A 228,614-nucleotide genomic window follows, 5' to 3' on the forward strand; every position below is an offset into this window, starting at 1 on the left:
GGACACGTGCAGAATGTGCAGGTTTCTTGCATAGGCTGTACATTTGCCATAGTGGTTTGCTGCAGCTACCAACCTGTCATCTAGGTTTTAAGCCCCACGCGCATTAGGTACTTGTCCTAATGCTCTTGCTACCCTTGCTCCTTACCCCGGGAAATCTTCACATATTTTGTGGCAGAAATGTTACAGTGTTTAATGACAGGTTATTGGGTGTTTTTTGAGAGAGAATCTTGCTCTGTCCCCCAGGCTGGATTGCAGTTATGTGATCTTGGCTCACTGCAACCTCCACCTCCCAGGTTCAAGAGATTCTCCTGGCTGGGCGCGGTGGCTCATGCCTGTAGTCCCAGCACTCTGGGAGGCTGAGGCGGGTAGTTCACGAGGTCAAGAGATCGAGACCATCCTGACCAACATGGTGAAACCCCGTCTCTACTAAAATCTAGAAATTAGCTGGATGTGGTGGCATGTGCCTGTGGTCCCAGCTACTAGGAAGTCTGAAGCAGGAAAATTGCTTGAACCTGGGAAGCAGTGGTTGCAGTGAGCCGAGATTGTGCCACTGCACTGCAGCTTGGTGCCTGGCGACAAAGCAAGATTCTGTCTCAAAAAAAAAAAAAAGAGATTCTCCTGCCTCAGCCTCTGAGTAGCTGGGACCACAGGCATGCACCCAAGCCTGGCTACTTTTTGTATTTTTAGTAGAGACAGGGTTTCACCATGTTGGCCAGACTGGTCTTGAACACCAGACTTCAAATGATCTGCTTGCCTTGGCCTCCCAAAGTGCTGGGATTACAGGCGTGAGCCACCACGCCTTACCTGACAGGCTGTTGTAACTCAGCAGATGGGATGTTTATTATTCTCAAATCTGGAAAATTCCGATTTCTGAAACGCATCTGGCTCCAACAGTTTCAGCTAAGGGACTGTGGGTGGTGCCCCTTCTGAGGATTGAAGGAAACAGTCTTGCATACAGCACACACTCAATAAATGTTCGCTGAGATTAGCAGCAGCACCAGCCTCTGGACAGACAGACAGACTGATAGACCGTCTTCTCTGTCTCCCTGTCCCTCCCTCTCCCTCTCCATCTCTGCCTTTGTTTTTTTTTTGTTTTTTTTTTTTGAGATGGAGTTTCGCTGTTGTTACCCAGGCTGGAGTGCAATGGCGTGATCTCGGCTCACTGCAACCTCCGCCTTCTGGGTTCAAGCAATTCTCCTTCCTCATCCTCCCGAGTAGCTGGGACTACAGGCGCGCATCACCATGCCCTGCTAATTTTTGTATTTTTAGTAGAGATGGGGTTTCACCTTGTTGACCAGGATGGTCTCGATTTCTTAACCTCGTGATCCACCCCCCTCGGCCTCCCAAAGTACTGGGATTATAGGCGTGAGCCACCGCGCCCGGCTGTTATTTATTTATTTATTTTTTGAGACTGAGTTTCATTCTTGTCACCCAGGCTAGAGTGCAGTGGTGATCTTGGCTCACTGCAACCTCTGCCTCCCGGGTTCAAACGATTCTCCTGCTTCAGCCTCTTGAGTAGCTGGGATTACAGACATGTGCCACCACACCCGGCTAATTTTTGCATTTTTAGTAGAGATGGGGTTTCACTGTATTGGCCGAGCTGGTCTCAAACTCCTGACCTCAGGTAATTACCTGCCTCAGCCTCCTGGGATTACAGGTGTGAGGCACCACGCCCAGCCCATCTCTGTCTTTGTCTCTCTGTCTCTGTGTATTTCTCTGTCTCTCTCCCTGAGGGACTCCGGAAGTCTAGGCAGGGTCTGTTCTGGAATTGAAGAGCAGCTGCATTTCCTCGTCTGTGGTTGCCCTCACCTTACCCTGTACCCTCAGAAATGACCAAGCGGGACGTGCCTGGCTTTGCCATCGGGGGCCTGAGCGGGGGCGAGAGCAAGGCACAGTTCTGGCGGATGGTGGCGTTGAGCACCTCTCGGCTGCCTAAGGACAAGCCCCGATATCTGATGGGGGTTGGGTATGTTGTGGATAGGGGAGCCAGAGCCCTACCTGTGGGGAGTGGATTCCTGGGGACCCCCTGCCCTGCTTGGGGGGTGGCATTTGGGGGAAACGGACACAGCTCTGATCTGGGGGAACTAGGAGGATGTGGCTGTCCCTTGAAGGCTGTTCTGAGGGAATATGGCCCAGTTGGGACCATGTGAGGGGTGGGAGGGGCCCTGGGAAGCCCCTGAGGTTCTCTGCCCCCCTCCCACCATGGCTGCAACCCCAGCTATGCCACCGATCTGGTGGTCTGCGTGGCTCTTGGATGTGACATGTTCGACTGTGTCTTCCCTACACGGACAGCGGTGAGGCTCTGGCAGAAGGCGATCAGGGCGGGAGACTGGTGGAGGACTGGGGAGGCAAGCTTGGGGGTGGGAGGGCCCGGAAGAATGAAGCTCTGTGTGACACCACCCCTTCCCTCACACTTCCTCTCCCGCAGCGCTTTGGCTCTGCCCTGGTGCCCACCGGGAACCTGCAGTTGAGGAAGAAGGTGTTTGAGAAGGACTTCAGCCCCATAGACCCAGAGTGCACCTGCCCCACGTGCCAGAAGTAGGCAGGATGGGGAGCTGGGGTGGGGCGTGGAGGGGACCAGGCGGCTGTGCTGAGCTGTCCCCTGACGCTCTGCAGTCACAGCCGCGCCTTCCTGCACACACTCCTGCACAGCGACAACACCGCCGCGCTGCACCACCTCACGGTGCACAACATCGCTTACCAGGTGAGCCAGCGCCCGGGGCAGAGCTGGCGGGGGTGTGTCCCAGGTGCCCACGACCCATGCTGACCTCCCCTCCCGGCAGCTGCAGCTCATGAGTGCCATCCGCACCAGCATCGTGGAGAAGCGCTTCCCGGACTTCGTGCGGGACTTCATGGGCACCATGTACGGGGACCCCACCCTCTGTCCCACCTGGGCCACTGACGCTCTGGCCTCCGTGGGAATCACACTGGGCTGACCTGGCATTGTGGGAGGGAGGGAGGGAGGTGTTAGAAGATACTGAAGGATTTCTTTTTGGAAGTTTGTTTTTTTTTAATTGTAACTTACAGAGTGTCTGTGTCTTCTTGGGGAGGTGGCCTGTCTGGGTCCCTGTCCCGGTCTGAGCGTCACTGTGGTTGAATATCTCCCCTTCTGACCAATCATAACACATCACCATGGCAGCAGCTGATAGCTGGAAATCACCTGCCAGTGCCCATCGTGTAGGGGGTGCCCCAGAGTGGGAGCAGCAGCCTGGTTCCTGGGGCCCAGGCCCCCCAGACACCATGGAGGGCTCTCTTTTTTCACAGCTGAGGAAACAGGCCGAGGGAAGGGAGGTAACTTGCCCAAGGTCATTACCATCAAGTAAATGGTATCTTGGCCGAGTGCGGTAGCTCACACCTGTAATCCCAGCACTTTGGGAGGCTGAGGCAGGCAATCATGAGATCAAGAGATCAAGACCATCCTGGCCGACGAGGTGAACCCCATCTCTACTAAAAAAAATAACAAAAATCAGCTGGGGGTGGTGGCGCACCTGTAGTCCCAGCTACTTGGCAGGCTGAGGCAGGAGAATCACTTCAACCTGGGCGGTGGAGATTGTGCCACTGCACTCTAGCCTGGCGACAGAGGGAGACTCCGTCTCAAAAAACAAAAGAAAAGAAATGGTATCTTGGCTTTAAGGCTTATGCTTCTCATAGTCTGGCTCTTAAGAGAGCTGAGGCTTAACTTTTTTTTTTTCTTTTTTGAGACAGAGTCTCTCTTTGTCACCCAGGCTGGAGTGCAGTGGCGCAATCTCGGCTAACTGCAACCTCTGCCTCCCGGGTTCGAGCAATTCTAATGCTTCAGCTTCCCAAGTAGCTGGAACTACAGGCATGTGCCACAATGCCTGGCTAAGTTTTGTAATTTTAGTAGAGACAGGGTTTCACTATGTTGGCCAGGCTGGTCTCAAACTCCTGAGCTCAGGTGATCCACCTGCCTCAGCCTTCCAAAGTGCTGGGATTACAGGTGTGAGCCACTGAGCCCAGCCCCCGCCTTTTTTTTTTCTGAGACTTGTGATCGTCACCAGCCTGGGGAACATGGCAAAACTCCCATCTTTTCAAAAAATAGAGGTGATGTGCATCTGGGCTCCCAGCTACTGAGGAAGCTGAGGTGGGAGGATCGCTTGAGCCCACAAGGTTGAGGCTGCAATGAGCCGAGATCGAACCACTGCACTCCAGGCTGGGCAACGGAGTGAGACTGTCTCAAAAACAAAAATGTCCGGGTGTGGTGACTCACGCCTATAATCTCAGCAGGTTGGGAGGCTGGGGTGGGTGGATCACCTGAGGTCAGGAGTTCAAGACCATCCTGACTGACATAGTAAAATCCCCTCTCTGCTAAAAATGCAAAAATTAGCTGGGTGTGGTGGTGCACACCTGTAATCCCAGCTACTCAGGAGGCTGAGGCAGGAGAATGGCCTGAACCTTGGAGGCAGTGGTGAGCTGAAATCGTGCCATCGCACTCCAGGCTGAGCAACAAGAAACTTGGTCTCAAAAAACAAAAATAAATAGGTCGGGCACAGTGGCTCAAGCCTGTAATTCCAGCACTTTGGGAGGCCAAGATAGGCAGATCACCTGAGGTCAGGAGTTACAGACCAGCTTGACCAACATGGTGAAACCCCATCTCTACTAGAAATACAAAAATTAGTCAGGCTTGGTGTTGCGTGCCTTTAATCTGCCCCCCTACTCAGGAGGTTGAAGCAGGAGAATTGCTTTAATCCAGGAGGTGGAGGTTGCAGTGAGCCGAGATCATGCCACTGCACTCCAGCCTGGACAACAGAGCAAGACTCCATCTGAAAACAAAAAAATTAAAATAGTTGGGCATAGTTGCACACACCTGTGGTTCCAGCTACTCTGGAGGCTGAGGCGGGAGGATCGTTTGAGCACCGATGAATTGAGCTATGAGTGCACCATTGCACTCCAGCCCCGGTGACAGAGTGAGACCCAGTCTCTAAGAAAAGACGATTCATTGGCCGGTCACGGTGGCCCACGCCTATAATCCCAGCACTTTGGGAGGCCGAGATGGGCGGATCACTTGAGGCTAGGAGTTCTGGACCAGCCTGGCCAACATGGTGAAACCAGTGTCTCTACTAAAAATACAAAATTAGCTGGGCGTGGTGGCGCGCACCAATAATCCCAGCTACTCAGGAGGCTGAGGCAGGAGAATTGCCTGAACCCAGGAGGTGGAGGTTGCGGTGAGCCGAGATCGCGCCATTGCACTCCAGCCTGGGTAACAAGAGCGAAATGCGTCTCAAAAAAAAAAAGATTCTTGCTGTGCCAAAGTTGAAAAAGCAGGGGAAAACGCTTGACTGGCTCACGCCTGTAATCCCAGCACTTTGGGAGGGTGAGGTGGACGGATCACGAGTTCAAGAGATGACACCATCTTGGCCAACATGGTGAAACCCCGCCGTGCGTGGTGGCACACATCTGTAGTCCCAGCTAGTTGGGAGGCTGAGGCAGGATAATCGCTTGAACTTGGGAGGCAGAGGTTGCAGTGAGCCGAGATCGCCCCACTGCACACCAGCCTGGTGAGAGAGACTCCGTTCCAAAAGAAAAAAGTTGGAGTGTTAGCGGCGTGAAGATGAGGCGTGAGCAGAGCAGAAAGGGCACAGCATTTGCAAAGGCGTGGAGGCGTGACTTTATTGCGTTCTCTCTCTAGGAAGCATTGGCTTCGCCTCTCCCATCTACAGAGCGCATTGGGACCCTGCTCCCAGAGCTGGTTTGAAGGCTTGGCACTGAGATGAGTTCTGGGACTGGTAGTTTTCCCCAGTGATCGGAAACTCAAAATCAGAACATCAGATCCCACCACGAGGTGTCGCCCTTGAGCGAGTACGGTGGGACCTATCCTGTACTTCAGAAGACTGTTGGAGATACTCAGCAATCACAAGGAAGGACCTGAGTTTTTCTGATTGACACGTATGGTTCTCAGTCAGAGTCAAGATTCGGATTTTTTAAAGCCCGCCTTCTTCTGCCTGGATGGCCGGAGCAACGGAGTGATACTTATATTAACCAATGGAAAATTCTTAGGGAACTAGGTAGTAGCTCAGTTCCTAACACCATTGGTCCACATTGTCGACTGGGTCCTCTCCCTGCCAGTAAGATGGTGTAACTTTGTCAATGGGCGGAGCCAACGTGCATTTTTCTGAAATACCTCCTTCCTCTCTTGACAACTTGCTTTCTGCCGCTATTGGCTCTTGAACAGCAGTGAGTGACGGTTCTCTTATCCAATAAGCCCGCAAGACTGTCCCCAGGGGGAAGGTTTACTCAACCATAGGCCCGTGCCTCGCTTTCATTGGCTCGTTTGCTCGAGTGGCAACGCAGCCGGCCAATCGCGTGCGGAAAGAGTGCTTTGGGCGCAGCCCCCGGGCCGGGGCGGGAGGTCGCTCGGGTCGGGTGTCGCCTGAGAACCGGATGAGGCGGCGACCGTGAGGCCGAGCCGGGAGCGGGCGTCGCGCCGAGGCCCGGGCAGGCGGGGAGCAACGGTACAGACACCGCGGGGACAGGTCGTTGAGGATCGTCGGCGGGCAGGGAGCGCAGAGCGCTCAGGCCGGGAGCCGCCGGCGCCATGGGCAACCGCGGGATGGAAGAGCTGATCCCGCTGGTCAACAAGCTGCAGGACGCCTTCAGCTCCATCGGCCAGAGCTGCCACCTGGACCTGCCGCAGATCGCCGTGGTAGGAGGCCAGAGCGCCGGCAAGAGCTCGGTGCTGGAGAACTTCGTGGGCCGGTGAGCGGGCGCGGCGGGGACCGCGGGCGGGCGGCGGCCTAGGACGCGGAGGGCTGACCGGGAATGGCGCGCCCTGCGCCGCCGGCGTAATTGCGGCGCTTGCGTGCCCGCGGCGGGGACAGGGACGGGGAGGCGGGCCCTGTAGGACGCCCTGGGCTGAGGTCTCCCTGCAGGGTTTGGGGAGCTGGCCGGGGCCTCAGGGGCTGTGTCAGGGGTCGGAGGGCCGTAGGACCGGAGGTGCGCTGGATCCCTGGGGTCCATCTGGTCCCAGCTTTCGTGGGTAAACTCTGCCATCTGGTTGCTGTGCGTCTGGGGTAGATCCCCCTTCTGTTCTTTCGGGCCGTCAGTTTATCAGAGGTGAAACCGGCCATCTAGATATCTATCGGGGCGACCCCTGCGGTCAGGCTGGCTTGTTCTTGTATCTGGAGCTGCCCCCGCTGTCTGGTTGGCTGTCTCTCTGTCCTGGGCAAGCCTCCCTGCCACCACCATTTGGTTGTCCATCTGTCCAGTCCCACCTGGCAGCCCCCTGCTATCTGGCTAGCTGTCCATGGTGACCTCTGCTGTCTGGCCGCCCATCCGTGCCCCTCACAAACTTTAATACTGAGCAGTCCCTCTGTTGGGTGACACCAGCTGACCTCCACTGTCGGACTGGCTAGCTGGCTCCTAGGGGACCTTGTTGTCTGGTTCTCTCAGGCTGACCCTTATAGCTTGGTTCCTGGCTAGCGCAGGCTTCTCTCTTCCAAGTGAATTCTTCTGTCTGTCTGTCTATCTTTTAGTCTGCTCTTGACTACCCTGAGTGTCTGGCCCAACGCCTCTGTAAGTGGGTGGTGGGAGGGTAGAGGGGAGAACAGAGCTGAAGGATGAGGTTTGAACTCCACTTCCCATCTCAGTTGGAAGGAGGACGCTGGGGGTACCTTACTTCAGGATTCCTTCCAGGGCGTTAGAACACTGGGGCCCACCTCCTAGCTACAGCCTGCAAATTGGGGGTCCTCCTTTGGAGCTTGGGAAGGGGCTTCTTGTCTGATCAGGCCTCAGCAGCTAGCGCTGGAATGTAGCCTTCTCTGGACAGCTCTGAGAAGCCATGGTGTACCAATCTGCCCAGTGGGCAAACTCTACTCTGGGGGCTGTTTCCAGGATTCAGGAAGCAAATGAATGGGAACAGCCCGTGCAGCCACCTCTCCCTCCCACCAGCCCTCTTGCCTCTCTTGTCTCGCAGATGGGCGGCCACTTCACCATTCCAGGAACTACTCGTTTAGGTGGTGTGGCTGCCAAATGATAACATCCTCCTCCTGTCATTATTGTCATTGTTATTGTTGTTATCAATGTCAAAGGATAATGTTCTTTCTGGATTCAACATCTTGAATCCCAAGTGAGGATAGGGGTGGAGGCTCTGTTGTCATCCCCACCTTAGCTGAGCTGGGAGGCTCAAAAGGGACTCTGTTCAGCCAAGGCCACCTGGCTGGTAAGGCCCCGTGTCTATTATCCCAGAGCCTTGGGGCTTTGCTCCCAGCAGCACGAATTTCCTCTTTTGCTGCCTTGTCTCTGGCGCATTGCCTTCTGTCTACCATGGTGGAAAGGCGTGGACTTGGCAGCCAGCTGGGGCTGGCCTGATCTCGGCTGGACTGAGTGCCCATCTTCCTGCCTGCCCAGGCTTCTGCTGGGGGTGTTTGCAAAGCTCTATCTCTTTCATTTGCCCTGTGACCTAGCGCAGTTATCTTGGCCTAAGCCTTGGTTTACTCTCCTAAATAAAATTTTTTTTTTTTTTTGAGACAGAGTCTCACTCTGTCATCCAGGCTGGAGTGCAGTGGCATAATCTCGGCTCGCTGCAACCTCTGCCTCCCTGGTTCAAGTGATTCTCCTGCTTCAGCCTCCCAGGTAGCTGGGATTAGAGGCATGCACCACCACACCCAGCTAATTTTTATATTTTTAGTAGAGACATGGTTTCACCATGTTGGTCAAGCTGATCTTGAACGCCTGACCTCAGGTGATCTGCCTGCCTTGGCCTCCTAAAGTGCTGAGATTACAGGCATGAGCCACCACGTTCAGCCCCAGGAGTTCAAGACCAGTCTGGATACCATGACAAGACCTCATTCTACAAAAAATAAAAAAATTAGCCAGGTAGGGTAATAGTTTCACACCTGTAGTCCCAGCAACTCAGGAGGCTGGTCCTGGGAGGATTGCTTGAGCCGTGATCACACCATTACTGTGCAGCCTGGGTGACAGAACCAGATCCTGTTTCAAAAAAAGAAAAGAAAAGAAAGTGCTTATCTATTGCAGTGCCTGGCACACAGTAGGTCTACATGGATGGGGCTGTTGCTGTTTATCTGGCTGGTTCCTTTCCTGTCAGTGATGAAAGCTAACCAGAATGAAAGTGCTTTCAAGTGACACACTTAAGCCTTATGAGGGCAGCATTACTGTGATCCCCATTTTACAGAGTGGGAAACTGAGGCTCAGATAGTTGAGCAGAACATTCTCCCTGGAGAACATTCTTAAGTGAGGAGGAGTCAGGTGCTCTGGTTTGGGAACCTGGGTCTCTCTTGTCCTTACCTCTCCTCAGTCCCTCTACCCCTTTCATTTCCCTCCTGTCCACCACAGTATCTGGCAGCTGCTGGCCAGCATGGAGCTGGCTCCTGTGGCAACCTCCTGGAATCCTGCAACGCAGGAGTTGCTTGTTACGAGTATTTTTTTAAGTGTAGTCTCAGTCTTTTGCCCAGGCTGGAGTATAGTGGTGTGATCTCAGCTCACTGCAACCTCCACTTCCTGGGTTCAAGCGATTCTCCTACCTCAGCCTCCCAAGTAGCTGGGATTAAAGGTGCATGCCAGCACACCCAGCTAATTTTTATATTTTTAGCAGAGATGGGGTTTCACCATGTTGACCTGTTCTTGAACTCCTGACCTCAGGTGATCCGCCCACTTTAGCCATCCAAAGTGCTGGAATTACAGGCGTGAACCACCATGCCTGGCTGAGTCAAGAGTATTAATTCAGTGACTGAAAACCAAAGTTGCAAAAACACCTCTCTTTGGGTATGAGGGGTTCAAACAAGGCTTGCTTATATTTTATTTTATTTTTTTGGTAAGAGATAGGATCTCTCTTTGTTGCTGAGGTTGGAGTGCAGTAGTGCAGTCCTGGCTCGCTGAAGCCTCGAACTCCTCTGCTCAAGCAATCCTCCTGCCTCGGCCTCTAAAAGCACTAGGATTACAGGTGTGAGCCATTACGCCCAGCTTGGATTTTCTAAGGATATGGTCCGAGTGGGATCAGCCCAGATAGTTCAGCCCTGTAGGAGGTATAGATCACTAGCTCTGGGGGCCGGGGCCTGCCTGCTGGGTCTTTTGCTTTACCTTCATAGCTTTTGTTTTTAGTGAGCTGCCAACATTTAAAAGTTAGATTTCCAATCGATGTCTGGATTTCTTGTAGTGCGAAGACAGGCAGATCTATAGAGTTTAGAGGTGTCGTGCACTGGGTGTGGGCCTAAGGCCTGGTTCCACCATGTTTGGCTGTGTGACTCGGCCAGGTGGATTTGGCATTCTGGGCCTCAAATTCCATTTCTGTAAGCTGAGGGTGGTAACTGGTACCCTGGGGCCTGGATGAGTGAGTGTGTGCTGCGTGCAAGAGTCTTATAAGCATGGTTGCTGTTGTTATGATCGGTATTATCTGGCCTTGCTGAGCCTTTGTCTCGTGGCACTAATGGCTTCAATTTCAGAAGCAGCAGCCACTGTCCCATCAGACTAAGGCCACTCCAGCTGCCGCAGTCCCCACTACTCCCTGGCACTCACCCAGGCCCAGTTCATATTTGCCTGGAGCCTCCTGGCCCTGGAACCTTTGAGTTTGAGACCCCTGGCTTGTCTGCCCTGCATCAGCAGATAGAACTGTGGCCCTAAGGAGAAGGGAGGGCATTGCTCCCTCTTGACCCTTCTCATTTAGCCTCAGGAGCTGGCCAGAGGGAAGGCCTTGGGCATTCCCTCACCCTAACCAGAGCAGGAAGAGGCTGAGGCCTCCAGCTTCAGTTGCACAGGACGGGCCTGGTCCCATGAGGTTTACCTCTGCAAGCCTCAGTTTCCTCAGCTAGGAAATGGGGCTGTTGATAGACCTCATTTATCTGTTTCAACTCATAGGGTAGGTAAAGTCACCTGGTGTTAGTCATTTGATACTTGTGAGACCTTGGGCAGGGGATTCAGTCCCTCTACTTTATTTTTATTTTACACTGTCACCCAGGCTACAGTGCAGTGGCACAGTCTTTGCTCACTGCAGCCTTGACCTCCTGGGCTCAAGTGATTCTCCTACCTCTCAGCCTCCCAAGTAGCTGGGACTACAGGCACATTGTCACCGAGCTTGGCTAATTTTTCATTTTTTATAGATACAGGGTCTTGTTGTGTTGCCCAGGCTGGTCTTGACCTCCTGACCTCAAGTGATCCTCCCGCCTCAGTCTCCCAAGGTGCTGGGATTACAGATGTGAGCCATTACAGCTGGCAATTTTTGTCTTTTTAATAGAGATGGGTTTTGCACCATGTTGGCCAGGCTGGTAACAAACCCCTGACCTCAGGTGGTCCTCCTGCCTCGGCCTCCCAAGGTGTTGGGATTACAGGCTTGAGCCACCATGCCCAGCCCTCACTTCTTTAAAATATGAGTTATAATAGCACTTCTTTCCCTTTCTTGAATAGGGTTTAAATGAGACAGTTTAGAGGGCTTGGCATAGAAGAAGTGCTTAAAACATTAGGTGTTGTTCATTTGTTCATTGAAAATGTTTCCTGAGCACTTTAACTGTGTGCCTGGGGACATGGCCCTGAGCAAGTTACCAGAACCCCTGCCCTGGAGGAGCCGGGCTTTTGGCAGGAAGCAGATAAAGGAGAAACACGGACCACGCTGTGGCTCAGGCCCGCAATCCCAGTTCTTTGGATCCAGGCAGGAGGACTGCTTGAGCTCAGGAGTTGGAGACCTGCCTGGGCAACACAGTGAGACCCTGTCTCTACAGAAAAAATAAAAAACATGAGGTGGGCATGGTGATGCCCAGCTCCATGGTTCCTCTCCCAGCTACTCAGGAGGCTGAGGCCAGAGGATCACTTGGTGATGGCTGTAGTCCCAGCTACTCAGGAGGCTGAGGCCAGAGGATCACTTGGTGATGCCTGTAGTCCCAGCTACTCAGGAGGCTGAGGCCAGAGGATCGCTTGAGCCTGGGATTTCAAGGCTGCAGTGAGCTGTGATCACACTACTGCATTCCAGCCTGGGCGAAAGAGCCAGAAGGGAGAAGCATGGTTGAAGATGATAACTGTGATGGAAAAAAGGATCAAGGAGCCAGATGACGGAGAGAACACAGTTGCAGGGGACACATTTTATTTTATTTTTTTATTTTTTACTTTTTTTTTTTGAGACGGAGTTTCGCTCTTGTTACCCAGGCTGGAGTGCAATGGCGCGATCTCGGCTCACCTCAACCTCCGCCTCCTGGGTTCAGGCAATTCTCCTGCCTCAGCCTCCTGAGTAGCTGAGAGTACAGGCACGCGCCACCATGCCCAGCTAATTTTTTTTGTATTTTTAGTAGAGACGGGGTTTCACCATGTTGACCAGGATGGTCTCGATCCCTTGACCTCATGATCCACCTGCCTCGGCCTCCCAAAGTGCTGGGATTACAGGCGTGAGCCACCGCGCCTTGCAGATTTTAAACAGGGAAGTTGGTGACATTTTAGCAGAGCCTTGAAGGAGGTGAGGAAGGAACCCTTGGAGACTGGGGAAGAACATCTAGTGCAAAGGTCCTGATGTGGGAGGATGCCCAGAGGGAGGGAGATGAGATCTGGGAGGCATTAGGGTGGGACCAGGCCATGAACCTTGGGCGCAGGGAGGCTGTCTGAGCAGAGGGAGAGCTGGTGGCTCTGTTACTGTCCCTCTGCACCTGGTCAGGCTGAGGGCTCTCCCCTTTGATTTCCGGCTTCCACTCGATTTTCTCAGTGAGCCGACTCCCAACACGTGTAACTACACCATTTTACTTTCAATAAGAAGCAGCTGTGCCAAGGATGTTGGCATTTCCAGCTGTATTTTTATTTGGTCTTTGGGGATGAGTCTCTCCAGGGAGATACGGATGAGATGCCTGGGCACTGCCGCTGCCTCGCTGGGTAGGTGCCGCACCGGTATACATCGGATGCCCCTTGGCTCCTGTCCTCCCTGCCAGATGGAGGGGCATGTGTTGTGGTCCTTGGGCTGCTTTGTGCCTTAACACATCTTATCAGTTTAGAGCCACTTGGAAATGACAACTTCTGTTTCCACTGACTTTCCTTCTGGGCAATGACAAATTGCATCTTGAAAAGGCCATGCATGTCCAACTGCAGTGACTCACACCTGTAATCCCAGCACTTTGGGAGGCTGAGGCGGGCAGATCATGAGGTTGGGAGTTTGAGACCAGCCTGGCCAATGTAGTGAATCCTCATCTCTACTAAAAATACAAAAAATAGGCCGGGCACAGTGGCTCACGCTTGTAATCCCAGCACTTTAGGAGGGAGGCTGAGGCGGGCAAGATCACGAGGTCAAGAGATCGAGACCATCCTGGCCTACATGGTGAAACCCCAGCTCTATGAAAAATACAAAAATTAGCCAGGCGTGGTGGCATGACCCTGTAGTCCCAGCTACTCAGGAGGCTGAGGCAAGAGAATCGCTTGAACCTGGGAGGTGGAGATTGCAGTGAGCCGAGATTGTGCCACTGCATTCCAACCTGGGTGACAGAGTGAGACTCTGCCTCAAAAAAAAAAAAGAAAAGAGAAAAGAGAAGGCCATGCAAGGCTGGACCAGGGTGGTCTTCAGTACTGGGCCTGCCGGAATTGGGACAGCCCAGAGGCATCTGTGGGAATATGGAAGTCTTGATGCTGCCACACACCAAAAGAGTGACCTCACTTCTCTGGGCCTCAGTTTTCTCATCTGGAAAATGGGAGCGTGGTGGTCTCTGCCTCCTGAGAGTGGACTGAGTATCACGTAGGAATTCCTTGTGAAACAGGTAGTATTTGTGGTCTTGTTGGTTGGTTCTTGTCTCCTTTTATCTGGGATTAGGACTCTGATGACAGTTGATGGTTTCTTTTTTTCTTGCTCTGTCCCGCAGGCTGGAGTACAGTGGCATAATCATGGCTCATTGTAGCCTCCAACTCCTGGGCTCAAGTGATCCTCTCACCGGAGTCTCTTGAGTAGCTGGGACTACAGGTGTGTGCCACCCACCGTGCCTGGCTAATTAACTTTTTTTTTTGTAGAGATAAGGTTTTACTTTGTCTCAGTCTGGTCTCAAACTCCTGGGCCCAAGCGATCCTCCTGCCTTGGCTTCTCTAAGTAGTGGGATTACAGATGTGAGCCACCAAACCCTGCTTTGGTTTCTATTTCCATAAAGAGAAGGAATTCATCATGACTCTCTTGATATAAATGGAGCGTCTATCAGTGCAGGCAATGCTCTAGCCTGCACTGATAGACGCTCCATTTATATGGCGTGGGATACCGCTAGGACCAGGACATGCAGCCATGCCCTGTTCCCCAGATCCTGAAATGTCGACCAGAGGCTGTTCCTGGTTCCTTTCTACTCTGGAATCATGGCTGCAAACAAATACTTGGCCGTGAAGAGTTATCTACACCCATTTTGTGTATCATGGTGAGAAATTGGGAGAAAAAATGCCCAGCATTGGATCACTTAAGGTCAGGAATTCGATACCAGCCTGGCCAACCTGGTGAAACCTCGTCTCTACTAAAATACAAAAATTAGCTGGGTGTGGCAGTGGGCGCCTGTACCAGCACTTTGGGATGCCAAGGCAGGTGGATCACCTGAGGTCAGTAGTTCGAGACCAACCTGGCCAACATTGTGAAACCCCGTCTCTACTAATACAAAAATTAGCTGGGTGTAATGGTGGGTGCCTGTAACAATCTCAGCTACTTGGGAGTCTGAGGCAGGAGAATCACATGAACCCGGGAGGTGGAGGTTTTGGTGAACCAAGATTGTGCCATTGCACTCCCACCTGGGTGATAGATTGAGAGTCTGTCTCCCCTAAAAACAGCCCAAAGATAGGAGATTTGGCTGGATGACCGTGCCCTGACAGCCAGCTATCAACCGGCTACTCAGAGGGATCTAAAAGAATCTTTAATGACCCAGAAAGCTGCACAAGACCTGTTAGGTACCAGATGAAATGGGCTCTGGGATCCCATCTTGTTTAAAACAGTTGTATTTGCTCAGTGAAAAGACTGGAAAGACATACTCTGCCCTCACCCCACATGTGAATTGTCTCCCCATGTGATTCTTGGTTTGTTTTTGCTGGTTTGGGGATTAGGTTTATAACCAGGAAGACAGATTTCTCCAAAGCTTCGCTCTAGGCTGTCCAAGTTCTTTTTCAGAGTTATTTATTGAGGGATAATGGCCCTTGCTAAATTCATAACATTGAAATCCCCTGGTAATAAGCTGGATTGTTTCTAGATGAGGGCGGAAGATGTCCTTGTGGACAGTTCTAGATTTAGAGAGGTTTTCTTTTTTTTCCTTTTCTTTCTTTTTTTTCTAGAGACAGGGTTTCACCATGTTGGCCAGGATAGTTTCAATCTCCCGACCTCATGATCCACCTACCTCGGCTTCCCAAAGTTTTGGGATTATGGGCATGAGCCACCACGCCCGGCCTACCTTTCTTTTTTATCTTTTATTTTTTTAGAGACAGGGTCTTACTCTGTCTCCTAGGCTGAAATGCAGTGGTGTGATCACAGCTTAATGTAGCCTCAACTTCCTGGGCTCAAATGATCCTCCCACTTCAGCTTCCTAAGCAGCTGGGACCACAGATGTGCACCACCATCCCCAGCTAATTTTAGGAAATTTTTCGTAGAGGTAGGGTCTCACTATTTTTTGCCCAGGGCTGGTCTCAAACTCCTGGGCTCAAGTGATTCTCCTGCCTTGGCCTCCCAAAGTGCTGGGATTATAGGCATGAACCACTGCGCCCGACTTAGATTAGATTTAGAGATTTCAGAGTTGGTTTAGGAGGTAGAGGCTGGCCGGCCATTGAATGGAAGGCTGTCTCGCTTTCGCGCTCTCCCCCAGCGTTTACATTTGGCTCACAGCCACATCTGCCAAACTTCTGCCTAATTTGAATGAAAGTGCTGAAATTATAGGCTCCTTGACTACTGAAAAAAAGTGAGAACATCATCTAAACCATAATTTACTGGGGTTGCCAACTACATGCTGTAATTAAGCCCTTATTGTGTTAAAGCTTTGGAAAAATCCAGGCCAATAATGAGATATTTATAGGGCATTAGCTATGATCTGAATAAAGGGAAAATGTGGCCTTGCCTCTGAAGCAGGATGGCAAAGAGAGGAAAGGCGGCTGTTTCCAGGTGTGTTTTGGGTTTCTCTGAATATTGGCAACTAGGTTCCTGCTGGGTGGTGGGGAGTTTTCCCCTGTGGCATCACCTGTCGCTTGAACCGGGAGCTGGATGACTGTTTCAGTTTCATCTGCTGCTTGATGTTTATGATGTTAAGAGCCAATGTTAGCCTGAGTGCGGTGGCTCACGTCTATGATTCCAGTGCTTTGGGAGGCTGAGGTGGTCAGGTCACAAGGTCAGGAGTTCGAGATCAGCCTGGCCAATATGGTGAAACCCTGTCTCTACAAAAAAAAAAAAAAAAATACAAAAATTAGCTGGGTGTGGTGGGGCAGGCCTGTAGTCCCAGCTACTTGGGAGGCTGAGGCAGGAGAATCGCTGGAACCTGGGAGGTGGAGGTTGTGGTGAGCTGAGGTTGCTCCATTGCACTCCAGCCTGGGTAGCAAAGAGAGACTCTATCGTAAAAAAAAAAAAAAAAAAAAAAGCCAGTGTTTATGGAGAATCACCATGTGCCACATGTGCAAAACCTGACCAATGTCCTCTTTGTCCAGGGGTGGCAGCTGCTGCTCTTAGTATCCCTGCTTTATAGGTAGAGAAACTGAGGCCAGCGAGGGAGGCTGGCCTGAAGTCACACAGGGAGGCGCACACAGGAGTGGGAGCTTGAACTGGATGTGAGTCCTCTAGAGCCAAACATCTGGGTGCCTCGAGGGTGGGGAGATGTGGGCCTGGCTCTTGAGCAGGGCTGAATGTGGACACCATGGCATTTGTATAGAGGGAGCAAACAGCTCGTGGCTTTGGGGCTTTGGGGATGCATCAAGGTTGTTGGTTGTGTGTCCAACCGGCATTTTTTTTTTCTTAAGAGATGGGATTTCACCATGTTGGCCAGGCTGGTCTTGAACTCCTGACCTCAGGTGATCCACCTGCCTCGGCCTCCCAAAGTGCTGGGATTACAGGCATGAGCCACCGCACCCAGCTGCAACCGGCATGTTGTAAACAGCTCCTACTCTGCACCAGTTGCTGGGCAGCCAGCCAGGACTGGGATGGACGGGACAGGTGAACACTTAAATGAGCAAGAGCATTGTGGGTCAGGCGCAGGGGCTCACACCTGTAATCCCAGCATTTTGGGAGGCTGAGGTGGGAGTTCAAGAGCAGCCTGGCTGGCATGGTGAAACCTCCTCTCTACCAAAAAATACAAAAATTAGCTGAGCATGGTGGTACGTGTCTGTTATCCCAGCTACTTAGCAGGTTGAGGTGGAAGGATCTCTTGAGCCCATGACTTCGAGGTTGCATTGAGCTATGATTGAACCACTGTACTCCAGCCTGGGTGACAGCAAGACCCTGTCTCAAAAAAAAAAAAAAGGCTGGGCACGGTGGTTCACGCCTGTAATCCCATCACTTTGGGAGGCTGAGGTGGGAGTTCGAGAGCAGCCTGGCCAACATGGCGAAACCTTGTCTCTACTAAAAGTACAAAAAATTAGCTGGGTGTGGTGGCGGGCACCTGTAATCCTAGCTACTCTGGAGGCTGAGGCAGGAGAATCGCTTGAACCTGGGAGGCGAAGGTTGCAGGGAGCCAAGATCATGCCACTGCACTCCCGCCTGGGCAACAAGAACGAAACTCCGTCTCAAAAACAAACAGAAGCGGCCGGGCATGGTGGCTCACGCCTGTAATTCCAGCACTTGGGAGGCCGAGGTGGGCGGATCACCTGAGGTCAAGAGTTCGAGACCAGCCTGACCAACATGGAGAAGCCCCATCTGTATTAAAAAAACAAAACAAAACAGCTGGGGACAGTGGCTCACACCGGTAATCCCAGCACTTTGGGAGGCCAAGGCGGGTGAATCATGAGGTCGGGAGATTGAGCCATGGTGAAACCCTGTCTCTACTAAAATAAAAAAATTAGCTGGGCGTCGTGGCATGCGCCTGTAGTTACAGCTACTCAGGAGGCTGAGGCAGGGGAATCGCTTGAATCCAGGAGATGGAGGTTGCAGTGAGCCAAGGTCGTGCCACTGCACTCCAGCCTGGCAAAAGAGCAAGACTCCATCTCAAAAAAAAATAGAAAAAATATTCTGAAGAGTGGCAAGTGATTTACTGTGCACTGCACTGAGTTGGGGAATGGCTGTAGGGGCTGCTTCACATGGGGCTTGCTGGGATGGCGTCCTGCGGTGGAACAGCCCCGCCAGGACTTGGGGCAACAGCATTGAAGGCCCCCTTGGCAGCAGGTGCAGAGGCCTCGTACACACCCGGCCAGCTGAGTGCCCCCTTCGGACTGCAAAGAACCAGTAGGCACATGAGAGGACACTACGTGGAATGCCAACTTTTCTAAATTTTAATTATACAGGTGGAGCATGGAGACAGTGTTCTTGGAAAAAGGGAAACCATTACAGATGAGGAGGAGCACACCGCCCATCCCGTCCCTTCCTCCTAGCTCCTCCTGGGGGCACCACTGTTACTTTAGGGAATATGTAGCCAGACCTCTCTGATGTTTCTGTACTTAGGTACGTGCTGGTACCTATGGAGAATACATGGCACCATTACGGGTATTTTTTTTTTTTTTTTTAAACAGGTCTTACTCTGTCACCCAGGCTGCAGTGCAGTGGCACAGTGGCACAGTGGCACAGTCATGGCTCGCTGCAGCCTCAGCGTCTTGGGCTCAAGCAGTCCTCCTAGTTCAGTCTCCGGAGTACATGAGGCAAAAGCACATGTCAATATGACCAACTAATGTTTATAATCTTTTGTACAGATTGGGTTTCTCTTGTGTTGCCAAGGCTGGTCTCAAACTCCTGGGCTCAAGCGATCCTTCCGCTTTGACCTCCCAAAATTCTGGGATTACAGACATGAGCCACCTCACCCAGCCATATGCATGTATTTGTTGTGTGAAAGTAGCTAAGGCCAGAAGTGGTGGCTCACACCTGTAATCCCCAGTACTATATGGGAGGCAGAAACCACATGGCTTGAGCTCAGGAGTTCGAGACATGCCTGAGCAACATGGCGAGACCTCGTCTCTACCAAAAATACAAAAATTAACAGGCATGGTGTTGCATGCCTGTACTCCTAGCTACTTGGGAGGCCGAGGTGGGAGGATCGCTTGAGCTGGGGTAGGGGTGGAGGTTGCAGTGAGCCCAGATTGCGCCATTGCACTCCAACATGGGTGATAGAGTAAGACCTTGTCTTTTTTTTTTTTTTTTTTTGAGACGGAGTTTCGCTGTTGTTACCCAGGCTGGAGTGCAATGGCACAATCTCAGCTCACCGCAACCTCCGCCTCCTGGGTTCAAGCAATTCTCCTGCCTCAGCCTCCTGAGTAGCTGGGACTACAGGCGCACACCACCATGCCCAGCTAATTTTTGTATTTTTAGTAGAGACGGGGTTTCACCTTGTTGACCAGAAGGGTCTCAATCTCTTGACCTTGTGATCCACCCGCCTCGACCTCCCAAAGTGCTGGGATTATAGGCATGAGCCACCACACCCGGCCGAGACCTTGTCTTAAAAAAAAAAAAGTAGCTAAAAGTCAGATTTGAATGAATTTCGCTGTACAGTCACAAAGGGGGATGAGCAGCCAGGATCCTGCAGCCACCAGGACAGTGCCTTTGCATGTCAGAGGACAGTTCTGCGTCTTGCTTTTGGGGACTCAAAGCCTTCCTGGGAGTGCAGAGACCCTGAAGCAAGGACATCTTCCTTTGGAGGAGGGTGGCCCGTGGAGATTTGTTCCTGTCTATACAAAGAATACTAACAGTAACAGGCTGAGACCCTGAGGTTGGGCAGTGCGGGTGTCTCTCTGGGCTGGCTTTGAAGGCTGTAAGATGGGGCCAGCAGTGTCCCCTTCCCGGTGAGAGGGAGGCCCTGTATGGCAACCCTTGGAATGCCCCTCTGACTTTCGCTTCCTGCCTGGCTGCTCAGTGGCCCTGACAGGGGCGGGCACCACTGCTCTTTCTATTACAAGAGACCTCCAAAGGAGGTCTGAACCTGTTCCCACTGCAGACTCATGGGGTGGTAGACAAGAGGCCAGCAGAGCTGTCCCAGGCCCTGGTGACACCTCCACGCCCAGATAAAGGAAGAGCAGGTGACTTGGAGCCTGTCCTGTGACACACTTTCATCGAAGCTATGACAGCCTTTCAGGGCTGCAATCCTGGTGGGCGAGTCAAGCAGGCAGGAGCAGCCACAGCTGGCGTGACCCCGCCTGCCGGGTGATACACCCTGGCACGACCAGGCCGGCCCTGGAGGAAGCCCCCAGGGCAGATCAGGGAGGGACACAGCTGTCTTGGCCATGAGACCTCTGTCTTCTGTGTGGATACACAGGGTCCTTCTGGAGGGTCGCAGCCTCCATGCCCAGGAGGCCTCCCAGCTTTTGTACGTTGTTCCTTTCTACCTGCTTGGGCATTGAAGAGCTCCATCAACAGCAGGGGACAGTGACTGAGAGGCCACAAGCCACTGGCTCAGCTTGAGGAAGGCTTCCTGTGGTTTGGGCTGATATATCTCCCTGTCTTGCAACACTGAGTTCCCTATCGTCTGGCCGGAAGCCACTCAGACAGAAGCCCAGCCTCTGCAGTGCCTGCCCTGGTGGCAGCACCTGGCACAGGTTGCTGTGAAGATCAGGGCAGGCTGCCTTCTGAGGTGGGGAGGCCCCACCTGGAATCTGCTCCCAGCACTGGGTGAAAATTGATGCACTGGCTTGATCTTTTTTTTTTTTTTTTTTTGAGACAGATTTTTGCCTCAGTCTCCCGAGTAGCTGGGATTACAGGTGGGTGCCACCATGCCCAGCTAATTTTTGTATTTTTAGTAGAGGCAGGGTTTCACGATCTTGGCCAGGCTGGTCTCAATCTCCTGACCTCGTGATCTGTCCACCTTGGCTTCCCAAAGTACTGGGATTACGGGTGTGAGCCACCGCGCCTCACCTGGTGCACCAGCTTGATTTTGAAACTCTTTTCTGTTGAAGGTGTTATTTAACTGTTTACTCATTGTTTAAAAAAAAATCCATTCTGTCTGGAAGCGCACAGAGTAAGGCTGAGTGTCCTTTGCTTGGGAACGACCTCTATCAGTGTGTGGCTCTTGCTAGTTTTGTGTGTTTTGTTAAATATATTTCTAGGTGTGAATAGCCCCTCCTCATCTACCCAGTGAGCGTGTAAGTCTAGCAAAACACGCTCCCGCTCACAGTCCAAAGTCTCTACAGAATGTGACTGTCTTGCACCACGTCCCTGCTGTATTTAGTGCCTCCAAGCGTGTTGGGTTTTTGTGGGGTTTTTGTGTTTGTTGTTGTTGTGAGAAGTTCTGCTCTTGTTGCCCAGGCTGGAGTGCAATGGCGCTATCTGGGCTCACTGCAACCTCCGCCTCCTGGGTTCAAGCAGTTTTCCTGCCTCAGCCTCCTGAGAAGCTAGGATTACAGGCGCCCGCCACCATGCCCAGCTAATTTTGTACTTTTAGTAGAGATGGGGGGGTTCCATGTTGGTCAGGCTGGTTTTGAGCTCCTGACCTTGTGATCCACCTGCCTCAGTCTTCCAAAGTGCTTTTAATAAACTTTTTATTTTGGATTTTTTTTTTTTTTTTTTTTTTTGAGATGGGATTACAGGCACCTGCCCCAAACCCAGCTAATTTTGTATTTTTAGTAGAGTTGGGGTTTCTCCATGTTGCCCAGGCTGGTCTCGAACTCCTGAGCTCAGGTAATCTGTCCACCTCATCCTCCCAAAGTGCTGGGATTATAAGCGTGAGCCACCGTGCTTAGGCTTTGTTTTTAAGAAACTTTTCATTTTGAAAATTTTTTTTTTTTTTGAGATGGGGGTCCCACTCTGTCACCCCGGTTGGAGTGCAGTGGCGTGCGTGATGTTGGCTCACTGCAACCTCCACCTCCTGGGCGCAAGTGATCCTTCCACCACAGCTTCCCAAGTAGCTGGGACCACAAGCGCGCGCCACAATGGACGGCTAATTTTTTGTGTTTTTGGTAGACATGGTTTTGCCATGTTGCCCAGGCTGGTCTTGAACTCCTGAACTCAGGTAATCTGCCTGCCTCAGCCTCCCAAAGTGCTAGGACTATAAGCATGAGCCACCACGCTCTGCCTAGAAATAGTTTTAAATTTAGAGAAAATAAGCTTCAGATTTACAGAAAGTGCAAAGATAATACAGAGAGCTTCTGTACGTCCTTCACCGGTGTACTCTAATTGTACATTTCTTAGAACCAAGAAATTAATTTCCTGGTTACTCCGGAGGGGGGGCGGGAAGATTGCTTGAGTCCCGGAATTCAAGTCCAGCCTGGGCAACATAACATCTAAAAATAAATTAATGAGGCCAGACATGGTGGCTCACGCCTGTAATCCCAGCACTTTGGGAGGCTGAGGCAGGTGGATCAACTGAGATCAGGAGTTCAAGACCAGCCTGGCCCACATAGCAAATGCCGTCTCCACTAAAAATACAAAAAATTAGCCGGGCATGGTAACATGTGCCTGTAATCCCAGCTACCTGGAAGGCTGAGGCAGGAGAATTGCTTGAAACTGGGAGGCAGAGGCTGCAGTGAGCTGAGATCACCTCACTGTACTCCAGCCTGAACAACAAAGCTAGACTCTCTCTCAAAAATAAAAATAAAAGAATAAAAAAAATGAATGAATGAAATTAACCTTGGTATACTACTATTAAAAACATGAGACCTGGCCAGGTGTGGTGGCTCACACCTGTAATCCCAGCACTTTGGGAGGCCAAGGTGGGCGGATCATTGAGACCAGGAGTTTGAGACCAGCCTGGTCAACATATCAAAACTCCGTCTCTACTATATAAAAAATTATCTGAGTGTGATGGTATATACCTGTAGTTCCAGCTACTCTGGAGGCTGAGATAGAATTGCTTGAACTTGAGAGGTGGAGGTTGCAGTGAGCTGAGATCAAGCCATTGCACTCTAGTTTGGGTGACAGAGCAAGACTCTGTCTCAAAAAAAAGAAAAAGAAAGGGAGGCCAGGTACAGTGGCTCACACCTGTAATCCCAGCACTTTGGGGGGCAGAGGTGGGAGGATTGCTTGAACCTAGGAGTTTTAGACCAGCCTGGGCAACATAGTGAGACATCATATGTTAAAAAAAAATTAGCTTGGCTTGATGGTGCTCGCTTAGAGTCCCAGCTCCTCTGGAGGCTGAGGCAGGAGGATCACTTGAGCCCTGGAGATCGAGGCTGCAGTGAGTGATGATTGCACCATTGCACACCAGCCTGGGCAACAAAGCCAGACCCTGTCTCAAAAAAAAAAAGCCAGAATATTTAGATTTCTTCATTTTTTCCCACATGGGATTAATTTTTTTTTTTAATTTTTTTGTGTAGATGGGATCTTGCTCTCTGGAAGTATATATAGTGAGAAATTTTAATTTTCAAAGAAAATGACCCCTTTTCCTGCCTCAGAATCCCACATCAATCTCACATTACATTTAGTTGTAAGAGCTCCTTAAGCCTTTTTCTGGTCTGGGAAGCACCTCAGCCCTTCCTTGTTTTCTATGATCTTGGGAAGTCATGGAATGTCCCTCAATTAGGGCTTATCTGGTATTTTCTCATGGTTAGCCTGGGATTTTGAGTTTTGGGGAAGAAGGCCACATTGGTGAGGTGCCCTTCTCCTCTGTGAATCTTATCAGAAGTACATGATGCCGACAGGTTTGATAAATGATTGACAGGGATAACTGGTGACGTTGACCTTGATCTCTTGGCTGAGGTAGGCTTGCGAGGTTTTCCCACAGGGAAGTTCCTGTATTTTTGTTCTTTTCATACTTTATCCTTTGGGATCATGGAGAATTTTATTTATTTATTTATTTGAGATGGAGTCTCGCTCCTGTTGCCCAGGCTAGAATGCAATGGTACAATCTCAGTTTACCACAATCTCTGCTTCCCAGGTTCAAGGGATTCTTCTGCTTCAGCCTCCCAAGTAGCTGGGATTACAGGCATGTGCCACCATACCTGTCTAATTTTGTATTTTTAGTAGAAACGGGGTTTCTCCATGTTGGTCATGCTGGTCTTGAACTCTTGACCTCAGGTGCTCCACCCACCTCGGCCTCCCAAAGTGCTGGGATTACAGGTGCAATCTGCGCCAGGCCTGGATAATTTTTTGTTGTTGTTGTTGTTGGAAATAGAGTCTCACTCTGTCAACCAGGCTGGAGTACAGTGGTGTGATCTTGGTTCACCGCAACCTCCGCCTTCTGGGTTCAAGGGATTCTCCTGGCTCAGCCTCCTAAGCAGCTGAGACTACAGATGCTCACCACCACACCCGGCTCATTTTTTTTTTATTTTTAAGAGATGGGGTCTCACCATGTTGCCCAGGCTAGTCTCAAATTCCTGGGCTCATGTAATCCTTTTGCATCAGGCTCTGAAAGTGCTGGGATTACAAGCATGACCCACCGTGCCCGGCCTTTTTTGACACTATTGAAAAGACCATCCTTTGTCCCTAAAGTTGCTTTTGTCTGAAGTTAGTTGGGCCATTATTGTGTGGGTCTGTCCTGAACTCTGTTCTCTAACATTGATGTGTGGCTCTGTCCTTTTGCCAAAATCACATTTCTTTTTCTTTCTAAATAGAGATGGGGGCTGGGCGCAGTGGCTCACGCCTATACTCCCAGCACTTGGGAGGCTGAGGCAGGTGGATCACTTGAGGTCATGAGTTCGAAACCAGCCTGGCCAACATGGTGAAACCCCGTCTCTACTAAAAATACAAAAAAAATTAGCTGGGTGTGGTGGCAGGCCCCTGTAATCCCAGTTACTTGGGATCCTGAGGCAGGAGAATCTCTTAAACTCGGAGGTGGAGGTTGCAGTGAGCCGAGATCGCTCCACTGCACTTCAGCCTGGGCGACAGAGTGAAACTCTGTCTGAAGACAAAAACAAAAACAAAAAATAGAGATGGGGTCTCGCTATGTTGCCCAGGCTGGTTTCAAACTCCTGGGCTCAAGTGATTCTCCCACCTCAGCCTTTCACAGTGCTGGTGTTACAGGCACGAGCCACCACGCCCACTCATTTCTTTATTGCTGTAGGTTATGGTAAGACTTGAAATCAGGCCATGTGAGTCCTCTTTGTTCTTGCTTCTCAAAATTGTTTTGTCTAGTCTAGTTCCTTTGCCTCCACATATATATTTTAGAATCAGCTTGTTGATTTCATAGAAAAGATCATTGTGTATCAGTACGTGGAAAGCTGCCGTATTCGTTTTTTTTTTTTTTTGAGACAAAGTCTCTCTCTGTCACCCAGGCTGGTGTGCAAGTGGTGTTGGGATTACGGACGTGAACCGCTGTGCCCAGCTGGTACTATTTTATAACTGTGTATTATTCCGTCCACTGTCACTACCCCCAGGACCAGTGCAGTTTCTGCCTCCTCAGTCTTACACCTTTAACCTCAGTGTCCTCAACCCCCAGGCTGTTCTCCCTACAGTGGACAGAGGGACCCTGTTCAGAATATCCTTCCTGCTGGAGGCGGTGGCTCACGCCTGTAATCCCAGCACTTTGGGAGGCCAAGGCGGGTGGATCACGAGGTCAAGAGATTGAGACCATCCTGGCCAACTTGGTGAAACCTTGTCCCTACTAAAATACACAAAACTAGCCAGGCATGATGGCGCTTGCCTGTAGTTCCAGCTACTTAGGAGGCTGAGGCAGGGGAATTGCTTGAACCTGGGAGGCAGAGGTTGCAGTGAGCCGAGATCGTGCCACTGCACTCCAGCCTGATGACAGAGCAAGACTCTGTCTCAAAAAAAAAAAACAAAGAATATCTTTCCTAGCTGGGCGCTAGGTGGAAGGATCCCTTGAGCCCAGGAGTACGAGACCAGCCTGGGCAACAGAGCAAGACCCCCATCTCCACAAAACATTTAAAAATTAGGAAGGCATGGCGGTGCTTACTTATAGTCCCAGCTACTTAGGAGGCTGAGGTGGGAGGATTGCTTCAGCTCAGGAATCGGAGGCTGGAGTGAGCTGTGATCCTGTCATTGCATTCCAGCCTGGGAGACCCTATATCCTTCCTCTACTTGGCTCTTAGTTCCCTCAGGGTAAAAATAAAGTCCTCCCTGAGGCTCCATGATGTTCTCAAGCAGGTGAGCCTCAGTCCCACCTCAGGGCTTTTTCACATGCTGCTTCCACTGCCTGCCCTGCTCATCCCGCTGCCCCACAACCCTATGGCTCATTTCATCTGCACTCTAAGGCCTCCTCTGCCCTCAAGGCTCCTTTCCAAGAGGCTCTTCCCCCCTACCCCCCACCCCCCGCCCCACCGCCCTCTTCACCACTCTGCTAAAACGCCCCACCCTGTTCTCTCTGTCCTCTTCCCCTGCTTAATTTTTCTTGGAAGCATTTGTCATTCCTGTCATTCTTTCACCTATTTGTTTGGCTTCTTTTTTTCTTTTTTAAGCTGGAGTCTTGCTCTGTCACCCAGGCTAGAGTGTGGTGGCACAGTCTGCTCACTGCAACCTCTGCCTCCTGGGTTCAAGTGATTCTCATGCCTCAGCCTCCTGAGTAGCTGGGACTCCAGGTGTACTTCACATGCCTGGCTAATTTTTGTGTTTTTAGTAGAGACAGGGTTTCACCATGTTAGCTGATCTCTAACTCCTGACCTCAGGTGATCCACACGCCTCGGCCTCCCAAAGTGCTGAGATTACAGGTGTGAGCCACTGTGCCCAGCCAAAAAATTCTTTAAACATCAGGCACAAGGTGTGGTCTGACTTGCAGTTTTCCAAGCCCCTGGGGCAGGAATGGGGGCATGGAGCCTGGGGGGAGGCTTTGCCCTGAGGCAGGAGACTTGGCCTCAGGACATCAGGGTAGAACAGAGTTGGAGGGGATGGGTCTGGGTGTCCAAGGCGGGATATGCCTAGAGATGTGCTGTAGGAGTAGCACAGACCCAAGAAGCCAGATGGGGCTGTTCCTGTCACATGCGACATTGTGGACTGGAACTGCCTGGATAGTTCCTTATGGCCTGTCTCGCTATCATGCTGGGAGAGTCTCAGGGTTGGAGGGAACTGGAACGTGTTTGCCTGGAGGTCACTGCCTACTCCCCTCTAAGGAAGGGGCCTCCGGGAGGCTGGCTGTGGAATGCAGACTGTGGGCGGTGCCCGCCTGCCTGCATGCAGTTCACTTGGGCTCTCAGGGTGCTACAGAGCTGGAAATCCACACATGGCTGACCACCCCTTGAGGGCTGCAGAGACGCAGTGAGCGTTCACTTTGCCCTGACGTCTAGAACTATCTCCTCCAGTCCTCACCACACCCCATTTGACAGAGCAGGACACCTATTGCAAGATGGGAGAGACTTTGCTGACAAGGTCCCACAGCTGGCATGCGCCAGGCTAGCTGGGGCACTCAGGTCACCCACTGCTGTGGGGAGCAGTTAGGATGACACCGAGGGTACCTAGGAGGGTGGAGTTGTGAGCTCCAGGACCCCACATTTGAGCAGTTTCCCTGACACTCTTAAAGTGCTGCTTGGCCGGCCAGTTTTTTTGGGGCCTTCTGAGTCTAGGTGAAAGTCACAAGGTCAACACTGGCCTATGATCACGGTTATAAAAAAGTTATAAAACCTGACATTCAGATCACATTGGAGACTAAAACAGCAAGTTTTCATTTGCATGCCTCATGTGACCTCAACAGCAAACCCTGCTGTCCATACCCAGGAAATGGGGATGTGCAGAAAAAAACCCAAAGTGGAGGACATCATCCTCCATGTGTGATCCAGTCTCTGCATTGCAGGTGACCTGCAGCACTACAGCCTGCATTGCTTCCTGGACTAGCTCCCGAGATTGACTGAGCCAGTTCCCTGCCAGTGGACATTTAGGTCATTATTGGTTTTCATTCCACAAAGCACTGCCCTCAGGGAGTTGGCTGTCTTTGCAGAACCACGCACTACTTGTTTCTGGATACTGGGAGAGGGCACTTAAGACCCCTGCCCTCAAAGTGTTGATATTCTAGTTGGGACTGTCAGATAAATAAGCAATTAGGCTGGACACGCCTGAAATCCCAGGGCTTTGGGAGGCTGAGGTGGGAGGATGGCCTAGGCAACATATCACTAAAAAAAAAAAACCATGGCCAGGCCCAGTGGCTCATACCTGTAATCCCAGCACTTTGGGAGGCCGAAGTGGGCAGATAATAAGGTCAAGAGATCGATACCATCCTGGCCAACATGGTGAAAACCCGTCTCTACTAAAATACATAGAATTAGCTGGGCATGGTGTTGCCTGCCTGTAGTCCCAGCTACTTGGGAGGCTGAGGCAGGGAAATTACTTGAACCCGGGAGGTGGAGGTTGTAGTGAGCCGAGATCAAACGACTGTACTCCAGCCTGGCGACAAAGCGAGACCCTGTCTCAAAAAACAAAATAAAAATAAAATAAGTTCTTGTGGTTGCAGCTACTCGGGGGGCTGAGGTAGGAGGATGGCTTCAACCCAGGAGTCTGTGGCCGCAGTGAGCTACGATTGCATCATGGCACTCCAGCCTGGATGACGGACTGAGATCCTGTCTGGAAAAAAAGGGCGAATAGACCAGAAAAGTACCAGCTGGTGGGCAGTGCTGTGTGCGGAAGGAAATCAGGGCAACACGAGAGGAGGCAGCGTCACAAGGGGACAGTCCTCTCTGAGGAGGTGACATCTGAGTTGAGTCCTTGGTGACCGGTGGTAGCCAGGATTGTGGAAATACTTGGAGGAGATGAGATGGTCATTCCAGGCAGGGGGCCAGCATGTGCAAAGACCCTGTGACAGGAATGTCTGGCCTCCCTGCTGTTTCTTTTTTATTTTTTGAGACAGTCTTACTCTGTCGCCCAGGCTGGAGTGCAGTGCGCGATCTCAGCTCACCGCAACCTCCCCCTCCCAGGTTCAAACGATTCTCATGCCTTAGCCTCCTAAGTAGCTAAGAGTACAAGTACATGCCACCACAGCCAGCTAATTTCTCTGTATTTTTAGTAGAGACGGGATTTCACCATATTAGTCAAGCTGGTCTTGAACTCCTGACCTCAGGTGATCTACCTGCCTCAACCTCCCAAAGTGCTGGGGTTACAGGTATGAGCCACCTCGCCCAGGCTTTTTGCTGTTTTTTGGCCACCAATGTGACTGGAGGGAGGGAGTGAGGAGGTAGTAGGGGAGGGGAGCACTTGGGAACTCTCAAAGATTATGAGCAGAGAAGGGTCATGCTCTTAGATTGTATTGAGTTTTCCTTTTTTTTTAAATACTAGGGACAGGGTCTCATCATGTTACCCAGGCTGGTTTCAAACTCTTGGGCTCAAGAGAGTGCCTACCAAGGTGCTAGGATTACAGGCATGAGCCACTGCGCCCAGCCTGAGTTTTACTTTGATTGGGTGGGTTCTCTTTTGGAGATCGTGGTAAGAGCTTCACATACCCTACCACCTCCTCTCTGAGGCAGGTAGTATCATCCCCACATAACAGATCAGGAAATGGAGGCACCAAGAGGTGACCTGACCCACCCATCCTGTCCAGAAAGGAAACACTGGATTCCAGCCAGGGTCTGGAGAGTCCCAGAGCCACCATCATGAATTGCCACAGGTCACCTCCTGCTTTTGCTTCCAGCCTGTTGTGTCCCTTGGGTGAGACCAGGGAGCAGGTGATGATGCCACGGCATGGGTGCCAAGGGCGGGCCAGGAGCTACAGGATTCCTGAGCAGGGAGGGGCTGCTGGGTTGGGAATGGAGGAGGAGTGAGGCGAGGAGTGAGGCAAGGCGTGGATTGTGGAAGATGAGAAGCTGCTGCCTAAGCCTCAGTCTCCTCATCTGCAAAATGGCAGATTTGGCCCATTGTTCTGCAAGCATCGGTCATCTGCCTCCTGCCTGGCTGTTGGTTGGGTACTGGGGAGAGAGCAGAGAATGGGCCGGTTACAGGACTGTACCCCCACATGGCTACCTCTCTAATAGGATGTTGAGGTGGGGGCAGGGACAGAGTGCAGCTGGGTGAACAAATCAGGAGCCCGGAAGATGCCAGTGAGTGGCACTGCCTGTTGAGTGGGTTGGTGTGTGAAAGAAGGGGAGCAGCTTCCTATGGGGGGAGGGCAAGGGAGGCTGCAGTTTGCTCAGAGCTGCCTGCCTGCTCTGTGAATGCTGCAGGAAGAGAAGGTTCCAGGTTGAGGAAGCCGCCAGTGCAAAGGCCCTGGGGCAGGACAGTGCTTGGTGTGTTTGGGGAATATGGAGGAGGGACTTGTGGCTGGAGCAAAGCCAGCAAGACAGAGTGGGGTGGGGGAGGTTGAGAACAGGGAGTTGATGGGACAGATGCTTAGGGGGGCTGAAGGGAAAAGTTTGGCTTTTTTTTTTTTGGAGATGGAGAATATCGCTCTGTCACCAGGCTGGAGTGCAGTAGTGTGATCTCCGATCACTGCAACCTCTGCCTCCCAGGTTCAAGTGATTCTCCTTCCTCAGCCTTCTGAGTAACTGGGATTACAGGCACGAGCCACCATGCTCGGCTAATTTTTTTTTTTTTTCATTTTTAGTAGAGACAGGGTTTCACTATGTTGGTCAGTCTGGTCTTGAACTCCTGATGTTGTGATCCACCCACCTCGGCCTCCCAAAGTGCTGGGATTATAGGCGTGAGATACCGCGCCTGGCCCAAGTTTGCCTTTTATTCCAAGTGAAGCCAGACCCCAGGGAGGGCTCTTAACAAAGAAGGGGTTTACAATGACACTGTATGCACAGACACCTTGTGGCTGCTTTGTGGGAGGCAGATTGTGGGGACCAAGGGCACGACTGCACTGGCATAGGCAGATAACAGTGGACATGCCGACAGCCTTGAACGTGGAGGGAATTGAACAGAATCAGGCCTGATGTGGAGGTGAAGCTGGCAGGACTTGAGGCTGGACGAGGTGGGGGTGAGGGCCAGGCGGAGCCCCAGGTCTGCAGCCTCGAGAGGGGTGTGTCCCCTCCCTGTCCTTCGGGGTGACCACAAGGATGCAGTGGTGCCTACCTGCAGACACTGTGTGGGCCGGGCGCTATAAGGCTTGGGTATCCTTGCTGGGTGATTGATGGCTATAGTTGGAAGGATGAGGCAGGTACCGAGGTGGGCACAGGAGGCTGGGTGTGGATCCCCACTTCTGCCCCAGTGGCGCCATAGAGAAGCTCCCGAGGTGGATGCAGGTGACTGCAAGTCTGCCTCATTGGTGTCCCACCCACGTTCGCATCCTGGCTCTGCTCCTCCCTCGATGAGCATCCTGGGCAAGTCCCAAGACTCTGAGCCTCAGTCTACCCATCTGTGAAATAGGGCTTTTGGCCCTGGCATTTTTGTGACTTCCAACACTGCTGTGGTTGTCAGAGAATTTTCTGTGATGTTGCCCAAGATGGGTTAGAGGCAGCCTGTCGGGAGGCCAGCGTTCCTTGTGTGGCTGTTATCAGAGTATTGAGAGGCCAGGGTGCAAATGGGCCCTGGAGTGTGGGTTTCTACCGATGGCTCTTCTTGTGGCCAGCACCATGCTAAAGGCTGGCTGTGGTGTTGTGTGAGACCTCCCAGCCACATTCCGACTTGAAGAGACAAGGAAGGGATCTCAGCCCAGGGTCCTGGCCAGGCCCTGCCGGCACCAGGCTGCACAAGTGAGGGGTGGCTGGCCCTGAGGCACTGGCTCTGGGCCGCGATGCTGACTCACCTCTGTGGGCTTATCTGTGGATTCTCCCTCCCATGGGAAGGCTCTAGGTTTGAGCCTGCATCATTCCTGCACGTAGCCATCCCCACCCTCATGGTGGCTGGAAGTCAAAAGGCGCCTGGTGGAGCCTTGTAGTCTGTTCAAAAGATGGCAAATAAACAGACTGGGCTTCTGATCTGTTGGACTCGGCTTGGCACCTCTCCCACCACTGCTGGGTGCCACCTCCCACCTGCACCCTTCCCTGCTTGTCCCCTACTGCCTTCCTGGAGCCTTTATCCCCTTCCAGGGAGAGGTGGCCCATTTTAGAGCTCAGAAACCCACTCTGGTGGGTTGAAGTGACTTGAGCCAGGTCAAGCAGGTGGTGGGGCCCTCTGTGACAGACAGAAAGTGTCCTCCCACGGCCCACAGAGGGTGGAGACCTGTCCAGGGCCACACAGCCCAGGAGGGACTGAGGTAGACTTTGAACCCAGGCTGCCTGGCTCCACAGCCTGGATCCTTCCCACCCATTCAGCAAACACTTAATGAGCACCCACTGTCTGCCAGGCACTGTTGTAGGTACTGGAGATCTAGCAGTGACCAGCCGAGCGCAAAGGCCCTGCCGTGTCACCGGACTAGACCTCCATCAAAGGCCATGTTGCTGAGAGCGGGAAGGGATGTGCATTTGGGAGGGAGGGGCGAAACCCATCACACCTGCCCATGGCCAGGTAGGCAGGGCCTATGGGGAAGGCAGAGAGAATAGCCCCTGCAAAAGCTTAAAGCCAGCAGTGCCAGAGAGAACTCAGGAGGCAGATGCAGGGGGTGGGGCCGTGGAACCCAGTCAACACAGGGAGTAGGACTGAACAGGTCAGGCTAGGACCGGTCACTTGGCTTCTGCAAGAGAGAGGCTTGGAGGCAGGATCTTCATTTTAGAAAGGTCACTGGGTCCCAGCACTTAGGGAGGCCAAGACGGGTGGATCACAAGATCACAAGTTCAAGACCAGCCTGGCCCAGATGGTGAAACCCCGTCTCTACTAAAAACACAAAAATTAGCCAGCCATGGTGGCAGGCAACTGTAATCCAAGCTACTTGGGAGGCTGAGGCAGAGAATTGTTTGAACCCAGGAGGCAGAGGTTGCAGTGAGCCGAGATCACGCCATTGCACTCCAGCCTGGGCGACAATGCAAGACTTGATTTAAAAAAAAAAAAAGAAAAAAGAAAGGTCACTGGGGAAGGTGGGAGGATGGGCTGGGACTCTGGGGTCCAGGGTGGGCCCATGGATAAGAGGCCAGGTACTGAAATGATATAATAGTACTAGGCTAGGTGCGGTGGCTTACACCTGTAATCCCAGTGCTTTGGGAGGCCCATGCAGGAAGATTGCTTGAAGCCAGAAGTTTGAGACCAGTCTGAGCAACTTAGAGAGACCCTGTCTCTGCAAAAAAATAAAAAAATTAGCTAGGCGTGGTCATGAATGCCTGCAGTCCCAGTTACTTGGGAGGCTGAGGTGGGAGGATCACTAGAGTTCAGGAGTTAAAGGCTGCAGTGAGCTATGATTATGCTACTGTACTTTAGACTGGACAATACAGCAAGACCCTATCTCTTAAAAAAAATAATTAGCCAGGTGTGGTGACACCTGCCTGTAGTCATAGCTACTCAGGAGACTGAGACTGAGGCTTGCTTGTGTCCTGGAGTTTTAGGCTGCGGTAAGCTGTGATTGTGCTGCTGATCCAGCCTGGGCGCAGAGTGAGGCCCTGCCTCTAAAATAAATAAATAAGGCAGGCACGGTGGCTCACGCCTGTAATCTCAGCACTTTGGGAGGCTGAGGCAGGCGGATCACCTGAGACCAGGAGTTCGAGACCAGCCTGGCCAACATGGCAAAACCCTGTCTCTACTAAAAATGGAAAGAAATTAGCTGGGCATGGTTTTGGGCGCCTGTAATCCCAGCTACTCAGGGGGCTAAGGCAGGAGTGAGCTGAGATTGCACCACTGCACTCCAGCCTGGGTGGCAGAATGAGACTCCATTTCACACACACACAAAGTTAATCAAATACATGGTTAATTGTGCGTCTCCTGTGTGCCAGCCCTACTGTATGCTTTGGGATACAGTGTTGGAAGATCCTGCCTTGGGGAGCTGAGATGTGGGTGTGGGGTCTGTGTGAGTCAGAACAAAACACTGCTAAGTGACATTTAGCATGTATGTTAGTTCTACAGAGAACAATGAGGGCTGCGGGGAGAAGGAGACAGAGTTGTGGATGGGGGTGAGACAAGTTTCTGAGAAAATGTCATTCGAGTGGGATCACTCTGAGCTTGGCGAGGTCACCTTGTCTTACGGACCAGGAAACCTAGACCAGAGAGGCAAGGCAGCCTGACTAGGGTCACACAGCACAGAGGTGGCCGAACAGGGACTGGAACACAGGGCAGCCAGGGTACACAGAGGGCATTGTAGCAGCAGCAAGGAGAGAGCAGAGGGGTAGGCAGCTTTCAGTACTCTCAGATATGGATGGGATCAGGGAAGAGGAAGTCGATGACAGAGGCTAGAATGTCACTTCCAGCTAAGAGGCCGGTCAGTGTTGCGGGCAGAGGTGGTTCGGAGGTGGTGTTTGGAAGGCCCAGAGTACTCCTGCTGCTGTGTCCCAGAAAGCCCAGGCCCTCCTCACCAAGCCCCTAGGAGATTTCTGGGGCCCTCACTTTGGACGCAGTCCAGGCTGATGGGGAATGTTGCTGCCCTTTGCATGCAGCAGTCTGGGAACTTTTAGAAGCAAAATTGGATGAGTCCCAGGGCTCCTGGTGCTCTCAGCCTGGCATGCAAGGCCCTCTGCACCTGCCCTGCCCTGTCCTCAGAATCTCCTCTGAGAGCTGCATCTCCGTTACCCAGGCTGTGCCCTCCTGCATCCGGCTCATTACAGTACCCCAGCACAGAAAATCGCCTTCTTCTGCGTGTGCCCACAGCTCTATGTACTCTCTTGGGCGTCACTCCCGCCCAAGAGAGAGTTCTTCTGAAGCTGTGATTGTCCCTTGTCTGTGCTGGGCGCTGGTGGCGTCTGGGGCATCACCATTGTCCTCACGGTGCCTGGCGCCTCAGACACAACCAAAGCAGAGTCACAGGACAGCACAGGCAAACACCGGAGGTTCAAAGCTGGGCCCTGGCTGGGAGTTACTGGAGAGTCTGCTTAAGACATGCTCAGGCCAGGCGGGTGGCTCACGCCTGTAATCCCAGTACTTTGGGAGGCCAAGGTGGGTGGATCACGAGGTCAAGAGATCGAGACCATCCTGGTCAACATGGTGAAACCCCGTCTCTACTAAAAATACAAAAAATTAGCTGGGCATGGTGGTGCGCGCCTGTAGTCCCAGCTACTCGGGAGGCTGAGGCAGGAGAATTGCTTGAACCCAGAAGGCGGAGGTTGCGGTGAGCCGAGATCGTGCCATTGCAATCCAGCCTGGGTAACAAGAGTAAAACTCTGTCTCAAAAAAAAAAAAAAAAAAAAAAAGACATGCTCGCTCAGAAGGCCAGGTAGCCTGGTGGTTAGACAGCTCGGGCCACCCCTAGATGCTGTGTGACCTTGGGCAGGCCCCCACCCTCTGAGCCTCATTTGGAGCTATAAAATGGAACCAACAGACCCATCTTAATGGATCTGGTCATGGTTAAATGGGTTAATAGGCAGGTGCAGTGAGGTCGTTGCTGGGAGTTCAAGACCAGCCTGGGCAATATAGTGAGACCTCACCTCTACAAAAAACTTTTAAAGTAGGCTGGGTGCCGTGGCTCCTGCCTGCAATCACAGCACTTTGAGAGGCTGAGGCGGGTGGATCACTTGAGGTCAGGAGTTGAAGACCAGCCTGGCCAACATAGTGAAAGCCCATCTCTACTAAAAATACAAAACTTAGCTGGGTGTGGTGATGTAGAAGATGCCTGTAATCCCAGCTACTTGGGAGGCTGAGGCAGAAGAATTGCTTGAGCCTGGGAGGTGGAAGTTGCAGTGAGCTGAGATTGTGCTCTTGCACTCCAGCCTGGGTGACAGCAAGACTGTCTCTCTCTCTTTTTTTTTCTTTTTTTTTGAGACAGAGTCTCACAGCACCCGCCTCAGCCTCTCAAAGTGCTGTGATGGCAGGCAGGAGCCACGGCACCCAGCCTACTTTAAAAGTTTTTTGTAGAGGTGAGGTCTCACTATATTGCCCAGGCTGGTCTCACTCTGTCGCCAGCACCAGGCTAAAGTGCAGTGGTGCAATCTCCGCTCACTGCAACCTCTGCCTCCCAGGTTAAAGCGATTCTCCTGCCTCAGCCTCCTGAGTAGCTGGGACTATAGGCACACACCACCACGCCCAGCAACTTTTTGTATTTTTAGTAGAGATGGGGTTTCACCATGTTGGCCAGGATGGTCTCAATCTCTTGACTTTGTGATCCACCCGCCTTGGCCTCACAAAGTGCCTGGATTACAGGTGTAAGCCACCGCACCCAGCCAACTCTGCCTCTTTAAAAACAAAAACAAAAAACAAAACTTAAGGTGGTGGTAGGTACCTGTGGTCCCAGCTACTTGGGAGGCTGAAGTGGGAGGATCACTTGAGCCCTAGAGTTGGAGGCTGTAGTGAGCCATGACCTTGCTTACCACTGCACTCCAGCCAGGGCAACAGAGTGAGACCCTGTCTCTATTTAAAAACAACACAAAAAGGTTAATAATCCATGAGAAGTTCTCAGTGCCTTGCTTGGCATAGTCAGTGTTGAATAGCTATACTCTAAATGTTTTTGGACTCAGTAATGCGTATGATGCAGAATGCAGAGATGTCGGAGAACATGGAGTGGCTCCGTCTCCACCGGGCCCCAGCCGGACCGGGCCTGTTTTGTTCCTCTTTGGTTGTCTTAGTCACAGAGTACAGACTTTCTTTTGTACCTTTCCTCCTTCCTACCTTCCTCCCTCGCTCCCGTCCTTCCTCCCTCCCTCTCTCCCTCCCTCTTTCCCTCCATCCTCCCATCCTCTCTCCCTGCCTCCCTTCCCTCCCTCCCTCCCTTCCTTCCTCGTTTCCTTTCCGTTCCTTTTCTTTCTTTTCTCTTTCTGCCGTAAAACTGATCAGTATCAACCTTTTCTTTTTTTCTCACTTAGTACCCCCATAAGGGAGTTACATGTCTAGAAAAGACAGGCTCTTTCTGTGTGTCTGTTGCTGCACACTGGCATGGATAGGCCATAATTTATATATAAATAAACATTTTTTAATTTTAATTTTGATTTTTTTGAGACAGAGTGTCACTCTGTTGCACAGGCTGGAGTGCAGTGGCGTGATCTTGGGTTACTGCAACCTCCACTTCCCTAGTTCGAGTGATTGTCCTGCCTCAGCCTCCTGAGTAGCTGACTGCAGGCACTTGCCACCAGGCCTGGCTAATTTTTATAGTTTTATAGAGACAGGCTTTCAAGTAATTCACCCACCTTGGCCTCCCAAAGTGCTGGGATTACAGGTGTGAGCTACTGCTCCAAGTTTTGATTTTCTTTTTTTGTTTCTTTTCTTTTCTTTTCTTTTTGTTTTGTTTTGAGACAGAGTTTTGCTCTGTTGCTCAGGCTGGAGTGCAGTGGTGCAATCTTGGCTCACTTCAACCTCTGCTCCCAGGTTCAAGTGTTCCTCCTGCCTCAGCCTTCCCGAGGATTACAGGATTACAGGTGCGTGCCACCACACCCAGCTAATTTTTGTATTTTTAGTAGAGATGGGGTTTCACCATATTGGTCAGGCTGGTCTCAAACTCCTGACCTCGTGATCTCCCCACCGTGGTCTCCCAAAGTGCTGAGATTTATAGGCGTGAGCCACGGTGCGTGGCCCAAGTCTTGATTTTCTAATAAATGATTGTACCTTGGGACCTACTGGCTAGATCAAGATGCAGGACTTCTCCCTAATCTCGGAAGTTTCTCATGCCCCTTCCAGTCCATTTCCCAAAAGGGAACCACTGCCCTGATTTCTATCTCCAGAGACGAGCTTTGCTGGTTCAAGTTCAGGTCCACCCTGTGACTCAGCAAGAGAAACAAGGACATGTGTCTACAAAAGGCGCATATGAGAATGCTCAGAGCAGCTTTATTCGTAATAAATTCAAGCTAAGAAGACCCCAGATGTCCATCAAGTGGTGAATAGACAAGCGAACTATAGTCCATCGGTGCAATGGACATATTCGACCATGGAAAGGAAGGTGACCTGTCAGTCACCCTGGACAGACAGGATGTGATTTTATCACATGCCGCTCCCATGTGGTTTTATCGTTGACATCTTCCATTTGCACACTTCAGAAATAGTCACTGAAAGGGTGAAGCTGGGGCACTGTTTTGAGGGGCACATGCCGTCACTGCTGCTGCTGGTGATTCTGTGTCTAGCCAGCGCCCCATGATTTCTGACACGCTGCATTTGTCTTTTTTTTTTTTGAAACATTGCTCTGTCGCCCAGGCTGGAGTGCAGTGGCGTGATCTTGGCTCACTGCAACCTACCCACCCGCTCTCGTTCAAGTGATTCTTGGGCCTCATCCTCCCAAGTAGCTGGGATTACAGGTGCCCACCACTATACCCAGCTAATTTTTGTATTTTTAGTAGAGACAGGATTTCACCATGTTGGCTAGGCTGGTCCCGAATTCCTGACCCCAGGTGTTCCACCTGCCTTGGCCTCCCAAAGTGCTGGAATTACAGGTGTGAGCCACTGCACCCAACCTTTTTTTGTACTTTTTGTTGAGACGGGGTTTCACCATGTTGGCCAGGCTGGTCTTGAACTCCTGGCCTCAGGTGATCTGCTCGCCTCAGCCTCCAAAGTGCCGGGATTACAGGCGTGAGCCACCGTGCTCTGCCTGAGGTGCTGCATCTCTGATGTGCAAGATGCCAAGTGTCCCTGCCTCTCAGGTTCCTACCTGTGAGCTAGATGGCCTGGGTTCTGGGGGGGCCAGGGCTCCGTGTGCTGCTCATAGGGTTAGTCCCCTGGGAGGGCCTGGTGTCTGCTGCACTGTGAAGGGGAGGCAAGGGCCTGTGCTGAGAGATGACTTGGGTTCTGTGACCTGCACTGGGGAGTCCCCTCACTGTTTGCGTCGCTGCAGTCACTCCACTTTCTGGTTGATGTAGCTTGTTCCCTCCCTCCCCCTGCTCAGAGAGCTCTCTCCAGTTATTCCATCCCCCAACCCCTCTTACCCCGAGGTGTGTCTTCCTTGTACCCACCCCATCAGAATGTTGGTGCCAGTGTCGCCAGCACCTCGCAAGTGCTCAGGAGCCAGTGACAGAGATTCACTTCTTCTCATGCAAGCCTCGAGCTGTGACCTTGTCCAAGTCTCGTATCCTCTTTGTGCTTCAGGCTCCTCATCAGCCAAATGAGAGGCCGATGGGAGGAGAGTACAGCTCAGGATCAGCGTTAACTGGGCATCTTGCGTGATAGGCAGGGCCCTTGGGCTTTTTGTCATCCTCAGGAGTGCGGCTTGAGGACAGGTAGCATCCTGGGCCCGGAGAGTGGACTGTGATGCCTGTGGCTGCAAAGGCAGGGTGCAAAGGCCAGGGTTTGTCCCCCAGGGTCTCCCCTCTGTCTTGCCTCCTTCTACCCTCCTGGCTATTCTCCGTCCAGTCTGCTCCCAGGTAGTGGCCATCTACCTCCCAAACCACCCTTGGATCTGCCTAGGGTCTGTCTACTGCCCTCTGTGCCCCTGCCTGCCATCTCCCTAGTCTTGCCCCTGATGTCACTCACCTGAAATACAGCAGTCCCCCCACCTGCTTCCTGCTCCCATCCCCTTCCCTGCATCAGCCAGAGGGGGATTTTCAAAGCTTACATTTGTTAATAATATGGCCAAAGATGGATTACATTTGTTATAATCCGTCCCTGAATCCCAGCTGGTGGCCTTGCTGTAACAGTGATGACCAGCCTCCTTATCGTAATCCCCAGCACCGCCTCCCCCCAGCCCCCAGTGCTGGCCACTGGAGGCTGCTTCTAATACTTCACTGCCCTGCTCTGCCAGCAGCGCCCCCATGGAGGCCTTCATAGCTCTGTTGCCCAGCAAGATCCCCTTTTTCCTGCAGTCTAGGCTGCAAGCCCCCCCGAGTGCTTGGACTGACCTGTTTTGTGGTCACTGCTGTGTCATTGCACCCAGCCAGAGGAAGTGCTTCAGAAGAGGTAGAACGGCCTCCCAGCTGACAGGGCTGGAACCCGTCGTTCAGAGTGTGTGGCAAGAGAACATCATCTCCCCCGACTCCACCCACTGGGTAATACATCCCCAGGAATTTCCAGTGCCCAGCCCTGGCTGAGAAACAGTTCTCCTGGAACCCTCCAGCACCCTCTTCAGGGGTTCCCAGCATGGGTAGGGCCACCTGCCAGCTGAGAATGGTTGTAGTATTAGTGGCACTTGGTCAGGGACTCAGGATGCTTGGTCAGGGACCCTGGATCTGTCTTATTCTGTACAGGACACAGCTGTACAGTACCAATGGTCCTGTGTCCTGTATAAATTTTCAACAATGCTGACATTCATCTTGGTATAAAACCTGTTTGAAATTTTCTGTGCCGGCTGAGTGTGGTCGTTCACACCTGTAAACCCAGCAATTTGGGAGGCCAAGACGGGTTGATTACTTGAGGTTGAGTTGAAGACCAGCCTGGCCAACACGGTGAAACCCGGTCTCTACTAAAAATACAAAAGAATTAGCTGGGCGTGGTGGCACGTGCCTGTAATTCCAGCTAGTCGGGAGCCTGAGGCAGGAGAATCGCTGGAACTCCAGAGGCAGAGGTTGGAGTGAGCCAAGATTGTGCTACTGCATTAAGCCTGGGCAAGAAGAGGGAAACTCCGTCTCAAAAAGAAAAAAAAGAAAGAAATTGCCTAGAACCTTTCACCATTTTATGTGAAACAGCAGAATTCCTTTGGAGCCTTTAATGTACTCTGAGCCTACTGTTCCTACTTTGGTGCCCGACGGGAAGCTTTCATTTTCCTTTCTGAGGGTACAGGTGACGTCCTGTCTTGCTTCCTGTTGGAATCCTGGTGTAGTCACGGTAAGTCAGTGCAGGCTACTTCCTTACATCTTCTGGGGTGGTTGTGCCCGACACTTTTCCATTGTGAAAGACATAGAATATGTATTTTCCTTTTTTAAATTATTTTTTTTGGTGATAGAATCTTGCTCTGTTGCCCAGGCTGGAGTGCAGTGGCCTGGTATTGGCTCACTGCAACCTCCACCTCCCGAGTTCAAGCGATTCTCTTGTCTCAGCCCAGGAGTAGCTGGGATTATGGCTCCTGGCACCACACCTGGCTAATTTTTGTATTTTTTCGTAGAGATGGGGTTTCACCATGTTGGCCAGGCTGGTTCCAAACTCCTGACCTCAAGTGATCTGCCCACCTCTGCTTCCCAAAGTGCTGGGATTACAGTTGTGAGCCATTGTACCCTGCCAGGTTATGTATTTTTCTTAAACAGCTCTATTGAGTGGTAATTTACATTCTGCGAAATCTATCCATTTCAGAATTAGTGGCCTTTAGTCATTTTGTAGTAATTTTTTTTTTGACACAGGGTGTTGTCCTGTTGCCCAGGCTGGAGTGTAGTGGTGCAGTCATGGCTCAATACAGCTTCAGCCTCCTGGGCTCATGCCATCCTCCTCTCTCAGCCTCCCAAGTAGCCAGGACCATGGGCATGGGCCACCACACCCAGCTAATTTTATTTTCATTCATTTTATTTTTTGTAGAGATGGGGTCTTACTATCTTGTCCAGGCGTTTACAGTTAACTTTAGTAAACATCACCATAGTCCAGATTTAGAACATTTTCATCACCCCAGAAAGCTCTTTCCCTCCATTGGCAGTCACTCCCTGTTCCCACTCCCAGGTGTCCACTGATCCACCTTCTGCTTCTGTAGATGAGACTTTTCTGTACATGAAACAAACTATTTTGTCATCAATAACTTTCCTTGTATTTTACGTGTATACATGTGGCATTATGTTGATTTAAAACAGGTAGGAAATGCATTGATCTCTTTTGGATCTGGGGGAAATTTAACAAATACATGTCAGGGAATGGGCCCCCTGGGAGTGCTGGGGGTGGGGCACAGCCTACCAGAGGGAAATGGTTCTGGTCACCATGACTTTTGATGCAGACCCTCCTGAGCTCCTCACGCCTCAGGACCCTCCAAGACCAGAGCATTCCCCAGGGCCCAGCTGGGGTTGGTGTCTTTGCTGAGGTCGCCCAAACTGCAAGACAGAGTTGCCCTACCACGTGTTGTCACACTTCCTGTCCCTTGATCCGGATGAATGAGTAATTTCTGTCCCTTTCCCCTCACAGGGACTTCCTTCCCCGCGGGTCAGGAATCGTCACTCGGAGGCCTCTGATTCTGCAGCTTATCTTCTCAAAAACAGGTAAGGTGGGTTGGCCTGAGGTTCAGCAGGAAGTGAATGTAGGTGTGGTGACCAGGAGGAGCCAGAGGCGGAGGGTGGAACTTGGGTCCCGGGCTGCCATTGGACATCGAATTCACGTGTTTCACGTGTGTGAGGAAGTTGGAAAACGGCTCTGTGAACACTTACATACCCACACTGCGAGGCCTCAGCTGTGACCTGCATGCCAGGTGCTTTCTTTTCTTTCTTTCTTTCTTTTTTTTTTTTTTTGAGACAGAGACTGCTTTGTCTCCCAGGCTAGAGTACAGTGGCGTAATCTCAGTTTACAGCCTCCTGAGTAGCTGGGATTATAGGCAAGCACCACCACACCCGGCTAATTTTTTGTATATATTTTTTTGAGACGGAGTTTCGCTCTTGTTATCCAGGCTGGAGTGCAGTGGCGCGATCTTGGCTCACCGCAACCTCCGCCTCCTGGGTTCAAGCAATTCTCCTGCCTCAGCCTCCCGAGTAGCTGGGACTACAGGTGCGCACCACCATGCCCAGCTAATTTTTGTATTTTTAGTAGAGACGGGGTTTCACCATGTTGACCAGGATGGTCTCGATCTCTTGACCTCGTGATCCACCCGTCTCGGGCTCCCAAAGTGCTGGGATTACAGGCGTGAGCCACCGCGCCTGGCAATTTTTTGTATTTTTAATAGAGACAGGGTTTCACCTGGTTGGCCAGACTGGTATTGAACTCCTGACCTCAAAATGATCCTCCCACCTCGGCCTCCCAAAGTGCTGGGATTACACACGTGAGCCAATGCACCTGGCCCCTTGTGTGCTTTCAATATGACATAGTAATCCAGTGTTGCTGAACCCTTTCAAAATCAGTAGCAGACATTGTGACACATCCATCCTTCACACCCTAGTACACCTCTCCATGCAGTAAAGACACCTGTCTACAGAGTCTCAGCACCATGCCCCAGAGAAGGAGCCATTCCTGCAGGTCACCCACATTTATTCCCACAGGTCATCCACGTCCTAGTCCCTACTCAGCATGTCGCCAGTTGTCCCCAAATATCTGGTGGTTTTGCAGCTGCTCTGCCCAATCCTATGCTATACTCTTGTTGTGTCTTCTTCTTTTTTCGTTAAAGCAGGCTCCTTTTTTTTTTTTGAGACAGAGTCTTGCTTCGTCACCAGGCGCCAGGCTGGAGTGCAGTGGCGTGATCTCGGCTCACTGCAACCTCCACCTCCCAGGTTCAAGCAATTCTCCTGCCTCAACCTCCCGAGTAGCTGGGACTATAGGTGCGCACCACCACGTCCAGCTAATTTTTTTTTTTTGAGACGGAGTTTCGCTCTTGTTACCCAGGCTGGAGTGCAATGGAGCGATCTTGGCTCACCACATCCTCCGCCTCCTGGGTTCAGGCAATTCTCCTGCCTCAGCCTCCCGAGTAGCTGGGATTACAGGCACGCGCCACCATGCCCAGCTAATTTTTTTAATATTTTTAGCAGAGATGGGGTTTCACCATGTTGACCATGATGGTCTCCATCTCTTGACCTCGTGATCCACCCGCCTTGGCCTCCCAAAGTGCTGGGATTACAGGCGTGAGCCACCGCGCCCGGCCTAATTTTTTGTATTTTTAGTAGAGACGGGGTTTCACCATATTGGCCAGGATGGTCTCAATCTCTTGACCTCATGATCCACCCACCTTGGCCTCCCAAAGTGCTGGGATTACAGGCGTGAGCCACTGCGCCTGGCGTTTTGTTTTGTTTTGTTTTGTTTTTTAAGAGACAGGGTCTCACTCTGTTCCACAGGCCATGTAGTGGTGCAGTCATAGCTCCCTGCAGCCTGGACCTCCTGGGCTCAAGCAATTCTCCCACCTCAGCTTCTTTGGTAGCTAAGACTACAGGTGCACACAGCATCACACCCAGCTGATTTTTTTTTTACAGATGGGATCTCACTATGCTACTCAGGTAGGTCTTGAACTCCTGGCCTCAAGCAGTCCTCCTGCCTCAGTTTCCCACAGTGCTCGGATTATAGGTATGAACCATCGTGCTAGCCCTTGACCATTGCTATTTATTTTTTATCGTATTTATTTATTATGAGATGGAATCTCACTCTGTCACCGGTCTGGAGTTCAGTGGTGCGATCTCAGCTCACTGAAACCTCTGCCTCCCGGGTTCAAGTGATTCTCCTGCCTTAGCCTCCTGAGTAGCTGGAACTACAGGCGTGTGCCACCATGCCTGACTGATTTTTGTATTTTTAGTATAGACTCAGTTTTACCATGCTGGCCAGGATGGTCTCCATCTCTTGACTTTGTGATCCACCCACGTCAGCCTCCCAAAGTGCTGACAGATGTACAAACTGCATTTTTTTTTTTTTTTGAGATGGAGTCTCTGTCACCCAGGCTGGAATGCAGTGGCGTGACATCTTGGCTCACTGCAACCTCCACCTTCCAGTTTAAGCGTTTCTCATGCCTCAGCTTCTTGAGCAGCTGGGACCACAGGCATGAGCCACCACACCTGGCTAATTTTTTTTTGTTTTTAATAGAGGCAGGGTTTCACCATGTTGGCCAGGCTGGTCTGGAACTCTTGAGCTCAGGTGATCTGCTCACCTCAGCCTCCCAAAGTGCTGGGATTACAGGTGTGAGCCACTGTGCCTGGCCACAAACTGCATTTTTAATGAGTCCCTGGTGATGCTGCTAGTCCCTGGCCACACCACTGGGAGAGCCTGACCTGCTGGGTGGAGGCTTGGAGCAGAGACTGCTCAGGTTCCAATCCCAGCTCCTAGGGAGGGACGGACAGTGTGTTTCCTGTCTGGGCAGTGAAGATAATAACATCACCTTATTGTTAGCCTTGAAGAACACGTTATTTAATACATGTTGGGGAGGAGGGGAAAGAAGAAGCAAAGAGCCTTGGCCAGGCGGGAGCATGGAGGGCAGACCTGACCAGTGCCTGACCTGGATGAACGGGTGATAGCTTCCTGACATCTGTCCCCACTTTACAGAGGAGGGAGCTGAGGCTTCCTGACCACTTGCCTTAGGGCACATGGGGCATTGTCTTTAGAGCCCACCCTTGAGCCTACTCTTGGGGAATGTAGCCTTAGGCTGAGGTGTGGCTTGACCAGATCCCTGTGGCTGTCGGAAGAAAAGGGACCACAGGGCCATTTGCTGGGGCCAGTGTTGGGGCGGTACCCTGGAGGAGGCAGGAGTAGGTGCTGGGAGGGCTGGGGGGATGGGTGTGGCAGCTGTGGTAGCCATGGAGACATAGTTGCATCCTGTTGGGCTGGTTGAGGGGATGCAGGAAAAGGGAGTCCCAGGGTGTCCCACGTGGGTGGGGCCCTTTCCTGCCTCCCAGCTTGCACTCCCATCCCCGCCTGATCATGGCAGTTTCAGACTCTTTTTTTGTTTTGTTTTTTTTGAGGCATGGTCCTGCTCTGTTACCCAGGCTGGAGTACAGTGGCACGATCTCAGCTCCCTGCAAGCTCTGCCTCCCAGGTTCAAGCAATTCTTCTGCCTCAGTTTCCCAAATAGCTGGGACTATAGGTTCACACCACTCAGCCTAGCTAATTTTTGTATTTTTAGTAGAGATGGGGGTTTCACCATGTTGGCCAGGCTGTTCTTGAACTCCTGGCCTCAAGTGATCCCCCCATCTTGGCCTCCCAAAGGGCTGGGATTAGAGGCGTGAGCCACTGCGCCCAGCAGATTTTTAAGTTGAGATGAAGTCTTGCTATGTTGACCAGGCTGGTCTCAAACTCTTGGGCTGAAGCGATTCTCCCATCTCAGCCCCCCAAAATGCTGGGATGACGGGGGTGAGCCATTGTGTGTGGCCAGGCTCCAGTCTTGTATTGCTCCAAGTAGGTGCCCACTCTGTGCTGGGCCTCAGTAGATTGCCAGGGAGGCAGTGTGAGCACCTGACATGGTCTCAGCCCCCGAGCCTCAGCTTGTGAGTGTCTGTTGGATTCTCCTTTGGGTTGGGGGCTCAGAGAGAACATTCTAGGTAGGGAAACAGCATTAGCAAAGCAGTGAGGGGTGGCTTTAGGTTGGGGAGGGGCCAGGAGGCAGGAAGGACTGGGACTAGCAGGCATTTTGAGGATTCAGGCATCGGGAGCTGATGGTAGGAGACTGCTGGCTGCTATGTTCAGCAGGGACAGGCACGGAGCAGAATGCAAGTGGGGGAGGCTGGCATGGTGCCAGGCAGGAGGTGGTGCTGGCAGGTGACGGGCAGTCTAGAGTGTCCTCCAGGCCAAGTATTAAGCAGCAAAGGCACCCGGCTGGAGGAGGTGGATGGGATGTAGGATGCTCTACTAACAGGAGAGGAAAATGAACACAGGCCAGGAGTTCGAGACCATTTCTGTGTGATTGCTGGGGCCTGTGGGGCCTTGTTGGGGATACCATGGACCACGTGGTTCCTAGGGGTTGGAAGCTGACTCTCCATGACCACACTCAGAGCAAGGCTGCCACCCTTTACTGGCCCGGGACTTGTTAAAGTGACTTCCCTCTCTGTGCCTTGGAGGCTTCACCTGTAAAATGAGGGTGATGGTGGTGCTGCCATCATGGCCGTGGCACCCCACTGGCTGTGGTGTGGCTGTCTCTTCCCGTGGGGTCTGATGTCCAAACACAAGGCCCCTGCAGCTTGGCTTTCGTCCCCTCTGGTTTCGGCGATGCCCGGTGTGGCCCAGGTTGCCCTCATTCTGACCGTTCCCAGTGAATCATGACTTCTAGCCATAGAAGTTTAAACATTACCTAAGACCACAGCCATCAGGAAGTTTGGTGGCCCACGGGTGAACCTCGCCCTCATTGGGAAGCAGCCCATAAACTCTGGGTGCCTGGGACTGTTCCTGTGTGGAAAGTGCATGGCAAGGCCCTGTGAGCCACCCCTCCCCACTGCCCTTGGCCTTGAACTGGACTTTGTCTGCTCACGGGAACCAGGGGAGAGATGTCAGGACCTGGCTCCAGGCTTTGTGGCCCTTGCCAGTCTCTGGGAACCTCACCCCCTCCTGGTCCCCAGCTGCTGCCGAGATCCATCTCCCTCCTGATTCTCAGGCCCAGCTTGCTGGTTCCCACTGTGCTTTGTGCTCTGTGCTCCCTACCCAGAATGCACGGTCCGCTACGTGCCGCTGTCTCTGCCGCTCACCCCTACTCAGTCACTTGCCACCTTCGTACTCGGCAGCACAAATTATGCTGTTGTTTTTTCTTTTTCTTTTTTCTTTTTGAGATGGAGTTTCACTCTTGTTGTCCACTCTGGAGTGTAGTGGTGTGATCTCGGCTCACTGCAACTTCCGCCTTCCTGGGTTCAAGCGATTCTTCTGCCTCAGCGTCCCGAGTAGCTGGGATTACAGGCACGCGCCACCATGCCCAGCTAATTTTTGTATTTTTAGTAGAGACGGGGTTTCACCATGTTGACCAGGATGGTCTCGATCTCTTGACCTCGTGATCCACCCGCCTCGGCCTCCCAAAGTGCTGGGATTACAGGTGTGAGTCACCGCGCCGGCCATTTTGTATTTTTGATAGAGATGGGGTTTCACTATGTTGGTCAGGTTTGTCTCAAACTCCTGTCTTCAGGTCTTTCTCTGCGCCAGCACCACGAGGGCAGGCATGGCAGTCGGCTCTGTCCAGCACAGGGCCTGGCACTGAGCAGGTGCTCTGCAGGCTCGGGCTAAGTGAGGGAGCTTAAAAAGTTGGTGCAGTGCTCCTTTTTTGTTTTGTTTTGTTTTGAGGCACAGTTTTGCTCTCGTTGCTCAGGCTGGAGTACAGTGGTGTGATCTCAGGTCACCGCAACCTCCGTGTCCCAGGTTCAAGCAATTCTCCTGCCTCAGTCTCCCGAGTAGCTGGGATTACAGGCATGTGCCACCACGCCTGGCTAATTTTGTATTTTTAGTAGAGGCGGGGTTTCTCCATTTTTGGTCAGGCTGGTCTCAAACTCCTGATCTCAGGTGATTCCCCCTGCCTCAGCTTCCCAAAGTGCTGTGATTACCAGTATGATCCACTGTGCCCTGCCCACCTGTACCCCTTCTTGACTACTGGGCGGGAAGTGACAGGGTTACTTTACCAAGTTCCTTCCCCTAGTGAGCCCTGCCCATCACTCTGCCATTTGATCTGCAGCCTTATGTCTGGAGAGGAAACCAAGCTGGCATGCGTCAGGCTGTGGACTGGCTGGGATGCCAGCCCAGGCTGTCACCTTTCCTGTGGCAATGTGTCCTGGACCGGGAGATGCTTGCCTGTTGTCTCGGATCAGAGAGCTCAAGGGCTAAATGGGCGTGGGAGGTGCTGTGTGCTGTGCCCTCTGAAGGCTCAGAAAAGTCTTGCGTGAGTGGATCCTGCCTGCTGGCGTGGTAGCCAGGGTCTCCTGATGGTGGCTCAGCCCCAAGTTGTTCCTCCCAGTCATGTCTGCCCACCCCAGGTTTGGGAAAGGCAGATCTCCTGTCCTTGCTTTCAGGGACAGCCTAGTCATTGTGCTCTTTGCTAGGGGGATGATGAGAAGATCCAGGGCCAGCCCCAGTGTGCAAAGCACTGGGACCCTAGCCTGGCCCCTTAAGATCCCCTGAGACTAACAGCTGAGCCGCCTGGGTGTTCCCAGTGGGATTTGATTGCAGTCTTTTTTTTTTCCCAGGCTAGAGTGCAGTGGCACAGTCTCGGCTCACTGCAACCCCGCCTCCCAGGTTCAAGCAATTCTCCTACCTCAGCCTCCCAAGTAGCTGGGATTACAGGAGCCCACTACAACACCCAGCTGATTTTGTATTTTTAGTAGAGATGGGTTTTCTCCATGTTGGTCAGGCTCGTCTCCAACTCCCAACCTCAGGTGATCCACCCACCTCAGCCTCCCAAAGTGCTGGGATTACAGGCACGAGCCACCATGCCCTGCTTGATCACAGTCTTATGGGACCCTCGGCACCGGGTTCTGTGTCATTGTATTTCGGGGAAACAGGTGCTTAGAGAAGGGTAAGAACCAGGAGCTGGGCATGGCTAGGCTGTGAAGCCCTGAGGTAGCCTGAAAACTCTCCTCCCTCTCTCCCTCTCATCACCTCCCCAAACCCTGCTGTCTTGCCTGTCTGGCTGAAGGCAGGCCTTCCCAGCAGGACCTGGCTATTTCAAAATTCTTTACCGATGCAAGCAGGCCCATGACTGGTGTGCCTTGAAGATTGGGTGGGCCATCTTCTGACCAACAGCCTTCAGTCACTCTGGGCTTCCACAAGCTCCTTTGAAACCAGAGGCTCCAAAGACCTCCAGGATCACTAGGAGCCTCGCTGTGTTGCCCAGGCTGGAGTGCAGTGGTGCGATCTCGGCCCACCACTACCTCCACCTTCAGGGTTCAAGTGATTCTCCTGCCTCAGCCTCCTGAGCAGCTGGGATTACAGACACGCGCCACCATAGAGATGGGGTTTCTCCATGTTGGTCAGGCTGGTCTTGAACTCCCAACCTGAGGTGATCTGCCCACCTCGGCCTCCCAAATTGCTGGGATTACAGGCATGAGCCACCACACCTGGCCTAACTTTTTAATTTTTTTGTAGAGATAGGTGACTGTGGCCTCTGGCAAGGGACTGCTTCTTCCTGTTCTAGGCCCCCTGACCCTGAGAAGGTGGCAGCTTGTACTTGTGGCTCCCTTCTGGGGACACCTCTCAAAAAGCCTGAGGTGGGGGATTGACTGGGGCCCCAGTGGGGGTTCCTGGGGGGTGATGTCCTCCTAGATTAGAGCACATAGGCTCCGTTTAATGGATTTTAATTAAGCAGCTACTGTATCTGAGATGCTGGGGGGAACCGTGATTCACACCAAGTCCCTGCTCTCTCAGAGCTCCAGCTTAGCGGGAGGCAGAACGTCTCTTTGGAAAGACCCCCAAGTGCAGCCACTCGGCCCACAGTTAGGAGGCCCTGCAGTGGGTGAGGACGGCTGACTCCCTGGCCTTGGCAACGTGATTGCTGGATGACCACCTGGTTTATTCCTTTATTCCTGCTGTGCACCAGGCTGGGTCCCTCGGAGTCCCCAGGGCCTGATCACATGCCAACTGCAAACCTCTCAGAGGGGCCCTGGGCTGACCCTCCTCCCAGGGAGCTCTCCTGGCTCAGGGTGCCCGGCGACAGTGGGGTGCGTGTGGAGCTGTCAGAACGCTTTGCCCAGGAACTGGAGGAACAGGCTTTGGTATCTGGAAATGCCGTGTCTGCGGAGGGTGGCTGCGTGGTGCAGCTTGATGGCAGGGACCAGGACAGGCAGAGCCAGGGGTGGCTCAGTGGCTTGGTGTCTTGGCCTCGGCTGCTGGAGACATGTTGACAGGGAGCTCAGTGTTAAGGCCTCCGACTGATTTTTTGGGTCAGTGGATTGTTTTAAAAAAAATTATTTCCTCTCCAGCACTTGAGCACATGGAGCGCTCCAGAGCCCCAGGCTAGGCCCTCTGCTCTCTCTCTTTTTGTCATTGTTTTGAGACAGGGTCTCCCGCTGTCACTCAGACTGGTATGCAGTGGCATGATCACAGCTCACTGCAGCCTCAACCTCCTGGATCAAGTGATTCTCCTGCCTCAGCCACCTGTGTAGCTGGGACTACAGGCTTGCACCACCACACCCACTTAACTTTTTTTTTCGAGATGGAGTTTTACCTTGTTGCCCAGGCTGGAGTGCAATGGCGCCGTCTTGGCCCACCGCATCCTCTGGCTCCCAGGTTCAAGCGATTATCCTGCCTCAGCCTCCCAAGTAGCTGGGATTACAGGCATGTACCACCATGCCCAGCTAATTTTTTGTATTTGTAGTAGAGATGGGGTTTCTCCATCTTGGTCAGGCTGGTCTTGAACTCCCAACCTCAGGTGATTCGCCTGCCTTGACCTCCCAGTTGCTGGTATTACAGGCGTGAGCCACCATGCCCACCCTAGCTTTTTAATTTTTTTGTAGATAGGATCTTGCGATGTTGCCTAGGCTGGCCTCCAATGATTCTCCCACCTCAGCCTCTGAAAGTGCTGGAGTTTCAGGTGTGAGCCACTGTGCCCGGCCTGGTGGAAGCTTTTAAACCTCTATTGGGCCGGGCACGGTGGCTCATGCCTGTAATCCTAGCACTTTGGGAGGCTGAGGTTGGTGGATCACCTGAGGTCAGGAGTTTGAGACCAACTTGGCCAACGTGGTGAAACCTCATCTCTACTAAAAATATAAAAATTAGCCGGGCATGGTGGCATGTGCCTGTAATTCCAGCTACTGGGGAGGCTGAGGTATGAGAATAGCTTGAACCTGGAAGGCAGAGGTTGCAGTTAGCCGAGATTGTGCCCCTAGGCCCTCCAGCCTAGGGGACAGAGTGACTCAGTCTCAAAAAGAAAAAAAAAAAAAACAACCTCTATTGACCTGGCATCTAGCATTTACTTCCACCATGCCAAGGAACCCTGTGAAGAAAGGGCAAGCAGCTGGGCAGACCTGGTCAATGGCTGGGCCTTTTTCTCAGGTGTAGTTCTGTTGCTCACTACCCACTAGGGAAGAAACCACAGTTTTCTGGCGCCTGTTCTCCACTTCCTTCACCCACATGGAGGGGTTGGCAGACAGCAGAAGGATCTAGGAGGGGAGATCACAAAGAACAGGCCCCTGCCTTCTCTGATCCCCTGTCAGTTCCCAGCCGGCATGTGACAACCAGGGAAGGTGCTATGCTCCTAAGCCCAGTGTGTGGGTCTGGCCACGGGGTTCCAGCTCCTGCCCTTGCAGACTTGGGTCAGGCAGGTGGTCCTTCCCGGGTGGTTTCCCCGTCCCTGCCTTGGGGGATGGCCTGAGGTTCCAGTGGAATCTCTGCAGCTCAGACACCTAGATTCGGCTTGTTGGGGGTGGGGAGTTGTAAATGTCCCCGAAGCCTATGGCAGCTGGGCTCGCAGAGCCTCCATTTTCCCACCTAACATGTCCTGGGACACAGCAGCAACCAAGGCAGATGGGTGTCCCTGCCCTGGTGGCATGGACGTTCAAGGCAAACCTCTATATTAGACTTTGTCAGATGGTAGTTAAGTGTTACGGGAAAACAATGGCAGGGGAGGAGGGGGCTGGGTTAAGTAGTTGCTGTGGGGAGAGAGACCTGCAGGAGGTGGGGATGCTGTGTGACTTGAGAGAGCCGCTTGCCCTCTCTGGGCTCCCACCTGTGCGTGCCAGGGAATGACGGCCCACTGCCCTGGTGCTCTCTTTGCCACATCACTCCTTGGGGCTTTCTGCCCACCAGCTGCTCAGACGGTAGCTGTGCTGGCTCCGCTCTTCTTGTGCAGGTGTTGAGTCCTCACACAGCATGTTATAATGCCCATTTTATAGATCAGTAGACTGAGACCTGGGAGGGCCCTCTGACTGCAGACTGAGCTCATTACTGCACACAGCTGGGCTCTGGGGTGCTGCAGCCACAGGTCCTGGCCCCATCATTACAGGCTCTGATGGAGAAGGGGGCCAAGATGCCCCACTCGGGGAAGCCTGCCTGGGAGAGGAAGCAGCTAGGCAAGCCCAGGAGTAGGAGGAGGTGGGGCTGGGCCTTGCAGACACCACACTTGTCAGGGCAGAGGCCTATTGGAGACAGGGCCTGTGTCCTTCCCCTGAGCCCATCTTCCATGCCGTGTCCCCATGCACTCTTTGAAGGGAAATGGTCTCTTTTGGGGCTGAGCTGGGGTCCTGGAGTCGGAAGAGAACGGTAATTTGCTGTGGGGGGTTGGGAGCTGTTCCATTTTTAGCGGCTGCTACAGGAAGAGCAGCTGAGTGCTTCCTCTTGTCCCTTCAGAAGGCTGGGGTGTGACTGTCCTTGGGAACTGGGTCAGCTGATAGCAGGGCTAGGGGTGGGGGTGGGGATCCTGGATCCTCCATCAGTCGTCCTCATTGCTCCTGATCTGGGTGGCCAGTGCCTGTTCTGGCCACAGTCCTCAGTCATCAGAGCCCACTGAGTCAGTCCCTGACCCTGCAGAGAAGTTCAGAGAGGCGACGATCCTTCCGGTGGCCTCACAAAGGCCGTCTGGCTTGGGAGCCACTACCTGGAGCCAGAATTTATGAGTTCCCAGTCCCAGCTCCATCACAGAACTTGGGCTAAGGCCCTTAACCCCCCTGGGCCTCAGCTTCCTCATCTTTGAAACGGAGATCTTAGAGATGCCTACCTGTCAAGGGACTTGTGAGGTGCAACCAGATCACATGCAGGGCCTGGCCAGGGTGCCATAGCTTCTCAGGTCGCTATGATGGGATGGCGAACCTCCTCACACTCTTCTTTCTGCCTTGGTTCTACACTTGGCCAGGGGTTCATCTTCCTCTTTGCCCTTGCTCGAGGCAGTTTGTGGCATGGCTGCGTTACTCACGTCACCAGGTCTCCTCCTGGTGGACATTGAGGCTATTTTCTGTTTTCTACTCTTAGAAACAAGGCAGTGCACATTTTTAATGCGTCTCTGTGGTGGGTCAGGTCTCTGACTTATTTGCCAGTGTGACTTATTACCCCTTTCTTTTTCTTTTTGAGACAGTGTCTTGCTCTGTCGCCCAGCTTGGAGTGCAGTGGTGCGATCATAGATCATAGCTCACTGTAACTTCCAACTCCTGGGCTCAAGTGATGCTCCCACTGGGAGGCTGAGGCGGGTGGATCACCTGAGCTCAGGAGTTTAAGACCAGCTTGGCCCACATGGTGAAACCCTGCCTCTACAAAAACACAAAAATTAGCCAGACCTGATGGCAGGTGCCTGTAATCCCAGCTACTTGGGAGGCTGAGATGGGAGAATTGCTTGAACCCAGGAGGGGTAGGTCATAGTGAGCCAAGATTGTGCCACTGCCCTCCAGCCTGGGCAACAGAGTGAGACTCCGTCTCAAAAAAGAAAAATCAACAAATAAACGGTTGGGCATGGTGGCACATGCCTGTAATCCCAGTGCTTTAGGAGGCTGAGGCAGGGGATTACTTGAGCCCAGGAGTTCAAGGCTGCAGTGATCTATGATCACACCACTGCACACCAGCCTGGGTGACACAGTGAGGTCCTGCCTGTAAAAAACAAAACGAAAAAAACAAACATTGGTCATTGGTCACGTCTACCTGTTGATTTTTTTTTTAAATTCATAACATGTCTTGACATATATTAATAGTTTGCAGGGTGCCACATGGGAATGTACTCTTCAGGATCTGGAAAGGGCTCCGTCTATTCAGTCTATAGGAAACCCCCCACTCCCTGCAGAACACTTGTCATGAGAATGAATCTGTGTCACTTCCCCATTCCTAGAGTGACGATGACTGGGGTCATCACTTTCACTCAACAAAGCATTTCTCCCCGCAGTCTGTGTGTGCCCCACCCACAGCGCTTTCTCATTTTCAGCATCTCTCTTCCCTTTCCAGAATATGCCGAGTTTTTGCACTGCAAGTCCAAAAAGTTTACAGACTTTGATGAAGTCCGGCAGGAGATTGAAGCAGAGACAGACAGGGTCACGGGGACCAACAAGGGCATCTCCCCAGTGCCCATCAACCTTCGGGTCTACTCGCCACACGGTAGGCAGCACGGGTGGGGACGCATCACTGACTCTTTCTGGTCATTCGTGGACAATGCTGTGGTGAGACTGTGTGCTTCCGCTCATGGTGAGCACGTGCCCATTCATAAACAGTTGATATTCACACGCGCATAGCCCCCGGCTCTGTTCTTCCCACTTGAGCTGGGTATGTAGTGCCCAGACCTCTGTCTCAGCTCAAAGAGCATGCCAGGAAGATATTTGGAGTTGTGGGGGATTGCAGCCGCTTGCCCCTTTTACCAAGGGCGGCCACTACTTGGCTCAAGGCAGTGCATCAAGAGAGGCCAGAACCAGACTTTTGTAAAATATCCTGATTCTCTTTTTTTGAGACAGAGTTTTGTCTTCCTCTGTTGCCCAGGCTGGGGTGCAGTGGCGTGATTTCTACTCACTGCAACCTCTACCTCCTGGTTTCAAGCAGTTCTTGTGCCTCAGCCTCCCAAGTAGCTGGGATCACAGGTATGTGCCAATACACCCAGCTAATTTATTTGTTATTTAGTTAATTAGTTTTGAGATAGTGTCTCGCTTTGTTACCCATGCTGGGTGTAGTGGATGATCTCTGCTCACTGCAACCTCCACTTCCTGGGTTCAAGCAATTCTTCTGCCTTAGCCTCCCAAGTAGCTGGGATTACAGGTGTGCAACACCCCACCTGGCTAATTTTTGTTGTTGTTGTTGTATTTTTAGTAGAGATGGCATTTCGCCATATTGCCCAGGCTGGTCTCAAATTCCTGAGCTCAGGCAATCAGCCCTCCTTGGACTCGCAAAGTGCTAGGATTATAGGCGTGAGCTACCATGCCTAGCCCACCCAGCTACTTTTTCTTTTTTTCTTTTTTTTTTTTTGAGACAGAGTCTCACTTTGTCACTAGGCTGGAGTGCAGTGGCGTGATCTCAGCTTACTGCAGCCTCCACCTCCTGGGTTCAAGTGATTCTCCTGCCTCAGCCTCATGAGTAGCTGGAACTACGCTCAGCTAATTTTTGTATTTTTAGTAGAGATGGGGTTTCACCATGTTGGCCAGGATGTTCTCGATCCTTTGACCTCGTGACCTGCCTACCTCAGCCTCCCAAAGTGCTGGGATTACAGATGTGAGCCACCATGCCCAGCCTCATCTGTCTGTCCGTAATGGTTCTTTGGTATTAGCTGAATGGATAGGCTGAAATTTACTTAGTCATTCAGATCTATTCCAGTCTGAACTGTGCTGATTTAGAACTGTGTCATTGCAATGGAGTAGGTGGAGGTATCTGTAGGATGGGATCCTAGAAGGGGAGTTACTAAATCAGAGGTGTGGTTCAGGTGGCGTGTCAGGTGACATCCCCCACCCAGGAACTTGGTACTCAGCTGGATGGCTCTAGGCCTGTGCGTGTCTCCCGTCTCCCGTCTCCCGTCTCCCGACTCTGACTGCCTTTCCCACTGGTTTCCCTCTTAGTGTTGAACCTGACCCTCATCGACCTCCCGGGTATCACCAAGGTACCTGTGGGAGACCAGCCTCCAGACATCGAGTACCAGATCAAGGACATGATCCTGCAGTTCATCAGCCGGGAGAGCAGCCTCATCCTGGCCGTCACACCTGCCAACATGGACCTGGCTAATTCAGACGCCCTCAAGCTGGCTAAGGAGGTGGATCCCCAAGGTAACCCTGAGCCCAGGGCAGCAGCCTCCTCTTCGAGACGCTTGTGAGCATGGGACGTGCCCAGCATCCTTGGTTCCAAGTCACTGGTGTTCTCTTTGATACGTGGCTGCTTTAGGAAAAGACCTCCTGGAACATAGCACTTTCTCCAAGAACCAGCAGTGCTGGGGGGCATCTCTGGGAAGTCACTGTGTGGCAGCTGGACACTCCTTCTCCTTGGTCATGGCAGTGCCCATGTTGCCAGGGCGGGAAGCTGGTCTAGGGCTGAAGGAAGAGCCCAGCAGTCCTCAGGTCCCATCTAGATGTTACTCCACTCCTTGAGGCATGGTTCCCTATTCGTCAGAACGGGCATTTCAGTCCTAGCCCCGACTGCTGATGTGAGGGCTTTAGAACATTTGGGTTGTTTCTGGTCTTCTGTATGGTGAGATCATCTATTTCCATTCGAGTTGACGCCCCTGGGTCCCTCTATTCAGATCCCTGTGCTCAACCCTCACTGCAGAATGTGAGCAGGAAGGGGCCCCAGGGAGGGCACAGCTGTGGCTCCCATGATGCCCAAGTTGGAACCCACCAGAGATCTTCGCTCTGGCTTCCATCTGTCTCCAGTGTCTCATGCACATGCCACACATATAACACACAGGGTTGGCACCGAGCCCCAGTCCTCAGCCCCCGTGGAGGAGCGGTGGATCTGCAGATGTGAGGCTTTGCTAGGAGGACATCCTTACCTCTGGAGTGACCTGTAGAGAGGTGGAATTGGGTGGGATCATTTTCAGAGTGGAATTTTAGCCATTAAGGGCAAGAGGTAGCCCTAGGTCAGGGCTGTGACCATCTTCACTTAACACATGGGAAATTGGGGTCCAGACCAGTGACATTACAGCTTTGCCAGGTGATGTGACCTGGAAGTTTCAGGGCCGATTGGACCCCAGGTGGCTTGCAGCTGCCAGCTGATTCTCTTTCCTGGTGGCAGGCTCTGACCTCTGACCTCTGGGCTCTTTCAGGCCTGCGGACCATTGGTGTCATCACCAAGCTCGACCTGATGGACGAGGGCACCGACGCCAGGGATGTCTTGGAGAACAAGTTGCTCCCATTGAGACGAGGTGTGGCTTTGGGGGTGCTGGCGAGGCAGGAGGATGGGTGGGGTCTAGTGGCATGTCCTTATCATTACTGAAACCCTGGCACCTGTTCCGTGCCTGCCTGGAAGTCACTGCTTCTCCATTTCACCGTAATTCCTTCTTTCCTTTCCCTTTGAACATATGTATCTTTTTCTTCTGATTTGTATGCGTTCGGTTTTCAAGTGCACAGTTAACACCTGCTGGTTTCTGGAACATTAGAAAACAAGCGTATAGAAAGAGGAAACTAAACTCACCTGCAGCCACACGTCCCCCAGACAGCCAGCGGTTACTCTTCCTCAGCTCCCAGCTCCCTGGGGTTTATAACTTTAATTAATTTTTTAATTACTTTCTATTATAAGGATTTTTTTTTTTTTTTTGAGACAGTTTTTGCTCTTGTTACCCAGGCTGGAGTGCAGTGGCACAATCTCGGCTCACTGCAACCTTCGCCTCCCGAGTTCAAGTGATTCTTCTGCCTCAGCCTTTGGAGTTGCTGGGATTACAAGCACGTGCCACCACACCCGGCTAATTTCTGTATTTTTAGTACAGACGGGGTTTCACCATGTTTGGCAGGCTGGTTTCAAACTCCTTACCTCAGGTGATACACCCTCCTTGGCCTCCCGAAGTGCTGGGATTACAGGCGTGAGCCACCACACGCAGCCTATTATGAGCATTTTCAAACATTCCCGAAACTACAGAAAAATGTTCAAAGAGTCCTTATGGATGGCTTCCTTAGCTTCTGGTTACTAACATCTGGCTAATAGTGATTATCCCAAATATCCTCACCTGCAATGATTATTTTCTTCCATGAAGATTTTAAAACAAGTCTTAGGCATTGGCTGGTTGAGGTGGCTCACGCCTGTAATCCAGTGCTTTGGGAGCTGAGGCAGGAGGTACCTTGAGGCTAGGAGTTCAAGACTAGCCTGGGCAATATATCAAGTCCCATCTCTACTAAAAATTTAAAAATTAGCCAGGCATGGAAGTGTATACTTATAGTCCCACCTAGTTAGGAGGCTGAGGTCAGAAGATTGCTTGAGCCCAGGAGTTTGAAGCAGCATTGAGCTGTGATCATACCACTGCACTCCAGCCTGCACAACAGAGCAAGATCCTGCCTCTAAAAAAAAAATTCTACAAATCCTAGGCATTGTAGCATTTTACACATAAATACCTACACCTCTCCTTGGCATCCCCTTTTTGTTTTTGGGTTTTCTTTGAGATGGAGTCTTACTCTGTCGCCCAGGCTAGAGTGCAATTCAGTGGCGCAGTCTCTGTTCACTGAAACCTCCACCTCCCAGATTCAAGCAATTTTCCTGCCTCACGCTCCCAAGTAGCTGGGATTACAGGTGCCCGTCACTACACCAGGCTAATTCTTGTATTTTTAGTAGAGACAGGCTTTTACCATGTTGGTCAGGCTGGTCTTGAACTCCCAACCTCAGGTGATCCGCCCGCCTTGGCCTCCCAAAGTGCTGGGATTGCAGGCATAAGCCACCGCGCCCGGCCCCCTGTTTTTTTCTGTACCATTCATTTGTGGAAGAAACCAGATCACATTCCACATGGAGATTTGGCCAATGACTGTTCCCTGTTAGTTGGTAATTAGATCGAGACAGAGGCCTCATCAGGTTCAGGTTCAAGTTTAGGTTCAGACCTTTTGTGAGGAGTAACCTAGGTATTTTTTATTTTATTTAAAAAATATTTTAACTATTTTATCAGAGCAGCAGTTTTAGGTTCATAGCCAAATTGAGGGGGAGATAGAGAGATTTCCCATAAGCCCTGTGGCCCCACACACCTGTAACCTCCCCCACTATCAACATGCTTAGCAGAGCAGTGCATTTGTTAGAACTGATGAGTCTACACTGACCCATCGTCACCACCCCACGTGCATGGTTTACATTAGGGTTCACTCTTGCTGTTAGAAGTTCTTCTCTTCTCAGGCTGGGCGCAATGGCTCACACCTGTAATCCCAGCACTTTGGGAGGCTGAGACGGGTGGATCACGAGGTTAAGAGATTGAGACCATCCTGGCCAACATAGTGAAACCCTGTCTCTCCTAAAAATACAAAAATTAGCTGGGCATGGTGGTGGTGAGTGCCTGTAGTCCCAGCTACTTGAGAGGCTGAGGTAGGAGAATCACTTGAACCCAGGAGGTGGAGGTTGCAGTGAGCCAAGATTATGCCACTGCACTCCAGCCTGGAGACAGATTGAGACTCTGTCTCAACAAAAAAATTTTTCTCTTCTTTTTTTTGAGATGATGTCTTAGTCTGTCACCTAAGCTGGACTGCACTAGGGTGATCATAGTTCACTGTAGCCTTAAACTCCCAGGCTCAAGTGATCCTCCCAGCTCAACCTCCCAAGTATCTGGGATTATAGGCATGTGCAGTTGCTCATGGCTAGATTGTTGCTTGGTGGTTTTGTGTTTTTGTCTTTGTTTCTTGAGACTGAGTTTTGCTCTTGTTGCCCAGGCTGGAGTGCAGTGGTGCAATCACAGCTCACCGCAACCTCTATCTTCCGAGTAGCTGGGATTATAGGTGCTCACCACCACACCCAGCTAATTTTTGTGTGTTTAGTAGAGTTGGGGTTTCACCATATTGGCCAAGCTGGTCTCGAACTCCTGACCTCAGGTGATCCACCCACCTCGGCCTCCCAAAGAGCTGGGATTAAAGGCGTGAGCCACCGTGCCTGGCCTTGGGGTGTGTGTGTTTGTATGTGTGTGTGTTTTCAGATGGAGTCTCACTCTGTTGCCCAGGCTGAAGTGCACTGGCTCAATCTCGGCTCACTGCAGTTTCCACCCCCTGGAATTGAAGCAATTCTCCTGCCTCAGCTTCCCAAGTAGTTGGGATTACAGTCATGTGCCACCATGCCTGGCTAATTTTTGTATTTTTAGTAGAGATGGGGTTTTACCATGTTGGTCAGGCTGGTCTCAAACTCCTGATCTTGTGATCCTCCTGCCTTGGCCTCCCAAAGTTCTGGGATGATAGGGGTGAGCTACCGTGCCCAGCCTGTTTTGTGTTTTTAAAAGCCATTCCTGCCCTCTGGGATGAACTGTAATCTGCTGACACCTCCTGGCCTTTCCTTTCATGCTTAGCCACAGTCCCTTGGACCATTTCTTTTACTCCCGGTTTCCCACTTCGATGTCTGAGATAGACGTGGGGAAAAGTTCCGACCTTGGTTGCCACCATCCCCTAGCACTGCTGAGACACTGGGTGAGGTGACCCCAGATCCCAGGGGTATGTGGTTGGGGCTAAATTCAAAAACCTGTTTGGCTGTGAAGATCCAGGGCTGAGAAGCGAATCTGGCTGGCTGAGGTTTGGGGAGGATTTGCTCGTGCTAAAGAGGAAAGCAGACCCTACCCACCCCTACACCCTCCTATAGCCACCCCGACCTGGCTGCTCTTGGACATGGTTAGGCCTCTACCTTGGATCCTAAGGGCCTTTGAGGTCTGTGAGCACTAGATGGGCTGAGGATTTGGTGATATGGGCCTCTTCCCCTTCCTCCTGACTCACTGATATCCATGGCTGCCCTTCTCTGCCTTCCTTCCTGTTTCCAAGAATGAAGGCACTTCTGCTCTCAGCTCACTTGTAAGCCTGCTCCTGTCTTATGACCTCAGGCTTCAGAAGCCCTCCCACTGGACCCTTTTTCCTGGCGTGCTAATCACTCACAACTCCTGTCCTTTATGGGAACCCAGGCTAGGCACGGTGGCTCATGCTTTTAACTTGACTTTGGAAAGCTCAGTTGGGAGGATGGCTTGAGGCCCAGAGTTTGAGACCAGCCTGGGCAACACAGCAAGACCCCATCTCTCTCTTAAAAAAATTATCCAGGCTACGCACGGTGGCTCACATCTGTAATCCCAGCACTTTGGGAGGCCGAAGTAGGCAAATCACATGAGATCAGGAGTTCGAGACCAGCCTGACCGAAATAGTAAAACCCCGTGTCTACTAAAAATATAAAAAAGGATTAGCTGTGCATGGTGGCACATGCCTGTAATCCCAGCTACTTGAGAGGCTGAGACACAAGAATCGCTTGAACCCGGGAGGTGGAGGTTGCAGTGAGCTGGGACTGCACCACTGTATGTACTCCAGCCTTGGGCGACAGAGTGAGACTCTGTCTCAAAAAAAAAAATTATCCTTGTGTGATATTGCATGAGCCTGTACTCCCAGCTGCACAGGAGGCTGAGCCTGGAGGATGGCTTGAGCCCAGGCGTTCAAGACTAGTAAGCTGTGTTCATGTCACTGCAATGCAGAGTGGGCAGCAGAGTGAGACTTCATCTCTTAAATAAGTAAATCAACCCAAATCCAAGCCAGTTGCTTTTTGCTGGCCCCTGCTATTTCCTTCTTCATGCTGTCACGCAGGTGATAGTGACTTTGGCTTCACAGGGATCTGGGTTCAAATCTTGGGTCTCCTACTGTCACCTCACCTTTTGGCATGCTTCCATTTCCCTCCTCCCTGTTGGATCCAAGGGAGATCTGGAAAGGATGAAGAGCAGTCAAGACCCTGCAGGATAGATGACAGGAAGCTCTCCCCTTTTTCTCCAGAGAAACATGTACAACCCCACTGCAAAGAAAATGGAGCATAGGCTGGGTGTGGTGGCTCATACCTGTAATCCCAGCACTTCAGGAGGCTGATGTGGGCGGATCATGAGGTCAGGAGTTCAAGACGAGCTTGTGCTGAAACCCGTCTCTACTAAAAATACCAAAGTTAACCAGGTTTGGAGGCACATGACTATAATCCCAGCTATTCAGGAGACTGAGGCAGGAGAATCACTTGAACCCGGGAGGTGGAGGTTGCAGTGAGCCGAGATCATGCCACTGCACTCCAGCCTGGTCAACAGAGTGAGACTCCGTCTCAAAAAAAAGAAAAAGAAAACGGAGCATAAATACACATTTTTCACTTCTGGCTTCTTGCCACTTACCCCCAACCTACTTTTCCATCCTTGTTTATGTTAATAACAATAATAGGCCAGGTGAGGTGGCTCGAGTCTATATCCCAGCTATTCGTGGGCTGAGGCAGGAGAATTGCTTGAACTGGGACTCTGGAGGCGGAGGTTGCAGTGAGCTGAGATTACACCAGTACACTCCAGCCTAGGCTACAGATGTGCTGTAGCACTAGACTCTGCCTCATAAAAACAAAACAAAACAAAAACAGTGAATAGCAATAACTGCATCTATTTATTAAGCAGTTACCATTTATCTGGCACCTGGCTATGATCTTTCTTTCCCATGTTACCCATTTGCACACCCATATTGTTGGGTGCCTCATGTCCATGCTTAGGGGCTCCTGGCTGCTCTGGTGTTTCATTCTTTTCTAGAAAAATATTCACTTATTTTTATTATTTTTCAAGACAGGGTCTCACTATGTTTCTCAGGCTGGCCTTCAAATCCTGTCCTTAAGTGATCTCCTGCCTCAGCCTCCTGAGTACCCGGTACTACAGGCGCATGCCAGTGTGCCTGGCTCCGTTCTGGCTTTATTTATTTATTTATTTATTTTTTAGTAGAGATGGGGTTTCACAATGGCCAGGATGATCTCGATCTCCTGACCTTGTGATCCACCCGCCTCGGCCTCCCAAAATGCCGCAATTAGAGGCGTGAGCCACCGCCCCCGGCCTGTTCTGGCTTTTTGGATGCCGTCTCCCTACCCCTTCACCTTCCCAATTTCTTTATGTTCAAATGTCATAAATATTTTCTTCAAACTAGTATTTTAACTCTAAAAGTAGTTTTCCTTGATTAGAAAATTCAGAAATGGTCCAGGTGCAGTGGCCCCTGCCTGTAACCCCAGCACTTTGGGAGGCTGAGGCAAAACAATCACTTGAGCCCAGGCGTTCAAGACCAGCCTGGGCAACATGGGGAAAGCCCGTGTCTAGAAAAATTAGCTAGGCATGGTGGTTATGCGCCTGTAGTCCCAGCTACTTGGGAGGTTGAGTTAGGAGGATCGCTAGAGGCTGGGAGGTTGAGGCTTTTGTGAGCTGAGATTGCAGCACTGCGCTCTAGCCTTGGTGAGACGCTGTTTCACACACACACACACACACACAAATTTTAAATGATACCAAAGGTTATAAATCGAGGAGAGTCTCTCCCAGTTCCCTGCCCTCAGTTCCATTTCTCCTCCACTCACTGTTGCTTGTGTTTTGCTCTGGAAAATTTTAATGTAAGTACTGTCATTTAAAAAAAAAAAATCATCGATGTTTTCAGGCCGGGTGTGGTGGCTCACGCCTGTAATCCAGCACTTTGGGAGGCTGAGGCAGGTGGATCACCTGAAGTCAGGAGTTTAAGACCAGCCTGGCCAACATGGTGAAACCCCGTGTCTAATAAAAATAAAAAAATTAGCTGGGCATGGGTGGTGTATGCCTGTAATCTCAGCTACTCGGGAGGCTGAGGCAGGAGAATCACTTGAACCCTGGAGGCAGAGGTTGCAGTGAGCCGAGATTGTTCCATTGCACTCCAGCCTGGGCGACAGAGCAAGACTCTGTCTTTTTAAAAAAAAAAAAAAATCAGACTGGGCGTGGTGCCTCATGCCTGTAATCTCAGCACTTCAAGAGGCCAAGGCAGGCGAATCACAAGGTCAGGAGATCGAGACCATCCTGGCCACATGGTGAAACCCTGTCTCAAAAAAAAAAAAAAATCATTCATTTTTTCGTCAGGTTCTTTTTTAGATTCATGTTTTCTAAGTCTGTGATCCCTTGAGGATTAACTATGGTAGACATTCCACTTGGATTCTTTGCCAGCAGCATGCATTGAATCTTCACCCAGCTTTTCTCCCCCATAGATTGAAGTGTTGACTTTCAGTTCTGCCTCCTTCTCAGTGTATTTTTAGACTTTCTTTTCAGTTCCATTTATCTCTCTGGGCATGAATACCCTGATGTACCCAACTGTTTAAAATATACTCGCTTGATAGTGGATTATTGCTCTTGTTTTGGAGATGTTATTTCTTTTTTTTCTTTTGAGACAAGGCCTCGCTCTGCTGCCCAGGCTGGAGTGCAGTGGGGTGATTACAGCTTGCTGCAACCTTGAACTCTCAGGCTCAGGTGATCCTCCCATCTTAGCCTCCCAGGTAGATGGGACTATATACATATGCCACCAGACCTTGCTAATTTTAGTATGTTTTTGTAGAGATGAGGATTTGCTGTGTTACCCAGGCTGGTCTTAAACTCTCGGTCTCAGCCTCCCAAAGTGTTGGAATTAGAAGTGTAGGCCACTGCACCTGGCCTTGAGGGTTTTCTTTTTGAGATGGAGTCTTGCTCTGTTGCCCAGGCTGGAGTGTAGTGGTGTGGTCTTGGCTCACTGCGACCTCCATCTGCTGGGTTCAAGAATTCTCCTGCCTCAGCCTCCTGAGTAGCTGGGACTACAGTCACATGCCACCATGCCTGGCTAATTTTTTGTATTTTTAGTAGAGATGGGGTTTCACCATGCTGACCAGGCTGGCCTCATACTCCTGACTTGTGATCCACCCACCTTGGCCTCCCAAAGTGCTGGGATTACAGGCGTGTGCCACCACAGCCTTTTCTTACCTCTCTTTAATTCTCAGCTTGTAGATTTCATCTGCCCCAATGCTTTTCTTTGTCCCAGGCTGGATGTGATCTCTCCTTCCCCAAAATACTTCCGTTGCTCTTCGTGGCTGCCATGTACATTCGCAACCTCTGTGTTGTTTCTGAGTAACGTGCTGTAACACAGTCTGTGAGTGCCTCGTGGGATAGGATCCATCTCTATACCTGAACCTTGCCCATCCCCATGCCAGGTCCACTTGATTCACCTAGCTTTGCTCCTGCCCTGACTCCCTCTCCCAACAGGCTACATTGGCGTGGTGAACCGCAGCCAGAAGGATATTGAGGGCAAGAAGGACATCCGTGCAGCACTAGCAGCTGAGAGGAAGTTCTTCCTCTCCCACCCAGCCTACCGGCACATGGCTGACCGCATGGGCACGCCACATCTGCAGAAGACGCTGAATCAGGTACTGCAAGGGTCTGCACAGCCATGTGCAGTGCAACAGCTGCAGTCCTCACTGGCGTTGTTTAAGGTAGAGCAGCACTTGTGTTAGCAAAATGAGTTCAGTCCACATTTATTTTTGCTGTAATGAATGTACTTGGCTAGGCGCAGTGGCTCACGCCTGTAATCCCAGCACTTTGGAAGGCCAAGGCAGGCGGATCACTTGAGCCTAGGAGATCGAGACCAGTCTGAGCAACACATGGAGACCCCATCTCTAGAAAAAATTAGCTAAGCATGGTGGCACACGCCCGTAGTCCCAGGTACTTGGGAGGCTGAGGCAGGAGGATCACTTGGACCCAGTATTTCCAGGCTTCACTGAGCTGTGATTGCACCACTGAACTCCAGCCTGGGCAACAGACAGAGGCCCTATCTCAGGGAGGGAATAAAGGTATACAGTGATGCGCCCCATCCCCCCCTCCACCCCCACAGGTACCACTGTCATTACTGTCCTTATCCTGCCTGAGAGCCACATTTCAACCTTTCTTACCATAAATGACAGTGTCATGGATCTCCCCCTGTACCTGCTTTTGTCCGCCCAGCAGTGTCATGGAGCTTCGTCCCCGCAGCAGAGAGCCTGTCCTTGTTCTCTTCTATAGCCGTGTGGTAGGCCCTGTGCCCTGAGTCCCGTCTGTTTAACTGGTCTCTTTGGCAGGGCTGCTGGGATTGTTTCTAATCCTCCTGGTCAACAGACGGCTGCCGTTAATAGCATCGTTTTGCATGTGTGCAGGTTCTCTGAGGGGGTGGTGTCCCTGCTCTAGGATTAGGTGGCGACCCCCTAACAGGCATTGCCCATTGTTAGCTGTGACAGTGGCTTGCCTGGCTGGGCCTGCGTTTGCAGCCCCTGGTAGCAGGGGCAAGACATTCCTCCTCGCTGCTTTCTGGCACCTTCCGGGTTGGCAGCAGGGTCTTAGCAGCACTCCAGGAGTCACCCTTTCATGCACGTATCGGACACAGTGCGCACGTGTGAGCGGGTCCCTGTCCTTATGGAAGGCATAATTCTAATGGGGGAGACTGACACCAAACAAACCACCAGATAAATGCAGGATCCTGAATCCAGTAGGGGCAGGGGCCAGGAAAAGAGCGGCCCAGAGACGGCAGCCCTGGAGAGCAAAAAGGGAAGTCAATATCTAGAGGGAGGGGCCCTCCAGGAGAGGAACCTGGGGTCTGCCTGCAAACAGGAGTAAGGAGAGGAAGGGAAGTAACAATCCACAGCCAACTGGGGCCTCCTGAGAGCCAACAGCAGAGAGCCAGCTGGCCTCCAGGGCGCCTGGAGGGGCTCAGCCTCCTTCCATGTGGGTGCTTCCCAGAGCAGCAGTGCCCCTTCCTCTTCATTTGCTCGACTTAAGTGCTCTAGGATTCTGTCATAGACCAAGGGAAGACCAGTACAGCTCCCTGCCTTTCTAGGCAGCCCACGCAGACAGGGTCCTATGTGCCCCTGGTTATGGAAGTCTTTGGGGCACTCCGCTAGCTCCTTGCCATAGATGTGAGGTTCCTTCATGACTCTTTTTTAGCTCGCCGGACACTTTTTATTTTTATTAAAAAAAATTTTTTTTTTTTTAAGGGTCTTGCTCAGTTGTTTAGGCTGGAGTGCAGTGGCAGGATCTCAGCTCACTGCAACCCCCGCCTCCCAGGTTCAAGTGATTCTCCTGCCTTAGCCTCCCAAGTAGCTGGGATTACAGCTGTGCACCACCATGCCCAACTAACTTTTGTATTTTTAGCAGAGATGGGGTTTCACCATGTTGGCCAGGCTGATCCGCCCGCCTCAGTCTCCCCAAAGTCTGGATTATAGGCATGAGCCACTGTGCCTGGGCTTTTTGATGATTTTTAAGACAAGGTCTTACTGTGTTGCCCAGGCTGGATTGCAGTGGCACAGACACGGCTCATTGCAGCTTCAACGTGCTGTACTCAAGCGATCCTTTTGCCTTAGCCTCCTGAGTAGCTGGGATTATAGGTGTGTGCTACCTCACTCAGCTAATTTGTAAAAGCTTTTTGTTTTTTGTAGAGAGAAGGTCAGGCCATGTTGCCTGGGTTGGTCTCAAACTCCTATCCTTGAGTGATCAGCCTCAACCTCCCCAAGTGCTGGGATTACAGGGGTGAGCCACTGCACCCAGCCTTAAATTCTTCTGTATTGTAGGACAGATAGCAAAACTCTGCTTTGTACGTTGAAAGTATAGGTTGATTTTATGGCTTTTTCTTTTTCTTTTTTAATTTAAAATTATTTATTAATTTTTTTTAATTTTTAATTTTATTTTTTTGGGGGGGGAAGGCAGGAAGGGAGGGAAGAAGGACAGCAGGGAGGAAGGAAGGGATGAAGGAAGGAAGGAAGAAAGGGAGGAAGCGGGGAGGGAGGGAGGGGAAGGAAGGAAATCAAGCAATGAGAGAGACATTGCCAACCTGGATCTAGAGGTTTACAAGTTGATTTCTTTTTTTTTGAGAGAAGGAAAGAAAAAGAAAAATAAGTAAAGGAGAGGAAGAAAGAGGGAGAGTAAATGGAAATATTGCTTTATTTTGAAAAAAATTGGGTATTAATAATGGCCAATCTATGTTTCATTTAAGCTTATGGGTAGGTGTGATGTGGTATTGACAAGAATGTATATTTTGTGTATTTGAAGTGGAGAGCTCTATAAATATTTATTAAGTTTACTTGTTCCGGATCTGAGTTCAAATCCTTGATATCCTTATTAATTTACTGTCTCATTGAATCTAAGTCTCGTATCTGGGTGTTAGGATCGTTAGCTCTTGTTGTTGCATTGATCCTTTTACCACTGTATCTTTGTTGCTTTAAAATCTATTTGATCAGATGCGAGAATTGCAACTCCTGCTTTTTATTTATTTACTTTTGCTCTCCATTTAGTTGGTTAATCTTTCTCCATCCCTTTGTTTTGAGTCTTTGTGTATCCTTGCATGTGAAATGGGTCTGGATGTAACATGCCATTGGGTTTTGGCTGTATCTTTTGACTGGGGGATTTAGTCGATTTAAATTTAGGGTTACTGCCATTTGATGTTAACTGGCTGTTTTATCCATTCGTTGGTGTAAATTCTTCTTTATGTTGATGCTCTTTACTTTTTGGTATATTTTCAGAAAGGCTAATACTGGTTGTTTCTATGTGTAATGCTTCTTTCAGAAGCTCTTGTAAAGCAGGCCTGGTGGTAATAAAATCTCTGAGTTCTTGCTTGTTCATAAAAGATTTTATTTTTCCTTCAGTTGTGAAGCTTAGTTTGGCTGGATATGAAATTCTGGGCTGAAGGTTCTGTTCTTTGAGGATGTTGAATATTGGCCCCCACTCTCTTCTGGCCTGTAGAGTTTCTGCTGAGAGATCTGCTGTAAGTCTGATAGGCTTGCCTTTGTGGGTTATCCGACCTTTCTCTCTGGCTGCCCTTAGTATCCTCTCCTTCGTTTCAACCCTGGTGAATCTAATGATTATGTGCCTTGGGGTTGCTCTTCTTGAGGAATATCTTTGTGGTGTTCTCTGTATTACCTGGGGTTGAATATTGACCTGCTTTGCTAGTTCAGGAAAATTTTCCTGAATAATATCCTGAAGGGTATTTTCCAGCTTGGATTCATTCTCTCCATGGCATTCAGGTACACCTATCAGACGTAAATTTGGTCTTTTCACATAGTCCCACATTTCTTGGAGACTTTGCTCATTCCTTTTTATCCTTTTTTCTCTAATCTTTTCTTCACGTTTTATTTCATTAAGTTGGACTTTGACCTCTGATATCCCTTCTTCTGCTTGAACAATTCAAGTGTTTAAACATGTGCATACTTCTCGGAGTTCCTGTATTGTATTCTTCAGTTCCATTAATTCACTCATACTCCTCTCTAAGTTGTCTATTCTCAATAGGATTTCATCAAACCTTTTTTCAAAGTTCCTAGTTTCTTTACGTTGGGCTACAACATGGTCTTTTAACTCACCGAAGTTTGTTATTATCCATTCCTTGAAGAGTGATTCTGTCATCAGGAGGCGCTCGTTCTCCATCAAGCCTTGTTCCATTGTTGATGTGGAACTGTGATCATCTTTAGAGGGAGAGGCGTTCTGACTTTGAGTATTCTCAGCTTTTTTATGCTGGTTTCTTCCCGTCATTGTAAATTTATCCTCCTGTCGTCTTTGAAATTACCAACTTTCAGATTAGGTCTCTTGAGTGGACGTCCAGGTTGTTAGTTCCCAGGGCCAGAGCAGCGGCGTTAAAACTGATGGTGCTTTTCCGCCCAGGATTCTCCTGTCGGGCTTCCTTCTTGTGTCCGTAGTAGGTGACTCTGCCTTCCCGGGGCTCCAAACCTCGGTCAGAAGGGGAACCCGTCCCGTTTACTCTGAGCTGAGCGCTGCCGCACCGAGGTGCCGTCGCAGCCGCTGCCGGGCTCTGGTGTCCTGCTGGGGGCCCGTGCAGGTCCTCCGAACCTGTTTACTCTGCTCCGAGAGCTGCCGCACCGAGGTACCGGCAGAACCGCTGCACCGACCACGAGAGTCGCGCTGGCCACCCGTGTGTTTCCTCCACTGGGGGATCTTCTGCTCCGTGAGCGACCAGAATTTGTCTGAAAGTGTGGCGTCCTCTAGTTCTCCGCGCCTTCCCTGAGAGCTGCAATCCCGGGATGTTAGCGATCGACCATCTTGGATCGTTCTCCTATTTATTTATTTTTTGAGATGAAGTCTTGCTCTGTCGACCAGGCTGGAGTTCAGTGTCATGATCTTGGCTCGCTGCTACTTCCACCTCCTGGGATCAGGCAGTTGTCCGCCTCAGCCTCCTGAGTAGCTGGAATTATAGGCCTCTGCCACCACACGTGGCTAATTGTTTTGCATTTTTAGTAGAGATGGGGTTTCACTATGTTGGCCAGGCTGGTCTTGAACTCCTGACCTTGTGATTCACTTGCTTTGGCCTCCCAGAGTGCTGGGATTACAGGCATGAGCCGCCGTACCTGGCCTGTTTATTTTTTTGAGACAGAGTCTTGCTCTGTCACCCAGGCTGGAGTGCCATGGTGTGATCTCGGCACATGGCAACCTCCACCTCTTGGGTTCAAGCGACTGTCCTTTCTCAGCCTCCCATGTAGCTGAGACTACAGGCACCCACCACCATACCCAGATAACTTTAGTATTTTTTGGTAGAGACGGGGTTTCATTGTGTTGGCCACGCTGGTCTCTAACACTTGATCTCAAGTGATCCTTCTGCCTCAGCCTCCCAAAGTGCTGGGATTATAGGTATGTGCCACCATGCCCAGCCCACATTTGTCTATTTTGAATCTTTCTTGCTTCTCTCTGTGGATGCAGCTGCAGCCAGGGAGCCCGTCTTGAGTGCGTTCCGTAACTTTTCAGGGGAGATCTTTCCATCGTAGTTGGTGGGACCTGTCCCTGTATGTGCATTGGACCCCATGTCCCATGGTCCCATGGACTATCCTTGCAAGCGGTTGCATGTCCTCTGCAGCGTGGATACCCAGTTGATTTGTCCAGTGCTTGATGTCCGCCCCATGGGCTGTTTGGGCAGCTCTGTCCCGTCTCCTTTCCCAGACATGACTGTGGTTGTGGCTCCATGTGCCTGTTGCTGTCTCTCAAGGCTGTGTGGTGTGGCACCCTGGCATGGGCCCTAGGTGGGGGGGAGTGAATCTGCCACACCCTGGCCTCCTGCCCATGCCACCCTTCCTGATCTCTGACCTCTGGCCTGCAGCAACTGACCAACCACATCCGAGAGTCACTGCCGGCACTGCGCAGCAAGCTCCAGAGCCAGCTGCTGTCCCTGGAGAAGGAGGTGGAGGAGTACAAGAACTTCCGGCCTGACGACCCCACTCGCAAAACCAAAGCCCTGCTGCAGTACGTACCCCGGTGCCTGCCCCTGCCGCCCGCCTGGCTCCTGCCTCCAGCCACAGGGCCCCCTAGACTGGGCACCACTTGTCCCTCGTCCACTCATTCATTCAGCAGATATCTACTGCAAGCCTCTTGTGTGCCAGGCTTCATCCTAAGCACTGCAGTCACTGCTGTGGAGGGGACAGGTTTCCATCCCTGCCCCCTGGAGTGCTCAGAATAGGGGGACATGGGATGAATGGGACAAAAAATAAAAAAGAAAATGGATAGTGTGTTACATGCCAGAATAGGAAAGTAGGGAAGGGGCTCAAGGGTGCTGGTGAGGGAGTCATCAGGAACTGCTTCCCTTAGAAGCTGAGCGTTGCTGGGCACAGTCTCACGCCTGTCATCCCAACACTTTGGGAGGCTGAGGTGGGAGGATCACTTGAGGTCCGGAGTTCAAGAGCATCCTGGCCAACATGGTGAAATCCTGTCTCTACTGAAAATACAAAAATTAGCTGGACCTGGTGGCGGGTGCCTGGAATCCCAGCTACATAGGAGGCTGAGGCAGAAAATTGCTTGAACCTGGGAGGTGGAGGTTGCAGTGAGCTGAGAACCTGTCATTGCACTCCAACCTGGGTGACAGACTGAGACTTAGTTTCAAAAAAATTAACGAATAAAATCAATTGAGTGTCAGGTGAAGACCTGAGGCAGGTGAGGCAGGGAGCCGTGTGGGATGGAGTCTGGCCTGCAAAAGGCCTGGGGCAAGACCATGCCCCAGATGTCAGAGGAGGACCGGGTGGCTGGATGGAGTGAGTGAGGGGAGCGGGGGAGGTGATAGAGCAGGCTGTGTGGGGCCTTGTAGGCCTCAGGGAGGATGTTGGCTTTTGCTGTGAGTGAGGTGGGAGCCATGGATGGTTCTGAGCAGTTCATGGACTGACTCAGGTGCTCACAGGCTCCCTGGCCACAGTGGGAGAAGAGACATGGGAGAGAGGAGGGAAGCCACAGCCCAGGTTAGGTCCCTCTCCGGCTTGGGCTCTTAAGATCCGCCCTGTGACTCTGAGTTGGTGCAGCTGCCCAGGTGTGAGGTTGGGGAGCAGGTGTGCCCCCCCAGCCCCAAATTCTTACTCGGGGTCTCTTCTGTCTCTGACCTCCTGGCTTTCAGCCTACAAGGGACCCTAAGGCACTGGAACAGCTGGGCCAGAGCAGGTGACAGGGACTCCTGGGTGGCTCTTACCACAGACAGTGCCATGCTTGAGGCATTTCTCACAGGGACACCAGGAGAACACTGCCTCCTCTGGCCATCATATCCATGAAGTCCCCCCACCCCCTCTGCCAGGCAGCAGTGTGTGGTTGCCGGCTAAGGGGCTCTGGCCTTTATGCTCAGACATCGGGACTGTGTTCCAGAACGCTGCTACAGAGCAGATACTGTCCCTTCGCAGGCTTCAAGAGGAGATTCATAGCCGGGCATGGTGGTGCGCCCCTGTAATCCTAGCCACTCGGGAGGCTGAGGCAGGAAGGAAAACTGCTTGAGCCTGGGAGGTGGGTGTTGCAGTGAGCCAAGATCATATCACTGCACTGCAGCCTGGTAGACAGAGCAAGACTGTGTCTGAAAAAGAAAAGGAAAGAGATTCAGCCGACTGGCCTGAAGGAAGTTTTGCTGTGGAGGATTCAGCCTGAGGGTGAACCTGAGCCTGCTGGGTGACCACAGGCAGGTGACTGGAATGCGCTGAGCCTCACTTTCTGCACCTCTAAGGTGAGGGTCGCAGCAGCTGTCATCTCACATGGCGATGAGGACAAACTGGCAAATTACAAGGTGCCTGTAATCCCGGCATGTGGGGATGCCAAGGCAGGAGGATGACTCGAAGCTAGTTTGAGACCACCCTGAGCAGCAAAGCAAGACCCTGTCTCTGTGAAATTAAAAAAAAAAAAATTAGACAGGACACGATGGTTCACGCCTGTATTCCCAGCACTTTGGGAGGCCTAAGTGGTGGATCAGTTAAGGTCAGGAGTTCAAGACCAGTCTGACCAACATGGTGAAACCCTGTTCTCTATTAAAACGTACAAAAATTAGCCAGGCATGGTGGTGGGCGTCTGTAATCCCAGCTACTTGGGAGGCTAAGGCGGGAGGATCACTTGAACCTGGAAGGCAGAGGTTGCAGTGAGCCAGGATCACACCACTGCCCTCCAGCCTGGGTAGACAGAGCAAGACTCCATCTCAAAAATAAATTTAAGTGCTACTTGTTAATCCCATGGCAGGACTGGGCCAGGGGATGCCCTTCACAAACAGTCCCTGAGCCCAGGGCTTGGCGTGTTACGACATTTGTAACCAGGGCCTTGCAGGGCCCTCCCTGCCCAGGTAGTGTTGACATCACCATGGAGAAGCGCCACTACCGCCCCTCTCAAGAACTGGGCCTTCTTTAGCATTTCGTCTGAGGGTCCAAGGTCCTCACGTAGACATGGGCTGCCTTTCTAGGTTTGCGCCTTACAAGTGAGTGGGAATTATGGTCATAGACATTCCCCAGCTTGAATTCTGCACTTGGCTTGTCCCTTCTTGTTAAAGCAAAGCCTGGAGCCTTCTGTTTCCACCTGGCTCAGCCCATAGACTGTAAATGTATCCCAGTGCCCAAATCGGGGGACACCCAGGGTTTTTCCTTAGCAGATGCTTGTAGGTTCATCTGTGACTATACAGGCAAGAATTCCTGCAGGCCAGAAACCCCAGCAGAGGGATCTTGGGTTAAGGAATGTACATGTTTAAAATTGATTTTTATTTTTCATTTCGTTTTATTTATTTATTTATTTTGGAGTCTTGCTCTGTCACCCAGGCTGAAGCACAGTGGCATGATCTCAGCTTACTGCAACCTCCTGGGTTCAAGCGATTCTCCTTCTTCACCTTCCCGTGCAGCTGCTTCTACAGGTGTGCACCAACATGTCCAGCTAATTTTTGTGTTTTTAGTAGACACCAGGTTTCACCATGTTGGCCAGGATGATCTCGATCTCTTGACTTCATGATCCGCCTGCCTTGACCTCCCAAAGTGCTGGGATTACAGGCATGAGCCACCACACCTCGCCCTTATGTATTTGTTTTTGAAACAGGGTCTCCACCTTGCTGCCCAGGCTCAAGTGCAGTGGTGCGATCCCAGCTCATTCCAGCCTCAGTCACCTGGGCTCAGGTGAACCTCCCTCCTCAGCCTCCGGAGTAGCTGGGAATAATACAGGTGTGCACCGCCATGCTTGGCTAATTATTGTATTTTTGTAGAGATGAGGTCTCATTGTTACCCAGGCTGATCTTAAACTCCTGACCTCAAGCAAACCGCCTGCCTGGGCTTTCCAACTATGAGATTGCAGACATGAACCGCCATGCCCAGCCCTGTCTTTTAAATTTTTATTTATTTGGCTGGACATGGTGGCTCACTGGGAAGTGGGGGTTGCCATGAGCTGAGATTACACCACTGCACTCCAGCCTGGGCAACAGGGCAAGATTCCGTCTCAAAAAAAAAAAAAAAAAATCCAGGTGAAGCATTAACATAGGCGTTTGTGTGTCTCCTGGAAGGAAATTAAATGTGCACACCCTTTGCTTCATGCAAGGAAAGAGATATTGGGGATCTGGGCAGCTTGTTCTTCCTCTCCAACCTGGGGTATAAAGGGGGACTCCTCTTTCTTTGGCAGCGAGCCTTGATCACCCTGGCAGCGGTCACCATTCAAGCAGCTTATCTTTAGGGGCAGGTCCCCAGGTACTTCAGTAGATCATGAATTTCGGGGGTGACATGGATGAAGGGAGACACCCCAAGACACTAGGGAGAGCAATTAGAAATGCTTAGGAAAACTAAAAGACGAAAAAGATCATCTTCCTTGTTTACTGTTCACAGTGCCAGTAAGCAATGCCGAGAGACTCTTTGTAAGGGCCAGGCCTGTGCTAAGGGGCCACACCTGTTACTACCTCTTTCTGTCCATTGTATGAGCAATTTTTTACTAAGAAAAAAATTTTTTTTCTTTTTTTTTTTGAGGCAAGGTTTTACTCTGTTGCCCAGGCTGGAGTGTAGTGGTGTGATTTCAGCTCACTGCAACCTCCGCCACCTAGGTTCAAGTGATTCTCCTGCCTCCACGTCCTAATTAGCTAGAACCAGAGGTGCACACCACCACACCCAGCTAATTTTTGTATTTTTAGTAGAGATGGAGTTTTGCCTTCTTGTCCAGGCTGGTCTCAAACTCCTGGGCTCAGGTGATCTGCCTGCGTCAGCCTCCCAAAGTACTGGGATTATAGGCATGAACCACCATGCCCAGCAGTTTATTTTGTTTGTTTGTTTGTTTGTTTTTGTTTTTAAGTAACGTGAAGTCTCACTGTTGCCCAGGCTGGTCTCGAACTCCCAAACTCAAGCAATCCTCTCACCACAGCGTCCTGAAGTGCTAGGATTTCAGGCGTGAGGCACTGCACCCAGCTAAGAGAACATTTTAACCTGTCTGAAACCAGGCGTCTTTGCTGAATTACCACTAATGGCAGCATTTTTTCTTTTTTTGTGGGCACACAAAATAATAGGATCAGTGACTTCGTGGAGATGATGAGATCTAGAAACATCATGGGCTCACAATGACCCCATGAAGGGGGTAGACATTGTACCCTCAACTGGTTTTGTAGATGAGGAATCGGAGGCTCAGAGGGGCAACATCCTGTCTACACCCTCACATCCCGTCAATGAAGAAGGACCAACTCCAGCAGGCTAGGAGGTGGTGGCACCTGCGGCAGCCACCTGAATTGTGCGGAGGTGGCTGCCTTTCCTTCCCACCATCCTGCAAATCAAGTTGAGCTTCAGGGCAGAGATTGCCGAGCTTTGACCCCTGAAGTTCACTCTTGTCTTCTGCAGAGTGGGAGGGATAAGCAGCTCTTGTGGGATCGAATGGGTGAATAATCAGAACAGACTTAGCCTGAGCCTGACTCGTAGCCAGCATTCGCCATCGGGAGCTCTTGACTTTGGTGTATTGGTTTTAACATGGACAGAAGACATTTTGTTGCTGACAAATGGAAAAAGGACAGTAAGTCCTGGCTTGACTTGGAACGTCATTCCAGAGCATGGCGGAAACCTCGCTTTGACACTGGCTTTTTCCTTTTCCTCATAGGATGGTCCAGCAGTTTGGGGTGGATTTTGAGAAGAGGATCGAGGGCTCAGGAGATCAGGTGGACACACTGGAGCTCTCCGGGGGCGCCCGAATCAATCGCATCTTCCACGAGCGGTTCCCTTTTGAGCTGGTGAAGGTAGCGCCCCCGGGGCTGGGCCCTCCCATCTCTGGTCAGGCACCCTCCGCCCGGCCTTGAGCCAGGCCTTCTCCCAGGCAGTACAGTCTCAAGCTCCTACCTCTAAGCCTAAAGCTGTGGTGGGCAGGGCATGATCTGGATAGGTGTCTCCCTGGCCTGCCTTCCCAGACACTCAGGTTTGAGGTTTTGGGCAGAACAATATGAAAACTCCCGTGTTTTTCCTCTGATAAAAGCCAATATACATTCTTTGCAAAAATACACAGAAAATATAGATAAATTCACAGGAGAAAATGTCCCTAGCATGTCACTGAAGGAAGGAAAACTTAGGCCGGGTACAGTGGCTTATGCTTGTAATCCCATCACTTTGGGAGGCCGAGATGGGTGGATCATGATGTCAGGAGTTTGAGACCAGCCTGGCCAACACAGTGAAACCCTGTCTCTACTAAAAATACAAAAATTAGCCAGGCGTGGTGGTTGGTACCTGTAATCCCAGCTACTCGGGAGGCTGAGGCAGGAGAATCGCCTGAACCCGAGAGGCGGAAAGTTGCAATGAGCCGAGATTGTGCCACTGCACTCCAGCCTGGGCAACAGAGCTAGACTCCATCTCAAAAAAAAAAGAAAAAAAGGGAAAGAAAAAATAGGCATTGGAGCCAGCACGTGCAACTTAGCACTGAACTGATATATACAACATCCTTATGTATGAAACTGAACACAGATGTCTACAAGTGTTTCTTTGTATTTGCAAGGATGTTTGCCAAAATGTCAGCTTTGGATGCTAGGATCTGGGACTTCTTTTCCCTTTGTTTGTGACTTGGTTGAAGTTTTACACTGTTTACAATGAGCACATAGCATTTTCATTAAAAAAAAAAAAGAAAAACAGGAGTTTTTAAAAATCACAGGAGCAAGGCCAAGTGCAGTTGCTCATACCTGTAATCCCAGCACTTTGGGAGGCCAAGGTGGGCTGATCACTTGAGCCCAGGATTTCAAGACCCACCTGCCCAGCATGGTGAAACCCAATCTCTACTAAAAATACAAAAATTAACTGAGCGTGGTGGCATGTGCTTGTAGTCCCAGCTACTTGGGAGGCTGAGGCAGGAGAATCACTTGAGCCTAGGAGGCAGAGGATGCAGCAGTGAGCCAAGATTACACCACCACACTAAAGCCTCGTTGACAGAGCCAGACCCTACCTCAAAAAAAAAAAGACTGGGTGTGGTGGCATCCCAGCACTTTGGGAGACCAAGGAGGGCAGATCATGAGGTCAGGAGTTTAAGAGCAACCTGGCCAACATAGTGAAACCCCATCTTGACTAAAAATACAAAAAAAAATGAGCCGGTGAGATGGTGCACGCCTGTAGTCCCAGCTACTGAGGATACTGAGGCAGGAGAATCGCTTGAACGCAGGAGGTAGAGGTTGCAGTGAGCTGAGATCATGCTACTGCACTCCGGCCTGGGTAACAGTGCGAAATTCCATCTCAAAATAATAATAACCAGATGTGGTGGTGCATGCCAATAGTCTGAAAACTTAAGTTTACATTGATTTATATTCCCACCAGTATAATGAGGCTGTTGGTTTTATGTCATGCTTTCTGGAACTGGGTTTTAATTTATTTATTTATTTTATTTTATTTTTGAGACAGGGTCTCTCACTTTCACCCAAGCTGAAGTGCAGTGGTGCAATCACAGCTCACTGCAGCGTCAGCCTGCCGGGCTCAGTTGATCCTCCCACGTGAGCCTCCGGAGTAGCTGGGACTGTAGGCGTGCACCAGCACACATGGCTATTTATATTTTATATTTTTAGTAGAGATCGGGGTCTCGCTGTATTGCCCAGGCTGGTCTCAAACTCCTGGGCTCAAGCCATCTGCCTGCATTGGCCTCCCAAAGTGCTGAGATTACAGTTGTGAGCCACTGTATCTGGCCAGATTTCAATTTTTTATAAAATTTGACCAGTTAAATATTCTGCCTTGTGAATACAGCCACGAATGGGAGATGATGTTCCCCAGATGCACGCCTGCCGTGGCGGTGCCCCAGGTACCTCCATGCAGGTGCATGGTTTGTCTCTTCTCAGATGGAGTTTGACGAGAAGGACTTAAGACGGGAGATCAGCTACGCTATTAAGAACATCCATGGAGTCAGGCAAGTTCCACGAGGAGAGTTTACCACTGTCCCTTCCTCTCCGCAGTGTCACCCCCTAGCTAACTGGGTCCCCCAAACCTCTGAGCCCTCTAATCGTTAGGCCTGAAGAGGGCTCTCAGGTAGTTTTTAGTAGCTGTGAGCCCTTCCCTGTGGGTCTCCCGGGGCACATGAGGGTGGATGTGTCTTAGTCCTGCATCTGTCGCAGGCTTCGGGGCTTGCCACAGCCCCTAATCAAACAGGTCTGGGTTCCTGCCCCATCATGCACTAAGAATCTCACTACAGATTTGCCTGGGGAGGGGTGGGGTGGAGCTGAGTCAGGGTTCTGGGAAGCCAGCATGAGTCCCCATCACGGGTCCCTCGTGAACCTCTTGGGTCCCCTTCTTATTCTAACAAAGGTAGTCACTCCAGGTGTCTGGCCTTGCATTGCCGTGGGGTCCTCGGGTCACCCTAATGGTTTCCAGGCAGTGGACTCAGGCGTCCGACCCCACACATGACTCAGCCTTCGTTCCTCATTGGGGACCTGGCCAGGGCTGATGAAATTGCTGACCATGCTTTGTTTCTCTCTGACTTATCTCCCCTGCCCCTGGGTCTGGACGGTTTCAGGACCGGGCTCTTCACCCCGGATTTGGCATTCGAGGCCATTGTGAAAAAGCAGGTCGTCAAGCTGAAAGAGCCCTGTCTGAAATGTGTTGACCTGGTTATCCAGGAGCTAATCAATACAGTTAGGCAGTGTACCAGTAAGGTATTGCTCCCTTGGCAGGGTGACCCCTGGCCTTGTGGAAATGGGGGTACGGGGGTTTGGTATCAGGCTCTCAGCGCCTCATTGGCCCCCACGGGTGCCTTTTCTCCCCATATCACCTTGTGTCCATGAACGTGGCCTCTCCCCAGAGGCTGGGGCGGGAGCATGTCAGCCTGGACCCAACAGGGGTGTGCCAGGCCTCCTGGACTGGCCAGACGGTTGGACAGTTGTCTCTGGGACCCTGATACCAAGCCTAGCATGTGTCTGATGAAATTGGGGTTTCACTGGGCTGTTGCTTTGCTGCCTCCTGGGAAGCAGAGAGGGACCCCGCGTCACCTGCTGGAGGCCGAGCTCCTTGAAGTTCCCTGGCTATCACCCCTTCTTGACTTCCCTGGAGCCACCGACTTCTCTGTCCCTCAGCTCTGGGAAAGGCCTGAATGTCAGCAACATCATGAGGGCCAGCAGGGCTCCTAAGTGCCCCTGCCCACCCCCTGCACCCCATGCGGTCCCCCGGGGCAGCCCATTTTTGGATCCATTCAGTCACAGTGCCTCTATGCACCCTCAATGAGCCACTGCCCCCACTCGGCAGGATGTGCCGGGCTCCCCCAACCCGCTCCAACGCTGAGGTCCTGGTTCCCAGGGCAGCACGCTTTGGCCAGGCAGCTGCAATGCCTCCTGGTGGGCAGTCTGTGCTTGCACGACCATTGTCCCCAGCGCTCCGTTTGCCAGGGAATTTCTGCTTGAGCCCCTTTGCTCTCAGTCTGGAAAAGCCCACATTTGCTGCTTAAGCTTCTTTGATTAGAAAAGGGAGGGGAAAACAGCCCATGCAGGTTGGAAACGCTCATCCCAGAGCCAGGTGTCACCGACATGAACGTTAGAGGCCATCGCACACTTTGGCTGTCTGTCCATGCAGTGACAACCACCCATGGCCCTTCTGTAACTACACCCCGGTCTGAGACCATACCCCCAAATCCCAGACCTCTGATCCGAAGCAGCTTCCGGGGCAAATGCGGGCACAGGCTCCCCCGTGCACGGACTAATCAGATGACTCTCGTTTCTTCTCTTCTCTCTGTCTCCTGTCTCGCGTGTGTGGCCTGCACTGTCCCTGGGTGTCTTTCTGCCTCGTCCCGCCCTCCGCATGACCCAGGACGGGGCTCTTCACCCCCGACATGGCCTTTGAAGCCATTGTGAAAAAACAGATTGTAAAACTCAAAGAGCCAAGTTTGAAGTGTGTTGATCTCGTGGTCTCAGAGCTGGCCACAGTCATTAAAAAGTGTGCCGAGAAGGTAACAGGTTTTGTTCTTCTCATCTCTTCATTTGTCCCCATCTTCCCCCTCCATGTGTTAGTCTTAACCCAAGCATCTGGAGCATTCAGCCTTGGCAGGAAACCCCTTCCACGTACCAGTTGTCACTTAGAGATGTCTCCACCTTGAGTTGGCAGATGGAATGGGGAGAGTGGCATGGCACGCTGGTTGTGGCAGCCCGTGGGGGGCAGTCAGCCTTTGATATTGCCAAACGCATCACATTTACTAAGCAGTACCCTTTCCTGGAACCCCTCGAGAAAGGGGTTTCCCAGCCAGCACCAAAGCAGCAAAACACAGGAAACACATCATCAGTGTGTAGCCCTGCGTGTTCTCACAGACTAGGCCACATGAGACTAACCATTCCCTTTTCACCAACTCAAGGACTTGACCCAGACTGCAGAAGATGGGACTCCCCCGCACATGAAGTCTGGTTAAGTTAGTGCTTGCAGATGAAGGTGGGGGAGATAGGGGCACTTGGGGAGTGGGTTCCACAGATCAGGAGTTGCTTTCTGCAAGGAGTTCCCACTGAGGCTGATGGCCCAGCTACTCACACTGCCGTAGGCCTTCAGGGATCCTGCTCTCACCCCGTACTGGGCAGGAGGGGGATGCCCTGAAGCCCTGGATGGCAAACATGCCTCTGCTTTTCTGCTTTTATGCCGCCTCCTGCCTCCCGGTTGCTGGCTGGAAAAGCAGCTCTGCTCTTCTGCTCTGTCTAGTCCACGGTGCCCCCACTCTTCTGCTCTTAGCTCCCAGCTGGACTCGCTGGGAGCCAGGACTGAGGTGGGGGCTCGGTGGGCCCCCTCATATCTCATTCCCCACCCCCTCCACATTTTCCACCTGTATGATTCACGTTGCTTCCCATGCCACGAGGACCCCACCAATGCGGCCTCTTCTGCTTGCTCCCCCAGCTCAGCTCCTACCCCCGGTTGCGAGAGGAGACAGAGCGAATTGTCACCACCTACATCCGGGAACGGGAGGGGAGAACCAAGGACCAGGTACTGGCCTTTTGTCTTCTTTATTTGGTATCATTTACATGCAACAAATGTCACGTGTACTGTTCTGTGAGTGCTCACAACTGCGTATGGCAAGGTAACCCTTCCCTCAAGATACAGAGCCGTTCTGCCACCCCCAAAATCTCTGCCCTATGCCTTTTTGTAGTCAACCCCTCAAAAACCCACAGGCCAGGCTGGGTGTGGTAGCTCATAGCTATAATCCCAGCACTTAGGGAGGCTCAGGCAGAATTCCTTGAGCCCAGGTGTTCGAGACTAACTTAGGCAACATAGCAAAATCTTACCTCTACAAAAGCATAAAACAATTCAGCAGGTCTGGTGGTCCCAGAGACTGAGGTGGGAGGATCACTTGAGCCCAGAAAATCAAGGCTTCAGAAAGTTATGGTCAGGCCGTCGCCCTCCAGCCTGGGAGAAAGAACAAGATCCTGTCTCTTTAAAAAAAAAGAAAAAAGGGGCCAGGTGCATTGGCTCACGCCTGTAATCCCAGAACTTTGGGAGGCTAAGACAGGTGGATCACGAGGTCAGGAGTTAGAGACCAGCCTGACCAACACGGTGAAACCCTGTCGCTACTGAAAATACAAAAATTAGCTGGGCGTGGTGGCGCACGCCTGTAATCCCAGCTACTCGGGAGGCTGAGGCAGGAGAATCGCTTGAACCCAGGAGGCGGAGGTTGCGGTGAGCCAAGGTCGTGCCACTGCACTCCAGCCTGGGCGACAGAGCAAGACTCCATCTTTAAAAAAAAAAAAGAAGAAGAAGAAAAGGAAATCCCCAGGCCCTGGTCACCACAGTCTGCCCCCGTCCCACAGTCTTTCGAGTGGACTCGCAGAGTGTGAGGCCCATTGACTTCTGACGTCCTTCCTTCCTGCCCTTGGCGTCGTGCATTTGGGAGCCAAGAGTGTTGTTGGTTTTATCTGTAGTTTGCTGCTTTGATTACTAAGCAGTCTTCCAGGGAGTGGATGGAGCACAGCATGGGCCTCCACCTGCCTGCTGGAAGGTGTTTGGAGTGCTTTTTGTTTTGTGTGTGTGTGTGTGTTTTTTTCTGAGATGGAGTTTCGCTCTTGTTACCCAGGCTGGAGTGCAATGGCGCGATCTCGGCTCACCACAACCTCTGCCTCCTGGGTTCAGGCAATTCTCCTGCCTCAGCCTCCCGAGTAGCTGGGATTACATGTTTTGTTTTACATGTTTTGTTTTGTTTTGTTTTTTGAGACAGTCTTTCTCTGTTACCCAGGCTGGAGTGCGATGGCATGATCTCGGCTCACCGCAACCTCCACCTCCTGGGTTCAAGCCATTCTCCTGCCTCAGCCTCCTGAGTAGCTGGGACTACAGGCATGCGCCACCATGCCCAGCTAATTTTTGTATTTTTAGTAGAGACGGGGTTTCACCATGTTGACCAGGATGGTCTCGATCTCTTGACCTTGTGATCCACCTACCTCGGCCTCCCAACATGCTGGGAGCCACCGCACCCGGCCAATTTTTGTATTTTTAGTAGAGATGGGGTTTGGCCATATTGGCCAGGTTGCTTTCGAACTCCTGAGCTCAAGTAATCCACCCACATCGGCCTCCCAAACTGCTGGGATTACAGGTGTGAGCCACTGCACTCAGATCTGTTTTGAGCGACTTTCTCTCAGTTGTTCTCTGTGGTCTGTTTACAACTGTTTGTTGAAACCAGAGCTGAATTAAGCCCTTGCTTGTTATGTCACTTTGTTAAGAATGGTCTATCTCCCCTTGCCATTGATGCGATGAAATCTGCTCATTTACCCTGCAGAGAGGTGCCCAGTTTTGATTTGGCCAATTGCACCCTCAGGGTCCTGGTCTGCCTATGTCTCGTAGCTGCTGGAGCTTGGAAATTATATCAAAAGCCTGGAAGAGTCTGATTCTTTTTGTTGTTACTGTTGGCAAGAATGCTGCCAGCCCGTCCACAGCCCCTGGTGCCCCACCCACCATGCTGCTGGACTGGATCTGAGAGTGCTGGGTTGAGGAGACTGAGGCCTTCCTAAACTAGCCACAGTTGCTCCCACAGACGGAGCATGCTGGCATTTTCTAGCAGGCCCACAGGTCTGAGTGCTTTGCCCTACTTTATTCTCAGGAACCTGGAGGTACAGCGAGGGGAAGTGACTGGCCCAGAGCCAGGGGAATCTAGTAGGGGGCTTCTGAGCCCCTCCTCCCAGCAGCCTTGCCTGTTATGAATGGAAACCAAGTCAGTGAGCTGCCTGGATCCATGGTTCCCCTAGACCAACTTATCCTAGGCAAAATAGGACAAGAAAGATGGGGGAGGGAGACAAGTGCAGTGGACTCACAAGCCCTGCTCCTTACCTGAGACTTTACCTTTCTAGCTTGAGTGTGTGTGTGCGCGTGTGTGCGTTTATTTAGTGCTCATACTTGGCCAGGGAGACTTTCAGCAAGTGCAGTGGACTCACAAGCCCTGTTCCTTACCTGAGACTTTACCTTTCTAGCTTGAGTGTGTGTGTGCGTTTATTTAGTGCTCATACTTGGCCAGATTAGCTCTGCAGTTTTAATGCAGCGCTTTGAACATGCCAGGCGCTGCAGGCTTTACAGGCCGGACACGGGCGTTCATGCCTGTAATCCTAGCACTTTGGGAGGCCAAGGTGGGCGGATTGTCTGAGCTCAGGAGTTTGAGACCAGTCTGGGCAACATGGTGAAAATCTGTCTACTAAAAATACAAAAAAATTAGCCAGGGAGTATGCCATGTGCCTGTAATCCCAGCTACTCAGGAGGCTGAGGCAGGAGAATTGCTTCAACCTGGGAGGCAGAGGTTACAGTAAGCTAAGATCATGCCATTGCACTCCAGCCTGGGCGACAGAGCGAGACTGTCTCCAAAAAAAAAAAAAAAAAAAAAAACTTTACAAGGCAGTGGCTTGCAGTGGCTCACACCTGCAATCCCAGCACTTTGGGAGGTCAAGGCAGGAGGATCACTTGAGTCCACGAGTTCAGGACCAGCCTGGGCAACATAGTAACACCCCATCTCTACCAAAAAAGAAAAGAAAACAAATCAAAAATCAGCCAGGTGTGGTGGCACATGGCTGCGATCCCAGCATCTTGGGAAGCTGAGGCAGAGGGATTGCCTGAGCCCAGGAGTTTGAGGCTATGATGGTTCTGCTGTACTTCAGCCTGGGAGACAGAATAGGTCATTTTTTCAAAAAAAAAAACCAAAAACAAAAAAGCAACCTGACAGCACATTATTAAAGTCTTGGCAGTTGAGCCTCCTGTCCCTCCATTCCACAGCTCAGTAACATGAGGCCCGGGATCACATGGCCAGTTAGTGGCTCAGTCAAGACTTCAGACCTGGGGGACAGCGGCTCTGCCTGTGATTGCCACCTTGGGCTACCTGGCTGTGCTCTGCTGTCCCAGGCTCTCTTGCCTGTGAGGCTGTAGGGAGTGCGACGACAGCCACCTGTTCTGTCTGGGAAGCCTCCTGGTCCCCACGCCTTTCCTGCTGGCAAGTCTGGGAAATGCTCCTGCCGCAGCCCCCACTTGCCAGGCTTGCCCTGTACTCACAGCGACCCCCTACTCTCCCCCAGATTCTTCTGTTGATTGACATCGAGCAGTCGTACATCAACACGAACCACGAGGACTTCATCGGCTTTGCCAAGTAGGTACTTTTGGAAACAGTGGCTGGTTGGGCAGCACCAGTCCTCACTCCCAGATCCAAGGAGGTGATTGAGTTGGGATTCTCTGAGAGAGCAGGGGTTAGTCTCTGTCCCCCGACAGAGTGGGGGGCCAGACTTGCAGGGAAAGGCGAAGCTGCTGCACCTCCTCTCCTGCAGGACTTCCCAGAGCCTTTATCGACCCATGTGCAGCTTTTCCCAGATTCTGCCCCTTCCTGGACAGCATCTCATGAGCTCAGGGCTCTGGAAGCTGCTCTTTGGGAAGTGCTACCTGGGGTCTCCTAGCTTCAAGGCGTACACTGTAGATTTAAACCAGAACCTTCAGTGGCACCCAGATGAGGGCCCAGAGTGTGGAGCTCTGATTTCAGCAGGATGATATCAGTGCTGGTGGTCTCGGATATCACCTGCTGTTTGCATCCAGCCCCTTGGCACACCTGGGCCTCACTCAGATTGTTGGGGTGGCTCACGCAGGCCTTCCTGCCCGAGGCTGGTCAGATGTTGCCACTGGTATGCCCCCTCGCTGGGCCCTGTGACAGAGCAGTGGGCAAACCCACTTCTAGCTCCTCACCCTCAGAGAAAGGCCCTATGCAGGGAACCCACAGGCACCCAAGCCTTTAAGATGTAGTGTGCTTAGTGCTGGGTGGGGCCGTGCAGGGTCCATGGGAGGCCAGAGGGTGGTCTTTGGGGCTTGCCTTTTGAGGGTCCAGGCAGGCTTCTTATTGGAGGGCCTCTAGAGCCAAATCTCAGGCTATGTAGTCACCAGATAGAACATTTATCGGTGCACCTGACAAAGCTGATTGAGGATCTGTTCTGTGCTGGGCACCAGGTAGGTGAGGGGAAGGGAGGAAGGAATGAGGGCCTCATCAGAACCCCTCCTAGAGATGAGCCAAGGGCCCTGTGCCCTGCAGGGAGTGGGCTGCCTGTGGGTGGCAGCCCCCCGCTCTGTTCTCCTGGCCACTGGGTGTGTGGGCTCACAGCACTGGTCCCCATCTCTGGTTTGCTGCTGTTTTCCTCACCTTGATGTCTCTGCTTATCACACTTCATCCACAGTTCCTTCTCACAATCTCTCCTGTTTTTCCTTTGACCACTCCACTCTTTGCTCTGGATTCCTGGGCATTCCCACTTACGCCAGCTGTTACTATACTGAGCAGCTGGTGACCTGGTGGGTATTGCCTGCTGTGTGCCTTTGCCCTGGTGTGTGAACGGGTACGCCCTGGCTGGGTGGGACATCCCTGGGGCCCGATGAAGAGCTACAGGGCCCTCCCTCAGAGCCAGAGCCAGAGCCAGGACTTTGACTGCACCAGCGGCAGCCCCTGCTGTTTCAGAGCCCGCAGGCTAGGGGACGGATTCCTTCAACAAGTTGTCACAAGGATGATGAGAGTAGGAAGAGAGGGTAGGGGAGAGGCTGTGGGAAAGGGGAGCCAGGGATGTGGCCTGGAGAGATCTTCCTGAAGAAGTCAGGTGATGGGGGGAACCCCAGAGAATTGGACCCCAGGAAGGAAGGCTACAAGACCAGGCAGGTGGAGGTAAGAGAGCCAGAGGCCAGGCCCCATTGCAAGGAGGGCCCTGCAGACCCAGGGGAGGATTTTGGATCTTGCCCCAAGACACCAAGATGCTTCTGATGAGGTCCAGGCTCAGGAGAGGGTCCACCGTGTGGGCTGCTATTTTAGGGAGGCCTGGCAAAAGTGGGAGCCAGGAGGCCCTTAAGAAATAGCAACTCTGGGGCCTCACTGTCACCCAGCCATCACTGACAAGGTTGGCTCAGCTCAGTGCCACCTCCTTTAGATGCTCTTGATCAGAATCCTTCTTGTGCTCGGATATTCCAGGCTTCCATTGCCCTCCAAATGTATATTATAAACAGGGCCAGGCCTGGCACAGTGGCTCATACTTGTAATCCCAGCAGTTTGGGAGAGGCCAAGGTGGGTGGATTGCTGGAGCCCAGGAGTTTGAGGCCAGCCTGGGCAACATGGTGAAATCCTGTCTCTACAAAAAATACAAAAATTAGCTGGGTATGGTGGTGGGGCGTAATCCCAACTACTCAGAAGGCTGAGGTGGGAGGATCACCTGAGCCTGGGAAGTCAAGGCAGCAGTAACCATGATTACGCCAGGGCACTCCAGCCTGGGTGACAGAGTGAGACTCTGTTTCAAAAATAAATAAGGAAATAAATAGCCCAGATAAGAAGCCCTGGAATAAACTTACTGAATGTCGGGAATATCACTGGATAAAATTCTGCCTTTGTTCTTAGTTTTCCAGCCTTTACTGATCCAGAAATGGAAGCCTACTTCTCCCTTATCCTACAGCCAACTTGGACTTTAACACAAAACCCCCGAGGTAGTCAGGAAAGGAACGTGACCAAGCTGACTTGCTTTTCCATATTGTCCCGAAAGTTTCAGCCAAAGCAATAAGATAAGAAAAGAAAATATGACAGATAAGTAACAGGAGATATGTGCTGTTTGCAAGCGGTGACATGATTGTCGGAGTAGAAAATATATTAGAACCGTAACGGGGTGGAGTAGGTGTCCACATATAAAATATCGTGGGATTTGTCTGTGCCAGCATGAACTAGCCAGGAAGTAAGATGGATAAATAAGAAAAGAGATTTTGGATTGTGGGTGAATAAGGAACCTTATAAAAACATGCCATGTTGACCTTGGATGTCCTCTAAATTTGGGTCAGGAGTTCTGCAAGATGAGTGTCATTTCATGGCCAGTAGCTGTCCCACATTCTGATGCCACTTATAGGCTGGTGTTGGGATCAAGAGATGGGAAGAGTAGGAAGAAGGGCTGGGCCCGGTGGTTCAGAACGCCTTTAATCCCAGCACTTTGGGAGGTAGAGCCAGGTGGATCCCTTGAGTCCAGGAATTTAAGACCAGCCTGGGCAACGTAGTGAAAGCCCTTCTATACAAAAACATCAAAAAGTAGCTGAGCATGGTGTGCACCTGTGGTTCCAGCTACTAGGGAGACTGAGGCAGGAGAATTACTTGAGCCCAGGAGGTCAAGGCTGCAGTGAGCTGTGATCACGCCACTGCACACAGCTTAGGCAACATCTTCTTACGCTTCCTCTTAGAAACTCCAGGATTCTAGTGATGTCTGGAAATAACCAACATTTTAGTAAGTCAGGTGAGATGAGGGCCTAGAAGCCTCAATTGAACCAGATTCATTTTCTTGTTCAGTGTGCCCAGGCCATTTCCCTTGTGCACCTCTTTGTGCGCAGGGGGCTTCTCTCTGCCTCTGCCTGTAGCTGCTCACTTGGTCCCCAGGGAGAGAACAGCCACACACACCTCTTGCCCTTCTTCCTTCCCAGCATCTGTCTACATGAATCCTGTCTGTTCTTTGGTTTCAGTGCCCAGCAGAGGAGCACGCAGCTGAACAAGAAGAGGGCCATCCCCAATCAGGTAGTGCACCCCTCTGTAGCCTGCCGCTCCACCCTGGGGGCGGGAGAATGCTGAGTGACAGCAAGCCCGAGTGATGGAGCTCAACCAGTGGAGTCCCCCCCCTCCCCCCCCCCACAGCCTCAGTACCAGGCCATCGGCTCTCCACCTCTAGAGGTCACTTAGATGTTGACGTTTCTGGGAGATGGTCTGAGAACCAACACTCTGGCAGGGCCTAGTGGGCAAATTTTACCCACCCGGAAGGCCCTATGTGACATCCAAGGCCAGGGTTAGAACTTGACTCTTGGCTAGGCACAGTAGCTCTTGCCTGTAATCTCAGCGTTCTGGGAAGCGGAGGTGAGAGGATCACTTGAGGCTAGCACTTTGAGACCAGTCTGGACAACATATAAAGAACCTGCCTCTACAAATAATTTTTAACTATTAGCTGGGCATGGTGGCTTATGCCTGTCATCCCCGCTAATTGGGTGGCCAAAGCAGGAGGATCACTTGAGCCCAGGAGTTCAAGACCATCCTGGACAATAATACAGTGAGACCTCCTTGTCTTAAAAAATAGTATCAGGCCAGGCACAGTGGCTCAGGCCTGTAATTCTAGCATTTAAGGAGGCCAAGGCAGGCGTGTTGCCTGAGCTCAGGAGCTTGAGACCAGCCTAGGCTGGGCAACATGGCAGAAGCCCATCTTTACTAAAAATACAAAAAATTAGCTGGGTGTGGTGGCACGTGCCTGTAATCCTGGCTACTTGGGAGGCTGAGGCAGGAGGATCACTTGAATACTGGGAGGCAGATGTTGTAGTGAGCCGGGATTGCGCCACTGCACTCCAGTCTGGGTGACAGAGCAAAAGACCCTGTCTTCAATAATAATAATAATAAAGAAATAAGAATTTAGGGCCAGGCTCGGTGGCTCATGCCTGTAATCCCAGCACTTTGGGAGGCCAAGGCAGGTGGATCACCTGAGGTCAGGAGTTCGAGACCAGCCTGGCCAACATGGTGAAACCCTGTCTCTATTTAAAAAAAAAAAGAAAAAGAAAGAAAAGAAATAAGAATTTAGCCAGGCGCAGTGGCTCACACCTGTGATCCCAGCACTTTAAGTGGCTGAGGCTGGTGGATCACCTGAGGTCAGGGGTTCAAGACCAGCCTGATGAACATGGAGAAACCCTGTCCCTTAAAAAAAAAAAAAGGGCTGGGCGCTGTGGCTCACACCTGTAATCCCAGCACTTTAGAGGCTGAGGTGGGTGGATCACTTGAGGCCAGGAGTTCGAGACCAGCTTGGCCAACATGGTGAAACCCTGTCTCTAAAAAAAAATAAAAATTAAAAATAAAAATAATAAATTAGTTAATAAGAAAGAAAGAAAGAAGAACTTTTTCCCTTGAGCAGGGGTCTGTGACCTCTTTGGGCTTTCCAGCACAGCCCCTGGGATTAGGAGCCCATAGGTGAGAGCCACTGGAAACTACATTGTCGCCAGCAGCTCCTGGAGAAGCCCTGAGCCACAAAGGGTTGTACCTTAACATCTTAACCCAGCTAGAGGCCTTGTAAAATATGAATGGCTTTATCAGTGCCTGCCTTCCGTGCCTTTCTATTATTATTATTATTATATTATTTTCTTTGAGACGAGTCTCACTCTGCCTCTGGGGTTGGAGTGCAGTGGTGTGGTCTTGGCTCACCACAACCTCCACCTCCTGGCTTCATGTGATTCTACTGCCTTAGCCTCCCAAGTAGCTGGGGTTATAGGCACCCACCACCACAACCGGCTAATTTTTGTATTTTTAGTGGAGACAGGGTTTCACCATATTGGCCAGGCAAGTCTTGAACTCCTGACCTCATGCTGTCCACCCGCCTCAGCCTCCCAAAGTGCTGGGATTACAGGCTTGAGCCACCATACCCAGCCTTTATTATTAATTTTTAAGAAAACCTGGCCAGGCACAGTAGCTCACGCCAGTAATCCTAGCACTTTGGGAGGCCAAGGCGGGAGGATCACCTGAAGTCTGGAGTTTATGACCAGTCTGGCCAACATGGTGAAATCCCATCTCTACTAAAATACAAAAAAAATTAGCCTGGTGTGATAGTGGGTGCCTGTAATCCCAGCTACTCAGGAGGTTGAGACAGGAGAATTGCTTGATCCCGGGAGACGGTGGTTGCAGTGAGGCAAGATCATACCACTGCTCTCCAGCCGGGGCGACTGAGCAAGACTCTGTCTTAGAAAAAAAAGAAAAGATAAAAAACCCCATAATCTTTGCAAAGGTTCCACCTACGTCTCTCCCTTCTCCCTGTTGGGCAGGGGTGGGGGCAGGGACTCCGTCGTGTATCTTGCAGGATCGTAGAACCCACGGGAAGGAGAAACGTAACCATTGCATGATTGATTTTTGCGCTTGCCATAGGTAATACATATGTTATTGCTTTTTTGTTTCGAGAGATGATAATGAATTAAATATTAACACCATGAATATGATTAATAGCATGTAATTTTTTTTCTTTTGCTGTTTTTTCCCCTGCTCTTCTCTTCTCCTGTTTTTGTGCTTTTCCTGCTTTTTCTCTGTCCCCTTCATGTCCCTTCCATCTCTTTTCCTCCGCCTGTTCTTCCCTGATTTACCCACAATCCTAACTTTGCATATTCAAAGGGGGAGATCCTGGTAAGTACATCCTTAGTGTGGTAGCAAAGTTTAGAGAATCTAGTGGTGATGGAGACCCCGCCCTCCCCTAACATTTCCTGTTCCCCACCCCTCCAAATAACAAAAATACTAAAAATTGAGCTAACCTGGAAACCCCATGCCACAGCCGGTGCTAGACTTCGCATTGCCCCGGGTGTAAGTTGACTCACACAGGCACTAACTGGAACGCCACCCTTAAAGGCGCACTCCTGCAGCCAGTTCCTCGCAGGTTTTTATGGTTTACTGTAGGTTAGGGATGGCAAATACTTACACACCGCCCCTGCCTCCCCTCACATCTCTGGCCGTGGAAGATCTCACGTAAGCCAGACCAGAAGTCATTCTTGACACTGCCCATCTTCCTTCTGTCTCCTGTGCAGATGTCACCCGTGGATCAGAGTTTATTTTTCCACATGGCAGAAATCTTCTCCTCTTGTGCCCATGGCAGACATGGCTAGTTGATCTAGCATTCTTTGCCTTGTGCTGCTCCTCTAGCACATGCCCATGGCAGACATTGCTAATCAATCCTGGCATTCTTTCCAAATAAGCATGCCAGCATGGGTGTTCTATAGCAGATGTGGCTAAGTGATCAAGGTATTCATTTTTTTCCTCATATGATACCCTCTCCTATATGCATGGCAGGCATGACTAATCTATCAGGACCACCTTTCCTAGATGCTGCCTCTTGTCCTCCAGATAAAATAGACAAGGCTCTTCTGTTCCACTTGTCCCTTTCTCCTGTCCTTTGCCTGTGACGGGCAACACTAATTGATCCTAGCACCGTTTCCTGCCACGCCCAGAATTCTCACCACAGTGCTCCAGGTATCTCGTACCAATCGATTGACATGGCCCCCAAGATGAATCATATTTGCTGTCCATCCCTGCTGTGGGTAACACCTCCTTCCTTTGTACACAGCCCTTGGCTGGGGCCTGGTACGGGACATGAGATGGGTATGAGGCCCAGCCTAGCCCAGTGGGAAGCAGCTGCTGCTCATATCTGAGAGCTGAGCCCAGTTCAAGGAGCTCACCTCTAGGCAACTGGCCTCAGCCTGGCTCTCACACTTGGACAGCACAGCCTGGGCCTCCAATCCCAGCAGGGGCTCCCTTCTCCAGGATGTTCTCCCACTGCCAGCCACCAAGGCATTGGTCACCCCTGCCACTGCCCTCTGGCAGGAATCTTCTGGCAATCTTGGGATCTTTCTTATAGCTGAGCCAATCTTGTGCCAGGGCCTCGCTGCTCCCGGGGCCTGGGTGGTGCAGATAGGGCTGTGGGCAGGGGCAGTGTTGGGAGGAATTAATCGGTCTCAGGCTTGTGGTTTTCAGGTTCCTCACGTGTTCCCCCCAGTCCCCTTGAATTTGCCAGGCCAAGGCCAGGAACCTGCCTTTTCCCTTGTACTCCAAGAGGTTTAGGGGTTCCTTTTTTTCTACCAGAAGCCACATAGCCCAGTGCTGCCACGAGCGTGGCCGTGGCCTCTGCATCTCCCAGCTATGATTTCCATCCCTGCCTGGGAGACTTGGACCAGGACCCTCACCCAGAAAAGAGGCTGGACCAGCCTGCCAGGGGATCCCTGCCCTCCACCCCCTGCCTGCCCTGCCACTCGTGCTACCCCATGTGCCTGCCTGCCTGTCACTGTGCACCCCAGCCCGTGATGCCTTGCCACCTTTTCTATTTCTCCCACCCCCACTTCCTTCTAAGCCCAGTCTCCTTGGGAGGTGTCCCTTAGATGCAAATCTGACTTTCTGCTGAGGCCTGGCCCCTCCCTTTTCTCAGGGTCACAGGTTATGGGTGGCTAACAGTGCCTATGTTTGCTACCCACAGCTTGCAGCTCCCTGGGGTGGGCTTTTTACTCTGAACCCACACGGAGAAGGGCACCTCAGGGCCTCTTCCAGACCTCCCGCCCCGAGGCTCAGCTGTGACCTGATCAGTGCCCCAGCCCTGTGGCCATGTACCTCAGATCATAGCATGGGCCCTGTCCTCCAGCTGGCTGGAGGCAGGAGAGCCAGGCCACTGAGGGGTGCACGGGCACATCTCTCTCCTAGGAACTGGGCCAGGCCTAGGAGTACAGAGGCCCCACATTTTTCTGGGGGAGCACTGACAGCCTGTCCCTCTGTTTTCCCTCACCTGGTTGTCATTCAGTCACTGAACCAGGGTCTAGTAAGTATTCACTCTGTGCTCAACCCTGGGCTGAGACAAGGCAGTGCCCCCGCCCCGCTCCCCCTGGGTGAATGAAGGCATTCCAAGAACGCCAGGCTTTGGGTGCTAACACCAGGACATCCTGGGCAGACCAGGGAGAGCTCGTCACTGAGTTCCTGGAGGGTATGCTGTGACCTCACAGGGGCTGCTAGCCTCGACCCCTTCACCCAACACCAGGCAGCCTGTGAATGGCCAGATGCCAGGGGTCACTGCCTGCTCCAAACAACAGAGAGAGTCCTGTTTGCTCATCCCAGGGAGGGAGAAGTCTGTACCCTTGGCCTTAACAAGGTGTGCCCAGTGGCATCTCGTGCTGTCCCCAGCCTGGGCAGTGATTTCTGCCTGGCCCAGGTGTCCCTGGGCACTCTTTAGCTACCTCCGTCTTCATGGCCTCCTGGGGCTTAGAATTCACCTCCAGCTACCAAGGAGCTGCTGGAGCTGTGGGCTGGTGGCCCTGTTCAGATTGACAGGCCTGGGGTGGGTCTGGGTAGACCAGGTGAAGCCCCTCCAGAGGGCTGCCCCCCACTAGGACAGCATCTGGACCACAGATGGATTCCTGGAAGTCCCATCTCTGGTGCTCCTGCCATGCCATGCCATGCCCTGCCATGCTCTGCCATGGGGGGACGGGTGCAGACCAGCCCTTCGCCGCTGTCCGTGGCCATGCTCAGCCCACCCTTTGTAGCTTGGCCAAGTCTGTCAGTGCCTGGGTCCCAGGCCTCCCTGCGCGTGCCTCTGTGTGCTTCCTGCAGCTCCCAGGGCCCTAGTCCTGAGTGGGTAGGGGGCTTTAGCCCACACACGCCTCCAGTGGCCAGGGAGCGTGGGAGCACAGCCCCCAGGCCGCCTGTCTTTAGCTGTCAGGTGAGTCCCCTGCGCAGGCCTGGGTTCTGACCCCACTCAGACGACAGCCACAGCCACACGAGCTCCATCTATGGGATCTCCCAGCCCAGAACCCTGATGTGTCAATCAAAAGGGTGACCACCAGGCTTGTAGCCAACTTGGGACATGAGCCCCGCTCCTTCAGTGTCCCTAGGCAGGGTCCCTGGGCTCACATCTTTGACCCAGGCTCTCTGTGTGGACAGCACCCCTTGGAACCCTGTCTCACTGAAACAAGTGCAGTTCCTCAGATGTCACATTTCATGTGCCACATTCCCCCACACAAGCCCTGGGGATTCCTCCATCCCCAGGGCCCTTTCCATCAGGCCTCCATGTCCCTGTCCCCCATCAGGCCCTGTCCCAGTGAGTCTATCCACCCACCTGCCCAGGTGGCACCCATGTTGGTTTCCAGCTTGGGGCAGGGTGGAACTGGGTTTCCTGGGCTTCAGGCTGGAAGTGTCTCTGTCACGATTTCCAGTTTCCCACTGAGCTGTGGGCGAGGCCACTGCGCTGGGGGTGGCCGGGGCTGCGGAGCAGGGTTCCCCGCTAAGCTTCACGCTTCCCCTCAGGTGATCCGCAGGGGTTGGCTGACCATCAACAACATCAGCCTGATGAAGGGTGGCTCCAAGGAGTACTGGTTTGTGCTGACTGCTGAGTCACTGTCCTGGTACAAGGATGAGGAGGTGAGTGGCAGGTGGGAATGGGGCTGCTGTGGGTGGTGGGACAGATGGGGAAGAGCGGATGGGCACTCCCTCTGGGCAGCACTCATTCAGTCACTGCACCGCTTTGCCTTAGAGTCATCATGAGAACCATCACCCAGGGCTGGAGTGCAGCCACCATGTGCCAGGAGGCTTGAATTGTACCCATCCCCCATGGGGTCAGCTGGTAGAATCCAAAAGGAAGATAGTGGGTGACAGAGTCACCAGCAGACTAGAAACAGGCCCTCACTGCCCCATGGTCAAGAGAAGGGACCATGCCCAAGGGTCAGGGGCTCAGGCAGGCAGCCAGGCTGCAGGGGTGCTGGAGTTCCATCACCTACAGGCTCAGCCAGGCCCTTTGCCTCTCTGGGCCTTAGTTTTTCTATCTGCGAAGTGGGCTAGGACGGTCCCTGCCCACTGTGCGGTGCTTGGCCACTGGACCGTGCTAGGACGGTCCCTGCCTACTGTACTCCAGCCTGGGCCACAGTGTGCAGAATGATCCCTACATGCTTGTCGTTATAGGAAGGAAGTGGAGAGGCCCCTGGGTGATGACTTCAGGGAGCAGTGTTGAGTGCTGAGTCGTGGGAGGGACTCACTCACTGCGAGTGGGAGGGACTCATTCACTGCGAGTGGGAGGGATTCATTCACTGCGAGTGGGAGGGACTCATTCACTGCGAGTGGGAGGGCAGCCTTGAGGAGGGACGCTGCCGACCAGCCCCTGCTCTCCACGCTGATCCAGCATCCCTCCTGATTGTCCCATGTAAAAAAAAAAAAGATAATGTTTGACGTTTGTATGGGGTCCCTGTGATGTTTTATTGGATGCACAGAATATGTAATGATCACAGCGGGGTGTTTGCGGTGTCTGTCACCTTGGTATTCCTCATCTCTCTGTGTTCAGAACAGTTGAGGTCCTCTTCTAACTACTTTGAAATATACAAGGGCAGGCACGGTGGCTCAGGCCTGTAATCCTAGCACTTTGGGAGGCCAAAGTGGGAGGATGGCCTGAGTTCAGACATTCAAGACCAGCTTGAGCAGTATAGCATTACCCCGTTTCTACTAAAACTAAAAAAAAAAAAAAATAGCTGGGGACAGCGGCGTCCACCCCACCTGCCTGTAGTCCCAGCTACTCAGGAAGCTGAGGTGGGAGGATCACTTGAGCCCAGGAGATAGAGGCTGTAGTAAGCTATGGTCTGACTACTGCACTCCAGCCTGGGCCACAGGGCGAGACCCTGTCTCAAAAAAAAAAGAAGAAATAAACAATACATTGTTGGCCAGGCGCCGTGGCTCATGCCTGTAATCCCAGCACTCTGGGAGGCTGAGGTGGGGGGGGATGACCTGGGGTCACGTGTTCAAGACCAGCCTGAGCAACATGGTGAAGCCCCATCTCTACTAAAAATCCAAAAATTATATGGATGTGCTGGTGGGTGCCTGTAATCCTAGCTGCTTGGGAGACTGAGACAGGAGGACCACTTGAACCCAGGAGGCGGAGGTTGCAGTGAGCCAAGATCACACCACTGTACTCAAGCCTGGGCGACAGAGTGAGACTCCATCTGAAAAAAAAACAACAAAAACCAGACAATTGTGGTTAACTATAGTCTTAACTACACAGTCACCCTGCTCTGCTGTTGAACAGTAGAACTTAGTGCTTTTTCTCTGGCTGTGTATTTGTACCCATTAACCCACCTCTCTAACCCTGCCTATCCCCACCTTTTCCATCCTCTAGTATCTTTCTACTCTCCAGCTCTGTGAGATCTCCTCCTCTACCTTTTTTAGCTCCCACCTAATGAGTGAGAACATGCAAGATTTGTCTTTCTGTGTCTGGCTTATGTCACTTAACATAATGACCTCCAGTTCCATTCATGTTGCTGCAGATGATGGGATCTCATTCTTTTTTATGGCCCTGATCAACCTTGCTTAATTCTCTTGACGTAGCCATGGCTTAGTGGCCTGGGAGGGAAGCCACTTCTGTGTGACAGCTTGTTGCTACTCTGATGCAGTCCAGGTTGACTGTCAAGGGTCCCTGGCAAAGGGAACTGTGTTTCTCGCTGTCTTGGTTGCTCTGGGGGAAGACCGCAGGTTGTCCTGTGAGCCGTGGCTGTGTTATATGGGCTCTGGGTTTGCATCTGTAACACAATCCCAAAATGAAGGCACTTAGGGAGATGAAGTCTGTTTCTTGCTCATGTCTCAGTGAGCTTGGTGGCACTGTGCTGTGAGACTGTCCAGGGCCTGGCTCTGCCTCCCCTGTTGCCAACTTAAAATAGGGTTCCCTTCATGGTTTAAAATGGCTGCCCCATGCCCATCACCATGTAGCCTCTAGCAGCCCAAAGAAAGGAAAGAAGGGCCCCTGTGTGTGAGAACTGTGCGCCCAGCTAACAGTTCTAGTGCTTTCTAAAGAAAGAAGTGGGTATTGGTTGTTTCTGAGCGTGGCAGCTGGGGCTTGACACCAGGATTCACCAGGATGTTGGTTGCATGGCGTTAACCTTTCATGTCTTGTCTCCCTACCTATAAGGTCAGGACTGTGGCCTTCCCCTCCGGACTGGGGGAGCCAGCAGGGAAGGTCTGGTACTTGAGCCCAGCACTGTGCCTGGCTTGCAGCATGTGTCCAAGGTTTTTTCCTGGCGGTCACCACCATCAAGTCCTCCCAGCCCCTCTCTGTAGGAGGGAACCTACCTACCTACTCCCAGTGCCCAGAGGAGGAGCTGGAAGCTCAGAGATGCACTTTTGTCCCAGATCCCGCTGTGGGCCCAGGGCTGGCTCCAAGGCTATCCATGACCTTGAGCGTGGGCTCGGTCAGGTGCAGGGCCAGCTGCCAGTCCCCATGATCCCTGGGATGGCACAGCCACCAACTCAGTCCAGGCGACCTCAGTGGAGAGGCCGGGGTTGCCTGAGGCCCCTGGAGCTGCCCTACCTGGCTCTCCTCCCCTCGGGTTTGGGGGATGCCCTATAGGAGTGCCTCCCACGGGGGGCTTGCTGGCAGCCAACCCAGCCCCAGGACAGGCAGGACTGGGCTTGGAAGTCCCAGGGTTAGAGAGAAGGCAGGTTGGGGGACCCCAACCGGCCCCAGGGAGGAGCGGTAGGTGGGGCTTGTGGCTGTGAACCCCCTGGTCTGTGCTGGGCTCATTGGCTGAGAGAGCCCACTAAGGCCACACCTGAGGCGAACCCTGCTCCCCATGAGGAAATCCTCACACTTGTCATGGGGGTGGCTTTGTAGTCTGCCAGGTACAGAAACTAAGGCTCTGAGTGGTGACTTGACCCACGTTGGGGACCAGTGGAGGGTCCCCCAGGGGTGGATGTTTCCCCAGTGCATGTCTGCAGGCCTATGCCCCCTGACCTGAGGGGCACCCCAGGCCCACATCCAGACACCTCCACTGCAACCCAGGCCTGATGTCCCCTTCACCAAGGGCATTGGGGTGAAAGGTGATCATCCCACTCCACACAAGGCCAGAGGCTCATCTCTGGAATGTTTGTGGAGCCTCAGAATCCCTGAGGCCTCTGTGGGACTGAGGTTAAGGTACTGTTTCTTTCTTTCTTTTTTTTTTTTTTTTTTAAGAGATGGGGTTTCACCACATTGGCCAGGTTGGTCTCGAACTCCTGGCCTCAAGTGATCCACCCGCCTTGGCCTCCCAAAGTGCTGGAATTACAGGCATGAGCCACTGCGCCTGGCCTGGGGCACTGTTCCTAAACCCAGGGTGGTGGAGTCTGCTGAGCCACCATACAAGCATTTCTGGGATCCCTGTGGAACCTTCCAGAACCTCAGATCAGGGAACCTCATGGGGTTGGGATGTGGGAGGAGCGTGGGGTCAGGCGTGGTCTGCAGCCTCCTCCCTGCCTCAGGCTCCTCTAGGAACTCTCACGTCCAGATCGTATGGCTCCTCAAAATGGCCAGGGTGGGGTGGAGTGGGGTACCCTTTCACTTTTTCTCCCCTCTTTCCACCTTGCAGTCAGAAACCAGCCTGCGCTGTTGCGTGTGAGCTGTCAGGCAGGCTAAGAGCTGGTCCTCTGCCTTTCAGCTCAGGGCTGTGGGGACCTTCCAGGGTCCCCTGGGTGGGAGTGCTAGGCCTGGGGCAGCGAGCCCTGGAGGGACCTCTGGTCCTGAACCTCAGTCTGGTGGCTCTCTGCCTAGCAGCATTGCACATCTAGTTTTCAGATCGCCTCTTCTTTCACGCTGACCTGGGGGTTGAAAGCCAGAGCCCCCAACCCTCCCCTGGGGCCCCCTGATCGGAGTGTGGAGCAGCAATGGGAGAAGGGCCAGGTGCCGGCCGTAATGAGAAGCTGCAGACTTGTGAAAGAGGCCCTGTGTGTGCCCCAGACACAAAGCAGGTTCCAGTCGGGAGGGGGCAGCCGTGAAATCTGACCCCCGCCACCACAGGGACCCTTGGAGTCACACACGTGGCAGCCACCCCCAAGGAGCAGGCCACCCTTAGAGACACCTCAGTGATATGCAAGACATCAGTATCTCTTTATTTAAAAACTAAACGAGGAGACATTTACAGCCATAGGGTGGGGATGGCGGACTGATAGGGCCAGGGCCCCCAACCCCTCAGCCAGTCTCGGGGCTCCCTCTGCCTTTCCCCAGCACCTCTTCTCCCACCCACGCCCTTGAACCTTCTATGCAAGGCTCCACCGCAGTGGGAAACGGGGTGGTGGAAAATGACACTCACCTCCAGACATGCCTTACTCCAAGGATGCTGGCGTTTGGGGGGCCTGTCTCGACGCGCCGCTTGCCCAAGCCCAGCCTAACCAATGTGCAGACTACTGTACACATTGACGGCCTCCTGAACAGGTAGTCTGAACACTGGGTTGGCGGGGCCGGCTGTCCATCCCGCAGGCGCCCCCAGGCAGACGCCTGGGCCACTAGGCCAGGCCGTGCCTCAGCACCTCTGAGCAGCCAGGGAAGCCCCCACTCCTCCCGAGACGATCCGCTCTGTCCCTTCTGACGTGGCAAGGCTGGGGCCGGCTCGCATCTGGAGAAAGTTCTGGGTTTTCAGGAAATCCTAAAGAGTGGGGGAGGCGGAGGCAGGAGGCAGGGTTTGGGATCGTGGCTTCTGGGCTCAGGAGAAAGTCTGACTCTTTGGGGGTCGGGGGTGGGGAGGAGGGGAGCACACATGCCTCAGTGTCTGTGTGTGTGTGTGTGTGTGTGTGTGCGCGCGTGCCGGCAGCTTTCTGGGCGGAATCCTACTGTAAACAGTTCCAGATGTGGCATGAGCCAGAAAGGCCTGTGACTCAGTTACTTGGCCCCACTGACTGGAAGCTTCCGGCCTCATTACACGATAGGGTCAGGGCAGCAAAGACCCTTGGACAAATGTCAGGGTGGGGGGCAGGGCTCCTGCAGAGCCCCCTCCCCTGCCCCTTTTAAAGCCCCTAAAATTCTTCCCTGAGAGGTGGGAGAGACCCAGGCCCTGTGTTACCCAGCCTTGCCAGGGACGAGGGGTGCCGGCTTTCTTTACCACCCTCCCTCCTTTGGTCCACAGCAGCGTCCTCCCTCCATGGCCGCCCGTCCCCTGTTCCTACACTCTGCCCTGCTTCTTGCCTAGAGCCTGGCAGGCTGACCCCAGAGCTGCTCACAAGAGCAGCCAGAGAAAATCCCTGGTGCTCCTGGGCACTAGCTCTTCAGTGGGCACCAAGCTCCTCCGTCTTCCTTGGACAGAGGAAACCGAGGTGCAGATGGGGGGTTGGGGGGAAGTGACTTGTCCAGGGGCACAGGGCCAGGAAGGGGCAGGGCTGGCATCACCTCAGCCATGCTAAGCTGCTAACGCCCTGAGCCCATGTGCCAAGCCCAGTCCTCCACCTTGGCTCCCCTCACAAAGTCCCAACACTCAGCCAATCCCCACTTGCCAGGGAGTCCCAGCCTCCTCCTCCACGGTCACTGTGGCTGCTCTTCAACTTGGAGGCAGCAACCAGGTTAGGCTTTGTGCTGGCTCAGCCCAGTGAGGGGCCCTGAGGAGTTTCCAGAGATGGGCCAGGGGCACTGTGGACAGGACTGGGCTTTGGGTCATGGGGGCCTGGCCTCCAAAGTCCTGCTGTGGCTTGTACGGCCTGCTGTGTGGTCTTGGGCATCCACCTTCCCTCTCTGAGCTGGGAGGGATCCATGAACTGAGGCTGAGCAGTGCTTGGCATGCTGCTGCTGCTATGGCATAGTGGGCATATACATCACTGGGTGAGCGAGAGGTTCCAGGGTGCCACCCCCAGCTTCATGACTCACCAGCCCTTTGCCCCTGGCTGAGGGGCCCACCTCCTCCAAGCTGCCTCCCCTGCAGTTGGGACAGCCATGCCTGGCACTTGGTTGGTGCTTCCTGAACAGGGCCACCCTTAGAAAGCAAATGATAGGGAGGCTGAGGTGGGCAGATCACAAGGTCAGGAGTTCGAGACCATTCTGGCCTATTGGTGAAACCCCTTCTTTACTAAAAATACAAAAAAAATTAGCCAGGCGTAGTGGTGTGCACCTGTAGTCCTGGCTTCTCAGGAGGCCAAGGCAGAAGAATTGCTTGAATGAGGGAGACAGAGGTTGCAGGGAGCTAAGATCTTGCCACTGCACATCAGCCTGGGTGACAGAGTCTATCTCAGAAAAACAAAAACCAGCCTGGGCAACGTTGTGAGACCCCATTTCTATTAAAATAATAATGAGAATGATAATAAAGAAAGGGGGTGAGGCTTCTGCAGCAGCTGGCCCAGGCGTCAGCTATCCAGCCCTGAGATGTCCTGAGGCAGTCAAGGTTTAAAACCCAGCCCTGCTTTTCTCTGCCTCAGTCTTCCCCTCTGTAAAATGGCATCACAGAGGCAACTCATTCCTAGGCTTGTTTCAAAGATGAAGCCCAATGAAAGGTTCCATTCACTCCACATTAGGGGAGGAGCGGTTGTGTTGTGCGTGCAGTCAGCCACATGTCAGCAGTGAAACTGAGTCAGTCCAGTAGCAGTCAGGCACCCAGGTCAAAAAGCGCAGGATACATGATCTGTTGTGTGAGGGAAAAGGTAGGGAGGGTGCAGGTGGAGTTAAGGTAGGAGGGAGCCATGCCAGTGTCAGGATCAGACAGTGGCCTGGGGCATGCAAAGGCCCTAGGGTAGGAACCCACCTGGGATACTCAGGGTTTGTCACGGAGGGCAGCATGGCCAGGAGAGAGGGAGGGATGGGGAGGGGGTGGCAGATGAGCTCATCCGCAGCAGTGACCAGCATGTGAAGCCCCCAGCTGGTGGTGGCGCAGGCTGCACACTCTGGCCTGGGGCATCCTGAGTTGTCACGTGGACAGCTTGGGGTGAGTCCTTTTCCTCCGCCCTCAGGAGAAAGAGAAGAAGTACATGCTGCCTCTGGACAACCTCAAGATCCGTGATGTGGAGAAGGGCTTCATGTCCAACAAGCACGTCTTTGCCATCTTCAACACGGAGCAGAGGTGAGCGGCCCTGGGCCCCGGGGGAGGGCTCAGGGTGAAGACCGATGGCCTCATTCACACTCCACAGCCTTCACTGAGCACCTGCTCTCAGCAGTCCCTGCCCTGGGGTTCCACCTGCTAGAAGAGGAGCCGAGTGAGAAACTCCTGCACCCAGGGATGCTTTCAGTGCTGGGGCAGAGACAACCTCTCTGGGCAGAGGCAGGGATGAAGTCAGGGTCCGAGTCAGGTGGGAGCCACAGAGAGTTCTGAGCAGAGGGGGATCAGGACCTGGCTCAGGTGCTCGCAGGCGCCCTCTGGTGGCTGAGGGGGGAACAGGCTGAGGGGGTGGGAGACGGGGGACCAGGGCAAAGGCCACTGCCTTGTCCAAGTGGGCGATGATGGGGCCAGACCCTGGTGGGGCTGACACAGGGGAGGAGGGTGCAGATGCTGGGTGGAGGAGTCAGGTGGAGTCCTGATGGGTATGGATATGAGAGAGAAAGGCTGATGGTGACCCTGAGTACCTGGGCCTGAGCTCCTGTGCCGCCGGGTTGCTGCCATTGGCCAAGTGGGGGAAGGCAGCAGCAGGGTAGGCCTGGGGACAGCCTAGGGGTCAGTTCAGGCCAGGCCAAGGAGAGGGCACATCAGGGAGGCACCCGGGTAGGTCCAGGAGTGTGATGTCCAGAACAAGCTCTAGGCTAGCATGTGAATTGGGCAGTTGCCATTGCATGAACAGTGTTTCAAGTGACGAACCCAGATGAGCTCCCAGGAGAGTGAAGCTGGAAAAGGAAGGAGAGGCCTCAGGAAGTTCGTAGTACATGTCTCCCATGAGGCATTGGCTGCAGACTTTAGCAGAGACACTGCTCTCAGGAAGAGATGCAGATGGCAGGAAGGCTCCTCCCACACCCACACACTCGTGCTCATCCAGGAAGCAGGGCCCATCCGAGTCAGGGCTTGGCTGTTGGCAGAGGCCTGGGGGTACCTGAGACGCACAGGCAGGAGCTGACATCCTCCCTGCTGGCCCTGGAACCCCCTTGCCTGCTGCTTGGCTGCATCCACCAACTCCAGCTGATTCTCCTGGTTCCCTCTGGCTTTGCTTTGGCTGGCCTAAAGCTCCAAGACCCATTTGTCCACCAGCTGTCCCTGAAAACCTCCGTAGCTCTCTGAGGTTTGCCCCTGGCCATTGATACCTGGCAGCTTTCCCAGGTCCCTGAGCCCTGTGACCCCTGTGCAGCGGGGGATGACAGTATTACCTGATACATCTTTTAGGAGCAGGTTCAGGAAACATAGAGTCATGGCTCCAAAAACAAGATAGATGGTTGAAGATGTTTTGTGTAAATCGAGTCCGGACTTGAGTATACTGGGCAAAGTGGAGCAGCTCCACAGGCATCAGGGTTCAGGCCCTCCTCTTCCTCAGCCTTCCTCCTGGTGTGCAGAACCTGAGCACTGCAGTGGGACAGGCCTGCCCTAAAACCCTGACTTCTATCTCTTTGTCCGAAATGGCTGCCCAAACTCCAGCCCTTGTGATGATGTTCCAGGCAGCAGCAGGAAGGAGGAGAGTAGAGCAATAAGGGCATGCCCCTCCCCTCACAACTCCGTCCCAGAAGTCGTTCAGGACAGCCATGTGCTGACCACAAACCCAAGTCTCACTTGAGGGCTTTGGGGGCAGCTTGGCTGTCTCAACCCCACCTGGACATGGGACAGGAAAGCGTGCGTGGCGTATGGCATGGCGCCTGCCTGTAGACCACCATCTGCAAGCATTACTTACCATCCATTCCAGCTTTGAAACCCTGGTTCTTTCTTCCACTCAGGGACCCACATGTGCCCAGCATTTCACAAGCTTTTACTGGAGGTCCCAAGCCTGTCCCTAGACACTCGCCCTCCCCACCTGCCCCCAGGAATTGAGCACATCTAGACCTTTGAAGTGCAGTGCAGTAGCTGCTAACCACGTGTGGCTACTTAATATAAATTAATTGACTTCAAATAAAAGTTGAAACTTAACTCCTCCATCACTCTGGACCCATTCCTAGGGCTCAGAAGCCATCTGTGGCTGGGGGCTACCTCAATGGATGATGCAAGTAGACAGTATTTCTACTATTGAAGAAAATTTGGGGCCGGGCGCGGTGGCTCATGCCTGTAATCCCAACACTTTGGGAGGCCGAGGCGGGTGGATCACGAGGTCAAGAGATCGAGACCATCCTGGTCAACATGGTGAAACCCTGTCTCTACTAAAAATACAAAAAATTAGCTGGGCATGGTGGCGCGTGCCTGTAATCCCAGCTACTCAGGAGGCTGAGGCAGGAGAATTGCCTGAACCCAGGAGGTGGAGGTTGCGGTGAGCCGAGATCGCGCCATTGCACTCCAGCCTGGTAACAAGAGTGAAACTCCGTCTCAAAAAAAAAAAAAGAAAATTTGGATCCAAGCGCGGTGGCTCACACCTGTAATCCCAGCACTTTGGGAGACCAAGGCGGGCGGATCACAAGGTCAAGAGATCGAGACCATCCTGGCCAACATGTTGAAAACTGTCTCTACTAAAAATACAAAATTAGCCAGGCATGGCGGCATGCACCTGTGGTCCCAGCTACTCAGGAGGCTGAGGTGGAAGAATCACTTGAACCCAGGAGGCAGAGGGTGCAGTGAGCCAAGATTGCACCACTGCACTCCAGCCCTGTGACAGAGCAAGACTCTGTCTCAAAAAAAAAAAAAAAAATTGGGCGGGCACAGTCGCTCACGCATGTAATCCTAGCACTTTGGGAGGCCAAGGTGGGCAGATTGCCAGAGCTCAGGGGTTCCTGACCAGCCTGGGCAACACTGTGAAAAATTTAGCCCGGCGTGGTGCTGCATGCCTGTGGTCTCAGCCTCTCAGAAGGCTTAGGTAGGAGAATCATTTGAACCTGGAAGAGGAAGGTTACACTGGGCCGAGATGGCACCACTGCACTGCAGCCTGGGTGACAGAGTGAGATTCCGTCTCAAAAAAAAAAAAAAGTTTGGGTCTGGGCACAATAGCTCATGCCTGTAATCCCAACACTTTGAGAAGCCAAGGTGGGAGGATCACTTGAATCCAGGAATTCAAGACAAAAAAGTAAGATTCCATCTTTATTTTAAAAAAAAAGAATTAGGGGCTGGGTGTGGTGGCTCACATCTGTAATCCCAGAACTTTGGGAGGCTGAGGCAGGTGAATCACGAGGTCAGGAGTTCAAGACCAGCCTGGCCAATATGGTGAAACCCCCATCTCTACTAAAAATACAAAAAATTAGCTGGGTTTGGTGGCATGTGCCTGTAATCCCAGCTACTCAGGAGGCAGAGGCAGGAGGATCACTTGAACCATGGAGTCGGAGGCTGCAGTGATCCGAGATCGCTCCACTGCACTCCAGCCTGGCGATAGAGCAAGACTCTGTCTAAAAAAAAAATTGAGGGCCGGGCGCGGTGGCTCATGCCTGTAATCCCAGCACTTTGGGAGGCCGAGGCGGGTGGATCACGAGGTCAAGAGATCGAGACCATCCTGGTCAACATAGGTGAAACCCCGTCTCTACTAAAAATATAAAAAAATTAGCTGAGCATGGTGGCGCATGCCTGTAATCCCAGCTAGTCAGGAGGCTGAGGCAGGAGAATTGCCTGAACCCAGGAGGCGGAGGATGTGGTGAGCCGAGATGGTGCCATTGCACTCCAGCCTGGGTAACAGCGAAATTCCGTCTCAAAAAAAAAAAAAAATTGAGGATGGGGGAGACAGGGTTTCGCTCTAGCACCCAGGCTGAAGTGCACAGTGTGTTCTTGGCTCACTGCAGCCTCCACCTCCCATGCTCAAGTGACCCTCCCACGTCAGCCTCCCAAGTAGCTGGGACTATAGGTGCATGTCACCACACCCAGCTAATTTTTGTATCTTCTGTAGACACAGGGTCTTCATGTGTTGCTCAGGCTGGTCTCTAACTCCTGAGCTCAAGCGAATCCCCTGCCTCAGCCTTCCAAAGTGCTGGGATTACAGGTGTGAGCCACCACGCCTAACCCTTACAAAAATTTTTTCGTTTTGTTTTGTTTTTGAGACAGAGTCTCACTCTGTTGCCCAGGCTGGAGAGCAGGGTATGATCTTAACTGACTGCAACCTCCACCTCCCAGGTTCAAGCAATTCTGCCTCAGCCTCCTGAGTAGCTGGGATTACAGGCGCCTGCCACCACGCCCAGCTACTTTTTTGTGTTTTAGTATTGACGGGGTTTTACCATATTGGCCAGCCTGGTCTCAAACTCCTGACATCAGGTGATCCGTCCACCTCGGCCTCCCAAAGTGCTGGGATTACAGGTTTGAGCCACCGTGCCTGACCAACTTTCTTTTTTAAAAAAAAACACACAAAAGTGCAGATAAAGTTCTGATGGACAGCGCTGCTCTGGGCTATCTGGGAGCTCCCCAGCCACAGTGGGTGTTGGGAGACACATGCCCACCTCTGGGTTAGGATTGGGTTCCTAATCAGTTAGAAGGACCCCCAGAGCCCATGCCTCTGGGCGGTCTGCCAGGCCCATGGTCAGGGTCAAGCATGCCCCCCCCACCCCCGCAGAAATGTCTACAAGGACCTGCGGCAGATCGAGCTGGCCTGTGACTCCCAGGAGGACGTCGACAGCTGGAAGGCCTCCTTCCTCCGAGCCGGTGTCTACCCCGAGAAGGACCAGGTGAGGAGCTGCCCTGCACAGCTGGCACACCTCAGGCCCGGCAGCCCCCACCCAAGAGAGGAAACAGGGCTGGCTTTCCCCAAGACTGATCATTTCCAGGCCACGTTAGCCAGGATTCTCTGAAGTCATGTAGCAGATGCCCACTTGAGCAAGCAAAGGAGAAACTGGGGCACTTTGTCATCAGGGCCCAGAAAGTTCTCTCACTGAAGCCAATGACGGCGGCACGCAGGGGATGGGATTCCACCTGCTTTGTTCTCTTTTCCCCTTCCATCCTTGAGGTAGAGTGAACATGGCTACCCTTGACCCCAATATTAAAATGTCTCAGCTGGGCACAGTGGGTGGCTCACACCTGTAATCCCAGCACTTTGGGAGGCCTAGGCGAGCAGATCACTTGAGCTCAGGAGTTTGAGATCACCCTGACCAACATGGTGAAACCCCAACTCTACTAAAACTGCAAAAATTAGCCAGGCATGGTGGCGCATGCCTGCAGTCCTGTTACTCAGGAGGCTGAGGCAGGAGAATCACTTGTACCCAGGAGGCGGAGGTTGCAGTGAGCTGAGATAATGCCATTGCACTCCAGCCTGGGCGACAGAGCAGGACTTCATCTTAAAAATAAAATAAAATGTCCCAAGGTCGGGCGCAGTGGCTCACGCCTGTAATCCCAGCACTGTGGGAGACTGATACGGGCAGATCGTTTGAGCCCAGGAGTTCAAGAACAGCCTGGGCAATGTTGTAAAACCCTGTCTCTCCAAAAAATACAAAGCATACCCAGGCATGGCAGTGTACCTCTGTAATCCCAGCTACTCCAGGGGGCTGAGGTGTGAGGATCACTTGACCGCCCCCCAGGAGGTTGAGGCTGCAGTGAGCTGTGTTTGTGCCACTGCACTGCAGCCTGAGTGACATAGAAAAACTATCAAAAAACAAACAACAACAAAAAACAACCACGTTCCAATGCCCAGGTGAGGGGATTCACCCCAGCATCAGCCAGGATCACCCCATTGTTTGGGCAGCTCTGGCCTGGGGCAAGCAAGTCTGCCTGGTACCAGCGGGGCTCTCAGGGGCCAGCATGAGGTCAGTTATCGATGGGACAGTAGGGCAGATGGTTACCAGAGAACCAGGACTCGCCCCAGGCCAAGGTCACCCCTAAGCACCTCACCTCCCACTTGCAGGCAGAAAACGAGGACGGGGCCCAGGAGAACACCTTCTCCATGGACCCCCAGCTGGAGCGGCAGGTGGAGACCATTCGCAACCTGGTGGACTCGTACGTGGCCATCATCAACAAGTCCATCCGCGACCTCATGCCAAAGACCATCATGCACCTCATGATCAACAATGTGAGTGGAACACTGAAAGTGAGACGGAGGCGGCCGGGCGTGGGGCTCACGCTTAGTCCCAGCACTTTGGGAGGCTGAGGCGGGTGGATCACTTGAGGTCAGTTCAAGACCAGTCTGGCCAGCAAGGCAAAACCCCATCTGTACTAAAAATACAAAAAGTAGCCAGGCATGGTGGCACATGCCTGTAATCTCAGCTACTTGGGAAGCTGAGGCAGGAGAATCACTTGAACCCGGGAGGCGGAGGTTGCAGTCAACTGAAATCGTGCCATTGCATTCCAGCCTAGGCAACAGAGTGAGACTCCATCTCAAAAAAAAAAAAAGATGAGAAGGAGGTCAGGCATCCTGGCTCACACCTGTTTGTAGCACTTTGGGAGGCTGAGGCGAGAGGATCACTTGAGCCCAGGAGGTTGAGGCTGCAGTGAGCTGTGGTCATGCCACTGCACTCCAGCCCGAGCAACAGAGTAAGACCTTGTCTCCAACAACAGCAACAGCAACAAATCAGAACAAGTCACTACCCTTTAAACACCAGAATCTGCACGGCCAGTCTCTTTGGGAAACCCTAGGGCTTCCGAGCCATACTGGGTCCATGGTCCCATTGAGTCCACTAACTGGAACGAATACCGCAGATCTGCACCTTCTCTCAATTACTTTATGCCGGCCTCAGACTAACTGCACGAGGGAGAAATGCTATCTTCTCCATGGTGATGGGCACCTGTAATCCAGCTACTCAGGAAGCTAAGGCAGGACAGTGGCTCGAACCTGGGAGGCAGAGGTTGCAGTGAGCCGAGATCATGCCTTTGCACTCCAGCCTCGGCAACAGAGTGACACTCCATCTCAAAAAAAAAAAAAAAAAAAATGAGGCCGGGCGCGGTGGCTCACACCTATAATCCCAGCACTTTGGGAGGCCGAGACGGGTGGATCACAAGGTCAAGAGGTCGAGACCATCCTGGTCAAAATGGTAAAACCCCGTCTCTACTAAAAATACAAAAATTAGCTGGGCATGGTGGCGCGTGCCTGTAGTCCCAGCTACTCGGGAGGCTGAGGCAGGAAAATTGCTTGAACCCAGGAGTCAGAGGTTGCGGTGAGCCGAGATCGCACCATTGCACTCCAGCAACTGGGTAAAAAGAGCGAAACTCCGTCTCAAAAAAAAAAAAAAAATGAGAAGGAGGCCAGCCACCCTGGCTCACACCAGTTTGTAGTCCTGGCACTTTGGGAGGCTGAGGCAGAAGGATCGCTTGAGCCCAGGAGGTTGAGGCTGCGGGGAACTATGGTGGTGCCACTGCACTCCATTTCACAGACAGAAAACTGGAGGCCAGAGAGATAAAGTAACCTGCCCCAAGTCCCTTAGGAGAGTAGGAAGTGGGATTCAAATGCACGTTCACTCTGGTTGCAACCTTGCCTTCAGGTCGTGTCGGGCAGCTGCTGTGTCCTGATGGGCTGGGGGCGCAGCCTGTCTTCCTCATGGGCATCACCTGCCTGGCCCCAGGTTCCCTGGAGACTCTCAGGGCTCTGAGTTCCTCTTCTGTGAAATGCAGCTGTGCTGATACGATCTCCAGCTCAGGCTGCTGGAGGGTTCAGGGCATTTGTGGGTCATGCCTTTGGCATGGCACTAGCCACTCAAAAAGCTTTATAAACCAGCTTTGGGGCTGGAGCAGTGGCTCATGCCTGTAATCCCAGCACTTTGGGAGGCCAAGGCAGGTGGATCACCTGAGGTTGGGAGTTCGAGACCAGCCTGACCAACATGGTGAAACCCTGTCTCTACTAAAAATACAAAAATTAGATGGGGTGGTGGCGCACACCTATAGTCTCAGCTACTTGGAAAGTTGAGGCATAAGAATTGCTTGAACCCAGGAGATGCAGGTTGCAGTATCACCCACTGCAGCCTGGGTGATAGAGTGAGACTGTCACAAAAACATAAACAAATAAAAGTATAACAGGACTATTCTGCCAAGGTTAAGGAAATAAATAAGAAGCTAAGACAGTATCAATAGAAGAGACAAGATGCTAGGAGTAAGTTGAATAAGAATCTCATAAGCAGCCTGGGCCGCATGGTAAAGCCCCATCTACAAAACCTAGCTAAACATGGTGGTGTGCGCCTGTGGTCCCAGCTACTCAGGAGGCTGAGGCAGCAGAATTGCTTGAACCTGGGAGGCAGTGAGCCAAGATTGAGCCACTATACTCCAGCCTGGGAGACAGAGCAAGATTTCTCAAAGAAGTCTGGGGGTGGCCTCGCCCTGTGGGAGATGTATTTCCAGCAGTCATTATGGGTTCTGGGTTGGGGTGATGCAGAAGCCTGAGCCTCCCCAACCCCTGCCCGCAGACAAAGGCCTTCATCCACCATGAGCTGCTGGCCTACCTGTACTCCTCGGCGGACCAGAGCAGCCTCATGGAGGAGTCAGCCGACCAGGCGCAGCGGCGAGACGACATGCTGCGCATGTACCACGCCCTCAAGGAGGCGCTCAACATCATTGGCGACATCAGCACCAGCACCGTGTCCACGCCCGTGCCCCCGCCCGTCGACGACACCTGGCTCCAGAGCCCCAGCAGCCACAGGTCCGGGAGCCTGGTTCCCCTACCCACAAGCGTGCAGCCTGCAGGTTCTTGTTCTCCCCGCGTGTCCTGCAGGGTCCTGGCAGGAAACGGGACACAGCCCAAGGGTGGGCAGGAGAAGGGGCGGCCCCCAGGCTGGGCACAGTGGGAGCTGCTGCCTTGCTGAGGCCTGAGAAGGGAGAGAAGGGGAATGGGGGCCAGCCGGCCTTGGAGCTCTAGGGCTGGAAACCATGAATAAATCCACCCCGTCTGCCCTCTGCTGGTGCCTTCCATCGGCACTGCCCAAATGGAAGCCAGGGTAAGAGGCTGGAGGGGCAGCAGCCACAGAACAGAGATGAGCCTCCTGGAGGACAGAGAAGGGTGGGTGGAAGGCTCTGGTGAGGCAAACGGAAGGTGTGGCCAGACCTGCCCTGCCCCCGAGGTGTCGGATGGAGTGTAGGCCATTGAGGCAGTCACAGGGAACCTCGGGGCCACCCTACAGAGCCCTTGGGGAGCCATGGTGTTAGGGGGAGTACATTGCACCTAGGCCTGCAGGCGGCAGGTGCTGGGGCCCAGGAGGGAATCTGGGTTTCTCGGAAGGGCTTGTGTGTTCCATGGCCCCTGAAAGCTTTAAGGCTTGATCTGGGAGGACTCTGGAGTGTCTGGCTGTGAGGGTGGATCCCAGGGCCCGAGACCTGAGGGAGCCGTGTGAGTGGGAAGTGCTTGGCCACGTTGGGGCTGCGGGGACGAGGTCAGAGGGCAACAGAAGCCCTTGGGGGCCGGGAGAAAGGGAAGGTGGGTCTGGCGCTCAGGTTGGGGTGGGAGGATCCCACTGCGCCTGCGCTGTCCCCCCAGCCTTGGGCCCTGGCAGCCACAATTGGCATGGCTGGGATTCCCACTCCGTCTGTAGTTCACACCCTTTCCTTCCTCACAGCCCTACTCCTCAGCGCCGACCCGTGTCCAGTGTGCACCCCCCAGGCCGGCCCCCAGCGGTGAGGGGTCCCACTCCAGGGCCCCCCATGATTCCTCTGCCCATGGGGACAGCAACCTCCTCCTTACCACCCCCAATCCCGTACCGGCCTGGACCACAGAGCGTGTTTGCCAACAATGACCTCTTCCCGGCCCCACCTCAAATCCCATCGCGGCCAGTTCGGATCCCCCCAGGGATCCCCCCAGGAGTGCCCAGGTAAGGCCAACCCCCTGCCCCCCACCCCAACTACCTGTACCCTGGGGTCTCTCCTCCAGTCTCACTGCCTCCCAGTGAGCTCTCCCCATGTGCCCAGCTGCTGGATTGGAGGAATTGTCCTCATCCCCATTTGGCTGGCTGGGAAGCAGGCCCAGACGGGCCAAGAGGCTTGTTCAGTGTCACAGAGTAGGGGAGCCCGGTGACTCCAGGGCTCCCAGCTTGCCCTCTGCCCACTGGGATGCACTACCAGGCAGCTGGGGATCCCTCATGCTGGGCACCTTCTCTCACTGTTAACCTTGTTCCTGCCTCTGCCTGCCTCACTCTACCCTGTGGGCCGGGCCTTATTCTCTCTGCTTATCCAGTGGGGAAGCTGAGGCCCAGATAGAGCAGGAAACTCACCAAGGGTCAAACAGCAGGTGAATCGATGCCTGGGGTTCAGCAAACTCCTCCCCAGCACCCTGGTGGCTTGTGGAGCCGTCAGCCCAGGGAGCACCCTGGGGTGGCGTGTGGGTGGGGGCTGGGTCCTCAACCAGGCCTGCCTCTGGCTCACGGCCTCACTGCCGTCTCCCCCTCCCCACCTGTCTTTATTCTCTTTGCAGCAGAAGACCCCCTGCTGCGCCTAACAGGCCCACCATTATCCGCCCAGCCGAGCCATCCCTGCTCGACTAGGCCTCGAGTGGGGGCATGCTCTCGGGGGGCCTCGCGCACCCATGGCACAGGAGCTTCAGTGGTCTGGGGCCCTCCACCACCCCTATGCTGGGACCAGGCTCCCAGTGGGCAGCCCTGGCCTCTTCCCTAATGCTGGCCCGGGTCCAGGGCCGGCCCCTGTGCCTGGCTGGGGGCAGGCACCGCACTGCGAGAAAGGGCCCTGGACCTCCAGGCAGGGGGTGCTGGGGTGTTGCACTTTGGAGGATGGGGTCTCAGGGTGGCAGAGGGGGGACCTGCACCCTCGACACCATCTTGAATGAGGGGTCCAGCCTGGGGGACTCTGCCAGGGTCTTCTTGGGCTGGGAAAGCCCAGTAGGGCAGGGGCCTTCTAGAAGTGGGGGCACCAAGGGCGCCTATGTCCCCAGGCCTTGCTGGGGCACGTCAGCGTCCCATCAGCAGGAGCTCCCCAGTGGTGAGCCTGGCCCCATGGGCTCTTCGGCAGTGCCCAGCTGCCAGGCCTGAGTTGTACATAGTCCTTCTTGGCCATATTAACCACACAGCCTGAGCCTGGCCCAGCCTCGGCTGCCAGAGGTGCCTTTGCCAGGCCTGGAGCCATTGGCCCAGGCCGGCCTCGCCCAACTCCTACTCTCCTCCTCCTCCTGGGTCCCCCAGGGTGGCTGGGCTTGGGGCTCTGTGGATGGTGGTGGCAGGGGGGACCTTGGGGGCCTCTCAGCTCCTGCCCATGCTACCCTGATGGGGTGGGCCCCAGGCGGCCTCTGAGCAGACCTCACCCACTCCTCGCTCGGTTTGACCACTGTAAGTGCCTGCACTCTGTATCCTATTAATAAACTAAAAATAAAGGGAAGACGCTGCTGGTGGCTGCTGTGTGGGCCTCTTGTGTTGGTGTTCAGGCTGGGGACGTGGGCACCACCTCCCCCATCAGGCCTCCCACAAGGACGCCCAGGTCCCTACAATCATAAGCGCCTCACACCTCACTCCCTGAAGGGCTCTGCTTTCAGGGGGGTCACCTTTCGGAGGAAGCCACTCGATACACAGGAGAGCTTTTACTTTCTTTAGCACATCAGGAGTGGGAGCAGATCTTCTCCACTGCCCCACACACCCCCATGCGCACAGGCCTGGCTGCTGCCTGGTGGAGCACGGACCCCAGCACTTCACCCCCTTCCTACCCTCAGTCCCTGCTTCTCACCCTCATGGGGAAGCCCAGGCCTTGTGGCCCAGCCAGGGCTCAGTTAAACTTTGCTTTCTGATTTTTCTCTTGTGCCAGGCGACCACCTCCATCGGCTCCCGCACGACCCTTCTTCTGAGCTTCGTGGGAGGCCCCTCCCGCCTGTCTGGTTGCCCTCTCGGGGCCGGTCTGTCCTGGCTGGTGTCCGTGAGCCCCAGTCAGCAGGCTCTGATTTTTCTGACCATAATTTATTGACTCCGATGCCCAGGCCACACCACCCTTTGTTCCAGGAGGCTTCTGCCTAGACATTGGCGGGGCCACCACTCATGCCTGTGTGGGGCCCCTACAGGGAGAGGGGGCAGGGCAGGTGGTCTTGCAGGCCCCTTCCTGGTGTTCTATTACCAGACCTCAACGTGGCTTGGAGGATCCAGGTGTCCTTGTTAGGCCCTGCCCCGCACCAGGCAATGCTCAAACAAGAAGGCTTAGATTAAGGCACGTTTACAGTAGAAGGGCCAGGAAACCCGAGGCTCCCATTCCAACGCTGCAGTGCCCACCCTGCGAGATTTCCAGAAACGTCAATGCAGCCGCGGAGCCGCCCCTTCTGCAAGCCAGAGGCGTTCCCTGCCCGCTGAGGATGCAAGGAGACTCACAGGGCCAGACCTCAGGCCCTGACTGCACACTCCTGCTTTGGCAGGAACCTAAAATTGGGGAGGGACCCCCAAGTCTCATACGCACGCCCCATTGCCCCTCCTTCGTCCCCTGTTCTTCCTTCTGCGGCAGGGGCTATGTGGGCACTGGGCGCTTGTCCTGGAAGAAGCGCTTGAGCGTGCAGACCTGCAGCATGGCCACCAGCAGCAGCACCGCCACATTGACAGCCGACCAGAAGTTGACCCGCTCCAAGTTCCCCTCTTGCAGGTTGCGGTCACGTGCCTCGAAGGCCCTCAGCAGCGTCAGCGTCTGGATGCTGCGTTCCAGCCGGGTCCGCATAGTCTCAATGGACTCCTGCAGGGCAGAGGGAGTGGAAGGGTCAGGCCTCCGCCTGTTGGGGAGCAGAGACCCAATTAACCTGGGATATGGAGGGAGGCTGTGGTAGCCCAGGGAGGTACAGCTGCAAACACAGACTTGTTCGGGCTAAGTTCAAGTCCTCTGCCACTCACTGGCTGTGTGACTGTGAGCAACTTAACCTCTCTGAGCCTGTTTCTTCTATAAGCTTCCAAATTGCTGTGAAAATTTAATGCCTAAATAAATGTACAAGGACGAGCATGGTGGCTCATGCCTGTAACCCCAGCACTTTGGGACGTTAAGGTGGGATGATCACTTGAGCCCAGGAGTTTGAGACCAGCCTGGGCTACATAGCAAAACCCCATCTCTACAAAATATACAAAAATTAGATGGGTGGTGGTGTGCAACTGTAATCCCAGCTACTCAGGAGGCTGAGACAAGATTATACCTGTAATCAAAACACTAAGAGACCAATATAGGAGGATCACTTAAACCCAAGAGTTCAAGACCACCCTGGGCAACATGGTGAAACCTCATCTCTACAGAAAACAAAAAATTATCCAGGCATGGTAGTGTGCATCTGCAGTCCCACTGAGGTGGCAGGATTGCTTGAGCCCAGGAGTTTCAGGCTGTAATGGGCTATAATCACACCACTGCACTCTACCCTGAGTGACAGAGCAAGACCCTGCCTCACTATGGCTCACATCTGTAATCCCAGAATTCTGAGAGGCTGAGGTGGGCAAATCCCCTGAGATCAAGAGTTCGAGACCAGCCTGGCCAACATGGTGAAACCCTGTCTCTACTAAAAATACAAAACTTAGCTGGGCATGGTTGCACAGCTACTTAGGAGGCTGAGGCAGGAGAATCACTTGAACCTGAGAGGTAGAGGTTGCAGTGAGCTGAGATCGCACCACTGCACTCCAGCCTGGGTAACCAAGAGAGATCTGTCTGAAAGAAAATAAAATAAAACAATAGTTATTAAAACGGTAATAAACGTACAGAACATACTTGCTTGTGGTTAAGAGCACAGTTGCTGAAACCAGTCTGGGTTCAGTACCAACTCTGCTAGTTGGTCTGTGTACCCTTGAGTTGCTCAGCCATCCTGTATCTCACTTTTCCCACCTGTAAAATGGGTATAATTGGACCACAAGGTCTACTTCACAAGATGGTTATGGAGATTTACAGTATGAGTTATTTATGATACGAGTTCCTTAAACCTTTAAACCAGGTTTACACCTAGAAATGAACTGCTGGGGTTTTTTTTGTTTGTTTGTTTGTTTGTTTCTTTGTTTTTGAGACAGAGTTTCATTCTTATTCCCCAGGCTGGAGTGCAATGGTGCGATTTTGGCTCACTGCAACCTCTGCCACCTGGGTTCGTGATTCTCCTGCCTCAGACTGCCAAGTTGCTGGGATTATAGGTGCCTGCCATCACACCTGGCTAATATTTTGTATTTTTAGGAGAGGCAGCATTTCACCATGTTGGCCAGGCTGGTCTCGAACTCCTGATCTCAGGTGATCCACTCGCCTAGCCTCCCAAAGTGCTGGGATTACAGGTGTGAGCCACCATGCATGGCCTGAAATGAACTACTTTAATTGCTGCTACTGTTACTATAGTTCAGTTGAGGGCACCAATAAAGATGGGAGGGTGGGTCAAGCCAAGGAGGGGCACCCCAGCTGAATCCTAGAGATCTGGAAGGAGTGGCCCCAGCACAGCCTGGACATACCTTGATGTCCTCCATTTTAACATCCAGCATCTCCTCGGGCTCCACAGCCTCTGCCCATCCTTCGACCTCCTCGTCATCCTGCAGGCTGTCAAAGATCAGTTCAAAGAACACCAGCTTCTCGGAGATGGTGCTGAAGGAGTTGTCAAAGCACAGCTTGTAGTCCCCGGCCTCCGTTGGCTCCACCCTGGGCAGAGAGACAGACCCACAAACATGACCCAGGGTGGCCAGCCAGCCAACTCGGTAGGGTAGTCAGGGCGGTAACCTGAGGCCACCTGGGAGGGGCAGGGCTGTAACTGAACCTAGGCAGGCAGCCGGACTGAACTCACGTGTGTACCCCATCAGCCTTGCGGGACTCGCTGACCAACAGCACGCCCTGAGGGCTCTCCAGCGTGAAGTCCACGTCCAGCCCAGCACCTCCGATTACCTGGGGGACAGGTAAGAGCGGGTGAAGGGTGATCGGTAGGCCAAGGGCGCCTGCCAAAGAGGGCTATGGCTGAACCACACACTAACCCATACAGACCACCAAGGGCTTACCTGAATGCCGGCACACCCACAACCGGTCCTGCCCCAACCTGTCCCAATGGCTGCGCCCCTTGCCTCCACCCTCATTGATATGACAGCTTGGGGCCCATACTTTGAACTCAGCTGACCAGGCACCTATCAAAAGTCCTTGAAGGACGTTTACCTGCCCACGCCCCCGGTTAGCTCCGCCTCCAAAAGACGATAGGCCCTGCCTTTTTCCTTAGTCTAACCCCCAAGAAAGGCTTGTCAGCAACGCCCCCGTCATCGACCTATGAGCATTATCGCCACGCCCAGAAGCGAGAGTCCTGTCATCTCAGAGGCTACCTATACTTCTCGTTGGCCCTGCCCCCTCTGGATGTATCACTCTAACCCCACCTTCTTTATTACTCCCTCCCCTTCCGTTCCCACACGCCGTCCCCGCCCCATCTGTCCATCTCTTTCCAGCCCCGCCCCCGCGCTCCCACGCACGGGCTCCTCCCTTTTCCCCCCTAAAGCGCGCCTAGCCTCGGCGACTTGGCCACGCCCCCTCTCCCTGACTCCGCTGGCTGCCCAGCCCTCGACCCTCTACCTGGTACTCGGTCTCGAGGCTTGCGTTAGCCGGCGCAGACTGGTAGAAACACTGCTTCCTCCCCGCCGGCAACAGGAACGTGAACTCACCGTCCTGGATTGGCGGGGGTCCCGCCCCTGCCACCCCTACTGGTGGCATTAGTAGCCATAAGGCCAGGGCTAGGGCCGCGCTGGCCGCCATCATCCGGTTCACCCTCTGGTCTGCAAAGGGGGTCACGGCTCCTTTAAGCGCTAGCCCTGCCCCCGTCCTACTCGGCGGAGCTCATTGGCAGCCGCTTCTGTCGGTTGTCTGTAACCCACAGCGCCAAAAGTGAAGGACCCCGAGAGAGGCAGGCTACCCGAATGAATGCCTGAGGCGCCGGAGGCAATCAACTGTCTTGAAACATTTTTCTCAAAGGGTACGGCTCTGGTCTCGGCCGTTGGTGGAGGAAAATGACAAAAATAAGTGCCATAAGGGCACATCTTTTGTAGGCAATAGCTGAGACAACTAAAGTTAGAGGCGGCAGGGTCCTCTTAGGCATCTCCCCGCAGTTTTCCCAGAGTGCGCCGCGCGTGACAACCTTTGGCTAGATCCACGGGGTACAGTGGACCAAAAAAATAGCTACTGGGCATGGCCCTGTACGCGACCCGTAGGGCTCGCTTATAAAAAGGCTCAGCTGGGGCGGGGCGGAGATACCCGTGGTGTGATGTTTTGCTTGGTCTGGGAGTGTGGCCCCAGTTTCGACACCTTTTGCGCATTAGGAGCGTCAGTGTATCAGTTTACTAGTAAGTTGGGAGTGCTGGAACGACCACTCTAGAGTGGCTGTGAGCATTGAGATGAGGCTCGGTTCCTATTGAGCGCTCGGCTTTCCTGGCTTACAGACAGGGGAGGGGTGTGGCCACACTATGCACCCCAACGGTCTCAAATTCAAGGGCCAGCAGGTAAACAGAGTCATTACAGTAGCCGCTGGTCAGAAAAACGACGGCCCAGGTAGGAAAAGGTGAGGAGAGTGTGGGAATGGGAGCCAGTTTGCCTGGTTCAGCTCCCACCCCACCAATTACTTGAGCCTGTTTCCTCTTCTGCAAAGTGGGGATAATAGGCCTACCTCACTGGGCTGTCGTGGGACAGGTGAAATACCTGTTGGGTGCTTACTTCCTCAGTGCGTCGCACATCGAAGGTCTTCAGTAAATAATAATCTGTTGTTTGGTTCCCGTCGAAACATAAACAGTGTACATGGAAATGTTTAGTCTTCAAAGATAGACCCAGAAAAAGTTGGCAGGTGATGACAAACACTTCTCAAATACAGCTGGTTGTTGTCGGCACTTTCCTGCTTTTAGAAAATTTGGGGAAGTAGCAGCTCTTGGTAATATCGGTTTGGTATTCCTTTTCACTCCCAAGTTTTTCTATCATTTTCCTCGCTGCTTGGACATTTTGAAGTAATAGTGGGGAATGGGTGATTCCTTTTTTTTTTTTAATTTTTATTTTTTATACCTGTACTATAAGCACTTTAAGGGTGATTCCTTTTTTAATTGATTTTTATTTTATTTTTTGAGACAAGAGTCTCACTCTGTCGCCCAGGCTGGAGTGCAGTGGTGTGATGTCGGCTCACTGCAGCCTCCACCTCCCAGCTTTCAAGTGATTCTTCTGCCTCGGCCTCCCGAGTAGCTGGGACTACAGGCGCGCACCACCATGCCTGCCTAATTTCTGTATTTTTAGTACAGACAAGGTTTTACCATATTGGCCAGGCTCGTCTCAAACTCCAGACCTCGTGATCCGCCCGCCTTGGCCTTCCAAAGTTGCAGGGGTTACAGGCATAAGCCCCCGCGCCTGGCGGAGGTGGGGCTACATTCTGTTAGAAAAGAAATTCTGGGCCTGTCGCGGTGGCTCACGCCTGTAATCCCAGCATTTTGGAAGGCCGAGGTGGGTGGATCACGAGGTCAAGAGATGGAGACCATCCTGATCAGCATGATGAAACCCTGTCTCTACTAAAAATACAAAAATTAGCTGGGCGTGGCGGTGCGCGCCTGTACTCCCATCTACTCGGGAGGCTGAGGCAGGAGAATTGCTTGAACCCGGAAGGCGGAGGTTGCAGTGAGCCAAGATCACGCCATTGCACTCCAGCCTGGCACCTGGCAACAGAGCGAGACTGTCTCAAAAAAAAAAAGAAAAGAAATTCTGCTGAGGACATTTTGCACTCACTCTCTGCCTAAATAATTTCTTCCTACCTCCTGTATCAACTCCTCATTCCACTTTGCCCCCAGCCTCTGGCAACCAGCAATCTGCTTTCGGTCTCTAAATGTCCTATGAATGGAAGCAGACAATGTGTCACCATTTGTATTTAACTTCTTTTGCTTAGCATGTTTCTAGGGTTAGTCCATGTATCAATATTTAATTCTTTTTATGGCTGAGTAGTATTCTATTGTATGCGCATACCAGAATTTCAATTTTTCTTTTTTTTTCTTTTTTTTTTTTTTTGAGACACAGTCTCACTCTGTCACTCAAGCTGGAGTGCAAGTGGTATAATAACAGCGCACTACACCCTCCACTTCCCTGGCTCAAGTGATCCACCTCAGCCTCCCAAGTAGTTGGGACTACACCTGCCTAATTATGTTTTATAGCAACATACCAGCCTGCGTATGTTACCCAGGCTGGTCCTTAACTCCTGGGCTTAAGTGATTCTCCTGGCTCCCTGCCCAAAGCCTTGTAAGGTTGTGAGCCACTGTGCCTGGCCCCACAATTTCTTGAGCCATTCCTAATTGATGGACAGTAGGGTTGTTTCAATCTTTTAGCTATCGTGAGTACAGCTGCTTTTAATGTGTATATGTGTATCCGATTACCCGCTTTCAGTTCTTTGGGGTATAGACCTATTGGTGGAAGTGCTGGACCCTGTAGTATTTCTATGTTTAACTCTTAGAGGAACCAAAATGTTTTTCCCAGCAGCTGTGCTGTTTTCCGTTCCCACCAACCATGTATGAGGGTTCCAGTTTCTCCACATCCTCACCAATACTTGTTCTTTTCCATTTTGTTTGTTTTTTTTTTTTCAACAGTCTCACTCCTTCACTTAGGCTGGAGTGCAGTAACTGCAGCCTCCATCTCCCAAGTTCAAGTGATTCTCATGCCTCAGCCTGAGAATCTTATAGGCTCACAGCACCACGCCAAGCTAATTTTTGTATTTATAATAGAGACAGGGTTTATCCCATGTTGCCCAAGTTGGTCTTGAACTCCCAGCCTCAAGTGATCTGCCCACCTCAGCCTCGCAAAGTGCTGGGATTACAGGCATGAGCCACCACGCCCAGCCCTGTTTTTGTTTTGTTTTGTTTTTAATAGCCAACCTAGTGTATGTGCATTTCCCTGATGAAAAGTAAGGTTAAGCATCTTTTTAGCTGCTTCTTGGTCATGTGTATATCTTCTTTGGAAAGAAATCTGTTAATGTCTTTTGCACATTTAAAAATTAGGTTGTTTGTCTTTTTGTTGTAGGAGTTTTTTTATTTTATGTTACAGAGAGGAAAAGATAGACAAATGAAACAAAAAACTTCTCCTAGCTGGGCACTCATGCTTGTAATCCCAACACTTTGGGAGGCTGAAGTGAGAGGATCACTTGAGCGATTTGAGACCAGCCTTGGCAACATAGACAGACTCTCTCGCCCCCACCCCACCATCTCTACAAAATAATAAAAAACTAACCAAGTGTGGTGGCGTGCACCTATAGTCCTAGCTACTCTGGAGGCAGAGGTAGGAGGCTCGCTTGAGCCCAGGAGTTCAAGGCTGCAGTGAGCCATGATGAGCCCACTGCACTCCAGCCTGGGTGACAGAGCGAGACTCCGTCTAAAACAAATAAATAATTCAGTATACATAGGTGCCTTTAGAAGGCTCTCATTGCCCAAAGAACCTTTCACCGCAGCATTTCATCCCAGGCTTTGGCTCATCTGTGGTTTTCTTCTATTGTAATCTTTTGTCCCAGGCGGATGTGGGTTCTTCCTTCCCCCACAGTGTTTTCAAGGAATGCGTTCTGAATTGAAGACAAGCACCTTGAGTCAACCCTTCTGTAGCTTCCAGACATGTTAGAACAGACCAATGCAATATAGTCATGCCTGACTTAACAATGGGGATACTTTTTAAAAGAAAAAAAGGCCAGGTGCAGTGGCTGATGCCTATAATCCCAGCACTTTGGGAGGCTGAGGTGGGCAGATCATCTGAGGTTGGAAGATTGAAACCAGCCTGACCAACATAGAGAAATCCCAACTCTACTAAAACTGCAAAATTAGGTCAGTCACAGTGGCTCACGCCTGTAATCCCAGCACTTTGGGAGGCCGAGGTGGGCGGATCACCTGAGGTAAGCAGTTCGAGACCAGTCTGGCCAACATGGTGAAACTCTTGTCTCTACTAATAATACAAAAATTAGCTGGGTGTGGTGGCACACACCTGTAATCCCAGCTACTCAGGAGGCTGAGACAGGAGAATCTCTTGAACCCAGGTGGCAGAGGTTGCAGTGAGTTGAGATCATGCCACTGCATTCCAGCCTGGGCAACAGAGCGAGGCTCTGTCTCAAAAAAAAAATGAAATTAGCCAGGCTTGGTGGCACATGCCTGTAATCCCAGCTACTGGGGAGGCTGAGGTAGGAGAATCGCTTGAACCCAGGAGGTGGATGTTGGGGTGAGCTGAGATCGTGCCATTGCACTCCAGCCTGGGCAACGAGCAAAACTCTGTCTCAAAAAAAAAAAGGGGGTGGACGGGCGGGCCTGGTGGCTCACATTGGGATTACAGGCATGAGCCACTGTACCCGGCCTGCCCAAAGAAACTTTGACTGTAGCTTTTCACCCCAGGCTTTCTGAGTTGAACCCTAACAGCACTTTGGGAGGCTGAGGCAGGTAGATCACTTGAGTCCAGGAATTGAGACCACCCTGGGCAATATGGCGAAACCATGAGACTACAAAAACCACAAAAATTATCTGGGCATAGTGATACACATCTATCATCCCAGCTACTAGGGAGGCTGAGGTGGGAGGATCGCCTGAGCCCAGGGAGTCCTGGCTGCAGTGAGCTATGATCACACCACAGCACTCCTACCTGGGTGACAGAGCGAGACCATGTCTCAAACATACATATTTTTTTTCCAAGAAATACATCATTAAGCAATTTCATCATTGTGCGAACATCACGGACTGTACCTACCTAACGTTGATGGGGTAGCTGACTACACTTCTGTAAGGCATGGCCTATTGATTCTAGGATTCAGACCTCTAGCAGGTTCCGGTACTGAAGTTTGTAGGTAACTGTAACACGTAATATTTGTCTATCTAAACATAAAATGATACAGTAAAAATATGGCAGGATCATCTATGAGAACAACACTGTGTGATGCACCACTGATGGAATTGTCATCATGTGACTACTTTGCGAACGGGGACGGCTCTGCTCTCGGAATAACCAGGACTGGGAACACAGGCCGCTGTCATTAAGACTTCTTTTCCTTTTGTTTTTGAGACAGAGTCTTGCTCTGTCGCCAGGCTGGAGTGCAGTGGTGCAATCTCACTCACTGCAACCTGTGACTCCCTGGTTCAAGCAGTTCTCCTGCCTCAGCCTCCCAGGTAGCTGAGATTATAGGCACACACCACCATGCCCAGCTAATTTTTGTATTTTCAGTAGAAATGGGGTTTCACCATGTTGGCCAGGATGGTCTCGATCTCCTGACCTCGTGATCCACCCACCTCAGCCTCCCAAAGTGCTGGGATTACAGGCATGAGCTACCATGCCCGGCCTGTCTTCACGACTTCTGCAGTGCTGGTGAAGGACATGGGTCAAGGGCAGGTGAAAACACCATGGAGCAGGCCGGGCGCTGTGGCTCACGCCTATAATCCCAGCACTTTGGGAGGCCAAGGCGGGTGGATCACGAGGTCAAGAGATCGAGACCATCCTGGTCAACAAGGTGAAGCCCTGTCTCTACTAAAAATACAAAAAAAATTAGCTGGGCATGGTGGTGCGTACCTGTAGTCCCAGCTACTGGAGAGGCTGAGGCAGGAGAATTGCTTGAACCCAGAAGGCAGAGGTTGCGGTGAGCCGAGATTGTGCCATTGCACTCCTGTCTGGGTAACAACAGTGAAACTCTGTCTCAAACAAAAAAAAAGAAAACACCATGGAGCTTTCCTGCCAGTCAAGATGCCTTTTTTGCAGTTCAGTTTTCGTTCGGTTGGCACAAACCTTGATTTTCCCACCTGGGCTCAGTGGCTCATGTCTGTAATCCCAGTTCTTTGGGAGGCTGAGGAGGGCAGATCACCTGAGGTCAGGAGTTCGAGACCAGTCTGGCCAGCATGGTAAAACCCCATCTCTACTAAAAATACAAAAATTAGCCAAGTATGGTGGCGCACCTGTAATCCCAGCTACTCAGGAGGCTGAGACAAGAGAATCGCCTGAACCCAAGAGGCGGAGGTTGCAGTAAGCCAAGATCATGCCATTGCCCTCTGACTGAGATGCAAGAAAGCAACATTCCGTCTCAAAACAAAAACAAAAAAAACCTTGATTCTCCAGTGTCAAAGGACAAAATTACAGTTAATTACAACTAATTCAGTTAAATATCTCAGTTGGCTTTATTTGTGACCATGGACCATAGACTAGAATCAGGCAGCCGTCATGAGGAAGATCAGAAAACAGCTGTTTCAGTTTGGTGATGTAGCGCTTTAGCACGAGTGACTCCATTTTGATTTTTAGTCTTCTCTGTTGGGGCTCAGTGTAGAAACAGTCTGAAACAATGTCCTCCAGTCATTTTTACTTAATGCTAGAGCTCAGATAAAGTTGATTCTGACAGGACTTTTTTTTTTTTTTTTTTTGCCTGTTTTTTGAATGTTTCTGTGTGAGGTCGGGTGCCCGGAGCTCTCCACTCCACTATTCTCACTGACCTCTGGAGTATGAATGGGTGATTCATATCCCTTGAGTAAACAAAACCAAAAATTCTCCTCCCTAATTATTCACCAGATATTTACCGGGCATCTGACAGTGAATAAAACAGATACTGTCCAAGCCAGATGCAGTGACTCACGCTTGTAATCCCAGCACTTTGGGAGGCCAAGTTGGGAGGATTGCTTGAGCCCAGGAGTTCAATACCAGCCTGGGCAACAGAGTGAGATCCCATCTCTACAAAAAAAAATTTTTTTAATTAGCTGGGCATGGTGGCACGCACCTGTAGTTCCAGCAACACAAGAACCTGAGGCAGGAGGATCACTTGAGCCCAGGAGGTTGAGGCTTCAGTGAGCCGTGATTGCCCTACTACACTCCAGCCTGTGCAACAGAGAGAGACCCTGTCTCAAAGAAAAACAAAACCCAGAATTCCAGGTTGTAGATTCCTGCACCATATTGACTCAGGATTTTTCTCAGCCACTTTGCCAACCAGGGACATCAACGGTGGGTGATGCACCACCCCCACACACACGCTCAGGAGGGCCTGCCACTGGAGGCACCCTGCCCACTCAGCCCTCCTGTGTTACAGCTTGTACCTGCAGTCAGTGGTTCCTGAGCCCTTGTCCTGCATCCAAGAAGAATGAGGAAACACTGTTCAATTGAAGGGTGAGGATGGGAGGAGAATTGTTCTGAGCGAAACAACAGCTCTCAGCATAGAGGAGACCTGAGAGTGGTGGGGGTGTGGTTTCTCTCAGTGTGGCTGGGTCCAAGGCTTTTTATGGACTCACACTGGGGAGTGTGTGCTGATTGGTTTGTGAGAATGCAAAAGAGGTTCAAGCAAAGACACCACTCCCAAGTGGGCACGTCAGTATAGAAAACCAATTAGGAAAGTGTAGGGACATGTAAAATAGGTGAAGGCTGGGACCAATCAGAAGAAAGCTGCAAACGGGAAGACGGGTTCTCAGTCCAGTGCCTGGATTTGACTTGTAGCTTGACTTTCAGGCTTTAAACTGTCTTTGCCTTGGAGATGGGGTTTCAACCGGGGACCCGCCTCTATGTGCCTAGGCATTGGCCTTCTGCCACTATCAATGTCAATCAAGAGCCATCCCGGACCCTGCTGTAGCTGGGTTGGGCCCCCTCAGCCACTGCCTCAGTTGCTGCATTTCACCACCGGATTCTCCTTGTCTTCTCGTCTGGCTCTTCCTGAACTCTGAGCTCCTCGAGGGCAGGAGCTGTTTGCATTCATCCTGATGTCTCTGGCACAATTCTGGGAATGTTATGGTGCTCAGTACTCAACTGGGGGGAAAAATAAGCCGGGAATCTCTTTTAACTCCATCTCCTATGCACCCAGCATACAGCCATGAAAGTGGCTTGAATGGATGTTTTTTTTCACTGTCAGGCCAGATGATTGAGAAATATTTATGATGTGCCTAGCACAGTGAGAGACACTGGGGACACCGCAGGTGACAGCACAGATCCCATCCCTGTGCTGCCAGAGGAGGAGGACAGCTGTGTTAAGAAATCATGAAGGCCAGGCATGGTGGCTCTTGCCTGTACTCCTAGGACTTCAGGAGGTAGGCGGATCATTTGAGGTCAGGAGTTCAAAATCAGCCTGGCCAACATGTTAAAATACAAAATTCGACTGTCTCGACTAAAAATACAACTTAGCTGGCCACAGTGGCGCACACCTGTAATTCAAGCTACTCTCAAGGCTGAGGCAGGAGAATTGCTTAAACCCGGAAGGTGGATGTTGTAGCGTGCTGAGATCATGCCACTGCACTCCAGCCCGGGCAACAAAGTGAGACCCTGTCTCAAAAAAGTAAAGAAAAAATTATGGGCCAAGTGCGGTGGCTCACGCTTGGAATCCCAGCACTTTGGGAGGCCGAGGCGGGCGGATCACGAGGTCAAGAGATCGAGACCATCCTGGCCATGGTCTATCCCTGTCTCTACTAAAAATACAAAAATTTTGTGGTGGCACGCGCCTGTGGTCCCAGCTACTCGGGAAGCTGAGGTGGAAGAATCGCTTGAACCCAGGCAGAGGTTGCAGTGAGCTGAGATTGCGCCACTGCACTTCAGCCTGGCGATAGAGTAAGACTCTGTCTCAAAAAAAAAAAAAAAAAAAGAAAGAAAAAATTATGAAGGCCAGGCATGGTGGCTCACACTTGTAATCCCAGCACTTTGGGAGGCCAAGGTGGGTAGATCACAAGGTCTAGAGATCGAGACAATCCTGGCCAACATGATGAAATTCCATCTCTACTAAAAATATAAAAAATTAGCAGGGCGTGGTAGCAGGCGCTGGTAATCCGAGCTACTCCATAGGCTGAGGCAGGAGAATCACTGGAACTTGGGAGGCAGAAGTTACAGTGAGCCAAGAGATCATGCTACTGCACTCCAGCCTGGGCAAAAGGGCGAAACTCCATCTAAAAAACAAACAGGCCCTTTTCGGCCTTAGCTCACCTGCACCCAGGTGAAAACAAACAAAAAACTTTAAAAAGAGTTGGCCGGGTGCAGTGGCTCACACCTGTAATCCCAGCACTGGGGGAGGCTGAGGCAGGTGGATCATCTGAGGTCAGGAGTTCAAGACCAGCCTGACCAACATGGAGAAACCCCATCACTACTGAAAATACAAAATTAGCCAGGTATGGTGACGCATGCCTGTAATCCCACCTACTCAGGAGACTGAGGCAGGAGAATCGCTTGAACCTGGGAGGCGAAGGTCGCAATGAGCCAAGATCGTGCCATTGCACTTCAGCCTGGGCAGCAAGAGCGAAATTCTGTCTCCAGAAAAAAAAAAGCTTTGTCAGGCTGGGCGTGGTGGCTCACAGCTGTAATCCAAGCACTTTGGAGGCCAAGGCGGGTGGATCACCTGAGGTTGCGAGTTCAAGACCAGCCTGACCAACATGGTGAAACGCTATGTTTAAAAAAAAAAAAAGAAAGGAAACTATTAATACAAATGCCTGCTTGTTAAGTTTAAATAAAAGTGAGCTAGGAAAATAAGAGCTAATTGAACATAAGGGAATCAAAAAAAAGAAAAGAACAAAGTCATGCCAAAAGGCAATAAAATAGAAAACAAAATAAAACAACAGAGCCAAACTGTGACACTTCGGAAAGGTCGGTAGCAATGATTAGCTTCTGCAAGACCGTTAAGAGACAAGGAGATGGACTTCACCAGTTTCTGTTGTCAGGAGTGAAAGAAGGAACATCACTACAGACCCTGCAGAGATGAAAAGGACAGTAAGGAAATATGAACACCTTTACACCAATACGTTTGACAACTTTGATGAAATGAGCAAATTCCTTGAAGATACAAGCATGCCAATTGGAATAAAGGAATAGCACAGGGCACGGTAGGAGAATTTAGCTAGGGGATTGTTCTAAGTCCAGAGGGTCTGGAAAGTTTTCCTAGAAGTGATACTTTTAAACTGAGACCTGTAGGAGAAGTAGGATTTGCCCAGGTTGATAGAATTGTATTCCAGGCTGGGGGAAATAGTGTGTGCAATGGCCCTGAGGTTGGAATGAGCTTTCTGTGTCCAAAGAAAAAATGTCACTCTCATGACACTTTTTGGTGTTTGATGACCACGTACCACATCCTTCCTGGGTCCAAACCTCCAAGCAGACCTGCTTAGCTTAAACAGAAAAGATAAGTGCAAACCCAGTAGTAAGAGAAATATGGAAGTTTCTGGGCTGCAACAGGAGGCAGCTTATCCTGCGAAACATGTCACAAACTATGCCCAGAATTGATCTGGAACTAGTTCCCTTTCAGGTGGCTGATCAAACTTCTGAGCCTTTTTCCTCCGTGTAACTTTCCTTGTGAGTATTCACTACCCACTAGGCATTGCATTTCATACTACAAGTTCTTTGAATCTAATCTCCACTATTATTATTACTATTTTTTTGAGACGGAGTCTTGCTCTGTTGCCAGGCTGGAGTGCAATGATGCAATCTTGGCTCATGGAAACCTCTGCCTCCCAGGTTCAAGCTATCTTTCCGCCTCTCATGATCAGCTTGCCTCAGCTTCCCAAAGTACGGGGATTACAGGTGTGAACCACCACACCCACCCTTTTTTTCTGAGATGGAGTTTTGCTCTTGTTGCCCAGGCCAGAGTGCAATGGCGCAATCTCAGCTCACCACAACCTCTGCCTCCCAGGTTCAAGTGATTCTCCCGCCTCAACCGCCCGAGTAGCTGGGATTACAGGCATAATTTTTTTTGTATTTAGTAGAGAAAGGGTTTCACCATGTTAGGCTGGTCTCAAACTCCTGACCTCACGTGATCCACCTGCCTCGGCCTCCCAAAGTGCTGGGGTTACAGGCATGAGCCACTGCTCTTGGCCTAATGTCTACTACTCTTAGCCCCATTCTGCAGAGCAGTATCCTGAGGCCTCAAAGAAGGCAAGCCATGCCTGAGGTCACAGAGCCTACCATACCCTCTCACTCCTGCCCATATTTGTTTAAATGCTGGTGCTGGTTAGGCTGTGGTTTGTGTCTTGGGCATGGGTTTCATAAACACTCCACTGCTGTCACCCTGTCTCATTCCCTGAAGTTCTTTTAGGAGAGAGAAAAGGCTGGGCGTGGTAGCTCACGCTTGTAATCCCAGCACTTTGGGAGGCCAAGCCATGTGGATCATGAGGTCAAGAGATCAAGACCATACTGGCTAACATGGTGAAACCCCGTCTTTACTAAAAATACAAAAATTAGCTGGGCATGGTGGTGTGTGCCTGTAGTCCCAGCTACTCAGGAGGCTGAGGCAGGAGAATGGCTTGAACCTGGGAGGCAGAGGTTGCAGTGAGCCGAGATCGTGCCACTGCAGTCCAGCCTGGTAACAGAATGAGACTCCGTCTCAAAAAAAAAAAAAAAAAAAAGGATTAGGGGGAAACGTGAAAACCACCTAACCATCCCATCCATTTTTTTCCCCTCTAATCTGAAGAACCACAGTCAGAGAGGTGCACGGGTCCGATGTGTGTTTGGGGAAGGGGTGGGGAGAGGAGAGCGTCCCTTTCACTGCCCAAGCCTGTGTGTGCAACTTCCTGCCAGTGAGGAAACTCAGCTCGAGAATCAGCCTGGTTCTCCTTTCCCCGATCTGGCCTCACAGAAGGAGTTGGCAGGGAGCCTTGGGCCCCTCTGGCCTCAGCCGGATTTCCCAGCCAAACGTCGGGGAGAGATGCCCTGGACCATCTTGCTGTTTGCAGCTGGTGAGTCTGAAGCCCCCCTTTCAATTCCCCCATGCCTCTTCCCGAATCCCCTGTCCACCTTGCCACTCTGGGGGCAGAAACCAGCGCAGGGGTTGTCATTCCCAGGGCATCGAGGAGGCTGAGTCCTGGGCAGATGGGTTTGCCTATGAGCCTCAGAAACTCTCCGGCAGTGTTGCTTTTTTCTTGTTAGGCTCCTCATTACCCCCAAGTTCAGGAATATCAGAAATTCTACCCCTCTGGAGTCAGCTGTGCCCATACCCCATGACTTAGCCTGGCTTGGTCTCTGAAGGCTCTTTGAGGGCTGGGGCAGCAGGAAGGTCTACCTAGGGGATATCAGTGTGGCAGGGGTGGGTAAGGGTTGGAGGCTGGACAAGGGAAGGCTTGTGTAGACCTCACCTGGCCAGACACTCCGCTCAGAAGCCTGTGGGCAGTCGGGCGAGAGGCGGGTCCCCAGGAGACTTCATCCTGCAGGAAGCCATGCTCCAGCATCCATATTCCTCACCCCAGCCTGGGAAAGGAGATAAAAGCCCTTTGCCCTTCCTTCTCCTGCCCTCCTGCTCCCTCACCCCCTCCCTCCTGCCATGATGGCCTCCTCGCTGCTCCATTTTTTATATTTATTTTTATTTTTTAATAGAGATGGGGGTCTCACTCTGTTGCCCAGGCTAGTCTCAAACTCCTGGGCTCAGGCACTCCTCCCGTCTTAGCCTCTGAGTGTGCTGGGATTACAGGTGTGAGCCATCACATCGGCCTCGGCTGCTCCTTAAACACCCACCTCGGGCCGGGCACGGTGCCTCATGCTTGTAATCCCAGCACTTTGGGAGGCCACGGTGGGTGGATCATGAGGTCAAGAGATCAGGACCATCTAGGCCAACATGGTGAAACCCCATGTCTACGAAAAAATACAAAACTTAGCTAAATGTGGTGGCACACACCTATAGTCCCAGCTACTCGGGAGGCTGAGGCAGGAGAATCGCTTGAACCCAGGAGGCGGAGGTTTCCATGAGCCAAGATTGTGTCATTGCACTCCAGCCTCGCAAGAGAGTGAGACTCCGTCTGAAAAATACCCCCATGCCCCTTCTATCCCCTGGACCTTTCCCTATGCTGTCCTCTCTACTGGAATGCCCTTCCCCAGCTCTCCAAATGGGTCCTTCCTTACCACTCAGGACTCAGGAGGCCAAGGTAGGAGGATCGCTTGAGGTGAAGAGTCTGGGCAACATGGCGATATCTCATCTCTACAGAAAATAAGCAAAATTAGCTAGCCAGGTTCACCAACCTGACCGACACGGTGAAACCCTGTCTCTACTAAAAATACAAAAAGTAGCCAGGCATGGTGGCGCATAGTCCCAGGTACTCGGGAGGCTAAGGACACTGTACTCCAGCCTGGGTGACAAAACGAGAATCCGTCTCTAAATAGTAAATAAGAGTGTAGTTGTATTGCTGTGTAATAACTATTGCTATTATTGAAAATGTATGGCCAGGCATAGTAGCTAACCCTGTAATCCCAGCAATTTGGGATCACCTGAGGTCAGGAGTTTGAGACCAGCTTGGCCAATATGATGAAACACCATCTCTACTAAAAATATAAAAATTGGGGTCAGGCGTGGTAGCTCACATCTGTAATCCCAGCACTTTGGGAGGTCGAGGCAGGGGGATTGTTTGAGGTTAGGAGTTCAAGACCAGCCTGACCAACATGGTGAAACCCTGTCTCTACTAAAAATACAAAAATTAGCCAGGCATGGTGGCTAGTGCCTGTAATCCCAGCTACTCAGGAAACTGAGGCAGGAGAATCACTTGAACCTGGGAGATGGAGGTTGCAGTGAACCAAGATTGCACCTCTGCACTCCAGCCTAGGTGACAGAGACTTCGTCTCAATAAAAATTACATATATAAGCTGGGCACGGTGGCTCAAGCCTGTAATCCCAGCACTTTGGGAGGCCCAGACGGGTGGATCACGAGGTCAAGAGATCGAGACCATCCTGGTCAACATGATGAAACCCCGTCTCTCCTAAAAATACAAAAATTGGCTGGGCATGGTGGTGCGTGCCTGTAAGCCCAGCTAGTCAGGAGGCTGAGGCAGGAGAATTGCCTGAACCCAGGGGCGGAGGTTGCAGTGAGCAGAGATCGTGCCATTGCACTCCAGCCTGGGTAACAAGAGCGAAACTCCGTCTCAAAAAAAAAGAAAATTGATTCGACTGCAGGGAGCCCTCACCATGTTCCAGGCAGTGTCGGGTAGGGTCACTAGCCTCCCAGCATACAGAAGACACAGGCCTAGAGACGGTGATCTGCTTGCCCAAGGCCACACAGCCAGGTCAGCCTCCACTCTCATCACACACCCACCCACCTCCTTACCGTCTGCACCGCAGGCTCCTTGGCGATCCCACCACCATCCATCCAGCTGGTGCCCCCGCACCCAAGCAGCCAAGAGGATCCCATCCACATCTCATGCGTGGCCCCCGGGGACTTCCCGGGAGCTAACTTCACACTGTATCGAGGGGGGCAGGTGGTCCAGCTCCTGCAGGCCCCCATGAACCAGCGCGGAGTGACGTTCAACCTGAGTGGCGGCAGCAGTGAGGCTCCAGGGGGACCCTTCCACTGCCAGTATGGAGTGATAGGCGAGCACAACCAGCCCCAGCTGTCAGACCTCAGCGAGCCTGTGAACATCTCCTACCCAGGTAAGGTCCTCCTGTGGGATCTCACTGCCAGGAGCTTCATTTCCTCACATGGACCTCTTGTATGTACTGTTGGCTTGGAGGCCTTCCCAAAAAGAGCCAGGCTTATACCCTGCCAGGACTTACTCGTCTTTCCTTTTCCATATTCTCAGCCAGCCCAGAAGTGGATTTGTTGTTTTACTGAGCTGAAATCAGTTCACTAGGCTGACTTCAGGTATGGATAGATCCAGGTAGATCCAGGTGCTGAAAGCTGTCAAGAACCATTTGCCCCATCTCCACTCCACATTCTTCGCTCTTTTTTTTTGAGACGGAGTTTCGCTGTTGTTACCCGGACTGGAGTGCAATGGCACGATCTCGGCTCACCACAACCTCCGCCTCCTGGGTTCAAGCAATTCTCCTGCCTCAGCCTCCTGAGTAGCTGGGACTACAGGCGCGCACCACCATGCCCAGCTAATTTTTTGTATTTTTAGTAGAGACGGGGTTTCACCATGTTGACCAGGTTGGTCTCAATCTCTCGACCTTGTGATCCACCCGCCTCGGCCTCCCAAAGTGCTGGGATTACAGGCTTGAGCCACCGCGCCCGGCCGTTGGGGATGGGGTTTCACCTTGTTGACCAAGATGGTCTCTATCTCTTGACATCGTGATCCACCCGCCTCGGCCTCCCGAAGTGCTGGGATTATAGGCGTCAGCCACTGCGCCCGGCTGTTCTCTGTCTTATTGTCAGTCATTCCGTCTCCCTCCTAGTAGCAAAATTGGTGCTGCGATTCTTTCCATTTTGCAGATAAGGAAACTGAGGCACGGGAGCTACACCTTGTACACAGGTAAAAGGTAGCCAATCTGGAATGCCATTGTCTTCCAAAAACCACGAATTGTACCTCCGGGATACACTTACTTCCCCTCTTGGCCACATACTTTTTTGTTGTTTTTTTTTAATGAGACAAGGTTGTCCAGACTAGAGGGCAATGGCACAAACATAGCTCATTGCATCCTCAAATTCCTGGCCTCAATCGATCCTCCCACCTCAGCCTCCTGAGTAGCTGGGACTGTAAGTGTGCACCATCATGCCCAGGTGATTTTAAAAATTATTTTAGAGATGAGGATCTCAAGATGTTGACCAGGGCCAGACATAGTGGCTTATGACCCCAGCACTTTGGGAGGCCGAGGTAGGTGGATAACCTGAGGTCAGGAGTGTGAGACCAGCCTGGCCAACATGGTGAAACCCCGTCTCTACTAAAAATACGAAAATTAGTCAGGTGTGGTGGCATGCATGTATAATCCCAGCTACTGGGGAGGCTGAGGCAGGAGTATCGTTTCAAACCAAGAGGTGAAGGTTACAGTCAGCCAAGATGGTGCCTCTCCACTCCAGCCTGGGCAACACAGCAAGACTCCTATCTTAAAGAAAAAGGCTGAGGCCGGGTGCGGTGGCTCACGCCTGTAGTCCAAGCACTTTGGAGGCCAAGGCAGGCGGATCACCTGAGGCCAAGAGTTCAAGACCAGCCTGACCAACATGGTGAAACCCTGTCTTAAAAAAAAAGAAAAAGGCTAGGCACAGTGGCTCACGCCTGTAATCCCAGCACTTTGGGAGACCGAGGCGGGCAGATCATGAGGTCAAGAGATCAAGACCATCCTGGCCAACATGGTAAAACCCCGTCTCTACTAAAAAAATTTAAAAATTAGCTGGACGTGGTAGCATGCACCTGTAGTCCCAGCTACTTGGGAGGCTGAGGCAGGAGAATCGCTTTCACTGGGGAGGCGGAGGTTGCACTGAGCCGCAATCACACTACTGCACTCCAGCCTGGCACCTGGCGACAACACAAGACTCTGTCTCAAAAAAAAAAAAAAAAAAAGATGTTGCCCAGGCTAGTCTTAAACTCAGCCTCAAGTGATCCTCCCACCTTGGCCTCCAGAGTAGCTAGGATTACAGATTCGAGCTACCATGCCCAGCACCAGCCATATAACATATTTGAGCAATTACTATGCACCAGGCACTGTCCTTGGCCTGCCTTCCTGGAGCTGACATTCTAGGTGGGTGAGGACAGATGATAAACATGAAATCCAATATGTATTCAACCTGCCAGCAGGACACCAGATAAAACACCTGGGTGAGGATGTCATTTGAAGTAGAGTAGGGCAACTGGCCCCCTGTTGTAATGGTCAGCACTCTGGACTCTGAAGTAGAATAGAGCAATCAGGGAAGCCCTCTCTGAGGAGGTGGCATCTGAGCAAAGAACTGAATGATGAGTAGGAGCCAATCCCGTGGATATCCAGGGTGTGTGCTGCAGGCGGAGGATACAGGCTGTGCAAAGGTCCTGAGGATGGAGCTTCCCCGGTGTGTCTGAGAAGCCCAGTATGGCTGTAGGATGGTGAACAAGGGGGAAAATGGGGAGAGGCAGGCCAGGGAGGCCACTGGGAGGATCAAGGGGGGCCTTGTAGACCACAGCAAGGTTTAACTTTTCATCCGAGTGAGATGGGAGCCTTGGCAGGGTTGAAGTCCTCTTCTGGTCTTTAAGTGAGGAGTCTGGGCATGGGTTACGGGTCAAGAATTAGAAGGGAGGAGCCCTCGGTGGCCTTCTGTGTCACCATCAGTCACAGCTTTCCTGGCCAGGTGTACAGTGGCTCACGCCTGTAAGCCCAGGACTTTGGGAGGCTGAGGAGGGAGGATTGCTTGAGCCAAGGAGTTCAAGATTAGCCTAGGCAACATAGTGAGACCCTGTCTCCAAGGAAAAAAAAAGAATTACTTACTGTATTTTATTTATTTAGAGAGGGAGTCACACTCTGTTGTCTAGGCTGGAGTGCAATGGCATGATCTCAGCTCAAGTAACCTCTGCCCACTGGATTCAAGCAATTCTCCTGTCATCCTCCCACGTCACTGGGATCACAGGCCTACACTGCCATGCCTGGCTAATTTTGTATTTTTGGTACAGATGGGGTTTCAGCATGTTGGTCAGGCTGGTCTCAAACTCTTGACCTCAAGTGATCCACCTGCCTTAGCCTTCCAAAGTGCTGGAATTACAGGTGTGAGCCACAGCACCTGGTCCATTTTAAATTTTGGGGGATCTTGCTCTGTTGACCAGGCTAGAGTGCAGTGGTTCAATCACAACTCACTGCAGCCTCCACTTCCTGGGTTCCATCAGTCCTCCCCTCTCAGCCTCCCTAATAGCTGGGACTGCAGCCATGCACAACGATGCCTGGCCGATATTTCTGTTTTTTTGTTTTGTTTTGTTTTGTTTGTTTTTTTTGAGATGGAGTTTCGCTCTTGTTACCCAGGCTGGAGTGCAATGGCGCGATCCTCGCTCACCGCAACCTCCGCCTCCTGGGTTCAGGCAATTCTCCTGCCTCAGCCTCCTGAGTAGCTGGGATTACAGGCACGCACCACTGTGCCCAGCTAATTTTTTGTATTTTTAGTAGAGACGGGGTTTCACCATGTTGACCAGGATGGTCTCAATCTCTTGACCTCGTGATCCACCCACCTCGGCCTCCCAAAGTTCTGGATTACAGGCGTGAGCCACCGCGCCTGGCCTGATATTTCTATTTTTTATAAAGACAGAGTCTCACTACGTTGTCCAGATTGGTGTAGAACCCAGCTCAAGTGATCCTGCCACGCAGCTTCCCAGAGTACTGGAATTACAGGCATGAACCACCGCACCTGACTCTCCACCAACTTTTTTCTTTGAGACTGAATCTTGCTCTGTTGTTCAGGATGGAGTGCAGTGGTTCGATCTTGGCTCACTCCACCTCCAGGGTTCAAGTGATTCTCCTGCCTCGGCCTCCCGAGTAGCTGGGATTACAGGTGTGTGCCACCATGCCCAGCTAATTTTTGTATTTTAGTAGAGATGGGGTTTCACCATGTTGGCCAGGCTGGTCTGAAACTCCTGACCTCAGGTGATCTGCTCACCTCAGCCTCCCAAACTACTGGAATTACAGGCATGAGCCACTGTGCCTGGCTCCTCCACATTTTTTTTTAATTAGCGGGGTTTGTTGGCATGTGCCAGTAGGCTGATGCAGGAGGATCACTTAAGCCGGGGATGTAGAGGATATAGTGAGCCGTGATCGCACCACTGCACTCCAGCCTGGGTGACAGAGTGAGACCCTGTATGTAAAAAAAAAATTTTTTGGAGTGCAGTGGCATAATCTTGGCTCACTACAACCTCCACCTCTGAGGCTTAAAGGATTTTCCTGCCTCAGCTTCCTGATTAGCTGAGACTACAGGCCACCATGCTTGGCTAATTTTTTTTTTTTTTTTTGAGACGGAGTTTCGCTCTTGTTACCCAGGCTGGAGTGCAATGGCGCAATCTCAGCTCACCACAACCTCCGCCTCCTGGGTTCAGGCAATTCTCCCGCCTCAGCCTCCTGAGTAGCTGGGATTACAGGCACGCGCCACTATGCCCAGCTAATTTTTTGTATTTTTAGTAGAGACGGGGTTTCACCATGTTGACCAGGATGGTCTCGAACTCCTGACCTCGTGATCCACCCACCTCGGCCTCCCAAAGTGCTGGGATTACAGGCGTGAGCCACCGCGCCCGGCCGCTAATTTTTTTTTTTTTTATGGCTCTTTTCAGTTTATTGCGTGAAGGAGTTACACTAGTCCAAGTTAAAAGTGGACCCCAAATGGTTACATTATACAAGCTTGTATAATTGAGGTTTTTAAACTTGTGACAAGGGACAGACGGGAAATTCTCCTCATTGCAAGGAAATCCTCACTTGAGCTTCAGTGAGCCGAGCACTTAAAACCCATGAACCTTCAGCCGATTGTCCTTAGCCAGTCCAGTCTCTACGAGGAACTGGCGTATGTGACTGCGTGGTCACCCTGTAGCTGAATTCCTTCTCCACATTCTGGACGCTCAGTTACAATACCATTACAGGCAAACTTAAACGCCTTCACTGGTTTCTTTTTATCGTAATCATCAGCGATCACTTGGACGGTAGTAAGGGTCTTCCTGCCATTTCTCTGTTGACTTATTATGTGGATATAATCCTCAGTGCCAGCAGGAAGCAGGTCATCACCCTTACCTGCACCAGCAAAGAGGTTGAAAGAATGGAGGTTCTACATAGTGGACATACCATACTTCCTTCTCCTCGGTGGAAACGGACTGCGGAAGGCGGCGGCGGCGGGAGAAGAAGGGCAGGGGGTTGGAACGTCGGGAAGCGAGGGGGCTCGAGGGGGAGGCTGCTGAGTCCTCGGCAGCGGCTCAGTGACTGGGCTAATTCTGTTTGTTTGTTTTTGAGATGGAGTCTCGCTCTGTCACCAGGCTGGAGTGCAGTGGTGCAATCTTGGCTCACTGCAAACTTCGACTCCCTGATTCAAGTGGTTCTCCTGCCTCGGCATCTCATGGCTGGAATTATAGACACACGCCACCACACCCAGCTAAATTTTGTATTTTTAGTAGAGACGGGATTTTACCATGTTGGCCAGGACGGTCTCAAACTTCTGACCTTGTGATCCACCCGCTTTAGCCTCCCAAAGTGCTAGGATTACAGGCGTAAGTCACCATGCTCAGCCCCTAAATTTTGTATTTTTAGTAGAGATGGGGTTTCACCATGTTTGCCAGGCTGGTCTTGAACTCCTGACCTCAAGTGATCCATCCGCCCACCTTGGCTTCCCAAAGTGCTGGAATTACAGGCATGAGCTACCGTGCCTGGCCAAAAAAATTTTTAAAAGAACTTTCTCAGGCTGGGCCTAGTGGCTCATGCCTGTAATCCCAGCACTTTGGGAGGCCGAGGTGGGCAGATCACAAGGTCAGGAGATCAAGACCATCCTGGCTAATACAGTGAAGTGAAACCCTGTCTAAAAAAATCAAAAATAAAATAAAAAGAACTTTCTCACTGCAATAAAGAATCTTGGGCCAGGCACAGTGGCTCATGTCTGTAATCCCAACACTTTGGGAGGCTAAGGCAGGTTGATCATGAGGTCAAGAGATCAAGACCATCCTCACCAACATGGTGAAACCCCATCTCTACTAAAAACACAAAAGTCAGCTGGGTGCATGGCTCACACCTGTAGTCCCAGCTACTCAGGAAGCTGAGGCAGGAGAATTGCTTCCACCCAGGAAGTGGAGGTTGCAGTGAGCCAAGATCGCACCACTGCACTCCGGCATGGAGACAGAGTGAGACTCCATCTCAAAAAAAAAAAAGTATCTTGTTGCCAGTCAGGGCCTCCGTGCGGTGATGACAGAGCAGTTCTCTGTCCTTCCATGCTGCTGGCTCCATCAACGGCCCCTTCTCTCACCTTGGCCTTGTGGTCTTGGAGTGGGAGCTGACAACACCCCTTCTGCCCCAGACGAATCAGTGAACAAGGCCTGACATTGTGAGAATACCAAGCGCCTGTCTTCTTCCCGCTCCTGGCTTAGCTCCTGGCCTCCCCTGGGGAGTCGGGGTATCTCCTCTTTCTCCAGGAAGGGGAAGCCGAGGCCTTTGCTGAGAAGGTGACTCTGGAACTGCCACTCCCATGCCTGTGTGGCTGGCTTCTGGGTGGATCTCAGGGTCTACCGTTGGGCTAGGGGTGGATGTCATCTGACCACTGGCACCCAGACTGCAAGTAATGAAAAACCTGACTCAAACTGGCTCTACTAACAAGAGGGGATTTGTTAGTTCACTGAGCTGAAGTCAGTTTACATGGCTGACTTCAGATATGGCTGGATGTAGGTGACGAAAAATGACAGCATTTGTCCTCTCAGCTCCTCTTTTTTCTGTCTTATTCTCATGTAGTTTCTCCCCTACATGGTGGGAAGATTGTGCCCTGCAGCTTCAGATAGATATTCTTTTTTTTTTTGAAACATAGTTTGGCTCTGTCACCTAGACTGCAGTGCAGTGGAGCAATCTCGGCTCACCGCAACCTCCGCCTCTCAGGTTCAAGCAATTCTCCTGCCTCAGCCTCCTGGGCAGCTGGGACTACAGGCACATGCCACCACACCCGGCTAATTTTTTGTATTTTTAGTAGAGACGGGGTTTCACCATGTTAGCCAGGATGGTCTCTATCTCCTGACCTTGTGATCTGCCTGCCTCGGCCTCCCAAAGTGCTGGGATTACGGGCGTGACTCACTGAGTCCCACCAATTATTTATATTTATATTTTTAATAGAGATGGAATTTCCGTGTACTGGCTAGGCTGGTCTTGAGCTCCTGCTCTCAAGTGATACCCCCCACCCCCACCCAGCCTCCCAAAGTGTTGGGATAACAGGCATGAATCACCACACCTGGCCTAAGGTATCTATCCTAGGAATGCAATGCTAGCCTGACAAGTAAACTTTCCCAGTGGTCCTGCCAAAGTCCCAGAGTTAGCTCTACTGGGGTTACACGCTCATCCTGACCCAATCACAATAGCCAGGAGGAGGGGATATACTAATTGGCCAGACACAAAGTTTGCTAAATCTCCTGGGTCCAAACTGCATTTATGTTCCTTGTTGGCGGTTATGGGGTAAGGGCTAGCTACGCAAAGGTAACCTGGAGAGATGACACTGACCTCCGTACTCTCCTTTCTGATTTTTCTCCAGTGCCCACATGGATCTTGGCGCTCTCCCTGAGCCTGGCTGGTGCCCTCCTCCTCCTCACTGGGCTGGTGGCTGTTGCCCTCTTGGTCAGAAAAGGTAACAGCATGCAAAGAAAGCGTGGCATGGCCTAGGCCAGGTGGGGTGGTTCACACCTGTATTCCCAGTACTTTGGGAGGCTGAGGCAGTGGATCACCTGAGGTTGGGAGTTCGAGATCAGCCTGACAAACACGGAGAAACCCCGTCTCTACTAAAAATACAAAATTAGCTGGGCATGGTAGCATGTGCCTGTAATCCCAGCTACTCGGGAAGCTGAGGCAGGAGAATCACTTGAACCCAGGAGGTGGAGGTTGCAGTGAGCTGAGATCTCACCATTGCACTCTAGCCTGGGCAACAAGAGCAAAAATTTTGCCTAAAAACACACACACACACACACACACACACACACACACACACACGGCATACCAGTTGCCAGGTTCAACTTCTGGAACGTGAAAATGTGCTTACATTCATACACTTACACCATTTTGTTTTCAGGTTCAGTAATTTGTCCATTACACCCATTTTTAAATTATTTATTCATTTATATTTTTTAGATGAAGTCTCGCTCTGTCACACAGGCTGGAGTGCAGTGGCGCGATCTCGGCTCACCGCAACCTCCACCTTCAAGGTTCAGGCAATTCTCCTGTCTCAGCCTCCCGAGTAGCTGGGACTACTGGCATGCACCACCACGCCCAGCTAATTTTTGTACTTTTAGTAGAGATGGGGTTTCACCATGCTGACCAGGCTAGTCTCGAACTCCTGACCTCAGGTGATTTGCCTGCCTCGGCTTCCCAAAGTGCTAGGAATACAGGCATGAGCCAGTGTCTGGCCTTAAAATTTTTTATGTGGAGACTCACTCTGTCACCCAAGCTAGAGTACAATGGTAGGATCATAGCTCACTACATCATTGACCTCCTGGGCTCAAGCAGTTCTCCTGCCTCAGCCTCCCAAGTAGCTGGGACCACAGGTACATGCCACCACACCCAGCTAATTATTTATTTATTTATTTTTAATTTTTTTACAGATAGGGTCTTGCTGTGTTACCCAGGCTGGGCAACTCCTGGGCTCAAGCAATCCTCCCACCTCAGCCTCCTGAAAGTGCTGGGACCACAGGCGTACACCACCACACCTAGCTAATTTTTATTTATTTATTTATTTTTCTTTTTTAAGATGGGGTTTCACCATGTTGGTCAGGCTGGTCTTGAACTCCCGACCTCAGGTGATCCACCCATCTTGGCCTCCAAAGTGCTTGGATTACAGGCGTAAGCCACCATGCCCGACCCTAGCTAATTTTTAAAAAATATTTTTTTATTGAAATAGGGTCTTGCTATGTTGCCCAGGCTGGTCTTGAACTCCTGGGCTCAAGTGATCCTTCTGCCTCAGCCTCCTAAAATGCTGGGTTTACAGGCATGTGCCACCATGCCCAGCCAAACTATATATATGTGTGTGTGTGTATATACACACATATGTAATATGAACATATATACATATATGTGTGTGTGTGTATAAGTATATATATATATTTGTTTGTTTTTTGGAGACAGTGTCTTGCTCTGTGTCACCCAGGCTGAAGTATAGTGGGGCAATCTTGCTCTGTGTCACCCAGGCTGAAGTATAGTGGGGCAGTCTTGGCTCACTGCAACCACAACCTCCACCTCCCAGGTTCAAGTGATTCCCCTTCCTCAGCTTCCTGAGTAGTTGGGACTACAGGAATGTGTCACCACACCTGGCTAATTTTTGTACTTTTAGTAGAGGTGGGGTTTCACTATGTTGGCCAGGCCGGTCTCGAACTCCTGACGTCATGATCTACCTGCCTCCACCTCCCAAAGTGCTGAGATTACAGGTGTGAGCCACTGCACCCGGCCTGAAATTAATATTTTTAAAGAAAACCAATTTTACACGCTTGCCCCTTGTTTGATGTTTTTACTGACACCTATTACTCTTGTAATTGAAAAGGAAATTTTTATTTTTATTTTTTTTCTTATATAACAAACTTGCACATGTAAAAAAAAAGAAATGTTTTAATTTGCAGTACCTTTGGGGAAAAAATTAAATGTTTGCAGCAGTTCTTGTGATGGGTGCAAATTTGCTTGAGGAGAGGCAAATTTGGGTTGCAAATGAACGGAGTGGGTTTATAAATCTGAGGCCTTGCCATGCACCTGGCTCACACCTGTAATCCAAGCACTTTGAGAGGACGAGGCAGGCAGATCATGAGGTCAGGAGTTCCAGACCAGCCTGGCGAAACCCCATCTCTACTAAAAATACAGAAATTAGCTGGGTGTTGTGGTGCACACCTATAGTCCCAGGTACTTGGGAGGGTGAGGCAGGAGAATCGAGTGAACCTGGGAGGTGGAGGTTGCAGTGACAGACCAAGACTCCATCTAAAAAAAGAGGAAAAAAGAAAGACATCTGAGGCCTTTCAGGCCAGGTGTGGTGGCTCACGCCTGTGATCCCAGCACTTTGGAAGGCTGAGGCGGGTGGGTCACTTGAGGTCAGGACTGCAAGACCAGTCTGGCCAACATGGCAAAACCCTGTCTCCAGTAAAAGTACAAAAATTTGCCAGGCGTGATGCTTTGTGTTTATAATCCCAGCTACTTGGGAGGCTGACTCAGGAGAATCGCTTAAATCCAGGGGGCAGAGGTTGCAGTGAGCCAAGATCTTGCCGCTGCGCTCCAGCCTGGGTGACAGAGTGAGACTGTCTCAAAAAACAAAAAACCCAGACATTGCCAGATGCAATTAGGACCAAAATCTAACACATGCGCTTTTCTTTTTTGTTCCAGTTAAACTCAAAAATTTACAGAAGAAAAGGTGAGACCATCCCTGGAGACCTTCTGAGTGTGGTTTGGGGACAGAAGGACACTTCCCTGGCAGAGCAGGCACTCCACGCCCCCCTTAAACAGCACCTCTTGGTGGCCATGCTGCATAATAGGAACAGGTGCCATGTATTCAGTGCTACTGTGTGCTGCAGGACTGTGCTAGGACTCTGAAGCTGGAGCTCCTTATCCTCATGGCAACCCTGGAAACAGGCACCGTGAATAGCCCCATTTTACAGATGAGAGGACTGAGGCTCAGTATTTGGTCACAGAGTGATCAGTTTGCCCAGGGAGAGGCCCTTCCCCACACCCCTTTACCTCCAGCTGCCAGAAAACGGTCATAGTCACTCTAGATACCCACAGTCAATTTCTGATGAATGTCCCTGGGGTTGTGTGGTGCCCAGTGACACTGTAGGCAGTGGCCCAGGTTCTTGGGTGCCAGGATGTCCTGACTGGTTCCGGCCTTAGTATCTCTCCTCTGAAAGTGCCTTCTCTCTTCTTCACCCTGCTGCCTGGTAGTGCAGATCTGCTCTGGGGATCGAATCCATCTTCACCTGGCTGTGGGCCACCTACCCAAGATAATTTTTATTATTGTTACTATTTTTAGACAGAGTCTTGGTCTGTCACACAGGCTAGAGTGCAGTGGTGCGATCTTGGCTCATGAAACCTCTGCCTCCCAAGTTCAAGCAATTCTTCAGCCTCAGCCTCCCGAGTAGCTGAGATTACAGGTGCCTGCCACTGTGCTCAGCTAATTTTTTTTTTTTTTTTTGAGACAGAGTCTTGCTCTGTCACCAGGCTGGAGTGTAATGGCACCATCTCAGCTCACTGCAACCTCTGCCTCCTGGGTTCAAGTGATTCTCCTGCCTCAGCCTCCTGAGTAGCTGGGACTGCAGGCACATGCCACCACACCCAGCTAATTTTTCTGTAGTTTTAGTAGGGGTTTCACCATGTTGGCCAGGATGGGCTCGATCTCTCGACCTCATGATCTGCCTGCCTCAGCCTCCCAAGGTGCTAGGATTATAGGCATGAGCCACCGTGCCTGGCTAAGTTTTCTATTTTTATTAAAGACAGGGTTTCACCATCTTGGCCAGGCTGGTCTTGAACTCCTGACCTTGTGATCCACCCGCCTTGGCCTCCCAAAGTGCTAGGATTACAGGCATGAGCCACCACACTCAGTGACAATTTTTTTTTTAGATGGACTCTCGCTCTGTTGCCCAGGCTGGAGTACAGTGGCACTATCTTGGCTTACTGCAACCTCTGCCTCCTGGGTTCAAGCAATTCTCCTGCCTCAGCCTCCTGAGTAGCTGGGACTACAGGCACATGACACCACACCTGAGTAATTTTTGTATTTTTAGTAGAGACAGGGTTTCACCATGTTGTCCAGGCTGGTCTCGAACTCCTAACCTCAAGTGACCCACCTGCCTTGGCCTCCCAAATTGCTGGGATTACAGGCGTGAGCCACTGCGCAGGACCCAAGAGAATTTTCTTGTTTTTTTCTTGCCCTGGCCAAGGGGTGGTCCCACAGTGTGGCAGCTCCAGATACCAGGATGTCACTGCTTTCCTTGAGGAAGACCAGTGGGTGGGGAGCAAAGGCGATGTTTTAGGTGTGGTCTGGGGCCAGGGATTTCCCAGTCAAGCCTCCTGACTCAAGGGGCAGCCCTGGCCTCTGTCACTTCCTCCTGAATTCCTTTGCAGAGATGGAGAATCCTGCTGGGCCCAGATTAACTTCGACACCACAGGTGTGTACCTCCACACTCTTGACCCTGGTGGGGACAGGATTATACCTCCAAATGCCATCAGGCCTCATCACATGCCAATCAAACTTCTTCTGTGACTGCTTATTCTCTTGAGGGTCAAAACACACCCTCGTCACCTCTTCTCCTGGGTTCTCACCTTCTCTCCTTTGACTTAACCTAAAGGTCACCTCCTCTGGGAAGCCTTCCCTGACCCCTAGACAGGGTCTGTGGCTGCACTTGCATGACCCTAGAACCCACCATTCTTCCTACCCTTTGGTAGAAATACAGTTAGGCTGACTTAGTGGCTCACCCTGTAATCCTAGTACTTTGGGAGGCCAAGGTGGGAGGATCGCTGGAGCCCAGGAGTTTGAGACAAGCTTGGGCAACATGGCATGATGGAAATCCTGTCTCTACAAAAACTTATTATTATGATTATTTTCTTAGTAGAGACGGGGTTTCACCATGTTGACCAGGATGGTCTCGCTCTCTTGACCTCGTGATCCACCCGCCTCGGCCTCCCAAAGTGCTGGGATTACAGGCTTGAGCCACCGTGCCCGGCCCAAAAAATTCTATAACATTAGCCAGGTGTCGTGGTGCAAGCTGTCACTGTAACACCAGCTACTCTGTGAGACCCTGTCTCAAAAAGGAAGAAAGAAACAAAGATCGAACAGAATTAAGTGATCATTGGGTGCTCATTTCCTCTGCTGGATGGATGGCCAGCTCCATGGGGAAAGGACCATGTTTATATCGGGGACTCCTGGGCCCCACTTGCCTTCCAGAACATGTCATTCTTCCAGCTTCCCCAAGGGGGAGAAAGGCAGCCAATCTGTCATGTAGGATGCTCTCTTGAAGGCACCCCAAGCAGAGAAATGTATTCTCTATTTTATTCCTGGTCCAACATACTGAGCACTTACTATGTGCTAAGATCTGGGAGGGTCCTGTCATAACTAAGACAGATGTGCACTCTGCCCACAAGCCCATTCTCCAATGGGAAACACCTCATAGTGACACCAGACTATCTGGTCCCCAGAGGAAGTGATGCTTTTTTTTTTTTTTTTTTTTTTTTTTTTGAGATGGAGTCTTGTTCTGTCGCCCAGGCTGGAGTGCAATGGCGCGATTTCAGCTCACCGCAACCTTCCATTCCTGGGTTCAATCGATTCTCCTGCCGCAGCCTCCCAACTAGCTGGGATTACAGGCACACATCACCATGCCTGGCTAATTTTTGCATTTTTCGTAGAAGCGAGGTTTCACCATGTTGGCCAGGCTGGTCTCAATTTCCTGACTTCATGTGATCCACCCGTGCAGCCTCCCAAAGTTCTAGGATTACAGGCATGAGCCAACTCGCCTGGCCTTTTTTTTGAGACAGAGTCTTGCTCTGTCACCCAGAGAGGAGTGCAGTGGCACAATCATCGTTGACTGCAGCCTTGACCTCCTAGGACCAAGTGATCCTCCTCTCTCAGCCTCCTGAGTAGCTGGGACCACAGGCACACACCACCACACTCAGCTAATTTAAAAAAATTTTTTTAATTCCCTCCTTGGCCTTCCAAAGCATTGGGATTACAGGTGTGAGCCACCTCACCTGTCTAGAAGCGATGATTAGGCAGAGACCTACAAGAATGGGTGATGGAGTCCCGGCATGGTGGCTCACACCTGTAATCCCAACACTTTGGGAGGCTGAGGTAGGCAGATCTCTTGAGACCAGGAGTTTGAGACCAGCCTGGTCAACATGATGAAACCCCGTCTCTACTAAATGTACAAAAATTAGCTGGTCATGGTAGCTTATGCCTGTGATCTCAGCTATTGGGATGCCAAGGCAGGAGAATCGCTTGAACCCAGGAAACTGAGGTTGCAGTGAGCCGACCTTGCGCCCTTGCACTCCAGCCTGGGCGACAGTGGGAGACTCCTTCCCAAAAACAAGAAAAAAATGGGTGATGGAGCAATTGGAGGAGATCGGGGTGGGGAGGAGGTGGAGGAGCTGGCAGGTGCTCCTTCTGGAAGGCCTGAGTTGAGATAAGACACCCATTTTCCCAAGGCCATGAGAGATCCCCTTAGGAAGGCTTTGTGTAGAAGGACATGGTTCAGTTGGGTTTTTTGTTGTTGTTGTTGTTGTTGTTGTTTTTGAGGCATAGTTTCACTCTTGTTGCCCAGGCTGGAGTGCAAAGGTGCAATCTCAGCTCACCACAACCTCTGCCTCCTGGGTTCAAGTGATTCTTCTGCCTCAGCCTCCCTAGTAGCTGGGACTAAAGGCATGCGCCATCGTGCCTGGCTGATTTTGTATTTTTAGTGGAGATGGGGTTTTTCCATGTTGGTCAGGCTGGTCTCAAACTCCCAGCCTCAGGTGATCTACCCACCTTGGCCTCCCAAAGTGCTGGGATTACAGGCGTGAGTCACCACACCTGGCTGACGTGGTTTAGTTTGCAGCTGTGAACAGTTCACCATACAGAATGGGTTGGAAGGTTGCCAGAGAGGATGCCGGGAGATGTACCCCAGTTGCTTCCCTGTGGGCTGGGGGGAGGCATGGGGACAGCAGGGAGCAGGGAAGTTACAACTGGTCCCCAGTGCTGGGTTTTCTTTCTTTCTGTTTCAGACATGTCCTTCGATAACTCCCTGTTTACCATCTCCCCGGTGAGTGGTTTTTTGTCTTGGAAGCAGTTTTCTGCTGACCGTCCTACCTGGATGGGTGGGACGGGCTCAGGGGGCACCGGGAGGCTAAGTTGACCTGCCATCTCTGAGCTGTGGGGAGCTGGGAAAAGCCCAGAATCACTGAACAGGAACTCATTAGTGAACCAAGAGTTGGCTCTGAAAAATCCCCAGGGGAGTGGGCATTGAAGGTGGCAACCTTGTTGGGCTGTCATGTGGCCGCAGGCAGGCCCCTCGGGTTATGTCCTGGCCTGGCCCATGCTGCTTTTGGTCTCAGTTGTGACAGCCCCTCAGAATGGTGACAGAGGATTCAGGGTGACCTGGTGGCCTCTCTGAGGTTCTTCATGGAGCCTCGTGGCAATCCAATGCATGGTATGGTCAGTCCCCTCTAGGTATAAAGAAAAGCCTGAAGTTGTGGGGCACACTGGCTCATGCCTGCAGCCCCAATACTTTGGGAGGCCAAGGTGGGTAGATCACGAGTAGATTCAAGACTAGCCCGGCCAACATGGTGAAACCCCGTCTCTACTGAAAATACAAAGCTTAGCCAGTCTTGGTGTGCACATCTGTAATCCTAGCTGCTTAGGAAGCTGAGGCAGGAGAATTGCTTGAACCTCCAGGAGGCGGAGGTTGCAGTGAGTGAGCAGAGATCACACTGCTACACTCCAGCATGGGCGACAGAGTGAGACTCTGTCTCAGAAAAATAAATAAATACAAATTTAAAACTACAAATGCCTAGGCTACCCCATAATGCAGCTGTGCAGAGTCCCATGGACCTAGGTTTAAATGCAGCCCTGACACTGTATGACATTGGGAAACAATACCCATCAAAAGCAGAGAGGGGGATTTTTTTTTCTTTTTTTTTAAAGATGAGGTTTCACCATGATGGCCAGGCTGGTCTTGAACTCCTGACCTCAGGTGATCCACCCACCTTGGCCTCCCAAAGTGCTAGAATTACAGGCATGAGCCACCGCGCCCGGCTTTTTTTTTTTTTTTTTTTTTTTTTTTTGAGACAGAGTCTCGCTCTGTCACCTGGGCTGGAATGCAGTGGAGTGATCTTGGCTCACACAACCTCCGCCTCACAGTTTCAAGCAATTCTCCTGCCTCAGCCTCCTTGGTAGCCGGGATTACAGGCACATGCCACCACACCCAATTGATTTTTTTATTTTTAGTAGAGACGGGTTTCACCATGTTGGTCAAACTGGTCTCGAACTTTTGACTTCAGATGATCCACCCACTTTAGCCTCCCAAAGTGCTGGGATTACAGGCGTGAGCCACCATGCTGGCTGCCTGCAGAAGCTGGTTTATACAGGAGATCAGGAAAATCTGAGATGGGTGACAAGCAGGAAGTGGGGAAGATTTGGGATGTTTGATCCAGGCTGAGGACACATTTTTGGCACAGCCTAGTAGACTGGGGTGGAGTGAGGAGTCCAAGGGGGCACGTGGAGAACTTTGACTTTTCCCCTTTTGAGCTGGGAGCCAAGCAGCGTTCCCAGTATAGGAGGGAGGGGACCGGATTCAGGTGCACACAGGCGCCCTCTGGTGGCTTCTACAGGAAGGACAGATTTGGGGAAAAGGGATTGGGGAAGGCAGGAGCCTGGAGACTGAAGAGCAGGTTTCTGTGCGGGACCAAGCATGCATCGAGGGGTTGGTGGTTTAGTCCATGGAGTTCGAAGAAGCGATTAGATGCGGCTTAGGGTAGATACAGGGGATAGAAAACGCAGGGCTGGTTTTTGATTGATGAGTGGGCCAAGGGAGCAGAGGGAGGCCAAGGTGGGCAAGGCTTGGAGGGTCAGGAGGGCGGAGTCGGCCGCTGCAGCCTGTGGTGCCTGGGAGCAGATGGAGAGGGGAGACTGCAGTTCCAGAGAGAGGTCAGTTCTAGAGATAGACTAGGAGTGCCTGGGATACAGATGGTGGGAAGGAAAGGGGCTTGGCACGGGCCTGTGCAGCCCTCTGAGGTCTCCTCCGCTTCCAGAATAAATCCTGAGGCCATAAAAACCCGGCAAGCAGGGCACGATCTAAACCTTTCCATGAGATCTACACCGCTCAGAACACCAGCCTGGTGATGCCCCCTTTGCACTTTTTGAGGTAGTTTGTTTTTATTGTTTGTTTGAGATGGAGTATTTCTCTGTCACCCGGGCTTGAGTGCAGTGGCATGATCTTGTCTGAATGCAACCTCTCCCTCCTGGGTTCAAGCGATTCTTCTGCCTCAGCTTCCCGAGTAGCTGGGATTACAGGCGCCTGACACCACGCCCGGCTAATTTATGTATTTTTAGTAGAGATGGGGTTTCACCATGCTGGCCAGACTGGTCTCAAACTCCCGACCTGAGGTGATCCGTCCACCTCAGCCTCCCAAAGTGCTGGGATTTCAGGAGTGAGGCACTGTGCCAGGCCTTTTCTTTCTTTCCTTTCTTTCTTTCTTTCTTTCTTTCTTTCTTTCTTTCTTTCTTTCTTTCTTTCTTTCTCTCTCTCTCTCTCTCTCTCTCTCTCTCTCTCTCTCTCTTTTCTTTCCTTTCTTTCTTTTTTTTTTCTTAAATTAAGGGCCGGGTGTGGTGGCCCTTGCCTGTAATCCCAGCACTTTAAGAGGCCAAGGTGGGAGGTAGAGTCTGCAGTGAGCTACAATTGCATCACTGCACTCCAGCCTGGGCGACAGAGAAAGACTGTCTCAAACAAGCAAAAAATTTCAATATGGAAAACATTCCTGTGTCAAAATATACACTAAAATTTTCTTACTGAGCCACACTTCATCCATTGGAATTTCTTTCTACAGACATACAGGCAACCGCTGTTTGCAGCTACACGTGGCAAATACACACAGAGGTGGATCTATACCTTCACCCACCACATCCATCAGTTTTTTTTGTTTTTGAGACATGGTCTTGCTCTGTCTCCCAGGCTGGAGGGCAGTGGCACCATCATACCTTGCTGTAGCCTTGATCACCTGGGCTCAAGAGATCCTCCAGTCTCAGCCTCCCGAGTAGCCGGGACCACAGGCATGCACCACCACCACCATGCCCGGCTAATTTTTTTTTGTTTTTAAATTTAATTTTATTAATTATTATTTTTTTTAGATGGGGTTTCACCATGTTGGTCAGGCTCATCTTGAACTCCCGACCTCAGGTGGTCCGCCCACCTTGGCCTCCAAAGTGCTTGGATTACAGGCGTGAGCCACCACGCCCGGCCATTTTTTTTTTGAGACAGAGTCTTGCTCTGTCACTCAGGCTGAAGTACAAATGGCATGTTCTCAGTTCACTGCGACCTCTGCCTCTCAGGTTCAAACCATTCACCGGCTAATCTCAAACTCCTGACCTCAGGTAATCCGCCCGACTCAGCCTCCCAAAGTGTCGGGATTACAGCATGAGCCACCTCGCCCAGCCAATTTTTTTATTTTTTGAGACATAGTTTTGCTCTTTTGACCAGGCTGGAATGCAGTGGCACGATCTCGGCTCACTGCAACCTCCACCTCCTGGGTTCAAGTGATTCTCGTGCCTCAGCTTCCCAAGTAGCTGGGATTACAGGTGTCTGCCACACTGCCCTGCTAATTTTTTGTTTAGTAGAGATGGGGTTTCACTAGTTTACAACACCAGGCTGGTCTCGAACTCCTGACCTCAGGTGATCCACCTGCCTTGGCCTCCCAAAGTGCTGGGATTACAGGCGTGAGCCACCACACCCAGCTCTATTTAATTTTTTGAGACAGAATTTCGTCCTTTTACCCAGGCTGGAGTAAAGGGTGGCATGATCTCGGCTCACTGCAACCTTCGCCCCCAGGGTTCAAGCGATTCTTCTGCCTCAGCCTCCCAGGTAGCTGGGATAATAGGTGCCTGCCAACATGCCTGGTTATTTTTTATTATTATTATTTTTAGTATAGACGGGGTTCACTATGTTGGTCAGCCTGGTCTCAAACTCCCTATCTGAGTCCACCCACCTTGGTTTCCCAAAGTGCTGTTATTACAGGTATAAACTACCACGCTGGGCCTCTCTTTTTTCCTTTTTTTCTTTTTAGTTTTTCTTCGTTTGCATGTCACATGACATCTCTTTTTTCAAAGACAAATTTTACTGTGTTGCCCAGACTGGGGCGCAGTGGTGCGATCTTGGCTTGGTGCAACCTCTGCCTCCTGGGTTCAAGCATTTCTCATGCTTCAGGCTCCTGAGTAGCTGGGATTACAGGCAAATGCCACTGTGATGCCCAATGCCCGGCTAATTTTCTTTTATTATTTTTTTGGAGACGGAGTATCACAGTTGTCACTCAGGCTGGAGTACAGTGGCACAATCTTGACTCACTGTAGTCTCCACCTTCCAGTTGAAGCAATTCTCTCCTCTGAGCCTTCCAAGTAGCTGGGATTATAGGCATCTGACACACCTGGCTAAGTTTTGTATTTTTAGTAGATAACGGGGTTTCACCATTTTGACCTGGCTGGTTTTGAACTCCTGACCTTATGTGATCCACCTGCTTTGGCCTCCAAAAATACCGGGATTATAGGTGTGAGCCACTACACCTTGCCTAATTTTTGTATTTTTTAAAGTAGAGACGGGGTTTCACCAAGTTGGTCAGGCTGGTCTCAAACTCCTGACCTCAAGTGATCTGCCTGCCTCAGCCTCCCAGAGTGCTGGGGTTACAGGCGTGAATCACTGCACCCAGCCCAGGAATTTATCATCTTCCCAAACTTCTCCCCTTGAAATACCCATTCCCCATTCTCCCTCCCCCAGCCCCTGGCACCCACGATTCTCCTGTCTCTGTGGATTTGCCTATTCTGGACATCTCATAGAAATGAGATCATAGGCTAGGCACAGTGGCTCATGCCTGTAATCCCAGCACTTTGGGAGGCTGAGGTGGGTGGATCACTTGAAATCAGGAGTTGGAGACCAGCCTGGCTGACATGGTAAAACCCCGTCTCTGCTAAAAATACAAAAATTAGCTGGGCATGGTGGTGGGTGCCTGTAATCCCTGATATTCAGGAGGCTGAGGCACAAGAATTGCTTAAAGCCAGGAGCATGAAGGTTGCAGTGAGCCGAGATGGTGCCACTGCACTCCAGCCTGGGCAGGACGAAGCGGGCAGATCACCTCAGGTCAGGAGTTCAAGACCAGCCTGACCAACATGGAGAAACCCCATCTCTACTCAAAATACAAAATTAGCTGGGTGTGGTGGTGCATGCCTGTAATCCCAGCTACTCAGGAGGCTGAGGCATGAGAATTACTTGAACCCAGGAGGTGAAGGTTGCAGTGAGCTGAGATTGTGCCATTGCACTCCAGCCTGGGCAACAAGTGTGAAACTCTATCTCAAAAAACAAAACAGAAAGAGAGAGAGAGAGAAGACAGAGAGAGAGAGAGAAAGATTGAGAGAGAGAGAGAGAAAGATTACATGATATTTTTCCTTTTGTAACTGGCCTGTTTCACTGAGCTCGATGTCCTCAAGGCTCACCCATGGAATAGCCTGTGTCAGAATGTCCTTCCTTTTTAAGCCTGAATCATAGTCTATGGTGTGTTGATCCATTCATCTGTTGGTGGACACTTGGGTTGTCTCCACCTTTTGGCTGTTGTGCAGAACCCTGCCGCGACCATGGGTTTGCAGATTTCTTTTGGAGGCTCTGCTTTCACTTCTAGTTCCCTTTCCAAGCCTTACACAGCGTTGCCGTCGGCTGAAATGATAAGGCAGCAGCTGGCCTGTGTCTGGCTTTCCCTGTTACCTTGTGAGGGCCTGATAATGCAGTTTTATAACACCCTTTGAGGTGGGATCGACTATTTCCTTTTTATAAACAAGGACGCTGAGGCTGATAATGGGCCTAGAGTCACCCAGCTTGGGAGGGACAGGATTGTGAGTGGAACCCCCATCCTGCTGTCAGCTGACTGGCCCCAGTTCTAGCAAGTTCTAGACCCTGACTAGGATCAGGGTCAGGAGCCTCAAGGCAGAGGAGGAATTAGACCTTTGAGGCATGTTTTGCCCAGAATGGAAGGAGAGGAGGAGATAATAGTATTCATATATTCATCATTTATTTATTTATTGAGACAGAGTCCCACTCTGTTGCCCAGGCTGGACTGCAGTGGCAGGGTCTTGGCTCACTGCAACCTTCACCTCCCGGATTCAAGTGATTCTCCTACCTCAGCATCCTGAGTAGCTGGAATTATAGGCATGTACTACCACACCTGGCTAATTTTTGTATTTTTCTTTTCTTTTTGCTTTTGTTTGAGACAGAATCTTGCACTTATCACCCAGGCTGGAGTACACTGATGTGATCTTGGCTCACTGCAACCTCCGCCTCCTGGGTTCAAGCAATTTTCCTGCCTCAACCTCCCAAGTAGCTGGGATTGCAGGTGCCTATCACCACACCTGGCTAATTTTTGTATTTTATTTATTTATTTATTATTATTTTTTAAATAAGATGGGGTTTCACCCTGATAGCCAGGCTGGTCTTGAACTCCTGACCTCAGGTGATCCACCCACCTCGGCCTCCCAAAGTGCTAGGATTACAGGCGTGAGCCACTGTGCCTGGCCCCAATTTTTGTATTTTAATAGAGATGGGGTTTCGCCATGTTGGCCAGGCTGGTCTTGAACTCCTGACCTTGTGATCTGCCCACCTCAGCCTCTCAAAGTGCTGGGATTACAGGTGTGAGCCACTGCCCCTGGCCAATTTTTGTATTTTTCTTAGAGTTTGGCTTTCACTGTGTTGGTCAGGCTGGTCTCGAACTCCTCACCTCAGGTGACCCACCTGCCTTTTGCCTCCCAAAGTGCTGGGATTACAGGTGTGAGTCACCGAGCCCAACAGAGGAGATGATACTGATGGTTGTGTTCACTTAGCAAAGAAGCGCTTAACAACCTGCCATTCGGTTTATCAGTGTTCCTCCTCTAAGCCTCACAGCAGCCCCAGGAAGTGGCGAATTCTCCCCATTTTGCAGAAGGAGAAACTGAGGCCTAGAGGAGTTAAGCCACTCACGTGAGGTTATAGTGTTATGAAGTGATGGAACTGGGGTTTGAATCCAGGCTCTCTGGTCCCCAATTTAGCAGAGAGGAAGGCAGGAGATGGGAAGACAAGGACAGGTAGGTGTGGGTGGGGGCGGGATGAGATGAGACTTGCTGGCCTGGCAGTCTTGGCTCAGAACATAGAGAATCTCTAGATCCTGAAACCCCAAATCACCTGCTTCTCTGTGTCTTCTTCCATGGACAAAGAAAATGATGCCAGAAGACCCAGCCAACTTGGATGATCACGCAGGCACCAGCGCCACCCCTGGCAACTCCAGGACCCGGAAGAGGCCCACTTCCACATCCTCCTCACCTGAGCCCCCTGAGTTCAGCACTTTCCGGGCCTGCCAGTGAGGCTGAGGACTGGGGGTTCCCTCCGTCTCCAGGCATTCGGGGCCTGACGTCCCTCCAGCCACTTCTGGGGTGTGTGTGGGGGGCTCTGTTGGCTGCTTTCTCAGGGAATTAGACAGGAAATGAAGGGGAACCCTGGCCTTAGGATTTTCATCACAGAGGAGAGGGAGAGAGGGCACAGGCATGGGCCTGGCACTGGACAGGCAACAAGAAGTCCCCCCTCGACCTTCAGCTCCTCAGGACCACCAGAGAAGGAGACATCAGGACCCCTTCTGATCCCACCTGGGACATAAGGGGTCCCAGGTCTCTGCACACCCCTGGAGTTCCTCCCTTCCCCGCTGGGTTTTTGAGCATAGGGTGCCCTTGGGTGTGTTGAGTGTGTCTGCCTGCTGACTTGCCTAAGTTATAAATTATAACACGTGTCAAGGTGTTCCCAGGCCTCTATAGAGTGGAATCCTTCAAACTGGGGACCTCTGGATCCCATGGCTGGATGGCTGGGGGGGTGAGACGTACCTGAGTTCACTGCATTTGAAGCACCCCCCAAGGGCAGTCAGCGTGGTGTATGCGGAGGTTCCTGGTGGTGTGGGGAGTGCAGCGGTGCCAGGCCGGGGTCTTTGCAACGGTCCTTGAATTAGGGGGTTTAGCAGGTGGAATGATGGGCACGTAGGGGCAGAGGGGTATGAGGAATGAAGACCCCTCGAAGTGGCTCACAACTATAATCCCAGCACTTTGGGAGGCTGAGGCGGACAGACCACTTGAGGTCGGGCGTTTGAGACCATCCTGGCCAACATGCTGAAACCCCATCTCTACTACAATACAACAACAAAAGTTAGCTGGGCATGGTGGTGCTCGCCTGTAGCCCCAGCTATTCGGGAGGCTGAGGCAGGGGAATTGAACCGGGAGGCAGAGGTTGCAGTGAGCTGAGATCGCAGCACTGCACTACAGCCTGGCCGCAGGGCGAGGCTTTGTTTTTTTAAAAAAGGAAGGAGGCGTAAATGAGGTTTCGGGGAGAGTTAAAGCTGGGGTGCTGGGAGGTGGCCCAAAAGGGATGGGGCCACCGAAAGTGAGGGGGGATGCAGAGAGACACAGGGGTTTGTGTTGCGGGAGAGGGTGCCAGCGCCGGGCTGGGCTGGACTTAGCATCTTTGGAGGAACGGCTCAGAGAGGAGGGGGTCAAGGATATCTTGTGCGAAAGGAGTTAAACTTTAAGGATGGGCCGGGCATGGTGGGAATCACGCCTGTAATCCAACACTTTGGAGGCGAAGGCTGGCGGATCACCTGAGGTCGGGATTCAACACCAGCCTGACCAACATGGTGAAACCCCGTCTTTATTTAAAAAAAAAATTTTTTTTAATAAAAAAAATAAAAAAACTTTAAGGATGAAGAAGGGAGTGTGGGGGGCAGAGATGATAAGGAAGGAAGGAGGGGCGGTCGAAAGACGGGAAGAGGTCCTTTCAACCAGGCTTAGATTGCGCTAGGAGGCGGAGGCCCTTCGGAAACGGTCGATGTCGGGGAGACCAGGAGGCGGGGCCACAGAGTGGGGGCGTGCCCCGAGTGCTGACCACGCCTCCCCCCCAAGCCCGTTCCCAGAGCGGGGCGCCTCACAAAGCGAGTCCGGTCGGGAGGGCGCGGGCAGGTACGGGGCATCGTAGCGGCCGGGCCCCGCCTCCCTGCGGGCTGCCTCACAAAGCCGGGCGGGCCCGGGGGGCGGAGCCCGGTGTCAGGGGCGTGTCCAGGTTGGGGCCGGGAAGCCGCATCACAAAGGGCGGCCGTTCATGCGGGGCGGGGTCCAGGGCGGGGTTCAGGGCGTGTCCGTGCGACGGAGCAAAGCCTCTCCGTCTCCGCGTCTCCGCGCCCCCGCGCCGCCTTACCCAACGCGGCCGTTAAGGAGGCGCGGGCTTGGGGGCGGGGCCCGGGTCTCCGACGGGCGTGTCCGCCAGCCCGAGCACCGCCCCGACGCACACTCCTGCCCCTCTGTTCCGGGCGGCGGAGCCACCTCACAAAGCGGCGACCGTTCTCGCGGGGCGGGGCGGTCCCGCTCCCTGGCGCGCGCTCGCGCGCTCGCTCGCTCCCCGCGCCCAGGGTGGCCGGCAGGGGGCGCAGCACCACGCGGCCGGGCTGCGGCAGCGGTGGCGGCGGCGGCAGCGAGGCGGAGCGTGGCCGGCAGGCGGCGCTGCCCGGCTCGGCCTCGGCCTCGGCCTGCACGGCGGCGGCGGCGGCGGCGGCGGCGGCGACCTGGGCCCGGGCGCAGCGGCGACGGCGGGGCCTGGAGCCGGATCTAAGATGGCAGCGGCGGCGACGGCGGCGGTGGGGCCGGGCGCGGGCGGCGCGGGGGTGGCGGGTCCGGGCGGCGCGGGGCCCTGCGCGGCCGTGTCCGTGTTCCCCGGCGCCCGCCTCCTCACCATCGGCGACGCGAACGGCGAGATCCAGCGGCACGCGGAACAGCAGGCGCTGCGCCTCGAGGTGCGCGCCGGCCCGGACGCGGCGGGCATCGCCCTCTACAGCCGTGAGTGCGGGGCCCCGGGGCGGGTGCAGGGCCGGGGTGCGCACGAGGCCGGCTCGGGGCGGGGGCCGGCAGGGAGGGGCCCGGGGCCCTGGCGTGGGGTCCCAGGGGCCGAGCCCGTGGCCGGCAGGGAGGGCGCGTGGAGGGCGGGTGCCAGAGATCAGACAGAGAAAAGAGGGCGTGCGTGGTGGCCGGAGGGGCGAGGTACCCGGAGTGAGCAGGGAAGCGGGAAATGGGGAGTGAGGGGCCTGAGATTTGAGAGGGGAGGGTGGGCAGGAAGTGGGGGGCCCTGAGTGGAAGGGGAATTTGAAGGAAGCTGGGCATGGGGGGCTTAAGCGTGGGGTAGGGAGGCTTGGGGTGCAGGAGAGGTGGGCGTCTCGGGGGCGGGCGTGGCCGCCTCTGCAGGGAGCAGGGTGGGGCGTGGGCGGCCCGGAATTCTCTCTGGGGACCCCTGGACAGCTCAGGACGGTCGGAAAGTGTTTGCTTGCCCGGGAGGACCGAGTTCCACCCCTGTGAAAGGCATGGTGTTTAGGACCCCCGAGAGGGAAACTTCGGGACCTGGGGAGAGGACCCATGCGTGGACGGTGGGAGCCGCAGGATGAGCTCCTGGTGGAAACGTGAACTGGCGGGGCCCCTTCCTGATGCCGGGCTTGGAAGTAAGAGGTAACACAGCTCTCTCCCATCCCTTCACCAGGGATGTGAGACGCTGGTTACATTTTCCGAAGCTGCTTTCAAAACTGACATTTCACGGGATGGTGGGGCGGGAGAAAATCACAAATGTTTTTGCCGCCCCCACCGCCCCCGGTCTTTGTAGTTCATTCTTCTTGTTATTCTTCTTATCTCTTCTCTTTGATTCCTGGTTCACATTTTGCTATTCTGTGTCATTTGGCTTTGTCTCTCTGGGCTTCTGGCACTGATGCCCTGGTGAGCCCCTCAGGAGGCCTCTAGCTGGCTTGGGTCCCGTGTGAATTTTTTGCCACTTTGGGAATGGGCCGATTAACGGAAATCCCGAGGAGCAGTCGGTTCACACTGGGTTTTCCCTGAACCTCGACTTTGAGAACGTGGACTAAAGGAGCCGTGTCTGCTGCACAAGGGTGCCGTCTCTTTGCTGGGGCAGAGCCTGGGTCTTCTTGAACCAGATGAGGAGAGGGGAAGGAGGATATTTCAGGGGGGCTTTCAGAGTTCAAGGCAGACACTCAGCTCAGTAGAACCCCAGATCACAAACAAAACCTATTCATTGGTGAAGAATTGGTAGATAGTTCTGTCCTGAACAGAACAAAGTGGGGGAGCATTTCTAAAACTAGGGTCCCGGAGCTTATCCTCAAAGGAGTTCCAGGAGAGCTGGCTATCTTTTTTTTGTTTTGTTTTTTGAGAAAGATTCTCACTCTGTCTCCCAGGCTGGAGTGCAATGGTGCTATCTCGGCTCACTGCAACCTCCACCTCCTGGGTTCAAGCAATTCTACCTCAGCCTCCTGAGTAGCTGGGACTACAGGCCTTCGCCACCATGCCCAGCTAATTTTTTGTATTTTTTTTTTTTTTTTTTTTTTAGTAGAGATGGGGTTTCACTGTGCTGGCCAGGCTGGTCTTGAACTTCTGACCTCATGATCGGCCCGCCTCAGCCTCCTAAAGTGCTGGGATTACAGGTGTGAGCCACTGTGCCCGGCCCTGGCTATGATTTTTAAATAAACCTTTAAGTTTTTTTTTTGGACCAGGCACCGTGGGTCAACACTTTGGGAGGCCAAGGTGGAAGGATCACTTGATGTCAGGAGTTTGAGACCTGGCTGACTAACATGGTGAAACCCTGTTGTCTCTACTAAAAATACAAAAATTAGCTGGCCAGGGAGGCACGTTCCTGTAGTCCCAGCTACTAGGGAGGCAGAGGCAGGAGAATCACCTGAACCTGGGAGGCAGAGGTTGCAGTGAGCTGAGCCATTGCACTCTAGCCTGGGAGACAGAGCCAGCCTCCGTCTCAAAAAACAAAACAAAACACAACTTTTAGAACAGTTTTAGTTTTTTTTTTGTTTTTTGTTTTTTTGAGATGGAGTTTCGCTCTTGTTACCCAGGCTGCAGTGCAATGGCGCGATCTCGGCTCACCGCAGCCTCCACCTCCCGGGTTCAGGCAATTCTCCTGCCTCAGCCTCCCGAGTAGCTGGGATTACAGGCGCGCGCCACCATGCCCAGCTAATTTTTGTATTTTTAGTAGAGACGGGGTTTCACCATGTTGACCAGGATGGTCTCTATCCCTTGACCTTGTGATCCACCCGCCTCGGCCTCCGGAAGTGCTGGGATTACAGGCGTGAGTCACCCACCCCGCCCGGCCCCTTTGCCCCTTTCGTGTTTTCTTACTCCTGGAGTAACATTTTGTGTGTTTTTTGTTTTGTTGTTATTCTCGAATATTCCTTATTATTAAGACAGAACTTCTCTTTGAGAGGTAATTGCAACAGAAACACTTTTTATCATTAGAGACTAGGTTTCACTATGCTACTGTGTTGCCCAGGCTCCTCTCTAACTCCTGAGCTCCTCCCAGCATGCTGCGATTACAGGTGTGAGCCACCCCACTGACCTGAAACATTCATAAAAAGGTGAAAGTCCTTTTTCTCAGAGATTCCCAGTCCCAGATGATATATTCTCAGGGGTCTCAAAGAATTTTTTCCCGCTTTATCCTTTTTCTTTTTTTGAGACAAGGTCTCATTCTGTTGTTCAGTGCCGAGACTGGAATGCAGTGGTACAGTCTCAGCTCACTGCAACTTTGACCTCCAGGGCTCAAGTGATCCTCCTACCTCAGCCTCCCAAGTAGCTGGGACCACAGGCATGTGCCACACCCAGCTAATTTTTTGTATTTTTTTGTAGAGAAAGGGTTTTCACTGTGTTGGCCAGTCTCGTCTCAATCTCCTGGGCTCAAGTGATCCTTCCTCCTTGGATTCCCATGTAGTATTAGAATTCTACAGGTGTGAGCCCCCACTCCAGCCCTCTTTATCCTTAAATAACTTTGGCTTGGAGATAAAAAGCATGGGTTCTTGGCCAGGTGCAGTGACTCACACTTGTAATCCCAGCACTTTGGGAAGTCAAGGCAAGTGAACCACTTGAGGTCAGGAGGTTGATACCAACCTGGCCAACATAGTGAAAGCTTGTCTCTACTAAAAATACAAAAATTAGGGCCGGGCATGGTGGCTTATGCCTGTAATCCCAACACTTTGGGAGGCTGAGATGGGCGGATCACAAGGACATGCGTTCAAGACCAGTCTGACCAACATAGTGAAACCCCCTCTCTACTAAAAATACAAAAAATTAGCTGAGTGTGGTGGCAGGTACCTGTAGTCGCAGCTACTTGAGGAGAATCACTTAAACCTGGGAGGTGGAGGTTGCAGTGAGCTGAGGTGGCACCACTGCACTCCAGCCTGGGCAATAGTATGAGACTTCGTCTCAACAAAAATAATAATTAGCTGGGTGTGGTGATGCATGTACCAGTAGTCCCAGCTACTCAGGAGGCTGAGGTAGGAGGATTGCTTGAACTGGGGAAGCAGAGGTTGCAGTGAGCTGAGATTGCACCACTGCATGCCAGCCTGGGTGACAGAGTGAGACCCTTCCCAAAAAAAAAAAATTGTGGGTTCTGGAGTTGGAGGTGATCAATACCGGGTGTGTTAATTTCCCATGGCTGCCATAACAAATTGTGACAAATTCATGGTTTAAGACAACAGGAATGGATTCTCTCTCAGTTCATGGTCAGAAACCTGAAATCAAGATGCTGGCAGGGCCACACTCCCTGGGGAGGTTCTAGGGGAAAATCCTTGCGTCTTTCAGAGTCCGGTGGCTCCAGCTGTTGCTCGATTTGTGGCAGCAAAGTCCCGGTCTCTGCCTCTGTCTTCACCTGTATGTCTTTTGTCCTCTTCTTTCCTTTTTCTTTTTTTTTTTTTTTAATTTTTAATTTTATTTATCTTTAAATTTTTTTTATAGAGATGGGGTTTCACCATGTTGGCCAGGCTGGTTTCAAATTCCTGACCTCAAGTGATCTGCTCGCCTCAGCCTTCCAAAGTGCTGGGCTTACGGAGGAGAGCCACCGTGCCCAAACTTTTATTTTGTTTTTTAAGTGAGATGGAGTCTTGCTCTGTTATAGGCTGATCTCGAACTCCTAGGCTCAAGTGACCCTCCCATCTCAGCTGTTCTTTTCTTATAAGGACACTGGGCATTGGATTTAGGGCCCACTTTATATCTAGGATGATCTCATCCCAAGATCCGTATCTGCATTACAACCTGGATATCTGTCTTTCTCTCTTCCTTTTTTTAAGACAGAGTTTTACTCTTTTTGCCCATACTAGAACACAGTATCGAGGTCTCGGCTCACTGTAACTTCCACCTCCCAGATCTAAGCGATTCTTCTGCTTCAGCCTCCCAAGTAGCTGGGATTACAGACATTTGCCACCATACTTAGCTAATTTTTGTATTTTTAGTAGACACTGGGTTTCACCATGTTGGCCAGGCTGATCTCAAACTCCTGGCCTCAGGTGATCCGCTCGCCTGAGCCACCTCGCCTGGCCTATAATTAATTATTTACTGTAGTCACTTTGTTAAATACTGTTCCTGTTGCAGAGGGGAAACTGAGACAGCATGCAGCTACGTGCAGTTGCAGGTGGGGACACATGGCTGAGGGGCAGAACGGCTAGTTGAAGGGCATGGAGCTGCTGAACAGCACCTATCAGACTCCACGTTCAGGCCTCTTGCCAGTACCCAAGGAAGACTGTCAGATACTATGGTCTTATTCATTCTTCTTTTTTTTTGTACCTGTTTACTATCCCCACCTCCCCACCACAGCACAATAAATCTCGTGCTCAATATGAACAGAGCACCTCCTTGAGGGTAGCACCTGCTCCTGAACAGGCTGGCAGTGGCCTCAGAGTTGGCTGGGTTACTGCATAGGGTAAGGGAGCACTTGTTCTGGAGTGGGCACATAGGGAGGAATTGCTCTGAAATGGACTGAGTGAGGGCAGAGTCCCAGGGCTGGGCTGTGAGGCTGCATGGGCCCAGACTGGAGAGCAGGACCAGTCTGCTGGGTGTGGGGTGCCAGCCTACAGTTCCCTGGGAAAGGTCTGAGATGGTCCAGCTGTTGGGGAAAGTGGTGTGGTAGTTGGGCAGGCCAAAGGGGAGCTCTCCTGGCCTTATCGTTTGGGGGTGAACTAGCTGCTATCAGCTTTAGGTCTTCTCTCCCTGGCTTCACCATTTTCCCATCTGGACCCTTCCAAGACCTAAGCACGTTGGCTGAGAGAGGGTGTCAGGATCCCTGATGCTCATCTGTTCGTCATGAGGTCGAATGCAGGGAGTTGCTTATGCTTCTCCACCCGCACATGGAGCCAAATTCATGTATGGGTGGAGACAGAGAGAATGCCAGCCAGGACACCCACACAGCTCCCCTGGAGTCTCCCTTGGGTGCTGGCGAGGGTCCTGAACATGGAGTCTGATAGCTGCTGTTCAGCAGCTCTGTGCCCTCGAACTAGCCATTCTGCCTCCCTGAGCCTTGCGTCCTCCCCTGCAGCAGCCCTTAGCTGCACACAGTCTGGGTTTCCCCTCTGCAACAGGAATAATGCCATTTAGGGTCCAGGGATGTGGGTAAAGTTGACCAGGGTGTCAGGCAGGGTTTCTGACATGGAGCAGGCATTCAGAAAACAGTAAATTAGAATTTTTGGGGGGAGAAAGAGTTTCACTGTTGTTGCCCAGGCTGGAGTGCAGTGGCACGATCTTGGCTCACTGCAACCTCTGCCTCCTGGGTTCAAGCGATTCTCCTGCCTCAGCCTCCCAAATAGCTGGGATTACAGGCGCCTGCCACTGCGTTCGGCTAATTTTTTTGTGTGTTTTTCCTAGAGATGGTGTTTCGCTATGTTGGCCAGGCTGGCCTTGTGAACTGACTGTGTGAGCCACCGCGCCCGGCCATTAAAAAATATTTTTAAAAATTATTTTTTTGAGACATGGTCTCGCTCTGTTACCTGGGCTGGAGTACAGTGGTATGGTCATACGGTCATGGGTCACTGCAGCCTCAACCTCCTGGGCTCAAGTGATCCTCCCACCTCAGCTTCCCAAGTAGCCGAGACTGCAGGTGCCCACCACCACACATGGCTAACTGTTAAGTTTTTTCTAGCAATGAGGGTCTCACTGTTTTGCCAGGCTGGTTTTGAACTGCTGGGCTCAAGCAGTCCTTCCACTTTGGCCTCCCAAAGTGCTGGGATTATAGACGTGAGCCACTGCACCTGGCCAGTAAATATTTGTGTCCATGTTACTGACAGCAGTGTCCGTTGGTGTTGCATAGGAGTGAGCTGGCTTTTCTAGGAGGAGTCCTCTATGCTCCAGGGCTGTCCCTCATCTTGGTTCACCGGCCATGGGAGGGTCTCGTGGGCCATGACCTGTACCTAATACAGGAGGGCTGGGAGAGGCATGTGGGGAGAAGGACTGCCAGCCTCATTCCTTGACGTCAGCACCCTCCAGGGGAAGGATGACAGCTGCAGAAGGGACTGTCTCAGTCACTCTGTAGTGAACAGTAACCCTCCCCATCCCATTTGCCATCTTAAGTCACTCTGGCCTATGTCCATGAGACTGGCCAAATGGCAGCTACCAAAACCAATCCATTTTTCTTGGGTAGAGGGGAGGCCCCTTGGCATGGGGTTCCTGGCCCTTGAGGAAGGTTTGGCATGGCATCTGGAGTTCCTGGGCATAGGCTGCCCTCCCTTGGAAAGGAGGCAATTTCTCGGGGAGGGGTGTCCGGGAAAGAGAACAGAAGAAACTCTCACTTCCCCAGCCCTGTGGGTGTCACTTTTCTTTCTTGGTCAGCGCGAGTTCATGCGGCCTGTTCTGTAGACTCTCCCGTGCCCTTGGCTAGGAAGGGGCATACAGTAGGATGGGCTCTGCCGGGGCTAAGCTTCAGTTTGTGGACGGTACGCCACGGGGTGGAAAGTTCAGAGAAAAACCCTTTGTCCAAAACAGGCAAACAATGGCCTGCTGTCACCGAATCGGGGGTCCTTGTGACTTCCTTCAGTTACACTCCTGGATCCCCCCGACAGCTGGGGCAGGGGTGCAGAAAAGCTTGTCATGTGTGCCATCTTTAGGACATCTCGTGTCACACTGGAGTGACAATAGGGAAAGTTAGTAACCCCAGGAAGGCGTTGGTGTCTCGGTGGTGCCTGCACGTCGCTGATGAACTGTCCTTTACTGAGCTTTTACTACATAGCAGGCTGTGCATAAGCTTGTATTGACTCAAAATGCTTGACGTTGGGGGCAGCTGGGGAAAGGGTAGTGGTGTAAACTCGGCCTGTGGGCCAAATTGAGTCTGTAGCTTATTTTTATCAGTATTTTACTGTTATTTACTTATTTATGAGACAGAGTCTCGCTCTGTCGACCAGGCTGGAGTATAGTGGCATGATCTTGGCTCATTGTAACCTCCATCTCCCAGGTTCAAGTGATTCTCCTGCCTCAGCCTCCCAAGTAGCTGGGATTACAGGCATGCACCACCACACCTGGCTAATTTTTGTATCTTTTTATAGAGATGGGGTTTCACCATGTTGGCCAGGCTGGTCTCAAACTCCTGACCTCAAGTGATCTACCTGCCTCAGCCTCCCAAAATGCTGGGATTACAGGTGTGAGCCACTGCTCCTGGCCTGTACTTATTTATTTATTTATCCATTCATTCATTGAGATGGAGTCTCACTCTGTTTCCCAGGCTGGAGTGCAATGGCGCCATCTCGGCTCACTGCAACCTCTACCTCCCAGGTTCAAGCAATTCTCCTATGTCAGCCTCCCAAGTAGCTGGGATTACAGGCACATGCCGCCATGCCCGGCTAATGCTTTTGTAATTTAGTAAAGATGGGGTTTCACCATGTTGCACGGGCTTGTCTTGAACTCCTGAGCTCAGGCAATCCACCGGCCTCAGTCTCCCAAAGTGCTAGGATTATAGGCGTAAGCCACCGCACCTGGCCTTTTAATTATTTTTTTAGAGATGTGGTCTCTCTCTGTCACCCAGACTGAGTACAGTGGCATGATCTTAGCTCACTGCAGCCTCCAACTCCTGGGGTCAAGTGATCTTCTGGCCAGCCTCCCAAGTGGTTGGGACTACAAGCACATGTCACCATCCTTGGCTAATTTAAAGAATTTTTTTAGGGACAGGGTCTTGCTGCCGGGCGCAGTGGCTCAAGCCTGTAATCCCAGCACTTTGGGAGGCCGAGGCGGGTGGATCACAAGGTCAAGAGATCCAGACCATCCTGGCCAACACGGTGAAAACCCGTCTCTATGAGGGAAAAAAAAAAAAAATTAAATTAATTAAAAAAAAAAAAGAGACAGGGTTTTGCTGTGTTTCCCAGGCTGGCCCCAAACCCCTGACTTCAAACCATCCTCCTGCCTGAACCTCACAAGTATCTGGGATTATAGTCACGAACCATTGTGCCTGGTATGGCCTATTTTTATACAGACAAAGCTAAGAGAGGCTTTTACATTTTTCAAAAGATTGATTAGGGAGGAAAAACTAAAACCCAATCAACAAACAGGGATATTCAGTTGAGACCATAGTGTCCTGCAAAACCCGAAATATTTACTCACTGGCCCGAGGTAGGAAAAGCTTGTAGACCCCTGGCAGGCAGGTGTTGGGGTCTGTGCGGAGCTCGGCCCTAGCCAACTTTAGAGAAACCAAAAAATGCTTTCTTTGTTTTTTTTTGAGACAGAGTCTCACTCTGTCACCCAGGCTGCAGTGCAGTGGTGTGATCTGGCTTACTGCAACCTTTGCCTTTTGGGTTCAAGTGATTCTCCTGCCTCACACTTGAGTAGCTGAGACTACAGGCATGTGCCACCACGCCTGGCTAATATTTGTATTTTTAGCAGAGATGGGGTTTCGCCATTTGGCTAGGCCGATCTCAAACTCCTGACAGGTGATCCACCCGCCTCAGCCTCCCAAAGTGCTAGGATTACGGGCGCGAGCCACTGCGCCCAGCTGATCCTCCACCATTTTTTTTTTTTTAAATAGAGACGGAGTCTCGCTATGTTGCCCAGGCTGGAGTGCAGTGGCTATTCACAGGCGTGATCCCACTAATGATCAGCACGGCAGTTTTGACCTCCATTTCTGACCTGGGCCAGTTCACCCCTCCTTAGGCAACCTGGTGGTCCCCCGCTCCCAGGAGGTCACCATATTGATGCCAAACTTAGTGTGGACACATGATCGGCATAGCACACTGCAGCCCAGAACTCCTGGGTTCAAACGATCCTCCAGCCTCAGCCTCCCGAATAGCTGGGACTACAGACATGCGCCACCATGCCCGGCCCTCCACCATTCTTAAGGTGAGGGCTTGTCCTCATGTTTCAGCATGGCTGCTGGAGTCCTACAATGGTAGGACCCTGCCATTACACCCTGGCTTCCAGGCAGCAGGACAAAGGAAGGGACAAAAGAGAAAGGGTGCAAAGGTCACATCCAGGTGTTTGTTAAGAAAGGTTCCCAGTAGCTGATGCAAGGTGCTTCTGCTTTCATTTTGTTGGCTAGAATGTAGTCACATGATTACTGCTAGCTGTAAGGGATGCTGGGAGATGTAGTCTTCAGTCTCAGCGGCCATGTGCTCAGCTGAATATAGGGCTCCAATTTCCAGATTGGACAAAGGGAAAACATACAGAGAGTCATGTTGGCCACAGTGGGTAGGATCTGAACCTGGCCAGAATGTTGGGAAGGACATTTCTGGGTTATAGAGAGGAGCTCAGGTGGGCCAGGGCTGGAGATAGCCATCTGTCTTGGAGCACAGGGTCCCCCCGTGAGGAGTGGAGGGCTAAACATGGAAGCAGGACCTGGTCAGAATCGAGGACTTTTTTTTAAGATGGAGTCTTGTTCTGTTGCCCAGACTGGAGCGCAGAGGCTCAATCTTGGCTCACTGCAACCTCTGCCTCCTGGGTTGTAGTGAGCCAAGCCTCAGCCTCCCGAGTAGCTGGGATTAGAGGTGTGGGCAACCACACTCAGATAATTTTTGTATTTTTAGTAGAGATGGGGGCCTCACTATGTTGGCCAGGCTGGTCTTGAACTCCTGACCTCAAGTGATCTGCCCGCCTTGGTCTCCCAAAGTGCTTGAATTACAGGCATGAGCCACCGCTTTCTGCCTCAGGTAAGATCTTAATGGAAAGCGGCCAGTGCTATGAGTAGTTCCTGGTCACCAAACACTGGACTTCTGTGTGGAGGTGTCTGGATGAGATGGGTGGACAAGGCCTTTCAACAGGAGCTGGGATGGAGTGTGAACTTGCTAATGACTTTGAGATGCCAGGCCTCACATACCTCAGGCCAGGTTGGATTTAGCAGGTGGGGAGGCTCAAGAAGACCTCCGTGGCAAGTGCGTCTCCTTTCTGTGGAAACCTGCTCCGCTTCTAGGATCTACTGGAGAACATGGGAGGTGGTGAGTTTGCAGGGACATCTGGGGAAGCAGCCACGTAAGCAAGGGCAGGATGGAGGGGCCCACCTGGGCCACACCTGGCTGCTTGAGGTGGAGAATTGAGGCTGAAAGGGGCTTCCGTCAGTTCCTTCAGCTCAGAGCTAGGTGTTTTGTTTTGTTTCGAGATGGAGTCTCGGCTTGTCTCCCAGGCTGGAGTGCAATGGCATGATATCGGCTCACTCCAATCTCTGCCTCATGGGTTCAAGCTATTCTCCTGCCTCAACGTCCTGAGTAGCTGGGATTACAGGTGCGTGCCACCACACCTGGTTAATTTTTTTATTTTTTAGTAGAGACGGGCTCTCACCATATTGACCAGGCTGGTCTCGAACACCTGACCTCGTGATCTGCCCGCCTTGGCCTCCCAAAGTGCTGGGATTACAGGTGTAAGCCACCATATCTGGCCAGAGCTCAGATTTTTTTTTTTTTTTTAGATAGGGTTTCTTCAAAAAAAGGCCAGGCTGGTCTTGAACTCAGGTGATCTACCCGGCTCCACCTCCCAAAGTGCTGAGATTACAGCATGAGCCACCGTGCCCAGCCCAGAGCTTAGATTCTTAATCTGGTCTGTGGATGGCCCCTGGGGGTGGCCCCATGAGCCCTTCACAATTGGACACAGTTCTGCAAAGGGGTAAAAGGACAAGAATTGGTGGCTGTGACCTTGGACAAGCCTCTGAGCTTTACTCTCCTTCCCTGAAAGAGGGTGACAGTGGCACCTCCTTGGAGGTTTTTGTGGAGGGGAGGAAGCACATGTAAAGTGGTTCACCCCAGTTGAGCGCAGTAGCTCATGCCTGTAATCCCAGGCTTTGGGAGTCTAAGGCAGGAGGGTGGTCTGAGACCAGGAATTCACAACCAGCCCGGGCAACACAGTGAAACTGCATCTCTCTTTTATTTTATTTTATTTTTATGAGACAGAGTCTTGCTCTGTCACCAAGGATGGAGTACAGTGACATGATCTCAGTTTACTGCAACCTCTTCCTGGATTCAAGCAATTCTCCTGCCTCGGCTTCTTGAGTAGCTGGTTATCATAGGTGCATGCCACCACACCTGGCTAATTTTTGTATTTTTAATAGAGACAGGGTTTCACCATGTTGGTCAGGCTGGTCTCGAATTCCTGACCTTGTGATCCGTCCGCCTTGGCCTCCCAAAGTGCTAGGATTACAGGCATGAGCCACTGCGCCCAACCTGAAATTGTATCTCTTAAAAAGTAATTAGCCGGCGTGGTGGCACATGCCTGTAGTCCCAGCTACTCCAGAGGCGGGAGGATTGCCTGAGCCCAGGAGCTTGAGGCTACAGTGAGGAATCACCACACTACCGCACTCCAGTCTGGGAAACAGTAAGACCTTATCTCTAAAAAAAAAAAAAAATGCTTCTTGCTTGATGACTTGTGGTATGGTAAAAATGAAGGAAAAAAGAAAAGCTTTGTCCTTTGTGCCTGGCCCCAAGTAAGCGCTCCATAACTGGCCACGGTGTAGCTGGGGATTCTCTGCACGTTTGTCTGCACTGAGCCTCCCCTGATTTCAGTCAGCTTCTCAGAGGGATCGGTGACTGAGAAAGGGGACCAGTCCCTGGAGGACAGCACCAGACTGGGGAGTGGTAATCCCAGCTGGCAAGGGATTGGGAGGCTCTCTGCGCAGGGTCAGGACACCTCTCCAGGGACAGGAGAGAAGCTTTGAAAGGACAGGAAGGAGAGGTCAGCAATGTCAGGTGCTGTGAGAGATCAGAGCAGGAGCCAAGGGACAGTCACTGGATTTCTAATCAGGAGGTCACAGGTGACCTCAGAGAGCAGCCTCCGGCAGGCTGGCAGGGAGGGGCCGCCAGATGGCAGGTCTTGGGGGAGGTGACAGTGGAGCTGCAGAGAAAGTAGGGGAGCCCTACTTTCCCAGCCCACTGAGACCCACCCTTCCATTCATTCAGTCAGAAACATGCAGCGAGTGGACTCACTGTCTCCACAGTGCAGTAGCTCCCATCCAGCCAGCTTTAAAGGGTCAGCAGAAATTCACCGAGCATCTGCTGTGCACCAGTTACTGTTGTAGGAGCCGGGGGATGTGGTGACACCCGAGATAAACACAAGCTCCCACATTTGGGGACATTGTGTGACCAGTGCTAAATCAGCAATTACTTAAAATGAGCTGAGGGGCTTCTGGATGCTGGGGGAGGGGCTCTGCTGAGAGGGAGGCTGAGGGCAGTGGTGCTTGTGGTAATAGGCCTAGCACAGGCCAGCTGGCAAGTCCTGACACTACCCCTTAGCATCCTGGTGACCACTTTGCGCCTCAGTTTCCTTGTCATTTGTGAATCTTGACAGCATCTGCCTTAGAGGGTTGTGAGTGGCGAGTTGATAGAAGTAAAGTGCTTAAAATAGTGTCTGGCACTGCAGGAGGGAAGACCTGCTCTGGGAATGAACTTGTGGGCCTGGCATGGCCAAGAGCAGCCTGGGCATGCAGGGGGAGGGGTAGGAAGCAAGGGACACCTGTGATGGAGGCCAGGCTCCTGCCCAGCTCTGCACCACGTGCTTTCCTGGCAGGGTGATGGTGGGCAAATGCCTCAGTGTCCCCAAACCTCAGCTTCTTTATTGGTGGGAGGATTCGGTGAGCAGCTTCCCTGGTGGAATTCTGGTGGCCTTGGCCAGGGTGGACATCTGCGCCTGGACTGTATACACAGCCCTGCCCAAGTCAGACACAGCCCCCATCTCCAGTGCACTCTTTTTTGTTGTTGTTGTTTAGACAGGGTCTCATTCTCTCACCCAGGCTGGAGTACAGTGGTGCAATTTCTGCTAACTACAACCTCTGCCTCCCAGGTTCAAGCGATTCTCATGCCTTAGCCTCCTAAGTAGCTGGGACTATAGGTGTGTGACATCACACCTGGCTAATTTTTTTGTATTTTTAGTAGAGATGGAGCTTTACCATATTGGCCAGGCTGGCCTCGAACTCCTGACCTCAAGTGATTCCACCTGCCTTGGCCTCCCAAAATGCTGGGATTACAGGTGCGAGCCACCACGCCCAACCAGTCTTGGGGAGCAGAGAGACAGCAGACAAAGAACCCCATCTCTTCTGCTAGGGAAGTGGCCCAGGGAGCACCTTGAAGAGAATGGCAGCTAAGGAGAGGTAGAGGAGAGGCTGGCCTGGCCAGAGAGACGGGAGCTGCAAAGGAGGGGGACCCAGACTGGCCTGGCGTGGTGGCTTATGCATGTAATCCCAGAGGTTGCAGCCAGCCAAGGTCATGCCACTGCGCTCCAGCCTGGGTGATAGAGCAAGACTGTTTTTTTGTTTATTTGTTTTTAAGTGTAGAGATGGGGTCTCAATATGTTGTCCAGCTGGTCTCAAACTCCTGGCCTCAAGCAATCCTCCCCTCTTTGGCCTCCCAAAGGGCCTGGATAACAGGCCTGAGTCACTGTGCCCAGCCCACCCTGCTGCTTTGACACTACACAACTCTGACTTTTGGTTGAAGAATCTGGAGTCCCCCGTTGTCCCTCCTTCCCCTGTAACTGCCTTTGTTACCTGAAAACCAGTTACATGAAGGAAATGGAGACCAGGCGTAACACAGGGCCGAAGGAGTTGGGTCTGGAGATTCTGGGCCCCTCCTGTGTTTCCTCTGGTGTTGATTCTCTGCATGGCTTCCTTCTTTCTTTCTTTCCTTCCTTTCCTTTCCTCCTTTCCTTTCCTTTCCTTTTTCCTTTCCTTTTTCTTTTCCTTTCCTTTCCTTTTTCTTTTGAGACAGAGTCTCGCTCTGTTGCCTAGGCTGGAGTGCCGTGGTGTGATCTCGGCTCACTGCAACCTCTGTCCCCCAGGTTCAAGTGACTCTCCTGCCTCGGCCTCCTGAGTAGCTGGTATTACTGGCACACGCCACCACGCCCAGCTGATTTTTGTACTTTTAGTAGACACGGAGTTTCACCATTTTGGCCAGGCTGGTCTCAAACTCCTGACCTCAGGTGATCTACCCGCCTCAGCCTCCCAGAGTGCTGGGATTACAGGCATGAGCCACTTTATTTTCATTGTTTTTAGTCAGCACGCACAGATGCCCAGGCCTTAGTTGTTCTATTTGATGCTTTTGACACCCATATCACCATCACACAAAGCCAGATGTGGAACTTGTCCTCCTCTGGGTAGGTTTTGTTCAGTGGGACAGCCGCTCATTTCCTGTCTGTTCCTCTCATCGTTTGTCCCCTGCTGCCAGGTGGGGCATTCTTGTAAACAGTTCCAAACTGGTTTGGGGAACTCTGTGCCCCCCCACCCCTGCCAGGAGAACCCCTTTTCAATTATTCCTTTTTGTCTCTCTTTAAGTCGATTCATTAGCTTTGGCAGGCGTGGGGCTGAGCTGTTTTTCTTTAAGTTGTTGGCAGGTCTTTCTCCCGCTAATTGTCTTCTCAGAGCCAGATGTGTTACACGTGTGCGAGCGTAGTGGTTTTACGTATAGAAAATCGGTTCGGTGGTGCAGGCATGGGTGTTGTCCCGGCGAGAACTGAGAAAGGCCCCTGGATGATCAGTGCTCTCATGAAAGAGGGATGCCCTTGTTACCCATCCTGGGCAGGGGGCAAGTGAATAAAATCATCGAAGATTGAGAAGGGACAGTCCAGAGAATTCTCCACATTGTGCTTCCTTGGGTGGGAGGGGAAGCCAAAGACAGGCTGGAGCTTCCAGATGTCCATCCTGTGCCCTCAAGGAGGAGCCTGCCTCTGCCTCTGAGCCCTGGAGCCCCTAGATGGGGGGGGTGATAGGATGCCCAGCCTCACTCCCCCTCACATACTCCAAGCTCTGCTCATCAGTGCTGCCAGGCACTGCCATAGCTAATGTTTGCTGAGCAGGAATGACATGCCAGGCAGGCCTGGTTCCAAGAGCTTCATGTTCATCGACTGCTCTCACTATCAGGACAGCTCCCCGACAGGGAGCCCCAGCAGCCGCAGCTCACTGCCTCATTTCTTGCTGTGTTGCCCAGGCTGGAATGCAGTTGTGTGAACACAGCTTATTGCAACCTCGACCTCCCAGGCTCCTCAGTTGATCCTCCTGCCTCAGGCCTCCGGAGTAGCTGGGACTGCAGGCGCCTCCATACCTGGCTAATTTTTGTATTTTTTGTAGAGACGGGGTCTCACTGTGTTGTCTAGGATGCTCTCCAACTCGTGGGCTCAAGGAAGAATGTGGCGAATTCTCTGGAATGTCTATCCTCAAGGACCAGGCTGGTCTCAAACTTGTGGCCCCTGGGCTCAAGCAGTCCTCTACCTCGACCACCCAAAGTGCTGGGATTACAGGCGTGAGTCACCATGCTCCGTCTGCTCCCTCATTTTTATTTTTTATCTTTTTTTTTTTTTTTTTTTTTTTTAACAGATGTCTCAATATTTTCCCCAGGCTGGTCTCTAACTCCTGGCTTCAAGTGATCCTCCTGCCTCAGCCTCCTGAGTAGCTGGGACTCCTGCTTCAGTGTCCTAAGGAGGTGGGACTGCAGGTGGGCACCACCATGCCTGGCTCACTCCCTAATTTTTATAAGAGGAAACTGAGGCACTAAAAGTTCAGTGGCAGAGTTGGGATGTGAACCCAGGTTTGGCCCTGAGCCTTTCACTCGGCCCCCAGCCCTGCAGTCCCTCCTGCCACTTCTCCCAGTCCCTGACTCCTTCACAGGGCAGCACAAGGCTCACCCCTGCTACTCCTGGTCCTTGTCCTGTGTCACCGTGTTGGCCACGGCGACCTCTGTCAGAGTTCACGAAAGCCAGTCTCCCATCTCCCCTGGTTCCTGCCTTGTGTCCAGTTTCTTTGTGGCCTTGGTGTCTGCCTCCCTCACCTGTACCACGTCTGGAATCACATCTGGTAAAGCAGCTTGCAGGTCCTGGGTTGGAAGGCAGCCTTCCTAACCCAAACATACTGTTGTCTGAGCCTGAGTGGGGCTAGAAGGCAGAGCCCCTTCCTGCAGCTTTGCGGCCAGGACATCCTGTTTCTCTGGCTGATGGTCGAAACCTTTTCTTTATTCTCTATTTTTTTAATGTTTTATTTTTTGTAGAAATGGGGTCTCGCCTTGTCACCCAGGCTGGTCTCAAACTCATGGCCCCAAGCTATCTCTCTGCCTTGGCCTGCCGAAGCACTGGGATTACAGGCATGTGCCAGTGTGTTCTGCCTCAAAACATTTTAAGATGTGCACTAGGCAGGGGCTTCAAGTGGGCCTCAGCCCCAGGGCAGTTTCTCCCTGACCCAACTGCGATTTCCCTGTTTTCCCTCTGTTGGCTATTCTCCGTTGAGGCTGCCTCTGCCCCAGCCTCTCTGGAGCGCCCCCCACACCCGCCTCCTCTGGGTGAGGTCCTTTAGCCAGCCTGAAGGCAGGCCTCAGCCCTGCTTGCTGCATTGAACTCGCTGTCCTTGGCAATGAGAGCCAGAGTGTGGAGGGTCCCAGTCACTCTGGGAGATGGTCCCCCTTGGCAGCCTGGGGTCTTCTTGTTGCTTCATGATGAGCCTCATTCAACCCCACCTTCCAGGTCACTGTGGGTGCCCCCTCTGCAAAGAGCTTCTCTTGTGGCCTAGTCCCCCTACAGAGCTGTGCCCAGCTCCTGCCATGTGTCTCAATGTGACTGACTCTCTTTAGCACCAGGAGGCAGGCTTGATAGCCTCCTTAGTGGTGAGGCTCAGGGTCAACTAGCCTGGCCTGGCATTGCCCAGGCCTAGAGCACAGGTGGAACCTGGTCCCCTGAGTGTGGCCCCCACGGCCTCCTGGCTGGATTCTCCTTCACCCCTGGAGGCTGGGATGGAGCTTGGCTGTCTTTGGACCAGCTGCTGGGACCCAGCCGAGCCACTTGCAGCCTGTCATCACTGTTTCTTGGTTTCCCCTCTTAAAAATAGGACTGAGGTTGACCTAGAGGGTGATTTGAGCACTAACCTAGGCCCTGCACAGCCAACACATAAGAGTGCTTCCTGGGGCTCCATAAATCACAGCTTCAAAGTCTTGGCTGGTGGGAGAAGAAAGGCGGGGAGAGTTGGCTCAGCTGCCAGAGCGCCAGAGCGGGGAGCGAGGGGGCTGGTGCAGGCTGGTTTTGTGGCTTTGCGCGAACCCCTCCACCCCCCCACCGCCGCTTTTCATAATTATCCACTAAGCTCCTGCGCTTTCTGGGACTGTGGAACCCCAGCTCACATCTGCTGTCTCTTTTGTAGTGCACAAAGCCCCAGGCGGTGGCAGCTGATTAGCATGGATGCGGGAGACATTTGCATGTAATAGCTCCCAATGAAGGGGGTGCCCCGTGTCCTTTTCAGAAATGCCAAGCTCTTTCTTTGTCTTGGCCTTCTATTCTTGGGGTTGCCCTTCACACCCCCCACAACTGAGTGGACTGTCACCTGCAGGCTAGGACTACAGGGGAAGCTGTCAACCCTTGAAGGTAGAGCTTGGGGACCAGCCCTGAGAGGGAACCCCCTACCAAGTGCCCCCCAGTCCTCTGACTCAAGAAGCTACACAGTGATTTATGAGGTTTGGGTGTCCTCAGTTCAGGGGGTTTTCTCCAGAGCCCAACTGGATGGGGCCCACATTGAGTGCCCTGACTCCTGAGATCTGACCTGGCAGTTGAGGGCAAGGGAAAGGGCAGCTGCCCCAGGTAGTGCGTGGGGACACCACAGAGGCCTTGGCCTACTTGAGATACCAGCAGGACACCCACAGACACCTCTCTCCACTAGGCGGCTGCCTCTGAGCCCTGCCCACACGCCTCCCAGTGCCCTGTCCCTGCCTGATTTCAGAGTCGTTTGCTGCCTTCTGGAAGCCTGCGTTCCTGGGGACTCCTGAAGTAGATGCAGCACTTTGACTGAGTTGCCCCACGCATTTCTGCCCAGGTCCTAAAGTAAGCCTTTCGGGGCCAGCAGAAGTAGCTGTTTTTTCTCATGAAATATTTTTGAAGGAATAAAGGCAAATGCAGCCAACACCTGTGTACTTCCCACGCCCATTTTAAGGAAACCTTGCCCATGGAATGAAGCCCCCCATCCAGTCTCCTCCCCAGGAACAGCCTTACACTGACTCTGGTGGTCGGCTTTTGGAGAGTCCTTTGGAAATGGCCTGAAAAGCTCACCTGTAACCTTTAAAGCTTAACATGAGCTTTACAAGTGAGATATAAATGTTGAGGTGGGAGGATCATCTGAGGCTGGGAGTTTGAGACCAGCCTGGGCAACATAGTGAGACCTCATCTCTATAAAAAAAATGTAAAATTAGACTTGCGTGGTGGTGCATGCAAGCCTGGGGTTCCAGATGCTCAGGAGGCTGAGGCGGGACGATTGCTCGAGCCCAGGAGTTTGAGACCAGTCTGGGCAACATAGGGAGACCTTGACTCTACAAAACTTTAAAAATTAGGTTTTGTTTTGTTTTGTTTTGTTTGAGACAGATTTTCGCTCTTTGTTGCTGAGGCTGGAGTGCAGTAGTGTGATCTTGGCTCACTGCAACCCCCGCCTCCCAGGTTCAAGTGATTCTCCTGTCTCAGTCTCCTGAGTAGTTGAGATTACGGGTGCACAGCACCACCTTCTGCTAATTTTTTTCTTTTTTTTTTTTTGGAGACAGAGTTTCATTCTTGTTGCCCAGGCTAGAGTGAAGTCACACGATCTTGGCTTACCACAACCTCTGCCTCCAAGTTCAAGCAATTCTCCTTCCTCAGTCTCCCAAGTAGCCGGGATTATAGGCATGTGCCACCATGCCTGGCTAATTTTTTGTACTTTTAGTAGAGATGGGGTTTTGCCATGTTGGTCAGGCTAGTCTTGAACTCCTGACCTCAGATGATCCGCCTGCCTCAGCCTCCCAAAGTATTGGGATTACAGGCATGAGCCACCACGCCTGGCCAATTTTTGTATTTTTAGTAGAGACAACGTTTCACCATGTTGGCCAGGCTGGTCTCAAGCTCCTGCCCTCAGGTGATTCTCCTGTCCTGGCCTCCCAAAGTGCTGGGATTACAGGCGTGAGCCACTGCACCCTGCCTAAAAATTAGTTTTGTGTGGTGATGCATACCTGTGATCCCAGTGACTCTGTTATGTTTACGTGTGTGCGTGTGTGCATGGGTGCGTGTGTGCGTGTGTGTGTGTGTGTGTGTGTGTATTTTTTTTCTTTTCCTGATACAGCTCTATCCCACCTGAAGTTCCAGCTACTTAGGAAGTTGAGGTGGGAGGATTGCTTCTTGAGCCCAGGAGATGGAGGCTGCAGTGTGCTATGACAAGGCCATTGCACTCCAGCCTGAGTGACAGGGAGACCAAAAATGAGGAGTGTTCCCAAGCAGTGTGTGAAACTGATCCTCTGTGAGCCACGTGCCAGATGGGTTGGGTCCCAGGTGTGGGCACTGGGGGACAGAGCCAGACACTTGTGCCGGGCCCAACACGGCCTTGTGTCCAGAACTCTCTCACTCCTTCTCTTGACCCTTTGCCTTGAGTTGGAGCACTCTGGGGACACAGGGACCAAGATTGGTGTTTTGTGCCAATGCCATGCTACTGTGTGCCCACGGGTCTTGAGCCGGGCGTGGATGGGTTTATCCTCATGGCTACACACCGAGCCACGTGTTATTTTATTTTTCTAGACACTAAAGCCTAGGTGTCAGGAGGTGTTCGTCCCTTGCTTGCAGGTGGCAGAGCCCAGGTGGAAACCTGGATCTTACCGCACCTGGTTTGTTTGGGAGGCCTCCCTTGCTGCATTGCAGGTCAGGAAGCCCCGCTGCCCTTGGGCTGACCGTGGCAACTCCATCACACCCACTGAGGGCCTCGGGGTGGGTTCAGGGCTTGCACTGAGAGATTCCAAGCCGAGGAAAGCAGGGCTATCCGTCAGCCTCCAGCTGGGTCATGGAAGAGGCTCAGGGCCTGTTCCCACTCCCCTCCCCCAGCCAGCAGAGTCCAAAAGGGTGTTGGGGGGTGGTCCGCAGTCCATTCTGCACACTCTAGGGAGGGGCCCAGACAGTTTTCATAAATACCAGCCCTCCCACCCCCAGCCTTCGCCCTTGCCTTTTGTCTGGCTATCTTTCATGTACAAGGGAGAAATTCAAACCACTCAGGAGGGTGTAACATGAAAAGTCAGTCTCTCTTTCCCTCCGCACTGCCCATGACCTTCGGTTTTTCAGGCACATACAAGTGTGCATGCATAAATCTCTCCTCAAACCCGCTGGGCTTCAAGTTATGCATGTTCACACAATGGCAGAGGAGGGTGCGGACTGAAAAGTGTGACGTGCTTCCCAGAGGCAGCACTGAAGTCACTATTGTGTTTCCAGACAAGCCCCATGGATGCAGTGTGCACGGCCCCTCTTCCCTCTTCTATACACCTGAGGTGCATAGATTTTACACCACTCTGTCCCTTACCTTGTGGCTTGGTCATTTAACATGTTATTATGTACAGATGGAAATCGATTTCTTTTAATTTGCCACATTTTCATTTATTCATTCTTTCATTAATTCAGTGGGTATTTTGGTTTTCTGCTTTGGGCATGTTCGGGTCTAGGTATAGTATATCTATTTGTGAGACGGAGCCTCGATCTGTGACCTAGGCTGGAGTGCAGTGATGTAATCTCGGCTCACTGCAACTTCTGCCTCCCAGGTTCACGAAATTCTCCTGCCTCAGCCTCCTAAGTAGCTGGGATTACAGGCATGTGCCACTACACCCAGCTAATTTTTGTATTTTTAGTAGAGACAGGGTTTCACCACATTTGCAAAAATGTTCTCGATCTCCTCACCTTGTGATCCGCCCGCCTTGGCCTCCCAAAGTGCTGGGATTATAGGTGTGAGCCACACCCAGCCAGATCTAGTATATGTTTGCAAGTAGAGCTTGTAGCATGCATAAGGCTCTGCGAAGGGATTTCTGGGCCGGAAGTTTTTGATCAGTGCTCAAACTTAGGTTGCTAAACGGCTCCTATGTGCTGGGGCAGTGCCTGTTCAGAGCCATGGCTGCAGGGCTCCTGGACACCCAGCTCTGGTGCTGGAGGGGGGTTGGGATTTGCCCAGAGGCCGGGGCTGGGCCAGAGGAGCCCAGGGTGACCTCATGGTCCTCAGATACCCGGGGCTGGACAGCACCGTGGAACAGCTGCTCCAGAGCTTCTCCAAAGAATCCGACTCAAGTTACGGCAGGAGAGGGAGGCCAGGCCGGGTTAGGGTTCTGGGGTTTGGGATTCTCTTCTGAGGCTGGGGTTGATCTGTTGCTGATGATGGTTAACAGCAGCTGCTCTTGTTTATGAAGTACTTAACACCTACCGCTCTCTCCATTACCTAGGAGTCCTCGCTGCAGGGAGGGGTTTTCATCCCCATTTTGTGCCCATTTTATTTTATTTTATTTTTTGAGACAGAGGTTTGCTCTTGTTGCCCAGGCTGGAGTGCAGTGGCATGACCTTGGCTCACTGCAGCCTCTTCCTCCTGGGTTCAAGCAATTCTCCGGCTTCAGCCTCCCGAGTAGATAGGATTACATGCTCATGCCACCACACCCAGCTAATTTTTTTGTATTTTTAGTAGAGATGGGGTTTCACTCTGTTAGCCAGGATGGTCTCAATAACCTCATGATCTGCCTGCCTCAGCCTCCCAAAGTGCTAGGATTATAGGTGTGAACCACTGCACCTGGCTGTTGCACCCATTTTATTTATTTATTTTATTTTTTATGTTTTTAAAATTTATTTTGAGACAGAGTTTTGCTCTTGTTGCCCAGGCTGGAGTGCAATGGTGCGATCTTGGCTCACCACAACCTCTGCCTCTTGGGTTCAAGCGATTCTCCTACCTCACCCTCCCGAGTAGCTGAGATTACATGCATATGCCATTATGCCTGGCTAATTTTTTTATTTTTAGTAGAGATGGGGTTTCACCATCTTGAGCTCAAGTGATCCACCCACCTCGGTCTCCCAAGCGTGGGATTACAGGCATGAGCCAGCTCACCTGGTCGTTGTGCCTATTTTATAGATGGGGCACCTGAGTCCAGGGGTGAAGGCAGGTGGTAGTTTAGGGGATCAGAGCCCTGCCAGGCTTTGCTGCGCATGGGCTGTGACCTAGCGAAGTTCCAGGATGGTGCCCTGGGGCTGGGCTGCCAGGCCTCCACGTGGTTTATATCATCTCACCCTTTGGAATGTGTCAGGGTGGCCATTGGACAGATGAGGAAGCCAGGGTCAGGGCTGGAGAACAGCAGGTTCGGCCCTGAACCCAGGTCCTTTTTGATGCCAAAGCCCACCCTTCCAGCTACTTCTCTGCTGGATGATCCCAGGGTCATCTCTGCTGCCTCATGGGCACATGGGCGCCAAGCCACACAGGAATGAGGGGAAGCTTCTGGTGTCCACAGTCTAGAAACAAGGTCACCGCTGCCAGGGCAGTGGGGCCTGGCTGAGGTGTCACCTCCTCCCGAGTCGGCCTGGAATCTGAATTGTGCCCGATCTGCATGCATCAGCGTCCATGCTTTCCTTCCTTTTGGCACTTACTGCCAGCTCCTGTTGTACCGGCGTGGTGGCTCAGGCCTGTAATCCCAGCACTTTGGGAGGCTGAGGCAGGCGGATGACGAGGTCAGGAGATCGACACCATCTTGGCCTAACATGGTGAAACCCCATCTCTACTAAAAATACAAAAAATTAGCCGGGCTTTGTGGCAGGTGTTGAAGCAGGAGAATCCCTTGAACCTGAGAGGTGCTGCTCACTGCCCTGCTGGGTGCTCTCTGCCTCCCACTGTGGACTCTCAGCATGGGAGGGTTGGGGTTGGCTCTCTGGTTCACCGCCATATCCTCTGTGCCCACACGTGGTCTGGGCGGAGCAGGCTGAGCAGAGAGATGCCAGCCGAGTGGGCTTCAGGAAGTATGTTTTTTTCCTTGCCAGTGGGATGGGAGTTGGCCGGCAGGGGGGTCTCCCTCTTTTTACCTGACTCTCCTCCTTTGCTGGGGGATATTTTCCTCTGGAAGGTGAAGAGACCATGTTGTCTTTGGTAGTAGGAGGTGATTTAATAAAAGATGTACCATTTGGACAACAGTTTCAACGGCCACCAGCTGCTCCCCTCCCCAAGTCCGCCGAGATAAATACCTTTAATTATGCCTCCATTTGCTGGCTCCAGTTATATTCTTCCTGGAGATGCAAGAGCTTGAAATGTGGCCTTTCCCCCCTTGAGCTGGTGCTGCTTTTCTTGCTCTCCACCTCCTTGTGTTCTCCCTCTTTCTCTTTTTTTTTTTTCTGAGACGGAGTCTCACTCTGACACTGGAGTGCAGTGGCGCAATCTCGGCTCACTACAACCTCAGCCTCCCGGTTCAAGTGATTCTTCCGCCTCAGCCTCCCAAAAAGCTGGGACTACAGGCACGTGTCACCATACCTGGCTAACTTTTGTATTTTTTAGTAGAGACAGGGTTTCACCGCGTTGGTCAGGATGGTCTCGATCTCTTGACCTTGTGATCCGCCCTCCCTGGCCTCCCAAAGTGCTGAGATTACATATGTGAGCCCCCATGCCCTGCTGTCTTTTTTTTTTTTTTCTTTCTTGAGATGGGGTCTCGCTCTGTTGCCCAGGCTGTAGTTCAGTGGCACAATCTCAGCTCACCGCAGCCTTGACCTCTCAGGCTCAAGGGATTTTCCTGCCACAGCTTCCCATTTGGGACTACAGGTGCGTATCACCACGTTCAGCTAATTTTTTTTATTATTATTTGTAGAAGTTTGGGTCTCACTATGTTGCACAGGCTGGGCTCAAATTCCTGGGCTCAAGTGATCCTCCTGCCTCAGCTTCCCAAAGTGCTGGGATTACAGACATGAGCCTCTGTTCCCAGCCGGTCTGCTTGTTCTCTATCTGCCAAAGAATGGCCCTTAGGTTGTGATGGGATGGCAGGTTCTCTTTTTTTTTTTTTCTTTTTCCTTTTTTTTTCTTTTGGAAATAAAAGACTTGGTCTGTCACTCAGGCTGGAGTGCAGTGGTGTGATTTCTGCTCACTGCAGCCTCCGCCTCCACCTAGTTTGAATCTATTCTTGTGCCTCAGCTTCCCAAGTAGCTGGGATTACAGGCATGCACCACCACTCCTGGCTAATTTTTGTATTTTTGGTAGAGATGGGGTTTCACCATGTTGGCCAGGATATTCTCAAACTCCTGGCCTCAAGCAATCTGCTTGCCTTGGCCTCCCAAGTTCTGGGATTAGAAGTGTGAGCCACTGTGCCTGGCCTAGGGATAGGAGGTTCTAAGGGAGGAGAGCGTTTAACTCCAGGTACCCCTGACCCAGGTTTAACCAACCTCAGGGGCCCAAGGACCCCCTACTTGTTCCATTGCTTTCTGGAAGCAAGGGGAGGGGAAGGAGGTGAACAGTAATAGCAGATAGTGCTGCTGTGCGTCCGCCTGATGCTAAACATGTCTGCATGGTGAAGCGTCTTCCCAAACCAAGGCCATGCTCATGGTGAGGGCAGGCTAGCATTTGGACTTGGACACCTGGACCCCTGCACCCTCTGCCTCCTGTGCTTAGGGAAGAGGCTGGACTGCCCCTCCCCGTGTCCCAGGAAGGGCATTCTGGTCAGTACCCATGAGTTCCCCTTGTGTGCTGGGTACTGTGGGTCATGCCCAGAGCCCTAAATCTGTGCTTCATGGGGTTGTCAGGCAGGCGTTAAATAAGGAGCTGCAAAGCAATGAGAGCTTATCTGGGAAATGCTGGAGGACCTCTAGGAGGAGGTGAAAAGAAAGCAGGGGAAGAGGGGAGCGTGAGCCACTCTAAGGAGCATCAGAGGCCAGAGAGAACCTCTGCCCATGATCTTGACCTGGAAGGAGTGTTGAAGGCCAGCAGGGTGTGTCTGGAGTGACCCAGGGAGCTGCAGTGAGGCAGCAGACACTGGCAGGGGGCTCGTTCCAGAAGGCCCCAAGGAACCATGGGGTGGTGTGAAGCAGGGAAGAGAACACAGCAGGCTGGCGTGTTAGACACCGTGTGGCTTGAAGGCTGGACTGAGAGGTGACTGACCCCGGGACCATCTGCTCAGTGAGACCCTTGAGAGACGTCTCCCTGTTTTTCCAAGACCCACCTGCATGCTGGGACCCAGGGCTTTGGTGCAGCTTCTGCTGCCCCAGGGGCTCACCATTCTCTAGCGAGATTTCTTCGAGTCCGGGGCTAGGGAGTCCTTGTACCTTAGAGTCCTCCAGATTCTGCTGCCCTGGGGGGTCAATAAGGGGATGTGCAGGGTACTGATTCTAAGGCAGGTGGGGAAAAGCAGCCTATCCCCCAAAAGCTTCCCTATTCCCCACCCCCATTGCCTCCTGCCTGACCCAGCCATAGCCCTTGGCTCCTGCCCTGTCCCGTGTGGCAGCAGGTCTCTCCCCACCTCCCTCCTAGTGCTGCCCAAGGCTGAGCCACCAGTCCACCGGGGCCTCTTGCAGTCTCTCCACAGTGCCCCCATCCACATCAATACACCTTGCTTGGGGGATCTGTCCCAGCAGTCTCCCAGGGCTCACCACACTGTCTTGGCCACCCCTGTTTCCCTGCCTTCCCTGTGCTGTTCCCTCACTGGCAGATCTGTCCCCAGGCTCCTTCCTAGGCTGAGTCAGGTGCTACCTCTAGGCACCTAGAGCTAGGCACCACCATCTAGGGATCCCTGTCAGTCTGCCACTCAGCTGTCCTTGCCACATCTGGAATGGGAACTGTGTCTCCATTGCCCAGCACCTGGTGAGCAAATAAGGAAGTGGGTGGCAGTGGCGCTGAGGGTCCAGCCTCTGCTCTGCACCTGTAATCCTCTGGGGATTTGCAAATAAAGCTTTATGGGTGCACAGCTATGCTCATTTGTTTACATATTGTCTGCTGCAAGGCAGAATAGAATCATTGTAGCAGAGATAAGATTCCCTAGCAAGAGTTCGGATTCCCCAGGAAGCACACAACATTTACTGTCTGGTCCTTTACAGAGAAAGGCAGCCTAGCTATGCTCTAGGAAGCACAGAGACATCATGTGGTGCATTGGTGAGGAGCAGGGATGCAGTCCCAGTCACCTTGGCCATTCTCACTCTGTGACCTTGAGCAAGATACTCTGAGCAAATGAGAGTAGTAACAATAGATGCTCCCAGGGGTTGACATAAGGCACTGGAACGCAGCTTGGCCCTTAGAGTGTTGTCACTCCTATGTCATGTGACATCCCAGCCTCCACAGAATGTGGGCAGCCCTGGCTCATGGCAACTAGGGGTTTGTGACTTGGATTCATATGGTGGAGGCCTGCTTCCTGGGGAGAAGTCAGGCTCAAAGATGGGTTAATTTTTCTACCCGCTTCCCTATGATTCCAGCCCCTCCTCCCTTTGCCCCAGAGCTTCAGCACGGCCAACTACAGTGTGGCAGCCATTGAGCAGCCCAGGCTGGGTCCCAGGATGGCCGAAGCGTAACGCTTAGTCCGGGTTGGTGTTCTTCACATTCCCCGTTTGAGACTCCACCTGGAGAACCCAGTCCTGTTCTTTTTACCGCAGGGTAAAGAAATCACAGCTCTAGGCTAGGCGTGCTGGCTCACACCTGTGATCCCAGCACTTTGGGAGGCCGAGGCGGGCGAATCACCTGAGGTCAGGAGTTTGAGACCAGCCTGGACCAACATGGTGAAACCCCATCTCTACTAAAAACACAAAAATTAGGCCGGGTGCAGTGATCAGCCCTGTAATCCCAGCATTTTGGGAGACCGAGGCAGGTGGATCACAAGGTCAGGGGATCGAGACCATCCTGGCCAACATGGTGAAACCCTGTCTCTACTAAAAATACAAAAGTTAGCTGGGCATGGTGATACATGTCTGTAATCCCAGCTACTCCGAGTAGGCTGAGCCACAGGAATTGCTTGAACCCAGCTACTCAGGAGGTGGAGGTTGCAGTGAGCCGGGATAGTGCCGCTGCACTCCAGCCTGGGCAACAGAGCAAGAATCTGACTTAAAAAAAGCTGGACACGGTGACTCACACCTATAATCCTAGCACTTCAGGATGCCGAGGTGGGCAGATCACTTGGCTGAGGAGTTCGAGACCAGTCTGACCAACACAATGAAACCCCGTCTTTACTAAAAATACAAAAATTAGCCTGGTGTGGTGGTATACACCTGTAGTCCCAGCTACTCAGGAAGCTGAGGCAGGAATCCCTAGAATCCTGGAGGTGGAGGTTGCAGCGAGCCAAGATTTTTGAGACTCCATCTCAAAACATAAAATAGGCTGGGCACGGTGGCTCATGCCTGTAATCCCAGCACTTTGAGAGGCCAAGGTAGGCGGATCATGAGGTCAGGAGTTCAAGACCAGCCTGGCCAATATGGCAAAACCCCATCTCTACTAAAAACAAAAATTAGCCACGCATGGTGGCGGGCGCCTGTAATCCCAGCTATTCAGGAGGCTGAGACCGGAGAATCTCTTGAACGTGGGAGAAGGAGGTTGCAGTGAGCCAAGATTGCACCACTGCACTCCAGCCTGGGCGACAGAGTGAGACTCCATCTCATAATAATAATAATAATAATAAATAAAATAATTGTTCGTTTCTTCCTCCCTCTCCTCCCTTCCCTTCCTTTCCTTTCCTTTCCTTTTTCCTTTCCTTTCCTGTCTTACTCTTGTTGCCCAGGCTAGACTGTAGTGGTGCCATCTTGACTCACTGCAGTGTCAACTTCCTGGGCTCAGGTGATTCTCCCACCTCAGTCTCCCAAGTAGCTGGGACTAATAGGTGCACGCTACTATACCTGACTATATTGTATTTTCAGTAGAGATGGGGTTTTGCCATGTTGCCCAGGCTGGTCTCAAAACTCCCGGGTTCTAGTGATCTGCCCACTTCAGCCTCCCAAAGTAATAGGATTACAAGTGTGAGCCACCGTGCCTGACCCTAAAAGAGTTCTTCATATATTCTGGACACTAAATACTAAACAATAAGACGATTTACAAATAGTTCTCCTAAGAGTTTTCTAGTTTTAGCTGTTATATGGTCATTGTTCCATTTGAGTTATCTTTTGTTTGCATATGGTGTGAGGTAGGGATTTAACTTGGTTCTGTTTCATGTGGTTATCCAGTTTTCTCAGAGTGTTTGTTGAAGACACAGTTCTTTCCCCAGTGAATGTACTTGGGATCCTTGTCAAAGTCAATTGAGCATAAGTGTAAGCGTTTATTTCTGGACTCTGATTCTGTTCCATTCATCTGTATTTCCATTCTTTTGCCAGAACCACTACACTGTTTTTATTACTGTACCTTTGTAGTAAAATTTGAAATTGAGAGATCCTCCAACTTTGTTCTTTTTTTTTTTGAGACAGAGTTTCGCTGTTGTTACCCAGACTGGAGTGCAATGGCAGGATCTCAGCTCACCGCAACCTCCGCCTTCTGGGTTCAAGCAATTCTCCTGCCTCAGCCTCCCAAGTAGCTGGGACTACAGACGTGCACCACCATGCCCAGCTAATTTTTGTATTTTCAGTAGAGACGGGGTTTCACCTCATTGACCAGGATGGTCTTGATCTCTTGACCTCATGATTCACCCGCCTCAGCCTCCCAAAGGCGTGAGCCACCGTGCCCAGCCTCCAACTTTGTTCTTTTCAAGATTGTTCTGGCTATTAAGAGTGATTAGGAACACTTTTGCCATATTTGCACTCATACTTCTCTCTCTACATTGATTTTGTTGTTGTGATGGGCCATTCAAAAGCAGGCTACTGACTTCATGGGAATTTGCCATAAATACTTCTGCACATGTTTTCTAAGAACACAGGCATTTCTCTACAGAACCACAATGCCATTGTCATATTGAAGTAACTTAAAATTATGGCATAGTAGTCCACACTCACATTTCCCCAGTCATCTTTTTTTTTTTTTTTTTTGGAGACAAGAGTCTCACTCTGTCATCCAGGCTGTAGTGCAGTGGCCAGATCTCGGCTCACTGCAACTTCTGCCTCCCGGGTTCAAGTGATTCTTCTGCCTCAGACTCCTGAGTAGCTGGGATTACAGGTGTGTGCCAACACACCCAGCTAATTTTTGTATTTTTAGTAGAGACGGGGTTTCACCATGTTGGTTAGGCTGGTCTCAAACTCCTGACCTCATGATCAGCCCACCTCAGCCTCCCAAAGTGCAGGGATTACAGGCATGAGCCGCCACACTTGGCTTTTTTTTTTTAAGATAGTATCTCACTTCTGTTGTCCAGACTAGAGTGCAGTGGCACCATCATAGCTTACTGCAGCCTCATCCTCCTGGGCTCAAGCAATCCACTGCAGCCTCCCAAGTAGCTGGGACCACGGGTGTGAGCACTCCATCCAGCTCCCCAGTTGTCCTTTATTTTTCTTGAGACAGGGTCTTGCTCTGTCTCCCAGCCTGGATGGAATGAAGTGGCACAGTCATGGCTCACTGTAGCCAGGACCTCCCAGGCTGTGATCCTCCCACCTCGGCCTCATGAGTCCCTAAGACAATAGGCACATGGTCACCACGCCTGCCTAATTTTTAAATTTTTTTGTAGAGACAGGGTCTTGTTATGCTGCCCAGGCTGATCTCCAACTCCGAAGTTCAAGTCATCCTCCTGCCTTGGCCTCCCAAGATGCTGGGATTAGTGGTGTGAGCCCGGCCTCCCAAGATGCTGGGATTAGCGGTGTGAGCCCGGCCTCCCAAGATGCTGGGATTAGCGGTGTGAGCCCGGCCTCCCAAGGTGCTGGGATTAGCGGTGTGAGCCCGGCCTCCCAAGGTGCTGGGATTAGCGGTGTGAGCCCGGCCTCCCAAGGTGCTGGGATTAGCGGTGTGAGCCCGGCCTCCCAAGACGCTGGGATTAGCGGTGTGAGCCCGGCCTCCCAAGACGCTGGGATTAGCGGTGTGAGCCCGGCCTCCCAAGACGCTGGGATTAGCGGTGTGAGCCCGGCCTCCCAAGACGCTGGGATTAGCGGTGTGAGCCCGGCCTCCCAAGGTGCTGGGATTAGCGGTGTGAGCCCGGCCTCCCAAGACGCTGGGATTAGCGGTGTGAGCCCGGCCTCCCAAGGTGCTGGGATTAGCGGTGTGAGCCCGGCCTCCCAAGACGCTGGGATTAGCGGTGTGAGCCCGGCCTCCCAAGACGCTGGGATTAGCGGTGTGAGCCCGGCCTCCCAAGACGCTGGGATTAGCGGTGTGAGCCCGGCCTCCCAAGACGCTGGGATTAGCGGTGTGAGCCCGGCTTCCCAAGATCCTGGGATTAGAGGTGTGAGCCCGGCCTCCCAAGACGCTGGGATTAGAGGTGTGAGCCCGGCCTCCCAAGATCCTGGGATTAGCGGTGTGAGCCCGGCCTCCCAAGACACTGGGATTAGAGGTGTGAGCCCGGCCTCCCATGACGCTGGGATTAGCGGTGTGAGCCTGGCCTCCCAAGATGCTGGGATTAGAGGTGTGAGCCTGGCCTCCCAAGTTGTCCTTGATAACTTTTTTTTTCTTCCCAAGTACACCAGCAAGTTTTGTGTGTGTGTGTGTGTGTGTGTGTGTGTGTGTGTGTGTGTGTGTGTGTGTTTTGAGACGGAGTTTCGCTCTTGTCGCCTAGACTGGAGTGCAATGGCACGATTTCAGCCCACCACAACCTCCGCCTCCTGGGTTCAAGCAATTCTTCTCCCTCAGCCTCCCGAGTAGCTGGGATTACAGGCTCCCAGCTAATTTTGTATTTTTAGTAGAGATGGGGTTTCTCCATGTTGGTCAGGCTGGTCTGGAACTCCCAACATCAGGTGATCCGCCTGCCTCGGCCTCCCAAATTTCTGGGATTACAGGCATGAGCCACCACGTCCAGCGACCTTTATAACTTTCTTAAACGTTTTTCATTTGGCTTTAGCCCAGGGTCCCACTTTGAATTGCATTGTGTGCTCACCTCTTTTTTTTTTGAGACAGTCTTGTTCTGTCGCTCAGGCTGGAGTGCAGTGGCACAATCTCAGCTCCTGTGGCCTCTGCCTCCCGGATTGAAGCAATTCTCCTGCCTCAGCCTCCCCAGTAGTTGGGACTACAGGCATATGTCACCACGCCCAGCTAATTTTTGTATTTTTAGTAGAGATGGGGTTACACCATGTCCGTCAGGCTGGTCTCGAATGCCTGACCTTGTGATCCACCCACCTCCCCCTTGCAAAGTGCCGAGATTACAGGCGTTAGCACTCCTCCACTCTGGAATAGCTCCCGCCATTTTGTTCTTTCCTGACAATGGCCAGTTGGGGAGACCAGACTGGTTGTCTGGTAGCCTGCCCCATGACCTGTCCTTTTATTGTTCCTTGAAGATGGGACTAGGGCAAACATTTTTGCCCAAGAATACTACAGATGATGCACCCATTTCATTGCGGTACGGCGTGCAGGGGCACCGTGCTCGATGGGGCTGGCCTGTTGCTAATGTTGCTAAATTTCACATTCAACTTGGGTGGAGTGGCTGCAGGTTTGTGGAATGGATGACTAGTAACAGCTGTCATGATGGGTACAGCAAGACAGTGTCATAACCCAGTAGTCCACTGCCCCGCCATCAGCCCCATCTGATGGTGAGAACCTGAGCTCCAGAGAGGCCGAGGGAACTGCCTGTGTCCCAGTGAACAGATGGTGCGGGTAGGGTGTGAACCTGGCAGACTGGCTCCACCGGCCACATTCGGTCACTGCACTGCACACATCCAAGAACAGAAGGGTTCAGTCGAGTGGAGCAGAGGCAGCTCTGGCTCTGAGGCCCTGTGGGCTGACACCATGCCTGGTGGCCCCATCTGACCACCTCCGCCTTCACTGTGCCCGTCTCACCCCTGGTCGTCCTGAGGACACAGGCTGTGCCCCTGCTGCCTGATGAGCCGCTCCCTCGTCTTCAGTGTGAGCTGGGCAGGCAGGGCACCCAGCAGTGCTGCCAAGGTGGTTTCATGGTACTCTGGAAGAATCTGGGGGCAACGAGGGGAGGCAGCAGGAGGGCAACAGGGACATTGCTCAAAAGAAGGCAGCTGATAGGGCTCCACTGCTCACGCCAGCCTTTGTTCTCTTGTAGATGAAGATGTGTGTGTCTTTAAGTGCTCAGTGTCCCGAGAGACAGAGTGCAGCCGTGTGGGCAAACAGTCCTTCATCATCACCCTGGGCTGTAACAGCGTCCTCATCCAGTTCGCCACACCCAATGGTACGTGGCCCTTCTTCCATTCTGGTGACATGAGCCCAGAGCGCCCAGAGCCCTGGTGTATCCCTGAGACTGGCCCCCTGCCCTGAAAACCGCATTCCCACCTGCAGATATGTACAGAATACACTCCACTGCCTAGGCAAACACTGGATCCCAGACCCTCCCTTAACAGCTCCTTTTGGTCTTTAGGGGCTTGACTCTATGTCCCCACCTCCAAGAAGCCCATCCTGACTACCTGGGCCCAGTCTTCCCACAGTGGCTGGGCCAGCTGTGGATGGAATTTAGGGGATAGAGTCAGACAAGGTCCTAGAGGCAGGAAGAGTTTGCTCAGGGTACAAAGAAGCCACCAGAGGGGCCTAACCAGACCCACCTTGGGGGCACAGGTGGATACAAGATTCCTGACTAGGGGTAGGGGAACCCTAGGCGGGTGCAGCTGGGATTTGGAGGTGCGGGAAGCAGTGGAGGTGTCAAGGAACGCCCAGGGCTAAAAATCATCTGAAGGTCCCGCCATAGGCTTGGTTACCAGAGAGCTGAAGTGAGCCCAGTGGTTGACACGGGCTGGTGCAGGACAGCTGGAAGTGGGTAGGCTGCCTGCCCATCACTACAGCCGGCTTCCTTCCCTCTTGTCGGGGCTGTGCAGTGACCCAGATGTGCCTTGGGCAGCCTGACCCTTGGGCCACCTGTGTGAAGCTGCCACACCTGGCTAATTTTTTGTATTTTAGTAGATATGGGGTTTCACCATGTTGCCCAGGCTGGTCTGAAACTCCTGGGCTCAGGCGGTCCGCCTGCCTTGGCCTCCCACCATGCCTGGCCTTTTTTTTTTTTTTTTTTTTTTCTGAGACAGTTTCGTTCTTGTTACCCAGGCTGGAGTGCAATGGCGCGATCTCGCTCACCGCAACCTCCACCTCCTGGGTTCAGGCAATTCTTCTGCCTCAGCCTCCTGAGTAGCTGGGATTACAGGCACGTGCCACCATTCCCAGCTAATTTTTTGTATTTTTAGTAGAGATGGGGTTTCACCATTGACCAGGATGGTCTCACTCTCTTGACCTCGTGATCCACCCGCCTCAGCTTCCCAAAGTGCTGGGATTACAGGCATGAGCCACCTCGCCCGGACTTTTTTTTTTTTTTTTTTTTGAGACAGAGTGTCACTCTATTGCTCAGACTGGAGTGCTGTGGCAAGATCTTGGCTCACGGCAACCTCCACTTCCTTGGTTCAAGCGATTCTCAGCCTCAGCCTCCCAGGTAGCTGGGACTACATGTGTGTGCCACCATGCCTGGCTAATTTTTGTATTTTTATTATAGTAGCGATGGAGTTTCTCCATATTGCCCAGGCTGGTCTCAAACCCCTGGCCTCAATGATCCACCCGCCTCAGTCCTAAAGTGCTGGGGTTATAGGCATGAGCCACTGTACCCAGCCCTTCCCACTTGTAAGACTATTTATGTTTTAATAATTTTTATTTCAGTTCTGTCCGTTTTTAAAAGTTGGGCTAAAATTTCTGTAACAATCTGGTCACTAACCCAGTAAAAGTGTGCGGCTTGGGAGCGTTCAGCACACTCACTTTGTTCAGCTGTTGCTGCCATTCATCTCCAGAACTTGCTCATCGTCCCGAACTGTCTTTTCATTTTTTTTACCCTCTTGTTGCCCGGGCTGGAGTGCAATGGTGCAGTCTCGGCTCACTGCAACCTCTGCCTCCAGGTTCAAGTGATTCTCCTGCCTCAGTCTCCCGAGTAGCTGGGATTACAGGCATGTGCCATCATGCCTGTCTAACTTTGTATTTTTAGTAGAGACGGGGTTTCTCCATGTTGGACAGGCTGGTCTTGAACCCCCAATCTCAGGTGATCTGCCCACCTCAGCCTCCCAAAGTGTTAGGATTACAGGCATGTGCCACTGCACCTGGTTGTGTCTTTTAATTTTTAAAGAGATTGTCTTTTAAATATTGTTTTGTTTTTTACTTGATATAATTTAGTGGGCATTATACTATGTTAATAAATGTAGCATTTATTTATTTATTTACTGGTTTTTTTTTTTTTTGAGATGGAGTCCCACTCCATTGCCAAGGCTGGATTGCTGTGGCACAATCTCAGCTCACTGAAACCTCTGCCTCCCTGGTTCCAAGCGATTCTCCCGCCTCAGCCTCCTGAGTAGCTGGGATTACAGGCACCCACCACCACCCCCGCCTAATTTTTATATTTTTAGTAGAGACAGAGTTTCACCATTTTGGCCGGGCTGGTCTCGAACTCCTGACCTCAACTGAACAGCCTACCTCAGCCTCTCCAAGTGGTGGGATTACACCACATCCAGTTTATTTATTTCTTATAGAGACAGGGTCTTGCTATGTTTCCCAAGTTGGTCTCAAACTCCTGGGCTCAAGCAGTCCACCCGCCTCAGCCTCCCAATGTGCTGGGATTACAGTTGAGAGCCAGTGTGCCTAACCAAATAGAGCCTGTTTTAAAGGGCCATATACCATGGCATTTCAGAGCAGGGTGGTGATTGGTGATTCTCTGCTGTGCTTTTCTTAATTTTTTATTTTTATTTTTTATTTTATTTTCTTTTTTTGAGATGGAGTTTCACTCTTGTTACCCAGGCTGGAGTGCAATGGCACGATCTCGGCTCACCGCAACCTCTGCCTCCTGGGTTCAAGCAATTCTCCTGCCTCAGCCTCCCGGGTTGCCGGGATTACAGGCACGCACCACCACGCCCAGCTAATTTTTTGTATTTTTAGTAGAGACGGGGTTTCACCATGTTGACCAGGATGGTCTCAATCTCTTGACCTTGTGATCCACCCGCCTCGGCCTCCCAAACTGCTGGGATTACAGGCGTGAGCCACCGTGCCCAGCCAATTTTTTTTAATTTTAACAAGCCGGGGTCTTATGTTGCCCAGGCTGGTCTCCAACTCCTGACAACTGATCTGCCCACTTAAGCCTCCCACAGTGCTGGGATCACAGGTGTTGGCCACTGGACTTGGCCTCTGCTGTGCCTTTCTGTGCCCCTAGGGTTTGTCCAGGCCCCTCTTACTGGACAGTGCAGTGTCTACCACCGCCACATAGATGCTCCCCTGAGCTTCTGGGGGGAGTTGGGCTTATTTGCCCGAGCTTTGACTCCCAGGCCAGTGGGCATGTGCTTAGAGAGCTGCACCAAGCTGCCCTTCGGTGAGGAATGTCCGGGCCACTCCCACCAGACACCAGCCCTGCATGCAGGACACCTGTCATCCTCACATCAGTCACAGGGTACAGGCACAGCTGCCCTTCATCTTTTCTTTGAACTTTGAAAATTGTTTTTCTGGGAAGAAACATAACCAGCCCCATATGTTAAAGGGAGTAACGTCAGGGCATACAGCCATCCAGAACCTTCCCTCCCAGATGGTCACATGCCGGGTTGCTGACCACCCCCTGGTGACCTGGCTTCCCCGTTCCAGATTTCTGTTCCTTCTACAACATCCTGAAAACCTGCCGGGGCCACACCCTGGAGCGGTCTGTGTTCAGCGAGCGGACAGAAGAGTCTTCTGCCGTGCAGTACTTCCAGGTGGGTTGCGCTCGCCCTCAGCCAGGCCGCCTCCCCCCGGCAGCCACCCTGCCGCCTGCCCGCAGGAGGCCATGCAGCACAGGGAAGACCCACCCAGGTTCCTGTCCTGGCTCTGTCCTTACTGGCCATGTAGCCTTGGGCAGGTTTTCTCCACTGGCTGGGCCTCAGTTTCCTCATCTGTGAAGTGGAGATGCAGGTGCCTGCCTGAGAGGGTTGCTGGAAGGATCTGAGCAGAGGTGGAGCTCAGGGCCACAGGCGTTGTGAATAATGGTAGAGCAGTTGCAATGCCCTGAGTGCTCCCTGCATGCCAGGCCCTGGTCTGAGCACTGTCACATGCACAGAAGCACTTGGACCCTCCCAACAACGCTAGGAGGTAAGTGCTATTATTGTCCCCATTTTACAGATGAGAAAACTGAGGCTCAGAGAGGTTAAGTGACTTGCTCCAAGTCACACAGCTATTATGCAACAGAGCCGAGATGGGAAGCCAGGTCTGCCTGATGCCAAAGTCTGTGCCCCTGCCCAGGTGCCACGCTGCCTCCCGATCGCCCGTTGTCTTACAGAGAGATACCACACCTCACCTGCCTGGCGCTCTGAGTTCTAGGGCTCTGTTCGATCTGCTTCTCTTCTTCTTTGGGGCCCTCAAGATGGGGCAGGTGGCCCCGGAGGCCAGGACCCTGCCTGTGGCAAATCTTGAGTTCTCCTGGGTGGCTTCCAGGTCCAGGTGGCATCCAGCTGTTGCCATCAGCTGCAGTGATAGTGGCGGTGTCCTCGGGGGCTGCCCTCCAGCTTCTTGCTCCCTCTCCTGGAGGTGCCAGTGGGGCCCAGGCAGAGGGTGCACAGCCTCCTGAGGGAGTTTTGTGCCCAAGATGGCTCCTTGCTCTGTCACAGGGCTGGCCAGAGCCTTGGCTGCCTCATGCCACCACGTGCCCCGTGCCATTGGTGTGTCTCTGTTCCAGTTTTATGGCTACCTGTCCCAGCAGCAGAATATGATGCAGGACTACGTGCGGACTGGCACCTACCAGCGCGCCATCCTGCAGAACCACACCGACTTCAAGGACAAGGTGAGCCCGCCCGTGCATGTACCCACCTCTCTGCTTCTGCCTCTGTTTTTATGTTTTTCTTTGTTCATTGATTGAGTCTTTAATTTTCTCAGATTAGAAATGCATTTATCCCAGCTACTCAGAAGGCTGAGGCAGGAGGATTGCTTCAGCCCAGGAGTTTGAGGCTGCAGTAAGCTATGATTGTGCAACCACACTCCAGCCTGGGCGACAGAGCAAGACTCTGTCTCTTTAAAAAAAGAAAAAATGCATTTAATTTCTAAACTTAACACAGCATGTACATTATAGGCTTGCCAGGCCTCTATCAGTTCCCTCCAAGACAGCTGCTGTCCTTTCAGTATGAGGTCTCTTCTTCCAGGTTTTTCCCCATGCAGACATCTGCCTGTATTTTATAATTATTTTACTGAGCTGGGCAGAGTGGCTCACATCTGTCTGTAATCCCAGCACTTTGGGAGGCTGAGGGAGGAGGATCATTTGAGCCCAGGAGGTTGAAGGTACAGTGAGCTGTGATTGCGCCACTGCTCTCCAGCCTGAGCCACAGAGCAAGACCCTGCCTCAAAAAATCACAAAATAATAAATAAGCTTTTTATTATTACCAAATAATGTATACTCATGATTAAAGAGAGAGAGAGAGTAGAGCAGAGTGTCTGTATTCAAAAGTAAAAATCGGCTGGGCATGGCGGCTCATGCCTGTAATCCCAGCACTTCTGGAGGCTGTAATTCAAGCAGGTGGATCACTTGAGGTCTGCATTTCGAGACCACCCTGGCCAACATGGCGAAAGCCCATCTCTACTAAAATAAAATATAAAAACTAGCCAAGTGTGGTAGTGGGTGCCTGTAATCCCAGCTACTCTGGAGGCTGAGGCAGGAGAATCCATTGAACCTGGGAGGCGGAGGTTGCAATGAGCCGAGATCGCCCCACTGCACTCTAACCTGGGCAATAGAGCAAGCCTCCATCTCAAAAAAAAAAAAAAAAGGGTATAAATGTATTCCTTTCTCATCCTATCACCCAGAGTTTTTGGTATCTCCCCCCACCTTTTTTTTCTGAGATGGAGTCTCATTCTGTTGTCTAGGCTGGAGTGCAGTGATGCCATCTCAGCTCACTGCAACTTCCCCCTCCCAGGTTCAAGTGATTCTTCTGCCTCAGCCTCCCAAGTAGCTGGGACTACAGGTTCGTGCCACCACACACAGCCAATTTTTGTATTTTTGATAGAGTTTCACCATGTTGGCCAGGATGCTCTTAATCTCTTGACCTCGTGATCCGCCTGCCTCGGCCTCCCAAAGTGCTGGGATTACAGGCCTGAGCCACCGCGCCCCTCTAGCCAGAGTTTTTATTTTCTCTTTTTGTTTTTGGGGGACAGATTATCACTCTGTCACTCAGGATGTAGTGCAGTGACACAATCTCAGCTCACTGTAGCCTCCGCCTCCTGGATTCAAGCAATTCTTGTGCCTCAGCCACCTGAGTAGCTGGGATTACATCTGTGCCCCACCACACCCAACTAATTTTTGTATTTTTAGTAGAGATAGGGTTTCGCCATGTTGCCCAGGCTGGTCTCGAACTTCTGGCCTCAAGCAATTTGTCGACCTCAGGCTCCCAAAGTCTTGGGATTACAGGTGTGAGCCACTGCACCCAGCCTGTTTTCTCTTTTGAATCAAATGGGAGCTTGTTTTTTTCCTCCAAGTATTTTGGGGCCCTCTCCACGTGGATCTGCTTGGAGCTGTCTCATCCAGCGCCTGGGTCATGCCTCTCTAGCATTGATGACTGTCCAAGAGGATGCTAGGCCCTGGGAAGGAGTTGTCCTGACACAGGAGCATCTGCCCTGGCCAGGCCATCCTGAGCTTCCTGGCCGGGCCACTGGGGTCTGGGAAGGGTGTCCTCCGTTGGCAAGGCCTCTTCTCACTCCCCGAGGATGGAGATCCATTTCCTAGTTCATCTGGAGCTCTGAGCAGTACCCCAAGGCCTTCCCACCTGACATCAGCTTCCCCTGCAGGCACTCACTGCGCCCAGAGCATTTGTCCTTTGAAAGCTCATGCCTATCACCACCAGGAATGTCTGCCCTTGGTCTACTCATGTGAAAGCAATCCCACAAATCCAGAATGTGTATACAGTGTGTTCTTCCAGACCCTGGCCTGGACTCTGCCATGAGTGACCATCACGGGGGCCAGTATCCCTGCAAGGAGCCTAGCGGGCCCAGCTCACCAGCCCCAGCCAAGACAGGGGCTGCTTCTCCAGACTCAAGTCAGCGTGGAGATGCTGCCACCAACACCCGGGCCCCTTTCCTCCATGCAAGAACTGTGGAGGCCCCGGAAAGATGATGCTCAGCTGCCAGTGAGCTTCCAGGGGAGGCCCGTGCCTCTTACCCCAGACGATCCAGAGGCCTGCAGGCCACAGGGTTGGGGCCAAAGTGGGAACTTCCCCAGGGCTTCTCCTCCCAGAGGCCTGGCCCATGGTTCATCTTTAGTTGTCCCTTCATTTTGACCCAGAGCCCATGAAGGGCAGACATTGAGAGTGAAGACAGACCTAGGTGTTGACGCCTTATGACGTGCACATCCCTTATGATCACTGTCACCTTCCAGTCATCCTCACCTCCCGTGTTTCACTCTTACCTCCCACTCCTTCCTCAGATCGTTCTTGACGTTGGCTGTGGCTCGGGGATCCTGTCGTTTTTCGCCGCCCAAGCTGGAGCACGGAAAATCTATGCGGTAGAGGCCAGCACCATGGCCCAGCATGCCGAGGTCAGTGTCCGGCTGGTGCCCACCTAGCCTTATCCTCGCCCCTGAGTTCCATGCCAGCCCCAGCCTAGAGAAGCCTGGGCCCAAGAGGCCTGGGGAACGTTCCTTCTGTGCTTCACTCTCTTTGTTGTCCCCAAAACAGTCATTATGTGGAGGGCTTCGGGGTCTGAGATGATTCCCCTCATGACCGGCAGTCAGGGGCACGTGTCATCTCCTGTCTTTCTCTTTTTTGCAATGAAACCTTCACTCACAAGGTTCAAAATGTAAAAGCTAAAAAAGAGCAAATAGCATGCTCTCCTTGGCCCCAGCTCTCACCCTCTAGCCCCATCATGAGAGAGGGGCCACGAACTCTGAGCAGAGCTGAACTCGCACCAGCAGAGGCTGCACCCTCCTCTCCCCTGGATCTGGGGTCACCAGGGTTATGGAGGGGCCATCCTTGGCTCTATCTTACAGCCGCAGAGCACTCCCATGCCCAGTTGGGCCGCTGTTGCTTTAGCTGCATTGCACCCGCAGTGACACTCGGACTCCTTCCGGGTCTTCACATGGCCAATGCTGCTGTGCCAAGCCCCCCTGCCATACGTGGTTGTATCTGTAGGACACACCCCAGCCCTGGAATCACAGGTTGGGGGTGCTTCCAGTTTGAGTTTTGTTGGCAGTTGTGATGTCAGCTCGTCCTCCTCTCTGTGGCCACCTGCATGTTGACAAAGGGTGGGGGACCTAGGAGGCTGCAGTAGGGGAGGGCCCTGAGGAAGGGCTGGGGTCACAGTGAATTCTATTTTTTTTTGGAGTCGCACTGTGTTGTAAAGGCTTGAGTGGAGTGGTGCGATCCTGGCTCATTACAACCTGCACCTCCCTGGTTCAAGCAATTCTCCTGCCTTAGCTTCCTGAGTAGCTGGGACTACAAGCGTCCACCACCGCAACCCACCAAGTTTTATATTTTTAGTCTGGCTGCGGTGGCTCATGCTTGTAATCCCAGCACTTTGGAAGGCTGAGGTCAGCGGATCACTTGAAGTTGAGACCAGCCTGGATGGTGAAACTCCATCTCTACTAAAAATGCAAGGAATTAGCCGGGTGTGGTAGAAGGCACCTGTAGTCCCAGCTACTTGGGAGGCTGAGGTAGGAGAATCACTAGAACCTGGGAGGCAGAGGTTACAGTGAGCCAAGATGGTGCCACTACCTCCAGCCTGGGGAACAGAGCAAGAATCTGTCTCAAAAAAAAAATTATTTTTGTATTTTTAGTAGAGTGGGGGTTTCGCCATGTTGGTCAGGCTGGTCTCCAACTCCTGAGCTCAGGCAATCCTCCTGCCTTGACCTCCCAAAGTGCTGGGATTACAGGTGTGAGCCACCGCGCCCGGCCCACAGTGAGCTCTTAACAGGCTGGGCCAATGGCAGCCATGGTTGGGGCCCCAGTGAAGGAGGCAGAGGGGGACTCAGTGGCCATGTGCAGAAGGAGGCCGTCCCTTGAGAGGAGGACTGGGGAGGGCCCCAAAGCAGGAAGGCACAGGGAAGCCCACGTGGCCCCACCCACCTGCAGGTCTTGGTGAAGAGTAACAACCTGACGGACCGCATCGTGGTCATCCCGGGCAAGGTGGAGGAGGTGTCGCTCCCCGAGCAGGTGGACATCATCATCTCGGAACCCATGGGCTACATGCTCTTCAATGAGCGCATGCTGGAGAGCTACCTCCACGCCAAGAAGTATCTGAAGCCCAGCGGTAAGCATGAGGGGACACAGGCCGGGCCCCTCAGTGGAGCCGCTGAGCCAGGCCGTCAGTGCTTCAGCTCCCTGCTTGCTGTCGGTGGCCCAGGGTGCTGGGAAGCCTAGGCCTTTCCCCCACTCCCACCGCAACCCCACTCCTGCCAGCTGTGCCTTCTGGAGCCCCGGACCCCAAACATGGCCAGACACCCAGCTGCCCACCCACCCGGACAGGGTCCGGAGGAACTCCTAGCACCTCTGCCATCCCATCTTCTGCTCCTGCGGGACAGCCTCTGGCTGGGAGTGGGGATTGGGACAGGTTCTGTGGTCAGCAGTTCCCCAACAAGCCCTGCTCACAGAGTCTGGGAGGTGAGGGAGGCAAGTATTCCTACGAATGCAGGGGTGTGGATGCGTGTGTACATGTGTGAGGGTGTCGAGCCCATCCATCACCTTCCATCTGTGCCTCTGGTCACTGGGTGTCTGTTTCTTTTTTTGAGATGGAGTTTCGCTCTTGTCGCCCAGGCCGGAGTGCAGTGGCAGGATCTCGGCTCACTGCAACCTCCGCCTCGTGGGTTCAATTGATTCTCGTGCCTCAGCCTCCCAAGTAGCTGGGATTACAGGCATGTGCCACCACACCCAGCTAAGTTTTGTATTTTTAGTAGAGATGGGGTTTTACCATGTTGGTCAGGCTGGTCATGAACTCTACCTCGTGATCTGCTCGCCTTGGCCTCCCGAAGTGCTGGGATTACAGGCATGAGTCACTGTGCCCGGCCTGTGTGACCCTTTTTATCTGCCCATCTGTCTCAGAGGTCTGTGCAGCCCTGACGCCTGAGGCATGTGTCTGTGGCTCTTCTCATGCTGGGTACATGCATGTCAGCATTTCTGTACAGGCAAGCAGCTGTGCTTGGAGAACGGGGGTCCCCAGCCAGGGTAGCAGCTGTGGGATGGAGCATGGGCAGCAGCAGACTGGTGGGGCCTGTATAGGCAGGGGCCGGAGGAAGTTCCCACTCATGTCTTCTGGCCCTCCCTGGATCCAGGCCCTAGAGTCCTGCCTGGCTCTGCTCCTGGAGGTGGGAGGTGGAGCTCCAGCTGTGTCCCATGTCTCCAGTGTGAATGTGGGAGTCAAGGCTGCTCCAGGGGCTATGGGCTCCACCCTCCTCCCCTTCAGCCCTGATGGTGGGGATGGGGGTAGGGAGAGCCCCAGCAGAGGGGGCCCCTCCTGATGGGATACAGGGGTGTGGCCAGATGGGCAGCTGCACGAGCCTCCCCTGGCCCAGCAGCCTGCTTTCGGGGAAGCGGGAGGCTGAGCGGGTCCCTGTCCAGCTCAGGAAGTACTTCTAGGGGTTAAAGGCAGCCCTCCCTCCTCAAGTTACATGCCTCCTGACAAGCAGGAGCCAGAGCTGCCTTCTGGGCTGGGTCACTTTCCACGGTACCCCCAGGTCCCCCGGGGCACAGGCCGCAGCATGTACATCTCCCTCCTCATTCCAGCATCTCCTGCCTCAGGTTCAGCCTGGTGAGGTGAGGAGGAGGAAGCGTCCCACTGGTACTTCAGGGCCTCCCCCACCAGCTTGCAAGGCTGGGGGCCGACATCTGGAGGCCAGGTGCTCCTCGGGGGAGGTGGGACTGTGGGGCCCTGGCCCTCCCTGCCGCTGGCCCTGACTCATGCATCTACCCTTGAGTCACAGAGGGAGGCCCTGCCCTTCCCTCTCAAGTCATGTGCCCAGACTAGGGAGGCCAGGCGGGTCACCCTGCCAGCCAGGCACCTGTGCCAGAACCTCAGCAGTCCCTGTGGTGTGGATTCAGCTTCCCCCACCCAGCTCTCAGCCTCATCTGAGGCCCCCAGTGGCGTTGGTTTGGCGTGGGCCCCACCCTCCCTCTGTCCAGAGCAACTTTGCTTTGCTTTCCTGGCTGCATGTGTGCACAGACGGCAAGGCCTGAGAGGCAGCGCCTGGCCTCATCACAGGCTCCTGGGCACTGCTCACTTCTCTGTGAGGTCTTGACAGGTCCCTTCATACCTCCCAGGTCTAGTAATGGGACATAAAGATGAGCCACTGGCCTCCCAGTCTCAGCTGGAGTCAGTACCTGTGGTGGCGATGAAACACTCATCAGAACAGGCGCTGGGTGCTGCTGTGCAGGAGTGCAGGATCGAATGAATAAGAGGCTGGGAACACCCAAAGTTGGGGGTCTTGGGGTCCTTTGGAAGCTCTGCCAGGCAGTGTAGGATGTATCACCTGATGCCAGCACCCCTCCCTGCCCGCACTCCCAGGAAACATGTTCCCTACCATTGGTGACGTCCACCTCGCACCCTTCACGGATGAACAGCTCTACATGGAGCAGTTCACCAAGGCCAACTTCTGGTGAGTATGCCCTGGGTATCCCTCCTGGGCCCCAGAGCCTGCCTTCTGAGGGACAACCCCCAGCTCCCCACGGGGTCCCCACTCCTCTTTTTCTGAAAGACTTGAGCTAGATGAGGGCTGACTGGGGGAAAAGACAGGGCTATCCTACCTGCCTCTTCTGCAGCACCAACCTTGCTGTGGGGGCGGGGCTTGTCCACAGGTACCAGCCATCCTTCCACGGAGTGGACCTGTCGGCCCTCCGAGGCGCTGCGGTGGATGAGTATTTCCGGCAGCCTGTGGTGGTGAGTAGGGCCTCCAGGGCCCCACTGCAGTTATCACGTGGCATTGCTCTTCAGCTGTGCACCCCTGGGGAAGCAACTGTCCCTCCCTGAGCCCTCTCCTAGATACTTAGCACACAGACATGCAGTACATGCAGACCATTATTAGATGAGGCCAAGGCAGGAGGATCACATAGGTCCAGGAGTTCAAGACTAGCCTGGGCAACACAGAGACCTCGTCACTTTTTAAAAATCAAAATAAATAAATAAATAATAAAAATAAATAACCGGCCGGGCACGGTGGCTCACGCCTATAATCCCAGCACTTTGGGAGGCCGAGGCGGGTGGATCACGAGGTCAAGAGATCGAGACCAACCTGGCCAACAAGGTGAAACCCCATCTCTATTAAAAATACAAAAAAAATTAGCTGGGCATGGTGGTACGCGCCTATAGTCCCAGCTACTCGGGAGGCTGAGGCAGGAGAATTGCTTGAACCCAGAAGGCGGAGGTTGTGGTGAGCCGAGATCGTGCCATTGCACTCCAGCCTGGGTAACAACAGCGAAACTCTGTCTCAAAAAAATAAAAAATAAATAAATAACCGTTGCTAGAAGAATTTATCTTTGGTGAGCTGATGTGATTTATTGATTGATTTTACTTGAGATTTTTGATACAAGATCCATGGTTTAGAATTCAAAAGGAAAAAAAATCCTGTGATACTCGTTGAAAAAAATCAAAGGCGTATAGAAGAGAAAAGCTTCCCTACTTCTGTCCCAGCTGCACAGTTCAGTTTTCTTTTTTTTTTTTTTGAGACAGAGACTCACTCCATCGCCAGGTGCCAGGTGCCAGGCGCCAGGCGCCAGGCACCAGGCTGGAGTGCAGTGGCACGATCTCAGCTCACAGCAACCTCTGCCTCCTGGGTTCATGCAATTCTCCTGCCTCAGCCTCCCAAGTAGCTGGGACTACAGGCGCGCACCACCATGCCCAGCTAATTTCTGTATTTTTAGTAGAGACGGGGTTTCACCTTGTTGGCCAGTATAGTCTCGATCTCTTGACCTCGTGATCCACCTGCCTCGGCCTCCCAAAGTGCTGGGATTCTAGGTGTAAGCCACTGCGCCCAGACAGTTCTGTATGAGATTTTTCTTTTCTTTTCTTTTATACTATTATTTTGTACATGCTAGTTCTAAGTCGCTGGTGACTTTCACTATCTGGAGGAGTGGAAGGTATGTTTTCATCTGTTTAGTCTCTTGGTTTTGGGCTCTGGTCCTTTGTTCTTGTCTCTTGCTGTGCCTGATCATTGGATGCCAGAATGAAAAACCATGCAGGCACTGAATGATGCTTTTCCTTCCAAGGATTTTTCTTCAGGCACCTCACAAATGGAGAGGTCACCTTGGTCCTGTCGGGCACCTGAGATACTTTGACCTGCTTTTCAGACTCCAGTGGCTGATCTCTTTCCTGGATTCCCCATATGGCAACTGTTCTCAAATATTTTGGTCTCAGGACCCCTTTACACACTCAAATATTGAGGATCCTATTGAGCTTTTGGTTTTTTCCTTTTTTTTTTTTTTTTTTTGAGATGGAGTCTCGCTCTGTTGCCCAGCGTGGAGTACAGTGATGTGATCTCAGCTCACTGCAACCTCCGCCTCCTGGGTTAAAGTGATTCTCCCACCTCAGCCTCCCAAGTAGCTGGGATTACAGGTGTCCACCACCACACCCAGCTAATTATTGTGTTTTTAATAGAGACGAGGTTTCACCATGTTGGCCACACTGGTCTTGAATTCCTAACCTCAGGTGATCCATCTGCCTCGGGGAGTGAATGAATGAAAAAAGCTGGAAATATTTTGGTGTTATTATGAAAATGTTGTATTATTAAGAGGGTGCCCTGGAAGGGACCACAATTTGAGAAACTGCCACTTTAGGGTATGAACTTTGGTAATTTTTTTTTTTTTTTGAGACGGAGTCTTAGATTGGAGTGCAATGGAACAATCTTGGCTACTGCAACCTCTGCCTCCCCGGTTCAAGTGATTCTTCCACCTCAGCCTCCTGACTAGCTGGGACTACATGCACCCGCTACCGTGCCTGGCAAATTTTTGTATTTTTAGTAGAGATGGGATTTCACAGTTTTGGCCAGGCTGGTCTCAAACTCCTGTCCTTGTGATCCACCTGCCTCAGCCTCCCAAAGTGCTGGGATTACAGGCGTGAGCCACGGCGCCTGGCCTACTGCCTTCAGTAATCTTAATGCAAGTCCAGTGGTTAGCCTCATTACCAATATGCTTCTGAACCTCCCCTTACCTTTTTTTTGTATTTTTTTTTGAACCAGGTTCTCACTCTGTTGCCCAGGCTGGAGTGTAATGGCTGATTCACGCCATGGCTTACTGTAGCCTTGACCTCCTAGACACAAGTGATCCTCCTGCCTCAGCCTCCCAAGTAGCTGGAACTACAGGAGTGCACCACCATGCCCAGCTAATTTTATTTTTTGTAGACATGAGCTCTCACTATGTTACCCAGGCTAGTCTTGAATTCCTGACCTCAGGTGATCCGACCCCTCCGCCTTTCAAAGTGCTGGGATTACAGGCGTAAGCTGCCACGCCTGGCCTTGAGCCTCTTACAAGCAGCCTTCCGCTTGGTGTCTTATCCTCTGATGCCCCGCCCCGCTCAAAGCTCAGGAGTTGGCCAATTTCACAGGCGCATTGAGTGCGTACTGCCCACCTCGCCCTCCTGCACTTACTTCCCTTTGCTTTGACATTGCAGCCCCTTGAGTCTGAGCTGCCATGATAACCATGAGCTCCCATTTTGCTTTCCCCACCCAGGGAAGCTGCTGAAACATTGAGGTGGCCATTTTCTGCCCTCCCCCTGGGAAAAAGGCAGAAGCCAGAAAGGGCATTTCCTTCCTTTCCGGAAGCTTGATCCCCAAAGTCTTGGCTGCTCTGGTTGGTCCTTGGTGCTTCCAACAACTGGTTCAGTCTTTTCTTTGTATTTTACTTGGTTCACATAGTTCACAGCAGGTGCATTCGTCGGATATAAACATCACTGGGAGTGGACATCAGCACCAGCGTTGTTGTTTTAGAGACAGGGTCTCCCTACGTTTCCCAGGTTTGATTCACACTCAGGCTTAAGCGATCATCCCGCCTCAGCCTCCTGAGGAGCTGGAGTTATAAGCACGCACCACCACACCTGGTAGCAACTAGTTCTTTAACTTGCTTTTTTTGTTAACTTGCTTAATGATTTAGCGTGGGGATCTTCCCCCACCTGTTCATAAAGAGCCTCTTCATTCTTTCTCACATCCACATGGTCTTCGATGGGTGGGCCATCATTGGTTTAATTAGATGGTTTCCAGTGTGCCACTGCCACGGACAGTCTGTAATTATCCATAGAAGTTTGTTGATGTGTTCATGTATCTGGAAGTTAAACTCCTGTAGTGCCAAATCTTGTATGTGAATAAACACTTGTTATTTTGAAAGCTGCCACCTAATTGCCCTCGGTGGCGTTGTGCCGGTTTGCCCTCCTCGCAGGGTGTCTGAGGACAAGCTAGTTTTAGCTGCACAGCCTAGAGGCGGTGGCCAGACCTGGGGTAAGGGGCAGGGCTCTCTTCTTCCACGCTGGCCCTGGCACCAGATGGTCACATCGGTGTTTTCTCCCAGGACACATTTGACATCCGGATCCTGATGGCCAAGTCCGTCAAGTACACAGTGAACTTCTTAGAAGCCAAAGAAGGAGATTTGCACAGGTACCAGCACCCACACTCCATCCTCCCAGGTCTGGCTCAGGCCAAAGGTCAGGGCTACCCCTGGCTCCCGCCGGCATCCTGCCGTCCCAGGGCAGGTGGTGGGCGGGGGCCCCGGGCCTCTGCACCTGGCACCCCCTCTTCTCTCTCGGCAGCGCCTGCCTGGCTTCCCCAGCAGCCACTGCCCTTTGCCTTCCAGGATAGAAATCCCATTCAAATTCCACATGCTGCATTCAGGGCTGGTCCATGGCCTGGCTTTCTGGTTTGACGTTGCTTTCATCGGCTCCATGTGAGTGCCACAGAGCAGAGCAGCCCGTGCTGCCCCCCTCCCCTGCCCCACCCAGGGCTTCCTGCAGCTACGACCTGGCTGGGAGCTAGGAGGGTGGAACGTGGCTCCAGGTCCCACCATCCCTTCCAGTGGGAGTGAGAGCCTATCTCAGATCAAGACACTGGGTTCGGGGTGTGTGTGTGTGTGTGTGTGTGTGTGTGTCCCACATTTCCAGTGTCTGTCCCTCATAGGCCTGTCTAGGTGGGGCATGTGTGTGTGTGTTTCCCAGTGTCTGTCCCTCATAGGCCTGTGTCCGTGTCTCGGCACATGTCAGGGTAAGTAGGCATCTCGTGGCTGGGGGGTCCCTCGTATGCACATGTGTGCGTGCTCATGTATGTGTCTGGGACTGCCGGGTGGCTAGCCCATCTCTGCTCCAGGGTCCCAGCAGGGGTACAGAGGGGAGGCAGGTACCCAGGGAGGGCTCAAGGTATACAGGGTGGTGGCCCCAGTGGTGATGCTGGCCCACTCAAGTCCATGCCTGTTCCTGCTCCACAGAATGACCGTGTGGCTGTCCACAGCCCCGACAGAGCCCCTGACCCACTGGTACCAGGTGCGGTGCCTGTTCCAATCACCACTGTTCGCCAAGGCAGGGGACACGCTCTCAGGGACATGTCTGCTTATTGCCAACAAAAGGTATGACTGCTGCCCGGGGCCAGAGGGGCAGGGGTCCGTCTGCTGGAAGCTCATGCCGCTGCCTGCACCCTCTCTGCAGACAGAGCTACGACATCAGTATTGTGGCGCAGGTGGACCAGACCGGCTCCAAATCCAGTAACCTCCTGGATCTGAAAAACCCTTTCTTCAGGTAAGAGGGGCCCCCAGCCTGCAAGGGGGGCGCCCCCGGCCTGCAGCCCCCTTGCCCCTGCCCATAGCTCAGTCTCTGCCACAGATACACGGGCACGACGCCCTCGCCCCCACCCGGCTCCCACTACACATCTCCCTCCGAAAACATGTGGAACACGGGCAGCACCTACAACCTCAGCAGCGGGATGGCCGTGGCAGGTGAGGAAGGGCCCCCTCCCGCCCCCGCCCTGCCACGGGAGGTTGCCCACAGGCTTCTCTGCCCTCAGCCCTGATGTCTCCCTCTCTGGGCACAGGGATGCCGACCGCCTACGACCTGAGCAGTGTTATCGCCGGCGGCTCCAGTGTGGGCCACAACAACCTGATTCCTTTAGGTGAGTGTTCCCCAGGGGCAGGGGCAGCAGGGAGCCGTGCCCAGGACTGCCAGGGGGCCGGGAAGGGCCTCTGGCGACCAGGTCGGCCTGTGCTTGGTCCTTTCGCCTTTTCCTCTTCCTGGGGGCTCTCGGCCAAGGCCCTCCATCCTCTCTGCCTCGCTCTGCAGCCCGCCACTGCACATGGGCTGGGTGGCTGGGGGCGGTGACGCCGTCTCCCTTCCTTCTTTCCTCCCTCTTGCTGCGCAGCCAACACAGGGATTGTCAATCACACCCACTCCCGGATGGGCTCCATAATGAGCACGGGGATTGTCCAAGGTAATGCAGGTGGCAGGGGCAGGGCCCATGGGGGCCGAGCTAGCGTGTGAGTCGCCATCCTCTGTCCGGCCACCCACCTGCCCTCTCGCCTACCCTTTCTCTCTCTGTGACTCTGCCTGGGGGCTGGGCAGGCCAGGGCAGCCCCTCAGTGCCATTGCCCACCCCACAGGGTCCTCCGGCGCCCAGGGCAGCGGTGGTAGCGGCTCGAGTGCCCACTATGCAGTCAACAGCCAGTTCACCATGGGCGGCCCTGCCATCTCCATGGCGTCGCCCATGTCCATCCCGACCAACACCATGCACTACGGGAGCTAGGGGCCCGCCCCGAGGATTGACAGCACCAGGAAACCAAATGATGTTCCCGCTCGACCCCCGCCGGGCGGCTTTCCCCCTTGTACTGGAGAAGCCCGAACACCCAGTCACAGCCCTCTTTGCTATGGGAACTGGGACATTTTTTTTACACGATGTTGCCGCCATCCCCACCCTCACCCCCACCTCCACCTCTTGGCCCTGAGCGCGTGTCGCTGCCATATTTTACACAAGATCATGTTGTGGGAGCCCTCGTCCCCCTTCCTGCCCGCTCCATCCCGACCTGGGCTTGTCATCTACTGGAACTGGCTGCGGGGAGGGAGCAGCTGCCACCCAGCCCAGGCTGCCCCACCCTGCCTGCCAGGTCCCTCGGCACCTGTCCCCTTGTCTGACTCCAGTGGGAAAGTGGCCTGGCCAGCCAGGGCCTCCCTTCGATGACCAGGCCTCGGTCACAACGGACGTGACATGCTGCTTTTTTTAATTTTATTTTTTTATGAAAAGAACCAGTGTCAATCCACAGACCCTCTGAGAAGCCAGGCCGGCCGGGCCGAGCCAGCAGCCCCTCTCCCCAGACTCAGAGGCACCGCGGGGAGGGGTGGCCCCGCTGAGGCTTCAGGGGCCCCCTCCCCACCAAAGGGTTCACCTCACACTTGAATGTACAACCCACCCCGCTGTTGGGAAGGCCTCCGTCCTCGGCCCCTGCCTCTTGCTGCTGTCCTGTCCCTGAGCCCCTGCAGATCTCCCCCACCCAGAGTTAGAGCAGGTGGCTGCAGGCCCTGGGCCTGGAGGGAAGGCCACCGCCAGCTGCTTGGGGCAGACAAAGACACCTCAAGGATGTGTCATGGAAGGTGTCCTCTTTCCTTGTAGCTACCATTAGGCCTGAGTATCATACCCTCCGTCTTTGTAGACGCTCCAGTCCCTACTACTGTGTCAGCATTTCCGTCCCTCCCCTGCCTGGGAAGGGGCCTTGCAGGGACCTCTCCCTCCAAAAAAGAAAGAAAGAAAAAATAAACGAGGAAATGTGTTGCAGCACAGGCAGTTTCTTCTTCTGCTCCCGTTTCTCACACCCCCAAGTTCAGATGCTGGAGCTCGGGCCCGCCGTGTGTGCGCCCAGGCAGAGCGGGCACTGTCCAGGCTCTCCCTCCTGTGCCAGGGGAGCCGTAGAGGGGAAAGCAGGCAGCCCCAGGGGATATTGGGGCCCTGGCCCTGTCCCAAAGCTCCCTGCTCAGCTGCCCTTCGCCCACCTTTATATAAATTCTCTGAATCACCTTTGCATAGAAAATAAAAGTGTTTGCTTTGTAAGAAAAGTCTGGAAAGTAGCAGAGTCATCTCAAGGTGTCGGGAGCGTTCAGTCACTGTCTGGGGGGCAGAGGGGTTGGTCCACTTAGGTACTGCCTAAAAGAGAGAACTGCCTGAGAATGGCCCCAGGACCTCTTGCCTTCATTGGGGGTGGAAAGGCAGCCCCCTCAGCCCAGCTGGGAACAGTCCCTTACCTGTGGGACCTGGGCCTTCCTAGGAGGGAGCCATGGACCGAGGCAGGGTAGGGGACAGTGGGATGTTTGTGGGCAGAGATGCGGCTTGGTGTGGAGGAGTCACATGCTCTGGAGGCAGCGACTGGAAGAAGTACAACTGCACAAGATCCCTGGGGTCAGAGGCAGGGCCAGCCGACCTGCCCCAGCCCCTCAGCCCACCCGTGGCCACCCCAGACCCATACCTTACAGCCCATGGCCAAGAGGGCGTGGAGCAGCACAACCGTAGACAGCAGCACTGCAGCCACTAGCCTGGTGTCCTCACGGACCACAGGCCACAGGGTGAATACCAGCCCTGCAGCCGACAGGCCCAGAGCCAGTGCCCCAAAGAGCCACTGCAGCCAAGGCACAGGGATGAGCCACAGGACCTGGGAGTGACACAGGCAGCAGGTGACCATGCCAGGGGGCCCCACACAGCCACCACCCACTGCACACCGGGTCACACTCACCACCATGGGGATGAAGACAAAGAGGGAGTAGCCGTAGACACACACGGTCTCCAGGAAGGTGTAGGGCCCCAGGCGCTCCCGGACACCCTTGCGCCACCGCAGGAAGCCCCACAGGGCCAGCGGCACCAGCCACGCGTAGCAGTAGATGCTGATACCTGCCACGGTCACTGGGGGCAAGGCGAGCAGTCACCCCCTGTCCCCCGGGGCCCTGCCAGGCATTGGGCCTGCCCACCTGCTTACCCTTGTGGAATTGGGGGCTGTAGTGGATGGAGGGGTCCCTCCTCTGGGCCAGCACCAGTGTCAGGTTGCCGGTGACAGCTAGGACGAAGGCCAGCGTGGCACAGATCCAGAAGGGGCCTGGGGGTAGGGGGCAGTCAGGGTCCCAGATCCTGTGCTCCCAGGACCACCAGATAGATGTATCCTGACTCAAGTATGATGAGACCCCAGCCTCTTCCTAAGCACCCTGCCTGACTCACCAGGACACCAGGGGCTTCCCGGTGGCTAAGCCCAGTGCCAGCTCTCAGCCCGTCCTCTCCCGGAAACACTGAGGACTGCACACCATCGGCCTGTATCTCACCTCGTTGGTGCCAGTTCCTCAATCACTGTTACCTCCTCTTTGACTCTCTGACCCCTTCAGCCATGGGAAGCATCTGGGCCCAGTCCTTGGCCCCTTCCATGTCTGTGTTCACTCCTGGTGTGACCTCCTCCAAGCCTAGGGCCTTGTGCCTCCCCTAGAGCCTGAGGCTGTGCCCTGAGAACTGCAGCCTCCAGTTCAAGCTCCTAGGTGGGCATCTCTGGCTTCACCCACTACCCTTTCCCTCTGCCCTCACTGCCCAGCTGGTCCCTGGATAAGTAGCAACTCCATCCATTCCGTAGTCCAGGCAGACATCCCTAGAGCCTGCCTCAGCTCTTACCCTCCCACTCCCCACACCCCCACCTGTCTAGCGGCAAAGCCAGTTGCTTCTACTTCCACAGCATGTTCCAGAATCCAGCACCACTCTCTACATCCACAGTCTCCACCATGTGGCCGCCTGCACCCCGGCCTCCTGGCTTCTGCCCTCGCCCCCCAGGATGGTGAGAGGGACCAGAGAACACGTAACTAAGATTCCATCTCAGCCAGGTGCACTGGCTCATGCCTGTAATCCCAGCACTTAGGGAGGCTGAGGTGGGCAGATCACCTGAGGTCAGGAGTTTGAGAGCAGCCTGGCCAACATGGTGCAACTCTGTCTCTACTAAAAATACAAAAACTGGCCTCATGCGGTGGCGTGTGCCTGTAATCCCAGCTACTCAGGAGGCTGAGGCAGGAGAACTGCTTGAACCCGATGGGCAGAGATTGCAGTGAGCCGAGATCACACATCACTGCACTCCAGCCTGGGTGACAGAACAAGACTCTATCTCAAAAAAAAAAAAAAAATCCCTTCTTGCCACAGCACGGGAGGCCTGTGTGATCCATCCCTTTCCTACAGCTCACTTGCTCCAGTGGCAATGCCGTCCTGCAGTTCATGCAAGTTCCCGCCATGGAGCTCATGCCCTTTCTAGAACCATCTTTTCCTAGGTCTCCCACCCATCCCATTGCCAGCAAGGCTCATTCCCTCACCCTCCTCAGGCAGGCCTGCCCTGACGCACCCTGCAAAACAGCAAGGCCATTCCTTCTCTCCACTCTGCTGCTCTACCCACCACCCTCTGCAGTCCTTCATTTCCCCGTCTCCCTGAACAGAAGGTAAGTCACACTCTCTAAGTGACTCATTTGTCCTCAGCTGCACACTGGGGTCTGCAACTCGGGCCACACTTGTGGAGTGATCAATGAAAGGAACCGAATGCATGACCTCACTCACCATATAGATCCGGCCGATTCCGCAGATAGTGCCGCACAAAGTTGTGGCCAGGCCGGGGCAACAGCGAACCTTTGATCCGGTCCAGGACCTGGGGGCAAGGCCGAGGTCAAGGATGGAGGCCTGCCAGGAGATTCTCGTCCTGAGAGGCTCCTTCCCTGCTGACCTCCACCCTCTTCTCTCCATGCCCCACCTGAAAGAGCTTAGCCCTTCCCTCTTTTACTTTTTGAGATGGAATCTCACACTTTTCCAGGCTGGAGCGTAGTGGCACAATCTTGGCTCACTACCACCTCTGCCTCCCGGTTCAAGCAATTCTCATGCCTCAGCCTCCCAAGCAGCTGGGACTATAGGAGTGCACCACCATGCCTGGCTAATTTTTGTATTTTTAGTAGAGATGGGGTTTGCCATGTTGACCAAGCTGGTCACAAGCTCCTGACCTCAAGTGATCCGCCCACCTCAGCATCCCAAAGTGCTAGGATTACAGGTGCCTGTCACCTCACCTGGCTAATTTTTGTCTTTTTAGTAGAGATGGGGTTTCACCATGTAGGCCAGGCTGGTCTTAAACTCCTGAGCTCAGGTGATCCCACCTCAGCCTCCCAAAGTCCTAGTGGGATTACAGGCGTGAGCCACTGCGCCTGGCCCACCTTTGGTCTTCTGCATATGCTGTTCCCTGTGCCTGGAACATACTTCTGCTCCCCTCCACTCTGCCTTCCTTCTCCTTTAGGTCTCAGCCAATTCCTCACCTTCTCCAGGAGGCCTTCCTCTAACCCACCAGATTGTGTGTGTACCCTGTGTTCCCACAGTCCCGATCCATAACCAGTCCCACCATAACCCTTCCAGGGCACCCTGGTTCCTTCACCAGCACCCTGAGCCCCATCCCACCTGCCTCCCCGGACCCTACCTGTGAGGTGTCCACGTCAAAGAAACTCTGATAGTAGTTGAAGGTCCAGAATCCGGGCTGCTGCTGCTGCTTCTGCAGGAGCTACACACAGCGCGGACATTCAGTGCCTGCCCCAACAGCCTGGGTCAGCAGTGGGCTGCACAGAAGCAGGAAGCAGGACAAGGACTCACCGCAGCCTTGTCACTCTCCTCCTCCACCTCATCCTCGGCTCCATAGCTGTCACCTGAGCCCACAGCCACAGCCACGTGCCCCTGTGAGGTTGGCTGATCGCTTCTACTGGTGGTGGCTGCATCTGGGGTCTCAGTCAGAAGATTAGTGGCCTCCTCGAATTCTGTGGAGGGGAGATATGGGACACACGCACTTCTGTGGGGTGGAAAGAATTCGACTGGGCCCAAGCCAAGTCGATGCTCCTCTGGGGGCGAAGGCTCTGCTGGGCCACTGATCATCCCCAAGGCGGGGGCCTAACTTCCTCAGTTTGGAGGCATCCGGAGGACCCCTGTTCCCTTCCTTCTAACGTGGAACTGCAAGTTAGGATTGGCCCTGGGATGAGGTCAGGGTCTGGGGACTAGAGGCTCGGTTGTGAGGTCTGAGTTCACGGCGGGAGCGGGGTTCGAGTCAGGGATGGGTCTCACTCCTGAGTCAGTTCACAGCCGCCCGGGATTCGGGGTAGAGATGCTGGAAGCCGCATGGACGGGGAGGTACTGGCGAGGGGCGGGAGTAGGACATCCCGCCATGTCGGGGCCTCACTCACCGTGAAAGGTCAGCTCGTCGGCCGCTGCCATGGTTGTTCAGGGGCGTCTCCGCATCCCTCGCTGAGGACACAGGCCGATCAGGTCCGCTTCCCTCGTGCCCCCGAGCCGGTCCCTCGGCCCCCAGCCCTACCTGGCGGCCAACAGCACCCACGGAGGCTTGAACTCGTCGCCCAGTCTCCAAAGCTGTGCTCCACCCACCTCACCTGAAGCCACCTGGGTCGGCGTGGCTGGGGCTCTCTGCGCCGGCGCGGCCTGCCTGCCAGTCAGATTGACCCGACTCCGACACGACAGCAACATCCGGCGCCGGGCCTCTTTCTATGCTCGCACGTTGGGAAGCCACTTCCGGTGAAGTTGGCGCTTGCGCAGAAGAGACTGCCGGGTTCTTAACTCGGGTGTCAGGAGCTTCTTCCCCGAGCAGGGATCCCTAAACCAGAAAAGGATGGTCGCGGCAGCTCTGAGGAGACTTTGGTCCCGGCGCCGCGCAGAGGTGGGCGACGCTGTAGCGGCGAAGCCCAGAGTGTGGGCGCGGCTGGGTGAGTAGCGGCGGAAGGCGGTAGGGTGGGTGTCCGCCGCCGCCGGACCACTCTTATCGCGCCCCTCTTCCCTCAGGCTCCTGGGCCCGCGCGCTGCTCCAGGACTACGCCGAGGCCTGCAGGGACGCGGCGGCGGAGGCTCGTGCCCGGCCGGGGCGCGCGGCCGTGTACGTGGGGCTGCTGGGCGGCGCGGCTGCCTGCTGCACGCTGGCGCCGGGCGAGGGTGCCTTCGAGGAGGCGTTGCTGGAGGCGTCGGGGACCCTCCTGCTGCTGGCGCCGGCCACGCGCAACCGCGAGTCCGAAACCTTCGTGCAGCGGCTGCTCTGGCTTCGGGGCTGTGGCCGGCTGCGCCACGTGAACCTGGGGCTCTGTTCGCTGGTGTACGAGGCGCCCTTCGACGCCCAGGCCAGCCTCTACCAGGCGCACTGTCGCTACCTGCAGCCCCGCTGGATCGACTTCCCCGGCCGGATCCTGGACGTGGGTTTCGTGGGCCGCTGGTGGGTGCTGGGTGCCCGGATGCGCGACTGTGACATCAACGACGACGAATTTATGCACCTGCCGGCGCATTTGCGGGTGGTCGGGACCCACCAGCTGCATTCCGAGACCAACGAGCGGCTCTTCCATGAGAAGTACAAGCCTGTGGTGCTCACGGATGATCAGGTGGACCAGGCGCTGTGGGAGGAGCAGGTCTTGCAGAAGGAGAAGAAAGATAGGCTCGCCCTGAGCCAGGCGCGTTCGCTGATACAGTCGGAGGCCCCGAGATGAAATCCTGAGGCCCTCGAGTCCTGGCAAACTGCTTGCCTGGGTGGTGCAGTTGTGATGAGTCTCAACTCCAGAACGACCGAGACAGATGATGTGGAAAGTGTTTTCTCACTGGGTTTGCTCAAGTTTGGGGAGCCTTTGTGCCCTCCGTCGTCGTTCTTTATCAGCTGAAACGGATTCAAAGCCACCTTAGTCTAGGAGTTGGGACAGCAGAATGACTTGACCCATGTTCATCGCTGCCAGAGCTGGTCCTGAGCCTTTTATATAAGCCTTTTTCACTGGGCCTCAGAGCCCCTCCTCGGGGAGGTACCATATTGGTCATGTGACTTACAAACTCCTAAAATCATTTAGATTTTTGGGTTGTGGCCTGGTGTGGTGGTGCATGTCTGTAATCCCAGCATTTTGCAAACTGATGCAAGAGGATCGCTTGTTTGAGAGGTGTTTGAGAGCAGCCCGAGTAACATAACAAGACTCCGACGCTACAAAAAAATAATAATATTAATTAACTTAATAAAAGTTGAGTTGAAATGTTTTTATTATATTATTTATTGTCTCGTATTTATTTATTTATTGAGACAGGGTCTCTCTCTGTCTCCCAGGCTGGAGGGCAGAGGCACAATCTTGGCTCTCTGCAACCTCCGTCTCCCGGGTTCAAGCGATTCTCCTGCCTCACCTCCCCCCCCCCAGTAGCTGGAATTACAGATGTGTGCCAACACTCCCAGCTAACTATTGTATTTTTCTTTTTTTTTTTTGAGACGGAGTTTCGCTGTTGTTACCGAGACTGGAGTGCAATGGCACCATCTCGGCTCACCACAACCTCCGCCTTCTGGGTTCAAGCAGTTCTCCTGCCTCAGCCTCCTGAGTAGCTGGGATTGCAGGCACGCACCACCATGCCCAGCTAATTTTTGTATTTTTAGTAGAGACGGGGTTTCACCTTGACCAGGATGGTCTCGATCTCTTGACCTCGTGATCCACCCGCCTCGGCCTCCCAAAGTGCTGGGATTACAGGCGTGAGCCACTGCGCCCGGCCAGAAACTAAAATACTTCTAAGGGTGAAGCAGGCAGATGACTTGAACCTAGGAGTTCAACAGCAGGCTGGGCAACATGGTGAAACCCTGTGTCTACAAAAATACGTATATGTACCAAAGGCATTGAATGAGTATTGAAAAAATATATACATAGAAAAATTAGCTAGGCGTGGTGGCCCATGTCTGTAGCCCCATCTATTCGGAAGGCTGAGGTGGGAGGATCACCTAAGCCTGGGAGGTCAGCGCTGCAGTGAGCCGTGATTGTGCCACTGCACTCCAGCCTGGGCAACAGAGTGAGACCCTGCCTCAAAAAGTAAAGTAAGTAACATTTTTGTTTTGCTTTTTTGTTTGAAGTTTTTAATTTTTAAGTATAGTCTCAAAATTGGAAAAATAGTAAAGGCATATTGTATATCCTTTGCCCAACTTGCCCCCAGTGGTAACATCTGACATAAGTAATATAAACCAGGAAATTGACAGTGTCGTGACTGTTGGGATGTTACAGGGAAATTGTCTGCAAAAACAACCTGGTTTTACAGATGAGTATTGTAAGTGACTGGAGGTGCCTTGGAAGGATAAAGCATTTTCTGACCTGGAAACCTAAATGGAATCATAGATTCTGATTATGTTGTACTTCAGTAACCTTGAAACACAATTCTATGAAAAGAAATGTTAGTGTACACAGCTGATGCTTAGCTCGGTTATGGAAAATTGCATTTTTGTTGTTATTGTTGTTGAGACAGAGTCTTATTCTGACACCCAGTGTGGAGTGCAGTGGCACGATCTCAGCTCACTGCTATATCTTCCTCCTAGGTTCAAACGATTCTTCTTCCTCAGTCTCCTGGGTAGCTGGGATTACAGGCATGTGCAGTGATCCCCGGCTTATTTTGTATTTTTAGTGGAGATGGGGTTTCTCCATGTTGGCCAGGCTGGTCTCAAACTCCTGACGTCAAGAGATCCTTTCGGCCGGGCGCGGTGGCTCACCCCTGTAATCCCAGCACTTTGGGAGGCCAAGACGGGTGGATCACGAGGTCAAGAGATCGAGACCATCCTGGTCAACATGGTGAAACCCCGTCTCTACTAAAAATACAAAAAATTAGCTGGGCATGGTGGCGCGTGCCTATAATCTCAGCTACTCAGGAGGCCGAGGCAGGAGAATTGCCTGAACCCAGGAGGTTGCGGTGAGCCAAGATCGCGCCATTGCACTCCAGCCTGGGCAACAAGAGCGAAACTCCATCTCAAAAACAAAAACAAAAAATAGAGACAAGGTTTTGTCATGTTGGCTAGGCTGGTCTCGAACTCCTGACCTTAAGTGATCTGCCCACCTCTGCTTCCCAAAGCACTGGGATTACAGATGTGAGCCATCATGCCCAACTCAATTTTTTTTTTTAAGATAGGGTTTTGCTCTGTTGCCCAGGCTGGAGTACAGTGGTGAGATAATAGTTCACTGCCACCTCAAACTCCTGGATGGTAGTGATCCTCCTGCCTTAGCCTTCTGAGTAGCTTGGACTACAGGCAGGTGCCACCACTTTCAGCTAAATTTTTTTTCCATGGAGATGGGGTCTCAGGCTGGTCTTGAACCCCTGGGCTCAAGTGATCCTCCAACCTCAGCCTCCTGAGCAGCTAGTTCTTTGCTTTTCCAGTGGAATATATTATTTCGCAGAGCATATTTCATTGTCTGCATGGACCCCAGTTGGTTTATTCACCCACTTACTTATCGACATCTTAGTTACTTCAAAGCTGACCTGGTACATAATTATTACTGGTCCCCTTGCGGAGCACAGCAGGGCGTCTTTGGCTTGTGGTGAACACGAGAGGGCGCGTGAACCCCCTTTCTCTACCAGGTGAGTGTTAAACCTCTTTCCCACCTGCACTAATTTGTGGTTCCTTGCAGACAGGCCTGATCTGGTGTTTGCCCCGAGTGAGAGTTGATCTGGAAACCATTTGTGGGAAAATTAAGTTAGACTTCCTTCCATTGAAATACAGTGCAGGGGCTGGGCACACTGGCTCATGCCTGTAATTCCAGCACTTTGGGAGGCCTGGGCAGGCGGATCACCTGACGTCAGGAGTCCGAGACCAGACGGGCCAGCATGGCAAAACCCTGTCTCCACTAAAAATACAAAAAAAAAAAAAATTAGCCAGGCATGATGGCATACGCCTGTAATCCCAGTCACTGGGGAGGCAGAGGCAGGTGAATTGCTTGAACTTGGAAGGCAGAGGTTGTAGTGAGCTGATATCTTGCTGCTGTGCTCCAGCCTCAGTGCCAGAACCAGACTTCGTCCCCAAAGATAAAAGAAAGAAAGCTGGGCGCGGTGGGTGGCTCATGCCTGTAATCCCAGCGCTTTGGGAGGCTGAGGCGGGTGGATCACGAGGTCAAGGGATCGAGACCATCGTGGTCAACAAGGTGAAACCCCGTCTCTACTAAAAATACAAAAATTAGCTGGGCATGGTGGCGCGCACCTGTAGTCCCAGCTACTCGGGAGGCTGAGGCGGGAGAATTGCTTGAACCCAGGAGGCGGAGGTTGCGGTGAGCCGAGATCACGCCATTGCACTCCATACTGGGTAACGAGCGAAACTCTGTCTCAAAAAAAAAAAAAAAATGCCAGGGCCAGGCTCAGTGACTCACACCTGTAATCCCAGCACTTTGGAAGGCCCAGGTGGGTAGATTCTGAGGTCAGGAGTTTGAGACCCACCTGGCCAACATGGCAAAACCCCATCTCTACTAAAAACACCCACAAAAATTTAGCTGGGCATGGTGGTACATGACTATAATCCCAGCTACTCGGGAGGCTGAAGCAGGAGAATTGCTTGAACCAAGGAGTCGAAGGTTGCAGTGAGCTGAGATGGTGCCACTGCACTCCAGCCTGGTGACAGAGTGCGACTCTGTCTCAATAAATAAAATATATAAATATAAAAAATTAGCTAAGTGAGGTAGTGTGTTCCTGTAGTCCCAGCTACTTGGGAGGCTCTGTGGAGAGTCACCTGAGCCTAGGAGGTTGATGCCACAGTGAGCCATTATCATCTTACTGCACTCCAGCCTGGGTGAAGAAAGTGAGACCCTGTCTCAAAAAAAAAAAAAGAGGGAGAGATAACATGTCACACCCAGCTAGTAAAACAAAACAAGGCTGCTGGGTGTTGCGGCTCACACCTGTAATCCCAACACTTTGGGAGGCCAAGGGAGGAGGATTGCTGGAGCCCAGGAGTTTGAGACCATCATGGGCGACAGAGTGAGACCCTATCCCTAAAAAACAATTTTTTTTTTTCTTGACATGGAGTCTTGCTCTGTGGCCCAGGCTGGAGTGCAGCGGCACGATCTCGGCTCACTGCAACCCCTGCCTTGTGGATTGAGGCAATTCTTTTTGTTTGTTTGTTTGGGATGGAGTTTCGCTCTTGGTACCCAGGCGGGAGTGTAATGGCATGATCTCGGCTCACCGCAACCTCCTCCTCCTGGGTTCAGGTAATTCTCCTGCCTCAGCCTCCTGAGTAGCTGGGATTACAGGCAGGCACCACCATGCCCAGCTAAATTTTTGTGGGTATTTTTAGTAGCGATGGGGTTTTGCCATGTTGGCCAGGTGGGTCTCAAACTCCTGACCTCAGAATCTACCCACCTGGGCCTTCCAAAGTGCTGGGATTACAGGTGTGAGTCACTGAGCCTGGCCCTGGCATTTTTTTTTTTTTTTGAGACAGAGTTTCGCTCGTTACCCAGTATGGAGTGCAATGGCGTGATCTCGGCTCACCGCAACCTCCGCCTCCTGGGTTCAAGCAATTCTCCCGCCTCAGCCTCCCGAGTAGCTGGGACTACAGGTGCGCGCCACCATGCCCAGCTAATTTTTGTATTTTTAGTAGAGACGGGGTTTCACCTTGTTGACCACGATGGTCTCGATCCCTTGACCTCGTGATCCACCCGCCTCAGCCTCCCAAAGTGCTGGGATTACAGGCGTGAGCCACCGCGCCCAGCGGATTGAGGCAATTCTTGTGCTTCAGCCCTCCAGGTAGCTGGGATTACAAACATAAGCCACCATGTCCGGCTAGTTTTTTTTTTTTTTTTTTTTTTTTTGAGACAGAGTTTCACAGTGTCACCCAGGCTGGAGTGCAGTGGCATGATCTCAGCTCACTGCAACCTTCACCTCCCAGGTTCAAGCAATTCTCATGCCTCAGCCTTCTGAGTAGCTGGGATAACAGGCATACACCACCCCATCTGGCTAATTTTTGTATTTTTTTTTTAAGACCGGGTTTCACCATGTTGGTCAGGCTAGTCTTGAACTCCTGACCTCAGGTGGTCCGCCCACCTTGACCTCCAAAGTGCTTGGATTACAGGCGTGAGCCACTGCGCCTGGCCATTTTTGTATTTTTAGTAGAGGCAGGGTTTCACCATGTTTGCCAGGCTGGTCTCAAACTCCTGACCTCAAGTGATCTGCCCAACTTGGCCTCCCAAAGTGCTGGGATCACCAGCATGAGCCACTGCACCTGGCCTAGTTTTTGTATTTTTAGTAGAGACGAGGTTTCACCATGTTGGCCAGGCTGGTCTCGAACTCCTGACCTCAGGTGGTCCCCACCTCTTGTCCTCCCAAAGTGCTGGGATTACAGGTATAAGCCATCGCACCCAGCCAAAAAAAAAATTTTTTTTTAATTCACTGGGTGTGGTGGCCCATGCCTGTGGTCCCAGCTACTTGGGAGGCTGAAGAGGGAGAACCACTTAAGCCCAGGAAGTTGAGGCTGTGGTGAGCGTTTTTGTGTTTTTGGAGACCCTCCAAGAAAAAAAAGAATAGCTTCCTTCAGTGCAGATGTCTGCTGTCAGCTGATGGTCATTTGTGTCTGTCTTTTTCTATTTGTGCCATACTGCTTTCCACAGTGGCTGCACCATTTTGCATTCCTATCAACCATGTTGCACAGGCTCCAGTGTCTCCACATTCTCAGCGGTGCTTGTTTTTTCTGTTGTGTTTTGTTTGGGTGGGAAGTGGAATCTCATTGTGTGCATTTCCCTGATGATAAGTGCTGTTGAGAAAAGATTTCTTACTTAGAATTTTTTTTTTTTTTTAGATGTAATCTCGCTCTGTCATTCAGGCTGGAGTGCAGTGGTGTGATCTTGGCTCATTGCAATCTCTGCCTCCTGGGTTCAAGCAATTATCCTGACTCAGCCTCCTGAGTAGCTGGGATTACAGGCACATGCCACCAAGCCTGGCTAATTCTTCTTTTTGAGACCGAGTCTCACTTGGTCACCCAGGCTGGAGTGCAAGGGCATGATCTCCACTCCCTGCAACCTCTGCCTCCCAGGTTCAAGTGATTCTCCTGCCTCAGCCTCCCAAGTAGCTGGGATTACAGGCATATGCCACCACACCCAGCTATTTTTTGTATTTTTTAGTAGAGACAGCGTTTTACCATATTGGTCAGGCTGGTCTCAAACTCCTGACCTTAGTTGATCCACCCGCCTCAGCCTCCCAAAATGCTGGGATTACAGGCATAAGCCACCATACCCAGACTAATTTTTGTGTTTTTGGTAGAGACAGGGTTTCACCGTGTTGGCCAGGCTGGTCTCCAACTCCCGACTTAAGGTGATTCCCCCCACCTTGGCCTCCCAAAGTGCTGGGATTACAGGTATGAATCCCCAAGGCCTGCCCTGGATTTCACAAATTTTCATTGCCTTATTTCTCTGATGCCTTCAAAAATATTTTAAGGTGAAGGCTGGGCATGGTGCCTCACGCCTGTAATCCCAGCACTTTGGGAGGCCAAGCCTGGTGAATCACTTGAGGCCAGGCATTCTAGACCATCACTTCTCTACTAAATATACAAAAATTAGCCGGTCATGGTGGTGCACAACTGTATTTCCAGGTACTCCAGAGGCTGAAGCGTGAGAATTGCTTGAACCCAGGACACTGAGGTTGTAATAAGCTAAAATTGCACCACTGTACTCCTGCCTGGGTGACAGAATAAGACTCCATCTCAGAAAAAAAAAAGTGAGGTGGGCATGGTGGCTCACCTCTATAATTCCAGTGATTTGGAAGGTCAGGGTGGGAAGATTGATTGAGGCCAGGAGGTCAAGACCAGCTTGGGCAGCATAGTAAGAACCACCTCTACAAAAGAAAATGGGCCAGGTTTGGTGGCTCACACCTGTAATCCCAGCACTTTGGGAGGCTGAGGTGGGCGGATCACAAGGTCAGGCATTCAAGACCACCCTGGCCAATATGGTGAAACCCCATCTCTACTAAAAATACAAAAAATTAGCTGGGTGTGGTGGTGCACGCCTGTAGTCCCAGCTACTCAGGAGGCTGAGGTGGGAGAATCATTTGAACCCGGGAGGCAGAGGTTGCAGTGAGCCAAGGTCATGCCACTGCATGCCAGCCAGGGCAACAGAGCAAGACTCTGTCTCAAAAAAAAAAAAAAAGAAAAAGAGAAAGAAATTAAACAACTCGTTTTGTCCACTATTTCTCAAGCAGGGGAAATTCTGACCCCCTGAAATATTTCACAATATCTGGTGACATTTCTAGTTGTCAGAACTGGAATGGAGGAGGGGTGTTACTGGAATCTAATGAGCTGCTAAACATTCTACCCTGTACAGGAAATCCCCCCACAACCAAGAAGTAACTAAGCCAAAATGCCTAAAATGCCAAAATTTAAATTCCTGGAATAGCTCTTCTAGTTCTCAGCAGGAAGGTAGACGACACAGCCTGGTTTGCTAGCAGATATTCAATCTAACAAACAAAATCTTCATCATTAGAAATAAAAATAAGGCTGGGTGTGGTGGCTCACGCCTGTAATCCCAATACTTTGGGAGGCTGAGGTGGGTGGATCGCCTGAGGTTGGGAGTTCAAGACCAGCCTGGCCATTATGGCGAAACCCCATCAAAAAAAAGAAGAAAAAAATAAAAAATACAAGAAAGCAAAGCTGGGCATGGTGGCTCACACCTATAATCCCAACACTTTGGGAGGCCAAGGCAGACAGATTGCTTGAGCCCAGGAGTTCAAGACCTGTGTGGGCCACATAACGAGACCCTCTTTACAAAAAAATACAAAAATTAGTTGGGCATGGTAGGTAGAGCCTGTAGCCCTAGCCACTCGGGAGTCTTAGGTGGGAAGATTGCCTGAACCCTGAAGGCGGAGGTTGCAGTGAGCTGAGATCACACCACTGCACTCCAGCTGGGAGACAGGGAGACTGAGTCTCAAAATAAATAAACAAATAAAATAAATAAGGCCAGGTGTGGTGGCTTGCACCTGTAATCCCAGCACATTGGGAGGCCAAGGCAGGTGGATCACCTGAGGTCGGGAGTTCAAGACCAGCCTGGTCAACATGGAGAAACCCTGTCTCTACTAAAAGTACAACATTAGCTGGACATGGTGGCGCATGCCTGTAATCCCAGCTACTCAGGAAGCTGAGGCAGGAGAATCACTTTCACTTGAACCCAGAAGGCAGATGTTGTGGTGAGCTGAGATTGCGCCATTGCATTCCAGCCTGGACAACAAGAGCAAAACTCTGTCTCAAAAAAAAAAAAAAAAAAAAAAGAATGTAGAGTAAGAAGCTATTGGGAGAGCTTAGTGCTGGGGAGAGACAGGCTGTCCTACCGAATAAGGTGACAGGAGAAGGTGAGATGGGAACAAATGTCTGAAGGACAGACAGGAAGGAGGAGCCATGTGGGCATCTGGGAGAAATAATGCTTCAGACAGAGGGAACAGCAGGTGCAAAGGCCCATGGATGGACCATGCCTGGCAGGCTGGAGAAACAATGAGACCAGTGTGGCCAGGGTGAATGGGGACTAGGGGAGGGCAGGATGGGGACCTTCTGGGCCCTGGTAGGGATTTCTGGCTTAGGTCACTGTAGCTGCTGGCCCAAGAAAATTCCAGAGGGTCTGATTTCAAAAGCAAGAAATGCTGTCTTCACCTTGCACCAGAAAAATAATTTATGGGGGCTAGGCACAGTGGTTCACACCTGTAATCCCAACACTTTGGGAAGCTGAGGTGGGCGGCTCACGAGGTCAGCGGTTCGAGAGCAACCTGACCAACATGGTGAAACTCCATCTCTTAAAAAAAATTTAAAACTTAGCTGGGCGCAGTGGTGTGCACCTATAGTCCCAGCTACTCGGGAGGCTGAGGCAGGAGAATCGCTTAAACCCAGGAAGCAGAGGTTGCAGTGGGCCAAGATCACCACTGTACTCCACCACCCTGGGCTACCGAGTGAGACTCCTTCTCAATAAAAGAGGAAGGAAGGAAGGGAAAGAAGGAGTGGGGGGGGAGGGAGGGAAGGAAGGAAGGAAGGAAGGAATTTATGACTTCTTTCACTCCATTGTGTTGGATATTTTAAGTATAAAGAAAAATCTTGACTGGGCACATTGGCTCATATCTCTAATTTCAGTGCTTTGGTAGATAGAGAAAGAAAGATGGCTTGAGCCTAGGAGCTCAAGACCAGCCTGGGGCTGGGTGTGGTGACTCATGCCTGTAATCCCAGCACTTTTCAAGACCTTCCTGGCAGGGAGATCAGTTGAGGCCAAGAGTTGGAGACCAACCTGGCTAACGTGTTGAAACCCTGTCTCTACTACAAATACAAAATTAGCCGGATCTGGTGGTACATGCCTGTAATCCCAGCTACTCCGGAGGCTAAGGCAGGAGAATTGCTGGAACCCAGGAGGTGAAGGTTGCAGTGAGCTGAGACTGTGCCACTGCACTCCAGCCTGAGCGATAGAGCGAGACTGCATCTCAAAAAAAAAAAAAAGAGGCCGGGCGCGATGGCTCATGCCTGTAATCCCAGCACTTTGGGAGGCCGAGGCAGGTGGATCACGAGGTCAAAAGATCGAGACCATCCTGGTCAACATGGTGAAACCCCGTCTCTACTAAAAATACAGAAAATTGGACCGGGCGCCGTGGCTCACGCCTGTAATCCCAGCATTTTGGGAGGCCGAGGCGGATGGATCACGAGGTCAAAAGATCGAGACCATCCTGGTCAACATGGTGAAACCCCGTCTCTACTAAAAATACAAAAAATTAGCTGGGCATGGTGGCGCATGCCTGTAATCCCAGCTACTCAGGAGGCTGAGGCAGGAGAATTGCCTGAACCTGGGAGGTGGAGGTTGTGGTGAGCCGAGATCGCGCCATTGTACTGCAGCCTGGGTAACAAGAGTGAAACTCCGTCTCAAAGAAAAAAAAAATACAGAAAATTAGCTGGGCATGGTGGCACATGCCTGTAATCCTAGCTACTCAGGAGGCTGGCTGAGGCAGGAGAATTCCCTGAACCCAGGAGGCGGAGGTTGCGGTGAGCCGAGATCACGCCATTGTACTCCAGCCTCGGTAACAAGAACGAAACTGTTTCAAAAAAAAAGGAAAATCTTGGCTGGTGGAAGTGGCTGCTGCCTGTGACCCCAGCATTTTGGGAGGCCAATACAGGAGGAACACTTGAGCCCAGGAGTTTGAGACCAGCCTGGGTAATATAGGGAGACCCCATCTCTACTTGTAAAACAAGAGAAAAAGAAAAGAAAACAATCTCCTTCTGGGCTCCTCAGGGAATCTAGCACAGCACAGCAGCAACTCTGTGATGTTTGGTGCCACCACAACAGAGGAACCAGCATTAAAAGGAAAACCAGCTTTGGCGCCACCAAAAGGACAACTTTTCTTCAAGTGAGGCCTCTTGGTGGTCATTCCCGCACCTGCTGGCTGACTCCAGGCTGCAGGTGCCTTCCTAATCCCATTCTGTCACATGGGACACGTAACCACATCTGGCTAATTTTTGTATTTTTAGTAGATATGGGTTTTCACCATGTTGGCCAGGCTGGTCTCAAACTCCTTGCCTCAAGTTATCTGCCCCTCTAGGCGCCTCCCAAAGTTGCCACTTACAATTTTTCGTATTTTTTTTTTGAGATGGAGTCTCACTGTGACACCCAGTTTGGAATGCAATGGTGCGATCTCTGCTCACTGCAACCTCTGCTACCTGGGTTCATGTGATTCTGCTGCCTCAGCTTTCCGAGTAGCTGGGATTACAAGTGCATGCCACCACACCCAGGTAATTTTTGTGTTTTTAGTAGAGATGGAGTTTCATCATATTGGCCAGGCTGGTCTCGAACTCCTGACTTCAAGTGATCCACCCACCTCTGACCTCCCAAAGTGCTGGGATACAGGAATGAGCCACCATGCCCGACGTGATCTTATGTGGATTTTCTCTATTTTACTTATACGTGTGTGTGTGTGTGTGTGTGTGTGTGTGTAGTAATTTTTATACAGGTCTGGTGGCACATGCGTGCAGTCCCAGCTACTCAGGAGGCTGAGGCAGGACAATCGCTTGAATCCGGGAGGCAGAGGTTGCAGTGAGTTGAGATCACACCACTGCACTCCAGCCTGATGAGAGAGCAAGACTCTGTCTTAAAAAAAAAAAAAAAAAAAAGTGGCCAGGTGTGGTGGCTCACGCCAGTAATCCAAGGACTTTGGAGGCCAAAGTGATGCCCAAGGCAGGCAGATCACCTGAGGTCGGGAGTTCAAGACCAGCCTGACCAACATGGCGAATCCTGTCTTAAAAAATGAAATAAAATAATAAATAAAAATTTAAAAAGTATCTATTTATAAAGTCACTAGAAGAATGGGTGTATAGCCCCAGGGAAAAGTAACAGCTGGATATGCCCAGAACAACAAAATGCTTTCCCTGTGAGAAGCAGACCTGCTAAAGCCCAGACCTGGCGGGGCTCACTCCTCTCAGAGAGCACAACTGCGGGTGATGTTTGGGAAACCCTGGCTTGGCTTGGCTCCAGACGGCTTTTGGTAGCTCCAGTTCAGAGCTGGAAAACCTGTTCTGCCGTTGTCTGGTGGATGCCACTCCCAGGTTTATTATTTTTAGATGGAGTCTCGCTCTGTCACCCAGGCTGGAGTGCAGTGGCACGATCTCGCTCACCGTAACCTCCACCTCCCAGGTTCAAGAGACTCTCCTGGGCTGGGCGTGGTGGTTCACGCATGTAATCCCAGCACTTTGGGAGGCCAAGGCAGGTGGATCACGAGGTCAAGAGATGGAGACCATCCTGGTCAACATGGTGAAACCCCGTCTCTACTAAAAATACAAAAAATTAGCTGGGCATGGTGGCGCATGCCTGTAATCCCAGCTACTCAGGAGGCTGAGGCAGGAGAATTGCCTGAACCCAGGAGGCAGAGGTTGCGGTGAGCCAAGATCGCGCCATTGCACTCCAGCCTGGGTAACAAGAACGAAACTCCGTCTCAAAAAAAAAAAAAAAAAAAGAGAGACTCTCCTACTTCAGCCTCCTGAGTAACTGGGACCACAGGTGCCTGCCACTATGCCCAGCTAATTTTTGTATTTTTACTAAAGACAGGTTTCGATATATTGGTCAGGCTGGTCTTGAACTCCTGACCTCAAGTGATCTTCCACCTCTGGCCTTCCAAAGTGCTGGGATTATAGGAAGGAGCCACTGCACCCAACGCGTTCGTATACAGATTTTCTCCAGTTACTTGACTTATTTGTGTGTGTGTATGTGTGTGTGTGTAGTAAATTTTATATTATTTGCTCTCCTACGAAGGTTCACATATTCATGCCCACATTTAAAATACCGATCAGGGCTGAGGCAAGTGGATCACTTGAGATCAGGAGTTCTAGAACAGCCCGGCCAACATGGTGAAACCCTGTCTTTGGGATTTTGTAAAAATACAAAAATACACCGGTGTGATGTTACATGTCTGTAATCCAAGCTACTTGGAAAGGAGAATCACTTGAACCCAGGAAGTGGAGGTTGCAGTGAGCTGAGATTGCACCAATGCACTCCAGCCTGGGTGACAGAGGGAGACTCCCTCTCAAAACAAAACAAAAGAATCAGATAGTATGTAACATTTTTGAGATTGACTTCTGGCCTACCCACCCACCCAAAGCATAATTTCCTAGAGATTCATTCATCTTAGCTGTTGTGCATTTCAAGTTTATTTCTTTTTTTTCTTCAGATGGATTCTGGCTCTGCCACCAGGCTGGAGTGCAGTGGTGTGATCTCAGCTCACTGCAACCTCGGCCTCCTGAGTTCAAGCGATTCTCCTGCTTCAGCCTCCTGAGAAACTGGGACTACAGGCATGTGCCACCACCCCCAGCTAATTTTTGTATTTTTAGTAGAGACAAGGTTTCACCTTGTTGGCCAGGATGGTCTCCATCTCTTGACCTCGTGATCTGCCCAACCCCAGCTCCCAAAGTGCTGGGATTACAGGTGTGAGCCATCGCGCCTGGCCTAGTTTATTCCTTTGTATTTATTTTTTTGAGACTGGGTCTTGCTCTGTGGCCCTGGCAGGAGTGCAGTGATCATGACTCACTGCAGCCTTGATCTCTTGGCCTCAAATGATTCTCTCTCCTCAGCCTTCGGAGTAGCTAGGACTCTAGGCATGTGCCACCATGCCTGACTCATTGTTAAAAGTTTTCTAGAGATATAGTCTCTCTATGTTGGCAAGGCTGGTCTCAAACTCCTGGGCTCAGGCGATCCTCCTACCTTGGCCTCCCAAAGTGCTGGAATTACAGGTGTGAGCCACTGCACCCAGTCTGTTGATTACTCCTGATGGACCAAAGTGCCATATTTCAGAGCCATAATCTTAGAAGACCTTAATAAAGTCAACTTAAAATAAAACAATATAGCTAAAATAAAACATCTACAAAATTTCCGACAAGTGTGGGCAGTCAGGTTTCCTTATGTAGTTGGTAGAAGTGGCATGCTTAGTATAAATATAATGTGAAATGCTGTTTATTTCCTGAATTGTGTTAAAACCACAGCTCCAGCTAAATTAAAGCTGTTGTCCTGGGTTTCTGTTTTTGTTTTTTTTTTTTTTTTAGGGAAAAAGAGAAAAAGAAAAAGAGGGAAAAAGGAATATTACTTCATTCCTAAAATGGGTTTCAATAATGGCCGATCAATATTTTGAGTGTTTAAAGTGGTTAATGCATATTTTATGTGTTTAAAATGGAGACCTCTGTTGTGTTTATTTGTTCTGGTTCTGAGTTCAAGTCCTGGATATCTTATCAATTTGTTGTCTCGTTGAATCTAAATCTCATTATGTGTCTTATGTATCTGGGTGTTAAGATCTCTTATTATTGCATTAATCCTTTTACCCTTGCATCCTTGTAGCTTTGAAATCTATTTTATTAAGTGTGAGAATTGCAACTCCTGCTTTTTATTTATTTATTTTTGCTCTCCATTTGGTTGGTGAGCTTTTTTCCATCCCCTTGTTTTAAGTCTTTGTATATCTTTAGATATATCGTTAGATTTTGTGGATAATGAATATTTTGTGTGTTTAAAATGAAGAGCCCTATTGAGTTTATTTGTTCTGGATCTTAGTTCCAGTCCCGGATATCGTTATCAATTTTCTGTCTCGTTGAATCTAAATCTCATTATGGGTCTTATGTATCTGGGTGTTAAGATCTCTTATTATTACATTAATCCTTTTATCCTTGTATCCTTGTAGCTTTGAAATCTATTTTGTCAAATGTGAAAATTGCAACTCCTGCTTATTTATTTATTTTTGCTCTCCATTTGGTTGGTACGTTTTTTTTTTTTTCCAACCCTTTATTTTGAGTCTATGTATATCTTTGGATATACCGTTAGATTTTGTCTGTATCTTTTGATTGGGAGGTTTGGTCGATTTAAATTTAGGGTTGCTGCCGTTTGATATTAACTGGCTATTTTGTCCTTTCATTGATAAAAATTCTTCTTTATGTTAATGCTCTTTACTTTTTGGTGTATTTTTAGAAAGGGTCATACTGGTTGTTCCTTTCTGTGTATAGTGCTTCTTTTAGAAGTTCTTGTAAAGCAGGCCTGGTGGTAATAAAATCTCTGAGTACTTGCTTGTTCCTAAAAAATTTTATTTTTCCTTCAAATGTAAAGCTTAAATTGGCAGGATATGAAATTCTGGGCTGAAAGTTCTGTTGATTAAGTATATTGAATATTGGCCCCCACTCTCTTCTAGCTTGTAGGGTTTCCGTTGAGAGATCTGCTGTAAGCCTAATAGGCTTACCTTTATGGGTAACTTGATCTTTCTCTCTGGCTGCCCTTAATATTTTCTCCTTCGTTTCGATCTTGGTGAATCTGACGATTATGTGCCTTGGGGTTGGTCTTCTTGAGGAATATCTTTGTGGTGTTCTCTGTATTGCCTGGGGTTGAATAGTGTCCTGCTTTGCTAAATTAGGAAAATTTTCCTGGATAATGTCCTGGAGAGTATTTTCCAGCTTGAATTCATTCTCTCCGTCACATTCAGGTACACCAATCAAGCGTATATTAGGTCTTTTCACATAGTCCCATATTGCTTGGAGACTTTGCTCATTCCTTTTTATCCTTTTTTCTCTATTCTTGTCTTGTTGTGTTGTTTCATTAAGTTGATCTTCGACCTCTGATACCCTTTCTTCTGCTTGATCCATTCGGCTGTTTAAGCTTGTACATGTTTCACTAAGTTCTCGTGTTGTATTTTTCAACTCCATAAGTTCATTTGTATTCCTCTCTATATTGTCTATTCTTTTCAACATTTCATCTAATCTTTTTTCCAAGTTCTTAGTTTCTTTACATTGGGTTAGAA

General features: G+C 52.1%; 7 protein-coding genes and 1 pseudogene across 37 annotated transcripts in view; 5 read left to right on the forward strand and 3 right to left on the reverse strand.

The window, feature by feature from the left end:
* The window catches only part of QTRT1 (queuine tRNA-ribosyltransferase catalytic subunit 1), an 11,323-nt gene extending 8,303 nt beyond the window's left edge, over positions 1-3,020 (forward strand). The window contains exons 6-10 of one of the 2 annotated variants that reach the window (XM_035287495.3): positions 1,828-1,966; positions 2,219-2,294; positions 2,429-2,538; positions 2,617-2,704; positions 2,784-3,020. In XM_035287495.3, coding sequence (XP_035143386.1) covers positions 1,828-1,966; positions 2,219-2,294; positions 2,429-2,538; positions 2,617-2,704; positions 2,784-2,936 — 566 coding nt within the window. In that variant the 3' untranslated portion in view covers positions 2,937-3,020. The remainder of the gene's footprint in view (positions 1-1,827; positions 1,967-2,218; positions 2,295-2,428; positions 2,539-2,616; positions 2,705-2,783) is intronic. The other variant, XM_078360595.1, reaches the window with a different exon arrangement.
* Positions 3,021-6,390: 3,370 nt separating this feature from the next.
* On the forward strand, positions 6,391-114,728 carry DNM2 (dynamin 2). 20 transcript variants are annotated; one of them, XM_054250457.2, is made up of 22 exons: positions 6,391-6,714; positions 41,756-41,829; positions 54,071-54,220; positions 55,660-55,863; positions 56,856-56,954; positions 64,743-64,903; positions 70,597-70,739; positions 75,825-75,960; positions 78,025-78,092; positions 78,696-78,834; positions 81,044-81,130; positions 84,685-84,755; positions 85,904-85,933; positions 88,115-88,166; positions 90,777-90,788; positions 94,437-94,550; positions 101,841-101,950; positions 106,473-106,584; positions 107,754-107,918; positions 110,239-110,471; positions 111,382-111,633; positions 113,567-114,728. In XM_054250457.2, exons 1-22 carry the CDS (start codon positions 6,554-6,556, stop codon positions 113,604-113,606), a joined length of 2,613 nt encoding a protein of 870 aa, XP_054106432.1. In that variant the 5' UTR covers positions 6,391-6,553; the 3' UTR covers positions 113,607-114,728. The 20 variants fall into 20 exon arrangements, with proteins under 20 accessions (XP_054106432.1, XP_054106430.1, XP_054106431.1 ...); XM_054250455.2 differs by lacking the exon at positions 113,567-114,728 and adding an exon at positions 112,233-113,159; XM_054250456.2 differs by lacking the exon at positions 113,567-114,728 and adding an exon at positions 112,236-113,159.
* Positions 113,700-117,485, reverse strand: TMED1 (transmembrane p24 trafficking protein 1). Of its 4 annotated transcripts, none has more exons than XM_017967431.4 (5): positions 117,284-117,485; positions 116,520-116,617; positions 116,194-116,377; positions 115,345-115,417; positions 113,700-114,469 (listed from the first exon to the last, which is right to left on the reverse strand). In XM_017967431.4, the coding sequence occupies exons 1-5, from the start codon at positions 117,464-117,466 to the stop codon at positions 114,459-114,461; spliced, it is 549 nt and encodes a 182-aa protein (XP_017822920.1). In that variant the 5' UTR covers positions 117,467-117,485; the 3' UTR covers positions 113,700-114,458. The 4 variants fall into 4 exon arrangements, with proteins under 4 accessions (XP_017822920.1, XP_054106436.1, XP_002761786.1 ...); XM_054250461.2 differs by having other exon boundaries at positions 115,292-115,417; XM_002761740.7 differs by lacking the exon at positions 115,345-115,417.
* C22H19orf38 (chromosome 22 C19orf38 homolog) lies at positions 116,520-154,460 on the forward strand. Of its 3 annotated transcripts, none has more exons than XM_002761741.6 (8): positions 116,520-116,628; positions 129,243-129,342; positions 131,706-132,014; positions 139,501-139,593; positions 142,317-142,344; positions 144,045-144,088; positions 146,673-146,710; positions 153,886-154,460. In XM_002761741.6, the coding sequence occupies exons 2-8, from the start codon at positions 129,312-129,314 to the stop codon at positions 154,030-154,032; spliced, it is 690 nt and encodes a 229-aa protein (XP_002761787.1). In that variant the 5' UTR covers positions 116,520-116,628; positions 129,243-129,311; the 3' UTR covers positions 154,033-154,460. The 3 variants fall into 3 exon arrangements, with proteins under 3 accessions (XP_002761787.1, XP_035143387.1, XP_008985511.1); XM_035287496.3 differs by lacking the exon at positions 116,520-116,628 and adding an exon at positions 117,954-118,262; XM_008987263.4 differs by lacking the exon at positions 116,520-116,628 and adding an exon at positions 117,954-118,047.
* Positions 136,543-137,070, reverse strand: LOC108589513 (eukaryotic translation initiation factor 1 pseudogene; annotated as a pseudogene).
* A 1,740-nt stretch (positions 154,461-156,200) lies between the features above and the next one.
* On the forward strand, positions 156,201-207,631 carry CARM1 (coactivator associated arginine methyltransferase 1). Of its 4 annotated transcripts, none has more exons than XM_035287429.3 (16): positions 156,201-156,534; positions 188,739-188,864; positions 192,278-192,384; positions 193,341-193,445; positions 196,068-196,178; positions 197,710-197,887; positions 200,135-200,225; positions 200,425-200,506; positions 204,121-204,206; positions 204,403-204,492; positions 205,027-205,164; positions 205,244-205,333; positions 205,418-205,530; positions 205,626-205,703; positions 205,950-206,018; positions 206,188-207,631. In XM_035287429.3, exons 1-16 carry the CDS (start codon positions 156,312-156,314, stop codon positions 206,328-206,330), a joined length of 1,830 nt encoding a protein of 609 aa, XP_035143320.1. In that variant the 5' UTR covers positions 156,201-156,311; the 3' UTR covers positions 206,331-207,631. The 4 variants fall into 4 exon arrangements, with proteins under 4 accessions (XP_035143320.1, XP_035143321.1, XP_035143322.1 ...); XM_035287431.3 differs by lacking the exon at positions 156,201-156,534 and adding an exon at positions 156,975-157,194; XM_035287430.3 differs by lacking the exon at positions 205,950-206,018.
* On the reverse strand, positions 206,794-212,076 carry YIPF2 (Yip1 domain family member 2). Of its 3 annotated transcripts, none has more exons than XM_035287432.3 (10): positions 211,991-212,076; positions 211,787-211,847; positions 211,206-211,366; positions 211,036-211,116; positions 210,138-210,225; positions 208,543-208,659; positions 208,303-208,469; positions 208,039-208,221; positions 207,818-207,953; positions 206,794-207,719 (listed from the first exon to the last, which is right to left on the reverse strand). In XM_035287432.3, the coding sequence occupies exons 2-9, from the start codon at positions 211,815-211,817 to the stop codon at positions 207,837-207,839; spliced, it is 945 nt and encodes a 314-aa protein (XP_035143323.2). In that variant the 5' UTR covers positions 211,818-211,847; positions 211,991-212,076; the 3' UTR covers positions 206,794-207,719; positions 207,818-207,836. The 3 variants fall into 3 exon arrangements, with proteins under 3 accessions (XP_035143323.2, XP_054106433.1, XP_054106434.1); XM_054250458.2 differs by having other exon boundaries at positions 211,918-212,076; XM_054250459.2 differs by having other exon boundaries at positions 206,794-207,736; positions 211,787-212,076.
* A 78-nt stretch (positions 212,077-212,154) lies between these two features.
* Positions 212,155-213,621, forward strand: TIMM29 (translocase of inner mitochondrial membrane 29). The gene is made up of 2 exons (XM_002761743.6): positions 212,155-212,320; positions 212,397-213,621. Exons 1-2 carry the CDS (start codon positions 212,227-212,229, stop codon positions 213,083-213,085), a joined length of 783 nt encoding a protein of 260 aa, XP_002761789.3. The 5' UTR covers positions 212,155-212,226; the 3' UTR covers positions 213,086-213,621.
* The last annotated feature ends 14,993 nt before the right edge of the window (positions 213,622-228,614 follow it).

The sequence above is a fragment of the Callithrix jacchus genome, chromosome 22 (assembly GCF_049354715.1).
Source record: "Callithrix jacchus isolate 240 chromosome 22, calJac240_pri, whole genome shotgun sequence".
NCBI classification, from domain to species: domain Eukaryota; kingdom Metazoa; phylum Chordata; class Mammalia; order Primates; family Cebidae; genus Callithrix; species Callithrix jacchus.

Excerpts from the sequence above, each read along its gene's own strand:
- DNM2 (XM_054250455.2), top strand. The coding sequence starts at position 6,554 with ATGGGCAACCGCGGGATGGAAGAGCTGATCCCGCTGGTCAACAAGCTG. Across the intron at positions 41,830-54,070 it reads GCTTATCTTCTCAAAAACAG|AATATGCCGAGTTTTTGCAC; the intron begins GTAAGGTGGGTT and ends TTCCCTTTCCAG. Across the intron at positions 56,955-64,742 it reads GTTGCTCCCATTGAGACGAG|GCTACATTGGCGTGGTGAAC; the intron begins GTGTGGCTTTGG and ends CTCTCCCAACAG.
- TMED1 (XM_002761740.7), bottom strand. The coding sequence starts at position 117,466 with ATGATGGCGGCCAGCGCGGCCCTAGCCCTGGCCTTATGGCTACTAATG. Across the intron at positions 116,378-116,519 it reads AAGGCTGATGGGGTACACAC|GGTGGAGCCAACGGAGGCCG; the intron begins GTGAGTTCAGTC and ends CTCTCTGCCCAG. Across the intron at positions 114,470-116,193 it reads TTAAAATGGAGGACATCAAG|GAGTCCATTGAGACTATGCG; the intron begins GTATGTCCAGGC and ends TCTGCCCTGCAG.
- C22H19orf38 (XM_002761741.6), top strand. The coding sequence starts at position 129,312 with ATGCCCTGGACCATCTTGCTGTTTGCAGCTG. Across the intron at positions 129,343-131,705 it reads CATCTTGCTGTTTGCAGCTG|GCTCCTTGGCGATCCCACCA; the intron begins GTGAGTCTGAAG and ends TCTGCACCGCAG. Across the intron at positions 144,089-146,672 it reads GATTAACTTCGACACCACAG|ACATGTCCTTCGATAACTCC; the intron begins GTGTGTACCTCC and ends TTTCTGTTTCAG.
- CARM1 (XM_035287429.3), top strand. The coding sequence starts at position 156,312 with ATGGCAGCGGCGGCGACGGCGGCGGTGGGGCCGGGCGCGGGCGGCGCG. Across the intron at positions 196,179-197,709 it reads CCATGGCCCAGCATGCCGAG|GTCTTGGTGAAGAGTAACAA; the intron begins GTCAGTGTCCGG and ends ACCCACCTGCAG. Across the intron at positions 204,207-204,402 it reads AAAGAAGGAGATTTGCACAG|GATAGAAATCCCATTCAAAT; the intron begins GTACCAGCACCC and ends TTTGCCTTCCAG.
- YIPF2 (XM_035287432.3), bottom strand. The coding sequence starts at position 211,817 with ATGGCAGCGGCCGACGAGCTGACCTTTCACG. Across the intron at positions 211,367-211,786 it reads CGACGAGCTGACCTTTCACG|AATTCGAGGAGGCCACTAAT; the intron begins GTGAGTGAGGCC and ends TCCCCTCCACAG. Across the intron at positions 211,117-211,205 it reads AGGAGAGTGACAAGGCTGCG|CTCCTGCAGAAGCAGCAGCA; the intron begins GTGAGTCCTTGT and ends CGCTGTGTGTAG.
- TIMM29 (XM_002761743.6), top strand. The coding sequence starts at position 212,227 with ATGGTCGCGGCAGCTCTGAGGAGACTTTGGTCCCGGCGCCGCGCAGAG. Across the intron at positions 212,321-212,396 it reads CAGAGTGTGGGCGCGGCTGG|GCTCCTGGGCCCGCGCGCTG; the intron begins GTGAGTAGCGGC and ends CTCTTCCCTCAG.